Source organism: Pygocentrus nattereri, chromosome 18, assembly GCF_015220715.1.
Source record: "Pygocentrus nattereri isolate fPygNat1 chromosome 18, fPygNat1.pri, whole genome shotgun sequence".
NCBI classification, from domain to species: Eukaryota; Metazoa; Chordata; class Actinopteri; order Characiformes; family Serrasalmidae; genus Pygocentrus; species Pygocentrus nattereri.
Window position 1 is genome coordinate 27,684,673 of NC_051228.1, and position 283,903 is coordinate 27,968,575.

Consider the following 283,903-nt stretch of genomic DNA (forward strand, 5'->3'; position numbering starts at 1 on the left):
TTCCAAGGACATTATTTATAAGCACAGTGGCTTCACAAATCCAGTAAAACAAGAGTTTGAGAAGTACGCCATCATGTGGCGATGGTGGCAACATGATTCTATTTTAGTTTATAAGCAAAGTATCCTAATTTCCTTCTTTGGTTTATCAAATTTCTAGTTTGGCCACCTAGAATATATATATACATATATATAATGCATTGAAGTTGAACATGCGGTCTATAATTGGCACAAATCATAGTGTATTTTACCCACTGTAACACTTCTAAAGAGCCCGAGAGGTTTCTTCTGTTTACATGCCGCCTTCTGCTCGTGTTGTTTCCAGCATGACGTGACCGTGGAGTTGATAAATGACTTCCCAGCAGAGGGAATCAGCAGAGCGGTCCAGCTCCTGGTCGTCTCCCGGAAAGTAGGAGAGAAGGGTGGGGATGATGCTTTAGCTCTAGTTTTCATTCCCATTATGTTTCCACTGTTGTTTATTTCACAGGCTTATGCACTTTAAGGCCAGACTGGCCCAGACGCAGCAGGGGTGATGAATGTAATCAGTCCTGGGGGTTTCAAGACAGTATCTGAGTTCAGTTTGTGAGTCATATTCTCTTTATGGATTTGAGGGTTTTTTAATAATGTGCATCTGGCGTATCTGTAGCATATAGTCTATTAATATGATTATTATTGTAGATATATCTTTATTATGGACAGCCTTTTAATCTGCTTCTCTGTATTTACAAAAGCAGAAAATTGACTAGAAACATGTTTAGGGCAGAAACCAATGGACAGGTACATCAATAAATCTTTGTTTTTTTTGGTTTTGGGTTCTAATGTTCTAAAATTCAGCTGTAAAATCAGTATAATTTTTTCTTTTGGAGATGGCACTAGTTTTCCAGAGGGAAGAATATGTGGTAATGCATTTCCTGCATAGTGGTGTGGGTGGAGTTTAAAAACTGCTGTGTCTGATCCACTCAGACCAGCACAACACACAGTAACACCACATCAGTGTTACTGCAGTGCTGAGAATGATCCACCACCCAGATAGTACCTGTTCTGTGAGGGTCCATGGGGATCCTGACCATTGTAGAACAGAGTAAAAGGGGGCTAATAAAGTATCAGAGAAACAGATGGACTACAGTCTGTAATTGTAGAACTACAAAGTGCACCTATATAGTAAGTGGAGCTGATAAAATGGACAATAAGAGTAGAAACAAGGAGGTGGTCATAATGTTATGCCTGATTGGTGTATGTATGGCAGTGAATGTTTCAGCTGCAGACAACATCCATTCATCCACAGTGTCTGTACTGCAGACCTCAGCAGACATACATACTGGAAATTCTCACTGATCTCAGCAAAGACCTACAGATAATACATAAATTTAGTCTTGTGTTGACCATTTTGCTGTGAGAATGATAAAGAAAATGATATTAAAAGCACATGTGTTTGTTTTTCCTGGGCAATTATCTAGCTTGTGATTGGTTTGTCACTTCAAGCCTTTACCTAAAGGAAAAAGCCTGTGTAACACAGTATATTGAAGTATCTTGTCCATACATTCATAACATAAAATATTTATCATCAGAATGGATCATATGGCATGGACATAGAGCGGTTTGTCTGACTTGTTAGTGAGGAGTGAAAATGAGAAAATCCAGAGCACAGCTTGAGCAAATTGATACAAAAACGCTTTGAGCAAGCGAAATGTCTGTTGCTCTGCTCCACTCACATGTTCTGCTGCTGTGCATGGCCACTAAAACAACTGTACCAAATTCAGTAACAAAAGTGTAACATTATAAAATACACATGTACTTCCTAAACCACTTATCCTTCTGGGTCACAGAGCCCACCAAGAGCCCATTAGAAGCATTTTGTTTCAAAGAAAATATGTGCCAAAATACTGTAAGTTCTGAGAATAAGAAATGTCTCTTATTCTGTGAAAATGCAGTGAATATTGTGAAGAAGTTAATGACAAAAAGTTGACAACAAGAGATTAGAGCAAACATTGTGAGAAAACATCTACTTGCACCTTATTAACTGTCTGCCACTACAGTGCAAACATGTTGGAGAATGAACTACGTGGGAGGCGGAAGCTACAGAAACAGTGTTGATTTTCGTGCAGTGAGTTTCCACAAGAACACATCGCCATGTCAAGGCACCCACTGTAATTACACTGCCAGTCATGTTCAGGGGCCTTGCTGCAAATAACAAGATTTGACAAATACAGCAATCTATATGCTGTAATGATGTTTATGTAAGATTTCTAAGTGGATGTCACAGTTCAGACAGCCTTTCTTAATTTCATGCTGTGCTGTGCAATGATTTTCTCTGAAAGTGTTTGTACAGTTTTCTTGGAAAGTACTTGTACAGTTATGTTGTACGGCTACGGGCCAGTTGGCTAATCAACACCAGCCTGGTAATAACACGCTGTAGCATGTCTTCAGAATTGCAGCACATTCAAGATATGCTGTAGAGTCCTGAAGGCACTAGAGTACCTGCATTATATGCTGTAGGTAAGCACAATTATTATGCCGGTAGTGCAGGTTTAAAAGCGCTCTGTCTACCCTGCTGTAAACATCAGGTGAAAATGAAAGTGATTTTAAAAAAAGACTTGAAAATTTTGCCTCTGATCCAAAATACAGTTGATCACTTAAGACATGTTTGGTGTCTGACATCTGAAGTCTCCTGAAGTCTGAAGTCTCCTGACTAATAGTAGGAGCGATTTCTAGCGTTTTTTTGTTCCAAACTTTTTTTTACAAAGAATGTGTCTAAACAGTAGATGAAAACCTGTTTACCACAAGAACTGAACTGTGTAAACTGCATGTCTGCAAATTATTAAGTAACCTCAACTTGATTATGTGGTTTTAGACACAGTATGACGTACAGTTTTCTCTACAAATGGTCAAAAATACATTACAAAGATAAATGGTAGTATCAGCCATCTTGACACTTACTCCATATGTAGCTAATCACCCTTCTAGAAAAAAACAACATAGACCAACGTTGCTGGTCACCAGCAAAACCAGCATATGTTGTGTCTTAGACGCTGGTTTGCTGGACGTTGAGCTGCAGCAGCACTACACCAGCATGAACCAACCTAAACCAGCTTTTACCAGTGAGGAATTCATGTTGGTCTGTGCTGGTGTTTTTTCCAGCAGAGCATCAAAGAAAAGTTTGGTATCTGAGTTTTGCTTCTCTGGTTTTGCACCAGAGGTGTGAGGCTAATGTGGCTAACATGTAATGCAAGCTTAACCAATGAGTTCACACTCTGCAAACTGTGTGTTTAAATAGTCTCACATGTGCCCTAAAGTGTGTTGTGTTGTTAAGTATGGATAAAAGTATGGATAAAATTCAAGGCTGCTACTATGTCTTAGTTATAAGACACAGTGTCAGAAATCACATAAGCAAGTCTGTTTGAGATTGCTTAACAGCTTGACACACTTTAGGATGTGTGTGGGATGATTAGACATGCAGTTTGCAAAATGCTAATTTGTGAGACATCAGCTTGCATTACATGTTAGTCATGCTAGACTCATAGCTCCAGTGGAAAACTACAGAAGCAAACTTTGGACATCAAACGTGTCTTGGCCAGCTGATTATATATGAGGGTAAAGGGGAAAATGGGTAAATTCGTTTTTTTTTTTTGGCTTCAAGCCTGCAATTTTTGATTGGCCATGAAAGAGCACAGCATTTCTAGCCTAAAGGCCAAGCAGATCCATAACCAAGTCCTGAGGGACCCTTCCCTCCCACGCTTTTACTCCCACATGTTCCACCTTTAACAGAATCTCAGTGCAGCCCCCTGCTGCAGTCCCCGCCATCATCACTGCAGAGGCAGTGTAAAGGTCCTGTGTTCCCTTCAGAATTACCTCTGCAGAACTTAATGATTTCCTTTCCTCCATTTACCACCAAAAATGCTTTGAGAAGATTTTATGCTTTTTTCAGAGACTTCTTGATATCCCTCAGCAATTGTCTTACAAAGCAGTACAGGACTACCAATGGTCTTAAAGGTGCTACAGAATGCATTTATTCATCATTTTAAATGGTTCTCTGATGTCTACATAGAAGGTATGTCACTATGGTTGGGGTGAAAAATGCCCATTTACAACTCTATGATTTGGACCCAGAATGAAACAAGCGGTTTCCCTTTTTTGGTGGGTTCATGAATAATTTGATGAGCTCTGCTACGAATTTACTGGTTTATAGTGAGGCACTGCGACGGCTCACAGAGAGGCAACATGTCAAAATAGACCCAAGCAGGAAAACAAAATGAAGCTCTGTGTAAGCTAGGTCATCAGAGCATTAAGTTAGCTACACTAGTTACTCACAGCTTGCAAGTAATTAACTATACTAGCTTCTTGCTTGCAATCCTGACAACAACACAAAGTAAAATAATGTTGTTAACTTGCCATGAAACTTTCAATTGAAAATGATCTGGCTTCAGCTGTCAAAAAGTGGATAAACTTCTAATGCAATGCTAGCTGCTTAGAGGTTGGAGTAGGAGTTGTCTTTCCACTGTCAAACGCTGAGAGAAGCCTGCTTGATAATGTCCAACGTTTGACAAACTGTCCAGAAAGAAAAGTGCAGAGTAAACTAACAACTTTTAAATAAAGCTGTCGTGAAATTGGCTTCCTATTCACCAGCTTGTTTTGTGATTTTTCCATTCCATCTAAAGTGGTGCTGCAGTTACATTCTGGCGCATGTATAAGCTGTAGCACTTAAGATGGAACAGAACATTCAATTAAGAAGCTTGTGAATGGGAAGCCAACTTCAGCCCTGTATAAAGATGAACCATGCCTGTTGACAGTTTGGTTGGAAGAGCATGAAAAGAGACCATATCCCTTCATGGCCTGGAACTGTAAAATTTCTGCAAAGCGTCTTCCGTTTTCATTGCTGTTGCTCTGTTGTCATTGTTTCCTGCTGGGCAAGAATGTGAGTTTGGGAATGTACATTTTGCCTGTGTAAATGTTATTGAGTCAAAACTGTGACATCACAGTTTAGTCTTTTGGAATTGGTCTATTTTAACACCCTAATTTGTAAATGCAGGATTTGTATTTTTGTCAGAGGAGACAACAGTGTTTGAGGTTCATGGTGTGTCAGTTCCAAATTCTCATTATACAGCAATGCCAATGAAAATCTGTCTGCTGTGTAGCCATCCCTCCATGTCTTTTGCAATGCTTCATTTTTTGCTGCATTGAAATGTGTTACTGGGGTAAACAGGAAGCCCTAACATGGAAAAAATGAAAAAAATGGATGAAGGTGTCCTTTAGTGAGGCAGAGGTCTAAATGGCGTAACGGAAAATATTTAATAGGTTAACAGAAAGTAACATTGGTGTTAATGGAATACTCCAGTGCTAATCCCTATCTGCTGCACTTGTTGCATATGGCTAGTTGTCACAGACAGTAATTTCCCTGTACATGCAAAAAAGGAGCTTTGAGCCCATTTACTTAAAAAAGAAAAAAGAAAAAAGCATGCTTACAATTGAAGGCAATGGACATGTGCGTCAGAACTGAGCATACACTACAGATGCGGCAGACAGATATCAGACTTAAAAATGCTGGAGTCTTCTTTTACCAACCCCTGTCATTTACTAAACAATGAGTCCATCTGGTGTAGATTTACTGTCCAGTGGAGAGGAAGGCAGGATGTGCACAAATAGGCCCCAGGGGCCTTCTGCTGCTGCCCCTTTGCCCTCAGATTGTAATGGTGCCCTCTTGGTATTTCAGCAAGGCAGAAAGAATAGAGCTAAGAAGCACTTCTTCACTCTCAAGAGGCCCCTGGTTCACTACCATCTATAGATTTCGCTTCAGTAACTCCATTCTTCACACATCACGACACCTCTAGAAATCTTGATGTCTCTTTAAGAACGTTTCTCAGTACATAATGTAGTTTTCTTAAAGAACAACAACCAACATGTTGTTTGTGAAAGGGGCTGAGAACTTTATTTGTTGTATTTATAGTAAAACAGGATATTTTGCAGGACTCTGTGGAGATTCTTAACACTCAGTGGGTCATAATAGTTAGATAACACAGTGGATAACATTACATTCTTGTATGCTAAAGATGAGGGTCCAAATCCCAGCTTTTAGGCTGACTTGAGAAAATCTTAGCACTACATTCACTTTCCCCTGAAACATGACTATACTGTCTGATGAAAATATAGTCAAAATGTTATATATTTGTTTCTTTAGGTTGTAATTTTTACAGTCTATATCATGGGAAACCGCAATGTTCTCACTTTTATAAAAATAAATGAGCTTCGTATGTAAACACTGTTAAAGCTTTAAAACCTGCTGTTCAGTTCCCAGTCCACACGGTCTGTATATGGCAGTTCTTAATTAATTGGTTATTTTTTGTAAAATCTTGAAAACGAAAAAAAATACATATAACCTTCTATTCAGCCTCCATTTGTGCGTTCCCCCATTCACACTGAAATTATAAGGAGTGTTTCAGACCAGGATGCTTTTGATTGAGGCTCAACAAATGGCAGCCAATCAGAACAGTTCATCAGCATCAGTTAATCAGCAATTAACCTTTAAACGCATTTCTAGCAACCAGTGATGCTTGACGTACAATGAAAAATGACACATAGAATGTGCTTCATTTAGACATTAATATAATTTTAACATGAATAAAATATAATAGTTATTAGCAAAAATAAGTTAAGAGAAAGACTTGTATTGATATAATATGTTTTATTAATACAAAAATTATAAACACACTTGAATCAAGCAAGTAAATTCAGTGCATCCTTTTCTCAGTGTAGGAGGGAATGAGATTAACTAACAGAAGTTAAGAAATCAAGAGACGCAGAGTGGCTTAACATCATGCACATTTCATCAACCCACAGGCCTTGTATGAGAAAACCAAGCCAGCTGAGATCAGGGTTGGAGCTTAACATAATTCAAGAGAAACCCAAATGCACCACAAAGCCCCACTCCACCAGTTTCCGTATACTGACACTGTGTTCTCACTGCATGGTTTTGTAAAGCTGCAAAAAAACGATTCTTTTTTTCTCCCCTCCCATCATCTCCCCTCTCAGCTCAGGGTGTGTGGAGCGTGTTTTCGGCCCAGCTTCTCTGTGGGCCCCCGTGTCTACAGCAGCAGGCCCTCTGTTTTCATTACTGCCTGTCATTTGTATGATCCGGCAGGCCAGACTGGGGAATTTACTCAAAGCTCTGCAGCTCAGATCGATCACTGAGCTGTATGGGTTTGTTAAGCATACACGCGCACACAAGAATACACACATACACGCACAATCTCTCCACGTTAACTGAGCTCATACGAAAGCACAGCTGGTGTAGGTCTTGAAGGAGCACCAATTACTCATACACCCACAACACATTGCTCAAATTTGTACTGCGGCCAATATTTGTGAGGGGAAAGGAATTGGGCACGTTTTGGGCGACTAAAAGCATCACAGCACCTGTTGTGTGATAATAACAAAGTATCTGAGGACAGCCTCTCATATGCTGTTTCCTCTGAAAGAGGTAGAATGAATGAGCAGGCAGTAAGAATGAATACAAAAGCTTTCTAACTCCACTGTAAAATCTGATGAGTTACGTCAACTCAAAAGATTTGAGGAAACTGATTTCCTTGAATGTTTTAAGTCTAACAACTTATTTACCCTTAAATAAAGTGAGTAAATTGTATTAACTCCAGTTGTTTTGCTGATATTAAACTGATTGAGTGTTTGGGATTCATGTTTAAGCTGTTCTAACTCAATATAAGTAAGTAATTGTAATTTAAATTCACCATTAGGCTATCATTTTGACAAATTCAAATTGTATTGCAGAGATACAATCATAAACATTTGTAACAATGTCTTGTCCACCTTAATATCATTACAGATCCCCTCAATAAGCACCTACAGGACAGTCCAAAGTTCAGATGTAGTTTCTGAGGCACTCCAAACAGCATAACCACACTGAGCAGCTAGAAAATGTCGTAACTCAGCTTCCTCCACACTGATTCTTGATTAGTACTGATCAACATGAATCACAACAATTGATAAATTAAAGACACAAGAGAAAGTAGGCTGGGGAGAATGACAACACACAGACGGTAAAGAGATACACCCAATATATCAATATATGGTACTAACAGCCAATAGTAATGATGTGAGTTTCACTCAAGAAGGTTGCATTGACCAAACATTTATCAAGTAAGGCTGAGAGTCTAAACTAAATTGCAATAAGTTTATTGAGCTCAGAGATCCAATTTGATGGGAGTCTGAAATCCTCAAAATAAAACTAATGGAAAAAGCACAAAGGTCCAAATGACTTAAATGTTAGTATTTATGCTGTCTCTCATATTAAGTCACACTAATATATATTAGGTTTTCAGTCTCTAAAAACAACCCATTATTGGCCTGTTTGTATTTGCATGTAAAGCCAAGTAAAATAACAATTGTAAATATATATTACATTGAAATAGTTACCTTAACTCAAGAACTTAAGTCTTACTCAAAATGACTTGTTATCTCATTAGTAGCTATCTCAACACTTCATTTTTGACTTAATTAGATTTTTTCAGATAAAGTTTCAGATCAACTTTCTGTAGCATTTAAGTTGTGTTAACTTATTTATTTCAATAAGATGTGTAGTGAATTTTACAGTGTATTAAAGCCAAAACAAATTTACTTGGTTTTACACTTTACCTCATATGTAGTCAGTCAGCTGAGATGTATTTGGTATCTGAAGGATTTTTGGTACAGAGCTACAAGCCAGACATAGTAATGAAAGCTTACAAACATTAATTGGCGTCTCACAAACTGCAGGTTCTCCCATTAAAACACACTGTTGTTAGAATGCCACAATATAAAAAAAAATCCAAATTAAATTGTGCTATGTTCAATGACAACATCTACCTCCCATTTCAGTACTCTTATTAAATGGGAATTCCAGATTTTTCTGCATAATTAAATCGTTGAGATGTAAGCAAAGTTGTTTAGAGTGTTTTGATGCGAAATGATTCATTGCACAGAACCTCACAGAACCTTAAGACTCATTTCTTTACAGTGGTGGTGATAGGAACCACAATGTCTAGAACACATATATATTTTGTTTATTATCCAAAGCCACCACATTTGTACATTAGAATTCACATTAGAATTCACTTTGAATAAATGTGTTTTCTTAGGAACTCTTTTGCCTCACTGTGCATGTGCCTCTATACCATGTGTGTTGTTAAACAAAAAGCCAAAAGCTTCTCTCAAAACTATCATAATGTCTCAGGGATCAGGCAGCATATGTGTAACCATTTCATGTAATAACTTACTCTGTGATGCTCTTGCTCTAATGCAGAGTATTTCACTTCAAGCCACTCTGAATGACTTTGATTACATATTATTGACAGAATTATGCGAAATGTTTCGGAAAATCAGTGGAATTTCCCAACAACTCGACATGGTTTAAAGCAAGCATGAGATTATTTAGGCATGTAGCTTTCACAGTGATCATTATGCAAGGTTTCCATTTATTTTTAGCTACATTAGCCTTGTAGCAGCGAAAAACAAACACATCTTGGCTGACAGACAACATTTGGAGGTGAAAATTCTAAGAATTGTAAATTTGATCCTTTCGCAGAGCTATTGCTTTTAACAGAGAAACTCAATGATAGGCACCAGCTGTCAAAGTCTTTTTCTTCACCTCAAAAAGCCACCAGACAAAGGAGACAGCAGTAGTGGCTCTGGCGAAGGCCTGTCTCAGTGCTGCTGAAAGTGGACCAGCTCTATGTCAGCCCGTCTTGACTCAGCAGGGAAACAGGTATGATGGACATCCTCCCAGTTTAGTAAAGGATGTCAGATTTCAGTCTGTCTGATTGCAGGATTGGAAAAATTAGGCTGTCACCACCAATCAGTCACGCGTTATGGAAATGCAGCCCCGCCGGAATGAGAGACCATTTGCACATATATTAACTGCTGCCACCAGCAATAAGACAAACAAATCCCACAGACATAAGCCTGATTGAATTCAGATACATTTTCTAGCTCACTAAGGCTTGTCATTTCTTTCTCACATCCTTCTGCTTTTCATACAACACAAAACAAAACGTACACACAATACAACAAAATTTCAGACAAAAGAACCATTACAGTATTTTAACCCTTAGGATCCTGCGCTTATTATTCAGTATTCAGATTACTCCTACGAAGTATTACGAGTAAATTGTCAGTTATTAATCATTAAGACAATTTTGCAAATTTCAGTATTGAGAGTAAAGCTTGTATCTGCCCTGCAATGGACAGGCCGCCCATACAGGGTGTTTCCTGCCTTTTGCCCAGTGACCCCTGGGATAAGCTCCAGCACCCCCCGCAAGGATAACTGACTTAGATGATGTGCGTGTGTGTATGTGTGTGTGTGTGTGTGTGTGTGTGTGTGGTATAGCTTATATGACCTATCATGTATATAAAAGATCCCCCAAACTGCACACTTATTGTTCAGTTGCTAATCTTAATTCCTCATTTTTCTCAAACTTTCACATTTTTTTATAGCTGTGACTCTTGGTTTTATGTACCACAGTCAGTTTATTTCTATATTACCATTCTTCCAACCTCTGTCTATCCCTAACAATCCCTCAGAAACAGCCTGTTTTTGTTACACTGTCTATAAGACTGAAATATGTAAATGAGCTCTGCTCTGATTGACATCCACTATTGTACCACATTCGGAGAGCAGCCGAGGTTGAAATGCTCCTTATGACTTAAACATGAATGGGTGGGCTGCCCACTGTTGACTAAAAAAGCAGAAAGTTTGACAAGTCAGAGTGACCTCAGTGAACACCACATTGCAGTTTGAGTGGGTTGGGATCTTTTGGGGGTGTATTTACAGAGAAGATTTGGGTAATCGTGGACTTCTAGTGTTTTTAGCAACGTTATCCTTAAGAGGCAAAATTTGGACAGCAGACATATCTTGGCTGCTCAACCACATCTGGGGTAAGAGGAAAGTAAATGTGATATCTTGCACAAATATTCCTCTAAAAAGTGAACAAATATTACATCCAACTTATGGTGTTATAAGAGGGCATTATTGAGATACAGGTCCATTTGCCATTTTACAGTTTCTGCACTTCTAGGAATACAAACTCAGTTAAAATATGCTCAGCAAATTCAGCTGTTCAGAGTGTTGCTTCATAAAAGGGGTTCATTTGTGGACTACTCATGAGAATTCACTGACTTGGCTGTTGTCTGAATTGAGCCCATAAAAATGTGAGTTTGTCTACACTTGTGGATTTTGTTCTTGCTTTCTGCTGCTCTTCTCTCTGACACAAAGACGCCTCATAATGGATGGAGCATAATTTAAAGATTTAGGACAGTTTCGTTTCACAGTGATACTGATGGAGAAAAAAGGGCTATAATGTACTGTAAGTATATTGTTTGGAGAAAACACATGTCTTTTTTAATGGTTATAGCCAGGAAGTCCAACAAAAGCATTAGTAATAGTAGTTCAGATCAGAATACAAATGTCTTCTATATGGCTGTTGCTTTGTTGGGCGAGCAATAACGCTGAGAGTTTATATATCACTGCTATGAATTTGTGTTCTAAACTGCTATACTCAAGCATGAAAGAAGATCCAGCAGCACTGCCAGTCTGCTCTCACTTCCCTTTAATTATAGCATGACCTCAGATGCACTAATGCAATAAGTAATAACACCTAATACCCTATAAAGTGTTTGTTGGATCTCCTGGCCTTTCAGGATATACCTTAATTCCTTGCTCTCATTCTGAGATTTGTTGTGTAAACAGCTCTCGTTCTCAGCCAAAGCTTTTGTACAATGACAGTAAAGAAATGCAAGCGAAATCAGCCACAGTCATTCTGGAAACCCCCTCATTGGGTTATAACACAGAACAAGAGGGGAACAAATGATCTAGGATCCATGTGTCAAAAACAAGGCCGGGCCTCAATCTGGCACAACGAGCTTGCAGAGTTTTCTATTAATCTTAGCCCGTTTCACTATGCGCTGCATTACAATCCCCTGCATGGGGATTAGAGGTTACACCACAGTTCATATGAGTCATATCACAACCACAAGACACTTGTCATATCACCAAACACACTAGCTGGGTTTTAGCAGCTGTCCATCCAATGTGAACGCTTAGTTAGCCAAAAAAACACCTAGCTAGCTAAAGCAATGACCAAAAGAAAAATGGACAGTGAACACAGGATTTTTCAAGACAGGTGAGATTATGACAACACTAGGCGGCATTATGAGACAAAACACTGACAAATTTGGAGAGTTGGATAAAAAGCAGAGGCAACAGAGGGTGTCAGATATAAAGATGGGCCTTGAAGCACAGCAGGCTATTGTTTCGAGGGCAAAACCACAGAGTGATATTGCAGTAAAAGCCGGTTTCATAGTCATAGAAGAAACGGCTAAATAAGGCTAACCTTTTACTAGGGTGCTTTTCTGAAGCAGTCCATGCTTAAAGTTTTGAATGTTGTCAATTTTCATCCAACTTATCGGTTACTGAAGAGCTTCTGAGTGTTAAATCAATGCATGGCACGACTACTGGAAAGGACATTTTTCAAGAAGTGGAGAAATGTGTGAATGACATGAAGTTGCCATGGAAGAAACGTACAGGACTGATGACAGATGGGGCACCTGCAGTGTGCAGTGATAGAAGAGTGCGAGAAAAAATTCAAGAGGAGAGTTATGCATCTGAGCTGACAGCCTTCTGCTGTACTATACACCAAGAGGCCATTTGTGGTAAGGTGCTGAGAATAGATCATGTTATGCATGCTGTAACAAAAGCAGGAAATTTCATCAGAACCATGGGTTTGAATCATAATCAATTTCTATTATTTTTTGATGTGATGAATTCTGAATATGCCGATGTGCTCTGCCACACAGAAGTGTGTCAGCTAAGTCAAGGAGAAGTCTTAAATTGTTCAAGGAAATCTGCCACATAGTTCAAAAAGCGATTTACAGCCATCAAAACCCAGAAGTTCAATTTTGAGGTTTTGTGTAATCCGTTTGCACCAATGTACATGCAAATGGAGCTGGTAGAACTACAGTGAAATGGTAAACTCCAGGCCAAGTACAGGTCATAGGAGCAGGCTCGTTCCCTCCTTTCGTCCCTGAAACAATGCCAGAGGTCTTAGCAGGGTCTCAGCAGCTTAGAAATTGATCCCAAGAATTAATATACTTGCAGCAAAAAAAAGATGCCAGGTGTTCAGTTAAAGCAAATATGGAGGTTTGAAAGACTGACCTGGAGACATTTAAGAGACATTTTACAGTTATCTGCAGTTAATGTAGCTTATTGTTTTTTTAATGTATTCATGTAATAGTTTTTTTTTACTATTGCAGTTTTGGCGTATTTTGAATAAACAGTAGCCAGGTCAGGTTAAATATTATTTAAAAATGAAATAAAAATGTAGGTGTTCTCTGGCCTACAGATTTGCTGAGATTTTGTAATATGACCCTTTTAGTGGTTCAGTTTGATGCCTTTGATCTGAGAGCTAGAGTGGAGCATGCTAGGGTGGTGTTAGATGGGCGATGAGGTGAAAGGCTGGGTAAACACGCTTGATTGAGACAAAGATGTCGTTGTTCTCAGCTTCATCACATCCAGAGCAGTGGTGGGGGTGGGGGGTGGTGTGTCATGCTGGAGCACAGCTGGGAGGATGCCACTTAAAGTGGACTGAGAGATCTGCAGCCATGAACGGGTATTGTTATGGAGCTTAAGCAGAGAGAGAGAGTGAAAGAGGGAGAGAAAGAAATGGGGGGCTGGGGATGGGGGCTGGGGGGGGGGTTCTGGAGCCTATCCCAGCAGTCTTTAGGTGGAAGGCAGGATACACCCTGGACAGGTCACCAGTCCATCGCAGGGCAGACAGACAGACACAGACAGTCACTCACACACAGGGGCAATTTAACATGTCCAATTGGCCTGACTGCATGTCTTTGGACTGTGGGAGGAAACCCACACAGACACGGGGAGAACATGCAAACTCCACACAGAGAGGACCCCGGTTACCCGGCAGGGGAATCGACCCTAGGCCCTCCTTGCTGTGAGGCGACAGCGCTACCCACCACGCCACCGTGCAGCCCCTATATATATATATATATATATATACATACATACATACATACATACATACATACATACATATATATATATATATAGAGAGAGAGAGAGAGAGAGAGAATGAAATTGGCATAAAAGAAGATACTGAAAGAGAGAGGTGCACAATAAAAGAGTGAGACAGTGAAAGAGAGATGAGAGAGAGGGGAAAGAGAAACAGGGCACAAGAGAGAAAGTAGCGGGGGAGAGGCAGAGCGAGAGAGGAAAACAAGAGAAAAAAGCAAGCGAGCAAAAACAGACAGTAGCAGAAAGAAAGAAGATTCTGAAAAAGAGTGTATCAGCAAAGGGAGAGAGAGAGAGAGAGAGAGAGAGAGAGAGAGAGAGATAGACGGACAGATAGATGAGAGTGTGTCACATGTCAGTGCTGTTTGGGAAGAAGTCCTGCCTCAAAGCTGAACAGGGAATAAAGGGGTTTTCATTTGGGGATACTGCTCATACTAGACAACATGCATGAAAACAACAGAGAGGAGCAGGAAGTAGAGATGCACCACTGATAAAACTGTCTTCTTTTCTAGTGTTACTGCTCTCAAATCCAAACCCAAACTTGATTTTTCTTAGATTTTTGTTTACAGTTGCCTTTTCCGTTGCGTATTTCAAGATTAATGAACTCATTTAAATCCTACAAAATTACTTGGAATAAAATCTTGTTACACTAAAAGTAGAGGAAACATATCTTTCCTCTGGAGAGCTACCATGACTGAGTTATGTATGTTGAACATCAGCTTCTTAGGTCATCCTGAACCTCAGAGAATAAACAAACAACAGCTCAAAGGATGGCTCAGTAGTTTATTAAATTAAACAAAGTTGAATATACAGATAACATCTCTGTTTGCATTGTCACTCATCTGCTTCATTACTTTCAGAATCTGCAGCAAGAAGTGCAGCTACTGAACCACAAAATACACAACATACAGGAAGTGTATGTGCAGGAAGACTGATCTTTACCGTAGCAAGTTCATTTTGCAGGTTGTTGGGTTCAGACAAGAAATAGCTTGAAAACTCTGAAAATAAAACTTTGTTGTTTACGGCAACTCTAATTTGTATTGACTGTAAGTCTTTCTGCACAACTGACCGATCTGGAGCAATAAAAACATTCAGCATTTATTGATAACCTGGCAGGAAGCCATTTGATGGGTCTGCTTAGCCCATTGACATTTTTAAGTGCTTTTTGTGTGCTCAATGACATTACTAATGGGTCACTGAGTCATTAGGAAAAAAGAAAGAGCCATTTTAAAGGAGAACAGAATCCCCTCTACAGGGTAATTTGTTTGGGTTTGCCCTTATCATCATCTTTGCCTACAAATTAGAAGTGACAAATCTTTAGATCTGGCCAAATTTGGGCCCATCAGCAGAGTATTCACAGTTCATTACCCCTACAGTGCTGTTGTATAGGACAATTAACCCTCTGACTAACTCCACTGGTTTAGTGGTGGGCAGTCTCATGGTATATTTTTCCGAGATCACCCTTCATTTATTTCATTTTTCTGTCAAAATGGACCATTAAGTATATGTTATTAAATTTTTAGCATCAATATATATATATATATATATATATATATATATATATATATATATATATATATATGTATGTATATATATATATATATATATATATATAAATAAAGTTGAGACTTTGTGTAAAACATAAATAAAAACAGAATACGATGATTTGCAAATCCTTTTCCACCTATATTCAATTGAATACACTACAAAGACAAGATATTTAATGCTTAAATGGATCAACTTTATGCTTTTTTTTTGCTTTTTACATTTTTTTTGCATTTTGAATTTGATGCCTGCAACATGTTCCAAAGAAGTTGGGACAGGGGCATGTTTACCACTGTGTTACATCACCTTTCCTTTTAACAACAATCAATAAGCGTTTGGGAACTGAGGACACTAATTGTTGAAGCTTTGTAGGTGGAATTCTTTCCCATTCTTCCTTGATGTACAACTTCAGTTGTTCAACAGTCCAGGGTCTCCCTTGTCATATTTTGCGCTTCATAATGCAGCACACATTTTCAATGGGAGAAGGTCTGGATATATTATATATAGGTTGAAAAGGATTTGCAAATCATCGTATTCTGTATTTATTTATGTTTTACACAACGTCCCAACTTTATTGGGATTGGGGTTGTACATGTATATATATATATATATATATATATATATATATATAGCCGTTGAGCTAATGCTGACTGTGGGTAAACATATTGTTTATTTACTTATTTATTTTTGTTGGATTATTAAATACTGCCTTGCACACTTAGAATATTGGTTATGAGAACAATCCTAATACAGAATGGTGCAGTGTTTGAACTTTGTATGTGTGTGCTTTAGGCTGTTAAGCCTAATGGTTAAGATGCTCATCTCCCTTGAAGGAAAGCAGGATTCCATCCAAGTACAGAAACACACTCATTATGCTTCTAATAGCTTGGGTCAGCAGTGTAAAGACTGCTGTGTGTGAGGTAATCTCTCTGTTCTGTTGTTAGAGCTGTAAAGATGTGTTTATCACAGAAACTCATATCACGATAATAATAAATTTTATTTTACGATTTATCATACAGTTCTACTACTCACAATCCTACAGTGGTGGACGAAGTACACAAATCATGTACTTGAGTTAAAGTAGAGATACCCAAGGTAAAATATTACTCCAGGAAAAGTAGAAGTCCTCCCTTTAGACCTCCACTTGAGTAAAAGTACAAAAGTATTTGCCTTTAAATGTACTTAAGTACTAAAAGTATAAGTACTAAAAGATGAACTATGGCTCTAATGTCCTGTTATCATTTTTGTAACAAGACTCTTGCTTCATTAACTCATTTTAGGTGAAAATACTCCGGTGTCACTCTTGGTAAACCTTTTAATAGAATGTCATTAATTAGTGGCGCTGATATCTATTAAAATTAAACTTAGGCTCACAAATGATTTTCATTTACTATAGTGCATCTGTGGGTCTCTGTTCATAAGCACAAACTAGCAAAAACTAATTTACTATAAAATGAAAGTGTTTGTATAAATTCAGAAAAAAGACAAGTCAGTTACAACTGCATATGGGTGCATATTTCTATATTGTGGTCTATTTTTCACAAAGTTAGGTTAGTTCTATCATTTCTGTTGAATAGACTCTCCTAAAATTGTATGCTGCTGCACTGACGAACCGGGTGCTTGAACTGGGTCGGTTTGTTCAACAGGTCAAAACAAGCTCAAAACAAAGTGACTGCTGTGCCCTGATTGGTGTTCTTGTTTTGCGTTTCTTTCATTTTAACATGTTACATTTTTATACACACATAAATCAAAAGCAATGACAGATTTCACAAAATGTAGTGGAGTAAAAGAAAAGATATTTGAATGTGAAATGTAGTGGAGTGAAAGTAAAAAGTCACCCAAAATGGAAAAACTTCAGTAAAGTACAGATACATGAAAAACTACTTAAGTACAGTAATGAGTTACATTTACTTAGTTACTGTCCACCACTGCAATCCTACTAATTCAAACACATTCAGTCCCTTCAAATATGATGATATAATATATAAGATATAATATTCTTCTCATATCACCCACCCTAATCCTGTATTATCTTCAGTCTGGCCTACTCCTGTTCAAAAGTTTCTATTTCCTTTTAGCTTCTCTTCCCTCTTTGTTTTTTTTTTGCTTCCCTCTGTGTTTTTTTCTGCCACTGAGGCTAACTGACTTATGGCCCGTGTCACTTCACATCTGATCACATCCTTTTTTCCCTTCTGTCTCTCTCTCTGTGAAAGGCCCTTGTAGAGCCTTTCTGCCTCTTATCTTTGATCTATGTCCCAGAGCCACCTCTCTGTACGTCCTCTTAGTTTGATTCAGTCACTGGAATTTGTTGGCTACAAGAACACACAGGGACGCGTTTGCCTTCCTCGCTTTATCTGATGAGTCATCGATCCTGCTGAGCCCCTGCCAGACAGACATTTATCCTTTGTCCACTTCCCAAAATCTGAAGGATCTTTGCAATGCCAGAGTAAATATGAGAATTTCTTTCACATTAGTTAACCCCTTAGCCCTTTTAACTGCAGGACTATTATTCAGTTATTGATCTTATGAAACATTATTCAGGTGTTGCTCTCTATTCAGTAACTGCTATGTAAGTTATGTAGATATGATAGTGTGGACACATATACACACCCTTAACGTTTAATGTAAAGGGATAAATGCATTTCTCCTAGTAATAACTTTGGCAATTGATGCTAAAATTCACACGAGGATATAAAACATATTTAATAGATTTCTATGGATTTTTTTTTAACTCAATTTAGTTATTTTCTAGCTATTTCACTTGCTAGCTAGGTCTCCTCCTATCATATAACACTACCAAGCTGCAGTAGCATTCACTTCCTCTTCCACCACCACATCTTTTCAAACTCCTGCTAATGCAGAGTTGCTGAACGAGTTAGTTTGCTTGGAGATTTTTAACTGCCAATTCTGTCATGCGAGCTTACAGATGCATATTGACTGGCATTGTGCTGAGTGATGACAGGGAAGGTCACCAAACCCACCCAGAAAGAATGCGCCCAATTACTGTTACTGTCCATCCATCCATTCATTTTCTAAGCCGCTTCTCCGTCAGGGTCGCAGGGGGGGTGCTGGAACCTATCCCAGGAGTCTTCGGACGGAAGGCAGGATACATCCTGGACAGGTCGCCAGTCCATTGCAGGGCAGACAGAGAGACACAGACAGTCACTCATACATTCACACCTAGGGGCAATTTAGCATCTCCAATTGGCCTGACTGCATGTCTTTGGACCGTGGGAGGAAACCGGAGAACCCGAAGGAACTTGCAAACTCCACACAGAGAGGACCCTGGTCGCCCGGCCAGGGAATCGAACCCAGGCCCTCCTTACTGTGAGGCGACAGCGCTACCCACTACACCACCGTGCCGCCTGTTACTGTCCAAAAGAAGCCTTTAAAATGGTAACTTTACAGGAGCAGGTCATTTATTTTATTCATTGTAAGTTAATATAATGAGATTCTGTTTCAAGTCATTTTAGGCCTGTTTTATTGGTCCATTCATCATAAAAACTTCACACAGTGTAAATGACAGATGCTGTGCTGAAATGACTGTGCTGAAAAAATTCTAAATTTTGTTTTTACAGGACAGCAACAATATGCTCGTTTGGGCTTTTCGTCACAGATGGCTGTGGTGTCACCGGCAATTGAGCTCATAATTTTTGCATATAGGGCCAACACTTGGACGTTTTCACACATGTACTGCAAGTGCAATCACTGCCTGCAAGCTGTAGTAGTCACACTGCTGCATTACTCATGGCATGCATAGACACTGCGTATAGGGCCAATGCTTAGGCATTTTTTATACATACTGCCACTGCATGGCTTGAGCAATGCACTGTGAGTACTTGCAGGCACTGGTCTTTCACACAAACAATATTTGCACGCAGAGCAGAACAATAAGTAAATTCTCAAACATCCTTTTTACAAATAAATAAGTAGTGAAGTAAGTTATTTTTCTCAATGAAAAGGTATTAATTCTGGGAAATGTATTTAAAACAAAACTTTTCTCTAGTATTTCCTTTAATGATGGTCATAACTGGTAGAATTGGTAATAATGGTAGAAATGGTATATCGCTGCTGTCTGAACAAAACCTTGCACCTCCATTTTTGTCGTTTTTCAGTTTCAGACATAATTTGAAAATGCCTGTTTCCCTTTACATTGTATGCAAATTCCATGATGAACGGACCAAAAGAAATGCCCCAAAATGACTTGGAAAGACGTCTGGTTCCATTGACTTACATTGAAAGTAGAGCATGTTTTTTCTTTCTCCTGTTAAGTTATCAATTTGGAGATCCAAAGTTTTGTTTCCGACAACAGCGATATTTTTGATGTTTTTATTTTGGGCTCATTTTCATTTCCTCTTAACATGAGCACCAAAATTAAAAAGAAGATGTTCTGCATTGCTCATGCCATGCAGAGGTAGTGTGTGTGAAACAGGCCTTAGACAGACAGCACCAGTTGAGTGCCCCAAAACTAGATTTTTCATAATGACATATCTAAGCAAGCTTTTTACCTTGATATTTTTGTTCATGATTATTAACTGTACTCATGCAGATGCTGAAGATGCAGAGGTTTAAGTTGAAAAAACACAAGTCACTGTTTGTGTTTAGGAAACTGTCTTTGTGTAACCAAAGAGGACAGAATGGTGTCCACTATTTACATAGTACTGTTTTTGAGCATCATGTTACTCCGATCCACCCAACCGCATAGGCTCTCTATTAACACCATGCAGAACAATAACCGTTATCCCCATCATCTTCCATCACTCTTCTCCAGTTTCATTTAATTACACTTCCTGGCTTTCTTCAGTACATCAGATAAGTATTATTACCCTTCTTTGCTTCTGATTCAAGTAAAAGACATGTTTTGGCAGCCAGCTTAGTCTCTTTTTTACCTTCTCCCTATATATAATGCTTTTCTTTACCCAGCCTTATTTACTTCTCTTCGCATCCTGGACAATTGTGTTATTGCAGGACTGAGTGGTGGGTGCAGGAGCCTTTCTTCTGTATGAGCTATCTCCTGTTTCCTCTATAAAGCTTATTGAACAGCTTTCTATTTGGATGCTTTCACTCTTGCTTTCCGAAGCCCCTCTCTAAAGAGCAGTGTCTGGCGCAGATGTGCTGCTCTTAGGGCACACATGTATGCCTGTATTGTGCTTTTTTCTGTGCCAGCTTTTCAATTTATTCTTATGAGGATGCCATTTCATCTGAAAGCACTTTTCTGGACAAATCTTATGTCTATGTTTGATTTTTGGGATGCAGTTCTTGGTTAAACCTGGCCTTCAAACACCCCGCACGCCAAACTACAAACAGCAAAAAGGACATATTTTATGCACAAAAATTATAGATATTTGCTATCTCTGGGATGAAATGTGCTGTTTTCTACATACTGTCATTGGCTGGGAGTCAAAATGTGGCTGGCATAGCTGAAGCAGGCCTACTGGATGGTACAGTAAAGCGACTAGCAGTGAGGTTTGTGGCCATGCTGTCTAATGGATATAAAGGACATGCAGCCTTAAAGAAGTACTCCAGCTTTTTTCAACCTAATATCTGTCTACTGCGTCTGCATTGCACCATCATTTACCACAGAAAATCATTTCAGTCCATTTCCCTGTGCATAGAAAACAACAGGATGCTGACTCAGAAAATGCTTAGTGCCTCTGTCACCTGCGCATTGACCTTTATTGAACGTATACACGCATTTTCGTATACACAGAGAAATATATGAAAATGACTGTCCGTGCTAATTGACCATGTGCTACAGATGCTGTAGAATTGCTTTAAAAGCACTTGGATGGTGCTCAGAGAGGTGAGCTCCTTTTAAGAGGAGTAAGAGTCTAAGTGTCCCTTGTTTACTAACCTGAATTTTGCTCTGCAACAGCCTAAACCAGGATGATGACTCTTATTCATCAAACTTGTGGTCAGATTTGACTGTAAAATGAGCGCATGCAAATTCCACCACAAGTTCTGCTGTTGGTCAGTTATATCTTTGCCGTATATATGTGATCAAACTCATGTCTGGTAGAAGTGCATGTAAATCTGGGTTATTTAACAGCCTGAAAAATGCCAGATTTATGGTTAAATAATCAAAAAATAAAAAAACTTATTGTATAAATAGAATGTAACATTAACATCATTAACTTGCATATAGCGTATGTACTTATTTTTTACATGCACACTGATATAAACAAATTCTGCAACATAGTTTACTGAGTAAAGTAAAAGCTCAAATATTGCAATATGACTGCTCAATCAGCCTACAACTACAGTCACATCACTTCATCTGAAAAAAAAAAAGAAAGTGACAATCGTCACTTAACACTTTAAACATGTTTAAGTTCTATCCTGTGCGTGGCCACTGCACTTGGCTCATGAGCTCCTAAATACTTTTGCTGTATTGGTTCAACTCTGGTCAAAATAACTGATTACTTCCTCACTGTCCGACAGTTTCCATCATTCAGGCCGCTCAAATTTGCACTCGCAGCTTTGATGAATAAGGGCCAAACTGTTATGTGCTTAGCTCAGCTTGAAGTAGAAACTGAATATACAATTGTAAGGAATAAATATGTCACTGCCACTGCAGTCTGGGGCTACAAGAACTTCACTGCCACTTCTAAAGCAGCAGTTTTGCCAATTAACCACTAACAGCACTACCTCTGATGTGTGATAAAAGACAAACCGTTACATGTTTGGAGGTTTGCCACAAGAAGGAAGGGAAATGCCATTTTTGGTCTAAATGTCTGTGCACAGGTCTGATTGCATGTGTACATCACCAAAAGATGTGTAGAAGATGAGTCATAAACAGAACAGAGAAGAGAACGTCAGTGCAACCTTTACTTTTCACACACACTACTGTCAATGTCAATGATAGACATCTTGGGGAAAATGTGGAAAATGCACCAGAAGTGAGAAGAATGCAACCTTTTAAATGCTTTTAAGTCACCTCAAAACTGTTCTTAACAGGCTTTACATAAAGAAAGACCAAAAAGCACAGTGTCATCCAGCTATAACTACAGCATATACCTTTTTGACAATCATTTCTTAGAAGAAAAAAAGAGCACAGCACCTACCAGATGGGGGACTTTCTTTTCAGTTTCACATTTTGTTTCTGCTGCTGCTCTCACACTTTATTTAGACTAAAATGATGACTGTAAACATGGCATGTTTGTACAAGTACAAGTACATGTTAAATGCTTTAGACTAACGCCTCAAAGCAGAGTTTATTTGACTGAAAGACTTGTAGAGCTTGTTCACAGTTCTTCCACATAAAGGAAAGAATCTCATACCTCAGGGCTCGAGCACAGGATTGGAATGCTGCATTTTAAACAGCTTTAAACCAGTCCCTCAGAGCAATGTGCGTTCACCTGAAGACACGGAAAACACAGGCACTGTGTTGAGGCTGAGGCACTTTCTTATCAATTTCATATTTTGTCTGTGTCACTTATCTCAAGCTCAAGGGGGCAAGTGGAAGCTAAGACTAATACTAAGATTAGTATTTGAAAATGGTTGAAATTGAAAGTGAAAATTGAAACGGATATTTCCCAGTGCCGTAACGAATAGGAGGAGGAGCAGTGGAGGCAACAGTGCTGAAGCCCATGGTAAAGGGAAGCCTGCATTTTTGCCATATTGCCCACTACTAACCCTACACAGACTGCACTGTCTATTCCCCTTTCATTCATAATGCATCTCATCCATGATACCCATTTTCAAATGGATCCTTTACAACCTGCAACAATATTTTTAAACAAAGGAAAGTTATGAGAAGTAAAATGAGGAATAAATATTAAAGATTTTGCACATGATTCAAATTAGGCCTTTGCAGAAAAAGAAAAGGCCTGTGTTCAGACGACCCTCAGGAGGATTTGATCTGCTCAGTGTTTTGCGCAAACTGTCAGTGCCTGCTTGAGTGCACATTATCATCAAAACAAAAAAAGGATGCATCAATTACTATGACATTTTGAAATTCGAGTTAAATATTTAAAGTTTCTACTTCTCATTCAAATTGTTATGTAATGAAAATACATACCCTTTCTAAGCCGCTTATCCTCCTGGGTCGTTTAGGGAGCTGGAGCCTATCCCAGCAGTCATTGGGCAGAAGGCAGGAAAGACCCTAGACAGGTCCACCGTAGGGCAGACAGACATATACATTCACATCTAGGGATAATTTGGTCTGATTAGTTCGACTGCATGTCTTTAGACTGTGGGAGGAAACCATTGCAGACATGCAAACACATAGAAAGGACCTTGGGCACCTGGCCAGCAATCAAACCCAGGCCCTTCTTGCTGTGAAGCAATAGTGCTACCCACTGCACCACAGTGCCATCCAGTAGTGAAAATATTCCTGTTCAATTACAAAGGAATGCAAAACAGCTTTTATACGCCACTATATAATCACTACTTAACTCAAATTAAGATCAAATTATATTTGTTATCAAAGTATGTATGATGCACAGAAAGTGCTCTTCAAAGGCTGCATTCCCAGAAATGAGACACAGCCTGTGTAACCCTCTCATTTGGTCAGACAACTAAATATGATGTAGAATTATTGCAATCCAAATAGGTGGTCTAATGCAGACACTTAGGTCAAGATTGATCCTAGTAGGTAGAGTGGCCTCCATCAACTTGTTCAAGACAAAAAAAAAATCTCAAACATGAGACGCTGAGAAGAGGATTGGAGCACTACATTTTGAAAGATACTTGATACTTTGAAAGATAAGTGTGGATTTTTCTGAAAATGAGGATCACCTTGACCATTTAAGCATGCATTGCATATGAGCTATGCTAAAGGGTTCTTTAGTAAAGTCAATGGTTCTATACAGAACCATGATCACTCAAAAAACGTCATGCTTAAATGGTTACTTGCATTGTGAAATGGTTCTTCAGATAAATGGGGAATGAGTTGTGCGGTTCTGTACAGGCTAGCAAAACAAAGGGTTCTTCTGTTACACGCTTAACGTCCTTTAGCCCTTTCTAGTATATTGGTGCTAAACAGAACCGTTTACAAAAAATCTTCTATAGAGAACCATATACAACGCATTCTCTAACAATCTGAGGAACCATTTCAGTATGAAAAGAAGCAAAAGGGTATGTGAGTATGTAAATGGTTCTACATAGAACTCGTGGTTCTAAATACAACCATTCACTTTATTTAAGGACCCTTAAAGAACCATCGTTTCCTTATTACCGTTTCCTTATTTGAGCTCTCATCTCAAACTTTAGGAGCCAAAAGAGTGCTAGGAAAGTACATTTTAAAAATGCATGAACTGAAACTGAAAGCAGAGCATATCTGCCTGAACTTCTTGACGATCCCAGCACAAAAAGCTACCCCAAAAAAAGCACAGCGCCCACCAGCTGCGTTGACAAGGGGACTTTCCTATCGATTTCTCATTTTCGTCTGAGCTGCTGATCTCCAAGTTCAGGCGTGGAGAAGGACACGCCCCTCCGGTGTAATCATTGGCCGCAGTGGGAAAATAAATTTGCATATCGGGGAGGGGATTGGCCGACGCGACTTCCAATCCCCGAGCGCTGCTCGTCGAGTGTGGAGAGGGCGAGTGGCCGCTGGGTGAGTGATGGGGAGCGGAGGGCGGCTGGCTGGAGCTCCCGGTGCACGCTTCGGTACCAAAGTGGCCATATCTCAGCCAAGGCAGCCGGACTCATGTGCGAAATGCGGCTCGCGCGGAAACGTTGGACCATCTGCACCATCAGCATTCTCCTGATATTCTACAAGACGACGGAAAGAGCGAGAAGTGATGAGCATCAGGAAGCCCAACTCACAAGGTAAAGGGGGGCTACGACACGTTCCCCGTGCCATTGAAGCCAATTGTAGTGGCCATTGATGCAGCCAATAGAGTGTGGCTGGTGTAGGAAAAAGAAAAAAGTCTGTCTGGCTTTGTCTCGAGGCGAGGCAGCACCTGCTTTTCGTGTGCAGCTCTGAACTTTGTGTGTTTCTGTGAGCAATGTGCAGCTGCTGGAGCCTCCAGTTTCCCTCCTGTCTCTAGCTGCTGGGATGGGGTGAAGGCTGATTTCTTCTTTGTTTGGACTCATGATCGACATTTCATCCTCGTAGGCTTTGCCGGGATGATCTCGGCTGTATTTCTTTACAGCCCCTTCTTCCATCTGAGCACTGTGCCCTCATTTTGTCCTCCAAACACGTTTTGTCCAATGCAGATAAGAAATATCACCCAGAATTAGGCTTTGTCTGCTACTGATCAGATGTGGAGCTGGAGCAATTCACTTTCCTGTGCTGGCTGTTGTAGATATAGATAACCTCTGCCTTTACCTTTGATGTGCGTTGAATTGTCATTCATGTTTAGATTACAGACAGTGACACACAAGGCTGATGAAACAGAGAGGCTCTAGTTTTTAGTTTTAGTCACAGTCTTGACTGATTTCAAAGTTTTTGTGTGTGTTTTTGTGTGGTGTGAGGGCCTCCATGTTCAGGACTGAGGCATAAACAGGCCTTAGGAGGTTTCAGAAACTAAAATATGTGATCTGGCGAGTTTCTGCTTGTGCTGATTATGATTCACTTTAGACTTCACACTGAGCCAGCGTCAATCACTGACTAAAAACGGTAGCCTACTTACTGTCCCTGGCAGAATGTGAGGAAGTATTTTTCCTCATTCTAAGTGTTGATTGTATTTTGTGTCAAGGTTCATGTAAAAATAAAAGGGAAGCAGTTTGTTTTGCATTTGGTAAACAGGGATGCTGAGACATTATGCTTGTGGTGTGTGCACTCTTGTTCTTAGCCTGTGCAAATGTCCCCAAAATGATGGAAAATATTATGACAATGTGGGGACATTTGGCTGCTCCCCATGAAAACATAGTCATTCATTCATTCATTCGTTTGTTTGTTCGTTCATTTGTTTAACATATCAGTATATTGTTAAAATAGTTAAAGGGCCCATATTCTGCTTTTTCATGCAGGCTGACTAATGATGTTAGTGTGGTTTTGTGTACCATAAACATTTAGAATTAATTTTATATGACCATTTTCAATCTCTTTATCCTTTTGAATTTATCAGCCATGTTTAATGTGAATTATAAGGCTGATATATGCTAATTGTTTCTGTTCTGATTGGCTACCTTTTATTGTGCGTCTTGTACAAAGCAGCCTAGGCTGAAACATGCCTTATAACTTCTGTCTGAATGGGCGGGGCTAAACTGTTACATGCTCAATAGGCAGATGTAAATGAGTAAATATGTAAATGTATGCTTTTTGTGACACCACAAAAACAATTAATTCAAAATAGGATTATGCACTGGAAGGTGAGCATAAGTTTTTAAGTGTTTATACTGCATTTATCATTTTCTTTCCAAAAAATTGAGAAGAATTAGGTTTACCTAATATGGGCCCTTTATATAATGACTGTAAGTCATACAGAAGGCAGGGGATCCACCCCACAAAGACAGCAATACCAGCTTACGTGTTTGTGGAAGTACGTGCTTGTCTGTTTGTGTTTGCACGAACTCTATGTATGACTATATGAGCTGGACTGAATTGGGGGCAGCAGACAGTTCAAAACATGTGGTTTCCTCCTTTTCTCACTCACGGTTTTGCTTAAGATCAAAATAGAGAACCCGGAAAACACCTCTTTCAGCAAATGTCAGCCCATCGTACGCACGCACCTTACTCTCTATTGTCTGTTAATTGGTTGCCAGTTTTAGCTGGTTTTTGGTGTGAATACGTAAGAGGCTGATTATAGTTGTAAAGGTAAAAGCCAGTGAAAATGAAACCGTGTGCTGTGTTCCATGGAGGACCTACAGTAGACAAGTCAGTGCCTGTTTGTTTGCACATTTTGCAACTCGCTCTGGTTAAAAGTGTCTGCTAAATTAATAAATGCAGTTACACAGTTAGTTATACACATTGTGCAAAAGTCAGAGACCAGTTGATAAATATATTTCCTTTTCTCAGTAACAGCCTCTTGACAGCTACACATCCTTTTAGACCCATATCCTTGTGGCGCCTTCTCACAGTGGAGGGATGGACGGAAACACTTGTGGATTTTTCAGATCTGAAGTAAGAGTGGAGCCTGATTTTCTCCTCTCTCACAAAGATGAAAGCTTTAACTGCTGTTCATCTGATAGGGACAGTTGTGGTGGTCTGCCTGGTCCTGCATGGTTCTTAGGAGCCCAATTCTCTTTGTACATATTAAACATAAATATTTTAAGCTGTAGTTTTGGAATCTCCATCTTTTTTCTTATTTCTTTGTAGTTGACTTTCTCCTCAGAAATATCTCCTGTGTAATTTTCTGTTGAATATATGTTAATATATGGCAATAAAAATGATTAACTTGTACTTAATGGGCATTTAGAATGAAAATTAAATAGATGATGGGTGGTCTCTGACTTTTGAACAGTAAAGTATGTCTATATGACAGATGGTATATCTTTATTACATAGATATTAGTGCTGTCTCATTAAAATGACATCAATTGCCATAATATAAGAAATGTCCTTCAGGGACATTTTGTGCATTGAAAGGTAAAAAAAAAAGAACAAGGATTTTTTTTTGAATAGAAATAAAAGAAAATGTTTCCATTTTCTATTGTCAAGCATTAGCAGACTACTGAAGGCTTTGTTGCGTGAGGTTACTTGTTTAGTGTGAGGACTATAGGCAATTTCCTGTGGCGTGCATATGAGGACAGTTGAGTACAGTTCCTGTGCTCTTTTAACAGCTGCCAACTGCTCTAAGAGAGAAAGTCGTTGTCACTTTCTGCACTCATAGGCAGCCAGTGGTACCTTAACTGTCTGTAGATTTAAAGATTGAATATACTTAACTTAGGTGTTCTGTGTCCACATCTCAAAAGAGAGCAGTAAGACGTCTGAAAGCTTTCTCAGGTTTTGTTAGAGGTGAGTTCAACAACAGGATGTGGGTTCACAGTTGGCCTCTACATCTGTTGCATTAATATGCAAGAAAAGCTACATTTGTAAGGTCATTATGTTTTGATATCTATATCACATTTCTAGATCAGAAGTGTGATTGTTTGAGGCCATTGTCATTGTAGACTTGAACAGCCAATACATGTTGGGACAAAAAGGTCAACTTAGAGTTAAGATGTAGTTTAGTAATAGTTACATGATATAAAGGGGATGCAGGGGAAATAACTAAGAAGAGTTGTATGTTAAAGTATAGTATAAATCCAAAGCAGCAGTGGAGCTGTGTTCTCTGGACCATTTAGTACCTTTGTGATGAGTTGAAGTGGTAGTTGTAATTCAGAACTAATCATGCAGCATCAGTACCTGACATCACTAATGCTTTTATGGCTGAATGCTATTAAATCCTCACAGCAATGTCTAATGTAAAGCCTTCTCAAAAGAGTAGAGTTACAGCAGCAAAAGCGGATAAACTCCCTTTTAATGATATGGATGCACTGACATGGTAATTGTGGGCCATAGCTGACATTTTTCATGTATGTATTTGCCAGTGCTGATGCAGAAACTCTTAAATATAGACATTGGGATGAGATCCACCTGATTTCCATTCTAAAGAAATTTATTTAGAGAGACTTATAAATGCAGTACATATTTTAATACTACCCATTCTGCTCTTCCAGAGAACAATAAATGAAGAGTTTCCTTCCAAAATCCTGGATATACAACCCCATTTCCAAAAAAGTTGGGGCGCTGTGCAAAATGTAAATAAAAACAAAATGCAATGATGTGCATATCATTTAAGCATTTAAACCTGGATTTCATTGAAAGTAGTACAAAAACTACACCTCAGATGTTGAAACTGAGGTATTTTATTGCTTTTTTAAAAATATATGTTTTTAAAAAATATATATATATAAGATTCTCTGAATCTTTCAATGATATTATGTAGTGTAGATGATGAAAAGCAAAAGTTCTTTGCTGTTTTTTGTTGAGAAATGTTATTCTTGAATTGTTGCGCTATTTGCTTGTGCTGTCTTTTACAGAGTGGTGAACCCCTGATTCGTGATTTGCACATCATTGCATTTTTATTTACATTCTGCACATTCTCTCAGGATATGAATTTTGCCATGGATACCGTGAAAAGCCCAAATACAGTAAACTACAAACAGCACCGCCCTGAGACAAACTAAACATGAGCATGAATGGTTTAAATAACTATAAATTCAACAAAAAGGATGATTCAGACAATACTCTACTTCTATGGTAATCAGTATAGGTTGACGCAGGCGTGCACAAAGTGAATGCATTGTTGGGCGTGTGCCACGTGTGTGAAGCATCATGAACACCGTTATTTTTGATGGTTGCATTTTTATTTTGCAAGGTTTTCCATTTTAACCATAGATTTCTCCCTGTTTCTCAGGGTTGCCTGATTCAAGGTTTTCCCAGCAATTTTTTTGTCTTTGTTGGGACTACTTTCTAAATATACTGCTACTTTAATAAATATTTTGTGTTTTTACACGCTTTCAGATCTTTACGTTTGGACACATTTTGGGTCACTTTCAGACAGCCACAGCTTACTGGTCATTCACACAGTAGAGTAGCAAGAAAGTTCTACCTTTCCCAAACGAATAATCAGTCAAATCTGTCACTTTGCTTAATGAAAATAAAATTCTTGAAAGAGCACTGTTTATTTGTTTACCCTGGACAGTATGACTTGTGACTTGCTGTCACAAGTCATGAGTTCTGACTTGTGATCAGGCAATCATTTGATGCCTGGTAGACAAGGAGACTATTAACCCTTCTATTATATTCAGGGTCAATTTGACCCCATTCAGTGTTTAACATCTCCTAATTCTTTGTGGACAGCTGGGTTAACATAAAATTAACACTATATCTTTTCCATATCCTGTACACTTTTTGTATGCTTTGATGTTCTTTGTGGATGAATCGGCTGGTAAAACCCATCCAACAGGTGCAGAGTCAGCTGATAAACTTATCAAGACTGGAATAATGAGCTTTCTTTATTTGATATAGCAAACAGTTAAATATTACTTTAGATACCAAATACAAGGTGGAAAATGGAATTGAGGATGAATAAAGAGGTCAAAAACATGAGGAGAGGCTGTAGGAGAGACTAAAAACTTTCCATACAGAAGAAGCCAGAGTGTGTGGTAATATTTACACAATGAAGAATACTTTTTGGGTGCTTCTATTGCTGCAATAATAATAATAATAATAAATATAAAAATATAAAAATATTTTTCCTCATTATTGTGGCTATTATACATTTTTCACTTTTATAGATATTGTGACATCATGTCGTTATCGTCTGTATCGTAGAAAATATACTGTGATATTAATCTGAGTTTATATTGACCATCCGTAATTAAAAGCCTTGATTTCAGAGGAAACGTTGGATGAGTGTAGCATACTCAAGCACTAAAATATTAAAAAATCTAAAATCCTGGCTTAAAGTTTAGATCAGGTATTGTTGTACACAGAGTACTTTTACCAAATGAATAATCAGATCTGTCACTTTGTTCAATAAAAGTCTTAATTCTTAGAAGAGCACTGTACATGTGTTAGGACACCCTGACTTGTGATTGGTCAATCATTTCAAGCCTGGTAGATCAGGTCACTATTAACCCTCCTATCATCTTTGGGTTCAGTTTTAACCCCACACAGCACAATAGAAGGGCAGAAGCTTCATATCCCATGTGTGTGAAGCCATGTGCAAACATTGCTGTGATCTAAAAAGCATGGGTTAGTGGTGATGTCACAGCATGCCAGGGAAGAGGTTTCTGCTACATATAATAAACTCTAAATGGAGTCAAACTACTGCACTCTGAACATCTCACCTGCTTTTCACCATTTAGCTACCAGACAAAAGTTCAACAGAGAAACAAAGTGAATTAATGAGACTTTCACGGCCGATTTACTTCCTTGATGTGTAATGGCCTCACAGTTGCAGTTTTGTGCCTTTACTTAGGTATCCGACTGGGAAAATTGTGAAAATTGAGGAAAAACGCCACTACAACATGCTCTTTTTGCTATTTTTACAGTGAGGGTGAGCTGAGCACTTCCAGACTGATGGTCAATAGCAGTGAGAAAGTCCTTGGCAAGAACCTGCCTACCTATCTGCAGTCTACACAAGAAGGATGGAAGGTCAATGCTACTCTAGTCACCATGATAAGGTGAGTGAGGCGAGAGCCGGCTCTTTCTGAAAGCTACCATTAAGCATTATCTGTGTCACCAGCTTCATGAGCTGATGGCACAGCCTCCCTGGAAAAATCAAGGTCACTTACCTCATTTAGCAGAGCGCTGGCATTTGAGTGTTTAACCTTTGCCCTTGCTCCCGAACAGCACCAAACATTTCAGCGTCAACTTGTTTGAGTGTGGGTCGATATTAGAGAAAGCATGATACTACTTCTTTTCCCAAACAGATGCTGAAAGCTTAAGGCTGGGCTGACACCAAAAGCTTTACATTAGCTGTTTTTCATTGAAGCACTTCAGAAAAGCTGTCTGTCTGAGGCTGTTTTATACCTAGTATGAAGTTCGCATTAGAGTTTGGGTTTTGGGATTTTTAAAGTGCATTAAATAATACATGTGGGTGTTGACAGATTGGTCAGGAATTTGGCAGGGATGCAAGTGCTCTGTTATTTTCTGTTAGCTTTAATTAGAGGAGAGGAAAATGTGTAAATTGCCAAGGGCATAGTTTGAAAAAGGCATATATATACATACACACAATCCTTCAAATATGTATATTCTTGATAAAACGAGTAATTCTATCCATTATGTTGCATGAATGTAGAGGCACTTTACGTCTAGATGTCAAAACAAATCAAATTCAAGAAAAGTTTGATTGGTCCACACTGAATAAAGTAGATGTGAAAGTGACCTAAAGTACCATATTTACACTGCGTAAAGACTCTGCTACCTTTCTGGAAAGACTATTTCTGAGTGAAAATTAGACTACTTCCCAAAAAAAAAAAGTGTAAAGCAATTAACTGTAGTTTAAAACTACTTTTTTAATGGTGGCATGTTATTATTAGGCCATATGTCAGCACCATTTGTTATATGTTGTTGCTCTACCAAAAATTCTTTAATATTTTTAAGCTATATTTATTACAGAATTGGATCAAATTTATTCCAATATCCAGTGATTATTTTCTGCTGGTATCAGCCTGAGACTGATGCTAAATATTGAATCAGTGCCATCACTTGACAGTATCCAGTAATAGATTTTTAAAAAAAGGCTTTTTTGCGTAGCAGTTGGAAAGAGAATAATTGGATTATTTTATCCGTTCCATGCTAAATTCCGGTGTGTTTTTTATGCATGCCTGATCTGTGCTAACTAAAAGGTGGAACATGTACTAGATGTGCGCTGCATGTCTCTTTGTGCTAAGAATAGTGCAGACTGCTGGGCCCTGTTTGCCCACAGAGGGAATAGTTAAACCAGGACTGCTGAGACACACAGCACAGACTGGGCTTAAACTTTCCCAAGAAGCACTATCATCATCTCAGCATGCAAATTCTGTTCTTTTATATGCTGCTTTGCATAACTACATGTTTGTTATGTCAAAAGAAACATCCTACATTTTTCTCCCTGAGGACATAATGATACTTACGTAAATCTTTTTATTATTTTTTTTATCAGGAACGTTTATAAACCATTTTCAGGATGAGTGACCTGTGTGTTCATGTAAATGCATTGGCTTATGTGACATATCAAAAAACATGTACTATATATGCGCCATATGGACTACAAACCTGCTTCCGAAAAAGCTGGGACAATATGTGAAATGCCAGTGAAAAACAGAAAGCAGTGATCAGTAAATTCAGTTTCAGTGAAAACAGTATTTTATGCTTCACCTTATGAACTTCATTGTTTCTTGTAAATATATGCTTTTTCCAAATATGATGCCTGCAACACATTCTCAGAAAGGACAGGAGCTTGTTTACCACTGTGTTACATCACCTTTCCTTTTAACATCACAAATAATTGTTTGGGGACTGAAGACGCAAACAGATCCCGTTGTGAAAGCAGATTTTGCCATTCTTCAGTCATGCATGTCTTCAGCTGGGCAGCTGTACAAGGCATTGGTTGTTGTATTTCATACTTTGTGCAATCTGGCACACTCCTTTTGTGCAGCCATGTATGTAGAATGTTTTTGGCGCTGTTGTGTTGAAATACACATGAAAATTCCTATAAAAGGCAGCATCTAGAAGGCAGCATGTATTGCCCCAAAATGTGTATGTATCTTTTAGTGTCAATAGTGTTTTCAATAACCAATAATATCCCCAGATACCATGACAGAAGCTGGCATTTGAACTTACACTGGTAACAATTTGGATCATCTTTATTTATCTTTCTTATTTATCTTTATCATTATTTCCACATCAGTTATTTCCATAAACAATCTGAAATGTTGACTCAGCAGACCATGAAACATGTTTCCACTGTGTATGAGTTTAGCTCCGATGAGACTGAGCCCAAAAAAGTCATAGTTTTCATTGATGTTGTTGACATTTGACTTCCACTGTGCACAGGACAGTGCAAGCTGCATTTGTAGGTGCAGCAGCAAACAGTGTTAATTGACAACAATTTTCCCATTTTGTGATATCCTTCACAGAAGTATACTGGGTTTCAATGCAGTGCCGTCTGAGGGATTGAAGGTGTCTGGAATTCAGTTGTGGGTTTTTGCCCATGCCTTTTAGACGTAAACGTCTTAAGATTCCCTGAATCTTTTGATGATATTATGAGCTAAGAAGGCTGAAATGCCTAATATCACTTGTTGAGGAAAATTAATTGCAAACTGATGTATTATTTACTGGCATTTTTTTGCAAAGTGGCGAGTCTTTGAGACTGATCCTTGCTTGTGAAGGACTCTCCTGGATATTTCCCTTTATAATTATGCATGATTGCATCACCTGTTAAAGATGTTTTTTGAATATTTACAATGTTCCTAGACTTAAATTCCCCTGTCCTAAAGTTTTTAACATGTTGCAGGCATCAATTTCAGAATATGTGTGTATGTACAAAAAACAATAAAGTTGATAAGATAAAACATCAAATAGCTCGTCTTTGTATTGTTTTTGTTTAGAAATAATTATTTTATTATATATTGTTTTTATTATATTATTTGCTATAGTTAGGGTTTGGTTTAGTGCAGCACAGCAGTATTTGGCTGCAGTTAAACTGTTGTTTAAGTTACTTTGCAGAACTGCTGTATTGTTGTTTGCCTGCATCATTTGCATGTGGTCTATGACCTACTTCCTCCTTTCTTATTCTTTATTGTTTTCTTGAACATCACTGTGGACTTTCGAAGAGGAAGTGTGAAGAGCAAAACAAACAAACACAAAGTCATTGCCTTCCAATATCAGGAGTGTGTGTGTGTGTGTGTGTGTGTGTGTGTGTGTGTGTGTGTGTGTGTGTGTGTATGTGTGTGTATTTGTGTGTTCTGGTAGCGCTATATTTGTGAGGATCCCATGTCCTCACTAATAGGAATATATGAAATTTTTTTTTGAAAACTAAAAGAGTACAAAAATTCCCTTTTGGATACTGAGGTTAGGGTTAGGTTTAGGTGTAGTATTATTTAGCTTCAGTAAAACAAAAATCAATAGAAGTCTATGGACGTCCTCATATGTATAGCAAGACAAAAGTGTATGTGTGTGTGTGTGTGTGTGGCCGTGGCTGTGGCAGTGGACAACAATTGTGATGCATTTGTTCACAGTGGTGGTGATGGGAAGTAGACATCTGGGGTGTTTAATGCCTCTAAAAGCTCCTTCACAGCAAGTGAAATACTTGCATGAAATACTTACATGTGTTACCTGATCTCTGAGACAAAGCTTTTGGCCAAAAGATATTTTTAAAAAAGACATTGATGGCGGTGGTGTAAATGTAGGCAAGATTATACTCAAAGACATATTTTTTCACATGTACCTCAGTGTTGTAGTTCTCAAAACCGGTCTTGAGACCATACATTAATAGTCTCTTGTCTTGGTTTTAGGGTAAGGATTCGAAATTGTTCTGGAGATCAGCCAAATGCAATGCCTCTGTCTGAAATAGAAGAAAAAAAGTTTTCACTTATCAATATATATATATATATATATATATATATATATAATATATATAATCTCACACAAAATTAATAATCATGAATGTACAGTGACCTATAAACTTACTTCATTTTTAGCTTTATTCTCAGTCTTGTCTCCGTTTGGAATCCTGGAACTGTGGTTGTGCAGTGGCTCAAAACAACAAAACTGTTTCTTAAACTATTTTCTAATCCATAACCATTAGACCAGAGACCTACACTAAACTGACACTGTGAAATCAGCCATTGACTAGAAAATGTGAAAGCAAGCTGCTGTCGCTTAACCGCTTATGAGAAACTCTAGACACCTGATCTTATTATCTCTTCCCAAATGTTGATGGGAAAACAAGCACATTGTAATTACTGCACAGGGTGTTATCTGTCTTGTGTTTTGGGGAAATGTCACGCTCCGCTGACACCGCAGACACCTCAGATGGGTGTCACAAACACTTCCTCATTAGTCGCTTGTAACATCTTGAAAATACTGTCTCATTTATCAGATTCAGAGGAGCCTGCAGTTATTTTGTCTCTGGTTCATGCCTGAGATTTTAGATTGCATTCAAAAATATCCTGGGGCATAAAAGAATGAGACAATCCCAGTATAGCCTAAAGCATGAAAGCAAGCAGTGATCTTTAAAGTTTGAAAAATTTGTCAACAACCAACACAGCACTGCTTTGCCCCTTAAAAAGGACATTAAAATGAATGATTGGTGCATGTCATTATGGTTAGCTATTAGGAGTATCTGGTTCATAAAGGATGTATTTGTAACATCTAATTTTTGTTTATCTGCAGAGTTTAACATATTGAAAAAAATCAAATGTGCCATAACTTTTGCATAGGCCACATTTCATATTTTTATACCCATATGTTAAATTCAGCAAATAAACAACAATTATGCAATAAGAGAGAGAAGAGAGGACTGGGACACTCAAGCTTTTGCGTATGACCCTAGCTAACCATCTACATACCCAGTAAAACACCCATCCACCCACCTACCTTTCTCATTTGCATATGCGTAAGGCCTCTTTGAAGTTGGGATGTTGAGTAAAACATAAATAAAAACAGAATACAATGATTTGCAAATCCTTTTCAACCTATATTCAATTGAATACACTACAAAGACAAGATATTTAATGTTCAAACAGATAAACTTTATTGTTTTTTGCAAATATTCACTCATTTTGAATTTGATGCCTGCAACACGTTCCAAAGAAGTTGGGACAGGGGCATGTTTACCACTGTGTTACATCACCTTTCCTTTTAACAACACTCAATAAGCGTTTGGGAACTGAGGACACTAATTGTTGAAACTTTGTAGGTGGAATTCTTTCCCATTCTTGCTTGATGTACAACTTCAGTTGCTCAACAGTCCGGGGTCTCCGTTGTTGTATTTTGCGCTTCATAATGTGCCACACATTTTCAATGGGAGACAGGTCTGGACTGCAGGCAGGCCAGTCTAGTACCCGCACTCTTTTACTATAAAGCCACGCTGTTGTAACACGTGCAGAATGTGGCTTGGCATTGTCTTGCTGAAATAAGCAGGGACGTCCCTGAAAAAGACGTTGCTTGGATGGCAGCATATGTTGCTCCAAAACCTGTATGTACCTTTCAGCATTAACGGTGCCTTCACAGATGTGCAAGTTACCCATGCCATGGGCACTAACACACCCCCATACCATCAGAGATGCTGGCTTTTGAACTTTTGCACTGATAACAATTCGGACAGTCCTTTTCCTCTTTGGCCCGGAGGACACGATGTCCATGATTTCCAAAAACAATTTGAAATGTGGACTCGTCTGACCACAGGACACTTTTCCACTTTGCATCAGTCCATCTCAGATGAGCTCGGGCCCAGAGAAGCTGGAGGCTTTAACTTGTTTTAACTTGCACTTGTAGATGGAGCGACGAACTGTGTTCACTGACAATGGTTTTCTGAAGTGTTCCTGAGCCCATGTGGTAATATCCGTTACAGAATGATGTTGGTTTTTAATGCAGTGCCGCCTGAGGGATCGAAGGTCATGGGCATTCAATGTTGGTTTTCTGCCTTGCTGCTTACTTGTAGAGATTTCTCCAGATTCTCTGAATCTTTGATGATATTATGGACTGTAGATGATGAAATGCACGTTGAGAAACGTTGTTCTTAAACTGTTGGACTATTTGCTCACACAGTTGTTCACAAAGTGGGGAACCTCGCCTCATCCTAGCTTGTGCGCCTTTCAGGGATGCTCCCTTTATACCCAATCATGACACTCACCTATTTCCAATTAACCTGTTAATCTGTGGAATGTTTCAAACGGGTGTTTTTTGAGCATTCCTCAACTTTCCCAGTCTTTTCTTGCCCCTGTCCCAACTTTTTTGGAATGTGTTGGAATGTTAGTTCATGTGTGACCGTTATCCCTAAAGCCATAGCTCATATTAGTGTTTGTTTGTGTTTGTCACTGTATATATGTGTGTGTATGTGTTTGCGTGCTTTGTGTGCAGTCCATCGGTGTGTTTGTGTGTGTGTGTGTTGCTTTTTCCCATCACATGTCCCAGTTTTACTTTGGCCTGTTTGTGGGAACGACGGTGTGTTTGTCTTGGACCGAACCATGTCACACTGTGATATGTCTCACTGGCACTTTGGTCACATGACCTATAGTCACTCTGGGTCATCCTTCCGCCAGACCCAATGTTACATCACGCGCGGATGGTGGATAGCAGCGCTGAATACCTCGCACATCCTCTGACCCAGCCATTGGCTTCTATATATTTAAAACAATGTACAACCCCAATTCCAATTAAATTGGGACGTTGTGTAAAACATAAATAAAAACAGAATACAATGATTTGCAAATCCTTTTTAACCTACATTAAATTGAATACACTACAAAGACAAGATATTTAATATTCAAATGGATAAACTTTATTGTTTTTTGCAAATATTCACACATTTTGAATTTGATGCCTGCAACATGTTCCAATGAAGTTGGGACACTGGCAACAAAAGACTGGAAAAGTTTAGGAATGCTCAAAAAAACACCTGTTTGGAACATTCCACAGGTGAACAGGTTAATTAGAAAGAGGTGAGTGTCATGATTGGGTATAAAGTGAGCATCCCTGAAAGGGAGCATGAGCAAATAGTCCAACAGTTTAAGAACAACATTTCTCAATGTGCAATTGCAAGGAATTTAGGGATTTCATCGTCTACAGTCCATAATATCATCAAAAGGTTCAGAGAATCTGGAGAAATCTCTGCAAGTAAGCGGCAAGGCAGAAAACTAGCATTGAATGCCTGTGACCTTCGATCCCTCAGGCAGCACTGCATTAAAAACCGACATCATTCTGTAACAGATTTTACCACATGGGGTCAGGAACACTTCAGAAAACCACTGTCAGTGAACACAGTTCGTCGCTCCATCTACAAGTGCAAGTTAAAACTCCATATATCAAAAGCCATATATCAACAACACCCAGAAACGCCGTCGGCTTCTCTGGGCCCGAGCTCATCTGAGATGGACTGAAGCAAAGTGTAAAAGTGTCCTGTGGTCTGACGAGTCCACATTTCAAATTGTTTTTGGAAATCATGGACATCGTGTCCTCTGGGCCAAAGAGGAAAAGGACTGTCCAGATTGTTATCAGCGCAAAGTTCAAAAGCCAGCATCTCTGATGGTGTGGGGGTGTGTTAGTGCCCATGGCATGGGTAACTTGCACATCTGTGAAGGCACCATTAATGCTGAGAGGTACATACAGGTTTTGGAGCAACATATGCTGCCATACAAGCAACGTCTTTTTCAGGAACGTCCCTGCTTATTTCAGCAAGACAATGCCAAGCCACATTCTGCATGTGTTATAACAGCGTGGCTTCGTAGTAAAAGAGTGCGGGTACTAGACTGGCCTGTCTGCAGTCCGGACCTGTCTCCCATTGAAAATGTGTGGCACATTATGAAGCGCAAAACACGACATGGGAAAGAATTCCACCTACAAAGCTTCAACAATTAGTGTCCTCAGTTCCCAAACGCTTATTGAGTGTTGTTAAATGGAAAGGTGATGTAACACAGTGGTAAACATGCCCCTGTCCCAACTTCTTTGGAACGTGTTGCAGGCATCAAATTCAAAATGAGTGAATATTTGCAAAAAATAATAAAGTTTATCCGTTTGAACATTAAATATCTTGTCTTTGTAGTGTATTCAATTGAATATAGGAGAAAAGGATTTGCAAATCATCATATTCTGTTTTTATTTGTTTTATTTGTTTTATTTGTTTTACAACATCCCAACTTCATTGGAATTGGGGTTGTAATTAGAGGATGTGTGAGATGCAATGAATACATGTCTGTGACTCGTTTTGCATGTGTTTTGTGTTTACAGTCAGTGGACGTGACCCCCACTGGTTCCTTAGCTGTTTTCTTTTTTTTTTTTTATTATTATTATTAACAGTCTCAGAATAAAGTACACCTGGGCCTGTATTATCATAGTTCTTAAAGTAAAAAGTCAATCAGAGATTGGTTTGTGTCTTTTGCATAATGTGAAAGAGAATTACATGAACAGATGACATTAGATCTAATGTCAATGTTGTTACTCTGAGCCTTGATAAGTATGGGCCCTGCTTCGGTTAATCAAACCTACAGGAGCATCTTAATGGCATATCAGGTGTATCTGATTAAAGCTGCTATAGAAGTCTGCAGGAGAACCATCAGGAGAAAAACTGATAAAGCATTGTTTTTTGTACACTATAGCTGCAGACATTTATGAAAACCTTCTTTGCACATAAACATGTTACTGTCTATTATCTCTTTTAAAAAATCTAATTTTTATTTTTTACAAAGTTTATGTTGCTTTTAAGTGTTTGTGACCTTGGTGTTTTCAAAAGGGAAATTTCTTTCTTTTTTTAATTCATGCAAAACTAAATGGTTAAGATGAAACTAAAGTCATTCAGAATGGTATGATGTGAAATGGTCTGAGAAACTTAGTCTGAATTGTTCACAGTGATAGTGATAGGAACCAGATGTCTGAAGACTTTTTAATGCTTCTAAAAACTACTTCACAGAAAGCTTTTACATGAAATAGTTATGAATACATTGCTTGATGCTTGAAAAATTGTATTTCAGTAGTATTGAGAGAAGGTTTAGGCTTAAAACACATTTTAAAAATTTAAATTACTTGCAGCATGGAGGAGTACAACACAGGTTGTTGTAAGGCAAAAATGTATTCTTTAGGATTTATCACAATTTTACATAAACAGCATTACTCATAAAATTCAGAATATGTGATGTATGGTCATTTTAATTAGAAAATGAAATGTGTTTCACATATTGTGACCCCTGGTTCCCATTATCAATGTACCATTTACCTATTGTGTTGTGCTTCATTAAAAGGAAGGACATCCTCCGTTTCTTGGATGCAGAGAGAGACGTGTCTGTGGTCAAGAGCAGCTTTAAACCTGGAGACACCATCCACTACATTCTGGACAGGCACCGGACGCTGAATGTGTCCCACACTCTGCACAGCCTGCTGCCCGAGGTGTCCCCTCTGAAGAACAAGCGTTTCAGGACCTGTGCTGTGGTGGGAAATTCTGGGATTCTGCTCAAGAGCGGATGTGGAAAGGAGATAGACAGCCATGATTTTGTTATACGGTAATTTCCCCTCTGGCTGTTATTCACTTATCGCTTGCCTTCAAGTATTGAGTTCTCTCAGAAATGACCAGGGCATGAGAGTGAAAAGCAGCGGCTGGTAAAAGCCTGTCTCGTAATCTGTTTCCCAGTCTGTCGGTACAGATTGCTTTACCAATCTTGTAACCTATCTCTGCTGAGTTGTTAATTTATGGCAGCTTTAACCAACGTAATCAAATGAATCCCCTTTCATCCAGTCTGCAGGAAAATGGCTTCAAGCCAGAGATTTGTCAGTGCGATCCAGGCAGAATTTCAGATTCAATCTGTCACTGTTTTTCATTGCTGGTGACCTTTTGTTCTATGTGCTATACAACATAAGATTGATAGAAGAAAACAAAAACACATTAGTTAAAAATACGCTTTTAATTGGGGAGGTTGATGTAAATATTTCTTCTAAATAAAAGAGGACACACAAGATTTTTTTTTGATGTAACATAGGGACTGAGGCAGGTTGCAACTGCAAAGTGACTTTGTTAAGGGCATTCCGATACTCATTGTTGTAGCAGGCAGGGGTCAAAACACAGGCAGGCAGGAAAAGATGCAGATCCATAATCAGACAAAACAAAGAGAGTAGCAGGGGTCAAAACCAGTGAAAGCCAAACACAAGAAAAAGGCTCAGAACTCAGGCACTCAACACAGAGACTTTGGAAACACACAGCGGGGAAATAAGGAGTACATGTTACAGTCTTAATGAGTACAAAAGGAGCCACAGGTGTGTGGGAGAGGAGAGTGAATGGAGTCCAAGTCGCTCCAAAAGGTTGGGGGGTGGAGGTGGAGGCCACTGGTGACAACCAGTAGAAAGTCCAGAGGGGCGGCAATCCATCAACTAGGTCAGAGGGGACAGGGGCAGGACCAGCATTGCAGACCAGCTGGAGCGACTTTGAGAACCACAGCAGGAGGAGCACAGGTGACCACAACAGGGGGAGCAGTAGCACTGGAAGCCAGCACTGGATCAACACAGACAGCCAGCACGGAAGCCACGCAGGAAACCAGCGAAGACGTTTGGAGGATAGGACCAGGAGCCACCCGGGTCACAGGATCAGGAAGTGGAGCCACCCAGGGTGCAGGCACAGGAAGTGGAGCTGCTGGGGCGCAGGAACTGGAACTAGAGCCGCCCAGGGCGCAGGAACAGGAACTGGAGTCACAGAGACTATTAAGTCAGGAGACACCAAGACGACGGGCAGGTCAGGGAACAAGGTGGTTGCACCGACATCCTTGGCTGCCAGCTGAGCCTGCTGCGATATCCACAGACCCAGGCCAGCCTGCTGCCTAAGAACCATACTCTGTCTCCCTAGCGATCTCCAAAGCACTAGGCAGCACCTTGAGACCTTCTTCTGCCATTGGGGACCCCTCATCCATTATGTCCCCATTACCCCACTCGGCGACACAGGGAATGGTGAGATCCTTCCAGCCCCCACCCTGAACTTGGGAAACTTCATCCTTCTCTGGCAATGAGTCAAAGGCAGGCTGTAAGAGACCCCAGAACTTCTCTAGTGAGTGAGCTGCCTCACTATCTGAGGCCCACTTAAGAGCCGCCTGGTCTAAGGCAGCCCCTCACAACAACTTTACGAGACCACTTTGGAGTCCTCAGACTGAAATGACTCCTTAAAGTAGGCCAAATAGCAGAGGCACTCACCCACTAAAGTTCCTCCACAGCTCTGGCTCCCCATGGTAAAAGCTGGGGTAATCTGGTGGTATGGAAACAGGCTTGTTCATAGGTGAGGGTTTGAAGCCTCTGTGAAGTCTTCTGTAATGTAGGGGCTGAAGCAGGTTGCAAGTGATAGCTGATCTCCTAAGTGGTTACTTAAAAATTTAATAGCATGGTCTATGCTGTGATGTATCAAAGCAGTCCTATTTTGGTCTGGCAGAATTGCCATGGGAATCTTACTAGAGTTTTTAAAGAGTCCATAAAGAGCTGTTGCTCAGATTCACATTTGCTTGGGTTAAAATAGCTCTGGGAACAACACGTGCTCTATATACACTGCAGTGCTCATACATACTGTCTGTAGTAGGGCTACACTGATGGGGAGTTTCTGAGCCAGTAATAAGTAATAAGCCATAATAAACACCTTGTTGTGACCCATATTCTTATTAATCATCAATCATTCACTCATTTGTCTATTCATTTATTAGTTTATTTATTTATGTTTCAGTGCTTGACAGCTACACATCCTTTTAGACCCATAGTTTTGAGTTGTCTTCTTACAGTGGAACAATGCACAGAAACACCTGTGGATTTTCTCAGATGTGAAGCAAGAGTGGAGCTTGGTTTTCTCCTCTCTCACACAGATGAAATCACTGTTTATCTGATGCTGACAGTCTTGGTGGTCTACCAGGTCTTGCATGTTTTCCCCTTCTGTAAGCAAGTGGATCATCTTACCAGCTTTCTCAATTATTTTAGAATCACCTGTGGCTCCATTTGTCATACTGGACGCATCTAGCATTACTTAGTTTATAACCTCCTAGCATCTTACTAACTGAGTCTAGCATTTATTAAAGACATCGATTTCAATTTTTGAATGGTAGTGTATGAATTATAGTGTGGACAAAAAGTTAAATTGCCATTTATTGAAATGCCATATCAGTGCATCTCTAGTCTGTATAAATGTTAGGAAAAACTATCCTGTATTAAAGTGACTAACCAAAAGAAAACATGGAAAGAAAACTATGGTTATGACATGCAGGCCTGATAAATGTTCTAGCTTTGACATATGAACAAGAATGTTCCTTTTTCCATCCATTGAAGCACACATTTTTATGCTGCCTCATACCTCTTTCATTGCATATGACTAACACCCTATAGGCAGCCTGAGGGCCTTTCATTGCAGCTCTAACGTTTGTCTTTTCCTATGGCTTTCGCTCAGATGTAACCTGGCCCCCCTGGTTGAGTTTGCAGAAGATGTGGGTTTGAAGTCGGATTTTACCACCATGAACCCATCTGTGATCCAGCGGGTGTACGGCGGACTGCGGAACGAGACGGTGCGGGAACACTTTGTGGAGCGGCTTGGGATGTTGAACGACAGCGTCCTGTGGATTCCCGCTTTCATGGTGAAGGGCGGAGAAAAGCACGTAGAGGGCGTCAATGAGCTCATCCTTAAGCGAAAGCTTCCGGTGCACATGGCCTACCCCTCACTCCGCCTGATTCATGCCGTCAGAGGGTGAGTCACACGAGCAGATAGAGAACCCATATGTACCTACACATATATACATATATATATATATATATATATATATATATATATATATATATATATATATATATATATATATATATATATATAATGATATATATGTGATATTATAAATATATATCATATATTTCAACACTCACTACTCAGTCTTCAAATCCATAGTGTCCAGAAGCTATTTTGGTATATTAAGGAACGTTGTTATATTGTCATGACAAAAAACCAACACACTTAAATAAGTACATCTGTTCAGCTCCGCCCATTCATGTTGTAGTAATAAGGAGTGTTTCAGCCTGTATTGCTTTTTTAAATGAGGCACAGAACAGGGCAGCCTGTCAGAACAGATGTCATTTACATCTTATAGGCACTTAATAAGGTGATAAAGTGAGGGTCGAAATGCTCAAATAAAAATGAATTACAAAGGATTTTTGGGACATACACTACATAAATTGTCACAAGCGGGCCGCACTAGCATACCGGCGCTTTTAAGAGAATAAGAACAGTAACCCAGTAATAAAAGCAAATGTCTCTTGTGTAATGAATGGGGATTAAATGAATGTGCTAGCAGTGGAGGAAGCTTTTCATGAACAAGGTGTAGTAATGGTCTTGTCTATCTATGTATGTGTGTATATATATATATATATATATATATATATATATATATATATGTTTTTGTGTGTTATGTAGATGTGAATAGAGGGTAATAGAAGAGTATCTGAACAGACGGTAACTAGAAAAGATTTTTAGAAAAGAAACTCATGAGTCACTGAGCTTTTACAATGTGTTACCACAGCACAAAGAGTAATAAATAGTAAACCTTTTCTTGGTAATGTTTAATAAAAACAAACAAAAAAAACAAATAAAATTTTAGCACCAACTCTTTTCATTAACATTTATTGTGTTAGTTCATATTGACATATTAGTACATTATTGAGTTTCATACTGTTGTCTAATGACCTTGTAGGCTATAATGAAAGTGAATATCTCTATATGGCTATAAACCTTCTGTATTTTGTTTTAGTATGAAACAGGCTGTACACAAACTGTCTTTATTTTGCACCTTCTTAAAGCTTTTCATGAAATCCGTCTGGTTCATTGGTGTGATAACGGCCCACAGTTTGTTTCAAAACTTCACAACAAACACTATCAAAAAGTATTTGTGCAAAAGCTTTCAAGCAGTTGGTACCACTTGTAAGAATTTGCTGTTTAAAACTGGTCCAATAGAACAGTTGCCAGTCCAGTCAGAACATGACAGCTTGGCCTTTGGTGGAAAAGAATGCATCACTGTGGAGGTTGCTCTCCTTGAACATGGTGGAAGGCTTTAGTCATCGTATATTTACCTCCTGTATCCCAAAATTGCGGCTTTGAGATGCACATCAGACATTCCTGTCGGGTCTCCTCATTTGCTCGCTGCACGCTTTCATTCTCGACATAGTACATGGTATCAAAATTGCAGACGTTGCGAATAAAGCTCGTTTGAAGACAAAAGAAGGGAGCATCGATCGACATAAATTGGCGTGAAGAGCCCAGGCCTGGCAGTGTTAGCCAGCAGGGAACCCCACAGCTTCTGCCCTCTGATTGTCATCTCCTAAAATCAAAGCCAGCCTGCAGACAGCCACCTGTGGAGCATCTTTACAAGGCCGTGCTCAGCGGGCTTAAAGACAACCCGGTGATTACACGCTCTCCTCTCAGTCAGGGTGAGCAGTGGCTGGATGCAGGCTGGAAAGGCCCTAAAGTCTTAATCTTCCATATTGTCTTAAATTGTTGAAAAACCTTGCATCTTAGAAATGTTAATGTAGGGTCTATGTTAATATAGCGAGATTGTAGTCCACATAATTTTGGACCATTTCTGTTGGTCTATTGGTCCTTAAACATTCACACAATGTTTAGAGGCTTTTTTTTAAATGATGTTGAATAAATTAATGAATAAATAAATGGAGTTACATGATTTTGATATGACAACAGTGAAATAATAGCTGCACTCCAAATGCTAGGCTGCAGTCTAGGTGGGATGCATTTATAGACCAATAGCCGCTTGCATGAACCATCTTAAGTATGCATCTTAATTTAAAATGAAATGCTTGTTGAAACTGTTAAAAACTGAAATGTTGAAACTTAAACTAAAGGTCTAAATCACAATTTACAAGCATGAAATTTTTCTTTACTTTCCACTTAAACATTTCTGCAGAAGGTTTACGTTTTTTTATGCAAATTACCACGATTTGTTTATTGAAGGTTGTTCCAATCAGAAGGATTTTAAAACAGCTTAGAAATGCAGCCTACACACAGCCATGTGTATGGATGGATGGATGGATGGATGGATGGATGGATGGATGGATGGATGGATGGATGGATGGATGGATGGATGGCTGGATGGATGGATGAGGATGGAAGGAGTGCTATTGATCTTCAGAGAAATTGCAGTGTTACGGTAGCAGCAACCCAAACACACAAAACATCACAAAAATAAATTAAACACCAGACAAAAAAAGGGAACAAAGGAGACATACACTCTTCAGCTGTATGCAAATTTACCAGACAGAATAATACAAGATAGTTAAAGTAGTGGAAACCATCTTTAAGTTTGAAAGTTGTCCATATATATATATATATATATATACACATATATACAAGTTTTTTTTTATATAAAACATTGTTATACAGTTCCATAAACCATGTAAATCTATTACAGACTGTTTAATAACTGCAATTTGGATGAATGGTACACAGTTTGATTTGAGCTAATTACTTATATGCTTCCATTACTTCTTAGCTACATAAATACATTCATACAGACACACTGTGGATTTGTTATATGGTTAGCTGTTAGTTTTAATGGTTAGCTAGGTGAGTTCTAATGTTGTTAGCACATATGCTAGCAGAATGAATGTTAATCTGGTTATATTTTCACTCTCAAGAATAAAATGGACGCTTTGACTCCACATGATTCTCTGTAACTGTGTGAATGTGTGTGTATTATGTCAACAGCTGAGACAGAGTTTACTTGCTATGTAAGTAAACATAGCTAGGAAGCAAAATAGCTAATCAGCATTTTTGGCCACTTTAGACCTGTACCTAAACAGTGATATACAAAGAACAAGGAAAGATAATCAAATTGTTAATCAAACTTATTTATATAGCAGTTAATAATCAGCTAAAATTTCATGATTGTGACTGGCGCACTTGTAAGTGTTGTCAGGTGTATGATGTAGTGACGATTGTATAGTGTAAATGTTCAGTTTTATTTTCTTTTTTTACATTTTATTTTATAATATTACATTATTACAGTAATTCAGGGCCTCAGAAATTGGCTTTTTTAATAAGATTCATTCTCCCTACGCAAGCCTACCCAGTCAAATTGGAATTGTATATGTAAACTTGAGATTCGATACTGAAGATATGTCCATTTCTACCATTGTTTTCATCAGTTTTCTGGAAATTTGGTACTAACAAAGCTTTTTTACTTTAAAGGCTGAAATGGGCTTTGTGAAAATGTCAAAGCAAACACGTGACTTCGGCGAACCTAGGGAAAGAGATGAATGGATCATAAACATTTTTTATGCACACTGTAGCATGTGTTTTTATTTATGATGATTAGGTTTAGACTATAAGTGGTTTGGTTCTGGGTTTAAGTTTAGTGAGGCTGAAACTAACATCTTCTTTGCCAACTTCTTATTCAGATTTCCTTTCTACTTTTAATGGTGCAGAAGTCACCGGAGCCAGAATGCAATTGCAGCACCATTTATGGTAAAACAAAGAACTGAACAAAAAAAGCTATAAAAAGCTCATGTCAGCTTAGTTCAAGTTTGTGCAGTAATGGAAAGATGATGAATGGCGCTGCTGAACGTCGCTGACTGACGGCGATGGTGTGTGCACATTCATTAAAACAAAGGTTTTACGTTTTGGATGCTGTGTGTATGTCGACCCTTAGGGCCCATGAGCAGGTTAAAGCTCATTCTACTGCTCATTACACTGTATGTTTTATTATTAAGGGTGTTTCAAAAATAACATTATAGAATAAAAATAAGCAACTAAAAATAACAAGCAGACAAATTCATGTTCTCTCTTTGGCTTGGGGTGGCTTAGGCAACTTTCTATCAGTCCAAAACAAACATCTTTGCAGGCCAGTTTTGGGCTTTTTGGCAGCCAGGGATTAGTTTATGTGCCAGCTTTTTAGAATGTATAATGATGGGTTATCAAAAATCACTCCTTTGAAAATGGAAATTCAAAATTTCTGCACATTTAAATGCTTAAATGTAAACAAAGTCATTCAAAGTAATTTGATGTTAAATGCTCTGTTCTAGAGAAGCCAAAACACAGTGTTCACAGTGGTGGTGATAGGAACCAAAACTCTGAAGTGTTTAATGCCTCTAAAACCCTCACAGAAAACTATTACACACAATGAATTTGAATACAATGCCTGATATCTGATGAATTGTTTTGCTATAGTTTTGAGATAAGCTTCTGGACAAGCATGTGTTTTAATCCATTCATGGAAGAGATGTACTTGCAGGGTATTTAAAGGCAAAATAGTCCCCAGATAAACATATTGTGTCAGATTTACTATTAAATCTTACTGTCATAAACATTACAAAAAAATCAGGAAGTAGATCCACTGGTGGTTTTGGATAGTAAGTAAAATGGCTATTTTATATATTTGTGTATAGATTGTGACTCCTAGTTCTTATCACCACCACTGTAAAGAAATCAGAGTTTCTATACAGTGAACCATTTATGCTATCATTTATTTATGCTTCTCAGTTGACGATCATCCACATCGGCAGTATTTTCTCAAATTTCACATGGAAAATTTCACATGGCCTTCTTTCTGATGACGTGACAGAGTGGCCTTGGTAGACCGTTTTCATTAACTAGTACAAATGAGACATTTTGATTGGATATTGCCTACCTTTCTCGGTTGCAGCATAGCTTTTGGAAGCTTTTGGCTTATACTTTCATTTTGAATTCCATGGTGATGGAGGGAAATGTAATTCGGCCAAAAGTGCAATCGCATTTTCAGCCTTCAAAACAGTTCTTAAAAGACTTGCGGGAGAGTATACTCGAATCTGTTAAATTAGTTTTCGTAGAGCTAGCCGGTGTTGGGAATGAGGCTATTATGCTTCTCAGCTGGAGTCTTTACATCTAGTGATCTTTTAAGCATGCACACACTCCTGAGGGGGTCTACGATTTCCTTTGAAGGTACTTCAATGCAGAAAATGCACAAAAACTTGAAAATATAATCTCTAGTATGTTTCCTTAACAGCTATTGGTCAGTTGGTTGGTTTGATCACTGTCTTCAAAAGGTAGTCACTCTAGCCACGTAATTCTGTGGGCACATCTGATGTTCTTGTGAGTTACCATGGCAGCCAAGCACCTTTCTCTTTTCAATGACACCTTCAGACCAGCCTGCTTCAGTGCTAAATATAGGCCTCTGAAGGGTGAAGCGGTTCTCAGTCAGGGCGACTAACCCTGGAGGCTGCCACTTAATACTAGATTGGATCGAACTCTTGAAGTAGTACTGAAGCCCTTATTATTTATGACTGACATTGAAATAAACCATAGTTGGCGAATACAAGTTTAAGCTCCAGACAGGAATTGCTGAATCAGGATCGGCACTATGGTCAAGCCTGTTCTCACGCTTCCAGGGCTGGTTCTGCTTTTACAGCTAGAATATGTGATAAACAGTCATACTGCATGTTTTAGCAGCTGCAGTCCTGTAACGTTGCAGTTGAGAGTCTGTAGTTAAGTCTGTATCTGACTGGTCTTGTGAAAGTGTAAGCAACTTTCCAGCAAGTATTTAACTTGAGTGTTAGGGCTAAGGTGTGGAATATACTAGAAGTCAAAATGTATTACTTTTTCTTTGCTGTATTATTCAAATGTAATTACGAATTGAATTACATACAGTACTTGGCAAAAGCCAGAGACCTTCCTATATTTATTTAATTTCCAGTAAATACAGCCATTATGTTACAGAGATATGAAGATCAAAAGATAATCCTAACAACCGTGCATCAGATAAACAGTACTTAAAGCTTTCATCTTCGAGAGAGAGGAGAAAATAAAGCTCTGCTTTTGCTTCAGATCTGAAACTATGCACAGGTGGTTCTGTCCATGCTTCCACTGTGAGAAGACAAATCCACTCTGAAAGGATGTATAGGTGTCAAGAAGCCATTACAGAGAAATAGAAATAGGTAAAAAAGAAGAACATTTGCTAATCAAACTGAGGGCCAATCCCATTTTACCTCTAACCCCTGCCACTTAGCCCTTAGCCCTTCGTTTTGCATGTTCATGCCTAGGGGTAGGGGGTCTTGATTTTTGATGACATAGAGGGGTGGGGCGAAGTGTTAGGGCTACACAGCACTTCAAACTGACATTTTTCAGAGGAAGATTCCAAATGGGGTTTTATGACAGTGTTTTATAAACACTGGCTGTGCAAGCGACCAAAGAAACCCAAATAATTTCTCAGTTAAAAACAATACTCACGGTTATATCTTTGTTTAATGTCGTTACAATGTTATAATGGTTCTTTTCTTTAAAACAGGCATAAAATCAGTATTAGAACGTTGATGTCTCGTGGCTAGATAGCAAAATTTCCCATTCCACCTTGAATGGCCCACCAGCTACATTCTGGTGCTTTAGGCTGTACCATTTAAGGTGGAACTGGAAAATTCAAACAAGAAGCTGACGAGTAGCTGACTTCAGCCTCATAGCTGACTTCAATGTGGTGATTGAAAGCTTATAACTGATTGGATCTTATTTTATTTCTTTATTTTCAATCAAAATAAAAACGTAGCCATAGTTTTTCCCAGACTTTTGTAAATGTGGTGTTTATCATCATGCTGGTATATTTTGTCTGTTATAAACCTCAGAGCAGACCTCACAAAAACTAAATATTGTGATGTTTCTTTAAAGTACATCCGTACTGAATTATTGATAAATGCAAATAAGCAAATTAAATCTGTTTGCCTGTTCAAATAACCTTCTGGTTCACAGTGCTGCATTTTGTATGATAATGCCTCTCCCGTCTAACATTTTATTCATTCACTAAAAATTAATAGCTCATAAAGTGATGCCTCATTAAAATGCAATGTGCGTACCTGCATTATCACTGAAATTTGCAAGCATACCAAAGGACAGCTTGGTTATGCAGGACGGCGCCCTCAGCACAAAGTCAATAGACCATTACATCATTAAGACAGGCAAATTATGGCCTAATTTGTCATTCAATTACAGATTCACCAAAATTACATCTTGCATTAGACTAGACTTTTCATGAGTATGTTAGAGACAGCTTGGTTATGAGAATGGCAGCTACTTAGCTGCTGCATTTTGCATAGCCTAATCATATTCTTAGTTGATTACACAGAATTATATATGATAAGGCCCTTCTACAATCTAATATTCTCAGTGCCAGCCTGGGGGTGATGTGATTTATATAAGCCAAAGCAGACATTAAAGGGCTTGTCTTCAATTTTTATTGTTTTTAACTTTTTCCCCTGAAGTCTTCTTTTGTGTGGTTTTAGGTATCAAACAATAGTCATAATTAGTTTTTACATGACCATTTTCCAACCTTTCTTTACCTCTTAGAACTAAACAGGCTGTTTTTACTGTTGTTTAAGAATGATGTGTAACTGAAATCTGTACTGATTGGCTGCTCTGTATTCAAAAAAGCAGTCCTGGCTCAAACGCTCCTTTATAACCTTAACATGAGTGGGTGGAGCTAAACTGTTGTAGTCTGAACTGGTGGTTATATAGCCATGTGTTAATTTGTGTGATTTCACAAAAAACACTGGATTCAAACATTTTTTGCAGCTTTTTTTCCAAAAATGGGCCTTAGAGACTGACGAGCAAATGGTATATTTTGAAATGTTATGTTTACACACTATATAATTTCCAAAAAGCAAGGACAGTTCAGTCTTCTGTGATAAGGACTCTTATGAAGCAAAGTGATTGATGAAACATGCATTAAATTACATCCATCTGCTTTTGTTTGTCAGGTACTGGCTCACAAACAAGGTAAATATCAAGCGCCCCAGCACCGGACTGTTGATGTACACCATGGCCACACGCTTCTGTGACGAGATCCATCTGTATGGATTTTGGCCGTTTCCTAAAGATGCTGCTGGAAATCCTGTGAAGTATCATTATTACGACACGCTTAAGTACCGGTACTTCTCCCGTGCGGGCCCTCACCGGATGCCACTCGAGTTCAAGACGTTGAAAATGTTACACAGCAAAGGAGCCCTGAAGCTGATGACATCTACATGTAGACAAGCTTGACGGGCACCAGTTGGTCATAGTTATGTCACTCTGTGCCACTAGTGATCAAAAGGACAGCAGAGTCACTCATATGACACTTGAATATTTGAGTGTCTGAACCATTTGAAGCTCTGAGTGTGCCTTCGGTTGGACATTTGAAAGGCATAATCTGCACATTGTGTGGTAGTTTGTGTCAAAAATGGTTGAAAAGTGCTCTATTGTATCATATTTCAGTAACAAAATCCCCATCGGTGAGCTGATCTCTTGATTCACGAACATTCAACTGTCACAGTTACAGACACCTTGCAATAGTTTGGCTAATGAAAGAAGCCTCTTCGGTTGTTTTAAAACTGAATGTAATATGGCTGTTCTCAGTGATACCACCTTAAAATGAGTAACTTTGTTACTGCTGTAAGCGGGTGTCTTAATGATCCCAAAGAGCCTGATATTCTAGCTAATGTTTTCCTTGAGAGATTGTATTGTTCTTCAGTGCTGTACTTTTTAGGATTTAGAGGCCTTTGTGCAAATTATTTTTATATCAGTCTAAAACATACAACCCGTACATTTTTAAATTGGCTGTGTCAAATGTCAACATGTCACACTAATGTGTCGGCTGTGTTTAGTTGACTTTTTGAAATCTAGATGATGTAATATCCTGTATGTCTGAATGTATCTCAGTTTAGACCAGTGGTGTCAATGCTAAAAGGTCTGTTTAATAGAATGGTAGACTGGTAATTATATTTCTGGAATGTACTGCATATTTATTGAACTTGTGGACACTGGGACTGTACACTCCAGCACCAGGCACTAGTTTTCAGCCAAGCCCATTCTTTACCTTCTGTCGTTTCAAGGCCTGGATATACTGAACTGCTTCTCTCTCAGATGTGCGAGTAGTGAATGAGCTGAAACCGTTGTCAAAATCATCAGATGTACCATCAGATGTTCTAAATATTTATGCTGCTTTCCCCCTTTCAATATTGCTTAGTGTATCCAGGCCTTTGGTACAGTTTTTCATTCAGACATTTGAATGACGGTTTGCTCTCTGTAGCACTGTACATATGTACGAATGTAAAGATGCTTTCATTTGTTCACAGCAGAAACTTACTACTTGACAAAGACTGAATATTGTAATGTATCTTATGCACTGAACAGCTGGAGTTAGTAAGTCACAGGCTTATTTTTTAGTCTTTCTTCAGAGATGTGTTGATGTCTCCATTTTTTTAAAACATGGCATATATTCTTAAATTGAACCATGTAGTGGTAAAAGAAGACTTGGGCCATGTGTCATGCTATTTATTATTACAGAAAACTGCTGTTATTTTTATTTCAGGGTTTTCATTTTGTATGTTTTCCTTGTCTGTAATTTATATTGCAATTTTTTGTACTTTGAATCAAACTGACCAAGATGTTGAATGTGATAGGCTTTGGATCATTTTTAGAGAATTTGATACTTATTGTTTTGCTATAATTGCAGCTTTAAAACTGATTTCACTTTTTTTCCAAAATCAAGTTTATATGTTTGTAGAAATTTTAGAAAATAAAATACATTCTTGACCCCCCTACTGTGTGTGTGTGTGTGTGTGTGTGTGTGTGTGTGTGTGTGTGTGTGTGTGTGTGTCTGTCTGTCTGTCTGTCTGTTTTCTCTTTGTGGTGCCTAAATTTGCTCATGATAGTGGACAACATGAAGCGCCACTGTCCGCCTCTGCTTAAACAGTTCTTTAAACATTAAGGCAATGGAAATATCTCTGCGTGTTTGTGTCTCAGGTCAATTCTGAATTCAGGTTTTGGCTGTTTGGCGCCCCCTTTCGGCCACTCGCTGCACTGACCGCAAAGTGGTTCTTCCCGCCCGCATTCCGACAAGCCCCGCCTTCCCGCCTGGCTACGACTGGCTAATACTGTCCCTCCTCCCCTCCACGATTGGCTAGTACTTCACAGGGATTCCGGGACCAAGCGTATGATGGTAAAAGGTGAAAGCTCATCCGTCTTGGGGATATTGTGTAGTTCCCATAAAAAAAAAGAATAATATGCACCAGGAGATTCGTATGGTCGTTAGATATCCCCATAAAAGTCTCTCATCAGCCCCCTGTGAGTACAGCAATGCTAGTTTAATGTTGGGGATTTTCAGAAGAAATTCACACAACTCGAAGTTCCTGTCTGTAAAGCTACAAGGCTTTACTCAGCACAGCAAAGAGAACCAGGAGGGAATACGGCTCTCTGTCCAGCTGCCGGCTCTTACCCCCAATAGAGCTCTAGCTTGCTACGCGCAAAGCTTTGACATTTCATAGCCGAATTAACGTTAAATAACCCAAAATCAGCAAGTAAACATTTTCTGAACAGCTACTTTATTACTTTTACTATATTATTTACCTTGGTGTAATCTAAATCAATTAAACCTGAATCATAAGAACGAATGTTAAGCCGTTCAAATCTCCGTAGTTAGTTAGCTGCGCTTCAGCTTGCATAGCAACAGTAACCAGGGAGATACCGTCAGCAAGTCTTGTTCACCAAAATCAGTTCTGAAATAATCCAAATTAAGACAAATCTAACTTAACTATCCGTGGGAAAACATACAACTGACTTGTAAGGTACATAACTTACTGCGAGGAAAGTAATGTTTGACTATAGCTTTGGTTTTGTCGCTTGGTAAACGTGACTAGCTAACCAGCGTTAGGTTACATTGTGCAGTTAGCTGTCTAGGTTAACGTGATTAGCATTACTTGATTAGGCTGCAGACCTGTTAGCTCGTTTAGATCAGTTAACACATTTAGAAACTGAGTTAAACTTATCAGGTTATTTGAAGCTAGTGACCTACAGATGAAAGTAAAGGTTTGTGGAAAAGCAAACCCCTTCTGAAATAATCCACATTCCTCCCAAATTGCAAAGAAAATGCTTAAGTCTAATATATAACATGCAGCCAGCCTATGTGAGTAATATATGCCATCTATATATGAGTAATATTTTGCTTCATATATTATTAAATACAGTGGCATAGCTATGATCTTTTGGGCTCCCAGAATACAAAAAAAATGATTTCAGTCAGTAAAGTAATTACAGGGTAATTTGCTTGTTTATTGTTATGTCTCAAACAAGATGATGCTCTTAAGGCATGTCACTCCACCCACTTCACAAAGACACCTCTGTTATTTTCTGTTTATAATAAGCTGTGAGATGACTAAGCTAGGCAGCAGAACCAGGACTTTTTTGAACATATGTGAACGTGCCTTAATGAAATCAGTTAGCTGGAGTATGAAAATCAGTTATCTCGGGCAGTCGTGGATTAATGTGATATTTTCTAAAGGAGGTAAACGGCCTACAGCAGGAGCAGCCGGCTAGTGCTGAATTAGTTTTTCTGAGTACACTCTCTTTTTCCTTCATAGCTCCTCCTTTCTCTCCTCCCAATGGGCAGTCTAAGCCTGGAAGGGCCCATTTAAAAATTTTTTTTAAATGGGGAGCCAGTTGCCATGGGCCCCAGTGTATTTGCCCACCCTGCCTGTAGTTACGCCACGGGTTAAATATATGTTGTACAGATATATGTTTAAATATGTTGACGTATGGCTGAAATATATGTCCTATATTTGAAAATGGCCCATTTCAAATAAAGTGGCATGTCACATTTCTGCTCATATGTGACAAATATAACACTATCACAACAAAATCTCGTACCTCCAAAATAGTAACTTTACAGGAGAAGGAAAAAACATACTTTATGTTTCATGCAAGTCAATGTAACCAGACTTTTTTCCAAGTAATTTTTGACCATGTTCTTTCGTCCATTCATCATGAAATTCACAGGCATTTTCAAATTATGTCAAAAAACGAAAAATGACAAAATGGAGAAACAAGGTTTTGTTCCGACAGCAGCGATAAGTTGCATATAAGGGAATATCTGTATGTTTCTGTATGGACATTGATGGAAAAAGCATGTGAAGGTTTCTACACAAACCTGTTCCAGTTCTTCTACAGTTTGTCTGGTCTTTCTTAAACAACTTGATTCAGATTCTAAATACAAAAAATATGCACAGTTTAATTATAAAAAAAATCCAGATCATTAAAATGGTTTACTTTCTTTTTTTGCAACTGTATGTTACCTGATTAAAATACCAACATTAAACATGAACACAATTTGGACAAAGCTGCCTCTACAAAGAAGTAAAAAAAGCACTAAAGAGCTGAAAGGTGGTATAGTTAAAGCCTGAATGGACATCTAACCATAGTTTTTTTAGCACATTTCCTCCACATAATTTTCCTACTTCTTTGCACCATAAAAAGACAATATAGACAATAGGCATTTGCGCATGTGGCTTGAGAGAACTGTTGTTTCTTTTCCCCTTTTCTCTGTGCTCTGCTGACCAAGTATCATAAATTCACTCCCTGCTGGTTTGTTTTTCCTTTCATCAGACCAATTTTTTTGGAAGCTGCCCTTTCTCCCTCAGTGGCGATGAAGCTGTTACTTGCGAATGGCCTGTGTGGAATGACTCCCGATCAGGGTTCCCTAGTAGGTGGCATGTATTTCATTGTAGTGGGCATCATGCAGCTGGTGTTTGAAGGTAGTCATCTCTGCAGAGCTACCGAGTACATCGCTCAAGCTTCCCTCAACACCACAACTGACTCCTCAGGAAATATCACCATGAGCTATCTTCTCCTACCTCGAGTCAGCTTCTTGTACTACTACGCCCTGCTCTCACTGCAGAGCATCACTCTGGTTCTGGTCATGGTCATGTTGGCAGGCTTATGGTTTCAGCGTGCGCGGGTCATCCTGGCATTCGCCGTTTGGCTGGTGCTGTTTGATGTGGCCATGGTGATCTTGATCTCCTTGCTGCAGGTGCAGATGAGTACAGTGGGGCTCATGCTGAGCCCTCTGGAATGGTATGGCTTTGTGTGCCGGCTGCTTGGAGACCCCTTCTGGCTGTCTTTTGTTATCACTCACGGCTTGCTGGAGAGGAGCGGTGCAGGCTCCAGACGCCAGAGAGGCAGGAACATGATGAGCACAGAAAAAACACGGCTGAAACTGAACTTTCATGAACAAACAGCATTTGACAGCAGTGTTTAACATAGAGTCTAAATGGAGATGTGCTCTTAAAATTCATTCATGTTTTCCTGGGGGAGTGTTCCACTGACCAAATGAATATTAGAAAGATACAGATATACAGTTAGATTTTAAAAAACAATTATATACTGAAAACGTTTTTACAACTTTATTTGTTTGGAGTTTTTTGGGTAATAAAGAACAGAACAATCAGTAAAACTGTAAAAAAAAAAAAATTAAAGTTGTAACCGGGTATTTTATTCACTATACTGAATGCTGTCTTAATCCATCCATCCATCCATTTTCTAAGCCGCTTCTCCCTCAGGGTCGCGGTGCTGTCTTAATGAAACAGTAAAATCAAAATGAACTTAAATGAATGAATGAATGCTATCTTGAAATAACATAAATAAAAATCCAAAGCTTCTACCAGCCTTTTATGTTTTAGTAGGACTGAGTAATATAACAATATTTATCATCATTGTGCTAAATATATCACCTCATATCACAGTATGCTTTTCTGAGCATATGGTGGATATCATCAGCACTTAAAGGGTCCATATCAAACATTTGTCCTATATTTCCATTTTTTCCTATGACCAGCCTATGATACCTCTGTGGATTTATGTACCAAAAAGAGTCATATTTCATTTTTATGTGACCATTTTCCAACTTGCCTTTATCCCTTGGAATTAAGCAGGCTGTTTTTTTACTATGCCTTTAAGAGTCATATATGTAAATTTCCATAATATTGTGATATATGTTGTCCTGCATGAAAAGTCTTGAAAAAAAGTATTCTGATGTTTTAATTTTGCTATGTTGTCCACCCCATACCTTACTATACCAGCCAAGAAAAAATGTCATGCCGACTAGCTTAAAGGATGCTTCACACTCATAGTTTAGTGTACAGAACTGCTGAGTGTTGTACAAACTTAAACCTTTTTAGACGTAGCTTTACTTTACTTTAGGTTGCAGTAGTGACTATTGTTTAGTGCTTTATCACTGAGCATGTAAATAGGAAGATCTGTAGGTTTTATGTCAGATAATTTGTCACAGGCTTTCCAAAGTTCCTTTTAAGACAGCAGTGCACAAAAAAAGCTGAAACACTGAGCCAGAGAAAGAGTGCTAAAATGTAGGTCATGTCACGTGACCCACATGAATAACAATAGTCCTCGGAGGCCCCAAGAAAATGTGGCCCACAGATGATCATCTTTGTCTGCTCCTACATTTTCCTTTACATTATTTTATAATGCAAGACACAAATGAAGTTTGACAGGCATGACAGCAGGCTTTTGACTCAGAAGGCACATCGGTGTTGCACTTTAGATGTATGAAACCCTTTAGAACAGTGTGTGAACCAGCATTACTGAAAATATATACAAATATTTATATACAAATTACACGTATTGTTGATTATAGAAGTGAAGATAAGTTAAGAGAGAACACAGACGACACACTTCTGAATACTTTAATGCACAATTACTGTTCCTTTGCTGAATTTAACATACTGGGGGGAAAACAACAGAAAATGGACCTGTCTAAAAGTTATGGCATATTTTATGTTTTGATGTTAGACTCAGCAAATAAATTGAATTTTACACTAAAATGTGCAGAAAAATGCCCTATTTAAGTTGGTTTCCTTTAGAGGATATGGTAACTTCACTCAGAAAATCATCAAAATAAGTCATTAGAACAGGTGTTTTATATGTTTGCATACAACTTATATATTCTTGTCATCTAAAGCAATTACATGCTTTAAGCAGGTCAAATTATCAATCTAACCTTTTAATTTAAATTAATCAGATTTTCAGGAAATCGGGTCAAAGCAGAAGCAATTATGGCTGGAACAAAGATCATACATGATCAATGAAATAGGCACTTTTACAAAGTGCAAAGAACTTTAGACCATGAGCGTTTAATTATCGTTCACTTTAACTTCTCAGCTCATTATTCTAACTGCAGTACTGTTTATAATTGCACTCTTTATACCCACAGGCCTTAATATGTATGTGCCTTATGTCGCTTTATTTTTAAATTCAGGGATCTTCTTATATTTATATTATTTTTATTATTATCATTATTATTATGTTTTTCTACAATTAGTGTTTAATTTTTACGATTAGTGTTTAGTGTTTATTTAGTGTCTATTTAAATTCACCTTTTTTCTGTTTTCCATCTATTTAATGTTATCGCTACACCACGGGGTCTGAGAGTAACACAGTTTCAATACTCTGTATGTCCTGTACATATTGTAGCATTGACAATAACAGTTGACTTGACCTGACTTCATAATTAATAACAACAAAATATAAGTGTTTAGACCGTTAATAACTGCAGTTTGGTTTGGGTGAGTGTATGATTTGCTGTTTAACTGACTCAGCATGAGTAAGAGAAATGGAACAATATGTTTAAAGTGCTCTTTTCATGGAAACTGAAAAAAAGAGTTTGATGTAGTATGTAGTAAACACTTAAAAGTATTAACGTGTACCATTCAGTCTGCAGTCTAAATGAGTCAGATATGGAAGCTAAGCTACACCAACAACCCATTTTGATTTCACTGGTTTTATGATGTCAGGAAAACCAACACATTTACATAAATCCGCCTGTTCAGCCTACAGCAGTTTAGCCCTGGCCACTCACATTAAAGTTAAAATTCTGTATTTAGGAATTAGAAAAAAAAGTTATAATTTATGTTTTAACCTGGTCTGCTTCCTGAATGAGGTTCACTACAAGACAGCCATCATTTAGATAGATCATTTACATAAACCAGCCCTGTCAGGGCACTTTTGTTCTCTGATGGATCATTAACTCAGAAGAGTACAAAGTCATCTTGGATGCAAAACTGTAGAAGTCTGCAAAGAATCTGCTCAAACAGTAATGATCTAAAACACACCAACCGCCTTTTGAAAGAATACTTTACCAAAAAGAAAATGATGGTCTTTGGGCTTGTCTGTTTCAAATAAACGCCACTCAGTTGCTCATTTTGCTTCCTAATACAATGAACCTAATATGATTTTAGGTACAGCACAAACAAATACTTTTAAGACATTGCAGACAGTGCTCTACTGCAGACTTACTGTCTTCATAATTTCACATAGCAAGCACGAGGTTCAGTGGTCTCACCTGTTTTCACCAAAAAAAAAACAAGCAAACAAAAAAAACTGTTATATGGCCTATAGCATGCATAGCAATTCCCATACAATAGAGCTGCTTTAAAAGCGCACGTCTTAAATTTTCCTTTAGTTTGTATTTTACTTGCTTCCTTTTTTATACCTGAGGTCCACTCATGATGTTTGTGAGGTTTTATATACCAAAACAGTCATAATTCTTTACCTGATCATTTACCAACCTCTCTTTATCCTTCAGAACAGGCTGTTTTTATTACTGTATCCACGCAAAGAGTCCCTCAATTTGGCGTTGTGTTAATTTTTAGTGTCTGACACAAATATCACCTTGTTAAAGGTTTTATGAAGTCACCTAAATAACTTCATTAACGTTTTCTAAGGGTTAAATGGTGTTCAAATATGTTTGGGATCACTGTATAGGCTGCGTCCAAAATACATACTACCACACTACATAGTGTGTGAAAACAGAACACCGCTGTACTGTAGTGTGTAGTGCTGTAGTGTGTAGTGTGTAGTTTTGGACGCGTTTTATTAAAGTCAATAAAGTGAAAAGGCCGTCAAGGCAGCTTTTACCCTAAACGCTTCTTGGCTGCACCATATTACTGGTAATTAACATTACATGACAAACACGACGTATATTTAGTTGAAATAACCATTTAGCTCATTGTTTTATAATAGTGAAACACTTACTACGGTGCCTAAGCAGCATCGTTACGTCACTGCCCGGGGTTTCCATCTACACTGAGCGCTGTGTGAGAGGGTGATAGAGCTCGACGGCGTCATGGCGGAGGCCGGCTGTTGTGGGACCCGCGGCTGAAATGCCTGCTGCCTTTTCCCTTTACTTCTGCTCGGGGAACACCAGCAAGTACTTCAGATTTCAAACGGCGACGTTTCTGAGTTGGGACACGGGAGTCTAAAGGAGAACCAAACACGAGAACTTAGCTGAGTGTGAAGTTGGACTGTTTTTGAGAGGCTGCTCTCAACTGAGAGCGAGCTAGCTGGCTGCGGCTAGCTGCTAACGTTAGCTAGCCGACTGAAATAAGAAAAAAAGGGGGACGGTGGGAGAGCGGGACCTGGCAGCGGACTGGAGCCAGGCAGGTAACACACTACGAAACGAACATCCGACCTCGGGAGATTTTAGCCTTAGAAATAACGGAGGAGGGCTTCGCTCGTTAGCCCGGCGGTCGAAGGTCGGAAGCCGGCGAATAACACGCTATTGTGGCTCATTATTTTGGGAAGTATACGAGCGATGAAAACAAGCGCTAAGCGGCGCAGATCCCGGCCAAAGATGATGCAGTGCGGGAATTAGCGATCAGCTTGGGGAGGTCATCCAACCACACGCCGCGCATTAAAGTACTGTGAGAAACACGGCTCCTCAAACCGCTCTGTAAACTTTTCTCACTCTGTTAGAAATGCAGATAGGACGAGCTAACGTCAGAAAAGCCAGCTATCAGAACTCTAAAGGTTTTGGTCTGGCAGTTAGCCTAGCCTGCGCTGTTAGCTAGCTAGCCAGACGGCTAAATAAATATAGGTGTAAACTAGTCTCACATTTTAAGCGTAAAACGTGAACCTGTAGTGAATGGTAGCTTTAGTAAAACGTGCTTATGGTGTTAAGTTATTTGCGTACCGTTTTCACTAAATACTAAATACCCGCCCCGTGTTTTGCATAGATTGGGTAAAACGTTGCGTTAGCCAAATAGCTAACACGCTGCTCTCGCTGCCGGACAGAAACAGTTAGCGTAATTGTGCTAACTCGCTAGCATGCTAAACAGCTAGGTTAACTCGGCTAACGTAGCTCGGTGGCTAAGGTAGCGATTCAGAGCCGTGTTTGAAATGTGCCGCGGAAAATATCAGGTTGCTGTTTTGGGGGAACACTTTGACTTTCTTTTTAATGTAGAACCTTTTTTGTTTTCTCTGTTTGCGCTTTATTAGCGCACCTTTGTCGGAGTGCGCCTCGCCTCTTTGTTGGTGGCGCTCAGCACGCGAGTCCCCGGTGTTGTGTAGCCGCTGTTGAAAGCGCTCTGCCCGGGGTCATTGTCCAGGAGAGACCGCCTGAACTCGAGATTCACACCACTCAGGCCTAAGAGAAGGCCCAGACGGCATCCAAAGAACTCTTGGCACATTTCACATCATCTGGTCCCTAACTGCTTGTGTTATTTCATCATATGCGAAAAACCTATGAGAATTAAAGCAAGAGCTGATTTAATGTGAATTTAATGTGAAGGTCTCACGAATTATCTTAACATTTAAACGTTATGTCTTAATACGAGAGTTCATTCATTTAGAAAACCTGGTTTGTCCTGAATGGAGCGCGTACTGTTAAGAGGACGCAGAGCTAAAAAGCAAATCTAAAAGTGACAAGACGAGAGTGCTTTATGTATTTTACCTCACACTCTGATTTTCTGTACATTAAACGTTTAGACTGCATTTTAATGTGTTTTGCTTTGCCTGTGGCGGTTCACGTTTTGATGACAAACTTTGATACGACTTGAAGCATCAGTACATTTTAGGCCTTAATTTTCATCATAAGTCGACTGGGTCAAGAAGGGCTATTTCTGTTACATAAAGGATAACCTTGCTAGGGTTGTTAAATTTTAAGTTTTTTTTTGTGTGTGGTTTAAATATTCTAACCATCGCGTTTTGTCCTATTCAGGTGAACTTCACTGTTCAAGGCTGGAGGGTTGGGATATTTAAGAACATAAACATAGCAGCAAACATTCTTGTTGTAAAGGCCCAAGCATTTGAGCCACAGTCATGGATGGCCGCAGTGAAGACGAAAGTGTGAGCAACAGTAGTGGAGAGTCCAGGTAAGGACAACATTTGCTTGCAATTATAAATGGTCAGTACAGCAAATTAATGTACATTTCACAGCATGCAAAGTAGTGCTGTGACTTTGAATGATTGAAGAGTGTAATCTCCATATTGTGCAAATTTGACGTGTTTGGTCCAGAGGCACTCCCAATGACTTACCTGGTAAAAGCGCTGCTTAGTAGTGCGGATGGGTGCTCTACAACTGGTCTTAAGAAACAGTCTTCTTAAAATTGTCAAGATAAGGTTTTTGGCTCTGCAGTTTGGTTTGTTTCTTAAGTCTAATATTGGGGGTGGGCAGTATAGTGGTATTTGTAATAAATTGCATCACAATATGCCTTTTTCTCAGAGTATGGAGAATATTGTTATTACTTAATGGACTCTAAACAGCTACATGCGTCAAATGCAGTGCACTGTTAGTCCTGTTTAATTGGATTTCATGTAGCTCTGTATGCGAATTTTAGTCACTTTCATAGCATTTTTAAAATGTTGCACTTCTGTTCTTGAAGGGTTTGGATGTTCAAGCTCAACCAAATGCAAACCTATGAATGTTGTTACATATGTATCTTGAAGATTTCTTTAACTGGTTGTTAATAACAGAGGTTACTTTGTTTTTGGTGGTTTAGCACTGACTTTAGCTATAAAGCTGCAAACAAATTCTTATTCTATTTCTTTGATTATTTTATGACAACCCAGTTGTTTTAAGACCAAATTACAATAACACAAACTTGTTTCAATGAATGTCTGAAATGAAAGTGAAACAGAATAGCAGCCAAGTAAAAATACAACCCTGTCTAACCATTAACACTAAACAATTTTTTTTCTCAGTAACTCTGATGATGAGTCTGGATCTGGGTCTGGATCAGGTTCTGGCTCCGGCTCCAGCTCCAGCAGCAGTAGCTCCAGCAGTAGCCAGTCAGGGAGCAGCGACTCAGGAAGTGGCTCAGACTCAGGCAGCCAATCTGACTCTGAGTCTGAGAAATCCAAGGGGAAGAATGATCAGGGCAGCAACCCTGCCAAGATTGATACGTCAGAAGTAAGACTTTACATATCTGCCTAAAAGACTAATATGGCTAATGTCAAGCTTTTTGTGTGAGTGAAGAGTGAAATTCCTATGCTAGTAGTCCCCAATTACAGTGATGTCATTTACATGATGTAGTTCTGCATTCTGGTTAATTTGTGTCTGGAAATCCGTGATTTAATTCTGATTTCTTAATTTCTGTGTTTTCACTCTCTTTCAGTTTTGGAAGTCTAACCCAAGTATCCTGGCAGTGCAGAGGTCAGCCATGCTCAGGAAACAGCAGCTCCAGCAGCAGCAACGGCAACAGAGCTCCTCAAACAGTGACTCCGATGAGGTAATCATTCAAAAAGCATTTTAGCAGTGATCTGAATTTTTATTTTATATATATATATATATATATATATATATATATATATATATATAAGCTCATTATAGACTTCATCCACCACAAGAACTACTAAAGTATATTGAAATAAAAAAGGTGGCAACTCCAGAAAATTGGTCTTAAGCTTTCTTCTTGTTCATGGATTAATAAATTACTTTGGATTTCACTTGTTGCCTTTATGTTCTGCCCCAAAGGAGTCCTCCAGCAGTGATGACTCGGACGATGACTCATCAAGGAAGAAAAAGAGTAAAGGGTGAGTTCTGTCACTTAGGCATCGAGGCAAACTCTGCAGGTCAGTGATATCAGGATACTGATTTTCTGTTTTGTTCTTAAATGTTTTTCCTTATGTATGTAATACAGGTCCTCAGACTCCGATTCAGGGTCTGGCTCTGGGTCTGGTTCAGGGAGCGACTCATCTGATTCTTCAGCTGAGGAAGAGAACAGTGAAGAGTCTGTTTCAGACTATGAGCCCAGCCACAAAGTTAAAAGCAGAAAACCACCTAACAAGTAAGGCATTTTGCCTGATCTTCTAAAGTTAATGTATATTGTGCAGCCTATGAGAGTGAAGCGGAGTGGCAGCAGTTCCCGCTCCCAGCTTGAACTGTTCTGTAATTACCTTGTTCCCCCTCTTCTCTGTTTTTGTTTTCTATTCCTCGCCTACTCTCTGCATTGCTCCATATTATTCATTCTTATGTTGTGTTTATATTTCTTTTGCATGTGTTTAGCAAGAACATAACACTTAGCTCTTCACTTTGTGAATGGTGTCATTTATGATTTTTATTAAATGAAAAACTAGTTCAATCACTGATGAAAAAAGGTTGATATGTACTAAATTGCTGAATTTGCTATGATAAGTTGGTGCTGCTACTTCCAGGTAGCTAGCAGTTGCTGTAGTTTTTCTTCCCTCCCCTAAATAGTTGTAACATCCATGCTCTGATTCATGTCTGTTGAAAAGTATTCAATTTTCCATCGCACCAAAATCGCCTGTTCTCCGTATGAAGTCTTTGCTTATGGTTGTTGTCTTGATTTTGTCATTCTATAAATTAAGCTGCTGGTCGAGTCAAAGAAAATGCTCTTGAAATTTAGCTAACTTCACTACCTCAAGGCAGTGCATTGTGGTGTAATTTTCCAGTATTATTGCCACCATCCGGTGAAAGGAAAAATGGCAGTGCCACTTTGTATGCTGTCTTAAACAGAAGAGAGAGGCTAGTTATAATCTGCATGCAGGCTCTGGGGCTGGACTTTGGACACCCCCATCTTACAGGTACTTTAAAAATCAGTTAGAATGCTCATCTCTAATATTAGAGCAAGAGAGAGAATACTGTAGCAAGAATGATCACGGACACTTTCTTTCTAAAAAGCTGCTCCTTACTCCTGCTTCTCTGCACCACTCACAAGCTCTGTTATTGAGCTGGCCCCCTCTAGAGAGCTAATATTATATGGTGTCTGAAAGCATTTATCACTTGTGTTAGCAAATCGTTGTGTAATGTTCTTCCATGAGAAGTGCTATTCTGTTTTCTTTGTCGCTTAGCAGAGGCTACTCTTTCTAATTTACCTGTCTTGCTCTTCAGGGCCACTGCCAGAAATGGCAAAAAGAGCAAGACTCCAAAAAAGAAACCCTCTGGCTCTTCATCAGAAGATGAGGATGACTATAAGAAGGCTCTGGCAGGTCCTCGTCGGCAGGCCACAGTCAATGTGAGCTACAAAGAGGATGAAGAGCTGAAGACAGACTCAGACGATTTGGTGGAAGTCTGTGGGGAGGATGTGCCCCCACCTGAGGAGGACGAATTTGAGACCCTGGAGAGAGTGATGGCCATGAGAATAGGACGGAAAGGAGGTAAATGTTTTGTTGAATTTTGTGAAAATGGTCTTGTATGTATGCTAACCAAAGATCATGTAATTAGAATTCCAAATATATTTATCGCCATTGATTTGGGCCTATTTTCTGTTCTTCTAACCAATCACAATCTTTGCTTGAGGAGGCCGTCTTCATATGTAGTCTCTTGATTGCACATAAATGCGCATGGTGTATTGCTGTTTGTTGCATATAGCCACTGGAGCCACCACCACAGTTTATGCTGTTGAAGCTGATGGGGACCCCAATGCCAACTTCAACCCAAACAAGCAGCCAGGAGATGTGCAGTACCTGATCAAATGGAAGGGATGGTCGCACATTCACAATACGTGGGAGACTGAGGAGACTCTTAAGCTCCAAAATGTGAGGGGCATGAAAAAACTGGACAATTTCAAAAAGAAGGAGCAGGAGAAAAAGAAGTGGTAAGCCTTCAGTTATGACTCGTTTCATGGGCTCTAAGCTATAAGATACTGCCCCATCTGACCAAAGTACACCATCATACACCAAAGTAGATGGTGTTAATAAAATGTACTTTTTCAGATGTGGCCATATCAGGTAATGGTTTGCATTAATAAATTTAAGCACATGCCCCTTGACCAGAGTTGTTCATTTGTTGACCAAGGTTCTAACACTGATGGCAGTGTTGGTTTTGAGTTCTTTAAAACAAGTACCCAGCCAATGACACATTTCTCTTAACTAAGTTTCTGTGCATCAGTACTGCTAATTCAATTTCTTGTATAATACCAATGCCAGTGTGGGCCAAAGCCACAGTAGACAATGACTCCACTCTTTCCATCATCCTTGCAGGCTCAAAACAGCTTCTCCTGAAGATGTGGAATACCTTAACTGCCAACAGGAACTCATGGATGACTTGCATTCACAGTATCAACTCGTGGAGAGAATTATTGGTAAAGGGATACTTGATCTTCACTCGCATTTAATAATTGCAAGTTGTTTGATTACAGTTTGGTTAATGCTGATGTTGCTTTCAATTTTGCCAGGTCATTCAAATCAGAAGTCGGCAGCAGGCTACCCAGACTATTTGTGCAAATGGCAAGGGCTGCCTTACTCGGAATGCAGCTGGGAAGATGGGGCACTTATTGCTAGGAAGTTCCAGAAGTGCATAGATGACTACATGAGCCGGAACCAGTCCAAAACGGTTCCCTCCAGAGACTGCAAGGTAACAGGCATGCAGGGGCTGCATGCTCTTAAAGCAGCCCTGATGAAAGTTTAATAAATCCATGTGTACTGCTTTCTCTTTTAATGGCTTCATGCAGTGAAGGAATGCATGCTCTTGTTCAGGTTTTAAAGCAGAGGCCACGGTTTATGCCTATGAAGAAACAGCCTCATTATATTGGCGGAGATGGACTTGAGCTTAGGGACTACCAGCTGGACGGCTTGAATTGGATGGCCCATTCGTGGTGCAAGTATGTTGTTACACTTTTTAGTTCTTATCTGTAAAGAATACTTTATATCAAATTGTTTCTTCATGTGTAGTGCAATTGTGTTTTGTTGCTGTCTTCATGTAGTTGCTGTTAATATGCTAGTCTGTGTTTCTGTAAATTTAAGATGTTATGAATTGTGTGGTGATGTGTTAGGTACAGTTTCTATAAGACATGATTATGTGCACTTTGTTTAATCCGTAAATAGAGCGTTCCTTTCATTTGTGAAACCTTACTTTTCACAAGCTTACTTTGAAAAGAATGACTTTCAATCCACTTCTCCAGAGTTGTAGACAGGTTGACCAATGAATGTATCACTGATCATCGTTGCGTGTTTTTTGATTGTCTTTTTTACAATGTTTGAATCATATTTACCATATCTTGTTTCTCTAGGGGAAACAGTTGTATTCTAGCAGATGAGATGGGCCTGGGGAAGACCATTCAGACCATCTCTTTTCTCAACTACTTGTTTCACGAGCATCAGCTCTATGGACCTTTCCTTCTGGTAGTGCCCTTGTCCACCCTTACCTCTTGGCACAGAGAGATAAACCTCTGGGCTCCACAGATGAATGTTGTTGTCTACCTGGGGGATATCAACAGTAGGACCATGGTATGAAACCACAAAGAATATACAATTTCTTAATTCTTATGCAATCAGTCTGTAAGTATTGGCAAATTATACATGATCTGCCCTTTGTTTTCTTACTAATGGAAATGTTATCTAGTTGCATCCTTCTTAATAGTGTACTTGGGGGTGGGGGGTAATATTAAGTATTCTTAATGAAGTCAATTCTACTCTGAGAATTAACATTTTTAAAATGACAGACTTGAGTGTGCCTTGATAGCTCTAGCCAATCTGTTGGTCACAGGTGTTTCTGTAATCTTTTTTTTTTTTCCTCCAGTCATGCTGCCACATCAGTTATCACAAGGAAATATCAAGTGTTCTGTCTTATTGCTGCTTTGTTGTTATCGTGAAGCATTTTAAATTAAATACGTTTTCTGTTTATATTTAGATCCGAACTCATGAATGGATGCATCCACAGAACAAGCGACTAAAGTTCAATATTCTACTCACTACATATGAAATCCTCCTAAAAGATAAGGTTTGTGCTGGGCTAAAATGCTCATTCAGTTCTCATTCTCCTGTCTTTGTCCACTTTCATTTGACAGTGTTGGTTTCTGACTTTACATTATGCCTTTTTAGTTTTTGTTTCCTCTTGTGTTCTGAGTAATATAAGCTGAAATGATGAAAGCAGGGAAGCTATTATGCAACTTCTTCTTGTATTAGCTTGTCAGTCTTTTGACTCTAAATTGTCAATTCATCCACATATCTGTGAGTAAATAACAAATTTTGTAGAAGCTAAAAATTTCAAGTGGCTGCTACATGCTCTTCTGTTCAGTCTTTTCTGGGGAATGTGAGCTGGGCTTTCATTGGCGTCGACGAAGCGCACAGGCTGAAGAATGACGATTCACTTCTGTATAAGACCATGATAGACTTTAGATCCAACCACCGGCTCCTAATCACAGGAACACCTCTTCAGAACTCTCTTAAAGAGCTGTGGTCTCTTCTTCATTTCATCATGCCAGAGAAGTATGACCCCACTTCATTAATGTTGTTTTTGATATATTTTGGATTGGGTTGTGTACTTTTTATATTTGTTTTTGTTTTGACTTTCCTCATAATATAGTTGCAAAATGAATTTTGTCCCAGGCCCAACCAGTGAATTGTAATTTGTGTTATTGTTTTTCTTTGAGATAACAAGCTAAAAGTTCACGTCATTTACTTTTGGGTGTTGCTTTTCAGGTTTCACTCATGGGAGTTGTTTGAGGAAGAGCATGGTAAGGGAAGAGACTCTGGCTACACCAGCCTGCACAAGGAGCTGGAGCCCTTCCTGCTGCGCAGGGTCAAGAAGGATGTGGAGAAGTCACTGCCTGCCAAGGTGGAGCAGATCCTCAGGGTTGAGATGAGTGCCATGCAGAAACAGTACTACAAGTAAGCAGACTGGCATCATTCATTTAAAGGCTTGAGTTGCATAGATCATAAGTTTTCCAAATGGAGATATTGTATCTATTTAATATTTCTATGTACAGGTCACTGTGTATGAAGAGCAGTTGGACATTTTCAAGATTGTCTTTGTATTGAAAACACTGCATTTCACATGCTTTCATAGGTGGATCCTGACAAGAAACTACAAGGCCCTGAGTAAAGGCATGAAAGGGAGCACATCAGGGTTCCTCAATATCATGATGGAGCTGAAGAAGTGCTGTAACCACTGCTACCTCATCAAACCGCCTGAGGACAATGAATTCTACAACAGAGCAGAGGCCTTGCAGGTAGGAATGGTGCAGATTGTAGCTTATTAAGATTAAGGAATAAATTGCCATCAGTGCTGTGAGATTTATGTGAGAGCTGCAATGTACAGTCTTTCAAAAATACTGTTAAGATGATCTGACTTGTCTGTTTAAAGTGTTCTGTCATACTCTGCAAGTTACAAGTTGAATTGCTGGATAAATTGCTGCCTTATTGACTAATCACTGAAGCGGACGTATAGAAAGGTGAGGCGGGTGACTGACTGCTGGTTCAATCTATTTACCTCATCCACAGCACTTGATACGCAGTAGTGGGAAGCTGGTCCTGCTGGACAAGCTGCTGGTGCGGTTGAAAGAACGTGGCCACCGTGTGCTCATCTTTTCCCAGATGGTCCGGATGCTGGACATCCTGGCTGAGTACCTGAAGAGCCGCCAGTTCCTGTTTCAGGTAGAGGCATTTTTGCTCTAGCTCTTGCCTTTGGCGTTTTAGCATAAAGGTTGGTCAGTGGAAAAAGCTTTGTAGGTTAGACTGGTAAAATTGTTTTGCCTGTGCAGAGATTGGATGGTTCCATTAAGGGCGAGATGAGGAAGCAGGCCTTAGATCATTTCAACGCAGAAGGCTCTGAAGTAAGTGTGGAAACTTCCTGCTTTTGTGTGTGTGAAATTTGAAATATATATATATATTCCTACATGTACTACAGTCTTCTAGAAGCAAAAATATTTGTGTAACACAGACTGAGGAGCTTAATGACATGAATATTTGACTTTTCAGGATTTTTGTTTCCTTTTGTCCACGCGAGCGGGTGGTCTGGGTATTAACCTTGCATCTGCAGATACCGTGGTTATCTTTGACTCTGACTGGAATCCCCAGAATGACCTGCAGGCGCAGGCCAGAGCTCACAGGATTGGGCAGAAACGACAGGTAAACAATAAATTGATTTATAGTTTTATCTTTAAATTTATTTAGGGGAATGCTTATTCCAGAATTTCACCATGGGGAAACAATGAATAATGTAGTACAGGGTGAAATTCAGATTTATGAATTTGTATAATAATGCAGCACAGAATAAGATTGATAGCCCTGTTATACAAATCATGTCATTTTGCATAACACAGATCAGTCCCTGCTACCATTTGTTGTTGGCAATTTTGAGTGAAGTGCTCCTTTTTAAAGGACTACCTTTTAAAAATAATTAAAATTTACCTGTATGTTTTCAATCATCTTTTAATACTGTTCTTTGTTTGTTTTAGGTAAACATCTATCGTCTGGTGACCAAGGGTTCTGTGGAGGAAGATATCATTGAGAGAGCCAAGAAGAAGATGGTGCTGGACCACCTTGTAATTCAGAGAATGGACACCACAGGAAAGACCGTCCTCCATACTGGTGCTGCTCCCTCCAGGTATCTATACAAAACCTCACACCTGCAGAGATGTAAATTTCAACAATTTCTGACTGAATGGAACTTAATGTTGCAACATTATCTTTTAGATTTTAATGGTCATGTCTCTCTGGCTTTTATAAGTAGTTCAACCCCTTTCAACAAGGAAGAGCTGTCTGCTATTCTGAAGTTTGGTGCTGAAGAACTCTTTAAGGAGCCAGAAGGGGAAGAGCAAGAGCCTCAGGTGTGTTATGTCACCACCTACTCTTTGCACAGTGCTTCTGTTATTTGTGTGTGTGTGTGTGTGTGTGTGTGTGTGTGTGTGTGTGTGTGTGTGTGTGTGTGTGTATGTATGTATGTATGTATGTATATATATATATATAATGTATATGTGTGTGTATTAAATAATATGAAAATGTTACCATTGTTGGATCAGATTCTTATGCCAACTCAGAAATGATGTTAGTGTTTACTTTGATGCTGCAGGAAATGGATATTGATGAAATTCTGAAGAGAGCAGAAACCAGGGAAAATGATCCTGGCCCATCCACTGTAGGAGAAGAACTTCTCTCTCAGTTCAAGGTATGTGGCTGCCAGCTTTCCATCTAGGACATTGACTCATTTTTTTTGCATTTTTTTACATTTGAGCTTTTGTGTGGGGTATTATGAATATTTTTTGCGTATTTCTAAGTGTTATTTTTAGTGGACTTGGATTGAGCTATGAAGATATCCAAAACCTTTATGACTGGACTGATACCTGTTGTAACAGACTTGGTTTCCTCTCAAATATCCTGAGACTGAGATGATGTGTGGTGCATGTTTCCTGGTACTTTTCACTAATCAGTTCCTATTCCTCCCACCAGGTGGCAAACTTCTCTATGATGGAGGAGGAGGAGATTGACATGGACCCAGATAGCAACCAGAAGAACTGGGACAATATCATCCCAGAAGAGCAGCGGCGGAGGATGGAGGAGGAAGAGAGGCAGAAAGAGTTGGCGGAGATTTACCTGCTTCCCCGCATGAGGAACTGTGCCAAACAGGTTAGTGGGTAGTCACATACTACAGCTTTAGTGAATGTGGTACAAGCATTTAGTGTTTGAAAGTGATCTTGTATTTTGCAGAACTGTGTAATTCAGCAAGTTGAGCTATCTAAAGCAGTACTGATTTCAAATAGGAAAGGTATAATGTGTTGCTGATTCAAGTGCTTGCCCACTGTTATAAAGATATTTTGAATAGCTAACAGTTTTCACTATTGTATACTGACATGCAAAGCCCAATGATATAAGATGCTGAGTATTGTATTTTGGTCATACTTATAGATAAGCTTTAATGGTAATGAGGGCAGACGAAGTCGGAACAGAAGATACTCTGGCTCAGACAGTGACTCTGCATCAGACAGAAAGCGTCCTAAGAAGCGAGGTAGACCTCGAACTATTCCACGAGAGAATATTAAGGGCTTCAGTGATGCTGAAATACGGAGGTAATTGCCACTTACTTTAAGTCACCAAAATATAAATGAGCTTCTATATTCTGAATTTTTATGAACATGCTATTAGAAAATGCTTCCTTGAGCTGATTAGTTAAGGCGTTTTTCTTCTTCTGCTGCATGCCTGACGGAATCTTTTTCTTGTGTAAATAGATTCATCAAGAGCTATAAGAAGTTTGGTGGTCCTTTGGAAAGGTAAGTGCTGGCATTTTTAGCAGAATTGTTTTGTCTGAATTTCTTTTCCATGCGGGCCAATTTCCTTGATCTCACATTGTATCTAACAGACTGGATGCTATTGCCCGGGACGCTGAGCTGGTGGATAAATCAGAGCATGACTTGAGGCGATTGGCAGATACTGTGCACAATGGCTGCCTAAAAACCCTGAGGGAAAACCCCTGTGGACCAGAGAAGACCTCAGGCAAGTACCTTGTATACTTCACTTCATATGTTGTGTAATGTTACAGTAGTATTTCCCATTTGGTACACATTTATCTTAAGCTGTGAGTTCTTGCATACAATAAAAATGGATTTTGATGGAGGTACTCAATGATTTTGTCTTGTGTATTTAGGAGGCAGACGAGGCAAGGTGAAAGGACCCACTTTCAGGATCTCAGGGGTTCAAGTCAATGCTAAGCTAGTAATCTCTCATGAGGAAGAACTGGCACCACTGCACAAGGCCATTCCTGCAGACCCAGAGGAGAGGAAGAGGTACTTTGCCTGATGCACTTCCTCCAAAGCTCCCTCCCAACCCACCTTACCATGCCTTCCTTGTTGGCTTTAAACTGCATTTGAAGTCCACTTTGTGAACTAGAGAGTTTGCCGTCTGAGATTAAATGTAATTCTATTTGTTCAGGTACACACTTCCTTGCCATGCAAAAGCAGCTCATTTTGACATTGAGTGGGGTAAAGAGGATGACTCCAGCCTTCTTATTGGGATTTATGAGTATGGCTATGGGAGCTGGGAAATGATTAAGATGGACCCAGACCTCAACCTCACCCATAAGGTATGACAAGGTTGCCTACGAAAGATGAGCGTTGGAATGTGTATTTCTTAGTTTCTAAATTAAACTTTTAGTATTTCTAATTTTTCTCTATGACTTTTGCTAAGAATTTGATTACTGAACACAAGCTTTAATTTTTAACTGGTCTAAACAGCTCTTACCAGATGACCCTGATAAGAAACCACAGGCCAAACAGCTCCAGACACGAGCAGACTACCTCATCAAATTGCTCAGTAAGGACCTCGCCAAGAAGGAGGCCCAAAGGCAAACGGGCATGGTGAGAATCTCTAATTATCCAATATAAACTTTATCTTTACCACTGTAATTTTATATTTTAAGTGTCAGTATCAGAGTTCAACAAATATCCAGTTAACTGCAGAGAAGGGAGGGGGAAGCACTGTAGGACTGTAGGCTTATTTTCTTTTAGGTGACAGCAGTGGTGCTGCAGAAAGTGCACACAGGAAGATTTTTTTTTTCTTCCTCCTGAAATCCATGTCTTATTTTTCCAAAACAGCTGAGGGACATTGGTAGGTTTTCATGTTGGATGAGTAACAAAGTCTGCCTCTTCAGATGAGCTAATGACTTAGCAGAGCTAACAAGTGTCAGTTTGGATGCTGATGAGGACTTACTGTTTTCTACACGTGGTATTTTTTTTTATTGGTTATTTGTAAGAGTAATCTATTACACTAAAACATTGATTAAGGACCTAGACAATATCTGGTAGAATAGTTTGCCTGATCGGTGATGGTCACACTTTCTCTGCCTTCTCAGTCATGTCCTCAACAGCGTCTTTGTTGACAATCTCACATTCAGGCGTTCATGTTTTGCAAAGTATACCATATTGCGTATACTTGTATGCGCCAAGTGTGGCCATATAATTACACTGGCTTTTCTCCCTGTTTTCCTTGGTCATCATTTAATTTTAAAGCCACAGATTTTTTTGGCTGATATTATTTTTAAGGGTGTTTTCCCCTTTTAAATACCCTTTTCTTCAGACAATGCAAATGTAAATTAGTCCCTTCTTTCAGATTTAAACTTAATTAACCTTCAAGTGACCGGGCATATCCAATCAGATTTGCATTGAATTTGAAAGTTCTACAAGTAAGGTTTCACAGCATTATGATCTTTAATCATTTAATATAAGCTGTGGAATGCTTAAACTTGAGACTAAACAGTTTTCTGATCAATTAAATATGTGCAGTATTTTACTTCCTAAACAAAAATAAATAAATAACCACAAGCAGTTACAAGGTTGAGCACACTGGGAGCAGTGGGCAGCTTGTGTGAATTGAATGCAGTAAAGGTCCAATAGAAATTTCATTAAAATTGCAAAATAAATTTTATCTTTTTTAAAAATTGCTGTACATTAATGCTGTACTGTCTTTACATGTCTCGCTCCTCCTTCCCATCCTTATGGTCTGACATCAGAGTTGTCACGTTTCACTTTTTTTTTTTTTTTTCTTTCTTTCTTTTTCTTTCTCTGAAGGCAAATTCACGAAAGAGGAAGCCACGAGGGAAGAAGAACAAAGCTGTGAAACCGAAGGTGGACGAGGTGACCAACAGTCTGTCTTCTGCTGCACCTTCAGACAAAAGCTCAGAGGATGAAGATGAAAAAGAAGAAAAGGTTTTTACTTCTTAAAAATTCTACTGCAACGATTTAGCTTTTTTGTTGGGATGTTAGACAGGCTTAAACTTCTGATGCATGTTTTTGGAGTGTGTTGCTGTTTGTATAGCTTACTTTTCTTGGATATGATATCCAGTTGTGCCTACACACCACCAGTTTCTTTGGTTAAGTTAGTGTCTTGTCATCTCTGCCTTATTTTTTTCTTTAGGAAGAGAAAGCTCCAGTAGAGCTATGCATGTCAGCTAACTTGGACAGAGTTTCTTATGTATAAGTGCTTATTTATGCTGTTGGGTATGCTGACACAGTATAAGCCTTGCTGGTCATTGCCTTTGCAAAGCCAGTCTCCTATGATATTTGCAGGTCTCTTAGTTTTGCTTAACATTGATCAACTCTGAGCTGAACAAACACCAAATATATTTATAAGTATTCTCTCATAAGTAAGGCTAAATCTAGTGCTTTTCTTTTATTGTTTTGTCATTTAATGGAAAGGGGTAAGGCTCAACATGTAATGTGGTTGGGAGTTAGTTATAGCATTGGTACATTTCCCCTTTCTCACCTTTTCTGCTTTCCCCTAACAGGATGCACCCCCTCCCAAGCCAGCCCCAGGTAGAAAGGGACGGGCCTCTGATCGAGTGGTAGAGGAAGAGGAAGAACTGGAACCAGAAGCACATGTCAAAGAGCCAGAGGAGAAGGAAATGAAAGAGAAGGAGGTAAAGAAAGAGATCAAAAAGGAGAAAAAGGAGGAAGGCCGTGAGAGCAAAGAGAAAAAGGAGCCAAAGGAGAAAAAGGAGACCAAGCCTGTGGAGCCAGTGCACAAAGTGGAGGAGTCTATTACAGAGAAGGTTAGAGGAGAGCCAAACTACTGGTTAACACTTTACTGGAAATTGTCATTTATTACAGAATGCAGTAGTAGTGCTATAAACGTGTCATATTAAAGAGGAATACATTTTTCACAATTTCTGCATTATTACATAATTTGAACAGCATAGATTTGAACAACATAATTCAGATTTGATTTGGTTGAAATGTGAAGTGCTCATTCCAGAAAAGCCTAGTGAGAATTATTCTCAGTGCACAAGATGGGAAGCAGACATCTAAAGTGTTTAATGCCTCTAAAAGCTGCCTCTCTTACTTGCATGAAGTGCCTGATTACGTAATTGTTTTATCTTACTATAGTTTTGAGAAAAGCTCTGTTAAAATATACTTTGTATAATCCTTCTGTGGCAAAGTGGTATATGTGGGGAGTCTTAAGGTGAACTAGTCCTGAAAGAAAACTCTTCAGATTTATCCCAATTTTACCGTTTTCACTTTTTGTGTATTTAAAAACTGACTTGTAGGTTCGCTGGTCAGTTTTGGGTATTCATTAAAATGGCTATATGTTGTAGACTTCCTGTCATGACTACTGTAAAGACATCAGTCAGCAAGTTGCTGTACAGTTAGCCAGATCATTTTAAACAACTCTGAATGACTTGCATGTCAACAGTTTTGCAAAATCAGTGGATTTTAAGCCAAGGTGTAGTCTCAAAAATGGTCTTTTATACATGATTCTTTTTATCCCTCAGACTCTGGAGCTGAAAGCTGAAGTCCGGGACAAGACTAAGAAGACTGACACTCCAGTCCACATCACAGCAGGGGCAGAGACTCTTCCAGTCTCTGAGGAATCTGAGGAGCTTGACCAGAGGACTTTCAGTGTGGTGAGTATATTGACCTTCTGTCAATCTGGTGACTGATTTGAAGCATTTCGTAATGTCTATGCCATGCATTAAACAAAGGAGAAATAATAAGCATAAAAATATAGTGCCTTCTCTTATTTCACTGTCCATATCTATTCCTGGTTCTTAAACGTTGTAAGCTGCTGCTTCAGTCCACACATTTAACAGCTGTATTCAATAATGGGATTGTTGGGCATAGTAGTAAGTAATTAATGTGGAAAAAAAATTAGTTGGTGTTGGACCTGGTGTTACTAGCTACATGAAAGTATTATCAGTTTATTTTGAGAAACCATAATATTATTTCATCCTTTGTGTTTCACAGTGTAAGGAGCGCATGCGGCCGGTAAAGGCAGCTTTGAAGCAACTGGACCGTCCTGAGAAAGGTCTTTCAGAGCGCGAACAGCTGGAGCACACTCGCCAGTGCCTGATCAAAATTGGAGACCACATCACAGACTGTGTAAAAGAATACACCAACCCTGAACAGATTAAACAGTGGAGGAAGTATGTACCTTTTTGCTTTTACAGAAGATCTGTAAAAGTTTGTGTTAAGGCGCACCATGAAATGTTTACAATTTGTAAGTTTTGCTTGATGTTATGCTTAAAGCTAATCTGTCATGTTTTCTTTCTCTCCTTTCACAGAAACCTTTGGATATTTGTTTCTAAATTTACTGAATTTGATGCAAGAAAACTGCATAAATTGTATAAACATGCAATCAAGAAAAGACAAGAAAACGCTCAGGTATGGGTAGCATACATGGTGTATTAGAAATTCAAAATTTCACAATTTAATTTATGCTCGGTTTATGCTTGTAATTAAGTAGTAAAGGAAAACCTATTTTGACCATGGCATTAATACAATGGGACCCCCCCCCCCCTTCTCTTCCAGACAGCGGACCAGAACACTAGCACTGTAAATACGCAATCTTTTAAACATGCAGGTATGTCTTTTATTGCCCTTAATATTTCATCACTTTAAAGATTGTTTTAAATGTTTTTTGCCTAATTAAGTCTGCTGATCCCCAGCAGTATAATAAATTAGACACGAGATGGTGCGCCTACTGCACCAAAACCAGGTTTGATCTGGTCCAGAATTAAACCCTTGTTGAGTTTGAAAACTGCCATATTTTAAGCTGTGCCATTTTCTTGTCCCATGTTCTTAGACATTGAGAGGTTAAAGGACTCTCAGCAGGATGAGAGCAGCAGAGACAGCTACAGCTCAGACCGGCACCACTCAGCCTCACGGAGCCATGAGCAGAGCAAAGAGCGCCAGGCCAGCGATTCGTACAGGAAGGGCTCGGACAGCAGAAAGAGACCGTACCCCTCCTTCAGCAATGGCAAAGACCACCGTGAGAGAGAACGAGACCACTACAGAGATCGCCAGGACAGCAGGTCAGAAAATGCAGGAGCCCCAGATTTGAGGAGTACTAGATTAACTAAGGATGCACTGATATGGGAATTGTGATCTGAAACTTTTATCCAATATTGTTCTTATACATTATCTGCTGTTACTAATACACATGTTGATGCATAAATGTTTATAAAAGTGTAGGAGCATACAGTAGATCCACCTGGAACTACTGGAATTATAAACTGCATTATAAAATGCAGATATTTTATCCCAGGAAGTGTCACCTAAACATTTGTGCTTTTCTGGAGCACTGTATTGTCAAATATTGATTTGAAAGCAAATATCTGCTGATACAGGTGTAATTCTGATATTGTTGTGCAGTATTTGCAGGTTTGCTAGTATTGTTTCAGTTGAAGGGCTTTAGATTAATTCACCTAGAGTCTCGTGATTTTTGCTTTACAGTTTAATGCGTAGTCACCTTACATCTGTATTAGTGCTACCTGGTGCATCGTTTATCATGCCTTTGGCCTTCACAAACTGATATCTCAGAAGTCTGCATTATGCAAATGAGCCCTCAAATCAATCGCACAATTATCTAAACCGTGTGCAGAGAGATTTATGACCACAGTTTCAAAGGAGTTTCTGTGGGTGCTTTGTTAAATTAACATGTTCTAAAGGAAATTATTTTGGTCAGGTTATGTTGCAGTGCAAGAAGCAATGCTAATGTCTCGTCCTTAGTGTAGAAATGCAAGATGAATGTATATTTTAGTTTGTAATATCCATGTAGCGTTTAAATGTATTGCTTGCTTTTTGCATATGATTGTGCATAGGTACTACGGCGACAGTAAGCACAGGAAGCTAGACGATCATCGCTCCAGTCGAGACCATTGGTCAGACAGCAGCTCTAAGGACCGCCTGCACTCGGAGCACCGATCCCAGCCGGACCACCGCTCGCACTCTGAGCATCGCTCCAGCTCTGACTACAGCCATCATAAGCCCTCTCGGGACTATCGCTACCACTCAGACTGGCAAATGGAGCACCGGGCGTCAGGCAGCGGGCCACGTTCTCCTAGAGACCAGCGGTCACCTTATGACTCACGCTCACCCTTGGGCCACCGTTCGCCCTTTGAGTACTCCTCTGACCACAAGAGCACACCCGAGCAGGTCTGGAGCAGTCGTAAGACATAGCGCATGCTGCTTGGCTTGCCCTCAATCAGCCATAGACAAAACACAAACGCAGGAAATGCCTTATTGGACTATTGGCCGCTGTACTGCGCACTGGGCTTTTCTTGAGGCCCTGTGCTCTCCTCTCCTCTTCTGTTCTCCAGGGTGACTTTGAAAGACTGGGGAGTAAACACAGATTGCATATTTTTGTATTTAAGAGTCTCGTTGCACCATTTCATAGGTGCAGCAGTGTAAGGGTTTTTTTTTATTATTATTATTTTTATAAATTGACTACTTTTTTCCTTATTTTCCTCCTTTTTTTTCCTTTTTTTTATTAAGATGAATAAAAAAAATTCTAATCCGGTGCGTTCATGTTCCACCGCCACCTGCAACACTGGATCCTGGCATTGACGTACCACATCCGTGATGTACTGCAGCTCTTTACTTATTTAAGAGAAGTGTGTGAACAGATGAAACTAGGATCATATGTCTTGATATCATGCTAAGAGTGGATTAAAGGGTCTCTCTTCAAAGCAGTCTGAAGGACTGGGGTTCACCTTCCAAAGTACCTCGTTTACAATGTTTTCATGTGACCACCCTGCCGACTTTTTCTGTATGTGTTGTTTGTTTATCTTTCCATCATGCTTGAATTATTTAATTCTCTCAGCTGTAAAATAATCTGGATTCTGTGTTTGAGCATCTGAAAATGTCCTTTTCACAAATTGTACTACTGTAAATTATTGTATAAAAGTAAATCAAATGGGCTTTTTCTTCTCAGGCTTTTTTGTTTTGTTTTCTTTGAACTAGACGTTCCCTTTCCCCATCAACTCAGGCTTTTTTTGTCAGTTGTATTGATTTAACCATACAGTTTCTGTTTGACAGTTTATCTAAATATGCTATTTAGAATGTAACTCGGGGAATGGGGAAACTATTCCATTTGTGTATTCCTGTAGAGAGACTCCTTGTGTCTCTCCTTATTGGTTAATTCAGTTGTTAATTTGTAAGTTTAGCAAAAAGCCTCACCTAACTAGCTACACCATGTCATTAAAAAGAACAGTGTGAGGGGTTGATCATAGCTAGAGGCACTTATTTGACTTGAATTAGGGTTTTTAATTTTTTTGTTTTTTTGGGGGGGGATAATGAAATTCCACCCTTTTTCATATATATAAAAATATAAATGTAGGCAATAACGTAAAATCTTCTATGCAGCCCAAGTGTATTTCTGGTGAATGGCCCGATCAAGTCAAAAATGCTGTTACAGTACACACTGTATATAGATCTCCTCTATATTTCAAATCAAATTTACACTGAATGCATGGATTTTTAAAAATAATTGTTTTATATAATTGTTTATAAAGTCATTAAACTCAGATCACTGTTTTCACCTGTAATCTGACTTATTCTGTTTAAACCAGGTTGCCTGTTCATGAGATGGTTTAGGGTTTAAAGTAATGGTTCAGTCCAAAATGTAGTTCATTTTCAGATGCAGTCTTATGTGCCTATGTACCTGCATACCATTAGGTGACTTCAGTCTAGTCTCACAAGCTTAACACTCTGAGGATGGAGCATACAAGGCTGACACTTTAGCCTGCGTTTATATTAGTTATACTTACTTTATAAACCACCACTGGTTAGATGTTAACAGCTTTTGTGAAAAGCATAAACTGAGGCTTATTAAAAACAGGAATTTATATTTGCTGTTGTGACTGGCACATGTTAATGACTTTATTTGTATTTATCTGTCAGATTAATGTATTTCACTCTCTGGTAAAGCATTGTCTTGGAACGAAAGTGCTGTGAAAATGGTTAGGCTGATGGTGAACTAGAACAAGTGTACAAACAACAAGCAGGAGAGTCTTCTCATAAACTTTCTTTACACTGACAGCCACATGAAGCGTGACACTTTAAAGTGCACCGTTTCTCTAATATGGAGCGGCGTTTATTAGGAAGATGGACAGTAGCTGAAACAACTACCAACTGACAAGCTAGTTGATTCCTGAATTCTGGTGGACTACTTGAATTCTGTTCGGCTAGTTGAATGCTGGGCTTTGACTGAACGCAGCATTCGGTCTGTTCAATCTTGTCCTGTGGATGTGTAGATAAATGCTATGCTCTGATTGGCTAGTGATCCCTGCAATCTGATTGTTCAGTTGAATGCTGTTTGAGTTTTATTCTGTGTGCAATGCCTGTCTGGTTGATTGAATCTCATGCTCCGATAAGCTGGTTGTATCCCAAGTTTTGACCGGCTACTTCAGTTTTGCCAATTCACTTATCTCAGTGAGGGTATGCCACATTTTATCCTTTTTAATGCAGCCATTTTTCAGACCATGGGAGAAGTCCAGTACACTTGGAGAAAACCCACTAGATGAACATGGAAACTCCATCCAGTGGCACTTGAACCTTCAACTCCATCACTGAGAGACAAACGCTGACATCCTACCAATCTCCAGGCGGTGTCAGGAAACCCTCAAAGTTGTTGCTTCTTCCTACCGGTCAAGCTCCTCTCCTCCACCATTTGGCCAAATACCAAAGGAGATAAGAGAAGCTGCTCCAAACACCTGTTGAAGCTGCTTTCTAGCAGAGGATACATCAGTGTGTGCTACTCAGGAAGTCTTTCTCAGATGAGTGACATCACAGCACATTCACAGAGGCTCGACAACAGAAAGAAGGCCAGCTATGCTTTAAATCAGTGTTTTGTGTATTTTGCAGCTGATAAAAAAAAAAAAAACAGGCCAGACAAATGTATATAGGCTGGCCATGCTTAGCACCTGATTACAGAATTAGAGGTGTGCTTAACTGTGATGTGCTTAGATCAATAATCTACAATTGACAGAAAACATGACAGTGGGTCAGACGTCCCCTGTCCTGCTCCTGTCCTCCACTCAACTCCTCCATCTTTTCCAGGGTGGAAGAGGATCAGAAGAACAGTAGTAGTAGCAGCTTCAGGACAGAGCCCAAGTCACTGCAGCATAAAAGTTTGAAACTAGTATAAAGTTATTTAGCTGTACATTTAAGGTAAATTATGTGAACACTAATTCTTATATATATATTTTTTTCAATACTAGAAAGTGTGGTTACTTGTAGTTCCTTCAATCTGGCACCTGCTTTGTACATCTGTAGTAACAGCCAAAGGGATGTGGTGAAATTCAGGTAAAGGAAATACTGTTAGTTTGACTGCATATGAGCAAACCAGACACTTTGATAATTTGCTGTGTGTGTTGAAGTAATTACATTTTTCCTTATTTCAATTAAATAAATCTAAATGTGAGACACAGCCAAATGACTGTAGTACTGCACTAACCACCCTGCTAAATTAATATTAAAAAAAAAAAGTCTTTAAGAGGGAAGATATTTTTATTGAGGCTGAAGCACAGTGACTGATCATCACTGGGCATGCGCTATGATCTGTAATAGATAGTTAAAATTAACTCACTTTGTAGTACCAGCAAGGCCATTTCTACAGACAGACAAAGTGAGAAAAACTAGGGGCAAATTTCCAGTTGTTTATATACACAAACACGTACACACGCAAAACCAAAGGCAACGTTTTTTCAGGCTTGTGAAGATCGTACAAGATATGCAGCAGCAGCTGGAGTGGATTCTGTCCCAGAGATTTTTAGGAGCTCTTCTTCTCTTCAAACATGAGGTTTGCTGTGGCTTTCTTGGCTGCAAGAAAAGAATGAGAACAAAATACTTTTAAGACAAATAACTTTACAAATAATCCAACTAAAATACTGTACTAAACAAACAAACATTTTAAGGTTGATTTCATAAGGATGGTCCAGAAGATATGATAATCCTTAATTAGTCCCACAGAGGGGAAATTCTCAGGGCTACCGCAGCAAATGGACAGCAAGAAAATAAGTAACTAACCTTATAAATAAAAAATATATATAAAACAAACTCCATTCACAAAAATTACCTCTATATATTATGAATAAAAAAGCAAATAAAATCTTTACACTGTAAGGACATTTCACCCGAACTGCACAGGAAGTATTGATTGCACTGCACATGGGAATTTTGATGAATTAGTACTGATTATATTGCACAGGGTTATGGCAATCAATTAATGTCAGTTTCCACACTGAGGTGTAGGAGGTCTAACAGAGGGTGAGAAGCAGTGCTAGTTGTACAGTCTAATACATATGGATCTTTAAAAGGAAATTCCTCTGATTTTTTTTTATATTTCTGCATAATTTAAATTGTTGCAGAAGAAACAGTCATTTAAAGTGGTATGATGTGAAATTCTGTTCAGGAGAAACGTAATGAGCCAGAATTGTTTACAGTGGTGGTGATCGGAACCAGACACCTAAAACAGTTATTGCGTCTAAAAGCTCTCTCACAGAAAGTTTACACACAAAACGGTTTTGGCCTAAAATATACATATTTTTTAAAATTTCATTCATTGTGGGGACGTACACATAGCTGCTTGTAAGGCAAAATAGAACCCAAAGAGAATATTTTTTTCTTAGAGTTACCACTATATGACCATTATAAACATTACTTAAAAACCTTGTGTGTAGATTCACTAGAGGTTTTAGATAGGGGGGGGGCTATAACTTATAACTGACATTATGACCTCTGGTTCCCCTAATTCAAGAAGTTGGTAAATGATCTAAAACGATCACATCAAATCACTCTGAATGACTGTTTACATCTCTATGATTACATTTTGAAAGTTGACAAAATTGCCCCTTAAGAATAGAACTGTGGCTCTTTCATGTATTTGGCGTATAAAGTAATTAAAAACATGCTTTCCTTAAGAGTACAAAAGTAATGCTATATTGTATATAATATCTATATATAGGAAGTATGCTTGTATGCTTTTTTTACATAAGTATGTGCTTAAAGGGACACAGATTTCATTTAATAAATAAGTGACGCAAGCAGCAGAAAATGACTCCCAGAGGAGCTGGAGCAACAACAACCAAAAAAAAACAGCCCACAGGCAAAACAAAATCCCTCGTGACAGATCGGAGAGCTTCCTAGTCTTACTGTTCCTAGAATCAAAAGCCAAAGCAAAGGAGCTGAACAGAACACAGATCTGTGAGAAAATAAGTGGCATTTTTACCCTCATCTTTAAACTTGTCTGCAGCCTCTGACGCTTTGTCTTTGATGTCTTTCACTGCATCATCAATAGTCTTCTCGTTCCTCAAGAAGAAAGGGCGGATGATGCGCGTGTAGATCAAGATGGAGCCGTTAGAGGGAGTTGGGGCCATGCACCAAACCAGGAAGGCACACTGAAGGCACAAAAAAACCACAACACATCAGCAGCTAATCTGGAACACATGAGATTAGAGACAACACTATACTGAAGCGCATGAGAAGTTTCGCCTAGCGGTTTTGCATATTTGCTTTCACTAATCCATGAACATAATTAAGCTGTAATTATGAAAATGTGATGAATTTAAGAACTGTGTTAAGATACCATAAAAGCACTGTAAACAGAAACTCCACTGTGGAGGAACACGGAGCTGAAGGACATTTTATGGCAGACTCCCATGACTGAAAAAAAAAATCTGGTTTCAATTTTCTGACTGTGCCCATTCCACCAGCTTGCATTTCAACATTCTACCACCACGACTGATAAAAATCCAAGTTGCCTTACGGACACAGCCTCATCAAACAGTGTTATCCCAACCTTTACTCCTGTCTTAGCAAACAAACCTTCGTTACTATTGACAAAAACATCTCAATACGAAAGAGCTTCTCAGCTCAGGCCAAACATTCGCTGATAGATCAGCATTCCTACACTGACATGCTGAGCAAAAACAGACCATGAATGGAGATGGGGACGTGACACCCATACGGGGGGGAGGTCAGTGATCTCCTAAAAAGTTATTATCGAGATAAATTTACAGTACACTTTACTGAGCACATCAGTTACTGTCAGAGCAGTAAGTAACGTAAGGGCTAACAGCACCCTGCATCTAATACACCACTGTTCAAGAGTGTTCAAATAAATCCCATTTGGTTACAATGTGTATAATATAATAAAGGTATAAAATAAAGGTATAAAATTATTCTAATATGCCTTCATATATTTCAAATAATAGGAGAATCTGGACAAAGATGTTCAAAATTATTTTAGATGCGTTTCGATTGATGAACAGAGCTGTAAAATGGTTCTATAATTGCTGAGGAAACTATAACTGTAAACTGTATAATATTGAGAATTACATTATAATATAATAAAATTTACATCCAGAATGCCTCATATTTCAAAAGTGCTAAGGCAGATACCTTACCAGTAAATTCATTTACATGGATACATACATCATACTATATATCACTTTATAATTTCTTGCTCCCAACATACTTCAAAAAAATACCAAATAAAGTGTTGTTTATAACGTAGGTCTACACTATGTAATGTATCATTGTATATAAAATCAACAAATAAAAAGTTATTACACAATTTAGAATGAAAATATATTTATACCACCGTTTGGAATCACTAATAATAATACTTGTTAACCAGTAATATCTTTTACAGTGTAGATTGAAATGCTATCAATTAGACACCAAATAAATAAATAAATAAACTTATGGTTTATTCACAATTTAAAATATTTTGGGAACAACAAGAACTTACGGTAATTAATTAGCAAAAACGTTATTTAAGAAAAGTATCATTTTCAATTAATTTCCTGATGTAAAATAACTATGAATCACTGTCTGACTAACGAGATTTGGTCATTGACTTTTAAGAGTCATTCTGGATACGAATTTTATTATAAGTTCATTCACAACACTATACAGCTTTTTCATGAATAATTACAAAATCATCCACAGCTTCGGTTGTATGCAAAGGTTTTGGTGCCTCTGGTCAAATGACATGTTTTAGTTGAAGTGAAAACATGTTGCTAAATTTATAAATTTAAATATAAAGATAAAGTAAAAATACTTTACTAAAATACAAAAAATTTAGATAAAGTATCTATCTATCCATCTATCTATCCATCTATCTATCCATCCATCTAACTATCCATCTAACTATCCATCTAACTATCCATCCATCTATGTTACCACATCCTTTACAGAGAACATACATCTGCACATTCTAATCCACATTTACTTTTTATTTGCTGAATTGAACATATTTAACAAAATTAAACATGCCTATGCAAAAGCTACAGCACAATTTATGTTCTATTTTTTTCAACAAGTTAAATTCAGCATATAAATACAAACCGTGCCCTACAATTTGATGAAACATGCCATATTTAAGTGTGTTCCCTGTAGAAGGTGTGTTAACTTTCAGTTAGAAAAAAAAAAAAAACATGCAATCTGACATCAAAAGTTTGTGTTTTAGATTTTTGCATTCAATAAATAATATATTATAAATGACATAACATTCAGCACGACTGTTTTGCTGGTGCAGTGCGTATCTATTAGAAAATCTCACAGAAATTAAATATCCTAATATGTATTACATATCATAAAGATGTCAAAGTACTGTGATATTACAGTGCTGCTATATTGCCCACACTAATAGACACACTTACCTTTCCCATGTAATAGAATGGAAACCAGGACAGGAAAATATCAGCAAAGAACTCAGCCACACTGAACACTCCATACACAACCCAGTAGGTGAGCCATTTTGTGTCGTCGTCTTTGTCGGCGCTTTCGATGGCTTTGATTCTGGGAATAAGAATGTAGGTTTGTGTGTTAGGCTAATGTGAGACAGCCACAGGTTGTTTTTTAATTTTTATCAGACACAGGTAAAAGATATGTAGCCTTTTTCCTCCTGATACTTTACTGTTCATTTTGTTGTTGCTTCTTCTTAAAGCAATATTGACACAGCATTTTGAATTTCAAATGTGCGAACAAGCAGATATTTATCTTCAGGCTTATTTGCGTTGCTGTGACTAGTCCATTGATTCAGTTTTGTGTGTGAAATAAAGGGCAAGTAATGACATGAACTAACGGCATGAACTTTGTACGTGGAACTCTTGGTATGGGGACACACTGTGAGTAATAACTATGATTGTGTGTCACATATGGAGTTAACTAAGAGTTGGCCTAGCCACAACTGTATCAGAGACAGCTGAGTCACAAAAGCGCTCTGCGGTTTAGCAAGACCAAATTTTACAGAAAATGCACAGATCGGTTGCTGTGCAACAGAATAAACACTTCTTCCCTTTTTCAGAACGCTGCTTGTGTAAGACATAGAAGTCTATACCACGTGTGCCAAATGTCCGCCACATTTAAAGCCACACTGTTGGTGCTTCCTGTCTAGTTCTGGGTGTGCCAGCTGCATTTATATGACCTGGACAAAGCTAAGCTGTTGTCTTCCAAGTTTGCTTAGAAAACAGATTTGCTTTTGCATTAACGGTTTCTTTAAAATTATCATCTTTTGGTATGACTGTAATGAAGAAATATCCTGTTTAGCTTCTGCATTTTAGATGACTGTTATAAATCCTAGCACAATGAGAGTCAGCTAGGAATGAAATATGAAAATTACCTGACAACATGCAAATGAAGATTGTAATAACCATGTCTACCAGTGTAATAAGCACACCTAACATTATGATTACTGCTGTAACACATTGTGTAGAAGGTTTTATACCCATGTTTGACAGTTGTATCTAACAGATATAACTTTTGCTTCAACATTTGATGTTTCAGTAGGTAAGAAGACGACTTAGAAGCAACTACAGTCCGTATTATTTTTACTAAATAGTTAGTTTCAACACAGTATTGAAAAAAGAAAAAAAAACAAAAAACAGAAAAATGAACATTCAAAAGAGAAACTGATATTCCTACAGGAAATCCCTTAGAAGGACGGAACAGGACATCACACATCATGCTATGCAAAATATGCATTAAACCAGCTGCCTTTCTTCTGCCAGGAATGTACAAATTTCAAAAGCAACCTGGTTTGCCTTTCTTATGTATATTATTTGGTTTTGTAGTCATGCAGGCCCTGGTGAAGCAAGGCTGCTCTCCAGACTAGGATTCAGTTCCCTTCCTGGTCAGGAACACTAATAAAAGTCTTTGGGCAAGACACCTAACTTCCCCTACATCTGTAACATAATTGAAGTCACTCTGGATGACGTTGTCTGCCAAATGCTGTAATGGTAACGTAAAAGACGAAGTGTGGTACAGTCCTAAGTTTTGGCTACTTGTACTTGAGTTGAGTAAATAAGAAAAAATAGTCTGGAGGATTTTTTGGCTCAATATTTTTTTACAGTAATTGAGGGTCTCTCATTTGCTGTTCTTTATGGACACCACTATCAACGACCAATTCACCAATTCATTTATTCAGAGTTTCTGAATAGTAACAGTAACAGTTTGTGCTTTGGGTCAGACTCAGGTTTATATTTTGCACATATTTTAATTGTGGTTTTGTTCCAATTTTCACTTTTGGGGGTTAAAACCAGAGACAGTTTGAAACAGCTGGGGTTTTTTGTACTGTTTCTAGTTCTGCTGGACTGTTTTACAAGATCCCAGTATTAAAGGACACACTTCTTTGCATTCTGTGCAAACAATCTGTCACACCCAGAACCAGCGACATTAGATCTGCTCCAGAGAACAGACTGGATGTTTAAGGCCTTCCAGTGTGGCTCTGCACAAGGCCTCTGGCTGGGAGGGACGAAGCTGAGGTTAGCTTCTTGTCCGCGAGCTTCATACAAGAATTTTCCGTTCCACCTTAAATGGTGCAGCGGTTACAGACTGGCGCCTGTACACAATGCACAGAATGCTCAGGGCGCCAGAACACAACTGCTGCAACATTTAAGGTGGAACGGAATAGGAACAGACTAGGAAGCCAGCTCGAGCCTAGTTTGGGTGGGTGACGCGCATGGCAGCAAGGGCTCATATTTCAGCGAGAGGTGATTTTTCCATCGTCAGAGTCAACACGAAAAGTAAGCAAAAGATCGGTACTCACGATATGTACGCAGGGTAGACGAATCCGATGAGGTTACACAACAGGGAAGCGCCATAACCCACCACGAGGTAAACGGCAATCAGGGCGATGACAGCTGCAACACAAACGCAGCTTAAAGCATCTCCAACACAACACAAGGCCAGACTCTAACACCACCACCACCACCACAACACAGCTCGGGCCACTTCACGGTGTTCCTCAAAGAGAACAACCACACTAAAGACTGCTTTCCCGCCCAAAGCTCTTACACAGAAACAGATGCTTTCCCCAAAAATGAGGCTGAAGTTGGCGCCCTATTCGCCAGCTTCTTGTCAGATTTTCCCGTTCCACCTTAAATTCTGCGGCAGTTACAGTCTGACGCCTCAGCCGCTATAATAACTGCTGCACCATTTAAGGTGGAACGGGAAAATCCGAACATGAATCTGTCGGTTAGGAAGCCAACAGCAGGAACTTCGCTCACCGATGGCGATGTATGTTCGGTTCACTCCTGTTCTGGCTTCTATCTTCGCCAAACCGTCGGTCAGGAGATTTTTCTCGTTCAGGAACTTCTCGAATCTGTCTTTTAGAGCCTGAGCCATGTTTAATCGTATGTGTCGGCTTTGTCCGTTAGTCAAGTTAACTTCATGAGCTGCAGTCAGTCAACCAGCCAGCCAGTCTCTCCTCCTACTGTAGAGCTGATGCTTCGTCAGAGACTCGCTGAGCCTGACGTCATGTGCAGCGGGCCTCTCGCGCAGTCACACCCTTCCCGTATATCAACTAATCAATATTTACCCACCGCCGCACACTCGGACTCCTACTGCTGAGGGTCACGCCTAACTAGGTTACTGCTACACGAGGTGAACTGCACTACTAAGGGAAATTCCACCAATATTTGAAAATTTCTGAATAATTCAGTCCTTGAGATGTAAACAGAGTGGTTTGATGTGAAGAAGATGATCGCAGAGGCTCTGATTTTTTTATGTGATTTGTCTACAGCACAAATATAACAATTTTACTGAATTATACAAAACCAGTCTTCTACGTTTTTATGTCATGTTGATGATGGTAAAATAAATAATAAAACAAGAATAAATATTCTTTTGCCCTGCGTGTACCCCTCCACCGCCATACATGGATTAATATAATTCATTCAAATACAATTTGCACCAAAACTTTACCACAAAACAATGTGTCATCTGCCTATGCATTTGTAACCATATTCCACGTTTATGATGGAGCTTTCAGAGGCATTAAACTCTTCAGACATCAGGTTCCCTTCACCCCAAGTAGCCATGTTTACATGCAGCCTAATAATCCATTAGTAATCCAAGAAGAAGATAAGTAAACCAGCCATTAGGGGTCTACTTTGTGTACTTCTGGTGCCGGTCCCAAGCCCAGATAAATGGTGAGAGTTGCGTCAAGAAGGACATCCGGCGTAAAACTTGTGCCAAAACTATCATGCGGATCACAAATATGATTGCCATACCGGATTGGTTGAGGCCCGGGTTAACAATGACCGCCTCCGGTGCTGTTGACCAGCAGGGTGCCGGTGGAAATTGGACTACTGTAGGTCGAAGACCATCAAAGAGGAGAGGAGGAAGGAGGGTTAGAAGGCAGCGAGAGAGAAGGAAAGGCAGGAGTGTGGAGGTTAGAGTAGGGACTCTGAACATAGGGACAATGACTGGTAAAGGCAGAGAGCTTGCAGACATGATGGAGAGAAGGAAGGTAGATATTGTGTGTCCAGGAGACCAGAGGGAAAGGAAGCAAGGCCAGGAACATTGGAAGTGGATTCAAACTGTTCTATCATGGTGTAGAGAGGAAGAGAAACGGAGTAGGGATAATCCTAAAGGAACAGCTTGTGAAAAGTGTTCTGGATGTAAAGAGAGTGTCAGACAGGATCATGAGCCTGAAGTTGGAGGTTGATGGTGTAATTTTGAATGTGGTCAGTTCATATGCACCACGCGTTGGTTGTCAGTTAGAGGAGAAAGAGGAATTTTGGAGTAAGATGGATGAAGTGGTAGATGGTGTCCCTAGAGATGAGAGATTAGTGATTGGTGCAGACTTCAATGGACATGTTGGTGAAGGGAACAGAGGGGATGAAGAGGTGCTGGGTATGTATGGTGTGAAAGACAGAAATGCGGAAGGTCAGATGGTGGTAGATTTTGCAAAGAGACTGGAAATGGCTGTGGTGAACACATATTTTCAGAAGAGGGAAGAACACAAGGTGACATACAAGAGTGGAGGGAGGTGCACACAGGTGGATTATATCCTTAGCAGTAGATGCCACCTAAAGGAGATTGGAGATTGTAAAGTGGTACCAGGGGAAAGTGTAGCAAGGCAGCATAGGGTGGTTGTCTGTAGAATGAGATTAGAAACAAAGAAGAGGAAGAGAGTGAAGACAGAGCCAAAGATTAGATGGTGGAAGCTGAAGGAGGAGGATGGTTGCAGGCAGTTCAGGGAAAAATTGCAACAGGCCCTTGGGGGCAGTGAGGAGCTACCTGAGGACTGGGAAAATAGAGCTAAGGTTGTGAGAGAAACTGGCAAGAATGTGTTGGGTGTTTCGTCTGGTCAGAGGAAAGAAGACAAGGAAAGTTGGTGGTGGAATGAGGAAGTCCAGGAGAGTATTCAGAAGAAGAAGGCAGCTAAGAAAAAGTGGAATAACCAGAGAGATGAAGGAAGTAGGCAGGAGTACTGTGAGGCTAGCCGCATAGCAAAAAGAATGGTGGCAAAGGCTCAGGCCTATGATGAGCTGTATGCGAGGCTGGACAGTAAAGAAGGAGTAAAGGACTTGTATCGTTTGGCTAAACAGAGAGATAGAGCTGGAAAGGATGTACAGCAGGTTAGGCTGATAAAGGATAGAGAGGGAAATGTATTAGTGAGTGAACAGGGAGTGTTGAGTAGATGGAAGGAGTACTTTGAAGAACTAATGAATGAGGAAAACGAGAGAGAGAGGAGGACAACGGGGGAGAGATAGTGGATCAGAAAGTGCAGAGAATTAGTAAGGTGGAAGTGAGGGCAGCTTTAAAAAGGATGAAGAATGAAAAGGCAGTTGGTCCAGATAACATACCTTTGGAGGTATGGAGATGTTTAGGAGAGAAGGCAGTGGACTTTTTAACCAGGTTGTTTAACAAAATCCTGGAGAGTGAGAGGATGCCTGATGAGTGGAGAAGCAGTGTACTGGTCCCCATTTTTAAGAACAAGGGTGATGTGCAGAGCTGCAGTAACTACAGAGGTATAAAGTTGATTAGCTACACCATGAAGGTATGGGAAAGAGTTGTTGAAGCAAGGCTAAGGCGAGAGGTCCAGATCAGTGAGCAGCAGTTTGGTTTCATGCCCAGAAAGAGCACCACAGATGCAATTTTTGCATTGAGAGTGTTGGTAGAGAAGTACAGAGAAGGTCAGAAGGAGCTACATTGTGTCTTTGTGGATCTAGAGAAGGCATATGATAGGGTGCCAAGACAGGAACTGTGGTACTGTATGAGGAAGTCAGGTGTAGCTGAAAAGTATGTTAGGGTGGTGCAGGACATGTATGAGGATAGTGAGACAGTGGTGAGGTGTGCAGTTGGAGTGACAAATGGTTTCAAGGTGAAGGTAGGGTTACATCAGGGATCAGCTTTGAGCCCTTTCTTGTTTGCAATGGTGATGGGCAGGTTGACAAATGAGGTCAGGCAGGAGGCTCCTTGGACCATGATGTTTGCAGATGACCGAAATTCTACCGAAATTCTACCAGCATGTAAAGTGTTCAACTAGGGGGGAGAACACTCTGGATCATGTTTACACGAATATTAAGCACGCGTACAGAGCCATACCCCTCCCCCACCTCGGACAGTCAGACCATCTTTCCCTTCTGCTCTCTCCAACCTACACCCCCCTACGGCGCAGAACTAGGCCTACCATAAAGACTGTTACAACCTGGCCTGACAATGCACTCTCAAAACTACAGGACTGCTTTGAACAGACAGACTGGGACTTATTTGAACACCAGGAACTGGAAACATTCACAGGAACGGTGCTGGACTATATCAAGTTCTGCATCGGAAATGTGACTGTGGACAAAATCATCCGGGTTTACCCAAACCAGAAACCATGGATGACCAGCCAGGTCCGCTCTCTCCTCAGAGCCCGGGATGCCGCCTTCAGGTCAGGCGACAGAGCTATGTACATCGCCGCTCGAGCTGACCTGAAGAGAGGGATTAAAAAAGCCAAGGCGGACTACAAGAGGAAAATAGAGTCCCACATGTCCAGCAACAACTCACGGGAGGTGTGGCGGTGCATACAGAACATCACAAACTTCAGAGGCTGTGATGTGACAGCAGGAGTACTGAGTGCACCGTTGGCAGAGGAGCTGAACTGCTTCTTTGCTCGCTTTGATGCATCTCAGCAGCACTCTTCTGCTCCTGCCCGACCTCCACCCCCACCCGGCTTCCACACCACTCCACTCACTGTACAGGAGCGCGATGTCAGACGGGTGCTCCTGGCAGTGAACCCCAAAAAGGCTGCTGGTCCTGATGGAGTACCCGGCAAGGTGCTCAAAACGTGTGCCAACCAGCTCGCCCTCACCTTCACCAAGATCTTCAATCTCTCCCTGGCCCAAGCCATCATCCCGCCCTGCCTGAAGTCAGCCACAGTCATACCAGTGCCGAAAAAGTCTACCATCACCAACCTTAATGATTACCGCCCGGTGGCCCTCACACCGGTAATCATGAAGTGCTTCGAGAGATTGGTACTTCAGCACATCAAAGACTCTCTGCCCCCAGACCTCGACCCCCACCAGTTCGCATACCGTGCAAACAGGTCAACAGAGGACGCCATAGCAGCAGCTCTCCACTTTGCACTGAGCCACCTGGAGCAGCAGCACAGCTACGTCCGAATGCTCTTTGTGGACTACAGCTCTGCTTTCAACACAATCATCCCGGACATTCTTATCACCAAACTGGGCACCCTCGGACTCCCCCCCCTCACATGTGCCTGGATCAAGAACTTTCTCACTAACCGGCCCCAAACTGTGAGACTTGGCCCCCACCTCTCCTCCACTCGTATGCTTAGCACCGGCTCACCACAAGGCTGTGTGCTGAGCCCCCTCCTGTACTGCCTCTACACCTATGACTGCAGTCCGGCCTGTGACAGCAACCTCATCGTCAAGTTTGCTGACGATACCACAGTGGTCGGACTCATCTCAGAAGGAGACGAGACAGCCTACAGGAAGGAGGTCCTGAAGTTGGCAGCTTGGTGTTCAGAGAATAACCTGGCTCTGAACACCAAGAAAACAAAAGAGATCATCGTTGACTTCAGGAAGCACAGCACTGACCCAGACCCCCTGTCCATCAACGGCGAGTGTGTGGAGAGGGTCCGCACCTTCCGGTTCCTTGGAGTCCAAATCTCTACCAACATCACCTGGACAGACAACATCACAGCCGTCATCAAGAAGGCTCAGCAGCGACTACACTTCCTGAGAGTCCTCAGGAAGCACAACCTGGATTCCAACCTGCTGCTGACCTTCTACCGCTCTTCCATCGAGAGCCTGCTGACGTACTGCATCACAGTGTGGTACGGCAGCTGCACCATGGCAGACAGGGAGAGGCTTCAGAGGGTAGTAAAGACAGCACAGAAGATTATTGGCTGCCCTCTCCAATCCCTGATGGACATCTACACCTCCCGCTGCGTCAGCAGAGCGAAACGCATCACAATGGACAGCTCGCACCCCGGATCTGTACTGTTTGACCTGTTGCCCTCAGGAAGGCGGTACAGATGCATCAGATCAAGGACAAACAGACTTAAGTACAGTTTTTTCCCAAAAGCAATAACACTTCTCAACTCACAGATGCACTGATAGTCTATCCCCAGACTTCCATCACCACCTACATACCAGTCTATTCCCAGACTCCATTACCAGCTACTGTGCAATACTCTGCATACGGAAATGTGCAATCATACTGTACATGTATGTACATTATACAGGAATACGTGCAATACTTAGCAATGTGCAATATTATTGTACATACAATACAGCTGTAAATATCTCCATATTTATATCATGTAAAAAACATAGTTTTTATTTTGTTTCTTTATTTATTTCATATACATATATATACAAACGCATAGAACTGTGCACAACCCCTCCCCATTCTATTCCGTGTCATTTGTTTACATTGTGTGTTTGCACTGAGATGGAGTTGCTCTTAATCTCATTGTACTGTGTATAGTGACAATAAAGGCATTCTATTCTATTCTATTCTATACATTGTAATCTGTGGTGAGAGTAGAGAGCAGGTGGAAGAGAATCTGGAGTGGTGGAGGTTTGCACTGGAGAGGAGAGGAATGAAGGTCAGTAGAGACAAGATGGAATACATGTGTGTGAATGAGAGGGAGGCAGGTGGAAAGGTGAAGATGCAAGGAGTAGAGGTTGTAAAGGTGGATGACTTCAAATATCTTGGGTCAACCATCCAGAGCAATGGACAGTGCAAAAAGAGGTGAGGAAGAGGGTGCAGGCAGGATGGAGTGGGTGGAGACGGATGTCAGGGCTGATGTGTGACAGAAGGATAGCAGCAAGAGTGAAAGGGAAGGTTTACAAGACAGTAGTGCGTCCTGCTATGATGTATGATTTGGAGACTGGCTCTGTCTAAAAGACAGGAGGCTGAGCTGGAGGTGGCGGAGATGAAGATGCTGAGATTTTCGTTGGGAGTGACAAGGCTGGACAAGATTAGAAATGAGCAGATCAGAGGGACAGTGAAGGTGGAGCAGTTTGGAGATAAAGCCAGAGAGGCCAGGTTGAGATGGTTTGGACATGTGTTGAGGAGGAATGGTGGATATATTGGGCAAAGAATGTTGGAGATGGAGCTGCCGGGTAGAAGGAGAAGAGGTAGACCTCAGAGAAGGTTTATGGATGTAGTGAAGGTGGACATGGAGATGGTTGGTGTGAAAGTAGAGGAAGCAATGGATAGGGCAAGATGGAGGCAGATGATCCGCTGTGGCGACCCCTAAAGGGAGCAGCCGAAAGAAGAAGAACAATCCGATTAATAGCTCGATCGGAATAGAATACGTCCATGTAAACACCTCAATCGAATTGAGGCCATTCGGAATACAATATCTACCCAATTGAACGAGGAGGGTAAACCTCTAAATAATCCGTTAAATATTAGAATAATAGCCGTGTAAACGCCTGAATCCGAATCGGAACGTGTAAGTACGTTCTGCGCATGCGCCTCGCGTCTATACCGTTCAACATAGCGGAGCAGAAACTGGCCTACAGAGGAGACGAGGTTTATACTCTGAGCTTTAAAAGACGGCGGTGGGACGGACGTCCAGCTTCTGTGTCTCAGAGCACGACGTCTTCCTCTCGCCGCTTCCTTTATAAGTACATGTGAAGTACGTTTTTCTGAGTCTGACATCAGTTTAAAGCGCGCCACCTGGAAACTCACGCTGACTGGATATCACGTGATGTTCGCTGTCATGGTAACGTTTACTGTAAGCGCTACTCCACGCATGCGCGTCATTTTGCATCGGCTTACTTGTAGTGAGCATGTGAACGGAGATTTTCATCAGACTGTTGAATAGAGTGTGTATATAAACACCTCAGTCTGAATCTGTAATCCGATTGTATTTAATCGGATTGGCAAAAATCTTTGCATGTAAACATAGCCTGTGTGAACAGTTCTGCCTCAGCAGGTTTCTCTAGAGCGAAGCATTTCACGCCAAACCACTTAAAATGTGTTCACAACCCAACAGTTTAAATATGTTGATTTTTGTTTTAATCTGAGGTGTTTCCCTTTAATTTGGAAGCGCTGTAGTGTCAAAAATACATCTAAAAACCGTGAGTATCGACCAATATGTACAGTTGAATATTTATGATCCATGCGCAAATTAAGTCAGGGCCTTTATAGTGGTTGTCTATCTTAACTGGAGCTCATCCATCTTTGTTTCCCTCTCATGAAAAACTTGCGTTGATAAGTGAGCGCTGATTGGTCGCTCCATGGCAACATCAGTGCCTAGCAACGGAGCTGAGCCGCTGCGATTTTGGACTGAAGGCAACTTTTATTGGGCCTCTAAATCTGCATTTAGATACTCATTCATACAGAAATACACACAAAACCCACAGAGGCCATTACACAGATAATTACACAATCATTCCAACAAGTACATCGTCTTTTTAACTTTCTGGCTCATGAAAAACTTAATATAATTATCATAATTAAGAGAGGCTATTTGAAAACACTGAAACGGGGATTAAATTAACCCTACATCGTTTCACGACTGTGATACTTACCTAGTGCCAGTTATGTATCTTTCATTTTAGGGTTATTTCTATGAAACTGTAGTAACACATCTTACATAGCCAAAAACAAATGCTTTTTAAGCCTTACATTTAGGAATTGAACCGTCTCATAGCAGAACAAACATACAATGGGACGTTCAAAAAGATATGCTCAGTAGTTTCTCCTTCTGCATTATAAAATGAACAGCTAATCTTTATACAATCTGAATCTGAAACCAAAATAACTTTATCATGATAAATTCTATGTAATAAAATAAGTTTGGTTTTATTTGTAATACAATATCAACTGAGTACATGCCAGGAAACAGGATCAGGAAACAAAGACATTTTGAAGGAGGTGTCAAAGGAACAAACAATGAACAAATCATTTTATTGCTACATTTGTAATTATATAATTATAATATCAATGCAATCCAGAAGCACAGGCATTTGGATATTGTGCTATAAACTATATTATAACACACAATATGGTCTTTAAACAAAGACAAACTCTTCATCATCAAATGTTGACTTTGTTTTAATAGTCAGTCATCTTATTAAACATTTTTAAACATTTTAATGAATGAATGTCTTACAAAAATTGAACTCACACAGAAACATTAGTGCTACTCATGCGATATTTACTGTGTATGACCTATTTCTTTAAGAAAACCTTATTGCGCTTCTGATTTGGCTGTGAGATTCACCGATTTTGAGTGCATAAGATGTGATGAAATTCTGATTGTGTGATCCCATACTCCCCCTGCACTCACTCACAATCTCCATGCTACTAGCAAATAGCTTCCTTCTCAGGGCAGCTGTGTGGATAAATGAGCTGATCTTTTTTAAGAAGTTAGTCTCCAGGGCTGTGAATAAATCCACTAGCACTGGCTGGACACATTAAGGTCCTTCTCTCCGAAGCTAAGGTCAGTGTACTGTTTGACCTTGAGGAGTGTTTATGCTCAAGATTTCACACTCTTTACAAAGACCATCTTTACTGCTTGCAAATTTCCCCACAACTCTACTGCCCTTATATTTATATACATTTATGGTATTTGGCAGACTGGTATGGTATCCAGAGCGACTTACATTTTGATTATTGTTACACAGGTAGGCCAAGGCGGTGTTAGGAGTCTTGCCCAAGACCCTTATTGGTATAGAGTAGGGTGTTTTGCCCAGGTGGGGATTGAACCCCAGTCTACAGCGTAGAAGGCAGAGGTGTTACCCACTACACTACACCAACCACCTGCCCTTAGACCCAGCCATATATAAACCAGTACACTTCCACCTTGGTTAAAGTTACAACCCCATTTCCAAATAAGTTGGGACACTGTGCAGAATGTAAATAAAAATAGAATGTAGTGATCTGCTAATAGTAAACCATATTTTTAAAGGACAGTATTGCAAAGACAACATATAAAGTGTTGAAACTGAAAAATGTTGTTTTTTGAAAAATGTACGCTCATTTTTAATTTGATGCAAACATGTTCCAAAAAAAGTTGGGACGGGGGCCTGTTTACCACTGTGTTTCATCACCTCTTCTTTTAACAACACTCTCTAAGCGTTTGGGAACTGAGGAATCACTGCTGTAGATTTGAAAGTGAATTGTTTTTCCATTCTTGTTTGATATAGGATTTCAGTTGCTCAGCAGTTCGGGATCTCTTTTGTATTTTTCATTTCAAATGCACCAAATGTTTTCAGTGGTGACAGGTCTGGCCAGTTTAGGATTGGCCATTGTTTGGATGGCAACACACATTGTCAAAACATGTATATATGGTTCAGCTTTAATGGTGCCTTCACAGATGTACAAGTCAACCATGCCATGTGCACAAATGCAACCCTATACCATCATGAATGCTTTTGAACTGTGCACTGATAGCAAGTGTCCATGATTTCCTAAAAAAATTCAAATGTTGAGTTGTCAGATTTTTCTACTTTGCCTCAGTCCATTTTAAATGAGCTCAGGGCATCCAAATGAGGTGCCGCCTGAGGGCACCAAAGATCATGGCCAATAAATACTGTTTTTTGGCCTTTTCCCTTGCATGCAGAGATTTCTACAGATTCTCTGAATTTTCTGATGACATTATGTACTGTAGATGATGAAAAGCAAGTTTTTTGCTATTTTACATTGAGAAATGTTATTCTGGAATTATTGCACTATTTGCTCGTGATGTCTTTCACAGAGTGGTGAACCCCTCTTAACTTCTGAAAGACTCCGCCTCTCTGAGATGCTTTTTTTAATATCCACTAATATTACTGACCTGTCACCAGTTAACCAACTTTACACTTTACACAACTTTACCAGCATTTTGGTGCCCCCGTCCCCGAATTAGTTGTTTGCATCAAATCCAAAATGGGCATATATTTTTTAAAAAACAAAAGTTTCTTAGTTTCAACATTTGCTATGTTGTCTTTGCACTATTTTAACAAAATGTATGGTTTAAATGATTTGTACATAACTGCATTTTGTTTTTATTTACATTTTGCACAGCATCCCATTTTTTTTTGGAAATGGGGTTGTAGATGTTGCTAACACTGGTGGCACCATCTCATTTAGCAGGTCCAGGACACACTTCGGTAGGACTACTTCAGACTCCAGCACAGCATCACTGTTCTGGAATCTTATCCATAAGCTGTACCCAATGATATATGCCACAAAAACATTGGTGAGTTTGGTGACATTTTTTTAGTCTGTTAACCAGAGTCTTCAGTGGACTGGTGACCTGTCCAGGGTGTTTCCTGCTTTCCGCCCAATGACCGCTGGGATAGGCTCCAACACCCCCCTGTGTCCTTGAATGAATGAATGAATGAATGAATGAAAGAAACAAAGAAAGAAACAAAGAAAGAAAGACAGAAGCTTTATTGATCCCGAAGGAAATTTAGCAAAGCAGATAGGCATCATAGACAATACACGTGTGTGTGTGTGTGTGTGTGTGTGTGTGTGTGTGTGTGTGTGTTAACCAGAGTGAAATCCCTTGTGTCATTGGTGACAATAAACAAATTATATTTTTCGGGGTTGCCTAGACCTCATGTATTTGTAGATAGCTAGCCCTGGCTGAGCACTCTCCCTGACCTCAACTCTTCTTCATGATAAAACATAATAAAACACATGATTGTCATGTAAATATAAATAATTTTCTAAAAATTAAGAAGAAGCAAAGATCACTTACCATAATCTCTAGAGCTGCGAGACTGACTGTCTAATGAATAGTCCATTTGCTCCTCCTGTATTATGCATGAGTGCTGGATTTGCAGCATATACCCGCATAGTGTCTGTCTCAGCTACTCCACAGTCAGTTGTCACTCTAGCATAACTGTGTTTTTCCATATTCTTCTCAGTATTGAAGGTGTTCCTGGGACTATCCTGAGAGGTACAGTGATGTTGAGCTAAGATCTGCTCTGCATCAGTGATGACCTGGGGACTCTCCTGGGAGGCATTTGTGCTAAACTGTAGCAAAATGTGTCAAGGTCTTATTCACAGTTGGTTTTCTCTGAGTTATTAAACATCTATCCAGTGGCCGCAGCCCAGTATTCACACTCAAATTGGCAGTCAGGGCTGTCACAGTCACCACCACGAGCTGAAAGCAAACCCAAACAGCACCAGTTACAATAAACAGTTACAGTACAATACCATGCAATCCAAGCTATGGAAATACAGTACTTATTTTACATACCTGATTGTTGAATAGCCATTCTCAAAGCAGTTATGATTCAGAGGATTTGTCAAAAGGAAGGACACCTCGTGTGTTTATAGAGAACACACCAAATCATTTCCAAGCCTACTATGTTGTGCTGCCACCCCTCTACACATGGGATCTATCTGGATCCAGGATGAGCACCTACAAGCAGGGGAGCCACTCCATAGTTTTCCAAAAATGGAGATGTGGCAATGCATCTGAGAGAGCAGACCTCAGCTTTTTAAATATTTATTTATTTATTTATTTAAAATATTCAGGATAAATGTACAGCTCCAACTGCATCTTGAAAGAATTAAACATACAGATGTACACTGAACCTAAAAAAGTACAATACATAAATCCACACCTAAACAGCAAAGTAACAAAATAAAAAAAGACCAAATAAGAAAACGATTAATTATTTTTAAAAAAAAGTCAATAAAATAATTAAGTTAATAATGATACGTTTGACCCGTATATTTGTCAGATATAGATATGATCTATGTTCCTTAATTTTGCTCTGTTGTGCACGGTGGCGCGGCGGGTAGCGCTGTTGCCTCACAGCCTGGGTTCGATTCCCCGGCCGGGTGACCAGGTCCGGGTGAGCGGTCCTCTCTGTGTGGCGTTTGCATGCTCTCCCCGTGTCTGCGTGGGTTTCCTCTGGGTTCTCCAGTGTCCTCCCACGGTTTCTGACCGTTTTCAGTCCAAAATGGCGGCAGCGCTACCGCAGCACCACCTAACGGCGGGTGTGAGAAACACACCAGTTTCGTCTCTGCCCGGCCATGTCGACCTAAGAGAGGAAGCAGGTCCGCGGAAAAACAAACATGATTGGTTGCTCACCCATATCAATCACAAATGAAGTGCACTGATTGGTTAACAGCGCTTTCGTTAAGCGTTCTGCAACACGCTATTGGTCCGTTCTCCGTTGGGCCCACCTTCTTCGGAATATTTTCATAAAGTCCCGCTAAAGCGAGCCTAGCTCACCTAAGATTCGATATTTTGGAGCTTAGCTAATGTTTACTGGGGCCAGGGCGATGTCTCTTTGTCACGAATCCTTCGATGCGAGCTGAGCAAGCGTGGTAGCTTTGCGCTGTTTTGTTTTCGTCCAACTAGTTCTGTTAGTTCGGGATGTTTTTGCCCTTAACATGGAGACAAAACGAGGGGAGATTCCCAACGGCGTATTGGACGACCTTTGCAGGTAACATTTAGTTAGTTAACCTAGCTACTTTAGTTAAGCCAAGCTGAAGTCGGCTTCCTATTCCCCTGCTTCTTATTACAATTGGCCAGTTCCACCTTAAACGGAGCAGCATTTACATTCTGGCGCCAGTTTACCGTCCAAACTAGCTCTTACACAGCTAGTTAGCTAACCTAGCTCACCTAGCCATCTCGCCAGGTTACTGTTTATTTTTCGGACGTGCCTGTTCGTGTGGGTATTTCTCCAAGATTGTACATCTGAGAACAAGCCAGGCATCTTGATCCAGAATGTTTCAGCAGAGGAACAAAACAGTGGTTTGGCTAATGTCGCATAGACTGCCCGACTTTGTGAAATAAGTCCTGCTGGTGGTAGCTGAACGGTAAAGGGGCAATACAGCCGAAGTGAAACATGTAGAGTTAGCTAATTATTGCTACATCTGTTGTAAACGATTTTTGTTTAAAGACCTACAAAAACCCAATCCAGGTGATGTATCGTGAAGGTGGGGGGAACTTGTAAAAAGCTGCAAGCGCTACGTCGGGGGGCGGGTGGTGGGGACACATGAGGACAGGCTCTTAGGTTGTTGTATGTGCACAGTGCATGCTGGGTATTGTAGTGAGAGGCTATTGATTACATAAAAACCAACAATTATACAAAATTGTGACTTCTGTCAAACCAGTGAGGCCAAGGGAATACTACATAACCCAACAGATAACATTAAAAGCTAGTTTAAGGCTGGAATGACACTTAAGCCTTGTGACTCCTTTGCACATCCCAGAGGTGGGTAGATGAGCTCCAAGTCATTGTTACTTAAGTAAAATAAAGCCTTAAGTAAAGATTACTACCAAAGGTCTTTAGTCATTATGTTGGCAACGTTTCACTCTCCTGTTATTTCTGAAGTCTTTTGTAACATTATAATTTGAAGCTTGTGTGTCTCTTCTGTAGTCGCTTCATCCTCCACATCCCCAGTGAAGAAAGGGACAATGCCATCAGAGTTTGCTTCCAGATTGAACTTGCCCATTGGTTTTACCTGGACTTCTACATGCAGAATACACCAGGATTACCTCAGTGTGGGATAAGGGACTTTGCCAAGGCTGATATCCTCTTGTGCTCAGCAACATTTGAACTGTATTCTTTGTAATCAGGTCAATTAAATATCCTGACTGCGGTGTCATATTTTTACAATTCTTTAAGTTATGCACCTATGTATTTTCCCGACTTGTTGCATATTTCCTTGACCTGTAATCTCACTTTTTAATCACTGTCCATTCCTGCTGCCACAAGGCGAGGATGTTCAGAAGGTTTTAGAGCAATGGAAAGAGTATAAGATGGGAGTTCCTACATATGGAGCAATTATTCTGGATGAAACCCTTGACAATGTGAGTAAAAATGCTTTGTTTAAGCTTGAAATGTGTCTTTGCTTACAGGGGAGCTGCAGCATTTTTAATTTCAGCACAATTAAAAGATATAAACAGATTTATTCAGAGTGGTTTGGTGTTGGTAGGAACCACATGTCTGAAGAGTTTTATGCTTTTAAAGACCTGATTACACCAGGCAACATGTAAAGCCATAACAGGTTATAAGAAGTCTGGGTTTCTTCCTGACTGATTTTTGCAGATTAATTTGGCATCTCAAATATTGAGGAATACACACATTTGAATTACAGGTCACACAACTTTTAAATACCATCCTAAACTAGTGCCAACACACACACACACACTCTCTCTCGTTACTCAGAGATACAGATAAACAAAGATGAAGGAGCTTGCTGTTCCTGTTGGTTTTACTGCCTTTTGCACTGACCCAGTAAAAAAAGCAACAGGTAAAGCATATTTAGATGAAGATGTGGCTGTAATAATGGTATTTGGAGTTTTTGAAGTACACATACTCAAATGCCTTAAATTCAGGTCTTTAAAAAGCCTCTATGCACATGTAAGCGTCTGTTCTGCATTGTTCTTTAATTACTGTATTTATTTCTTCTGTGACCCTGGTTTTCATTGGCTGATGGAGGAGTCAAGTCTGAGTCATTGAGAGTACATTCAGAATCGATCCCAAAAAAATAAAATATTTTAAATTAAATCTGATATATTCTGACTGCTCTGATACACAGTCGGTGAGAGATCAGCAGGGATTTTAAGAAAAAAAACTAATTATTTTCAGAAGTTATTTTGATTAGCAAAAAACACACATCTAAGCTGCTAATCCTTGTTGTGGGTTGCGGAGAGTGCTGAAGCCTATCCAAAGGTTGAAAGCAGGAAACACCCAGGACAGGTTGTCAATCTATCACAGGGCAGACACACAAACATTCCCACACACATTCACACCTAACACTAATTTAGCATCTCCAGTTCAGATGACTGTATGTCTTTAGACTGTGTGAGGAAACCAGAGCACCCAGAGGAAACCCACGCAGACATGGGAAGAACATGCAAACTTGGGATGGCTGACAAATTGGCTGTATTTGTGTTAACATTGTAAACCATGGTTCCAGATTCACTTTCACTGTAAAGGCAATCTAAATCTTTGTTTCTTTAAAATGAACCATTTCACATCAAACTGCTCTGAATAACTGTTTTCATCTGGCATGCTTCCCACATGAAATGACAATATTGATTTAGTATTTGCTGTCTCTGTTAAATAAACAAATAAACTATAGCCTTCCATACAATTTTCATGTAGGCATTACTGGTGCAAGGATACCTTGCTAAATCAGGGTGGGGCTTTCCTAAAGGCAAAGTCAATGAGGATGAGGCACCCCATGACTGTGCTGTAAGAGAGGTAAGTTGACCTACTGAGGAGCCTCACTTTGCATTGTTTCTTCAGAAGCAGCAAAGTAATCTGGTGTCTCAGTATTTGCTGATAATGCTATGTAGATGTTTTAAAGATGTCAGATTGTCTTAATGTCTCTTAATGTCCTTTTGCTGTAGGTTATGGAGGAAACTGGTTTTGACATCCGAAACCGCATCTGTAAAGATACCTACATTGAGCAAAAAATCACAGATCAGCTGGCTCGCCTGTACATAATACCTGGGGTTCCAAAGGACACAAAGTTTAACCCCAAAACCAGGAAAGAAATAAGGGTACAGTATTTTAGGTCTAGGTGGTATCCTTTTGTTTCAAGACATTAGGAAAATGTAATGTAAAAACACCTTTTCTCCTTGTTAATAGAACATTGAATGGTTTCCTGTTGACAAACTGCCGTGTCACAGAAATGACATGACTCCAAAATCCAAGCTCGGTCTGGCTCCCAACAAGTTTTTCATGGCAATTCCTTTCATGAAGTATGATATCTTATTCTCCTCTTCACCCATATTAATGTTCTTCATTCTTATACTCTGGTGCAAAATCTGAGTACAACTCTCCTTTTCACAGACAACTCAGAGAATGGATAGCCAAGAATAAATTTGAATCAACTAGCAGTGATGAAGACTTTTTGTCCAATGGTAGCACTCCATGCAAACCCTTTCGGTAAGAAAATATCACAGTGTACTCTGAATGCCTATTCACTGATTGTCATATTCTTAGGCATGGACCAATGGTGTAAAAACATGACCACGTTTCAGTTGATGCTGAGATGGTGGTGAATCCAAACATTACTGCAGAATTCATAATGATTTGGATTGATCAAGGTTATGTTTATCACTATAGAGGAATCTACTAGTTATTTTGTCAATCAATTGAGTAATCTGTTAAAAAAATTAAACAATTTAAAAATACTTAACAAACCATGTATATGATTATAAAGATTCTAAAAACACAATGAAAAAGGAAAAAAAACAGGAAGCTTTTAAATATTTTAATTAAATATAAATATTCGTTGTTTAAAGCATTATGTGGCAAAAGTACAAATCATTTTCTATTACGCTCTATCAGGGTCTGTTTACAAGTCTGGGTAGCTAAAAGAATGTTTAAAGAACTCTGAATACTTTGCAAAGATGTTAATGTGATTTGTCGACCTTCTGTCTGCATCTAGTTTAAGTCATGAAGTCAGCATGTCAGTTTGTCTTCACCTTGTTTCCTTCCGTCAGCTCCAAACCCAGACACACACAGATGTTGCTGGATGCATCTCCAGGTGATGGCTGGATAAAGCAAAAGCAACAAAAAGCTTTTGGACAACCTGGTCAATGTGAGCTTGCAGACTTTCTTAAAGTCAAGGTGAGTGTTTTATATATCTTTTATATACCTTAGAATTGGCAAAATATCACAATCTTTTCTGACCCAGACATTTATACCTCCAGTAGCATATGGTTTAAAATAAGCTACTTTTAAATTGGCGCTTGAAGGTTATACCACTCAAGATAACCATCTAAAAGTAGGCTACTCAAACACTCTTTTACTCCACATTAAGAAATACACAATTAACATCAGTGTGAATGTGTGTTTTTCAGGATAGGTTTGCTACAGATTTTTCTGCTGATATCACCCCGATTCCGATACCCCTCGATACAGTTATGCTTCTAGTATGTATGAAATGATTGGTAAATATTTTACTTATGGGCCACGAATGGCCTAATACAGTTCTGTATCACCTCTATCACAAATCTGTATACGCCAGTATTTAATCTGCAAGTTTATGTGAATAAAACATAATTAAATGGCCAATCAACGTGAACAGGTATGTGTATGGAAGTTAGAGATATGAATGATCATGTCCTGGAAAATAAACTCGCACACCTCAATCTTGACTGTACTGCAAGACAACCTGAAGAGGGCGATGTAGTGATGCATTTGTGCCTACAATGACTTGGATTTTGTAAATGTCAGTGTGCTATGAAACTTTTAAATGTGAAGTAATACAAGTCAAAATAGTAGTGTCTGCACAAAAATATTAACAGAGAAACAGCGATAAACTTCTTACTGTGATCTTTCTGCAGAACCACAATGTGAAAGGTAATGGGAAGAAGCACCAGGATTCCCCCAATATGAAGAAAAGGACAAATGAGATCTTTAATCAACAGGTACATTTATATCTGGTTTACCATTTGTGACAGTAATACTGAATTGTAACCTCACAGCCTCATTTATTTTGGTATTTTATTTTTATCATTTCTTGTAGAAGGATGAGAAGAAGCTTCAGCCTAAAAGACTACAGGACAAATTTGATGCAGGTACATCACATCTAGACACTAGTTTTGGTGATTAATTATACTAAAATTTTTACCTTTTATCCTTTTGTGGAACAGTTGGCAAGTTAAGCAATTTATTACTTCACTTTTGATTACAGTACAGTTCTTTACATGTATAGTATGTTTCATAAGTCTGGCCAGAGCTCTAAAGCCAGTAGTATATCTCAAACAAAAATGTCTCTGTACAAAACTGTGTCTTTTTGGCCCAAATGCTGCAGTGGTTTGACTTTGTGTGGTGTGCTATGCGCTGTTTGCTGAACAGGACCCCTGACTTCCCTCTGACTTTGACAGGTCGTAATCACAACATCATTGGTTCTGAAGCCTTCACTTGGCTGTGATTTGTCCGCTGCACAAAGCAGGCTTAGTGTTTTTTTTTTTTTTTTTGTTTGTTTTTTGTATTGTATTTAAGTATTGTTAAGACAGTGTTCATCTGTAGTTTTTCAATTAGTTTGTTTTACACGTACTGGAAACTTCTTCACCTTCTTCAGGTGGATAATATGTAATTCTGAGGAGGATAATGACGATGATAAATGGGACATAACGCGTTATCACTTGGATTATCTGCTATCGTGAAACGCTGGGTAGGGCTTAACATTACTCAAGATAACTGTCAATGTCTTGAAGTTAAGACTGATCAGATGGACATAATAAAACACACCCTTTTTTCACTCAAGAACTAGAAAGGTTCAAAGACAATTTCTGAACATGAACTTTAATTAGCGCTTACTGACCTAAGTATTTTAAGAACTTTAGTTCATGCCATGAAGTAAAATTATACTCGGAATACTGGAATGTTGTACTCAAGCAGAAGGCAGCTTCTGATTGTCTTGTGTGAGGTCTCAGTGGGGACAGGTGTTTTATTGTTTTAAATGGCAATCACAGGACATGGGAAGATGCTTTTTATTGCATATTTCAAATCAACATTTTTATTGGTTCTTCATTTACACCCTAACAAGAAAGAAAGTCGATCCGAGTGATTTGATAAAATACTGCATTGTAGATAGGACTTTGATTTGTTTAGTGTTGGTGATGGGAATTGGGTCACCATGTCTACGATGCAAATATAGCCATTTGTTTTACAGTCCAAAAAGTGCACCTGCATGTCTTCAGATTTTTTCATTTCTTATTTTTTTATGTTTGTAATGATGATGGTGAAATATGAGAAATCTGAAAAAATGTTTTCTCTGGGGATTTTTGTACCAGTTCCCTGAATGTACCTCTGATTTTAGAGGTATTTTAGGCCAAAACCATCTAAAAATAAAGTCTTAGGGCTCAGTGTATTCATAACCATTTCACGTAAAAACTTTGTGAGAGAGCTTTTAGAGGCATTAAATGCTTTGGACGTCTGGTTCCCATCTACACTACTGTTAATAATTCTGACCTGGTAAGTTTCTCTAGAACAGAGCATTTCAAATTAAGCCACTCTGAATAATGTTGTTTACATCTTAACCGCTTCATTATGCAAGCATTTTGACAAATGAGTGGAATTTCGCTTTAAAGTGCCTCTCTTCTAATCATAAATACACTGCTCAAAAAAATAAAGGGAACACTTAAACAACACAATATAACTCCAAGTAAATCAAACTTCTGTGAAATCAAACTGTCCACTTAGGAAGCAACACTGATTGACAATCAATTTCACAGCTGTTGTGCAAATGGAACAGACAACAGGTGGAAATTATTGGCAATTAGCAAGACGCACTCAGTAAAGGAGTGGTTCTGCGGGTGGGGACCACAGACCACTTCTCAGTACCGATGCTTTCTGGCTGATGTTTTGGTCACTTTTGAATGTTGGTGGTGCTTTCACACTCATGGTAGCATGAGACGGACTCTACAACCCACACAAGTGGCTCAGCTGGTGCAGCTCATCCAGGATGGCACATCAATGCGAGCTGTGGCAAGAAGGTTTGCTGTGTCTGTCAGCGTAGTGTCCAGAGGCTGGAGGCGCTACCAGAAGACAGGCCAGTACACCAGGAGACGTGGAGGAGGCCGTAGGAGGGCAACAACCCAGCAGCAGGACCGCTACCTCTGCCTTTGTACAAGGAGGAACAGGAGGAGCACTGCCAGAGCCCTGCAAAATGACCTCCAGCAGGCCACAAATGTGCATGTGTCTGCACAAACGGTTAGAAACCATATGTTGGAGCGGTTGGCCCTGGGTTCCTCCTAATGCAGGACAATGTTAGACCTCATGTGGCTGGAGTGTGTCAGCAGTTCCGGCAAGATGAAGGCATTGAAGCTATGGACTGGCCCGCCCGTTCCCCAGACCTGAATCCGATTGAGCATATCTGGGACATCATGTCTCGCTCCATCCACCAATGCCATGTTGCACCACAGACTGTCCAGGAGTTGGTGGATGTTTTAGTCCAGGTCTGGGAGGAGATCCCTCAGGAGATCATCCGCCACCTCATCAGGAGCATGCCCAGGCGTTGTAGGGAGGTCATACAGGCACGTGGAGGCAATACTGAGCCTCATTTTGACTTGTTTTAAGGACATTACATCAAAGTTGGATCAGCCTGTCGTGTGTTTTTCCACTTTAATTTTGTGTTACTCCAAATCCAGGCCTCCATTGGTTAATACATTTGATTTCCATTGATGATTTTTGTGTGATTTTGTTGTCAGCACATTCAACTTTGTACAGAACAAAGTATTTAGTGAGAATATTTCATTCATTCAGATCTAGGATGTGTTATTTGAGTGTTCCCTTTATTTTTTTGAGCAGTGTATTTTTGTACTTTAACCACATTGGGCTTTTTTTCCACCACAGATGCAGCGAGTGATGTGCATGGCTCGAATGGACAGTCAGATTCGTCCTATGGTGAATACGAGCAGATTTTCTCCTCAAAGTCCTTCCTCAGCTTCAAGTTTGACCGGGAGGCGATCATGAAGTCGTGCTTTGAATCCTGAAGCCATCAGCTGCCCTTATTTCATTTTCCTCATTTTTAAAGACATGATCCGTTGCACTTTCAGCCGCTAACTCAGTCATAACATATTTTTCCCTCTTCTTTCATACAAGGGCGGTCATTATAGAATGGGTTTTGGACCAATATGACAAATAAAGTGAGGTACTACTTCCTTTCAGTTACAGATTTCTATATACGTGGCTCTGAAATGCTGAGGGTCTTTTAGCTTGAAATGTGGCTGTAAAGGTTTTCAAATATATACCCAATCATGGGTTTGTCCCTACACACTCTCACACTTCTTTTTGGGCTTTAACACATTTGCTGCGCTCAGAAGTTCATCAAGTTTATTAAAGTCCCAATCAGAATGAATTGCACCTTACAGACCAGCTTTAGTATTGAAACAGTAAAAGCTTTTGAATTATGGCAGTGCTCTTAAGGAAATCTTGTTGAGAGCCTGTCAAATAGATTCAGATCTAATCTCTCAATGGTTTAGGTGCTGCTTTAGCTATTTCTGATGAGGTGTTAAATTCAGGTTCTTGTACTAGTCCATGCTTTAATGATTGTAATTTTTTAAAACATTGTACACCACTGGATACTAGTGAGACCCTGCCTTCTGATGCATTTCTGTTACAGTCGTATGTAAAAGTTTGAATTTTCTGCGACTTTTAGAGTGAAAAATTTGTTTATTTGCTGAGTTTAACCTATTGAGATGTTTTGTACATGCCCCATTTTGTTTTATTTTTTCCATTAGCTTAAATTCAGGAAATAAATAGTATTGTAATTGTGCAGTGTTATTGTTTTAACTTTTCATTTATAAAATAAACAAACACTTTGCATACGACTGTACTAATAGGCCAAATTGTTTCATGTAGTAAGTGATGTAAGGGCTAATGAGATGGAATGTTGGTTTGATGTATGTTTAGGTCCCTTGCAGTATGTTATCAAGCCTTTTGGACAGAATTAGCTCTTATGACCTGAACTTAATGTAATGAAACCTTGCCTTTAATAAATCCGTCATTTTGCCTCCAGAACTAGAACTAGTAAATAAGTGTCATAAATTGGACTTCGCTCACAGAATAAAGAGCTGCTCCATCTCTACAAGTTAGATGTAACAAGTTGCTTCTCAGAGGCAACAGCTATTCTGAGCCTCAGAAGACTGGTACTGTAGACTTGGTTGATGCTAATTCTACAGCTACACAGTACATTGCCTTTCATTATTTTGGATCCGCTAAGGATATACCAACAGCCTGCTGTGTTCTGCTTTTCCTAACTGTTCACAGAGTTGTACTTGATCCTGTCTACATAATGCTGTCATAACCAAGCCATAAACATGCAATGGCAGATGTTATACGACAGATTTTAGTCAGTGTTGTTACCAATACAGTACATGACAGTTTATTGCCATGTATTCTAGTTAGCCGTCTTGACCGTTAACTTTTAGCAACGTGACCCTAACTCGTAGTCATAACTCATGTCTATGGCATAGTCATGTCAGTGTTATGTAGCAGGGATCAAGTGAGGTATTTCTATGATTGCTTTTTGATAATCAGACTACATAATTGCTGTATTGTCTGTTAAACTATCAACCACTGTTTCACCCTCGAACATAAAGCTTTTAAGTGTCATTTATGTTTATGCTTTTTTTTTTCCTGTTTTTTTTTTTTTTTTTTTGTAGTTTTTTTAAAAAGAGACATCTGTATTTTTTTAATCATGATGAAACTGCTGCTGGTGGAGTTTTACCTTCAAGTCCTGTGCAAAATAATGATTTGCAGCCCCTTCCGCTTGCATATTTCTCTGATTTTCTTGTCTCTGTGAAAGTGGCACTGACATTTTTCAATAGTGAACTGCAGTCTGGGAATCCCTTCACCTTTATGCAAAAGGATTTACACTGTGCATGTTAACCTGGTCGTTTTCATTTTCTCTATGTATGTGATGCTTTTTTGTTTTTTTGTTAGCTTTTTTTAAAATAAATATACAGTTCTCTTTGGCAGTAATGGCAGTTTCTTCCTGACATCATTTAGAAGGCAGAGTTTGTCTCTTTCTCAAGGAAGCTGAGCAGCACCACGCATTCAGATGAATGTTGTTTGTCCTTGATAGGACGATAAGTTGTCCCAGAGGAGTGTTGCTGTCCAAAGATGGGACAGGGAGCCTTATTTACACTGTGGTGAAGTCGTAGAAAGACATACTGTCCATCAGAGCTCTTTACCATTTTTCAGGACTTGCCCACTCTGACCATTTTTATTGTGATCTATTAATGCTTCAGTTTTCAAAAAGGTTCTATGTAACACAAAAGCATTCATCTGTTGACATCATAATAGTAGAACCCTATACAACTCCTTCTCCATCAATTTGAAGAACAGTTAATCATGCAAGTGGTTTTGTGGTCATGGTTCAGTGTAGAGCCACTCTTTTCTAAAGAACCATGAAGAGAACTGTCTTGTTTATGAGTACATATATGTGATATCTAAAGGGCAGCTACCAATTTATGCCGCCACAGCTTTTTCTTTCCTTTTTAACCAGTCACAGGCACACAAATGTCCAGTTTGCAACATGTTTATTTAGTCATTCATTTATTTGTAACACATTGGGTTGTTTTTTTATATATATATTTTTACACAGAAAAAATGGAGTGTGTGATTAATTGAAAGTTGCTCAGCAGCATGTGACTGCAGCTGTTGTGTCTAAACTGCGTTGCCCCGGACCAGTTCTAGTCAAATTCATGAAATTGTTATGAAAAGAGGCGACAGTGTTTTGGAAACAGACAAATAGTAAATGCTTTTAGGAAGCATTCCAGGAAAAGCAGGATTGGTGAGAAAACTGATCTTGAGGGAAATTACATTGTGTGAATGTATTGTACAGTTTTAATAGATTACACTCAGAGTCAGGAAGAAAACTAGTAGTGACGGCTGATTACCAGAGGCGGACGAAGTACACAAATCATGTACTTGAGTTAAAGTAGAGGTCCTCAAGGTTACCCAAGGTAAAATATTACTCCAGTAAAAGTAGAGGTCCTCCCTTTAGACCTCCACTTGAGTAAAAGTACAAAAGTATTTGGCTTCAAATGTACTAAAGTATCTAAAGTAAAAGTACTCAAAGATTCATTCTGGCTCTGATGTCCTGTTATCATTTTTATAACAAGACTCACTTCATGAACTCATTTCAGGTGAAAATCCTCCAGCGTCTCTCTTGGTAAACCAGTCTTTTAATAGAACGTCATTAATTAGTAACGCTGACGTCTATTAAAATGATCATAAGCACAAAACACTGAAGGTAAACAGTTTCCATCAGGCAGAACCGAGTGGCTCTGAAATCACTTTTACACACAAACAAAGTTTCAGTTTAAGATTACTTTCTAACTTAGTTACAAGTTGAATAAAAACTTGCTTTAAACTCAGGATCACAAATAGGTTTTCCTTTACTGTATTGATCTGTAGGTCTCTGTTCATAAACATAAACTAACCGAAACTAATTTACTATAAAATGAAAGTGTTTGTATGAATTCAGAAAAAAAGAAACACGTCAGTCACGACTGCTTATGTGTACATAATTCTATATTGTGCTCTATTTACACAAAGTTAGGTTAATTCATCATTTAGGTGACGTATGTGCTCCCAAATTTTTACGCTGCTGCATTGACATTGAACCGTGTGCTTGCACTGGGTTGGTATGACCAACAGGTCAAAACAAGCTCAGAACAAAGTGACCGCTGTGCCCTGATTGGTGTTCTGGCTTTGCACTGTTTTGTTTTGACGTTACGTTTTTATACACACAAAAAACAAAAGGACGACAGATTTTTCAAAATGTAGTGGAGTAAAAAGTAAGATATTTGACTTTGAAATGTAGTGGAGTGAAAGTAAAAAGTCACCCAAAATGGAAAAACTTAAGTAAAGTACAGATACACGAAAAAACTACTTAAGTACAGTAACCAATTACATTTACTTAGTTACTGTCCACCACTGCTAATTACTACATATACTGGATTCAGTAACATATTCTCTTATGGTGCATACAAAAATGGGTAACCCTTTACTTGAACTCTGCATTCTGTTTTTGCACATGCACAGACTGAGACATCCGAAAGAAATCAGAGTAAGAGTTTACATGCAAGAAATCTGATTACTGAGCTAAAATCCAGCCTCTCTATCGGATTTTTTTGCTCTCACCTGCTTCAGTCCACCACTGAGAATAAAGCAGTGGGGCAGCATTTAAGCTTATTGGAAACTAATTTCATCACTTTCAACTGGAGGAATAACAGCCATGACCCGAACTAGCTAAATGTTTTTAAAAAACAAGCAATTTTGAAGAGTTTTTGAAAAGTAGCACTCATCCTGTGGAGAAGATGCCTTAACTTATTTTCACCTAGAATATCAACAAAACATGCAATCTGACCAGGAGTGCCCAAACTTTTGCATATGTACATACCATTACATTGCAACCTTGGTTATAACAAATTAACTCATTTTGGTCTCTACTATTACAGGATCACTATCCAACTGACACTGGCAGGATATGTGAGGCCAAGCCATCCTAAACCTGCTTCTAAGTGACATCTGCTTTCTGTTTAATTTGCTGGTGAAACTTCTGGAATTATCAATTACAACAACCTCTGACATCACAGGCAAAAAATGTACCCATTAACACCATATATGAGCAACGACCGCACATCAAGCAATTTTCATTTTCCAGTTTCATTGGATTCAGAAATCTAAACTCTCCAAGCCATGCAAGTCCCTTTGGAGCAATGCTTAATAAATATGTTATGTCTGCTGCTTGAGAAAATCTCAACAAATCTCAGTTTAACCTCTGACTCATACTTTTCTGACCTGGAAGCTACAGTTTTGCTAACAGCTGTTATGTCTGCTTCATGAGAAAAACTCAGAAAATATCTGACTAATAGCTTTCTACTCATCTTTAAGCCTAATCAAGCCTTTTCTTACCAGCAATATAATGGAATACAAGTTTCAGGAATACATATTCAGAATACAGAAATTAAATATTCGGTTTCATTTTGTAATTGCAGCATTTAATATACAGTTACTTTTTGCATTTAAATAAAAAAAAAAACTCAACCATTAAATAAAAATAATAATAATATTATAATACTCAAAAGAAACACCATAAATGTTTAAATGTTTAAAATCAGCAAATGGCATTTACCATGTTAGCTAGACAAATTCTACCAGGGATCTGAATTAACAGTTTCTTTACAAACACTGAAGTTCCTGCTAAAGACTGAGTAGACTCATAAATCAATGTGATGATCAGTGATTAATCTCAGTGTTACTGAGCTCTGCTAAAGCCTGAGTAGATTGATAAATCAATATGATGATCAGTGATTAATCTCAGTGTTACTGAGCTCTGCTAAAGACTGAGTAGACTGATAAATCAATGTGGTGCTCAGTTATTAATCTCAGTGTTACTGAGCTCTGCTAAAGCCTGAGTAGACTGATCAATCAATGTGATGATCAGTGATTAATCTCAGTGTTACTGAGCTTTGCTAAAGCCTGAGTAGACTAATAAATCAATATGATCAGGTATTAATTTCAGTGTAACTGAGCTTTTGGAGGAAAATTTTGGAGGAGAATAAGCAAACAAATAATCTCCTTGGTAGTGGACATATTTGCGAGTGGTAAATTTAGTCTTGATGCTGTGCTGGACTTTGGCTCTGTGGATTGTGTGAGCAGCAGTGGACTGAAACAGGCAGTAAGGAAAAAGTTTTTATGAAACATATTAACAGAATAATTATATGATAGAAAACTACCAACAAGTAACAATGTGTATGTTACTTTTTTATGTATAAGAACAGCATAAATTACCAAATACATACAGGACAGTGTATTCAGCCATCACTACTTTACGAAGTATTGTGCCCAACCCTGTCTATTAGCAGCAGCTCCTGTGGGACATTAAACTGCAAAGTGATTGTTTTAGACCAGCTCGCTCAGCTGGAATGTGTCTAGGTCAATGTGTAATTGAAATGACAGAGGCTACTCATTAAAATTGCTCACAGGAGAGCATGCATTAAATTAGAGATTATAAAGGCAGATTGTGGCTAATGGCCGTTTTGACGTCCAAACATACTCAGTACATCATCACTGTCATGACAAAATTACATAACTTCATTTTTTAGCATTGTTAAGTTTTAATGTTGTGCATCATTTGAAAACACTAGCTGCCCTTTACTATGTGATGAATGGATCAACGCACATGGGCCAAAAAATGATTTTTGTTACATTAACATAGAATAAAAGAATTGGACCAGTGTTTTTTTCCTTCTCCTTTTTAGGACAGAAAGTCTTAAAATTCCCAAAATTCAACAAGGTCAAATCTGAAAATATTACAATTAGAAACAGCCTATCAGTGTTTGAAATGTAGGAAACATTAAAACACACAAAAAAGACCAAACTAATAGCTTATATGTTTATGTTTAGTTCAGACTTGGCGTACATTTAGCACATATTTTAATTATTCTTTTGTGGCCTGATATTTCACCATGCTGTACAAGGTTTTATATGAAGCGGTTCAACTGTTATATTGTTTATAGCTCACTATTTCGCAAAAGGATGTGATATTTTGTGGGCTTTTGTTTGGAAATTAAATTTGTAGTCCATCTGTGGGGTTTATAACCAGAGCTCAGCAGAATCAAGTTTTAATACATGAAACATCATATATCAAATTCAAATCTTTTACCTGAATCAGAAATAAAAATCACATTAAAGTTTAAAAAATTAGCATTGTTACACTCCTACACATGGGATGCTCTTGCCTTGACCTAGACCTGGTTCTCTAAAAGACGTGCTGGCTGCGTTTCTCTGTTGATGTCATTTTTTTCCTCACACTGGCTCTTCCAGGAATGAGAGTGAAAGAGGGGTAGAGTAATGTGATCTGCTCCAGACTCTACACAGTGTCTTAATTAAACAGGGGTCACTCACTGGCTTAGTCTCGGACTTCTAAAACTCGAGAAATCAAGCTGTAGTCTATTCTATATTGAAATCACTTTTTTCTCTGATTGAACACTTTTGTCTGTTCAGAGTGTCAAAAAGGTTACTACACATCTTTTTAAAAAGTGTTGAAAATAACTGTAGAAGACTGGAAAGGCTATGTGTCAGATGAGCTGTTGGAGAACTACTGTGGAACTGAAGGTAGAACAGAGAAAATGTTTAACATTCAATGTGTGCTAAAACGCATTTAACCAAACTGGGCTCCACTTGATTGCCACTGAAAGCTTATAGCATGTATAGCATGTGTCTCCTACCTTATTAACATGTTAGTACTTCATTGGTGCGTTTGCTTGCATTTTTAAGACTGTGAACACTGATCTCACAGAAAAAATACAAAAATCACGTGAATAACATTGTGAAGCGGTGCTGCTCCTGGAGACCCGCTGCCCTAATTGTAACTTGTATTGTTTGATAGAAGAGTTTACTTTAGGTTTATGCAATCCTTTGTGAGGATTTGATGATTTAGTGAAGAGAATTGGTCATTTTGGTCAGCAAACCTATGATTAGCCATGTGTGTTAATGTGACTTCTGAATGGATAAAAGAAAACAAGAGAAACAATCATGCAAAGATTAATTCAGTACCACAGTCTGAGTGGCCTGAGAGGTCCATTGTTTGTCCAGAGCTAGAGAACATTGTTTATTGTGCTCAAGGTCAAAGGGCAAAAACACCTCCATTTTCAACTCTTTTGCCCCTAAAAAAGTGAGAAAAAAAATAGACAAAATCCCCCTGAAACATTTAAATATATAGGAGCTTTTAAATGTAATAAATCAATGTTACAGGAATGGTTCACTGAAAAATCAGTTTTCCCTCAATTTGTTGATGATCTAAGAAAGGTTTAGTGTCTGAAGCTTTTTCAGTTTTGCTGTAGAGCTGTGAGGCTAATATTACATTGATTTTAACCTAAGTCGGCCTTCAGCTACATTAAAATACATCTTAGTGAGTGAGAGTAAACATTACCCCTTAAACAGTATTGCTTTCTACCCTGATCACCTGATCATGTTCCAGTGTTTGTGTAATCAAACACACAAGACTTTATGACTACTTTAACAACAAACAGCACCTTCAGTCCCTCCCTGATTACACACACTGACCTGAACTTCACTCACTGTCTGTGTCTCTTACGAAAGTTTGACTGATTAGATTAGATTTCATTCAGTCTTCACACGACTGTAATTCAAGAGGGAAACAGAGAGAGAGAGAGAGAGAAAGAGAGAGAGAGAGAGAGAGAGAGAGAGAGAGAGAGAGAGAGAGAGAGAGAGAGAGAGAGAGAGAGAGAGAGAGAGAGAGACAGAGAGAGAGAGAGAGAGAGAGAGAGAAAGAGAGAGAGAGAGAGAGACAGAGAGAGAGAGAGAGAGAGAGAGAGAGAGAAAGAGAGAGAGAGAGAGACAGAGAGAGAGAGAGACAGAGAGAGAGAGAGAGAGAGAGAGAGAGAGAGAGAGAGAGAGAGATTGTGTATGTATGTGTGTAAGTGAAAGAGAGTTAGAGTAGAGATGTGCTGGCTACCTTGTCATTGCTCCTGATTGGTTCTTTTCTCAGTCTGACATTAAAACTCCACCCCCTGGTGACGAGTGTGTGTGAGTAAAGCCAAGTGTGTGTGTGTGTGTGTGTGTGTGTGTGTGTGTGTGTATATAAACGTGTGTGTGAGTGTGGGTATGAAGACTTTTACCGGCTGTTAAACGGAGACAAGCAGAAGTCAGACACCATGCTGCTAAAACTTATCATCCTCTTGCTCATCCAGAATCAGGTGCAAGCTGGAAAGGTTCCTTCATCTTCCTCTGAGGAAGACGGCAGCAGTGAGCATGATGATGAGGAGCATGACAGAAGTGAGTAACGTACAAGGACCGGGTCGTGCTTCAGCATGAGTTTGTGGAGAAAATGTGATCAAAGGGGGAAATGTTTGAAATTTTCAGTGGTCTAAAGTTTGCTTGGTATTTAGTTTTTTTGCTCATAAGATCTATTTAAGATTCTCTGAATGTTAATCTGAAGGCTCTAGTAAGGCAGGCAGTTCACAAGAGGAAGATGTTACTCAGTAAAATATACATGACATGGCTGATTTCTAACTGCTGTGTGGGATGATTAGTCAGAGGACAGTGTCCGGCTTCTGTCTCAGTGGGCTTTCAGATAGTCCATCAAGACTGAGGTGGGATTTTTCAGGCAAAGGCTCCATCCCTGTCCAAATGTGAACATAGGAAAAGGCAAATCAAGCGCTTTACAGTTTGAAAATAATGAGAAAGTGATTCATTCATGCTTTACTACTGCATCACTATTTGTCCTGCTGGTAATCCAGCTTCACTGTGCCAATTACAGTCGACATACTACATACTATTTACAATCAGTATTGTTCAAAAGTCAGAGACCACTGTTCATTTATTTCATTTTTAACGTATTCATTATAATGAATTTGCATAAGGAAGGAGGAAGCTAAGGGAAAATGAGGAGACAAAACATGAGTTTCCAAAACTAGTTTAAAAAATATTAAAAGGCAAAGAACTCATTCAGACTCATTTTCAAGCTATGAGTCTGAAAGGATGTGGTGGGCTGGAGGTTAGGGAACCAACCCCGTGACTGGAAGGTTGCTGGTTCGATCCACTGCTCCGGGCAAGTGTGCTCACTGTCCCCTAGTGTGTGTGCTCACTAGCGTGCATGCATGTGGATGTTTCACTGCACGGATGGGCTAAATGCAGAGGTCTAATTTCACAGTGTGCAAATGGTTGTTAATTCTAAATTCTAGAAGTTAAAAAGACCAAAAAGAAGAAAATTTGCAAATCAAACAAAGAAGCTGTTGCTTTTCTCAGAACAATCAACTGACCACTGCAGAGTCCAGCTTTATTGAATGTGTTTGGGATAATTTGTTTTGAGACTGAATTTTGCAGGTGTGGAAAAATATTCCTGCAGATGTTTTTGAACTGAAAGTGAGTCTCCTGAAAAGAATGGTAGCTAAAATAAAGGTAAACGGTGGACACACTGAATACTGAAAACATTTATATTATATGTAGCCAGTGAGGCTGTGTATATATCTGTTAAATACATGTTTTCTGTTGAAGAATTAATAACTCGTACTTGTATGGGCTTTTTGAATGGACATTAAACAAATATAGGGTGGTCTCTGACTTGTATCCATCTCCACAAGAGTATATAAACAGCATTTTGTTTTTGTTCGCTTACTTTCTGGCTAAAACTATGTGGATACAATATATTTTATTCCTGTGGAATCTAATCAAGTAAATTCAATGCATTATGTTTTTCACTGTGCAAATTTACAAAAATGTAATTGAATGATCTAACCTGATCCGGCATAAAAGCTCTGAAAAGTTTTTCAGCTGATCCTCAGCACTAGATGCTGTCGGTCTTGTGCTGCTCCATTCAAGCCGTGCCAGGATTTCAATACTTTAGTCAGATGCCTGTTGAATGAGAGAGCAGTGCGCTGTCCAGCTCATCCAGGAAGGAGCTGGTGATGGTAATGGCTGCTGGTGGTTTTGGGTTGGGAAACTTTTGGTGTACGTGCCGCTCTGGAGGTAGAGAGCGACTCATCGTGCTGAGAGAATGCTCTCCAGGGGGAGCAGCAAAACGCACAGGAAACACATTGTGCCATCTTTCACTGATGATGGCAGGATGCCCTTTTACACTGACCTGAGACTACTTTTACTGTTTCTCCTGTAAAAGTTAAGCTTATTATGACACCATATGATGCTATGACACCATAAAAGGAGACTTTTCTCAAACTTTCCTATTAACACTCTGGCTATATATATCCTACATGTTGCTGAATGTACAAAGGGAAAGAGCAGTATTTGTAAGATCTCTGAGGCATGGAGAATGGGCTTTATTGATGCAGCCAAAATTGGACAAAGATTTATTTATTTCCTTTCGTATTTACTACTTTTGTTCTTGTATGCTGTTTAATGTTTTTCCTGCATAAAGCACTTGAGCTTTAAACCCTTACATGGTCAGGAACTGCCAGGATGACCAAACTTCTATTACACACTTCTATAACTTGAGTAGCATAGCCAGTTTGCACTGTAGTCTATACAGTTACAGAAATATAAGTCTTAGGATGTTTTGATGTATTAAAGGTGGTATATAAGTAGTTAGTAGTTTTAAAATACATAACTATTTTATATAACTATTTTGCAAATACACTAGGTTATTACAAATATAAACATTATTCTGAAAATAGTGTAAAATCTCAAAATCTCAGCTATATTGAAGAATTTCCCAGAACACGCCCCCCCCCCCCCCATCCCCCCCCCACACCCACACACTTTGGCATGTCTAGAATTACTTCATTGCGTCAGCAGTAAGGCAAAAATAAGCAGAGAACAAGGATTTCTTTTGCTATTTTGAGCCAGAAGGTTTTGACAGAAAAATGCTGCCACCCAACAAACAAACAAACAAACGTTTCCTTCATAACTGCCAATTCTGCCTTGAATTAATCCATTAAGAACTAGTTGAAACATCTAATAACATGAGCCTACTGTTTCTCAGAACTCATTGGGTTGCCTCTAAAGCCCTCGAATTAAAGGTGCCAAAAAATGTATTTGGAGTGACACTGAAAAAAGAGTGCATGGGTAATTTTAGTTGGGGTCCAAACAATGTTAATGTACCCTGAAAGGTATAACATGAGTAGAGATGTACTTTAAAGGAGCAGAGCTACTCTACATTCACTTTACAGGAGAAACAAATAATGTGCACAAATAGAAAATATAATAAAAAAAGCCTGGAGTCAAGATGGGGTGTATAGAGTCAATGCAGTATAATTGCAATAGAACATAGTACAGTTATGTCCTCTGAAGATGTGCCTTTGCTCAGTGACAGTGTTTGTACCCCAAAATAGAAAAGTTTAGAACAGTTAAGACTCCACAGAAGAACCACTTTGGTTCCTTAATAAACCTTGCAGTAGATGTTTTTTTTAAAAGTGGTTCTCAGGGAGATGGTCTGATTTGAGGACCACTGCTTTAAAGAACCATTTCTGTAAAAGAGACCTGCAAGTATGAAGAACATGAATTCAAAGTTACAGGTTCTTTTCAGAACCTTAAGTTTTGAGAATAATGTTACAAGCAGTTCAGGCTACATATAACTCATATATTCTGTACTAATGTATGGCCACAATGCACACTTAGCCACACTGTGGGGCTGAAAGGATTTAGAACAGTGGGTTTCCTAACAGCTCACACCCATCTTTTTGTAATATAAATCTCTCCGTATCTTATATAACCAGTAGAAACCTGAAATGGCCATTTGTAATGGCATCTGCTTAAGGGTGTAGTAGTGCATCTAGCAGTGCAGTACTGAATGTACAATGAGTGATTATTCTCGATTGCTGCACCGTTAGGCATTGTTAGAGGAGAATGACTAATTTCAACAGTAATGTGTCAGCAGAAACGCTTAATCAGAATTCTGAAGTATTTTAATGACCAAACTGGACTTTCTTCTTAATGATTTCATCCATACCTCTTTTCTGACTTTCTGACTCTTTTTTGTGAATCCTGGAACTGGCAGTTGAGGAAGCTGCATGTGAAAATCTGGCCACACTCACATACCCGGCAGTTTTTTCCACTGCAGACGTGTCTGTACGTGCAAAGTGGCACATAGTCTGTGAAAGCATTAAAGACAGCTATACTTAAATGTAGCTATTTAAATCACTTAAATTATGCAGAAAACATTAAAATACTACACCACAGCAAACCGAGACAGACATGTAAATAGTGACCTCACATGCTTCGGTAAGAGTATTAATTTGTTAAAATAGTCACTCCAGCAAAAGCACAAGTAGCCTTTGACAGTTTGAGCAGGACTACCTGCTGAACCAACAAACCAACTGAAATTAAACCCAAAAAAAGGAGTTAAGAACTACACATGAAGGACGACAATGAAATTGAGGACAGCAGAGAATGAGTACAAGTAAACATAATTTAAACATATTTAGAGAAGTGTAACTCCATCATACTTAAATACATTTAACTGGGTCCATGTAACTTGTTACAGGTACATTCCACCTCTGAAGTCCCCTATCTTTGTCTCATCTTACCAATCCAAACACTGCCTTTAACCACAGCTGTTGGGATTGAAATGGCAAAACAGTTCTATGATTAATATGAGATGACCTTCCTTGTTGTGAAATGATTTAAGGGAGTCTATTTCCTCATGTCATTTACGTGAGTAATTGGGTTTTGCATAGCCTATAAAGCCAAACAAACATAATGCCACTTGTTTAACTGGACTCATTAGTTAAACTGATGAAGCTACTGTGTCCTCAGATTAATCACCATTAGCCTACATTATCAGTGTAATGACAAGGTTCACCACGATAAGGTTGATTTATAATTGACATAGCTGACAGTTAGATTTAGTCTAACTCACATTATGATTGTGCATGAATATGTGAGTTTTCCATTAACTGTTCGAGGTGCCAGTATTGGAATACTGAAATTACTATCCAATATGTTTCATCATGAAGAGAGAGAAAATACACAGGCTAACAATTCAGGGAAACCCACCAGTTTTGCTGGTATTTGTAAGTATGTTATATGTTGCTTCTCTCAAACTCCAGCACCTGAACATGAGCTCGTTGCCAAAACCATGTTGTTAAGGACGGCGCTGAGAAAACAGAGGTAGTGCAGCTGTATTGCTATCTACTTTTGCTGATGTTAGCAAGGTTCAGTAAAAAATGAAAATACATTTCTATATATAATATGTTGGCACATGGTCCACTGAGGAGAAGATACCTTGTGTGGAAGACAAGAGACCTCATCAGCATCCAACATGACCCTTGTTAGCTCTGATGGCTCATTAGCTCATCTGAAGGGGCAGCCTGCATTACAAAATCCTATGTACTCGTATATCAAAAATTAGTCAAATGCACATTTCTAATTCATAAAAGTGCAGGGTACTGAATAAGACATTACTGTTTGACATCCATTCTTTCACTAATGCTCCTCCAGTATTGCTTTCATACAGCAGAATCCAGGGGCCTCGTTTCTAAAATGTACTTGAATTATATTCTAAATGGATTTTTAAGATAAGTTTTCAGTATCTTCATGATTTGTAGTGCTCTCCGACTACCTTTCGTACATCAGGTTGGAAACATCAAGTTTGCTTTTTAGAAATTATAACTTAAATGCTAATTTTTACATATAATCATTTTAAGATCAAATCCGTGTGTCAGAATGTTCCCTAAATGAGGCCCAGGCCTTTTGTAATGTACCAACCAATGAGTCTTACAGTGAGATTGACCTTAATGAAAATGTATGTAAACTACCATAAAAAAAAATCCCCGACTGGCTTTAAATCAGCTGGCCACCACACAGCGAAATTAGGAACTAATGCTTTACTTCCTTTCTAATGAACACCCTCTGAGCTTTCACATCACTATTTATTCTAAGAAAGACAAAAATGCTGATGAGTATAATGCTTCCATATTTTCTGTCCTTTATGGTCATTTTCGAAAGTAAATCTTTTTTACTTAAAAAAATAAATTGAAATTAATCTTCATTTTCTTTGTTTTTTTTTACTTTTTTCTCCACTTTCCAGTTCTGTTATATCAGCTAACACAAGCCTGTACTGGCTAGCATTGCACTGGGTGATGGCTGGAGGAAGGTCATCCTACCAACCCAGAGAGAGACAACTATGTTCTCATAAACTCAAACTTGCGACCTCCTGATATTTGGGCCAATGCTTAGACGTAACTTTAGTTGCTTGACACCTACATGAAATCTACATAGTTTCAGCTATGTGGAAAGAGTTTCAGGAAACAGCCAATCAAAACACTGATGTGTCATAATCAATTACTTAATGTTTCTGTAACCAGCTGTACTAAGTAGCTGCATGAAAAATTCACCATGTAAAGCCAACCTAAGGCAAAGTGATAGTGAAAAAAAGATGTTTAAAGCCTGAACATGTGGATTTACAGGGAAGGCCTGTCAGTTTCTGTGAAACATTCTGCTGGTTAATCACATGTAGATTTTTACTGCATGTAACAATCAAGCTTTCACAAATTTGTTCTCAAACAGGGTTACAAGTCAGCTAACACTGTGAAGTGGTTGAAATTATAGAAAAATGTTTAAACCCCAGATATTTAGATTCACAGTTTAGTACAATATTTTGGTTAAATGCTAATTTAATTTATAGAAAGTTATTATAGGCTATAGGATGTTTCCCTCAGACAGACTCCAGACAGACAGTAAAGGAAACTTTTTTTTTCCACATTAATCTCCCACCTCTTGTGATTCCTAAGTACCAGGGTAAATGGCTGGTCCTGTAACTTTAGTACATGTGACCATGGAAGCTAACAATGATAAGGAGTCTTGAGTAAAGTGGCTACCTGGAGGGCCGGTGGCCATCATTAAGCTGCCAAACCTTTCTAACTGAGGCTCCACGTGGGACTTAGCTTCAGAAGCATAATGCCTGCATTCACCTGACTGGATGAAGGAGGGATTGTATTAGTGTGCTGATGTGAGAGAGGAGAGAATATGTTCCCCCTGAGCACCCATATCCTCCTCATGCTGAAATGCTGGGACCCCTCAGCCCCATGAAAATGCAACAAGACCTGCTCTGATCTGATTCTCTGTAATTGATAGCTACTTGGCACTGGATTCAATGAATAGGTTTCAGCCATTACTGCAACTGAAAATGTACCCTTTACATTATAATAGGCTGTTTTTACAGCCTTTTTGCATTGCACTTGGCTTATAAATAGAAACATACACAGTGTTTTGCAAACACTGCATTTCTGCATTTCATTTCCAGTCAAAAAGGCCATTAAGTACAAATTATTCATTTTTTCAGCATAACAAAATGAGCAGAAAATACATATTTAACAGAAGCCTCCACAACTAAATATTTGTTTACTTTTTAATGTCTTTGCCTTTATTACAGCTTCCATTCTTTTTAGAAGATTTGTTTCAGTTTTTCAAAGAAATCCTGGTGATATTTTTCAATGCCTTCAAAGTTCAGTCTTAGAATTTGGTTGCATTTTTTGCTTTTCACCATCCAAGTGATCCTAAACACTTTCAGTGATGTTCAGTTCTGGACACAGGGGCGGTCAGTTCATTTTTCTGAGAATATCATCAGCTTCTTTGTTTGATTAGCAATTTTCTTTTTTGTCTGTTTCCTTTTTGCAGTTACAGCTACACATCCTTTTACAGTCATAGCACTGAGTTGTCTTCTCACAGTGGAAGGATGGATAGACCTGAAACAAGCGTGGAGCTTGGCTTTGTCCTCTCCCTCTCAAAGATTAAAGCTTTAAGTACTGTTTATTTGATGGCACCAGTTTTGGTGATCTACAAGGTTTTTGTGTGATTGTTAGGAATCTGTTTTTCTGTGTATTTTTTCAGCTTTTATTTTCAGCTTTGAAAACTTTGAAACTGCTGGATTTTGCAATTTTCTTTTGACTTTTCTCTTTCTTATGAAACTTAATTATTTTATATCTAATCTCCTCAGAAATATCTTATACTTCATGACTGTTTTGACTGGAAATTCAGGAAGTGAAGGCTGGTCTCTGACTTTTGCACAATATTATACACATACACAGTATTGGTGATGAAAGGTGTTACTTATTCTGTTGGCCCTGCAGTCACTGTTGATCACATCTCTGATTTCTGAGCTTTGGCTTTTTATTTTACATCAAAAGGATCAAAAAAGAAAACAAAACACTTAATCTTCTTTTCTGATTGGTGTTGAATGCAAGAAAAGCCACTGCAGTTCAACGCATCTCTGTGCTTGAGCAGTTTTTAGACCTGATACTTATTTATTCCACTCAAGCACTCACAATTGAGTATGGATTATACACTTATCTACCCAGCTTTGGTTATGAATCACAGATGGCAAAATGGGTATGACAATCAACTGCTTGTTGGTTTGGCTTTTTAATACCACTTTCCATAAAATATGTCTTCACCAACATGAAAAATATAGCAAATTATGAATGGTCATGTAGGTCCTATTGTTAGAAAACAATCAAACTTCTCAGAGATAACATCATGAACTCTGGAACACTGTCACACTGTGAACCCAATTAAGTCTTTAAACATTCACTTTCTTCACAGGTTCCTCCCATGAACATCACTGGGGCTATCATGGTGAGTAAATAATACATTACCTGCCTCAATATTGAACATACCTACATGTAGTTTTAGCTTTTAAAAGAGGAGCCTACAGAAAAGAAATCCTCAACCCTGTCCTCTAGGACCCCTAGACAGACCATATGACTGAAGAATGCTCATAATCTAACATGACCTAACCTAAAAGACTTTGTTCAAAAACAAAAATTATCAAGACAAAGTAATGTGCATGTATATCTGCTACTACTAAACAGGTTCTAATGCAGGCTAGTTGTTGAAATAGCTGCATATGAGTCTAAAAACATGTAAAGCTGCGTAAGTAGTGATATTAGAACCCTAATAAAGATATTTGACACCTTGCACCATGGGCCCCAATGCAACTGCCCCACCTGCAACCACCAGTATAATTCCACTGTTTGAGTATTTCACAAAGCAGAATTTTTTATGTAGGTGCAGCACTTAAACCCAAAGGTAGGATTGTGCAACCGTTATGTCCCTTGGCTCATCTCCTGCTGGACAGGCTTGAGGTTGTGCTTAAGTTACCTTGGCAACTGTGAAATCTTGCTTTGTGCAATATATCCTGTGTGTCTTAGGAGGTAAGAGGAACAGAATATGGACTGAGGTTTTTCACCATAGGCTGGTGGTTCTTGAGAACAGGATTGGGTTCCTCTGTTGAATAAGAATTCAGACCAGAACCATAGCCCATACTTGAATGATCACCTAGTCAGGAAAAGAGCTTCCTGTATCCTTTCCTTTGGTGAAGACTGCTGACTTATTAACCAATGCTTCAAGGTTGTAGGATTGTGACATCATTTGATCCACAATTGTATTTGGTTCAGAGATAAGACTTTAAGGTGGTGTAGATTATTTGCTGAGCTCCATGGTGAGGTATGACACAGAGCCTTGACGTCTGTTCTGGTCGATACACACTGACATTAAAGCTCAAAGTCAGAGATATGACTGACCGTGAAAGTAGTTTTCCATTAGGCATCAAATAAATTAGATAGCATTTTATTTGATAGCGCCTCTTATGCCTTGATAACGTGATAGATCATAACTAATGATAGTAGCTTGGCAATCTTTTATTGTGGTGTACAACTTATTGCATAATGACGAGATAAGCGTTGCTATTAGTAACGGCTGCTTTCAAATTGGGACCGTGTCTTGGTTTTGCATGATAGTCATGTTTTACTAAAGTCATGTTTTACTAAATAACTAAATAACTTGACCTCATTGACTTCTGACACACTTGACATCATTGACCTTAGTAGGGCATGTGAATGTTTTATGATTAACTCAATGACACCAGAAGGGCAATTACTGTGTCAACAGTTTCCATCTTCTCTCTCAGATCAAGAAGCATGGATGTCCTCTTTCCAAGACTGTAGTGGAAAATCTCAGTCTCCGATTGACATTGAGACCAGCAAGGCCATCTATGATCCCAACCTAAATCTGATAGAGCTGGAGGGTTATGACCTTACAGGCGGCCCTCATCTGACACTGCTAAACAACGGACACACATGTAAGCTGTTTTTTTGTTTTTTTTTTCAGCTCGGGCCTTTCAGCCCTGAATGTCCCATTTGGTCAGCTGGTCATTATGATATAGAAGCATAAGAAGTATAGATGGAAACTTTAGTACTGTTTGGGTAAACAGTGCTCCAGTGAAAAATTTGGCAATACAGGTACAACAAAAAGCACAATGGCCTAAAAAAAATTCAGCATAAACACAGATGTTACTATAGGGCAGAGGTCAAAATCCAGACCTTGAATCTTGTTTCTGGATTTTGTAATCACTGGTAGACATGACACTAGGTGGCCAATCTGGTACATCAACAGTTCACCTAACCAGCAGCGATTACAAAATCCACGACCAGAAACTGGATTCAAGATCCACATAGGAAGAAATCTGATGGCTAGTTTGCTCAAAGTTGTTGAAAGTAGACGCCTAGGGTTAGAAATGATTCGTGCTTTTTTGCTATTAAATCTAGATGTATAAATATTATATACCAAAGAATAATAAAAATAGTTGAGACACTCTTGATAATAGCATCCACAGTAAATGATATTTATGGCTTTTGCTTCTTATTTTTGCACCATGTAGTGCTACTGGCTTTGCCCAACACCATGCGCATAGTGAGAGGATTTGATGAAGTCTACCTGGCTGCTCAACTTCACTTCCACTGGGGGACCATAGAGGTCCCTGGCTCAGAACACACCATAGATAAAGTTCACTTCCCTGCTGAGGTGAGGAAGAGCCACTGTTTATAATGTCCACTCTTGGAACACATTGCTGTGCTCTATAAATAATGGGATCTTGACAAAAAAACATCATTGCTGTTCATTTACACTCAATTAAGCCATGTTTACACTCACTGTGTTGACCTTGAGCCTGTACAGGACAAAACATGCTCACTGTAATACAACATAGCAAAAATACTACTGTGATGTTTGTTTTTTCTTCTTTTAAGATCCATATGGTTCATTATAACTCAAAATACGCCAACATGTCAGAGGCTGCAAACAAACCAGATGGACTCGCTGTATTAGGAGGCTTTATTGGTGTAAGCGGTGCATTTTATCAGACCTTTATCAGACAAAACTATGCTGACTCAGAACAGCAAAGAAAAAAATGAAATGATGTATTATAAAATTAAATGTGAATTGTTAATCTAATGTCTGTGAATTTTCCATTCCAGATTGGTCTTCATGAAAATGAAAACTATGAAAAAATCCTGTCTGCACTCACAGATGTTAGCATAGAAGGTAAATATTCACAAATTATCACCCAAGTAGACCAAACTATGAAAGGCCCAGAGACTTTAGGCCTCTTCACATTCAGAATTGTCATATTTGGAGATATTGGCTACAGCTTCTGTAGCATGTTTTCTTTTTTTTGATAAATACATTTTTTAAAAAGCAAATTTGTACATTTGATTTGTGGGTCTCCCTTTCAGAGTCAAACACGCAGATCCCAAGTTTTAATGTCCGTCACCTTCTACCAAACAATCTGGAGAGGTTCTATAGGTACAATGGTTCTCTGACCACTCCACCGTGCTTCCAGACTGTCAACTGGACAATGTTCAATGACACAATCACAGTATCAAGGAAACAGGTTGGTTCTCTCCCTTCTTAAAAACTTTTAGTTTTTTAATTGGTTATTCAGTACTACGATGACCTTTGTGTGTGGCATGAAAAGTTCCTGTTTTTTGTTGTTTCCTCTGTGTTTCAATATTTAGTAGCGCAGCCTGTGGCCTATGGTGTATATTATAGTTATGTGTCTTCTGTTTCGTATAGTGTTTGGTATTATAGTGTTACAATAATATGTTGTCACTTTCTTCACCAGCTGGCCGCCCTGGAGAACACCCTGAAAGCAGGTCAAAACCAGCACCTGTCCAAAAACTTCAGAGCTCCACAGCTTCTCCACGGAAGACGAGTCCTGTCATCTTTCAGCAGTTCACCCAGTGTGGACAGTGAGTACATCATAATAATCTCTGTAATCATTCAGTAACACCAACAAATTGAGAATAATCCATAAATAAGTAGAGTATTGTTGTTCAGTTGGAGTAATTATCCTCTTACAACTTAGGTAATCCTAAAAAACCTCATGTCACAGGCAACAGCTTTTAAAGCTTTTAAAAGTTATCTTTCATAATGCAAACACACTTGTGTTGCGGGCACTTACAGTTATTTTAGTGAACATGAAGTGACGTTGACTAAACATTTTGCACTCCAAAGTAAATTGCTTATCTCTGTAAACAAACAAGCACTTTGTGTAGTTCACAGTGTTCAGTGGAAATGCACAGGCTTTCTGAGAACACCTGAATTTTGTTCCTTTCAAAAGAGGACAGCCAAGTATCAGTTGTGCTGAAACATTTTAAGGTAGCATTCATATATTATTTATTTGTGTGGGTCTAACAACTGTCTCTTACAGATCGGAATGTTGATGTGCCATTAGAGACAGAACCTTTCAAAAGATCGGGAGCACTTGGTAAGTTTGGTGCCCAAACTTTTGCCTACAACTGTATACATGATGTTAATCATAAACTATAACCAAATGTTTTCCTATTCTGGTTTTTAAAATGTTTTTGGGATTACTTTATTCATTCATATATATTATATTTATATCATGAATTATTATTACTATTATTATTGTACCTTCTGATATTTTGATATATATCTTGCATTTGGGGGTTTCTTTCCTTTAAAGTCCTTTAGAAAGTGACCTCAAGTGAACAAATTGTTGTTTGTCAATAATAAGTACAATAACAGTAATCACAATCATTATTATTATTATATAGTAGCAGTAGTAGTAGTAGTAGTAGTAGTAGTAGTAGTAGTAGTAGTAATAGAAGAAGTAATAAGTAGTAATAGCAGTGTTATTGCAACAACGATAATATATAATCTTTTATTAAGCCATAACTCAGGTTTTATTAACCTTAGAAGCAGGATGGGGAAACACTGACCTAGGTATCCTACGCTGATGGCACAGAAAGCATGCAAAGTTCACATGATGGGCAGAGAGAAGGTTGTAGTAACATCTGAACAGGCTGGCCTGTCCATTCAGCACAGTTACTGAAGGAAGGGTCAACACAAAATGAAAGGTCAACAAAAAGACGAGGATCTCTACTTACTACACAAGATCCACTGTTATGGTCTTTCTGAATGACCAGCCCAATGAATCAATACGTTCTGACACACATTTGCAATTACAAACACAGACCACTAACATGGATTATCTGCTGAGAACAATTAAGCTGCATCACAACACTGCTCAAATTAATCACTGTTATTACTTTCGACATAAATGTGTGGGCCAAAGAGGCTTTTTAAAGCTTAAGCTGAATATCTGGACTGCAGTCCACAAGTGAAAAATTTGTCAAAAAGCATGACAACATTACCAAATCACCAAATCATCAGGCATTTTAGGGCATTTTTACATAACTTGATATTTATTAAAACACCAGTTGTTCTTGTTTCTCTCTGTAGGTGAACTGTCCAGAGGTATGAGATGACTCATAACTTAATGTTTCTTAACTGAATATGTTTTATGTTATGTCATGTTCAGATTTCATTTATTAATGGAGACTTTTCACCCACAGGAGATATATTAGCCATTGCCTTTGGAGTCTTATTTGCTGTGACTTTGCTGGTTTTCTCCATGTATGCTTATCAGCAGAGGAAAAAACACTCAAAGTATGTAATGCATATTTTTGTTTTACTATCGGTTACTATATAATAGAATGTGAAATTCATATTATTAGTAGTAGCACCATCATTATAGTACATAATTACATGATATACTGTATCATATTATTATACAAAGTCAATATATTGTCAACAACTGGTATGGTAACGGGTCCATATCATGAAGAACCAAATTTCCTTTGCGTTGCTTAAATAAAGGAATTTAAAAGTTACAAGTTCAAAGCATGTCATTCACTTCCCAGGCCATATAAGAAAACAGCCAGTTTTAAATTCATGGTTGAAGTTATAAGGGGTGTTTCACCTCTGAGTGCTTTTTGAATGAGGTACAATACAGGACAGCCAAGAACAGAGCTCATTTACATATACCAGGGTTGAATTAAGAGACCCTTATTAGTCCCACAATGGGGAAAAATTTAACCCATCTGTGCAGTGATGCACCACATACTCACTAGAGAACACATAAACTAGGTGCACTTGCCTGGAGCAGTGGGCAGCCCTATTCATGGCACCTGGGGAGCAGTTGGGGATTAGATGCCTCTCTCAAGGGCACTTCGGTCACATACTGTCAGCTCAGAGGATCGAATTGGCGACCTTCCTGTCACAAGGCTGGTTCCCTAACCTCCAGCCCACGACTGCCCTACACACAGGCACATTACCAGCGACAGCACTTTTAACAGAATGAAAAATAAAATTAATTTTAAAACATAAAAACACATTCTGAGGGGACTTTGAGGTAAAAAATTAATACAAGACAAATGTAAGAACAGCCCCTTTATAGTTAAGGCCTTTTTGCTTCTTAAGCCTAAATTTATAATATAATAAAACTAATTCTCAGTATATTTAAATGAAATTGGGGCATCAGTGATGTAAATTCAAAGCAAGCAAAATGTCCCATAACTTATAAGTGCTATTTATGACCATAGAAACAAACTTATGCCAGAATTGTTTGCTTAAGAATATTTTAACGACCTTCATCTTTATGCGTTATCTGGAAAACATATTTGTTCATCGGTTATCTCACTCACTAATGATATAAATGCTATAGTAGTCTATCTGTGTAAAACAACACTGCTAACAATTCAACACACCTTTCTCTTTGTCCTTTTTCACAGACTCAAAAAAGACTCCAGACAAAATGTGATTTATAAACCAGGAACCAAAGAAGAGGTATAGATGTGAAATGTGTAATTCGCTTTCAGGAAAGTATATTTATACTACAGAATATTTTAGAGTTGCTAAGTTATGGGTTGCCTCCGTTCTTGTCTCAGTTTTCCATCATTGTTGGTTTCTATGTTTTCTCACTGTGCGCTAAGAAGTCAGATTTGTTCACAACAGTCTCTGTAAATATAACTGCTTTGTTATGGGTGATCACTTGAATTTGGCATGATCTCAACCATGTTCTTTCTATTTATGAGGATGTTCTACTTTGTCTACTGTGTGTCATGTTTACAGTTTTTGTTATGTATCTATATTGCAGGTCATGTTATTTGGCTTATTAACGCACACATACATCACTAATCAGCCAATAGCGATGTATTATGTAAATCTCTCAATAAAAGTGTTTCTGTGTTTCTAATACATGTGTTTTGTGTTTTAATATCTAGAGAAATTGAAAGAAGCAGGAGAGGACAGTAAACTGTCTGTAAAAGAGACGTCTGAGTGTGAGGAACCTTTTAAAGTTGAAAAAACCTCCATATAATGTAAAGGATCCACACTAATTAAAGGTTTTTCTTAGAACTCCAAACAAAGAACAATTAGGAAGCTTTATTTTAAGAGTGTAGCTCTGATTTTGAATGACACCGTGAGTAATGTACATAATAAAGGATAGATACACATATAATAAACCACAAGAGGCTGCGATTTTATCAGGGAAAGGAGTTTCTAATAGACACAACGCAAAGCGAAGCTTTTACAAAACGAAGCCAAACAAAATGCACTTTTTCAGAAAAGAAAATATTAATAATAATTGACATAATCAATTATTCCGCCAAGAAATATAGTTCCTTCGGGGTATAGCGTTGTTGCCAAGCATTTTCATTAACTTTTTAACTTTTGTCGTATAACAATGAACATATGATAACATAACACTATTTAATGCAAAAACTTTCGCTTTAGAAGTACTTTTTGGTCATCAAATTACCACCGAGTTGTATTAACACCAATCCAATGGCGCCCATCTGTTTTATCGCAAATGGCTCCCTGCTCCCTACATAGTGCACTACTTAGGAATTTAAATACCGGTTCCATGCAGCCAAAAAGTGAATAACCGAGTGAAAAATAGTCATTTGTGATTTAACAACATCCATTCTCGATAAATGATGTACTATTTGGCTGTAGAGGAAATTTCTGGATTTAAAGTTACATAGCTTAGCTAGAAAATGATTTAGGGAGTACGGAGCCGTTGAGGACTCAGCCTGGGTTTGACGCTGCTTACGACAAACACAGACTTTTGAAGCGTGTAAGTAAAAACGGCATTTTCACTTCATCAGTACACTCAGAAGTTTCTGCAAACATCATTAGTGTCAAAGGTTATTCCAATAACAGCACAATGATTTTTCGTGCTGTGGTGCAGTGACACAGTTCAGTTGTTGCGAGGCGGCCATAGGTGCACATTTACAACGGCTTCGAACGCAGCGCAGCCAATCATATGTCAGGACTGGAACTATCCGTTTCTCAGTAACAGATACATGCTCCAAACATTCCGAGCTACTGTCAGAGAACTTGCAGCTTACACAGTTTACAAATGCTTAAACAGTTTAAATGGAAAAGAATACATTTATTTCATGAAAATTGAAACACAAAACCTTTTTAACACTACTGTTATAATTTAAAGAGGTTTTAAACTCGAGTTATAGGAGTTCCGCTCGCCAACCAATCAGCACTCAGTAGCAGTAATGCCAGCATTCTGCTACCCAAAACTTGTTTGCTTGGAAAGTTTTGCTTTTTTTTTTTTTTTTTTTTTAGGTAAATACGTCCTTCTACTTTCTGAAATTAAAGGAAAGTTCTGAGCAAGTGATTAAACACTATTTTAACTTTTCGTTTTTTAGCCATTGAGCTTCACTTACTCCCATTCATTGAGGACTCACTTGTGGGACAATATCTGCACCACATTTAGCCACACCCAACTCAAATCAAACAGAAGAAAAAGTCATTTGACAAATCTCTCATGAAAAGGCTGATAGCATTCTTTATCTCCCTGTACATAGAAAACAATACAAAAACTATAGATTTATTCACTAAATTTACTTACCAGTGCTCTCATTATGAACCTTTTGGAACCATTACTTTTTCATGGCATGGATTGCACAAGGTGTTAGAAACATTCCTCTGAGATTCCTCAGTTCCTGCAGATTTTTCAGCTGCACTTTCATGCTGTGAATCTGCCGTTCCATCACATGCCAGTGATGTTCTACTGGATTCAGATCAGGTGACTAGGAAGGCCCCTGAAGAACAATGAACTCCTGTCATGCTCCTGAAACCAGTTTGAGACAAATTTGCTTTGTTATATGGTGCATTATTTTGTTGGACGTAGCCATTAGAAGATGGTAAACTGTGGCCATGAAGGGATGCACATTGTCAAGAACAGTACTCAAATAAACTGTGGCATTCAACTGATGATCGATTAATATTAACAGGCCCAAAGTGCACCAAGAAAACATTCTGCACACCATTACACCACCTCCACCAACCTGGACCACCAGCCTGGACAAGGCAGGTTGGGTCCATGGATTCATGCTGTTGGAGCCCAATTCTGACCCTACCATCTGTGTGCCTCAGCAGAAATTGGGATTCATCAAACCAGGCTGTTGTCCAGTCTTCAACTCTCCAGTTTTGTTGAGACTGTGTCCACTGCACCCTCAGCTTTCTGTTCTTGGTCGACATGGTCTTCTGCTTTGGTTATCTGGCTTTCCGTAGTCTTTCTGTCAGCAACAGTCTGCCCATTGTGTGTTGACCTCTTTCATTAAAAAAAGAACTGCTGCTCACTGGATGTTTTTTCTATATTGCACCATTCTGAATGAACGCTAGAAACTGTTGTGCATGAAAATCCAAGGAGAATCCAATTCAGCAGTTACATTTTTTGCCCATTCTGATGGTTGAATTGAACATTACCTTTGCCTTAGGCTGTGGAATTACCATTAGGCTGTGGAAGTAACTTTGGTTGTGGCTTCAATAATTATCAGATTTTAAGTTTCTACATCTTTTATTTTGTAGGTTTAACTTTGTACGTCTCAGATGTTTTATTTGAACCTAATTTTGCCATCTTCTCTGTGTAGAAGTTGCGTTTGTGGGGAAGGTGCTGCAAGTGTCAGTTGTGTTTGTGTGATCCAGCCTTCTGATTGGTTGCTGGGCAGAGAGGGTAGAATATGTAGAGCGATGACTGCATTGCTGTTAAAAATAGCCTATAGCCGGATGTAATGACATTGCAGAACATTAGCAAATTTTGTATGCGTATCGTCCGATTTACTTAATTTAGTGGTCAATGTTGACTGCAGAATGAAAACGTTGTAATAGCAGAGATTCCAACAATGTCCATCTATTTCTTGAAAACATGTAAACAAGTTTGGGTGCTTAGTTTGAAGGATGTGTACCACTGACTCTCAGTAGAAAGATATTCTATTCATTAAAACTCCCATTTTGCAAAAAGTGAGCATTACCTTTTCAAATGTGAACAAAAAACTACATAGAAAGTGAACTGCAAGGTGTTTACATTGAACATTGCTGTGTAATAACATGCTTGACATATGCTCATGATTTAGTGAGTCCGTCGTGGGGCTCACAAACAAAACACTCACAAATTTACCTTTTCTTTACAGAGAAGCACACCAGAGACCCAATACAGGTATTATTTGTTTTATACCTTTCACAAATATATTTCAAAGAGCAAATGTAAATGCATTTATCACTGCTTTTATCAAGGCTTTTTATTGGTCTGTCCAGAAGACACTGTTTGCATATCTGGTTCACCACAGTGACTCTGGAGCTTGAAGAACAGTAGCCCTTTAACTTGTCTGTGGTTTAGAGTGCAAGCAGTCACAAACAGCAGTTGGGATCATTTACTCTGCTCTCTTCATTACAATGACATCTTGAGTACTCAGATGGAGTTGGATAGCAAACAAATAGGGCAAAGTTTACCTTCCTCTGATCTGATCTGGCAGTCTCCTCTGGGCCAAAAGGAAATTAAGGCCCCAAAGCAGGAACTGCAGGAGCTTGCTGTTGTTGTGTTTAAGAGGCTTAAACACAACAACCACCATCGCTGGGCAGTTAAAATTCTGTAGTTTTAAAGGACCAAAAGAAATAAACTTTTTGCCTGCTGTAAGTGTTGAAATCTCATTTTATGTCTGTTTGCTCAAACTTGAACAGTACCCATTCAGTATGGTGGTCTTATTCTATCACTTTATGTGATCATGGCCTTTGCACAGCAATTGCCAAAAACAATTAGCAGCAAGAAACAGTGTGTTCATAAGAGTTTCTTCTGATGTTGTTGTTGTAGAGGATACACTAATCAGATGAGTAACTCTCTGGTCATTTCCTCTTCAGCAATCTGTTGATTAGTAACATGAGAGCTCAGACCAGTAGTTCATAATTTGACTTTTTAGTTTATTCTATTCAAAGTAGCATCCATTTATTTGCTGTTACCTTTCAAATTTTTAGAATACTTTTACCCATGATAATTTAATTGATTTAAAAAAAGATCAGCTTTAAACAATAAAATAGCTTTTTTACAAACACTGAATTTCCTGCTAAAGCCTGAGTAGATTGATAAATCAATATTATGATCGGTTATTAATCTCAGTGTTACTGAGCTCTGCTAAAGCCTGAGTAGACTGATAAATCAATATTATGATCGGTTATTAATCTCAGTGTTACTGAGCTCTGCTAAAGCCTGAGTAGACTGATAAATCAATATTATGATCGGTTATTAATCTCAGTGTTACTGAGCTCTGCTAAAGCCTGAGTAGATTGATAAATCAATATTATGATCGGTTATTAATCTCAGTGTTACTGAGCTCTGCTAAAGCCTGAGTAGATTGATAAATCAATATTATGATCGGTTATTAATCTCAGTGTTACTGAGCTCTGCTAAAGCCTGAGTAGACTGATAAATCAATATTATGATCGGTTATTAATCTCAGTGTTACTGAGCTCTGCTAAAGCCTGAGTAGACTGATAGATCAATGTGAAGAGCCAGTTATTAATCTTGGTGTTAGCGAACTCTTTTGAATGATGACTAATCTGAACAGTAGACATCAGTGTTGTATAACATCAGTGTTGTACAGGACTCATGCTGTGTTTGGTGGAAAGTTATATATATATATATATATAAATAACTAAAACTATGCAATTTCTGGTCAAATGTGCAAGGTTTTGTTATTGGTATATGGCAAACTGCTTAGTTCATGAGACGGCAGTGGGATTATGGGAGCAGCAGTGCACTGAAGCAGGCCATAAAAACCAAAATAATGTTGAGATATTGTAACTTCATTTAAGTTTTTCATGAAACATTAACAGAACAATAACATGAACACAACTGCCACCATTAACACTGAGGAACAGCATAAATTAAATATTCAACAGCATAGTTTTTTCCATCTGCCTTATTAATATGTATTACAAATGTATTCTGAATACACTACTTTAATTTAGAACAGTATATTTAGTATTCAGCTACTTTTTCAAAGTATTCAGGGAAACACTGTTTACTTTCCCAATCATGTGTTTTCTTTCATTCTTTCAAAAATCTAGTTTGTGACACAAACTGAACAAAAAAAGCCTTTAGATCACATTCCCTACATGTCAAATAAACGTAACAGTACCAGTTCTGTAGTCTTTAAAAGGCTGTACACAAAATTTTAATGTATAGTAAATCCCAATTTTATGATGTTCTTTAAAAAAACTTCCTTGATTAATTCTCAATCATTTTAGTAGATTACTGAATCACTAATATAATCAACAGTGATGCAGATAAATGTGTGGTAAAATGTGAAATCCCATTGATAAAAAAAAGTATCTACATCACCCAAGTAGAAATGCTGACTGCATTGCTTCTTGCTCATAGTCAAGGTCAGAGAGAGGTCAGTGAAACACGATCCAGTGTGTGCATGTAAGAAAGAGTGAATCATAGCAGACAAATACCAGTTATTTCTGGATTGAACTCACTTCAGTTTTACCAGCAATATATGAAGTCTTTGAGAAAAGAGCACTGACTGCTGCTTAACATAAAAGATGACAAGCAACTTTGTTTCCACCAATCAGAGCACATCCGCTCATAAGCATCTCACCCTTATTTTGCCAACAACCAGCCACATACCCTCAGCCTATCATTAAACACAGACATGTTACATTTTCCATGAGTTGTTCATCATTTACATCACATATTTTTCTAATGACACTCACCTATTTATGACAGTTAAAGGTAAATCACACTCATTTTTCAGAATTTCTGCATAATTCAAACATTAAGTCTTCAGAGTGGTTTGATGTGAAATTGTGCTCTACAGAGAAACTCTCTGACTCAGATTTCCTTACAGTGGTGGTGACAGGAACCAGACGTGATGACGTAGTCTTTTTATTACTATTCAAAACCACCAGTAGATCAACATGTGGTATATATATACCACTCTGACTTCGTTTAAACACACATTTTCTAAGTCGTTTATCCTTCTGGGAGAACTGGAGCTTATACCAGCAGTCACTGGGCACAAGTCAGGAAACACCCTGGACAGGTCACCAGGCTGACTTTGCTTACAACTTAATTTAATTATGTAGAGATCTTTAAAAATCTGTGGAATTCCACTTTAATGAAGATCCATTATCTTAAATCTTAAAAATATCTTAAAAATAGCACAAATTTGTAAAGTTTATTTATATAGCACTTTTTACAACAGGTGCTGTCATTTAGCAGCTTCACAGAAAAAACCCTGGGTCCGAGACCCCATGAGCATTGCCAATGGTGACGGTGGCAAGGAAAAACTCCCTATGAGTAAGAGGAACCAAGAAATTATCTGACGTAGGCAGAATTCTATATAAAATAAAGGCCAAATAATAATAAAGGCTGTTATTAACATTCACAGACAAATAGATGGCTGCACACATCATTTGAATTGTTTTAATGTCACAAGTTACAAAATACTGTTGTGAAGCATCAGTTGTACACTTTAGTTTCTGACATTTATTCACTCTTTTGTCCTGTTATTAACATACTGCTGCCCATCATTTATTAAACTTAGTGTTGCTTCCTTGTATCTACACTCAGTCCATTTTATCAGGTCCACCAAACATATAGGCACACTTTTTTAGTTCTTCAGTTACAGACTGTAGTGCATTTGCTTTTCTGAATACTTCGTTAGTCCCCTTTCACCCTGCTCTTCAATGGTCAGGACCACCACAGAGCAGGTATTATTTAGGCGGTGGTTCATTCTCAGCACCGTCATAGTAGTGGATGTTTCTGCTTCACAGAATGGATCAGTGCCGTTTGAGTTTTTAAACACCTCAGTGTCACTGTTGGACTGAAAACAGTCCACAACCAAAAGTTTCCAGCCAACAGTGTCCTGTGGGCAGCATCCTGTGACCACCCATGAAGGACTAGAGCAGGGGTGTCCAATCTTATCCACAGAGGGCCAATGTGGTTGCAGGTTTTCACTCAAAACAAGCTGGAGCACACCTGATTCCACTTGGTCTCAGTCTTCAAACTGCTGATCAGGTGATCTCCTGTTGTGTTGGAACGAAAACCTGAAGCCACACCAGCCCTTTGTGGATAAAATTGGACACCCCTGGACTAGAGGATGGACACACAACACAAACTGTGCAGCAACAGATGACCTACTTTCGCTGTCTTTACATCTACATGGTGGACCAGCAAAACAGATGTATCTAATAGAGTAGACAGTGAGTGGACACGGCCTTTAAAAATTGCAGCAGCAGCATGGCGGTGTCTGATCCACTCGTACCAGAACAACACGCGCTAACACACCACCACCACGTCAGTGTCAATGAGAATGATCTACCCTACTTGCTCTGTGGTGGACTACAGTCTGTAATTGTAGAACTACAAAGTGCATTTATATGGTAAGTGAAGCTGATTAAACACAGAATGAGTGTAGATATAAAGTAGAAGTGCTTTACTATATATGCTGCATTTCAGAGCAACACTATTTGTTATTGCTAATGGTAGCACTCCATTCTGAAAGATATATCCATTGGAAAAAGCTAAAGCAAAAGGCACTTCAACTTGTGAATTAAGGGGAATTGAAATAATTGTGACAGGTCCCACATAAACATATGAACACAAGACACATTCTATTTTTTCACTTTGTATTGTATCAAATGCACTAAACTAAATTTTCATATGCAAAATCCCCAGTCAAATGACATGCTGAAAAAAAGTGAAAAAAAGTTCACATTCTCTAAAGAGAACAAAGAGAAAGGTGGCATTTTTCTGCTAATTTTAGCACATAACTTCTGTTTACTTGCTGAGTTTGATATTCAGGAAAAAATAAAATGTACCATAACATTACCATAGGCCACACTTTGTTGTCCTAAAATGTTAAATTCAGTTAATAAACAGTAGTTGTGCATTAAAACATGCAAAAGTGATGTTTATTTTTAATTATTTGCAATTATAACTATTTTTACTGTAACAGAACCACAGTATCTATCCAGACTATCATTACAACCCAACTCAAAAGTGTGATATACACCAACTGAATTTATATAAATGAGATCTCAAGTACCAGATGCTTAAATGAGGACTGTACCAGCACTGTAATCAACTGAATATAAAACCATACAGTTTTATGAAATGGACTATTTATGAGAATCACCATCAACAACGTCACTCAATCAAACTCATTGGGACGTTACTAAATCATCAATACAGGGCATGTTTTATTACAACCCAAATTAAAAGCATCTCAGTGACATGGAGAGTCATGTTTCCCTGTTTGGCACATTATATTCTTTAAAATGTTATAAAGCAGCATCAAAACATTACATAGTCATTGTCTTTTGTATGTCCGAAATCCAGGTGAGCACCGGATGTAAAGATGTTCGATGCAGGAGTATGCAGGAGGGTGTGCCTGATAGGAGTCCATTAGGCAGCTGCACTACAACACGGCTATCCAAATCTCCATTAGCAGACTGCTCATAAATCAGTATGAGCTGTTAAGAACTCAGGAGGTACAAAGGGTCAAACATGTCTACTATAGCACTGAAATAAGTAGATAGATACAGAACAGGGAATAAAATGAAATACAACACAACATCCTTCTCCAGAACTTGGTGCATACTGAATGTGAGTGTTTATTAAGGGCAGTGCAATGTCCAAGGAGAAGATATGTTCTAATTAGAGCTATAACAAAGAAAAGTCCAGCCATGCCTCTAAAGGGAGCTGCCCTGGACTAGTCTGGAACATCAGGTTGTTCATTATTAATCACACAGTGTGTCCTGAGACAAAGGCTGTATGGTTGTAGGATGTTGTACGTCAATGGTTAGCCACATACATCACAGCTGTGACAAAACAAGACTGGTGTAACTAATCACCAATGTCGGAATCGAAGTACCCTAATACACATATGAGGCTGAAGCAGTCCTCTTATTTGCCGGCTTATCATTCAACCATTCTGTTCCACCTTAAATGGCGCAGCAGTTACATTTTGGTAACTAAGTAACTTTTTTTTTTTTTAAATTAACGTAGTTATTATTTGGAGCTATAATGCCATAATGTCATGAATGCTTACGTCACATGCTAAGTGTATTCTAGTACGCAATCATGACATCAAATATTATTGCAATCAGTCACAATTAACTGTAAGGGTTACATGACACTGTTACATCATAATCTGTGATTGTAGCTCATGACAACATGACATCGGGCATGACGTTTATGGCATAGTTATGTCCAGGTCTTATAGCAAACTTCAAGTGTCATCCAAGTAATACTGGGCATTCTGTGAGAAGAGGTTTGGAAATGTTGGACACACTGAGCTCCTCAATTTTCTCAGGTGCTTAAAACTTTTGCACAGTACTGCATATATGATTAATAGCCTTTTGGGTCAAAAAGCCCAACTTTGGAATAAATATTTACAACTAAAGCAAAAGGCATTCTGACCTCATTGTGAAGGCGAGTTCTTCCCTCTGGCTGTGTTATGATGCATGTAGACAGCATTTATTGCTGTATCCTACAGTAAACCCTGAAACCTACAGGATATAACCTCTAGCACATGAGCAATTCTAGACTTGATGAAATTATCAAAACTATGTCCAGCTCCAACTATTTAAGGTGAACCAAAATATTTAAACAAGCTGGAGAACAAGAAGACAATTTCAGCTTAGTAATAAATGTGGCATGAAAAGAACTAATAATGGAATTGTAAGAGAAAGATTTGGAGCACAACCGTACTGGCAGAGGAGGGGAGAAACTCAAGTAAACATTTTCATTGATTGGTACTTACCATTAGCATGTGCACTGTGTTTACTCAGGTATATTAAATGCCAATTTAGTGAGCGTTTTTTATTTTACTTTCAATCTGATGACAGCACCTGCACTGCTTTGCCATTGGTCACATTTCATTTCAGACAAAGAGTGTGTCAAATTGTGAGGTAATAGCTTGTATCAAACCAAGTCCTATGCTGAAAAATGCTAGATTATATCGAATACCTTGAAGAACTGAGGTTTTCAGTCATTTTTTGACATGATATTTTACCTGTAATTTTACTCTGTTTTCTTGGAAAGATGCCTTTATTTTTACTTTATTTATTTAACATCATTATTTTTCAGTGACATTAACTTGAGTATGCATTTTGGTTACTCTGCCCACCTTTGTATACTTTTTGCAAGGTGACTCAAATCAGTGGAAAGTTAAACAGCTTTCAACAAATGATATCACAAAGAGAGCAAAGCATCACCATGTTGGTCAGATGGCTGCAAAAAGCACTGCTCCATGCATGACAGAGCTTTCACAGCAATGAAAACACAACCAAAGAATGTCTTTCCTGAAATGATACGGGCCAGCACCAATGTTTGAAGCAGTACGACCAAAGAGATATCACTAGAAAGAGCTGTGATATCCAGATATTGCTTGTTGTCTACAACAATGTTTGCGCCTAAATCACGCAAGATAGTGAATAAAAAACAGTTTGATCTTGAAAACGGAGCCCTCAACAGTCTGTTATTGTAGAAATGGTGAACAGCATCAAAAGAAGATTACTGGTAGCTGCTACATTAGGGAGGAGCTGTACTCCGCTATTGTACTGACCGGTTATCCACACATAAATGTACTTGAGCATGTTAATCAAACTCTCATAACAGAAGAACATTTTGCCACAGTCAATGAAAACCTTGTATTTCTGAAACGGTTGCTTTAAATGAAAGGAAATATTTTATGGATGACAAATTGACCAATGAGGACGTTAATTCAGTACAGTTTCTAGGGGTCAATTTGTCATGAAATGTTCAGAAAATTCACAGCTGGCATTACTAAATTGCAAAATTAGAAAAAACTAAAAAAAGACTTAGAAGGTTTGTATATGAAAGTGACAGCCACTGCCCGTTAACTAGACATAAAATGCCTTTGAGGGAATCAGAGAGGGGATGAAAAAATTACAGTTAATTATGAATAATACATATATACAATTAGATGATTCAAAATATTTGTCAGTGGACTGTCTTTGAGGACAGAACAATTTTTTTATCATTCACAACGTGTATGTTTGTCCCACAGTATGACACAGCAGAATTGCTGACCATGTGGTCTGATGTTTGATGAGAAAATGCATCAAGTTCTCTGCTCAATGCATTAAATGGCCATTAAATGTGTAAAATGGTATTTGATGAACCGCTCAGTCACTACAATGTATAGTATGTTACTAAGGGGACATTTTAGCAGCTGAAGTGTCTCGGTACCTGCTGGGGTCAGACTGAATTGGTCCAGCCACTTTGCTCCCACCTTACATTCTGGTTTGTTAATAAGGGGGGATGCACCGATATTTCAGCCAAAAAGGCTGAAAACTGAAAAAGCCACTTTTAACCATTTTTGGCCAAAAAAAAAAAAATCCAAAATATTAAATACTTCTACAAAGAAGTCTCTCAATCAAACACATAAATTACTTGAATGTCAGTAAAAGTGAGAAATATTGATTAAAACTGCTGTTTGTTTTCTTTGCTTTCCTGTGCCGGTCAGTGCATACATATTCAATCAGTTTGATCAGCAGCACATCAACAGTGAAAATGTCAGCCTTGTGGACAATTACTAGGGGGGACATTAAACAAGTGATCTGACATCGTTGTTCGTGCCAAGTATCAAGAAGTGATACAACACTTAAAAGCCTCTTCAGTACATGTCTGATACTTCTTGAAAACAAAACGTCCTGTTCAATTTGCAAAATACAGCAAACAAATACATAAAGCAAAAGCTCCTTCTACCATACCAACACTATTCATAAACACAGATTTTGAAATGACAAAATGCAAACGACAGAGCCAAAGCTCAAAGTAAATCTACAAAAAATAATGGAATTATACTGTCTTGTATAACCAACTCTTTGCTGCTATTGAGGATGCTGGATCTCCTAGGCACACATAATGAAATAGGCTAATTTTATAAAATTTCTTAATCGCTTTTGTTCTTTGTTAGTTTTGTCCTATTAAGAGGTTCAGTTTTATCTATAAAGGTGTTTTTTTCTTCCTTACCTTGTAGTATTTCTATTTATTATTCTGTACATTCAAATGTATTACTATGCTAATGCCAATTAAAAACAAACAAAATACCTGTTTTTGGCCGAGCATGTCCTGAATTAGTTTCAGCCAAGAATGTTCATTGCAGTTGTTAATAACGGACCAATCATTCTTCACCTTTAACAATCAGGTTTTAGACTGGCCAGGAGACCCATCAGTTACAAAGTCATTGGCAGTTTAATAAGTAGTCTTTATGCATAAAGGCTACAAAATTGCATCGGTCATTTCCAAATAGAGCTGGCTCACCCAGCTGCCCTCAAAAATAATTAAGTCCACTTTAATTATGAATTAAGTGTGAACGCCAGACTTTAAAGCAGGACCAGTCTGACCCCAGGCTGTCCTACATCCCATTAAAAATGCCTTGCTAAGGCTTAGTTCAATATTTACATTAGATTTTCAATAAAGAAAAAATTTTAAGTGATGTAACAAAAGAACACTCAAATACTCTGAAATGACTGAGAAGCTGAAGCAAAGCAAGAGACAGACACTCTGCTCACTCATTAAAAATGTGGGGGTTTTTTGTGTGTGTGTGATCGTATCCAAGCTATTAACAGCGTTTTACAACGAGCATGATGCGAGAGTCCTAGAACCTGTTAGGCTGAAGTGAGGGCAGTCATGTTGTTGGGGGTCAGAGTTGAACCCCAGGCCGTCTGCAGTGGAGACGGCTGCTGTGTTTGATCTTCGGCTTGCTGCTTCAGACGCCCCACGCAGCAAATGCAGCCTTTCAATAAACTGCCTGCATCTCACTCTCACTGAGAAGCCAGGACTTGATGGCCTTATGAGGACTCCACTTCGCTTCTCTTACCTGCAGGCAGAAAGAGAGCATGGCACACTGAAGGTCATGGTCATGGAGCAATATGCTGGCCTCTAATATACAAAACCTTTACCAACAAAAAACTAGGTCAGTTTAACTCAGGGGTGGACCAAAAACAGAGCATGTTACAACACTACATGACGAACGGCATCAAAACAGAGACAGAGTAATTCACAGCCTTTGCATGGTAAAAATAAACAGTGGTGGTAGGAGAATGCATCAATGTTAGTACAACCAGTAAAGAACATACCACGTAACTGCTTCTAATGTTTGATTTAGTTCTACAGATAACAATATTAAGCAGATTGATGACAATTTTAGCTAATTTTAAACTTCAAACCACTACACATGTTGAATGTTTCCTTGCTCAATATAACAATATCTAATGGTAAAATTAATTAAAGAAAAAGATAGAATGAGGCAACTGGCCAACCTACAAGATCCATTCTAACCTTTCATAACACTTAACTCGTCAGAACATGCAACCTGAGGTGCAATACAGCTCACTGGAGAAAGACTTAATTCTTTTGGCTTGGTTATGTAAAGCTACCTTATCCAATAATGCAGAGACACCTTGCCTTATGGTGTAAGACACAATCACATGTATTTGCTTGAAATTTGGACTATAAACAAACAAACAAACAAACAAAAAAAACAAACAAACAGGTGCTATAAAGATGAAATAAACTGAAAAAATTCAGAGGGTCTTACTGGTAAAGAGCAGTGACAAGTTGTGCAGGGAGCCTCCTGAAGAGAAGAACGCCCACACAGCCATCAATACGGTGACAGCATACACAGGAGGCAGACTGCCTTCATACAGCGGATTTAACAGAGACTGATGTAGAAAGAGAGAGAGAGATAAAAAGACAGTCACATCTACATTTACAGTATAATTATCATGACAGTACCTGAGTTTCGGTTCATATGTTAAATTACAGTTCCACTATATGTAGACAGCTAAATATTATTGGTGCTCAAAATTTATTTATAGGTGCTCAAATGATTAAATTCTCAATTAAATTGAGAAATCATCTGCCGAAACTCAACTGATTGACTATACTACAGGGTTAGATGTTGACGTTAACAAGGTTGTTCTACTCTGAATGGGGAGGCATAATCTTATGTAGCTCTGGCAGGTCAAAGATTCTCCTCTCATAACTACATGCTGCCTTTCTTATCAACAGATCCTGTCCACTCCTTTCTCATCAGCAGCATATATTTACATTCCTCACAGAACATTTTCTTTTGCTACTGCTGCCTCCCATGTAACAAAGTGTACATTTGGGATGGGAGCAAGTGGGGAAAGGAGGTCAAGTCAACCTGACTGTTATAAACAGTATGCAGGGGATCATGTGAACTTTTGAAACTTTTGGGGCCTCCATAATTTCTTGATGTAAAAAAAATTGACTTTTTGCAGTGATTAACATTAAGTCACTTGCACCCTGCATATTTTAAATTAATTCTCATGCTGGTCTCAGTTACAGTTAAAACAGAGCCTGATTTACAGACCCATTTCTAATCATTATTTTTTAAAATAAATCTTTTTATTGGCATCCTAGAAATATGACAATTTATATAGATGGCCCTCAAATCATGATGGAATCTAGAGTATGGAGGATATATACAAAGGAATGTTAGAAAAGTCTACACAGAAATCCTTCGGGTGGTACTGAGTAACTGCCCTTATAAATAAAAACTGACTAATTAAAAAGGTGGCTGTCTGAGCCCGTTCTCTTGAGACCCAGCGCATTTTCATTCTATTCAAATGTACAGCTTTCTTGAACACTGATGTTTCAGTCAGAAACATCTTCAGGCATCTTCTGTCTTGGTCTGAACCAACATTTGAGTGTGCTTTACTGTCTCCTATTGATCTCCACCTCACTCATATAGAAACTCGAGAAGAAACCACTGGTTCATCATGTATTGTAGCTCTATTTAGAAGAGGAGAAAAAGACAAACTGACGGAACCTTTAAAACTAGTCACCAGTCAACTTATTTGGGCAACCAGACAGCGCTGAATGCAGGAAGCCCAGTTCCCTAAGCTAGCAGTGTGAAAGTTGAGCAGGGCCTCCCTCCAGTGGTCACAGAAAAGTTTCCTGCACTGCTCTGCAGCCACTTTATGTCACTGAAACAAACTATAAAATGGCTAGTTTAGACCTCAAATGCAACTCCTTCAGATGTTATCAGGACATGTATAAGTAAGACACACCATGAACAACTTATGCTACAGGTTAAATAAGCTGTAAAGCAATGGTTACTTTCATCTTTGTGTACTTTTGTCCATCTTTATTTTTTAGGAAACAGTATTATACAGTATCAGAAAGTAAGCATGGACTAATGAATTTTTATGACCATTGCAGTTTTCTTTACTTCCAAACTGACCAATGAATGTTTTTTTTGCACTTGTAGTGTATTTAATTGAATATGGGTTGAAAAGGATTTGCAAATCATTGGATTCTGTTTTTATTTATGTTTTACACAACGTCTCAACTTCATTGGAATTGGGGTTGTAAATATTAATAAATTATAATGAATAAACAGTTGTTTGTAATAAGGATAGGTTAAATAAAAATATGCCAGGAAATGTAGTTAACTATTTTTTGCTGAGCTAACATAAACTGCTGAAAGAGGACAACAATAACCCAACAGTGTACATGGCAGTGATCAGGTAACTTTATCACATAATAAAAAGATAAAAATCAAAAAGCACTGTCTGACAGTTCCATACATTTCCAGTACTTTTTATTCATAATTTTTATTCAATCACAAAAATAACATTATATTAAGGAGCTTTACCTTAAAGCCTTACCTGATATGTCACTTTACCTTGTTAAAGAAATAAGCTGCTTTTTTTTTAATAACAGGAATCAAAGTGCTACATCAAAAGTGATTGTACACAGAACTATTTAGCAGACTAACTGATGCAGATATGCTACTACCTTTTGGTATAGGTATATCAGCAGCATTCAGCAAGTGTGAATGCATTAATCCAAAAGTTATTTACATCATAAAATTGCTACAAGATTGATCAAAATAAAGTGAATAAATGGACAGATTCCCAATAGCTTATTTGGATTATAAATCTGCTGCTTTCAGTCTTAACTGATTATAACATAGGCAAGACTAAGTTAACTACATTACTTTCGCAACTCTTTAGTTTTTGGCCAAACATTCAGTTCAACTACGAGGGAGAGGTTAACAGAGTGCCATTCAAACCAACATGTTTCAGCCATCCATTGAAGAACATTCATCAAACCAGCACAGGGATTAAGTTTGAGTGTCATGTGACAGTTTGAGTTGCTTACCAGACCAGAGACCAGCAAGTGGAGACACACAACCACAGCAATAACCCACCAGCGGCTCTTCTCACAGCCCTCAAAGAACACCACGCCCCAGAAGGTGTGTAGCAGAGTTATAGCCAGAGTCATCAGAGCTGCAGAGCAGAAAGTACAGTACTGTTTACTACCAACAACTCAGCAGAGACAGACAGACAGACAGAGAGAGAGCGCGAGAGAGCGAGCGAGAGAGAGAGAGCGAGCGAGCGAGCGAGCGAGAGAGAGAGCGAGAGAGAGAGCGAGAGAGAGAGAGCGAGAGAGAGAGAGAGCGAGCGAGAGAGAGAGCGAGAGAGAGAGCGAGAGAGAGAGCGAGAGAGAGAGCGAGCGAGAGAGAGAGCGAGAGGAGAAAAAAAACAAACACAAAATAGATCAGTAAAAAAGTCAAAGTAAGAGAGAGACAAATAGGAAAATTTTTCCTTTAATAAGGAAAATCAAGAGGGAGCATGCGGTAAAAAAAAGAGGACAAAAACAAAACAAAAAAGAAAGCATGCATGAGGAAGAAAGAAAAAGGGAGAGAGAGAAAAAAGAAAATATAAGGAGAAAGACACAAGAAAGAAGAAGAGAGAAAAGGGAACCAGTGCATGAGGTAGGATTTGTAATGGATGGGAAAATTATTATTAATACTTTTTGACCATAATAAATTGATTCATATGAATCCATTCTACTTCTTCAAATAAACAAAACAGAGTTATAATGAAAGAGTGAACATGTAGGCTTACCTGATGTAATGAAGTAATACTGAGAGTCCCCAAAGATGCCCACGGTGCCGGGGCCCAGCGAGTCGGACAGGATGTTGATCATGGAGAAAGCTCCACTTATTATACCAAAGCCAAGACCAGCCACTGCAGTGATAAAACACATACTCAGCAACATTTCAACAGTGAAAGTTTATTTAAAGAAAAGAAAAAAAAAAGGTTACCTTATCAGTGAAAACACTTCATTTCAGAAAAACCACAGTTTGCCGTCTCTTATTAATTTTAAAAAAAGCTAAATTTTTTGACCTGCAGACTGAATTGAGTTAGGGCTGTTTCAGACATACTAGATCTGCATGTCATTTGCTGTGATGCAGCAAAACCACTGCTGTAGCTTGCACGCAATTGCTATTCATACACATAGTATTTGCAGCAGAACAGCAAGCTTATACTGAAAACTGTTGAAAAAGATCATCTTTAAATGAGCCAATGACATTTGTATACTACTGCCGATTTTTGACCTGTAATTGGGCAAGGCTGTAGATCTACTGTAAAATGTTTATCTAGTATTTCGCTTGATAAGGGCTATAAACAGTATAATTTGAGACTTATTATTTTTTTCTTGTTCCTTTTAAATTGGTATTCATAGTTTATTTCACTGTATTTTTGTTTGTAGCGCAAAATTAGGCATTAGGCTTAACGTCCAGCTGTAACAACATTTCTGGAACACGTTTGGGACGCACCACCACTTTGCTCGTGTAGCCTGTGTAAACAATACCATAACCTGTTAACACAGACACTGAAATCAAAAGCAAGACAATTCCTCCGCGTGGCTTGAGTGATGCGGATGAATTGTGTGTGAAGCAGCCTTAGAAAAAACCCAACAGGTTGCAGCATGCAGGCCCATTTATACAAAAGCAGCCATCTCTTGGCTACAGATAAATTTTTTTTTTTTTTTTAAATCACATTATCTGGTCATCCAATTGTCTAAATGCATCTAATATTAGTTTTATCGAACTGTAACTACTGTCTTTAACTAGGAAAAGAAAATTATTCCTAATTGATCCCATCTTTCGCAATATGTGATAAGTAATTGCAGCAAGTCTGAAAAATTTGTCAAAACAGCACCTCTTACCATAAGCCATTTGCCGGACAGAAATGGGAGATGTTTCTTCATCGCTAATGGCTGCCAAGCCTTCATTAGCCTTTCTAATGACGCAAGAGAGATACAAACAGTGAATCTCAATACAAACTCTATTCACTCTTCATTTCATTCGCTACTTTCCCCCTCAGGGGAGGCCCTGCAAGGCCACAGCGCTATTTGGTGGAAAGATTCATTTCTGCTGAAAGTGCTGTTGACATTAACGTGCTTTCCACCTCAGTTTTATAGTATTTCATGAGCTAAGCTCACATACAGACTCCTTCCAACTCACCTCCACAAGCAACCCATAATTATTTTCCAAATCCTGAAGTGCTAAGCTACAAGTCTGCTCTGATCCATTCTGCTAAAGGTTTTATAACAAAGAGAACTAGGTGTTCTAACAGACATAGTCCACAGCATGAACTTGGGAACAGAAGAGAAAGCAAATGCGGATTTTTAAAAATTGTACTACATTAATTTACTCTGAAACCGACAGTGTGTGGATAACATACTGTATTTCACCTAACATATCTAAAATGCCTGATAGCTATGTACAATTAAGCTAACTGTCTTATCCAGTGTCATCTGTGATAATGGTCAATTTACCCAGAGTGCCAGCCTAAGCATTTCCATGTTAACAACCTTTGACACGATCGTAACTCCCTGATCACTATCCTGCTCATCACCTCATGCTCAGTTGTTCATAAACGAAAACTACCAGCAGTCACTTTATCCATGAGAAAGCATGCATAATGATAATACGAGACTAGAGCACATCTTAGAGTGTTCATTCTATATCAATTTCCCATCAATCAACAATGAACATCTTATGGCCATGACACACTTACCCAGTGTTCCAACATTCCCCAGCGTTCTCCAACAGACCAGAACGCTTGGATTGTGTGCGCCATACCTGTATTTTCTTGCTGGGAGACTCTAAAACAGAAGTCTCCCAGCAAGCAAATACAGGTATATGACACCATCCAAAACTAATGTTTGCTTGCTGGGAGTCTCGAGAACAGCAGGATTATCAGCAAAGGAGCAGCATGGGTGCAGGTTTTCATTCCAACCAACCAGGAACACACCTGATTCCACTTGGCCTCTATCTTCAAACAACTGATCGAGGGTGCTTCTGCTTGATGAGAATGAAAACTTGCAGCCACATCAGCCCTTTGATGAAACATTAGACCCCTCAGCTCCATGATCTTCCCCCTGTTCACTAGATCGCTCTCCTTCAAATCACACTGTCCTACAATGTTCTACTACATTCATCCCAATCTAGAAATGGGATGAATGTAGTAGAACATTCTCTTCTAGAATGTTCCATCACATACACATCTAAAATGTTCTCCCTCATTCACACTGGTTTGTTTGGTTTGCCAGTTTTTATTCTATAACATTTTTATAAAGCCAACAATCAACATTAGCATGTTAACGTTTGTTGGGGAATGTTGGACCAGTACATGGCCTGTCAAGTTCTGCATGCTTAAAGGTATCTGATCCACCTCAGGGTCACCTTGATCATTAGGCAATAAGGTGTATCACGTAAGTCATACCGAGGGAACACTAAACTGTTTCCTCTAAGACCGAAGAAGTCTAGGTTGGCGCTTATTCAGTAATGTATGTGTATGCATGTATTGCTGAAATAAGCTTTTACCTCAGCAGTCTGTAGTAGGCAAATCTGAACACTTCCTGAATGAGGACTGAGAACATGACCCCAAATATGAGCAAGCCCTTCTGCACCTTAGTATCCTCTGCATTGCTAGCCTTCATAGCAATGAACCATACCAGAGAGGACAGCAAGAGGGACAGGAGCCAGAAAAAAGCACTGAAACACACACACACACACACACAATCAATACATCATTTATCATCTTTAAAAACAAAGTAAAACAATCAGTAGATCTACTTGGGTTTCATATCAACAGGATGCAAAATGAAAATTTCTGTAGTAAAATTAATAGTGTGGTGCACAGGTTTGATTTGTAAGATCAAGCACAAACATGTTTTAAAAAAGACCTTCAATTGATTCAATTCATCAAAAAAAAAAGACCTTCAATTCATTAAACCACTTCCTTCCTCTTAGAATAAATCAGTGCTCCTTGTGTTTTTCTTTCCTTAGTGTTTTTCTTGTTTGGCACTTGAATGAACTTCTTATTACCAAGCTCTTGATGAGGTTAAAATTTAGGGATGCACTATATTACAACAATATTGGGATGCACGGTTTGGGTTAACTGCTTTAAAATAAATAAAACACAAAAATTGGACAGATGTTTAGATATTAGTAATATTACAAGCCAATATTTGAAAGCGCATGTTATTTGTTAACTGCACTCCAGAAAAGCAGAACATTTAGGAGATGGTGGGCAACTGTGCTAAAATGTCTGAATTCTGTTGAATTGTATTGTATTTGTAATCTTATAGAAAGAAATGTAATATTTTTCCATAAAGCTAACTTAGTCAGCCTTAGTCCCAGTTCCTACATTTTATGAAGTCGTTAACATTTGAATATCAGCAGATATATGCATGGAAAGTATATAGCAGAATTCCAAGATTCTAGAGCCCACAATTTCCATATCAGTGCACCCCTCGTTAAAATGGTGTTAGAATAAGGACACATTTATAAAGCGCAGAACAGGGACGTCAGGATCAGGACCGGGAAAATCTGTACTAAATCAAATTTGACTGGGTTACGTTTTGTCTTTACTGTTGTAAGACTCTCCAATAAATCCTGCCTTTAAAAGTGCACCACTGAGATCTGCTGGCGTCTTGGTCAAAAATGGAAAATGCCTGTCACAACTTTGACAATAACAACCACCAACAGGAACCTTGTTGTGGTGCACAGATTCAAGGGTGCCAGGTAAGACAGGGAAGCACTTAGCTTCGTCCAAAACCACCTACTACAAAAATAAATGTTCCTCCAGTGTACATTTTACCTGCTAGTGTGCGGTTTTGCAGGCAGTTGTTGTTTTGTGATTAATTATACATTGAGAAGTATGTGATTATGAGTAATTGAACAACTGATGGTGACTGTGGTCACAACACCATGGAGTCAGCCGCAGCCACTACTACAAGCAGCAGTAGCGAACAGCTGTGGTTAAGAATGCTGCCACCTGAGGATCTTGGAGGCTGAATGTGGCTTCCTGGTCGAGTTTTCCCGTTCCACCTGAAACGGTGCTGCAGTTGGATTCTGGCACCTCAGCTGCAGCACAATTTAAGGTGGAACGAGAAAACTCGAACAAGAAGCTGAATTCAGCTTTGTTGAGGATCTAACGTTAGTAGTTAGTTATGTTATTTGCACAATCAGATGCTCACCCTGCGATGAAGATGATGACTCTCAGTGGGTCTCTGGCGATGGTGAAGATGAAGAGGGCGAACGCAGGGCCAAACGCTATGAAAGCGCAGCCGAAGAACACGGCAGCGGTCATGCTGAGAAAACTTCAGCACAAACCTTCAGAGACGTTAGCTGGGGAGCAGCTACACCCAGCTGGGCGAGACTGGGGGGTTTAACCGCTAAAACACACAATAGTTTCGAGCAGTTGGTCACCATACAAAGACAAGCTAGCGCCCTACACTTGAGGGTTGTTAAACATACCACAAAACGCAAATAAAAACCTCACAACATGCTAGAAATGTGTTTTCGCCGGCTAACTTACTGTTAGCGCTAAAGCTCAGCAACACCTTAGCTAACTAACAGCCCTAACAACCGCGCGAGCCCCAGCGACCGTTGATGTTTTTCAGTTGATTTAATATCGAAACAGCTAAAACCCCGTTTCACTCCGCGGTTTCGTGTCTAACATCGTCCAACCTCAGGCTTCTGTTCCCCCCTTTTTCCTCGGTACCAAAGCATGGGGCTTTTGTTTGTTTCAAACCATACGCTTGTGTTTCCGGGTGTACGGCGCCAGCTGCACTAGTCTCGTCCCATTTGTCTAGTGTACGCCCTGCTCCCTAGATAGGGCACTACAGAAATCACGGATAGTAGGCTGCACGTTCCAAATCTTCATTTAGTATGTAGTAAACGATAAAAAATTCAAAGAATTCCCATACAGAACTTACAGCTATAGCTATGGTGCTACACGGGTGTTATACGTAACTATATAATTGTAGTATTGGAACGCTATAGGTGAAAATAGGAGTTTTTATATTAATATCAGTGGTGGATGAAGTACACAAACTATGTTCTTGAGGTAAAGTAGAGATACCCAAGGTAAAATATTACTCCAGTAAAAGTAGAAGTTCCTCCCTTTAGACCTCCACTTGAGAAAAGTACAAAAGTATTTTCCTTTGAATGTACTCAAAAATTAATTATGACTAATGTCCTGTTATCATTTTTGTAACAAGACCTGCTCTAAATTTAAACAAGTTTAAATTTAACAAAAACTTATTTTAAACAGAGGTTCACAAATGAGTTTCCTTTACTATAGTGCATCTGCAGGTCTCTGTTCATAAACACAAACTAGCAAAAACTAATTTACTATAAAATGAAAGTGTTTGTATAAATTCAGAAAACAGACACGTCAGTCACAACTGCATACGGGTACATATTTCTATACTGTGGTCTATTTATGCAAAGTTAGGTTAGTTCTTCACCTTGTTGAACCGGGTGCTTGCACTGGGTTGGTATGTCCAACAGGTCAAAACAAGCTCAGAACAAAGTGACCGCTGTGCCCTGATTGGTGTTCTTGCTTTGCGTTTCTTTCAGTTTAACGTTACATTTTTATCCACACATAAGGAACAACAGATTTTGCAAAATTAGTGGAGTAAAAAGTAAAATATTTGACTTTGAAATGTAGTGGCGTGAAAATGAAAAGTCACCCAAAATGGAAAAACTTCAGTAAATTACAGATACACAAAAAATTACTTAAGTACAGTAACGACTTCCATTTACTTAGATCCTGTCCACCACTGATTAATATTTTAGAATTACTATGGATCTTTTGGTAAAGGGAATCATTTATGAGACAAAAACATGCTCTAACTTAAGTGTATCCCACACACCAATCAACAATGAAAACATAATTCAAGACAGTATCTGAACTGCCAACAACCATTTGCCATGCAAGTTATCATGTATTTTCCTTAAATCCAGCTTCCTTTATCACCTGATCAGGTCACTCTTCTTCTGTATATGGAAATAAGGGTTCGAGACATAAACACCCAAATAGTGTGATTAAAGGATTCAGTTTCCATTCTCTCCCCCACGGGCCTGGCATACACACTTTCAAGCAATTTTTAAAATCCATATTTTCAATTTACACAAAATACCAAATAATAATACATTTTAAGCAAACACATTATTCACAAAGCTAATTTTCTATATGGATACATTGTCTTACTTTTCATAAAGAAACACATACTTTTGTCATAAGTAATGAAAGTAATGCAAGAACAGTTGAATTGAAGACTTTGAAGAGATCCCTAGGACTTCTTTGGCTTATACCCTCTCATTACAGATACACAGCTTATTGGTCTGTATATTCTTGACTGTACTTTCCTAATTCCTTGACTGTTCCTGTTCCTAAATGTAAGGCAATTAACATTAGCAGCATTAATCACATTGTAATATCCATCCATCCATCCATTTTCTAAGCCGCTTCTCCATCAGGGTCGTGGGGGGTGCTGGAGCCTATCCCAGCAGTCTTCGGGCGGAAGGCAGGATACACCCTGGACAGGTCGCCAGTCCATCGCAGGGCAGACAGACAGACACAGACAGTCACTCACACACTCACACCTAGGGGCAATTTAGCATGTCCAATCGACCTGACCGCATGTCTTTGGACTGTGGGAGGAAACCGGTGAACCTGGAGGAAACCCACGCAGACACGGGGAGAACATGCAAACTCCACACAGAGAGGACCTTGGTCGCCTGGCCATGGAATCGAACCCAGGCCCTCCTTGCTGTGAGACATTGTAATATGTTATTGGCAAATAATGCACACCACTATAAATATTTAATTATTTTCTCCTTAAGGTATCACAGCAAGGAGGGCCTGGGTTCGAGACCCCAGCTGGGCGACCAGGGTCCTTTCTGTGTGGAGTTTGCATGTTCTCCCCGTGTCTGCGTGCGTTTCCTCCCACAGTCCAGAGACATAAAGTCAGGCCAATTGGATATGCTAAATTGCCCCTAGGTGTGCATGTGTGAGTGAATGTTTATTTCTGTCTGTCTGTCTGTCCGGGCTGTCTCCTGCCTTTCGCCAATTGACAGCTGGGATAGGCTCTAGCACCCCCCGTGACCCAGAAGGAGAAGCGACTTAGAAGGTGTGTGTGTGTTTTAATCAAGAACATTCTATTTTATGTTATAATACTATATTACATATATTCTTCTTTTAAGTTTAGGGTTTTTTCTGGTTTTCTTTACTCACCTTTGCCATCAATAGGTTGCTATTCAGTAAGGTTTATGATTCCATCTTTTAAAAATGATCTAAAATTGCCACACATCTGGTTCTGACTGGTTTGGATAAACATCTAACAGGACCCATTTGAATTTTTTAATGATAAGTATTCGTAATATTTTTACTCACAACCAGATTTGGATTTTATATTGCTCTGCCTTGTGAGATTCAAAATACTTTTTTAATATAATTTGAAATTTAAATTTAATTCAAGAAAGTAAGCAATAAAACTCACTTATTAGCCATATGATTTGATAGATTTGAAAAACTACTTCTGATTTGTGCTCAGGTAAGCTCAGAAAACATATGGATCAAAATTTCAGATACAGGTATTAATTGGTTAATTGTATCTTGTCTTTTAAAGTCAACAAGTGGACATCTGTGTTCATTGTTTGTAGTACACTGATATTTAGTCATACGTCATTACTGGCTTATATAGTGTAATTAATAGTACTAGAAAAGCAAAAAGCATGCAAACAGCTTTAAACGTTGCTGCACTAGTAAAACAACCCACATGAATGTGAAACTGGATCTGCTGACTGATATTCAATCCAGGGCCATCACACTGCATTGTAGTCCTATTACCTGTATAGTGCTGTTCATGTCCTCAGGTCCTTAATTCAAAGCTGGCATCTATTGGTCACATTAACTCATTAACAAAAGGCATTACTATGAAAATGTTATAGTTTTTTATTGTAAGGCTATTACATTGTTAGACATACTAGAATGTCATATGAGCAATTAAAGAAATGGATGCACTGTAGGTTATGAGCTCATTACAACACAGGATGAATAAGATGACAAAATGGCACCCAAAATGAAAAAGACAAGATCCAAAGAGCCACTTGTATTCAACATTTTAATAGTCTTTAATAGAGCTTACACAACTGCATAGAAAGGTGATGCATTAAAAACAGGCTGTAATCAATAATTAACTTATTCAGAGACTTTCCTTTTAGAATAGTGACAGCCACATTTCAACCGACAGTTCTTTTTTTTTAAAAAAGAAATCTCTTTTCATGTTTACTGTAATTTTTTACTGAATGACAAGTGAATCTCAGATTTAATACAGTACGGTAAAAAATTTAAGGAAAAAAAAATGCAGTGACATAAGAACCGTTTCTGATACTTCATTCAAACATCTGGAACTGTCAAATACAAATACATTCACATTCAGAGGTCGACTTCATATGAAGTGGAAAATAAACTGACAGTGAATTAACATTGCTTTGGCCATTGCTGTCATATTTGGAGAAGAAGAATTCAGTAGACCAATTTCACATTTGTAAACAAGCACTTGTGGCCACCTAGCTGTATAATCTCTGCCAGCCTTTGGTCAGTAATTATCAGGCAGAAAATATGATCAAGTGCTGATTACTTTGAGGATGTTTAAGTGCCAAAAATAGGACTAAAAACCTTTTTTTTTTTAGTGGTAATCAACAAACATTATTGACAATTCTGTGCTTCATTTACACACATGAAATCAGTCCATGTTAATGTTACATTAAAAAAAAAAAAAAATCTACCAAAAAAAAGGCAAAAAGTCCCTCTACTGGTTTATTTTCATAAAACATTAAAATGGTTAAAAGCATGTGGGTTGAAACAGTGGAGCAATTAAAGCATTACTTCAAAATGAAAGAGCACACAGCTCCCTGAATGCAACACTTGTTAGTAAATAGATGAATTATGAACTTTGGTCATATATTTATTAGGCTGGTGAAACGAACCTACTCCAAATCAGAACCATTTCAGTTCAATGATACTAATGAATACATTACTGATTCTATGACTACCAATAAAAACCTCTTACAATGAGCTTGAGTTCTGGGGAAAACATTCACATAGGTTCTCTATCTATGTGTATAAAATGGCAGAGTGTAATTTCATCTTCATTTATCAGACTGAAGCTACTAAGACCTTACCCCTGCGAGGGATGTGTGCACACAGGCCGAGAGTAGGTGCTTTGGGCCCCGTTGGAAAGCTCTATGCCGTGTAAGACTCTTGATTGCGAGGCATTCGCACTTTATAAATTGTTCAGCTCCATTAGAGTCTGGTCCAGCACTTGGTGCATGCCTAGGTTCTCCTCTTTAGCCTGGGCTAGTTTCTCTGGTGATGGAAGGGAACAAAAAAGTAGCAAAGTTTGAAAACAAACTCAATCTACTGCCTGAGGCAGAAAAAGTATGAGACTTTCTGTTATGATTTTGAATTTGGAGTCACAACACAGCTATCCATTCATTATATTCCCAAACAAACAAACAAAAAAAAAAACAATAACACATTAAAGATAAACAGTGCTGTGTGAAAGACAGAGACCACCCTGCATTTACTCAATTTTGAGTCAAAGTGGCTTTTAGGTACAAATTATTCATTTTTTTGTGTCAAGAGGAAGAAATCAGGAGACCTTCTTTTAGCTTTCCAAAGAAATCTGCAGGGCTATTTTTCCACAGCTCCAAAGTTCAGTCTTAGAAGTTGGCTGCAGTTTCCTCAAATAATATAAATAATAAACAATTCCAATTACAAATTTAGACTCATTAGTCCATAAAACGTTACTCCACATCTCAGATGTCTAGTTTCAGTGGTCTATTGCAAACTTTTTTTGTCGGTTTCCTTTTCTCAGTAACAGCTTTTTGACAGCTACACATCATTTCAGGCCCACCGTGTTGAGCTGTCTTCTCGCAGTGGATGGCCAAACAGATGAAAAGAAGGTTCCAGAGAAGAAGCAAGAGTGAAGCTCATTATAGATAGGAAAGGAGAAAACAAACATTAAACAGGGCTGGGCAATATATCAAATTTTATTTTGAATATGAAACCAAGATAATCAAGATAAAACTCTCTCTTTGTCTAGTGTTATAAATTCTGTGCACCTCTTTCCTTTACAGTGATGCGCTTTTTATGTTTACTGTTCAGTTTCACTATTAAATTTATTTATTTATTTATAACAACAAATTTATAACAACAAATGCACAATATTTCCAAAGTCAATGAGTAATTGTGTTCAATAATCATGATCTTAATACTGACCAAAATAATCGCAATTACGATGCTGCAGGTTTTGGGGGTCTACCAGGTCTTGTACAGTTTTTTTCCATACTTATTTTTCTTTAACTTTCTCCTTTCTTATGCAGTCCTGTTTCTAATCTCCTCAGAAACATCTCCTGAAAAATGAATAACTCGTACCTACTTGAATAGTCTGATTAATAATTAAATAAATGAAGGGTGACCTGTCTTTTTGCACAGTACTGTAATTAGAATACATTCCATTAAGAATATACTAACAGCTAGAATAATAATTGTATTTTCAGAACAGCTACACAAACTATACCAAGAAAAAATAAATCATCACAGACAACTTACTTATGAACCATTTTTCAACAGACTACAGTACAGACATTTTCTATTGTTTGCTTTCACACATGTCTGTGAGCAGAAAGAGGATTCCTGTCTCCAGGTGCATCCCTGAAGTTCTCAGCAATGAGAGTAGTGTTGTGTGAGTAAAATGTCAGCTCAGGTTTGGTTACACTAAACACAAAGGCTCAGTGCACTGATCAGAGTTGTTAAGCCAAAAACTGAAGGGTCACTTGTGGGTAACAGGAGAAAACAATGCCATGAAAACTGGTCTGCATGTTTAACCACAGTTAGTGTAGCTTAATAATATTCCACAAGTTTTTTTTTACACAATGCAGATAGTGAAGCTTAACATTTAACGGCTTTTAAGCTCAATATGTCTTTAGACAAAAATATTCATCCAGTTTGTACCAGTATAACTGACGAAGTAATCTTAAGAGGAAAGAAGTAAACATAGAGGCTAACTTTGCATAAGTAATCTATAAGTAAGCCCACATCACAGTTTTATTATTAAAGCACTAAATAGTACTCCACCTTAAATATTCTAAGGAAAAAAAGCAAGAGCATTCATTTAAAAAACTGGATTTTCTCCTGTTTTGGAATCACTGGTAACAGGCTTGTAAAGAAAGCAGCTGCTTTTATTGTATAAGCTTCCAACAAAGTCAATAAATATTAAAGGCTTTATAAAATTATATTTATTGACCCTAACGACATCACCTTGTGGCGCATATTATGTTTTGAGCATAAATGTATTGCATTATACATTAGGCATACTTTGGCCATGGCCAAATCAAAGGACCTACTTCAGAATTGGTATTAAAGTTTGTGTTGTGACATATTAACTATAAATGACATAAAAATGTTCTCCTAGAGTTTATATTCTACTACTTATATTCTATATATATATATATATATATATATATATATATATATATATATATATATATATATATATATATATATATATATATATATATATAATAAAATATATAGTTTAGCAAAGTAGGTCCTTAGATTTGATATATATTAGATATATATATAGTTTTGCAAAGTTGAAGACTGTGTCTGCTGCTAAAAACACTATAGAATAGAACAGCAGCATCTTTTGCTCATCACAGTGATTTTAGACAACATACAGTATACAAATGGAAAAAGAAGAGAGGTTGTTCATCTGGAAAAGCTCAGCTGTTGAGCTCATTTAAAACTACTCTCAGCTCATTACTGAGAATGTGGTTTTTCTCCTCCGTCTTTTGGAAGCGATCTGTGGCCACAGCATCATCAAGAGCCGAGAACAGAGGAAGAGCCAAGAGGATGGAGGGAAAGAACGAAGGAGAGAAAGAAAGAGAGGGGGGGAGAGGTTAGTGCAGTCAAAAGGCAAAAGGTACTGGAGAGCAGGGCAGGAGTGAGGGCACCAACGGCTACTGGAAAGTCAGAGGACAAAAAGTATAACAACTGCTCTACCCATTTCTATATAATTAAATACATACATTGAAGTTCTGTATACATAGCAATTATAGGTGTTTATATGATTCTTAAAGGTGACGATTAAAATTAGTAGCCCTCATGGTGCACCAGTAGAGAAATATTTCTAGATATGCAGGACTATTGCATTTGGACTGTTATAACTTACCTTGTGATCACCTTTACAATTTACATGAAAGTGAACTGCACTTAAGTAGCATAATTTTCTCCTCTCTTGAAGGCCCCTAAAGCTGGGCGTACACTACACGACTTAAAATCCTAACAGATTTCTAAAACAGAGAATCACACACTTAACTTCAATCTTAAAGTCAGTCTTTCACAGAATTTTTTGTGCTTTTGTTATGAAGGCATGCGCACTAGATAATATTGCAAAGAGAGAGTACATCACACATGAATTTTAGCTATGAATAAGAACTCAAACTCCCAGAGGGAGTAGTTCCCTTGTGACACAAACAAAGCTGAACTGGACTGGACCCGTCAGTGCTTTGAAGTTCTGTGAAATGAGCAACAGTTATGTTTAGCAAAAACGCAAACCTAGGATGAATACATGACTCAGAAATGCTAATATCACTGTGACACCTGGAGAACATTTCACTACAAACTTACAGCCACACATTATAAACACATCACAAGGGCTCTAATTAGACGCCCTTGTGGTGTGCATATTTGCCTTTTTCCCCTCTCTCATTAGTTGTTGCTTGAATCACTGAATTGAGTTACATCTCTGACCATCTCACACTGCAGGACTCATGAACATGCCTGAAAATATTGGAAAGGCCTCCAATAACTTTCGAACTCGACTGGGAGGCTAGATTTACTGTCAATTGCTCCCGACCTAGATAATGGCACCAGATTGTAAAAATTTGTCAGAAGGAGCAAATTAGGGTTCCAATTGGGCTAAAAATCATGTAGTGTAGGCTCAGCTTTATTTTACACAGAACTCAGATTCCTTTGTCATGCAAAGGATGGTAATTATCACAGAAGAGAAGACAGAGAACTTGTGCTTCTAGGACAAGATAAGTGAGACATCAACTGGGCTGCAACTGTAACAGCTACTTGAACATGAATTTTTAAAGGCTTAACATACCCAAAACATATAAATACTAACGTGCAAAGTGAAGAACTCTTACAGATACATAGATACGAATGCAGATGCAAAAAAAAGGCAATGGCATATGGAAAAAAAAAGTATAACAATTATGAAAATCCAGTAAATATGTAAATTAGTAGATTCTGAATTGTGAGAAACAGAATCATAAGGTAAACCACAGTTTCTTCTTGCTTTCATTTTTTGTGGAATCCTCTCTAGATATTTAGGGTATTTGTCCACAGCAAAGTATCAAAACTTTCAGCATAAAAGACTGAAAGTGTGCTATTTCAATTGGCCACTAATCTAGTACCAGAAAGTCTAGCTGTTTTTTTTGATACCTGCTAAAGAGATTAGCACCAACAGGACATAATGGTATCCGAGGGCTTTTCCTCTGTTTTGGCAACACTAGCTAATTCTCTTCCAGGTGAAGATTCAAGAATTATTACAAAACTAGAGTTGTATGTTGCTGACTGACATTTTTAGAATGATTTATTTGTAAAGAGTTAACCAAGATAAGCTACTTTGGAAGATAAACACTAAATATATAAATGCTTATAGTATTATATTCATGCTTTTGCACTCGACAGTCAAAAATCATATGTTTTGCTTGACTACACACAATTTTGTTTGTCATTAATTGTTGTGTGAATAGTGCAGTATATAATTTCATATCAGCCATTAAGGTAAGCTAACTAGGAAGCAAGGTGCTTTAAATAAAATGCTTTAGAATGTCAAAATGACCAATAGCACAATAGAAGTATTAGCTGCTGTTCTTATGACTGGTCCAGCTGTCTCAAACAGGCGGAAAAATAGAACTACAAGGTCTGCTGGTTCCCATTTAGAGCAGCTCATGTTTTCAATTGTGCAGTGGAAAAATGTTCTTAGAGAGCATGTTTTTGAAATTTGGAAACCTATGTTAAATTGTCAACCCATTTAAATATGTTTTTTGTATTATATATGAATATATAATGTGCACCATGAGAAAATGACTTCTACTATTTTTTGAACCAGCTGATCTAGAGAAAAGACACTATAAACGGAACTATAACAGTCCAAAAACAAAATTATTATTGAATATATTTATTTTCATAGTTAAGATTACTAACAGAGACATGCTGGCTACTTAGCTCCACAACAGCCTCTCTTTTGCAATGAACAAATAAGAATGATTCTGTCATTCATCATAAAAATTAAGTCTTTTGAATATCCCTGATTGTTCATTTCAAAATACCATCCAATGCAGTAAATACGTTAGCTGTAAATTCACAAAAAAACATAAAAGCATAAATGGTAGAAATGAAAAAATAAAGAGGGGGAATGAAAGGTGTTTTTGCCTTTTATTACAGAGGGAGAAAGTAAAGCACTACAGAGACACAGAACAGATAGTGAACAAGTTCCAGCTGTACATCAGACCAGAGGTGTAAACACTTACAGACAAAGCTCAGGGATATAAATAAGAACTTCTGAAAAGACAAATGAGGGAAAAGAACAGTGTTGATACCTCTGGGTACAGCACAGGGGAAAAAAGCCAGAAAGGACAGGACTCAGACTGGATCCTTGGGGTATGCCATCTCAAACATATTCATTAACAGTCTAGGAAATGATTTTATGCTTAAACATGTGAGACTGGGATTTTACCTAACACTGGAATGGAGGGGGCATAACTAAGGATGGCAATGAGTAAACCCCAGACGAGCCAAATGTAGGAAGAGCCGAGGAAGTACAATGGAGGAGACGAGGGCGATGAGGAAGACAGGAGTGGTGAGAGAGAGAGAGAAGGAGTTGGGGGAGAGACAGTGCATCTAGAGAGTAGTCATGTCGTTGAGAGCCAGATCCAGCTCCTCGCTGAGGGCTTTACCCTTCAGTTTCTGAGCGTACACCTCATCTGCGTTTCATCACCAGACAAAGCAGACAAACAGTAAGCCAAACAGATACATGAGATGGACAAAACAAAACAGAAAGAGAGAATGGAAAAAGAACGAAAGGTCAGAAAGAGAACTGAACTTTTTACAAGCCGTACTTTAAACTTACAAAGCGGAAATCACTGTAATTGGCCACTAAAAAGATTAAATAAACATAAGAAAATTAAATCTGGCTTGACTAATATATGAAAGTGGTTTAAACAGCAGCCATCATACAAATAGGTAGAATATTTAATCGATATAATAAGGTTTCCTTTCATACATGGAGTTTAAAAACTCAAACAGCATGCTCATGCTCAGCAGCAATCCACCCTCATTCAGCTCACTCGCATTTTGAGAAAGTGCAAAACACAGAACATATACTACACCAACCAATTAATCACACATCTGCATGTCACCTGAACCTTTTGTTAGTGTTGTTTAGTTAATTCAAGCCAAGTGTTCAGAGCTAATCCGTAACTTCTTCATGCTGAGAAATGTCTCTAACTGTACTGTCTATAAACCATTTGCCCATGACAATATAGATGAACCACAATTTCTGGCAAAAGTGGTCAAAAATGACTTCGGTTTTTATCCATTAAAAAATCTAAAAATATTTTTTTTTCCCAAATATAGTGAAAATAGTGAAAAAATAAACAACGTGGAACTCTCTCACAGTTATTAAACAAGCATTTTGTAGTCACTGCTCATGCAAAGTATCAAGAGTTGATTGAACACTTCTCCACTAAAGCTTTAACAAACCACTTTTAAAAAATGGCATCCTGCTCAATACACAGAACACAGCAAAACAGAGGCAGAAAGGAAAGCGCCTGCCTGCCCATCAACGCCATCTGTAGCCAGTTCTTTGAATGATGAAGATTCACAAACGACAGCGTCAGTTTTTTTCTATGCATCATTACATGTTAAGACAAAGCGCAAGTCTTTCAATTCTTTCTAATACTTCAATACCGACAACCTTCCAATAAACATTAACAAAAGGATTTCCGAGAACATTACAAGAGCCAGTTTAAAAGATTCTTTTAAACTGTTCCTAAACTTACTGGCCATTTTATCAGAAACCCCAAACATACAGGTGCACTTTGTACGTTTATAATTACTAACTGTAGTTCATCTTGTTGCCTCCCAATTAAGTAACCAAATCAATGCAAACAAGCAACAAGCACTATAACCACAACCACTGACCAGACATTCTCAGCAGCAGGGACAACAGCTTGGTAGTGGCAAGTTACTGTATCATTCTGATATGTTTTTTTTTTTAGGTACATCATTGTTAAACACTGTGCAAAATATGTTTAAACAATCAAACATAATACTGATAGAAATTTAACCTAATTAATAATACCATAAGATCACTACAAAACATTCTACCAATGATGCAACTTAACAACTCACTCGGTTCACGCTTGTGTACAGACAACATGCAACAGTTTTTAAAGCAATCCAAAGCACCATCTGTAACATTTTAAGCCTTTCTGTAAAGACGAGCATGTCATAAAAATGTAGCAGGGAGAAATAAAAATGTAAATGACAACTTGTTAGAATAGAACATGCTCAACCTGGATTAAGTAATTAATGATCAGAATGAAGGCAGAACTGTAATTAGGTAAGCTGCTGTAAACATACCTTCCAAATCATCAATGGTCTTCTCAAGTTTAGCCACAGACCTCTCTGCAAACTCAGCACGAGTCTCAGCCTAGGAAAATACAGAAACAATTAGGATTCCACCAGCTGGTGAAACAGTTTAACTTTTCTATGAGCCAACTAAATAAGAGAACTCATCATTCATATTACAGAAATTGTACAGTACTATACATGCTTTAACAGGCTGCCCACCTCTTTCAGCTTTTCAGTGAGCACTTTGATTTCCTCTTCATATTTGTCTTCTTTTGTGGAGTACTAGAGATTAAAGAGCGGTGAAATAATTAATGACATGATCAGAACAGCCTGAAGCTCAAGAGCAATATGGTTTCAAAGCATGATTTCTGACAATACAGAAAGATTGCAGAGCAGCATACCAGGACAGAGGGGGAGCAGTGGAATCAAGTACAACAGTGTGGCACAATCAAATTAGGTCTTCTTTAACCTCTTATGCTTCTTATGTTCAAATCATGAGGCTTATTCAGTAGTTACATGGAAAACAATACAAAATATTTCAGATATTACATTATAAGAATGAGGATTGATTGCATGGAACAGCTCAGTTCCCCAGATTTTAGATGTCTTTATGTAAGGAGTTGGGGCAGATTTATTAACGTTTTCCACCATCAGAAATTCCATTGTGGCATTAAAATGTGGCTGTTTCAATTTACTAAATGGGGGAAATGGCTCTTTAGTGTCCATAAAAAGAGCAAAGTAATTGCCTCTTTGCTTTTGCCACTTTTCATTTGTGGTTCTTCAAATAATTTTTTTTTTTTTGTGGAAGTTCGATTACGTAACATAAGAAACCTAAAACCAAATTGTTTTTTTTTTTTTATATGTTTTAAACTGGCATTTCCTAACAATTCATTTTACAATACTATCAAAAAGCACATATTACAGATTTACAGATGTCCAAGTATTATCAGTTGTATCTTTGTGCTTTGAATCATAAACCTCATTTACTGCCAATATTACAACAACCTGACCAAAGACAGATGTGTGAGAGCACAGACTTCACTTTAGTTAAGACCTTCGGGAATAAATAAAAAGCTTTACTTTCTTGACAAGGCTGTCTAGGCTTTCTGTTTTTGCTAAGTCACACTTAGTGCTTCAGTAACCATCTCTATGGTAACATCTAGGCCTGTGGGTGTGCAATGCCGAGGCCACGTTGGCTTATCATAGTAACATAGCCAACATCTGCTTTTTCTCCTACCTTCTCTGCCTGGGCCTCCAAAGACTTCAAGTTGTTGGTGACATTTTTCAACTCTTCCTCAAGGTCACCAGATTTGCTGTGTCATAGTAGCAGAGGTGGGGAAAACCGAGGGAAAAAGAGAGAGAGAAAAGGGGGAGAGAGAGAGAGAGAGAGAGAGAGCACTTTCAGAAGCTGGAGAGAGCAGAAGTCTAAGCTAAGGTGACCCCAACCTGAAGAGGGAGAAGAGGTTTTTCTGGCAGCACCAAGAGACACTCTGGATACAGTGAGGTATAAAATGTACAGTTGTGAGAAAAAAAAAAGTGAAACCTTTCAACATGAATGATTTGTAAAATGTGGTGTGGTCTTAGCATTAAATACAGATAGTGTTACTTAACACACAGTAAATGACCGTTTTAAACAATCAAATCCAAAAAATGACAACCTCTAGGATAATGACCTCTTTGGGAAAAAAGTTGATTGGATGTAGCTGTTCCAGACAATACAGGTGAGTCTGAGTTGTTCTAATAATAATAATAATAATAATAATAATAATAATAATAATAATAATAATAAAATAAAGAAATCATTTTGATTATATAATAACCATAAAGTGACAGCTAAGGTTCTCCTGTGCTTGATAACAGCTGTATCAATGAGTCTAACATGAGAGAAATACTGAACAAGTGGTTTTCCTGAGAGGTTAAACCACATTAAAAAACTGCTCTCCAAAAAAAGAACACAAAGAAACAAAAGTTGAACTTTCTAAAAGTGGGGCTGATTATGCGCAGGTCAACACTGTCTGGCAGAGAACCTGCTGTTAGCCCACTGATGTAACATGGCTGATACGTCCCCCAAAAAAACTCCAAACAAGCATGAAGATGATCGTTATGAAATCACATCTAGCCTCACAAGACTAACCCAGTACCAAAACCTTGTTTCAACTGTGAAGCATGGTGGAGGTAGTTTAATGATGTGGGGGCTGTTTTGGTGCATGTGGGAGCTTGTAATTATTGAGACACCAATGTATTTTAAATTGTATCATGAATTTCTTCAAAAAGTGGTTGTGTAATCCTCAATGAATGTCAAAGTCAGTCCTATTAAAATTCAGCATGACCTGAAGTAAGATATTCATACAAAACATTCCAGTTTTCTACAAACTAATGGGCCAACATATTTCCTAACCTCTCAGCAGGATTAATTAACAGCTAAAGATTTTTTTTGTTGATTGTGAGGAAGTTCCACTATTCCTAAATATAAAAGTTCATATATTTTTTTCCAAGAAGTGTTTAAACTATTCGTTCAATAAGTTACATTTAAATGTTGTGTGTTGTATGCTAAGTAAAGCTATTAATACACATATTACAATTTAGATAAAGACCAGATCACTTTTTAGAGTCATTTAAACTGAAATCTGGCGAATTCCAAAGGCTTCACAAACCCTTTATCACAACTGTATGTGCCTGATATCAAAACAGTGCTTAACAAAAAAGCCTTAGGAAGAAGACTTGGAGTTGAACATCACTGAACTCAATACATTCATCACACCATTTACAATTTAAGAAATTCAACAATTGATTGTTAACTTACAAAATTGTTAAATTTAAAAGAGAATTCAGTTCTGTTCAACTTCCCTTAATAATTAAGAGTTTTTCCTAAGGCTTTGGTGGGGGCCACCTTGGCTGGGCAGGACATGGTTTACCTATAAGCACTTTGCTGAGAGAGGGAGAGCCACTCAAAGCACAGCAGCAGAGCTAACCAAAGCAGGGAAGGTGGTCAGTGAGTTTTGGCAGGAAAGGAGGAGAAAAAGAGTTAGCGTTAGCATTCAGGGTGCTTGAGCAACAGTCACTCTGCTGTACCTCTTCCTCCCCGCACATCAGGGACTTCAAATTCTGGTCCATGAGTCTAAGCTCCTCCTCCAGCTGCCTGACTCGACTGGGTTAGTCCAACATGGGCAGGGAATGTGGGGAAGGAGGCAATAAGTTGGGGAGGAGGGAGCCACAAATGTGGTGTGTCCCAGGGTGGGGTGCATTGGTGCATGCATTTAGAAAACAAAGGGAGACTGTGGTTAGCGGACCCCAGAGCTGTTCACACTTGGACTTCCTTTGATCATCACTGGGAGTGAGTTGGCTGAAGGACCACAAGCAGCAGGTAAACAATCTTATAAGTTTAATTGGGAATATGCTACGTCTTTTTTCCGACTGCACTCAATTCCAAATTTATGTAAATCGCTAATTGACTACAGGTAATATAATTTGTACTGCCTGTTGCTTTGGGAGTCCTTTTAGGCACCACATACATGCATTCATGCTGTTCATGCAAGATATAATCAATACTGTAAACCATAACAGCGAATACATCACGCACATTACTCTTATTCTCAATGAATATTTAACATGACTGATCAACCAATTAAGGCAAGACACTACAGGCAGAAATGACTATTTTGGTCCCGTCCATCAATTCTCAAATTATTTGATAAATAGTATCTAAAACATCTCATCTCTTTAACCATAATCATAAAAAATGTCTAAAAATGTCCCTATATATTTTTTTCATCAGTATTTATCTATATTCAAAACATCTCAATTTCCAGAATACCTGCATTAATGAAATCGTATATATACTGTATTTGGAGGGATATTACAGAAGAATGTCCCAATCTATTGCACATAGATGGATTTATGCTATATTATGTACTGGCAAAATGACCTGAAATATAAATATTGTAATAACAATGCACAATGTTTCCATGATTAAATAATGAAACAATGAGATTTCACTGATCTGTTCTCTGGTTTTCACAATGAAATAAACATTTTAATTCTAACAACAACCAAAATAATAATAAAAAAAATGTATAAACATGTATTAAAACATTAAGTGGATCATTTCTCATTTGCATATCAAAGTATTTATTTTTTTTAACTTTCAATACATAAAAATATACATGTAAGGTTTAAAAATTATGCTATTCACTTGCTGTGTCTTGCCGTAATGTTCCATAGTCACCCGCACTACAACTGTAATGAAGTCACAAGTCTCGTTTATATTTGCATTTAAAACACAGAGTATGCATGGACCTACGTGTGTTGAACAAAACAATATTCGCACAAATGACTCCGTAATTTGAACTCTTAAGTACAGGCAGCAGCAGAGCTGCAGACATGTGCTCTATTGACAGTAAATAATACTCACGCCTCAGCCACCTCAGCACGCTCTTCAGAACGCTCCAGGTCGCCCTCAAGGATGACCAGCTTACGGGCCACCTGCAGAGAATACCAAACAACCTCTTAAACACACGCAGCATTACAGTGACAGGCCTGGGTACTGCTTTCAGTTTAATCCATCGAGAATAATAGACCCAACACCACTTGTAGACTAATTAAACGCTTTAGTACTCAGTGGATGTACTTTTGCCCACACATTTCAAGCAGTAGAGTGCAATGCTGACAGCACAGAGTAATAAGCCAGGGCTCTGAATCCCACTAGACTACACATTTTTGGTCTTTTCTTCACTCTAACACATCTAATCTAGGCTATAAACTTTCTAGCACTATCAATACATCTATAAAAATGCCTGCTACAAAAACTACAATCAATTATAACCGCTGAATGCAAAGCCGGTTCTTTGCAGTCCAAAATGTAATGCAGTATTGACTCTTCAAAGAGCCAAGAGAGATTACGAGTCAGGTCACATGTGAACAAAGCAGTTAACAAACATGGACACCACAGTTGCAGCAGTGGCTAGACTCTGAACTCTGTAACTGCAGGCAGTCAATGACAGTCTTAATGTACTTAAACAGAGTGAATCCTGCCAGTTTAATCCGCTGGTCAGTAGTGTGAGGGCCCTCTCAGCGCCACCATAAGCCCATGCCACGCCTAAACACAATAAGCTCCTTAAGCCTACAGCAGTGGGCAGGCAGATTGGGAGATTTAACTTCAAACAGTGTCAGAATTTACTTATATTTGACCTCAGAGATTTCTCTCGTTTCAAACTTCCATCAATAATCAAATCACTGGGTAAGTGCATGGATCCTAAATGTGTAAAGGCAGGATCAACTAAACAGACGCTGATCTCCTAAAACTTTAGGAATGCTGTAAAAACCCCAGGTCACTGAACATTTACACAATTTATTTGTGAGAAAATACGGATAATCCTCAAAAGATGTGCTTAGAAACTCATTTTTCTTTTTGAAGTAATAATACCAACTTACAGGTCAAACCACAAAATATTAAGCTGACATGATAATTATCTGTAGGAACTTAAAGGGAAAAGGTGTAAACCATATTAAAACTTAGATTGAGCCCTGAGGTACGCACCTCCTCATATTTGCGGTCAGCCTCTTCAGCAATGTGTTTGGCCTCTTTCAGCTGCATCTCCTGAAGCTCCATCTTCTCCTCATCTTTTGTTGCTCTGTTCTCTATGACCTTCATTCCTCTGTTACACAAAGAAGGGATAACTTCATGATATGTTTTATTTAGTTGAGTGTTCAATAACCCACCATGTGGAAAATTTTTTTTTGCTGAATGTAGTTGAGTGCAAGGAAAGCAATTTGAAATATAAAACCATTAAAAATGTATTTCATATATAAAAAAAAACAATACATGTATGCCCATGTATGTTTGCTTTGATCTAGTATTACAGTAAAGCAAAGCCACTTGTGTTAGGATTTTTAATTTACATTACAAAACACCAAATTGAGAAGGTCCAGATAAAAGAGGCAGATACTTAAAGACTCTGACTTGTGTGCTTGCATGCTTACCCATTAGCGCTCATGCATTAAAACTAATGTCAATGTATGTAGTCACCTCTCGCTCTCATCTGCAGCCTTTTCTGCTTCCTCAAGTTTTTGCAGTGCTGTGGCCAGTCTCTCCTGGGCCCTGTCCAACTCTTCCTCAACCAGCTGGATACGTCTGTTCAGGGAGGCCACCTCAGCCTCTGCCTACAAGGACAACATAGTCATAGTTAATCACACTTCACAGAAATTCACAACAGAACAAGTACTGCGTTTTATCTGCATTTCACCTATGGCACTGTAGTATGAAAAATATATGATCTATCTGAATTCTGAACTGGTTGACTGGTGGGGCCACTCTTTATGTAGACAGTGTCTATGTTTTCCTAAAAAAATTTCCACTGAACAGAAAGACCCATGGGATGTTACCAAAGGAATCATTAAATCATTAGGCAGACATGCATCTGAGAACCAGTGGCTCAGAAGCTATATACCCCTAGACATCCTCTCATGAGACACTGAGGAGCATTTTTCTTTAGATGTTTCTAATTACTTTTTAGATAAACGTCAAAATGTAAAGTTCATTCTCCCCAGGGAAAACTAAACCAACCCCCAACTCAGTACACCAGCAGACCAACAAAGCATGGTTAGCTTTGATACTGTGCGCTTTGGACTTTCATAGGTAATTCCAAGGACGTTGTCTTTTGGAGAAAAAGAGAGGTAAGATAACCTAAAGAAGGCTAAACGAAAATGAATGGAGAACAAAACAAGCGTTGTGTTGCATTGTTACGATCGAGGCTAGATCCTTAGAGAGTTGAAGACACGTTCTATACTGGCTGTGTTTAGTAGCAAAGACACTACACACTGCGAATCTCACACAGTAACTGCCTTGTAAACCAAATTGAAAAAAGGAATGTTACCTTCATTCATGATCTTTAAAGAGCAACGCATTGTTTGCCTTCCTAAAGTAGGCCTTGATAACAGACAGTTAACTGTTCACATGCCAATGTATTCAGACTGCTAATTCAACAAATACAATCTAAATAAAAAATATCATCCCTATCAGGACAAAACCTCCTACCTCTAAAATATGAACTTTATAAGAGAAGGGATAAAATATTGTAAATTAAACACGGCAACTGCCATTTTCAAATTCTGCTTCAGGTGTGGACAGATGAAGCAGCAGATCCATGATATCCATCCAAGATGATGAGGATAACTGAGATGATTAGACCACAGTGTTCAAATTCCAACATTCCAAATTTCCCACTAAGACATGGGCAGTGGTCCCGTCAGCACAAAAGAGCCAGTGTTCCACACTCCCCAGCAGAAGACAGCTAATCAAACCCCCATTCTGTCAAATCCTCTCAGCCTGAGCCAATTCCAGTCTGATTCACCAGGGCAGCTGTGGAATGCCACAAACGGCATCCCAAATATTCCCTATCACTAAAATGTGTAATTCACATTAAACTCGCCCACTTTGTCTAACTGGTGAAAACCAAAGGGGGGGCCTTTCACAAGCCCTTTTTTTATAAATACCAAACCTATTACAGCTTATATCCACTATTAAGGTCAGTACGAGGACATGCTCTCATATGCCTGACTCCTTTATATTGCTCATGGACCACATACTGTTGTTAAATGTCCATTTTAAGCCTTTAATTTACAATCTCAAAGATTCTTTTGAACCCTTAGGCCTACAGTAAGTACTGACAGACGTCTGTGCTTTAGCAATCCTTTACTGAATCCTGAGCCCTTTAATAAATAAAAGGCAGCCTGAAAAAGCATCAACTGCTCTAACATTCCTAAAGATTCACATTTTTCTGAGATCTTTCTACAAAAAAGGCGACCACTATGTATCTGATACATGAGAAGTCTGGACATTCCCAAGGTCTTTTTGCTTTGAGGCAGCGAAGGGAGCACAGGAAATGATTAACCTTATGCTCTCTGGGACCTGGGCCAGGTTGACTCAAGCCAATAGAAAAGAAGACTGGGAGGGGACACAGGAAGTGGGAGCAGGTTGCCTAAACAGTTCAATCCTCACTGGGTAAAACTGTTACGGCTCCCAACAAGATCAGACTTTTTGCTTATTTTGCACTTTTAGGCCTTCTAACAGCCCAAAATGTGATGTCTATTTTACTAACATGGTTCAAGAGAAGCCTGAAAAAGCTGCAGGGTTAGGCTGTGAAAGAGCTAATTTGATCATGTTAAATACCCAGACTGCATCTGTGGCAACAGAATGTGCTGGGATCAGATGGAACAGCTTACAGCACCTCACTGTGCCGGAGTAATCAACATGGGGTGGTAAATGTTATTAAAGGTAACATCAGACCTTCTCGTTAATGCACATATTTTGACATCAAGACATGGTATCGACAGCAAGTACAGTCAAATTAAATAAGCAGTATAAAACTACTCTACCGACATAAAATGACAGCAACAGTACCAGCTCTAACTTGATTAGTACAGTTAAATTAAAGGAACAGTATCAACACCAATAACTATGACTAAATTAAACGAGTAGCATCAACACTACCATAATGACTGGTGAAATTAAAGGAATAATATCAACACAAACTAAATTATTCTGACCAAATTAAAGGAGCAGTAACCTAACAACAACAGCCCCCCCCTGCCTCAGGAGTTACTGGAACCCTTTGTTTAGAGCATCTTTACTAATTAGTCAGTTTTATTCCTTGAAATTTAATATGATCAGGAAAAAACACTCAGATCAGCTAAACCAATCTGAGTGGTTTTTTTTTGCAGCAGTTTAGATAAAAGGTCTAGCAGTATTTGATTCTTATATATTTATTGACTTATTTAGAATAAATTTACAGTTTATTCACAGTAAAAATTCAGGTTTTAATTGTTTTGCTAAAAATCAGGACGTCCCATGTGACTAAAAGACTAAACATAAAAAACATCATGGTGGTCCAAGGGTTCTTTAGTAAAGGCAATGACTCTACTTAGAACAGTTCTTTGCCTGATTAACTAAGTGGTTCTTCACACTGATGGAGAAAGTGTACATGGTTCTATATTGAAACTTTTTAAAACTGTTCTACACAGCACCAAAAACGGGTTTCTAGTATTATCATACATCAAGAAACCGCAAAATAGCACCATTTTCAAAAGGCACATTTTCCATCACACACAATTTCACTGTGTGTACAATTAATGAAATAAATCACTTTTAGCCGAATAGTTTGATTAACTAAAGACAAGTACAGAGAAATATTAACCACTGAAAGCGTCACATACTGAAATGAACGGGTTAAACTACTGAGCAGTTAGACATCGGAGCGCAGCCAGCCTGCGGTTAAATCGCTATAGCAACCCGGTAACTCGACCTGCACCAGCCAACAGCTCCGTCCTGAAACCAGCATCTACAGAAGTACAAATGTCTGTGGAAAAACTACAGGATATCCTCACAAACGAAGTAGGTGCAGCAGTGAAGCACCACAGGGCTTCTTCTCTTCTCTCTGTGCCTTTCCACGAAGCTGAAGTTAGCTTTTTATTCGAATTTTCCGTTCCACCTTAAATGGTGCAGCAGTTACATTCTGGCTTCAGGCGCCAGAATAAAACTGCTACACTATTTAAGGTGGAACGGAAAATTCCAACAAGAAGCTAGAGAGTTGTGAGTCTAACTCCCAGTCTCGTCTCCCTCCTTCAATTTCTCTCGTTTCTCACCCGCTCCCTGGCATGTCTTTCCGCGTCCACCTCCCTCTGGAGTGCCTCTGCGCGGTCCTCGGCCTCGTCGGCCTGCTGCTGCAGCGACTGAATTTTCCTCTTCACAGCTTCGATGGACGTTATTCCAGCCATTGCGAAACAGCCGAGTGCGATCACAAGCCGCTTGCTCTTTGGCTCTGAGCTCCTGGGAGACTGTGAGACACCTCAGAGTGCACAGCGAGGAACCAAACCCTTGATGCAAACCTAACGATGGGTGCACACCTGAGATTTAAAACCATACCCTTTACTAATGCTTTGAGAGGACTGTCTCGTCGTTGCTCTCCTCTCACAAACTGTCCTGTAGAAAAGTTGCCCTCCACGGCGGCCCCGTGACTCCGCCCCCTTCTTATCTGCCGTGACGTCAGGAGTCACAGGCCACTCACGTTTTAAAGAAATGGCCCAGTTTAACAGTGTCTAAACTCCATGCAGTACTTCGTGTTGCAAAACTGGGAATAATTCATTAACAGATCCTACCTACTTTATGTACTCTTAGTCTGTACACATCTGCTCATCCATTCCTTCTGAAATCATGAGTATTTAAGAAGTTTGTCCTCTGTTTGCTGCAGTAACAGGCTCTACTCTTCTGGCAAGGCTTTACTACAGTAGATGCTGGAACACTGTGACGAGGATTTAATTGCAACCGCATTCGTGAGGTAAGGTGCTGATGCTGCATCACAAATGCCACTCCAGCTTATCCCAAAAGAACTGGATGGTGCTCCATCACTCAAAAGAAGGCAGTTCCACTGCTGCTCCGATGCTGGATTGCTTTATACCCCACTGGTCAGCACCTGGCATTGGGCATGGTGACCTTAAGCTCATGTGTGGCTTCTCCAGAGCATCTACTTTAAATAGCAGTACTTTTTTTGGAGGTAAAACAAGATGCATGTGCTTAATTTAATGCCCGTTTCCCAAGCCATGCTGCATTAATACACCCCGCATACCTCGAGAGACCCTTGAAAGACAGAGAAGAGCAATTATGAAGAGTGGAAGGTAGAGAATTCCAGAGTTTGGGGGCAGCAGCACTGAAAGACCTAGCACCTAGAAAGTCTAGTTGAGGGAACTGTGAGGAGTTCAGCTTTAGAAGATCGGAGAACACGAGAGGGACAATATAAAGAAATGAGATCAGAAAGGTATGTCGGAGCCAGACCATGTAAAGCCTTGAAGGTAAGAAGAAAGATTTTGTACTTAATCCTAGAACTAATAGGAAGCCAATGCAACTGTCGAAGAATAGGAGTGATATGAGCTGTGCGCTTGGTGGAGGTAAGAACCCTGGCTGCTGAGTTTTGGATGAACTGAAGACAATTGATTAGTTTAACTGGATGGCCATGGAAAAGTGAGTTACAGTAATTGATGCGAGAGAAGACGAAGGCATTGATCAACATTTTAGCATCAGTGTCACTCAGCATAGGGCATAAGCGTGCAATGTTACGCAGATGATAAAATGCAGTTTTAGTGATGAGCTTAATGTGAGACTCGAAAGTAAGAGATGAGTCAAGAAGACAGCCAAGGTTCTTAACAAATTGGGCTGGCTTAATGTCAACACCATTAATGGATGCAGAGATGAATGATTATTGACAATCATTTGTCAAACTATTCCTGAGCCCATGTGGTGATATCATCACAGAATCATGTTGGATTTTAATGCAGTGCCATCTGAGGGTTTGAGGGTCAAGCGATTTTTATCCTTGACTTTTTATGAACAGAGTTTTTCTCAGAATACCTAAAATGCTTGCAATAGCCAGCTGAGGAACATTGTCTTAAAACTGCTGGATTACTCATCAGTTCTTTTGGCAGAGTGGCAAGACCCGAGCCATCCTTGCTCAAAGGACTCTGCCTTTTCAGGATGCTTCTTTATTCCCATGCATATTACCTATTTTAAATGTTTTCAGAACATTTCACAACCTTCATAGCCTTAAATTGCCCCAGGCGCAACTTTTTAGAACATGCTGCAGGCATCAATTTCATAATGCGCATACAGTGGGGCAAAAAAGTATTTAGTCAGCCACTGATTGTGCAAGTTCTCCTACTTAGAAAGATGAGAGACGTCTGTAATTTTCATCATGGGTACACTTCAACAAAGAGAGACAAAATGAGAAAAAAATCCAGGAAATCACATTGTAGGATTTTTAAAGAATATATTTGTAAATTATGGTGGAAAATAAGTATTTGGTCAATAACAAAAATTCAACTCAATACTTTGTAACATAACCTTTGTTGGCAATGACAGAAGTCTTTCCTGCAAGTCTTCACCAGGTTTGAACACACTGTAGCTGGTATTTTGGCCTATTCCTCCTGCAGATCTCCTCTAGAGCAGTGATGTTTTGGGGCTGTCGCTGGGCAACACGGACTTTCAACTCCCTCCACAAATTTTCTACAGGGTTGAGATCTGGAGACTGGCTAGGCCACTCCAGGACCTTGAAATGCTTGTTACGGAGCCACTCCTTCATTGCCTGAGCAGTGTGTTTGGGATCATTGTCATGCTGGAAGACCCAGCCACGTTCCATCTTTAATGCTCTCACTGATGGAAGGAGGTTTTGGCTTAAAATCTCACGATACATGGCCCCGTTTATTCTTCCCTTAACACGGATCAGTCGTCCTGTCCCCTTTGCAGAAAAACAGCCCCAAAGCATGATGTTTCCACCTCCATGCTTCACAGTAGGTATGGTGTTCTTGGGATGCAACTCTGCATTCTTCTTCCTCCAAACACGACGAGTTGAGTTTTTACCAAAAACTTCTATTTTGGTTTCATCTGACCACATGATATTCTCCCAGTCCTCTTCTGGATCATCCATATGCTCTCTGGCAAACTTCAGACAGGCCTGGACACATACTGGCTTAAGTAGAGGGACATGCCTGGCACTGCAGGATTTGAGTCCCTCTCTGCGTAGTGTGTTACTGATGGTAGCCTTTGTTCCCTTTGGTCCCAGCTCTCTGCAGGTCATTCATTAGGTCCCTCTGTGTAGTTCTGGGTTTTTTGCTCACCGTTCTCATGATCATTTTGACCCCACGGGATGAGATCTTGTGTGGGGCCCCAGATCGAGGGAGATTATAAATGGTCTTGTATGTCTTCCATTTTCTTACAATTGCTCCCACAGTTGATTTATTCACACCAACCTGCTTACCTATTGTAGATTCACTCTTCCCAGCCTGGTGCAGGTCTACATTTTTCTTCCTGGTGTTCTTCGACAGCTCTTTGGTCTTGGCCATGGTTGAGTTTGGAGTCTGACTGTTTGAGGCTGTGGACAGTTGTCTTTTATACAGATATCAAGGTCAAACAGGTGCCATTAATAAAGGTAACGAGTGGAGGACAGAGGAGCTTCTTAAAGAAGAAGTTACAGGTCTGTGAGAGCCAGAAATCTTGCTTGTTTGTGGGTGACCAAATATTTATTTTCCACAATAATTTACAAATAAATTCCTTAAAAATCTTACAATGTGATTTCCTGGATTTTTTTTCTCATATTGTCTCTCATAGTTGAAGTGTACCTATGATAAAAATTACAGACGTCTCTCATCTTTCTAAGTAGGAGAACTTGCACAATCAGTGGCTGACTAAATACTTTTTTGCCCCACTGTATGTTTACTAAAAACGATGATGCTGATCTCGAAGAAGACAACTAAGTTGTTGCCCTCTGTTTTCATTTAAATAAAGATCAAAGTGGATGTCACAAACTGTCCTAACTTTTTTAGATTAAGGCTTGTAGTTATATAGTGTAGTGTGCTGAAAGCTTTCCTACATGTTGCAGTGAGTGAGTCAAAAGACCTTTTGAAATCTAAGTATACTATCTTAGAGAAGCATTACAAGTGATGCACACATGCCTTTGCTCTTTCACACTGCTGTCTGGAAAAGGCACACTAGAGCTGGAAAGCATTACTTCAGTTCACTGTAAACAAATGGCCACATTCTTTCAATTCTTTTCCTTCTTTGGTCACATAATAATAATACAAAGGCTCATGGGGGATATCCATCACTATCAGCCACACACTCAAACAATCCCATATATTATGAGGCATTTTATTTTCCTCTGGTATGTAGTTCTGTCTTTCTGCACTTGTGTTTCAGCTGCTTGTGGCCTTAAGAGTTTGAAATGTGCCAGGATTGTTTCTTCTACTATATATATATATATATATATATATATATATATGCTATGTATTGTTTATCTGAAGACTATAAATGTGACTCACTACCACATATATACACACTATATTTCCAAAAGTATTCGCTCATTCTTCTTTCACACGCATATGAACTTGAGTGACATCCCGTTCTTAATCTATAGGGTTTAATATGATGTTGGCCCACCCTTTGCAGCTATAACAGCTTCAACTCTTCTGCGAAGGCTTTCCACAAGGTTTAGGAGTTTGTTTATGCGAATCTTTGACCGTTCTTCCAGAAGTGTATTTGTGAGGTCAGACACTGATGTTGGACAAGAAGGCCTGGCTCACAGTCTCCGCTCTAATTCATCCCAAAGGTGTTCTAGCGGGATGAGGTCAGGACTCCGTGCAGGCCAGTCAAGTTCTTCCACAATAAACTCGCTCATGTATGTATAAAAACATATATAAGCAATTCTGTAAAGATACAAACACTCTGAAGAGAACTGAGGGATGAAGAGTGCATTTAGGAATAGTTGGGGTTGTCGTTCTAAGTTTTTTTAAAAAGCAGCCAAGTCATTTTAGACCATTTCTATTGGTTTGTTCGTCATGATATTTGGACACTGGTAGCTGCTTTGTTTAAATTTGCACAGAAAAAATGCTAAAAGTAGAAACTCTTTTTGTTCCCTCAGTGACTTTATTCTTAACTAAATGGCCACAAGTCTTGCCACTTCAATGTTGCTTTAGGTTGCTAAAGGTGCTTTAACAATAAAAAAGTGCTAAGATGATATACATCACGTCACACTGTAATATTTCATATTCACCAAAACACCTTTCTCTCGTCATTTTATTTGTAATGAATAAATCTGCTGTCTGCTCCTAAGCTGTGGGTGAAAGGGTGGCTCTACATTATTGCTTGATAAGCACTGGATTGACTGCTTTGGATCATCTGCTGGCTTTAATAGCAGGAAAGGATTTGTTTTAACAAGAATAATACTGAGGTGTCAGACAGTGAGGATATCAAGCTGGGCGAGAACTGCAGTGGAAAGGGTGTCATCATAGAACATTAGCAGGAAAGGGAGGTGATGCTGACAGACTGTTTAGATTTCAGCATGAGGTCAACTCATTTACTCTCAAACCATTTCTAAAGCGGATCTCTGCTTATCTGCATCTGTAAATTCACTGATTATTTATTTCTGCTTGATGTGTTTATACAGTCATGATATATTTTATGATATTCGCTACCATCAAAAGTTTGTAGTCAGCTGCTACATTAACAATTTTTTATATGTTGTTGATATGCCAAAACATATTTTATGCAATATTTCAAGAATATTTCTGTGAACAACAAATTGTAATAATAACATAGATATATTTAATATTAATTAAATTAAGTAATATACTGTAATTATCCATCTTATACATTTTTTGTCAATCTCAAGATTGAACCTCCACTTTTTTAACTATTTTAAAATATGATGAATTCTGGATATTATTTCTATTATGAATTATGTACTTTTAGATTATTTATTCAATATTTAGGTTATTGGGCTTAATAAGATGCTATATGCTCAATAATATACAGTAATTATATATTTATAGTAATTTGTTGATAAGTTATCGGCTACAGATTACAGATACAGGCTGTGGCATTCTGGAGGGTAATTTCCTGCAGTCTTAAAACCCTATAAAGTTGTAGAATTTGGCGTTTTTGCCAACACATTTTACTGCACAATTTCCATTTATCTGCTGGGAATAACATAGCAAAAACATATAAAATGTGCCATCACTTTTGCACAGGCCACATTTTACATTTCTTTTCCAAAATATTAAATTCAGCAAATAAACAGTGTGCAGTAGTGTGTTATCTGTAGAGGATGCTTAGAAAAGTCAGTTTAAAGTGACCAGAGGTGTGATTAAATTTTAGGGATATTATTCAAATTATGTCCACACTGGCCAATCATATTTAAGGATGGCAACCTTGGTTTTATGGCATATCAGTCACTGATGGTGTGTTAAATATGTCTCCCATCCTAGAACCATTTTTGCATGTTTATTAAAATCAGACTGCAAAGGACACTAAAAAAGGTTAGCAAAAATCTAGCCCAGTGTAATCTTTCCTGCCAAGATTACCTCATTCTCACTGTAAGTAATCTTGTTCAGACAAGAGCATGATGACAGTTATAAAAATGTAAGAAATCAGAGCACATCCCATACTTTTGCTATCTTGTCAGAGTCTTTAAACCACATGCGGCTGAGCCGGAGGTGATGACAGGCTTTATGAAGTGTTTACAGAATGTGATAGTGGGGAGTGGTTGGCACTTTCTCCAGTGCAGCTGTCAACAGCAAGATTGCTGCTCAGTCGTTCCTGCCAGGGATTAATGGCGTGGTAAGGAGAGCAGGACAGGTCCAACTCAGAGTGACTGACAGGCACAGACTGCTGAGGATGCGTGAAATACTTTCTGCCACCACATGGGGGTGACAGAGAAAACGTCAGAGAATCGGGTGGTAATTTATGGTCGGGTATATTTAGCAGTTTATGTGTTTATATAGTGTGACGGCAGTTGAAAGGTGTTTAAATTATGATATGTTATTATATGATATATAATAATAAGCTATATTAGTTTTCTGGTCTTAAAGGGCTTATATCCTAATTTTTTCTTGTATTTTTTAACCTGAAGTTCACTGAAGTCATTTGTGTGCCTTTACCCAAACAGTCCTAATTCATTTTACATGTTCATTTTCCAACTTGTCTTTATTCCATAGAATCAAACTCGTTGTTATTTTAATGTGCTTTGAAAACTGATATATGTAAATGAACTCTGTTCTTATTGGCTGCCATGCCTCTTTTAACAGCATTTCAAGAAGAAAGATTTCAACTGTAGTGTAAAAGGGTGAACCTTAACTGCTGTAAGACGAATAGTTGTATAACTTTAATTTGATGTTGATTTTTGTGACATCACAAAACCAAAAAAAACCAAAAAAAAACAGGATGTTTTCGCAGCTTAGTTTTGGGGACTGGGGAGTAAACCATACATTTTGAAACACTGTTTACATGCTACATCAAACTCATTATAAGTGAGAAAAATGCAGTTTTCTGTGATATGGACCTTTTAAAAAATCAGTTCTTAAATGCCATTTTCTTTCAGATGTCATTTATTAAACAACACAAGGCAAAATAGTAAAGAGCATCACTACTCTGACTACTCTGAGCTAAGAATGAGTTTAAAGTGAGGTTGAAAAAGGAGTTTAAAAAAGTGAAAAGGAGTGCAGTTTTGGCCCCATGTTTAACTTGTACTTTTACATTCTATGGGTTATTATTCAGTAGCTACATGGAAAACAATACAAAATGAAGTGACAGGCTAACTGTAATGAACATACTGAAACAGCTGAAGTTTTCCAGTGTTCTGAGTTTAACTAGATGTGATCCAGACCACGAGTGTGGCTGTATGTGTAACTCTGTGTCACTCACGTCTGTGGCCTTCTTCTCAGCCTGCTCCAGCTTCTCCTGCGCATCCTTCAGTGACTCAGAGTACTTGTCCAGCTCGTCCTCAACTCCCTTCAGCTTCTTCTGCAGACCCAGCAGCTCCTCTTCTAGCTGAGATGGACACACAAACATACATATACCTCATTATTCTGGGATAGTGTTAGAGAAACCGGAAACACAGCTGATAAAACTTTAATTTCATGTTTTACTACATTGTTGCCGTATAAATCATTACTTGACTGGGACGAAGTTGTTTTGGTGCTACCAAATATACCTACCTGGTAGTTCCAAAAGAGATCTTTGGACAGTTTAGCTGTAGTTTGTAGCTCTAGTTTGGTTTTGTTTGTGTTACATGATTTCAGTTATTAACCAAACTGTCACATACATGAGAGCCACCCACAGTGTAGGCCTCCAGAGCACTCAGAACTGATTTCCATTACCTTTCACAGCCACACATCAGAATAGGCCTCTCCTTAGCCGCTTAAACTGCAGCCTTATTATTCCGTTATTAATTTAATCGTGTTTTATCTTAACTTATAACTCTTAAGCACTCTGGCACCCATGGGGTGATGACCAAGCGCTCTAAAATCTTTATTAGGCCCCTCATATAGATGCTGACACAAGTGCACACCTATGACTCACTGAATGATCTAAGTTCTCAACATACTTCACCAGTTAGATTCCTTCAGTGCCACACAGACAGAACTGACGACTATTTATCTCCCTCTTATTATTTATGGATCTCAGCCATAGCAACTGTTCTCAAATCCTCACAACCTGTAACATGAGACATTAAGCATGAATCACTTTAAAGAATAAACAGGTAGTGTAATGCACAAATTAAGGATAACATGCCTAACATGGACTGGCATGCCTTGAGAGCGTCGACTGGTTTGAGAGATAACATTAGCATAACTTCCATTTTTAACTGATTTAAAGTATTTTATATCAATATTATCTTCCCTCTGGGACCCAAACTATTCCCCAATTTCGTATTGTTCGTTATGACCGGTATGTTGCTTGGCAACCATAAGCTACCATGCTAATGAACTACTTTACTTGGCGGAAGAACTGTGATTATTTTTTATAATAAGTTAAATGCTGAGTAACGAAAACAATACGATAAAATACATCAATGTTAATAAATAATCTTAAGAACACCGTAATATTTTTTCATACTGTTATTTGTCACCGAATCCGTGCTTCACCACAACCGCCATCCGCGATAAAAGCCCTACCACGCACAGCCATGGCTTAGGCTGCTTTAGTAAGGAAAGCTGTACAAACGTTATTCTATCTGAAGCTGGACACCTAAATCCAAGCGGTGCCGTGCTGAAGGTCAGGCAGGCCTATGATGACGTGAAGATGGCATGGGGACAGGATTATAAAGGGAATGTAGCCACAGCCTCCGTGGTGAAAGCCTTCGCCAGGCCTGCAGCTGGTGATGCTCGCTCTCCGCTTTCAGCAGACATCACATAAACCCCTCCGGCGCATTAGCCAGAAGCCAGGCGGCCGTAGCATAGCACACAGCGAGCTAGGCACTTATAAAAACGGCTTCTATTTACTGTGGCCTTCTGGGCCTTGGAGACAGCCTGATACTGTATATGGGAGTGGAAGCCACAACTCCGGCTATGAAAATAGACCACGGTCCACGGGCGGCCATGATTAAAGCTTCCTGGGTAAGCTCATGAGATGGCAGAGCTACAGCGTTCCTCAATGAACCGAAACAGCCACTTTGATGTGTGAGGAACTGAGGGCCTCCAATTAGAAGAACAAGCAACGCCAATAGGGCGGATTCCCTGACATATGGAGCCGTAATTCAGCAAAGAGTCCATTTTACCCAGGCTTCCTTCTTTCCCCAAATGTAGCCAGTTAGCTAAAACCCGCGTTTTTGGCATCCCAAGTTTGTTTATTTAGTTTTGCAGTCGAGCTACGAGGCTAATATAATAGAAGTCAAAGGCTGCGTTTCAAATGGCGTCCTACGTAGTGCACTACATGACTTGATTTAAAGGGAACTTTCACTGCCTTGAAATGGGGTACATGTCCAGCGCTCTTAAAATATGTATATGTATACATGGAAACAATTTGTTTATTTAAAAAATGACACAAAACCCCTTTAATAGTAGCTAGGTCGCCACTGTTGCGTTATGATATCGCACAGAAAATTCATTTAGCTGACTGTTACTTGCTCAACAGACAAGTAAGAGCAACCATTTGATGCTGTAACATCAAAATGGCAGCCTACTGCTAGATTGATTTAATGTTTTTAATAATAAATCGAGTATTTTTCTTAGTTTACACTACATATTTCCACAGTGCTGGACATGTACACCACATTGAGGCTTGCATGTCTTAACAGCTCAGGGTTCCCTTTAAAATAATGGCTCCTGCACCAAAATAGTGCATAATATGTCTAATTTGGGATTCAGCCACGTGAACAATATAAGTATTTAGATATAGGGGCCAAAATTTTGTAACTCGCATAGTGCACTATTTCGGGTGTACGGAACTGTTTGAGATTCAGAAAGATTTTTCATGTGTGTCATAAACTTCCAACACTTTTCACCTCCATTAGCCACGTATCTCAAGTGTGAAGCTAAAGAAGCATGCTTCATAAACCAAACAGCCCATCTTGGCTGAACTGTGTCAGTAAAACTGGGCCTCAGATTGCTTTTTTAAGCACCACCTGCAGCTCCCCTTCTGCCCAAAATGAAGAGAGACACAATAGGGTATAGGCCAGAAATATAAAGGCTATAAAAAGCCCATTGTGAGTGACAGAGCCAAAGCTGCTGGTGTGAACGCTATGTACTCCTGATGGATGAGCAGACAGACTCTGCCTGATTTGGGCTCCAGTTATGTGAAGGATTGCAGCTCGGACGTCACATGTGGCCTGGGCCTTTAGCATCCAAGCACTGGGGCTGCATCTGGGGTAACATCTGACCCCACACAGCTTTGATCCCTCTGAGGAGAATAGCAATTCTAAGAGGGAGGTGCAAAATAGATCAAGGCCACAGAGAGGCTATGGTGCCAAGCAACATGGATCAAGAATGCAGTTCTTTACAAATTAAGCCCTTTAAGAATAACATAGTTTATTTTGTTCATCAAAATGGCTGTCTGGATTAAATGAACAGTTTAAATGATCATGGCCTAGTGGCCATCCATTAGCTGGTGGACATCATGTAGGAAAACTATTGTATTACACATGCACGTATCCAAGGACTGGCAAGTGTTCAAGGACACATGCTTCTGTGTATACTGCGGCCAGCTCTTCTTACATTAAAGAGAAGAGAGAGTCTCCAAACCCCAAAAAAACCTCAAGAGGATGAAATGCCTCTTAAAGAAAGAAAATACCAAAAATCAGGAGCATATAACATTGGCTGTCGACTGACAACTATAAAAAAAAAGAAGAGACAGGGCCTCAGCACTGAGTTGAAATAAATCCCCCTCACTGGATGAGCACGATCCAAGCCGCAGAGAAATGTTTGCGGTATTGGAGGGGCAAAGGAATGAGGCTACGGGAAAGAATGAGAGAGGCATTCTTCACTGAGTTGTATGAGTGAACTGGAGCCAGGATTCGCTCTTTACTGAGGAGAGTAAGGAAAACAAAAAATGAGGTTAAGAATGTTCTTACTACTGAAGAGGCACAGGACTTAGAGTCCAAGCATAAGTCTTAGCACAAATGATGCCTGTGACATCGCTTAATATCTTATAATATGATAATAATAATATGTAATAGCAACGATGCGTCCTTTCATCAAGTGAACTGACATGAAGCAGAATGTCTGATCATAAAAACGTAGAGAAAGTGAATATAAATAATATACATCAAATATAAATAAAGCATATTAACAAACTATGTATTTAAATAGTATTTTCCAAAATGTTCAGTTCCACAGTAGACGTCGACAATATAACAATTATGGAACACCTATTAACTACGTTTCATTACAAAGTGAGCATAATGGACCTGTTTAAATGGATTTAGTGACATGCAGTTTGTGAAAGACTAAATAAATATCACTGTAGTTGTAATATATTATTATATATCTTTATATGTAACAGTACAGCTACCAATTTGTCTGTTCCACGTTATTGCATCCCATAAAAACTATATATCGTCATGCATATCGTCTCTCAGGGAAATGTCTTGAAGTATCACCCACCCCTATTTCTCAGCCTTTTTCTTGGCATATGGTAGCATCATCAAAACCATTTATAGAGGCATGTTTTGCTTAAATTATATCCATTATTTAAAAAAATGTACAAAATGTCACACTGTCCCAGGTGAACTTTAACCTAAGAAACTTTGTTTATTTTAATTTCAGCGTATGCTGAACAGAACAAAGGCCCCTACCAGTCTACATAAACCACTCCCTTTTGGCTTCATTACACTTAACATTCAACCAACAGCATCGTCAGATGTGGGCAGTAATGAGCCTTCTTAGCTTTCCAGTCTAAGTGCAGATTTATGGATTGCGCCTGTGGAAGCTGGTGACTTGTAACTCATTCACACTAAGAATCTGACACCGTCTATAATAAAACTCAAACCAGTTGGCCCCTTGGCTGTGCCATTTGATATAATGTGTCGTGTTTAGTCAAATAACTGAGCATGCCACTCCTGTCTAATCAGTGGACCACTTAATCATGGAAATAGTGTAACATTGGACAGTGACACAGGGAATGTTCACCTCTATACTTACTGGTTATTGCTTCAGGCATGCATGATCATTAGGCGTTATGGACTAAAACAAATTGAAGAATGAGTCATAGTGAAGAATCAATATTAGCCATGTTTCTTATAATGTATCTTAAACATCAGACTATGTGAAGTGAACATGCTCAAATCTGCTACACCTGTTACACATATTAGCGTCACATTAGTACATTATATCTCAGGATTAACTGTAACTGAAGCTTTAACTTTTTAAATTATTGCTACTTTAAGATTTAGAATTTGCTTAAATCCTGTGCGGATTAATAATCTTTATTTCCCAGCCGTTCATGGGTGTGTCATCTTAACTGAACATTTGGATGGGTGACAAAGGCCTCATGTTTATTCTGTCTTCCTAACTGTCCATGAACAAACTCTTAGGGGGGATTTCTGTATTCTGGCCATCAGACAAGAGAAACTCCTGTCTGCTGTAATTTCAGATAATGCTCACTGGTGTATTAATACTTAAGACTACCATAAATATGCTAGTTAGTCTATAAAAGTGATTACAGTGGTAATTACAAATCGGTACACAACTCATTCTTAAATTTTAGCATTGTGTCCCATATGACCTGATGCCCCCTAACTCCTGACTTGGTTCCTGTGCTCCTTAAGGCTCTTTGTGACTCCGTGCAGGTCACTCTAACTAAAGTACCTGTTTGCATTTGTCCTCCGCTCCCTTCTTGTCTATCTCTGCCTGCTCAGCCCGGTCTATGGCATTCTCCTTATCCAGCTTCAGCATCTGCATCTTCTTCTTGATGGCCTCCATGGCTGCTTACTCTGGCTCTCTCCTGCTCGCTAAGGGACGTGGAGCGGCTGCTCAGGACTGTGAAGCTGAAGTGAGGAGACAGAGACGCAGAGAGGAGGCACAGAGCAGTCTGTGGGGCGGGGCAATGAAGGGTCGTGGGCGTGGTGTGAGTGAACGGGGCGTGGCCACATTCCTCGCAGAAGGAGCTCCGGGCTTTTTTAGGGGAAGTTAAGTCCTAAAGTCACCGGGCGAACGAGGGACGTGACTCTGATGACGGCCGCTCGGTTTTATGTCCATGTTGAGGTTTTATGTCCATGTTTGGGAGGCGCTGATTTCTCTGAGGGCTCCGAGTCTGTTTTTTCGGCGTGGACAGGAGTGGAAACCTGACAAATCTGACAAACGCGACGGATTCGACCCATTATGTGTGCGCGCGGCACGTTGAATCTTCCGGCCGACGTAAAGTCTGAGCTCCCGCAGAGCCCTGTCAGTAAACGGATATAGAAACTCTCCTCACAGTTTTCATGGCACTAGCAACAAGCCAAAACGGCCAAATTACTTCGTCTCAAATTACTGTTTGAAACGGCTCGAAACGTTGAGTCCAGTCTGATTCATTTCAATTACATATCGCTCTTACCAAAAACACACAACATAAAAAACTCAAAATCAAAAAACGCCTCTCTGCCCTTAGTAACCGTCTATTTCTCCTAAAGGGGCATTTTCAAATGTTATGCATTGTTCAGTGGTTGAGGTGTAAACAAAGTCATTCAGAGTGGTTTTATGTGAAATGGTTCATTTGCAGAGAAACAGTGACTCCGATTTCTTTACAGTGGTGGTGATGGGAATTAGGGGTCCAGATGACTGCAACACAAATAACGGTTTGATTTACTGTCCTGAACAACCAATGAACCAACACATGTCCTCCGAGTTTCTACAGTGTTCATGATGGTAAAATACATATTAAAATCTTTATCTCAAAACTATCGTAAAACAGCGGCTGAGACAGTAATTTTATATATGAACTTTGTGAGGGAGCTTTTACAGGCGGGCGTCTGTTTCCTATCACCACCACCGTGAACAGCTCTGACTCCCAAGTTTCTCTAGAAAGGGCCATTTCTCACCAAACCGCTCTGAATGACTTTGCTTACATCTCAGCCTTTTCATTATGTCGAAATTTTAAAAAGTTAGTGGACTTCCCCCTTAAGGCGAACCATCTTGGCTTTTCTATGAATGTTTCTACATGTGCTGGATGGATTCTGTCAAACATGCTGAATGAACACAAAGCCTACCAGCTGGGCTCCTCTGAAAGCTTAAATGACGTCACTTCGTGCGATCAAGCATGCATAATTTTTATGGCTGAACAAGTGAGTGAAAGGACACGGAGCAACAGTTCAACCAAAGACTTTGCTTAAAATGTATGCACATCAACATATTCTGTGTTCATGTGAAACGAGATGCAAATACTTTTAATGTTTTTACTGCAGTAAAGTTAGTTTGATATGTATTATTTTCCTGGGAAAAACTGACTTACTACCCAGATAAATGTGCTTAAGACAGTCACACAGTACTGTACAAATATAAAAACATACCTTTTTCACTTGCAATGTTTTTTGTCATACATTGTATACATAATGAACTCATCACTTACTGTTGTGTTGGACCTTTAAATCTGTCACCTGAGAAAAGGAACTAATTCACTTCTGATTTTAAGACTTTAAGCCACTTTTAGTCTGTTATCATATACCTGCTTGTGCTGTGCATAATTCTGCAGTCAGTGATTATAAGTGGGACATTACAAATAGAGATTGAGTAGTTGTGTTCTGTGGGTAGAGCAGGGACAGATCACTGGGGTGGCAAAAAGTGGCTGCCTCCACCTTCTCTGTAGTGCTGACTGTCACTTTGGACTTGGATTTTACACACATGGATTTATTCAGTGATTAATTTTGTGCAGCAGAATCTAAATACATTTTTACATTTTTTGCTCAAAAGGTCAAGGGGTTGTATGGAACGCTAACTACATAAATCTGTACTAAACACACCCAAGTGCTTCCTAAAAATGCCACCCATGGTAAAACTTTCTAGATACTCCACATATACAATGGGTAGCAAAATGACTACTGGGCTTACAATCTGCAACCTACAATCTGTCCACTTCCCAGGTTCTCCTCAGAGAAATAGGAATCGAGTTTAAGAAGAAGAAAGAAAACACAATAAAGGCAACAAGATGTCTTTGGAAAAGAGTGAATTTATATGATTTAAGTTAGACAGAGAACTAAGTGCACTTAAAATGGGAAAATGTTAACAGTTATGTATAAACAATTATAAAAACATATGCAGGCACTTGAATGCAACATAACTGTTATGTTCATGTCTAGCTATTTAAGTTTGTGGCATTATTGTTAACACCAAACACTGATGAGGATTATACCATCAAAATGTTCTCAAATTATTCTGCAAATTACAGACTGTTATCTGTATTAATCCTTTCAGTCTACTATTACAGTCATTTGATGCTATCAGTTAAAGTCAATGTGGAATTCAATCTTTGCATAGCACCAAACTAATCAATAATATTCATGATCTGAAACAAAAAACTGATAAAAATATGGCTTTTATACTCCACAACAAATGTCTGACAGAACTGCCAGTAGACTTTACTGTTCATACAAACAACAAAACACTGACAAATGTATTAACATATAAATTTAATAGAAGATACCATTTGTAACATTTTCATAGCTTTATTCTTTTCTTTTTTAAAAAAATGATATGTTTTTTCTCTATGAATTGTTTCATCGCAAAGTTAATCATTGCACCCATGGTCCAATGGTAGCCATCACAACCTACACATTCCAACCAACCACGCCACGTCGTCTTTGGAAACGTTTCAAACACTGTTTAAAAAATGTCCTCCCTCTGCTCACTGTTGCTGTACCCCTCACTTTGGTCAATCCAGGGAACCTGTATGTATCTCTGTAAAAACCCTAAGTCTTGGTTAGTGGATGCACTTAACCCAGACACCATAAACCTCTTCACATCTAGTCAATCAACTCACAAAAAATACTATTGTTCAACAACCAAAGGTCAGCTGAGGCAGGTGAAAGGAGTACTGAAAATTAAAACAAGTGTAGCTGCAGTAAGGACCCATGCATTCTAGATATGTCAAACTAAATCTATCGAATCTACCACTAACTTAATCACAATGCTCTATTAAAAGCGCAGTTACTTGCATACACTGTGCAAAAGAGGAAAAAAGCCAAAATGACCAAAAAAAAAACAAAACAAAAAAACAGGTGGCACGGTGAATGCTCATAAAAGGGACAAATAAACAAAGAAATAAACAACTTAAAATAGACATCCTGATATATTGTTTAATTTTTACCCATTGCATCTCTTTAATTTTTAGCCCCAATGTTGCTCCTGCAAGCCTGCTAGCCGGTGATTGTAGCGAAACTCTTGAATAGAAGAAGTGCTCAGGCCCAGGAGCCCTGAGTGGTTGGCTCGTGTGTGTGTGTGCTCGCTGTGTACGTGTATAAGCATGGGGGGGTCCAGAGCCACCCTTACTGCTCCTGGCCGTCCTCCCTCAGCTCTGAGGGCAGGAACTTGTACTGCTGCTGTCGGATCTGGGCCAGCTTCCTCCTAGCTTCCTCCAACTCTCTCTCCTTCCTCAGCATCTCTTCCTGAGCAGCAATGATCTGCACAAATACCAAAACAGCAAAGTTAGCATACCCTAATGCACACAGCGCTAGTAAAAAAAAATGAGCATAATAATGGAAGCAAGTTAAAGACAAGTTATGCGATGCTGAAAGAGGAGGAGTGCTTGCTTATTCATTCATAAAGCTACCGCGCTGTAAATCTCTGATCCGATAATGATTCAATTACGATTCTTTAGGAGATGATTCAGTTCATCATTAAATCTCAAATCTCACCACTATATGATCTGATTATTTTGATATGCTGAACTATCTGTACAATATATATTAAGCACATACTGGACACAAGGACATACAGTTATATGCAAAAGTTTGGACACCCCAGTGAACTTGCATCTTCTGTTAATTTTATAAGTGAAAATAAGTTAATAAACAATTCTTTTTTTTAAAAACATATTGGAAAAGTTAATAGTTCCCCCCCAGTATATTAAATTCAGCAAATAAAAAGGAATTATAGACTAAAATGTACAGAAGCGTGTTCTCTGTAGAGAACTTTATTTTTATTTTTTAAATAAACAAAGCATGTAATTTAACCAGGCATGTCCAAATCTTTGCATACAACTGTACTGATACAGTAGTGGAATATAAACTACAAAAATAAAATTTTATAAATGTGCATTTTATTTTGGTCAAAAATAAAATGGCCTACTGAATATTACTAATTAAAATAAATCTTTCTGTTACAAAACCAAAGCAGTTTGTCTCTAATCTCTAATCATTTATACATATGCAAGAACAGGGTATGCTATATGTTTGATGTGGAAATGTCCAAGTGTTCTAAGTAGGAATGCACAATGATATCAGAATCACATCAGTACTAGCAGATAAATGTTTTTAAAAAAAAAAAAGTTAACAGATATTTAACAGATCACAAACTGATATTTGATCACATCTTTATTGTACTCCAAAAGAGCAAAACATTAAGCTGACTCTGGCCTGCAGGTCCTGAACTGTATAAATTTTACTGCATATGGAATAATGGCTTTGGCCATCAATTCCCATTTTAGCGTATCCTTAGCTCTAATGCAAATAGAGATTTTGAGGTGCTATAAAAATGATATAGTATTACTAATAGTGACATCCCTCAGAAAGGCTGGTGGTCTGACTGAGTGATGTGCTGGTAAAAAATCATTAGCTCCTTACCTGAGCGATGCCACCCACCATCCTGCTCTTCACCATCACGGCCTGGTCATCCTGGGCTTCGAAAGCAGCCTTCTGCGCGGCCTTCACCAGGTTATCTGAAGCTTTCTTCACAGCGTTGCCAGCAGCCTAAATTAACAACACACAGCGAGAATGTCTCAGAGACCTAAACCCTTCAAAAAGTGTGAGGCACCTTAGAAATTCACTAATAGTCCCCTCCTAGAGCCAAGAAAACTAACTGTCCATGTTCCTTCTGTAGGACTGAGATAACGTTTCAGTTAAAACAGCTCTACTGAGTATCACCATGTCCTAAAGATTGTTCTGACAATCTCCATTTGGCTTATGTAGGCTTATGATGATGTAGACTGTTTATGATTTAGGAAACTGTTATCACTGTTGCCAGTTACAAGGCTGGCTGGTTACAAGGGCTATTACTATCGATTATATTGGTACTTCAGTAATGTGCTGATTATTAAGTAATGAAAGTTTATAGAGAAGTATTTTACAAACTAATAAGCCTTTCAAGGTTTAAACAATATTGAAAAAAGTTGAATAAGATATTTTAAAAGATTTTTAAAAACAGCTTAATTATATTTTTGTGAAAAATATATGTGCGTCTATTAGATTCTTTGACCAGGTAAATTTGAAAGGGTTTTATTTTATTTTTTTCTAGTTTAATTAATCAATCAATCATTTGCTATTAAACAGGAGCCAATGCTGAACATATACTTTAAATAAGACCAGTAAGCATGCTACCTGAAAGCAGACATGTTCTAGCTTCAAAAAAAAAAAAAAAAAAAAAAAAGTTCTCCTTCATAGCATTCATACCAACCGCATGTCAGACAATAGGCAGTTTAGTCCAGGACCGAATCTGCATATAAAAGTGTAAAGTGAGTAAGAGAGGAATGCAGGCTTCCTGAAGAGTTCATAGTGAACCATAACACTGCTTCTGTGAGGACTCTAGAGATGGCTTTAAAAGGCAATGCAGACAGTGAGAAGTTTGCTTATGATTCACTCGAAACAAAACACACATCTCAGTGACTCCTCTGGCAGCCCTTCCTCAAACATTTTTTTTCTTGTTTTGCCTTTTGAGGCAGCGAGGGAAGAGAGAAGGTATCTTGCTTTTAAAAGAGATTCAAAGCTCAGCCTACTTGCCTGTTAGAGCTATAGATTTATGCCTTCTCAGCGAATGCCAGTGTTAGACTGGCTATGACATGAGCCATTACCTATATTCTGGCTAAAAACAATTCACCTCACACAGATTACCACCCTACCTTTAGGGGTCTGGGTTTGGGTGAATGGTAAATTATTCAAAATTTGGTACCACTCTTGGTAGCACTCTCATCAGCCAGAGGCCAAAATGATCAGAAAATGTCAAAGAAACTCTGATACTGAGCAGACCTAGTGTGCCACACGTAGAGACTTGCTTCTGGGCTAATTTTTTTTTTTCAGTTCATTTTAGGTCTGGAACAGCTTGTGTATAATCTTTCTCTCAACCAGATATTTATCCCTATAGTTCGTATTTAGATTAGCTCTGCCAAGGATGACGAACTGTTAATAAAACAAGATGTGGGTCAACTCGCAAAGGTTGACAAGAATACTTACTCAGACACTTTTCTCACTAATTCTTTATATTCACAAGAGGTTTTGAAGTTTAAAGTCTGTGGTCTCTCAAACAGAATACTGAGATTTATTTAGCCTAAAATCTTTCTTGTACATGGTAAAATCATGTCCTCTCAAACACCATCCTATCCTCTACATCTTTAAAGACAAGGCTACTCATACAAAAAGACCTCAGTGCACACAGGTCTGTATAAGAGAGTCTCCTTAGGTAACTGATCTGTATTCTGTAATTACACCTTCAATTTAAGACCAAGTCTCGTCATACTAGAGGCATGACTACCCCTGTGCTACTTCCCTTCTAACAGTACATTAGTAAAACTCCAGGGTGGCTGTGTTTCCAGTAACAGTCCTGGTGTAAAGAGCTACCCAAATGAAGAAATCTGCAATCCACATATGAGTGGCAAGAGCCTGATGCAGCTGCTTCCACAGAACCTGAGGAGCTAATTCTGCTGATGGGATTAATCCTGAGATGTCACAGAACTCTTCTGAGCTTCTATATGCTCCAAAGTGGCTGAATCTTAGAGGTATGAGACTATTTGCAGAATCCTAATGAGCTTGCTAATGATACAAGTGGTGATGGAACCAGAAAAGGCTAATGGCTAGCTGAAAGTTGGAGACAAACTCTTATTCTCTATGGAGAATAACTCTTATTTTATTTTATTTTATTATTATCCTTATTTTGTTGTAAATAGTCTAGAGATTTAGCTTTTATTTTTATTATTTATAATGTTGATAGTGTTTATACTGTTTCCTGTTTCTACTACTGAGTGCCTTACTCCTGTTACTCTGCTGCTGCTGTAATACTGTGAATTTCCCCGCTGTGGGACTAATAAAGGATTATCTTATCTTATCTTATCTTAAATAAAGGCTCATTTGTGCTGCTACACTTATAAGTACTTTGGTACAAAGGCTGCATGGGTATTTTCACAATCTCTGCTGTTAAAAGACACAAGATACCTAAAATATCAAGTAACATTATTCCAAGCTCTATCCAACACCTAACCCTACAGAAGTGCTGCTCTACTGTGATGAATGACACCCAAAAAGACTTACACCCATAGTTGCAGGATAAGAATAATTGGGTCTAAATATAGAATGGCCCAAGCCAAGGTGGACAGCTGCACCTAGAGGGGAATGCCATGTAACCCTAAAAACTAGGAGACCTAGGCCTATTCCTGTCGCCTGACACATCTCCGGCACCCCAACTGAAGACAAAAGGCCATCAGTCAACAAAACGCCTCTGTGATCAAAAGTTTTAATGCAATCGCATGACACATGGGGGAGGAAATGATAACAGAGAATAAAAAGGGGGAGATATGGAGGGAGAGAGAGAGAGGGAGAGAGAGGGAGAGAGAGGGAGAGAAAGAGAGAAAGAGAGAAAGAGAGAAAGAGAGAGAGAGAGAGAGAGAGAGAGAGAGAGAGAGAGAGAGAGAGAGAGAGAGAGAAAAATGCATTATACAAAGTTCAAATAGTCCCTACGATTAAGATACTTAAGCCTTCCCTTAGTGTTCCACTACTACAGAAGAGACAACACTGCTTCTCTATTTCCACACAGATAATGTTGCTAACAATGAACAAAAGCAGATGGCTACAGTCAGCTATACTTTCATCTAAAGAACAAAAAACATTCTGATGCTTCAAAAAAGTTTGCCATGGTAATATAAACACAAACAGCATGGTGAAGCAGTGTAGATGGACTTAGGAAGAGATGAGAGTTTTCTAAAAGGAATGCAGTCACTTTTTACTGCTTACAGAAGACATGTCCAGAAAAGGCTACAGTCTTTCTAAATGGAAAGTATTCGAACAGCTCTACATGGCAAAAACCCTCGCATAAGGTCTAACAGAGCACACAGTGGAAGAGATCTCTTCATAAAGTGATGAAAGGATTACTTTTCCATTTATAAAATCCATACCATAACTCATCCATCTCCCTCTCTGAAACTGACCTGCAATCTCTTCATGGTTTGCGAGTCCTGGTCAGCCTTGACCTTGCAGGCCACAAGGAGCTGGGCAGTAGAAGCAGCCACTTGCTTGGCTGAGGAGATGAGTTTCTCCTCACTAGCATGACCCTGTACTGCCGAGTTAGCTGCTTCGCACAAGTTATTGGTGGCGGCTGCTACCATACGGGCCTGAAACACAGAATGAACATACACATACAAACATACACATACAAACATTTACAAACATACACATAATAAATTATAATATACGTATTACATAGGTTGAGTACCTGCCTATAATCAACAAAGCACAATGGATTTCACATATTGTACCTGATTGCTGGCTGTAAAGCATAAGAGCCCATTTTTGAATGGCCAGTGCAGAAAAACAGACCTCATCTCTGAAGTGACTTTTAGAAATAAACCACTGTGAGGCTGACCAGGCTAATTCCAGTTTCTAATTATGCACAGATGTTTGTATTTGTTGCAAAGAGCTTTCAAGCAATACCTGCTAGCTCTAAGACTGATGGTCTTAAATGGTAGGCTAAGTGTAGCTAAGCCTGAACAGAACTCACCGCTGAAATGAGACCCTGAGACCACTGTCCGTCATCCACTGCATTTGCTGGGATGGCGCCGACCTGAGCACAGGGAAGGACAAACAGACTTGTAACCATTTTTTTTCCAACTTTAATTCTATCAAAACATTTTGCTCTTATAAAACCATGGTTTACACAATTGAAACATACCTCTGTAACTGGTACAGTGGTTCAAATCAAGTTTTGGGAAAATATTTATTATTATTTATTTATTAAATTACATTTCAAAAATCATTAACACATAATCCATAAGTATTTGAAAGAAAAAACAAAATTAGAGACTAACCAAAACTTGGTTTATTTATTAGCAGCCATAGGTGATAGTTAACAGTGCTAAATATAAGCACCATGACATAAGGCCAGTTACACCAAAGCTTGATTTTACACCGCAGCTTTTTTTTTTGGTATCTGGTAAGAACTGTTAACAATGTAAACATAAGTTTAAACTTTCAATATAATGCTACATTCAATTATTACTTTTGAGATACACAATTATAGGTACATAACTGATTATGGGCTACTAAAGATGATACAAATGAAGGATAAAAAGAACAAGTTTGCATGGGAAAATGCAAGAAAAATATTGTGGTAAGCAGTGGACTAAAGAGAAGCTCCTGCTCACCTTGCCCTGAGCCACCAACTCTCTCTGTGCAGCAGATGCAGCCTTCACCAGTGCACTGGTGGCTGCAGCGATGGACTTGGCTGCCTCCAAAATCTGCTCCTCAAAGTTTAGGCTCTCATCAGCCTCCTGTTTAAATGAAGAAAGAATATGTTAATTTCTGTCTAATTTATTTTCAGTATAATGGGTGAAACAGCACAATGGAAGCTGGATTTGGTTCTGAGGTTGTCTGGAATGAGAGTGATGTATTGCATGCGGCAAATCACATGTCAGATGACACTCAAAAAAATTAATTTCAGGATTTCTGGGTTACCTTCCGTCCCAGTGCAAACTGTGTGAAGCAAACAAGAATATGTGGATACGTTGATTCCCAGTAAACTGTGGTCAGTCATTCAAAAAGCATCAACAATTTCAAGAGAAAAGTCCTTGTTAATCTGCCATGTCAGTAATCAAGTCATCTATTGCTTTTGATCAACCTGAGCTTTTTAAAAAAGCCTAAGAATAAAACTGGACTATGCACAACTTTTTAAACATTTCAAATTACTTTACTGAAAACAGATAAAGTATGCAGACATTAAAATGTATTTTTATATAAGAATTATAACAAGAAGAGGATACGAAATATAGGAATATGTGGCAAAAAATGTAATAATTAAAAAAGGCCTGTACAGAACTGTGCAAAAGTTATATACATTTCTGTACAGGGGGGAATTACATGTAAAAATCGATTAATTTGGCAGCAAGTGTTTAAGTTTTCAGGAAAAACAACTACAAAAAATAAATAAATAAATAAAAACGATCATGTGATGGCCTGGGGACAGTGAGGACGCTAACTAGCTCACAAAATATCATGAACATTTTCTAAAATAAAGTTTTTACTATGTTCATGTTTATTTGCATTTAATCTAATTACAGGGGAAAACACTCTTATTGCCCAGATAAATGGTTTTAACCAACAGGTGCAAGATCCAACCAACTTGCTTAAAACCTCTGCACAGTACTGTAAATATATTAGAGGCTATTATTCTGCAAACTATGCAAAAATGCTTTTTTTCTTTAAAACTGAGAAATCCAGCTTTTGTGGCGGCCCTACAAAATACGTACTAACATATGTATTATTAACATATATGTACTATTAATACAAACTAAAGCTGATGAGACAAGCACAACAGGGATCTCCCCCTGTAAGGACACTCTTACAGATAGTAACCCTGTCTGAGACTAAACCCACTAGCAGAGGCTAGATCAGTTAAGCCTGTAGCAGGTGGCTGGGGAGTGGGGAGACAGGGGTACAGGCAGTGGAAAAAGCCCTCTCACCTTGGGCTTGGCTCGTGGCTTTAGCTGCTCCAGTTTCTTGGCAGCAGCTTCGATGGCGGCTGCTGCACCCAACAGCTCGTTCTCGGCGATGACAGTAGGGTCCTCGGGATCCACCCACTCGGTGCCTACCAGACAAATATAAACAAAACTAAAATTAGGGAAAAAAAAAAAGCTTGAAACAGTTAACTAGATGGGGTTTAGTTTAGCATGAGTTTATAAACTAGTAAACTCTCCTGGCCTTAATGGCCTAATGTATCCCATGTTTGATATTTTACATTACTGGATCAAATTACTATGGGTAATTATTCAAATTTATACAAACCTTTTTTATTTTTCCTACAAATGTTACCATTTCAAGATTATGAGGTTTTCACTTACAAGAGAAATGTGGTGTTTCAATACAGGAATAGATTTTAAGCAGCAGATGGACTGAATGGAAGTACAGACATTTGATTTTTCCCTTTTCATGTCCTTTTGATGGTTTCGCTGAACGTTAGATTAGTTAGTATTACATATATCTGCCCACTGATTGTCAGCAGGCTTGCTCAAACTCTGTATTCTCTGTCTCACTGTATGTGACGTCTTTTAAAAGGTCTTTTTTGCCTTTTCTATTTTTTCATAGTTTTCCTATGAACATGGGCTTAGAGTTTAAAATTGGTTTAGTGTGTAGGGAGAAATGATAACAATGAAGCACTCTGTCCCAAAGATAGATCTCCTTCAGGAAAAGGATCTGTCAGGTCCCATTCCCAGTCAATCAGCCAGGTCTGACAAACGCTTGCTCACACACTCCATTACCCTTGAATAGTTCTACCCTGCACCACCTGTTAAATTCAGACATGAGGGTCTTATCACCCTGAGAGCTGTGGTTCTGCTTTCTGTAAGGAGAATATGGTTGATCATATGAACTCCAGGCAGGATCTGTTTAGAGTACAGGACTGCGAGAGTGCTGGATATCAGGATTACAGATTCTCTGTGGAACAGCAATGTATTTATCCCTCAGGGTATACCTAGATTGTTACCCACCCTTTTTTTTCTTTAAACATATACTGAATGTGTTTAAAATAGTTTCAATAAGTGTTAGTCAGACAATGACAACATGTAACATGCTGGAAGAGGTGTGACCGATGCAATGGGCAATATAAGCAGTAAGACTGGGTCTGCAATAAGTTTGAATGGCTGTGTCTGTTGTTGTTACAGCACCTTTCATGGCCTCAGCTGCTTGGATGAGCTCAGTGACAGAACCTGCCACCCGCTTGGAGAAGCTTGCCAGCTGCTGCTTCAGGTCGTGAGTGGGCTTTTGGATAATCTGCAAAGAAACAGAGACGCAGTGAGTTTATCCTTAGTGCTCTGTACAAGTACAGGATAAAAGACAATACAGTGCAGCAGGGTGTTTAAAAAAAACAAAAAACAAAAACAATGCATCATGATGCATTCATCAGAAAGTGTCGATTCAACTGCATCGATTTCAACTGCATCAGAATGCTATAATTGTTCATAATCAATTATAATAATGCCCTTAAGTATGTGCTCATTTTTGGCCAAAATAAAATTCTCAGGGTATTATCAAAATTAAAAAAGGCTGGATGTAATTTTTTTTGGTGTGCATTTTACTTTTCCTCTATTTGCCTTTGTGTTTGTGTATTTTATATTAATTCATGTATAATCCAATTAAATTTAATGCTGGTGAAATTTGAGAGTTCATGATGCATTGGATCGCTTCCTAAAGAATTATTATCAAATCTAATTGAGATTTACAATTCTACAGTGCAGCTACATTTTTGAGCATACTGAAAACATGCTACGGTAACAGTGCTGACATTACTAAAACTGTGAGTTACAAATCATTTAGCAATAGAGGCAAAATATGTGCAACTTTCCAAATACCCATTTGACAAAACTTCCATTCCATGGACAAGAAAATAATGTATGTAAACACTGTTACTTCAAGTCACTTAATGTACTATTAACTCCCATTCCATGCTGATATGCAGTCCATATCTGGAAACTAAGCTTCAAAATGATCAGAAGTATTTTGTGATGTTATGCTGAAGTTATAGGGAGCGTTTCAGTCTGGACTGTTTTTTTTGAATGATGCAACCATTTAGAACAGAGATCATTTGGATGTGTCAGTCTTAAAGCTGCAGTAACAAAAACATTGCTTTATTCTAAGGCATAAAAAGGGTGGACAATTGTTAGGCAAGACCATTTTTTGGTAAATGAAACCACACAAATGGCCTAAGTGGACCTCAGGGAAAAAAAAATGTAGGCATGTAACGTATTCAGATGAGTTCATGACACATTGCTGTTTTACAAATGCTTCACTAGGTTTGTGTTTGTGTGTCCTTAGAGTGTCCTTCAGAGTTGCTGGTGAGACTATAACAGGTGTTTGTCATTAATTTGGTGGCTCTGGGGGCTGGCAGACATACCACTGCCAGGCCATTCAAATAGAGTACTAAGAAAAGCCCCTGCCCCAGCAACGCAGACACAAAACGCAGACAACACACTAAGGACACACACCCACATACTTGCAAATCAAATAGTTATCAACCTATATATATATATATATATATATATATATATATATATATATATATATATATATATATATATATATATATATATATATATATATATATAAATATAAAAGATGTTCCTACAGTTTGAAAACAGAAATACCATCACGTGCAGACAATGCATTTTAGGAGCAAAAGTATATTTGAGCAAAATACTGACTGACGACTACATTTCAAATGTCACATTAAGACACGGCATTAACATATACCACTTAAAAATTAACCTGTTAATATTTTTAGCTATTAATATTATTTAATAAAATAATTTTTTTAGATGTTTTTGGTATTTGTGTTTTGAGAGCTCCAAAAACATGAGATAAATGTAATTCTAGAGCCATACATTTCAAAATCAAAATTTCTAAGGAGCCAAACATCCAAGTAAACGGTTAATTTATTATTAATACTTCCAAGTGTACAACCAATCCGCAATCAACATTGTGCATTACATGAACTACATCCATAACCTCATTACAGTTTCGGGCTGTATTTAGTATTTGCTTCCTTTGCCCATTCACTAATGTTCATTAGAATTTGATTAAAAAAAAAAAAGATCCTAGTCAGAGCAGTTACTGTATGATTCCTTTCAGGCATAACATTGTAACCTCATCAATAATACACAAACATTGGTAGCACAGCCCTTAGTTGAAAAGACTATCCATTGTCTTAAAATAACAATGCTCTAGCCACATTATTCAGCCATGTGTGAGTGGGTAAGAATATCTCTTGGGGTCAAAAGGCTGTTAATCTTTTTGGACACACACACACACAATGTGGGTACACACTCGTGCAGGTCAATCAACTCTTACTCACCGGCTACCATAGTGAACAGAGTAAAGCATACACGCGCACAGACATACAATCGTCAGAAGAAAGGAGAAAGGAGGAGGAGTCAGGAGCATCATTGTAGTTTATGTGATAATTTGCCACACATTGTCACATTGTGCCACTACATATTCTATCCAGAATCAAGACAATAAGGTAATCTAGACAGAAAAATGCATTCACGGAGTGTGCATTTCTACAATTTACTCGTCCCTTTCATATATGCGCCTATAATATGGGAAGGGATTTAGTGTGAATAGCATTTTACCTGCACAAGCTGCAGCTAGAACAATACCCAAGAAATTATTTTGAGGCCTCATGTGTGAACAGAAGACATAACCAGGAAATTCCAAGATGTCTAGATTACAGCCTACAAGAACTGATGTCTGTAATGCTTTTTCTTAGTTTAAGTTCTTGAGTTCAACATGATTGTATTTTGCAGAAAAAATCTACCCTGTGTGAAGACATAGCAGCAAGACAACTGAAGACAACCACAAGTGATATTTATAGCACAGTTAATGAGTAAGAAAATCAAATATCCCCTGACCTGACAAGGAAAGACATTTCTAAATCACTGCAACATTGAAATCTATTCATAACATAAAATGACTAGTGCTGCACAATATGAACAAATACTGTAACAAACAAATAAATAAATATCACAAATTATCCCAAGGGACTAATTTGTATATTCTGCAATACCAGTATTGCATTATTTCAATAACTGAGAATAAATTACTAAAATAATATATTGTGAAGTCCTAAATCATGTCTAATGCTGTAACCACAGACCTCTAAGCTAAGAGCAGGTCAGTGTGGGGCAAGCAAGAGGCTGACACAGGGGGTAGCTATTGCCTTTTACTGCCCCACTGAAATAACAAGCAGCTCAAGGTCAAATGACACCCAAAGTATTTCATACAGGGTTTACCCTTAATGACACCTCTGGGGGTCTTGAGGAGTTTGTGTATGTATGTGTGTTCCAGAGGACCTCCCTAATTGTTGAAGTACTAAACATGCTGGTTGATCGGAGGCACCATTTCAAACTTACCACAAGCACATGCTCCAGGAGGCCCAGATAGCCATTGGCACACTCTGTTCCAAAGCGCAGAGCACGAGTCCGAACCTCGTTGCTCACCTCAGGGTGGTAGGCTGCTTGCTGCAGAGAGTGAGGAAAAAATAACGAGAGACAGAGAAAATGGGGGAGAGAGAGAGAGAGTGAGAGACATAGAGATAGATAGATAGATAGATAGATAGATAGATAGATAGATAGATAGATAGATAGATAGATAGATAGAGAGAGATGTGAAAGAGACAGAAAATGTATACGAAAAGGAAAGACAAAAAGAGACAAGAGCAAACGTGTGAGACAAAAAAAGAGAGAGAGGGACAGAGAGTGAGGGAAAAAAATGAGGGAGAGAAGGTTTAAAAAAAAGACAGAAACAGAAAAAAGATCAAAATGCATATGATATATATATTTAAAGAAATAAATATATAAAAAGAGGCAGAGAAAGTGAGCGGGAGAGAAAAAGATAGACTCATGGGGGGAAAAAAAAAAAAAGTAATAAAAAACTTTGAGAGCTGTGGCCACTTTATCATTGCAGGGCACATGAAAGGCCTGTGTGACTTGTGTTACCTTGCAGGAGTGCAGCATGTCAGCAATGGCTCTTCTGCTCAGGTTGGCTGTCGCAATCACGTCCTCCTGCCGACAAGAGTTGCCAGCAGCCACAGCCTTCGCTGTGGCCAGTGTGATGCCTTTGGTCATGCGGATAAACTCCTCAGGGGTGGCTGTCTTTGGAGGAGGATCTGGACTGCTGAACACCTGAGAAAGAACATCAGAGTCTCTGGCATTTAACCTCACAGAAGCACTAGAAACTAACAAATGTCCTGTAACAATTCACTGTTAATTCTTGGCCAATAACAGCAAACAAGAATACATAATCGCATGTAAACATATTTGCTAAGCCATGTTAAACTAAGCCTATTTCGTTCTCCATCATTTCTTTTTTCCAGTATGGGCAATTACTACCTGTGATATCGTTGTCGATATCCGATCAACTTGTCAAGCCATAGATGTTTACATAATTATATGTTGAAGTTGCTCATCACTTTCATTTGCTATAGGTCTGTAGTCCACTTCAGAGAAGGTTGTATTTGTTTGACGTGTTCACATATTCCCAAAAACCAACTGGTCTGAAACCACTTGAAATGCTGAAGTGGGCCAAGTGAGAAAGCACCCTAAAAGCATGGCAGAAGTGTGCTAAAATAGACCATTTTTACATGCGCAATTTCAATTTAACAATTACTGATGCCTCAACTAATCAAGGACAATCTTATCTATTAAGTTATCAAGTTAGTAAGTGTAGAAGGTGAAGTCCTCACAGCCAGCTCCTGTTTAATGTGCTCGATGGTGGCCTCCAGCGCCCGTGTGCCTTTAGTGGCCTCGTCCTCCACCGCCTTCACGGTCTTCAGCAGGGATGTCACATTCGTAACCATTACCTAAAGACAACCATTGCAACAGTTTAGTATGACTTCTTGCTGCACAGCCTTAAATAATGCACTTATTTTATAAAATGCATAGATTGTGTAGAAGCATAGTGTGTTATTGCACATGCTAGACTGCTTATTGCACTATTTTGCTTTTTTTTTGCGTTTGACTTGTCTAATATCAGACATTTTAATTTAGTGCTCAGGTTCCACACACCATGACATCTTTCCTGTCTTCCCAAGTCATAGTGACCATGTCTGCAATTCTCTCCGCTCAGCTCGTTTTACCATGCCATTTCCCATTAGCACGAGGTACAGAACGGCCAAGAGGGGTACAGAGACTGTGTATATGTGTGTAGCTGTATGGAGATGGGAGCAGGTGGATTAGGCTTGAATTACCCCTCTTGGCTGTTGACAAACATCTCAGTATCCAATGTGCTGATAAATGACCATTACATTCAAAAGCAAAAATGCGATGGACTGAAAAAGGAAACTGGAAATCATACACGCTTCTGTGATCTATGATCGCTTACACACACACTTTGAGGTGACAAAACACAAGTAAACAAAATATAAACAGTATCTTTTTACATTCTATGTTCAACTTGGTCTTCACTACTAGAATATGCTGATGACAGGTGTGTGGCTGTCTATCAGTTTGACTTATAACAAAAAAATATGATAGCAATGTCAGTCGTGGATGACAGCCTGCCCTTTTTTCTTTTATGGATGAAATGTAAAGAGAGACGTCAGTATCAAATGTAATTATGTCAACTAATTTTAACATGCTGTGAGAACGCCATCATAAGTCATTTCCTGCTGCAGATGCATCCAGGAATACAGACTATTGTGTTTCTTACACAGACAGACTCCTAAAGCAAAAGTGCAATAACCAAACTCCTCCTTACTAAAGAAAAATTTTCCAGTATTTTTCCAGGACTTATAGAATGTCATATTACATCTACAGATACCTTTATGATTGAAGTCAACAATAAACCATCATCAACCCCCTTTCTGACTGTACAACACATACAGACACTCCGCACACCATTCCCAAACCAGTGGAACATATCACAACTTCTAGGGAAGTCTTAGAAATGAACTATACAGACTTACAGTTTATTTAGAGACCACTGGCCATGTGTGTTCATGTGTGTTCATTTATAACAAAAAATGCACAGCTATGTTCAAAATATTTAATCCAGTCCCTCACCACAAAGTATAAGCCAAAACCAAATTCTTAAATTTGCCACAATTCCAATATTGCTAGTTTCTTGGCCATGCTTCTTTGACAAATGAGCTTAAACTATATTCTGGACATTTAGGCCATGGAAGCACTGTTGGCTAATACATAATAATTTCAGTCAAAACGATTTTAAAACTTTGAAGTGCAGTTGTGCTTCTCATAATAAACATAGTCAAATCTTGCAGAGGGAAATGCTCTGGTAAATTGTTAATTTGCTAGAAATAAATGTACCTAGTTTGAATGCTCAGTACGATATATTGGATCCAGAGGTTCACTGTAACCACAGCATAACATTTTTAGTACTTACCAACCAACCAACCAACCAACCAACCAACCAATAAATAAATAAATAAAGTGGGAAATGTAGAGTGGAACTGTTGGATGTTGGATCAGCTTCCTTTCTCTAAAAACTCAGTGGTGATTATAATGGGAATGATGGGAAAAGGAAAAATCAGAAAAATCTGGAAAACTGCTTTTCCACAAATGCCCTACCTTGGCTGAATTCTTGAGCTGCAGCATGGCAGGATCATCATGAGGTTTGCCTGCAGCTGCCTTCGTGGCTCTGATGAGGTCACCCAGAGCTTTGGCCACATCTTTGACTGCATTGATCAGGACAACCTGAGCAGAGAGCACAGACCTGTCAGTGTGAAGGGACAGGGAGTGGAAAGACCAATACTGGCATCTAGTGTCGACAACAAACCCCCTTTGATGTGTGCACTGATACAGAAAAAGAGCGGTTTTATCTAAAGAATTGTTGCAATACACATAGCAGGTAGAATAATAAGCACTACACACACACACACACACACACACACATATATATGAAACAACAAATAAGCAAACAAAAAAAGACATTTTAAAACTTAAAAAAAAAAAACTTTTAAAAGTGATCAGCATTCATTTTTGTGATTAACTGAATGCGCGTGTGGTTGAAAGCCTTAATGCCAGCTACAAATTATATGCTCAAAGTTCAAATTTGATTGCATGTGATATAATTAGAAATTGTAGACTAAAATAATACATGGCTTGTATTTATTGTATATATATATATATATATATATATATATATACACATATATATAAAAATAGACACAGACTGAAGCTATGCCTGCGATATCTCTTATTACTTAAATCTAATTTCTTATAATTACTTCATTTTCACATACACTGACCTTCATGTTGTAAACTAGGGCCAGTTTGTAAGGGACTGGGCACCACACAGTGAGTGCAGTATGTGGATAATGATTAATACAGAAGCTGATGTACTGAAGAATAAACCTTTTCTGGGTTAGTGTTAAAAGGCAAAAGTGCAGCAATGAGAGTGAACTGTCTATGTCTAGGAACTATAGTGCCGAGCAAGATTCACATGGAAAAAAGAAAAACAATAATCAGACTAAACAACGACCGCAAATAATTTGTTTTAGCAGCTTTCAGAACAGAACTGCATCAGTGACCAGAAATATAAAGATAAAACGAGGAACAGCCACTTATTTTAATGGATATTTTTGCCTCAGGAACTAATACCTCTCCTCACTACAGTAAACAACTATTCCCATTTCTGCCGCTTTTCAATGAATGATTGAATGTTGCTGTGAGAACATGTGGAATTTATTGTGAAGAGCATCACACAGTCATCTTATTACATCCCTGTGCATTTTTAGGATGGATATGAACAAGAAGAAGTTTGTGAACCCTTTGGAATTATATGAATTCTGCAATAATTGCTTATAATATCTTCATCTTTGTTGGTTAATTAATAATGGCATTGCATTGCCATATATCTTTACTAAATAAATAACTCACAATATCAAAGTTGATTATAGAAAATGTGTGACCTCTAGAATAATGATCATCTTTAAAAGAGGGTAGTCAGGTGTCAATCAGTTCAGGTGTGTTTAATTGCCATGTTAAGCAGAGTATTGTACTTTGCATTCATTTACCTTTCTAGCCAAAATGGCTTGTAGGTGTGTGTCATTCATTTTGCAGTGTCACAAAAAGAAAACATTTAACAGAAAATTACACAAAAGCATAAACATAAAATCTGATTTTTCTGAATTTCTGTGTCTACCTTTTGCCTTTTGATTACAGTGTTTCAAAGAAATCTGCATGGATATATTTCCCTATTCACCAGTTCAGTTTCAGAAGCTGGTTGACATTTTGTTCTTCTCATGATTGAAGTAATTCCAAACACATTCACTGTGATATTAAGGTCTGGACTCTAGGGGAAACCAGACCAATGCTCTGAGAATACCTGCAGCTTCTTTCAGTGCTTAGAAAATTTCTTTTCTCAGAACAGCTTCTTGACCATTACTAATTATTTCAAACCAAAGGAATCAGTTCTCCTCTTACAGTAAAAAAGACAGAAAGGCCTGTGGGTTTTTATCTAAAGACTTAAATAGAATTGGTCAAACAGAAAATCTGCCTTTCACAACAGCCAATTCAGAGTCCTGACCTCAACCTCACTAAAATGCCTGTATGTGATGTGAAGCAAACCGTTCAACCAAGACATCTGGAAAAATATGCAAGAACTGAAATGATTAAACTTTTGTAGAAAGAAAAGAGCCAAATTAACTGATGTGTAAGATTAATCAGTAGCTACAGAAATCAGAATTTCCACTACTAATTACACGGCTACACAAAAAGAGTTCACATGGCTATCAGTGATCACGATTAACATTATTTTTTATTTAAACAAAGATATGGCTCTGTAAAAAGTTTAGGACGTAACTGTGTTGTGTTGTAAATACTGTAAACTGCACTTTATTTTCTTATTATGGCTTCAGTTATAACCAGCCTTTTGCTCACAACTGTATATCCACATCTCACTGGTGACGAACAGAGACAAATAGATGAAAACACACTTTTGTGAATTCATTTCCAGACACAAACAGTACCCACATCCTGACCAAGAGGAAAGCCACAGGAAGAATAGAGAGCCTTGTGTGCCAGGAGCAGAGAGGAGAGAAATAGAGAGGAGAGGGGGAAGAGAGGAAGAGAGGAGAGAGCGAGAGCGAGAGAGAGAGTGAGAGCAACTGAATGCAACAACACAGCATGCTGAGAGAATGATGTATTCTAGAGAAAACAGGCTTCTATGAATACTGTAGGGATGGCCAAGCTTATTTAAGTGACAGCATCATGAACAACACAACAAAGACATGAGCTTTATAGAGGGTGCAGAAAAGAACTGCTGCAAAGATGTGCCTCTGTAGACACAAAGTACAGAGCCAAAACAAACCATCAGCATGAAATAATGGCATATTTTAAAGGTTAGTGCACACAGCAAACCTATTAATGCAAACTAATAAAATACACTTAAAAACAAACAATGTAAGGAATCCCTTTTTTAGACCGGTACAAGGAAGACAACCATACCTGTGTCTCAGGGTCCTCGGAGCCCAGGCTGGCAGCCCCAAGCTTGACCACATCGGCCAGTTTGGTGATGGTGCTGACCGAGGACTGGGCTGCCTGGGCCAGTTTCTCCTGACTGGCTCCTGCTCCAGACACCAACAGCTTTGTGTCTTCCACAAGAACCTTAGCCGTCTTCAGGATGTTCTCTCTGGGAGGCAAGGACAAAAATATCAACAATTACATTAGGGCTGCAACTATTGATTATATCTGTGATTCAACTTATCAACTTTAATTTGGTCAACAGACTAATCTACTAAATCTTCTACACAGGCAAAGGCCACCATTAGTGGTTCTGTCAGTAATCTGTCTGCATGGTAACATGGATCTAGTGCATTACAAATCACTCTTTGCTGAACCACCTACTGGACCAGCCTATAAGAGTCAACGTTTCCTACTGAGTCACCAGCTGACCAACTCTCACTGGTGAAATGTGCATGCGCAAGCACTGCCTGAGACAAACAGCAGGTGGAGCTATATACATCATTAAAGGCTGCCTTCATACCTTCCCAATGCTACCAATATACAATAAACAAATAATCAAAGACAGCAGAAATGTATTCACTGAAACAAATGCTGGATCTTATGATAACGATTATCTAATAACGGGTAAAATAATAGCAGCAAATACTTTTTTCATGTTGTGTCTGACTGAACAAGCATCCTTATGTGGCTTGTAGCTATGTTGCAGTAGGTCTGTAACATGAAGGAACCTGTGGTCAGCGAAGGTCTCTGCATTTTCCCGATTCAGAGTGCCTGCTGTGGCGAACATGATGGTGGTATCGAGGTCAGCGATGATGCCAGCCACTGCACTGGCAGCTGTGATGCATGCTTGAGTGCCACGATTACCGGCCTGCAGCGCTGCCAACACATGAGACACCTGAGAGAGAGAGAGAGAGAGAGAGAGAGAGAGAGAGAGAGAGAGAGAGAGAGAGATGGATATTGTAATGAAGAGCCTACAGTTAAGACTTGATGAGACAAACAAGTCTTGTTATTTCAAGAATAGTGAAAAATCAATGAAGACAAACTTGTCCACTTACTTTCTCAGAGACTTTGCGGGCGCTGTCAATGAGTTCCTTCTTGGTGATGGAATCATTGGGACTGCACTGCAGTGCTCCCGCTTTAGTGACAAGCCCAGTACAGCTGTAGCCCAGCTCTGTTACCTGCTTCTTAATGTGGGAGCCGATCTGTAGAGGAAAGACACTGAAATAACTGCACATATAGACTATATAGAACATATAGACACACAAGTAGTCACATATGGCTACTCTAGATGCTTTAACACAGACATCAATATTTTGTAACAGTATCTAGTGATAGCAGTACAGACTAATCAGAGCCAGACAGTGCTGCAAAGTTACCTCATCGTTCTCGGCAGTGATGGCAGCACATTTGGCCTCCGAGGCCAGGTCTCCAAACTCAGTGGTCAGCTGACCAGCCAGGCCTCCCAGCTCATCAGGGTTGGTGTTTGATTTGGTAACCTGATATCAAAACTATGGTTTTTGATTTGGCTTTGCTTTGATTCAAACATAATATAACTAAATCACAATTAACTAATTTTAAAAATGATGTTCTACAGAATAATTATGTATGCGTAATAAATATTCTTATTAAGCATAAAGGGTAGTGTGGTCTTCATGTACTTGATCAACGCCTGCAAGGATCTGTATGGATCAATTCTTCAGGATCATAACAATTTACATATAGTAGTTAAGGAATAATGTATAGTAGTTACTGAATAATATGCTTTCAGACTAATCACTGAAAAATGAGCCTGTATTGTAAATGGTTAACAATAAAAAGGTAAATTAATTATCCACTTACATTTTTAAAACAATCAACTACTAATTTCCCACTTTTGAAGCAACTGAACATCACCACATACCATCTCCTGCACAGTTACTGCAATGGCTTTGGCTGTCTTCACCATGGTGGTCTGGTAATCCACAAAGCTTCCCTCAGGCTCCACTGCAGGGTCCTCCATCCTGTTGATGGCCTGGCTGATTGAGTTCACCATGCCACCCACAGCACCTGCTGCACTGGCTGCTTCGGCCAGTGTCCCAGCTAGGTCGTCCACTGCCTCCTTCATCATCTGAACAGCCTCCTCCAGAGCCTCCTGTGTGTGGGCAGCCTGTGTGCGTGAAGCACAAATGGAAGCAAAACTTTTAAGCATGGCATTTAGAACAAACATTTAGAACAAAACTTTTAATAACTGATCTGGAAGATTGAAAGAGAGGAGGGCTCTTATATTCTTAAAAAAAAAAAGGAAATGCATCACCTTTGGGTTGCCGCCAGCTTCTTTGGCTGTGTAGAGGATCTGCAAGGCTGACTCTGCCAGAGTCTTAGTTTGGTCCAGCACATTCATCTGCTGCTGACTATTTAAGATCTTGGACGCTGTGCCAATGGCTGCCATGATGAGTGGCTCGAAGTAGCTCGCCATCTGAGACACCTATAAGACCAAATGAGACCAGGAGAGACCTTTAACAAATGTACAGTAGATACACAGACAAATGAAGCACAAATAACAGGAACTACAGAGATATGCAAGATTAAGGAGACCATTTTCATTATACTGAGTTTTCTTAGATTTAAATTTAAAAATTTTGGTTAGTTAGCTTAAGCTGACTCCACTTGTGTGCTGGTCACTGTAGACAAAGGGAGACAAAAGATGTGCAAAAGAAGAGAAGACCAGTTCAAGTTCACCTTAAGTTAGGTGTAGAGAGTATGTAAAGATGCAGGAAGTGTCATACCTTGTGTCCCAGCTGGGAGGCATCAGAGCGGGCTGCAATGGCCACTGGGTCAATCAGGTTGCTGATCTCCTGCACGGAGCCTGCCATCTGCTCATGCAGAGCCTGTGACACAGCAGACAAAATAATTCAGCCTGTCAAATATCTACCACTGACTATAAGTAATAAAGTTTAAATTAAGGCTAACAGCAAGAACAACAACAACAAACAACAGCACACACTAATTTGGGACTTATGTAACTTTTCTCTTTTGTCTCACATAATGACTGTGAAAAGATGAAAGTCTTCCTCCTGGAATTCCCAAGTTCTGTTTGAGCATTGTAAGAGTTAATTAACTGGCAGAGTTCTCTGAATTTTACACAAATGCTTGTGTGGCGTGCTGTGTTGTGTATGCTGCAGGGCCAACACACACCTCGTGAGAGATGTCATCTCTGGGCGTGAGCTGCTGACTAATGGCAGCAAGAGAAGCCTGATCCACCTCACGGATGCAGTTATTCAGAACTTCGATGGCCTCATCACATTCCCTCTGGCCTGGGGCTTTTTCTCTGTTGGTGTTTAACACAAAACCAAGCATTAGTTCAAAACTCTAGCAACATTCCACTGCTTACCAATGCAGCAATGGTTAAGCAAAAGCTAGCATTACTTACTTTTACTAAGGCAAAATTGAAAGAAGAAAGAAGACGTTTAGTTTTTTAACATTAAACCATTACAAAAATACTGTACAAACTGTAGAAAGTTTAAAAAAATTATTCAATTACACCAAACAATATTCTTTTTTATTTGACAACAGACTGGTTATACTCCTGATTCTGATATCTGAAGTCATGACAACAATATTGTCAGTTTATAAAATTGTACTACTATACTTTAATAATGACCAGGACTAAGAAATATTGTCAACTGTATCAGTGGCATATGTCCATGACTCAATGTATACACTAGGGTCAGTGTTAGTGCCAGTACTGTCTTCCAAACAAGGCAGGACTTGGGTTAAGCACCTCATATTGGTGATAAGTTTCTTGATGGAGTCTGACACGGTCCTGGAATGGCCAGCCAGCACTGACCACTTGGGTGGGTCTTTGGGGTTGACAGCCAGTGAGCGAGCTGTCTGAATCATGCCTGTTGAGCTCTCCAGCATGGTTTTAGCCGCCGCCACTATGGGCTCCATGGCAGCCAGACCCTACACACAAAAACAAATGCATGAAATTCAGCACATTAATCCACACACTTAATGGATGTAGTAACCCATCTAACAACATTACATAATATAGCATTACTAAAAATGCAACATTACTGATCAAAGCGACCATAAAATGTGTCTTTCAAAACAAATATAAAATTCTAAATATACATTGTCAAAGGAACAAATAGTGGCAAAAAGCTTATGAAAAGTTTTTCAAACCTGCTATTTCCACCAAGCAAGAGTGTTCAGAGTGTTGCAACAAATACCCTGAATTTTAAAAACAAGAGTAGACAAGGCGAGTTTTGCTGGAGTGCCAGGCCACATGCGCTCTCCTTTTCAACTTTTGGTTAATTGCGCAAGGGGTAAAGCAGACATTTTAGAAGAGAGAAGTCACAGTGGTTGGCACATGACGCCCTTCAAACCCCACACCCCAAACTTGTGGGTTCACTGCTACTATTATAAAGCCTGTAGCAGTATGTGCATTATTACAATCAAGTCAATTTGAGTGCCTGGGGCAACAATTTACAAACACACCCCACAGGGTTAACTAGCTTACAAACATATGGTCTAAAATTAGTCTTAAAAAGTTTTTAGTTAGACAAATAAGAACACAAAACAATGGTTATGCTCGAAAATAAGAAGCTGACCCATCGTTGACCAGTGGCAGAGTAGTTACTTAAAAAAACAAATGACTAATTCTCCCAAACTTCAATGGGATCTCTTTATAATTACTTTACATCTATGTTACTTTCTAAACCCCAAAACAAATCTGTACCAATCCTAACCAGCCATTTTTACATCATTTAAAAGGCATCTCACAATCACATAAACTAAATCTAGTGTGAGAAAGTGAAAATAAAACAGTGTTAGCTGGCTGCTGGGTGAGGAAAAAGGCTACTTAGATGACCATTTAAACAAGGAATGCAGTATTAACCATTTGTTAAAGGCTCTCTTAAATAGCAAATAGGGGCTACTTTACCAATTTACTTCTGTGTTGCTTAGTTTAGCAAACTGTGTTGTTTCAGATGAAAAGTTTAAATTAAATTGTTTTCTCATTGATATTTACAGGTTTTACAACCTAGAACATTAAAATAACTTATGCTCCTCTTTAGAGATAAAACTCGATGATTTTCCTTCATTTCCTGCACCTCGCACATGGCTAATGCCGAATTAACATGCTCAAATTGGTAGCCAAACTTTGTTGGCTCATGCCAGCGGCAACCCACAGCATATCATTTCTAGCAAGGACATACAACCACATGTAGCTCACCTAATGCTGCATAGCTTGAGAAGCCTGAGGCTAACTTAGGGTGTATTACCGCCACCTACTTGAGGGCTGGCTACCCTCCTTGCACATGCATGTTTCAACAAATATGTCAGTGAGTCAGTAAGCCAAACTGCCACTTCTAGTCCAGCCCAGTAGGTGGTCCAGCAAAAAAATTAAAATATTTGAAGGTATTTTTCTTAGTTAATTACAAAATAAGAAAAATTATATTCTCAAACGCTAGATGGGCAATGTAGGTGATGTTTGGAATATAAAGTACCTCTGGGCTGATCTGCGCAGGCACACTGGCAAACTCTGGGTTGGAGGCAAAAGCAGTGAGGTTATCCACAGCTTCAATTAGCGGCCCTGTCGCAGCCTTGCATTTCTGTCTGTTCTCCTGGTTAAAGGCTCCATCCAGGGCCTGAGTAAACAGAAGCACATATATGGCACATAAGCACACACATTGAAATATGAGAATATTCTGTATGCACAGCTTCTAATGAAATATATACACACTGACATATTTGCACACATAATGATGTTCATACTCTTTACAAGTTCAAAACAAGAATGTCCCCAAAACACTTAGGTGAACACCTTAAAGTTCCTCAAAATCCACACAAACTTCCAAAAGCTGCACAAAATTATCTTTTGCTCATTTTTTGATCTTGAAGAGATAAACTAACAGCTGTGGAACTTGTGTGAACCTCCTGGGACTGCAGCTAGAGGAGAATTCAGAGTGAACACTCACTTTGATGGACTTGACAAGGTTGGCTGTGCTGTTCGCCACCTCTTTGGCACTCTGGACAAACTGTCGCTTAGCAACAGGATTGGATGTTTTGGAGGAGGCCAGGCGGCAGGCGTTGCAGAGGGCGGAGGTGTGTTTGGCAACAATTGTGGCAGCAGAGAGAACCTTGGGAAATACAGAGGTGTCAAAACAAATCAGATGAATGATTTGACTCGAAGAAGTTCATAAATGCTACAGTGTAAAAATATTTACTTGTGCTAAGTTGAAAACAGTTAAAAAGTTCTGAAAATCTACCACAGCCAGTTAAGTTAGTTATTATTGTTTGTAATCATTGTAATTTTCAATGTTTCAATGGCAAAAAAATACCAAAACAATGTAAAGGATGGGTTTCCTTTCCACAAAATAGGACTGTATATACACAACACCAACTTTTCATCAAATTCAACTGCATAGTTTTGTATATCTCTTACTCTATGGCTCACCCTTCTCACATCAAACTCTTAAGTTAATGTGTTTAATCAGGTATACTGAAAGAGGGAGAAGATTACTATGTGATGCTGAGGCCCTCCAAAATTGTGAGCGAGGAACACTACACCAGATTGGCTGTAATAATTATGAGATTTGTTTGCTCATAGATTCACATATGTAAAACCCAAACATATGTTGTATGTACCAGGCTTTTGTGGTAAGCGCGGCTGTTACCTGGGACTGAGTACAGGCTGGGTCCACAAGGTTCTGGCAGGCCATCTGAATAGACTGTTTGGCTTTGGCGAACTGAGCTGGATCGACCAGGCCCTTCTGTCCAGCGTGGCTGTTTGGGTCAGAGACACCAACCAGAAAGGCACCCTACAATAGAGAAGGATAGTTTGGTCAATTCAGCTGAAACAGTGGTAGCAGTGATTTAGTGGTTATGGGCTCCACCTCAGAAACTGAAGGAGCTGCTGGTTCAAGTTCTGCTTAGTCCACCAAGGGATTTTAACAAGATACGGTACATTTTTTTTGATCTAATCATTTCCAGTGTAAAACTAAGGCCCATTTTGGAGATAAAGAATTTGTTATGAGGAACACGGAATAAGGAAATGTGTTATCATTTGGTGGTGTCCATGTCTGCCCTCACAACCACAGGTAGACACTATTTCCCCTGCCACAACATTACGTGTTTTGGACATTAAAAATTCAGAACTTCTGGCCCGAGAGGCCTCTTGCCTTGGAGAATCAAACTTTCTTCTCTTTAACCTTACATTCAACACTTAGGAGTTGCCAAATAAGATCATCCATCTCAGTATGAGAGTCAGAAAAAACAAATCAGATTGGTAAAATCTTGCAGCAAAGGCTTCTTACAGAATCAGTTCTGATTTGTCCTCAACCACATTAACCAGCTCTCTTACCATCTGCGCTGGCAACACCACTCTGGCACACATGCACAGAAACACACACACAACAAAAAAAATCACTTTTCTCTGTAGTGTACAACTAGCAATCATGCTCTAATGAGAGTGTGAGATGCTGAGCCACAGCAACAGACTGGAAGCTTTTAGAGCAGAGAGAGATGGAGCATATAAACATGACTCACCATCCTCCATCAAACCCATTATGAACTTCAACTATGTGTGTGTGTGGAAAAAGATAAAAGATACAAAAATACCAGATATTTTGTGTGTGGGCACAAAAGGTAACAGAAGAAAAAGGAAGATTGAACAAAAGCAAAAAAAAATCTTAAATAACCACAGAATGCCAATAGGTACAGTGACTTGGTAGATGTCATATCTGTGAAAGGCACACAACAAACAGGGAACAACAAATGTTTTACACAGATAATAAATAAAAGACATGAAACTGAAGTCTGGACAGAAAAAAAGATTCAGAGAAAAGAGAATGCTGGAAATGGAGAATAATTATAGAATGGGATCAAGTGCATGTAAAAGAGATGTAATGTAGGTGGCAGAGGATGCTGTTTTCACTGATTTTTTCTGCTCCCCTAACTCCAGATGTTTTAGACACCAGGAGACTGGCACTCTTCACTCAACACTGGTCTAATTAGTTTGATGAAATGGGGTAGAAATCATCAAGGGAGAGAGACAGATCTAACAACAAAAACAAAATGGGATTCACTTTGCGCACATACACAGACACATTTGTTTACCTGGGCAGCAGCTTCAGTAAGGCCACAGAGGGCTTTGGAGGCTGAACTCACTGCATCTCCAAACTCAGGCAGGTTACTGTTCTTCGCGTTGTGGGAGATGCCAGCCATAGCTTCACCCAAAATCTGCACAGGATCACACATATGATTCAAATACTCCACACTCTCCTCAAATCCACTGCAAATTGAATGAAGTAACATGAAGACAAAGTACAAGAAGAGTGTGATAGTTTGGTTCACCTTTGAGTTTTCCATAACACTATCGATACAGTCAAAGTAGCCCAGGTCATTCACTGCCTCAGTGGGGTTCTCCAGCATGCCCCGCACCGTCTGCACACACACATAAAATGCAATGCCACACACAACAATAACAAACTGAAATATGCAAGTTATTTAGAAAATGAATAAATGTAAATCCTAGATTTTAACTGTAACTGAAGTATCAAATGTTCTTCTGATGAGAACTGCCACCAGTAAATATCTACAAATTATTTTGGATGATTTTAATGTTTTAATCCTCAAATTGCCATATTTATTATGCACCAAGGCTTATTATAAAGTGATTACATGGAAACAAAGCTGACTGACAAAGTCTGTACTTTATAGACATAAACAGCAAACTGGACAGACTTATTAAGTGTATTCCTGGAAAGAGATAAAGTGGGCTTTTAAGTATTTCACCTTATAAAATAAAATAAATATTCAGTCAATATAAAAGGATGTGTCCATCAGGCTCTGTTTCTTACCATATGAAGGATCAGTGAGAGACTTTAAATTATGCCTCATCATGCAAACTGCCAATTAATCACGGTTGATTCATCACAAAGGTACAGTTAATCAATCATTATTTTAAATCGACTAATCTAGTTTAATCAATAGTCATTAAAGCAGTTTATATTTGCCAAAGCTAAACACTCAGTAGAATGTCAGCAACTATGACAGGTCCTTATTAAATGACTCAGTACAACATACTCAGATATTTTTTTTTCAATGACAAAGACTAAGCAGTGACTACTCAATAACAAGCTAGCAGTTTGTAAACACTCATTGTCAATTTCTGTTCGGCTAGTGTGCATTCAGGTCACTGACTCACAAAAATAAACTGTCAAGATAGAGAGAAAGAAACAGAGAGGACATGCAACAGAAGAAGAAGAAGAAAAAAAAAAGGCGAGAGGGGTACCTCAAGCTCCCTAAGTGCGTTGTCACACTCCTTCTGTCCCGGGGCCTGCTGGGTACACATGGTGATCAGCTGGTTGATGCTGTCAGTTACCGCGCTGTGGAAACCGAGAAAGAAAGAGAGGTGAGATAAGCATTAGAGAGAGAGAGAGGGAGGGAGTGTGTGGGAGAAGGCGAGAAATACAGAGATGAGAGAAGCACAGAAATGGAGGGGAGAAATAAAGAGAGATAGAAAGAGCAGGAAAGGGAACGACAGAAATACATGGGAAACAGAGAGAGAGAGGGAAAGGGAGAAAAGCACTGGAGGAGCTGAGAAATACAGTCCGCCCACATGTGTTACCACGCACAAGCTTCTCTCCCTCCCTCTCTCTAGCTGTGATTCAGGCAGCTAAGCTCTGACTGGCAGAGCTGGAGTTCGGTAGTCCTAGCTGAGAAAGAGCCATCTTACACGCACTCACACACACAGTTTCTCTGACTGATAGAGCAGCAGAGATGATCAGGGCTCAGCTCCCATAGAGAATGCTCTCCAGTTGGCCATTACATAATTGTGCCCGTTTCCACTCAAATGTGTAAAATGAACAGCATAGGACTGTATTATGTAAGAACCGTTGATAAAAAGGAAGACAATTCAGTGTGTGCATATGTTTGTGCGTGTGCGTGCGTGTGTGTGAGAGAGAGAGATGGAGAGACCACACACACACACACACACACACACACACACACACACACACACACACACACACACACACACACACACATGTGGGAGTGTATTGGAAGCCAGTGTCAGTTTTACACAGAAAAAGCAAAAGTCATTGTGTAACACTTCCCACACAGCATAAACACAATACAACCAGTGCAGATAACAGATCAGCTCTTTTCAAAACATAATTAAGAATAATATGTCAGTAAAACACCACTGATTACAACTAAAGAAGATTACAATTAGTTAATAGTGATGGTTAATGTTAAATGGGACACTGTTTATATAGTCTCGATTCATTTTCCAGCTCTCTAATTGAACACTCAGAACAAAAACATGACAACTTGCACCATATCCTTTTAGATGTATTGAACCATTTTGGTCTAGAAGTTACAAAGCACTATTCCCAACTAGAGGTTTTGCAGCAATTTTCAGTGTCACGGATAGGAGCGGGTGGTTAACGACCACAGTGCAGAAGGGAGAGGGACAACACATTTAGAGAAAGCCTACTAACAAAATCAACAGCCCTAATAATGATGGCAATTACTTAATGATTAGCATAAATAAATAATATATACTGCAAAATAACACAAATTAATAAACTCCTTACAAAACATTTGTCTCATATAAGCAACGCTACTTGAAATGCACTGTAGTAAATTTGTTTCACTTTCAAAAGCTGACATAACCAAAGTGTCTTCCCCTCTCAAATTGTAGCTGGACAACTTGGACATTTGTGCCACAGTCTTTCAATCACCTCCAACATGAATTTCAGTATAAAATGATGCAGTTTTATAGCCGTTTCAAATGTTTTTTCATGCCACTGCGCACACTGTTGCTACAGGCTTGCCTAAATCATTTCTGTTGTGTGTGAGTTAGAAAGGGATGGTCTAGCAGATGGTTGTGGATAGACTAGGCATGTCATGATGCCACAATGATTATTAGGAGCAGAGTCCTCACTCTGTTGGACGAACGACCAAAGATATCACTGGTCTGATTTTTCCGGATTTTTTTTATCTCAAGTCACTTTGACGAATACAGTCATAGTTTTTTGAAACCTCTTGCATGATACAGCAATTTTTCTTTTCTGGTATGAAACAACATTGCTACTAATTGCTATTACATCACAGTGAGCTACATAGCCAAATATATAGAGTAGTGTTTTAATAATATACAACAAAAGTGAATTTAGCAAATATTACCTAAAGCATTTTCAAGCCCATCTGTAGCACTGTATATGTGCCAATGTTCTCCAAAAAAGAGTGAAGCTACTGAAACAGTGCCATATTTGGTCTGAGTGATGCGAATGCGTGAAAAAAAGAAATCAGAAAAACAGAAATAATGAAAGTGAAGAGCTGCATGTTCTGACCGTGCTGCAGCAGCGAGTTGGTTCTTCAGGTTGGGGGAGTTCGGGTCAGTGGACAGAACCTTGGCTGCCAGCAGCAGCTTGCTGGACGACATGGAGATAGTCTTCAGGTTGGTCACCACCTGTGTCTGGTCTTCTTTAGACTACATGGAGTGAAAACCGATTGATTTAATTCAATATGTCCATTCATTAAAAAAAAAAAAAACATTCATATATAATTTATATAAAACGCAAACATCTTTGGGGAACTGTCAAATTCCATAGTGATAATGCATACTTCCAACTAAGCTCTAATCGACCTACCTGTGATTGACCAGCCATGTCCACGCCAGCCTCCAGGAAATGGCTGAAATCTTGGCCAAACTTGCCCGAGGCCTTGGCCAGGTCCTGTGTGGTGCCACGTGATGCCTGCACCAATTCGTTTGCTGACTGGTTGAGGCCAGCAGCTGCCTGGTTCAGGCTCGTCTGGGCCTCCTGGAAACTTTTCCCACTGGCTGGGAACTGGAAAAGGCATATTGAACACAGTTGCATTATTAGGGTTATGTTAGGGTTATTTTTATAAGACATCAATAATAATTAATAAGATAACCATTCATAATAGCTTAACTATAATAGGTTTATGTCTTTACCATGTGAAGTAAAGAATGTTATCTACACCTGTCTTGAGCAAGAATAACAGTCTTATGCACAATGTTGAGTAAGTCATGGTCACTTGGACTTGTAGTATAATCCTGAAGACATTTCAACGCTTACTCAGGTGGCTTCATCTGTTTTTCAAACATCTACAAGATTATACCACAAGTCCAGGGCTTTGACTCAGAGCTAGCATGATTCAACAAACTCGATGAATGACATACAGTCTGTCACAAGCTCACAGACTGTATGAAATGTGAAGACACATAAGACAAATAACCAAAGAGAAAATACAATGTAAGCAAAAGTGGATGGACCATAAAGTCCATTAAAATGGACTAGAAATGTCAGTAAAACAATATTGATATTTTAAAACCTTAATAGTAGATTAAGCTGCTCTCACCTGATCAGAGAGGAGCTTCTTGCTGGCCTCTCCCACAGTCCTAATAGCATTATCTACATCTCTCTGTCCGGGGAGACAGTTGACAGAGCGGTTCAGGGCCTGGGACACAGCCTTAGCCACCTGAAAGGATAAGGAAACGAACAAACAAACACAAGCACCAATTATCATCATGGATTTTGAGTTGACTCCCAAGCGAACACTAATCATAGATTACTTTGAACAGACAACATTTATCCTTTCAAATGAATGAACACACTGACGCAAAAGAAAAGCAACACGAAGTCTCACATCAGCAATTAAAAGGGAGGCTTTTGTTACCAAATATAAATGCTCTGTTGTAATTTCACTTCAGGAGTATGTGCATTACCAGCATTTCTGCATGCCTAACCTGAGCCAGCCGCTGCTGACTATCTGGGTCTCCTGGTTTAGCGATAGCCCTCTTGGTCTCTTCAATGAGGTTGGCTGATTTGTCCATGACATCTCCAGCGCAGTCCAGCATGGCATTACGGGCCTGCGTGTCCTCTGTGGTGGCAGCCACTGCACGAGCAGCTGAGGCCAGAGAGCGAAGAGCCTGGGCCACATCCCTCGCAGCCTGGCCTACAGAGGATAACAAAATTCACAACTTCGCATTGCATGGTTTCACTTTATTCCCCTCTCAATTGAGAAATTTACAGTTTTAATTAATTAATGACGTTTTTAAAATGTGACTTGCCATTTACTCTGTGTAAAACTTAATAAATGTCCAAAATCAAGAGACTGTTACTTCTCATGCACCATTACAAATGTTGAGATTTTATTATGATAGTGATAACATGGTGTGTAAAGACCATATTACAGCGATTATCTCCACACTGCACCATGTCAAAAAAAATTAAAAATGCTACACGTTACAGGTAGGTGGTGCTGTAGGACTCTAGGAGTGTGTGCAGCAACAAATCTTCTAAAAAGATGTGAAGCACTATGCAGTGGAAGTAGAAATGTAACATCTGTCAATTCTTAATTCATTCACAATTTTAAACCACAAAAAAAGAATGAACTGAGTTAGGGAATGCTTAGTTGCAGCTTTACCAGTGTAGTTCTCATTGCCCTGTGTGGCTTCACTTAGCAGCTGGGCAATAGCAGAGCTCACTGCCTTGGTATTGGAGCCCAGGTCCTGAGAACATTTCTCCAGCTAAAACACACACACACACACACACACACACACACACACACACACACACACACACAAAGAACATCTTCCACAGTCCATAAGGAAATTCAATTATTAATTGCAGACTATAATATTTGCATATAAATATGTGCAGTGCAGCCCTACAATTATATACTAAAATGCTTGTGCCAGTGAGTCATGACAGACTTAAATTCTTAAATTCTGTCAAAAGCTTTGAGAAGACTTAGGCAAAGCATCAACAGCCACTGCTGCACAATGCATAAAAAATATCATACAATGATGACTGTCACACAAGCACAAAAGAGGTGCAAACTGTACCACACGCTAATGCTACATATAGAAGAAAGTACCAAGCACAAAACTTGATTTATGACTAAAAACTAGGATTTCAAGAGAACATTCAGCTATAAAGTAAAGCAACACAGACTGCAGCTATCAGTTACAAAGAAATATAGTTGAATTTCAAACAAACAGAATTCAGTTCGAACACCAACAAAAAGTGTATGATGTTTCACTGTGAGTGACTCAGCATATTCACACATTTTCATCCCACACTGCCTGGGGTAAGGCAGACCAAGCATCCAGTAGGAGTGGGCAGGTCTTGACCTTTTGTTTCATTCAACAGAGCTTTTCTAAAAATGTAATACGCTTAATGTTCACGGTGCACGGTGGACGTAGAGTAAGAGCCACTGTAAATTAGAGCTGATCATTCTTGGATCTCCAGGGCCTTCAATATAGTCCAGGATTAAAAAGCAGTCACACTGAGCGACTTGTGGGAACTAACTGGGAGGAAATCCTCTGACGGCTGAATGCGCGCACACACAAACAGTAGTGTGTGAAGTGGTTTCCCATGTGACAGGAAGTATGTGACAGAGTGTGGGAGTGTGTGTATGTGTAACAATGTGCTTGCGATAACAGTTGCAACATCTCTCTCTCTCTTTGTTAGCCGTATAGAGTCCAGTATAGAGGTCTGTGTAACAGACAGTCAAACATGTGAAATATGACATACTCCCACATAGCCACAAAAGCATTAGTGAAGTCAGGTACTGATTTTGGACGATAAGTTCTGGAACAAACACCACTCCAACCCAGTGGTTTGTGATGAAGCACCATCACACCAGAGAATGCAATTTCACTGGTCCATAGCCCAGTGGAGCTTTATATCCCTCACCTGATGCATAAAATGTCATATGTGCAGTCCTATAAGGATCTCACTTAATCAGCAATTCTTTTCAATTGATGGATTGTTCATACAAGCTGTGTGTGTGCATTTGAATGTCTGTATTAGTATCCACCTCACAGCACGTGAGGTTGTACAGAGTGGGAGCGGAGTGCATGATTTTGACCAGAGCAGGAACAGCTTTTCAGAAAGCTGGAGTGTCAGTGTTCTTTCTCACGCCGAACTCACTCCAATACTTCTCTATCCTTCAAGCCAGTTTTTTTTTCCCCTACCACACTGACTAACTTCGTGTGACATGAGTGATGCAGCAGCATGGCTGCTACAGCATGCACAACATTCACAGCTTTTTCACTGCAGAACTGTTTAGTAGACCTACCTACTGGAAATTCATATTGATCGGCAAATACGATATCATAGAAGTTTTGTACATATTATGTACAACCGTGTCTCATTCCTTCCATTTTGTTGCACAAATGATAGAGAAGATCATGTTAAAAGCATGTGTATTTTTTTTTTTTTAGACTCTGCAGTTTTCTGGCTCAGAATGATTGGTCTCAAGCCTATCCCTATCACTAAAACGCCTTTGCAGTACGTAATCTTTTCGTTTAACAATGTAGCAGGAAACAAAAAACCCAGAGCAGAATTAGAGCAGAGTGATTAGAGAACACTTTCTGCAAGGAGCGGAAATTTCACATACTGTGGTCCACCTTAAAGTATCTGAACTCACTGATTGGAAGGGGTCTCTGGATACATCTGGACATACATTTGTGGTATGCGCCTGCCCACTCAGCGGCGTCGAACCTTGCCGAGGACGCCGGAAAGAGAGCCATGAGTGTGGAGGGGGCGGAGCGCAAAGCCCGAGCTCCCCGGACGGATGCGAGGCACGAGAGTGGCGGCGGGAGGAGGACGAGGACGCTGGTGCCAACCGTGAGAGACACCAGTGCAAGGAGTGAGTCCCGAGCTCCGCCGCCCGGGTCAAACTTAGCAGCCTTGCTGCGTAACGGGATTGGGCCCAGGCGGCGGAGCTCGGGACCGAGCTGCCAGCTGGGGGCGGTAACAGGGAGGCTGAGTGGCGAGCTCTTGTTCCCTCTCGGCTCTGCTAGCCAGCTGAGAGTTGGTTGGTTTTGTTTGTTTATTCTGTGGGAAAATAAAAGATATGGCTGCTGCAGCTCGGAATCCTGCCTCCAGTGTCCTCCTTGAGCCCGAGGTAGCACATGCCGTGCTACAACATTGTATATGTATGTGCATGTGAATGGACTGAAAGCCACTAAAACAGCCAAAGCAAGGTGTATATACACTCACCGTTTCCCCAGGAAGGGGTCTGAGTGTCCCTTCAGCTGCTGCGGCTTTAGCCTCCTGTATGTCTCTCTCCAGGCCTCGTACCACTGTCAGAGCATTATCAATCTCCAGAGGACCACATGCCTCCTGAGCCTACAATAAAGAGAGAGACAGAGATGCAAAGAGTCCACCATTTAGCTGTTAATAAGGGCAATATGGCAAATGCATATCAAACCTGTAAATGCATTTTCCATGCAAACAGGATAATTAACATAATTTGCATGACACACACAATATATATATATATATATATATATATATATATATATATATATTTTTTTTTTTTTTTTTTTTTCTTTTTCTTTAAACTCTTTACCTTCTGAGCAGCTGTGCGAAGTTCGGCCAGAGCGCTGGCCAGGTTCTTGGCACACTGGCTCAGTTGCATGGCAGAGGCCTGGTCACTGATAGTGGGCACTGTAGCCTTAGCAGCAGTCACCATCTTAGCTCCAGGCTGACAAAGAGGAAAATCGATATTATGAGCCTAAATGTTAACCCTCAATCTTACTTTCATAACAATAACTATAGCTGAATAGGGTCAGTTGTGCAGGAACCTGCAGGAAGTTCTGGCTGGCTCCGATGAGGGCGAGTTGGGCGCTGGGACTGTCAGGCTGGGCCTGGCTGCCTCTCACTCCCTGCACCAGCTGAGGGATCTGGTCTGCCACAACCTGTCAATCAAACACTGTGTCAGAAGCATAACATGGAAACGTGAAGTACGCATTATTCATGGCTAAAGCACACTCAAGTATATGCGGTCATTACTATCTATCACACAAACTGCAAAAAATGCGAAAACTATCATGCTATAATTGTTACACATCACTGACCGAATTGGCAAAGGTTTCTTATTGTTGAATTGTTAAAATATACTAACAATGCCCTAAAAGTATCACAGGTACCTTTAAATCCAATTTAAACTTCACTACAGGTATTCTGTTGGAAAACGTTTTCATTAACACATCATGTTTCTACACTATAAACACTAAAAGATAAACTAAAGCTTAATTAACTACAACATTATCACTAGCAGTATTCATATTTACAGTTTGTATTATATTAACATGTGCTGTCCTAGCACATGCATGGTAAGGAGATTATAGTAATGGGATACTTACTTCTGCTGTGACTTTTTAAAAAAAGACTAATTTTACATGCTTAATGGGATCATTAAAATTTAGAACAATATCATTGTGTTTATCATGAAATAGCACTAAAACCAGAAGACAATCTATCCTTACTCAAGAATAAAGGTAGTAAAAGATAAGGAGAGTTCAGACAAAGTTCTGAAAAGTATGTAGCTGCTTTCATTTACCTTCATATTCAAGTTTTGGTGTGTGAAATGAGTAATAACTTCCTGGTGGGTTGTCCTCACCGTTACCTTACTGATTCAGGAAGTGGGTTATGATGGAACCTACCTTGCAGCTCTGAACGAGCTGCTGCTGGGCTGCTGGGTTCTTATTAGACGAGGCAGCATGCTGGGCTGCAGCGATGGTCTGAGTGGCAGCTGCAGCGGCCTGCTTTGCAGCATTCTGCAGGAAACAGAACACTTGCTTAATTAGACATCACTACAGGAAACCTCACACCAGAGACAAGTTTATCCAATGCTTCTGCTTCAAACGGTTACTGAGAAATGCGAAAAGAGAAACAACAGACTGTGAAATAAGTATGGCCAGAGACAGAAGTTTAGAACCATAGCTGTAAGCAACATAATACACCTATGGTCAACTGAAAAAGTCCCTCAAGATAAAGTGAACATGCACAGCTCAGAAAAGTAACATGCTAGGGAATATAAATGATTTGTTTTATTCTTTAGTCTCAAATAATTTCTCTCTATTTAATTATTCTATTTATTTAAATGAGACAAGTGCACAAACCTGCATTTTCCTTGCCAGTTCACATACGCATTACTTATCATTGTATACTGCAATCTTTAAAAAACAGGCAAGCGATGTAACAGGCTATTGGGATTTTCTTCTTATTTCTACATCACAAAAACATAAGAGTCTCTGCCTCCACTAGAATAACCACACCCACCAACCCTGCATCCTGGTTAGTGGTTGGACCTGCACAGCAGTCTCTTTGACCCTGTTCACACTTTGTATTAACATGCATCTCAAGGGATCTGATCATAAGCGGACACTGAGGAAGGTGGTCCTGCTGTTAAAGATTCAAGACGCTTTAGCATTCAAACTATAAAAGTGATGCATCCCTGACTTGTGAAGGTGGTTTGAGTAATCAGATTACAAACCATCTACAAGATGCACTGTACACCATTCACACCTGTACTTAGCACTGTCCACGTATGACTGGACCATCCAGTACATATGTTAGCACCCATCAGATCCTGTATGGCTTGAAAATGTACACAGAGAAAGGCAATCAGTCTTTGAGAAGAACAAAGGCTCTTGGTCTGGTACCTCTGCTAATGTTATTAGCTTAGTCTTTCATCACCTTGTACCTTTCAGCTTGTAAACAGTGAGTTTGTGAAGAGGTAGTAAACTGATTCCAAGTGTGAAATTTGGCATCCAAATTTATTTCCCTAAATTTAAACGAGTAAAGTGTAAAAATTAATTTGAGCTTGTTGATTCAATAGCACTGTTCTGCTATGTGATGCAATGCGCTTTCACAGTTCCACGGTCCACTGCGGCCATTCTTAAACTATAGGCAGCAGCGCAATGACAGAGTCAGGCAATGAGACCATTCTCTATTAAATCCAGAATCAATGCCCCTCAAAAAGTACTCTTTCTTCAGATTCTTCAGTTTGTCCCATTCATCACAGATGCCTTTCAAAGAATACAACAAAGTAACATTAAGGAGGGGGAAAAAGGGTCTCCTGTAAGAGTAAAATTCTGGGCTCATTCTATGAAGCAAAATAAACTGACACTGTTGGCATTAAAACTGTTACAGCCTAAACATCATCTTGCTAACACTGTAGCAGTTATTCAGAGAATTCTATGTGGACACTACATACTGTTCTACATGTTTGTGCCATATAAAGGCTATGAAAGCACTGCCCTCAGGGTAGTTAGTTAAAACAAAATGCCACTTCCTCATGTGGGCTCCAAGAGTGCTTTCTCCACTCTTCAGGGAATTCAGCTATTCTAGTCCACATCTAGCCACTGCACACTGTTAGCCTTTCCTCTCTCACTGCTCAGGTGAAACAAGTTGAAACGTGGATGAAGAAACATTCCCAGTTATTAAAACACGTCCTCAAGAACTTGCTCAGCAAACTATCCAGGTCTCAGACACGTTCTGACCAGTTACAGCTAAAACTGTAGCCCAAAGCAACAAATACCACAGCACTGTGAAGACGTGTTAAGTATCCAGGTATTAAATCATACTAAATTTCTAAGTGTGCTTGTTCATCATACCTTGCTGTTCAGGATCTCATACAAGCTATTTTATAAAAAACATTTATATAATAGCTAATGGCATTATGCTGGGAAGTCACATAAGGACTAATGGCAATACATTAGCAGCTATTCTCCATTCATGGTTTAAATCTTTTGACAATACAGCAGCTAATACACTCATAGTCTGATACTATTTGAATAGACAAAGCTACACACAAAGGTTGGACCACAGATGGCTCACAGGAAGAACATTTATGACAAAAAGTACCACAGGTAGAGCAGCTCAAATTCAAGTGTGATATAACCTCAGGTCTTATTTGTCATGTGAATTCACAGAGATGAACATAAGACAGCATTGTTTTGTATCACTTCCAAAAAAATAAGTAGTTCATTTGGTTTGGTGATATGTCTTTCCTCACCTCCAGCTTGTTGACCAGTCTCTTTTTGATGGCATTCTGTGCTGCTGCATTGGTAGCCATGCGTAGGCCCTCAGCTGCCTCACGCAATTTCTGTTGTTGCTCCTCACTGTCTGGGTTTGCAGCAGCACCCTGTTCACACATATTCAAATGAACACATACACACATACATTAGGAGTTTAATGTCATTCCATGTACGACTTCCACTTACAGACCAGAACCCCTAAAATTAATGGCAAAAGCCTTAAAGCGCAAAAAGATTTACATATTTAAGCTGAAACATAACTATGCTCTTTTTATCATGTTCAGCAATATGTTCAGCATGTTCAGTCAAAAGCTCGACAAGATTTGACTCACAGGTCATTCTTTCTTTAACTTTTATTTCCTCTGCTTTGGCCTAGCTCCACAAGAATGAGCTGTACAACTTCGCTCTGCCATACACCCATAAATCCTCTGGACAGAGATAGTGACCATATCTCATGCCACGTACCTTGGCAGCCTCCACCATTCTGGCGGTTGCGTCAGCCAGAAGTTTGGCAGCGGACAGCAGCTTGCGTGAGTTTTCCAGGTCCGTCTCACCCTCAGCATCTGCCTTGATGGCATTGACCAGGTCAGAAGTGGCCTGGGCCAGGATCCGTGCCTGCCGCACCATCTCTCCTAGAGCGAGAGCGAGAGGGGGGGCGAGAGAGAGAGAGAGAGAGAGAGAGAGAGAGAGAGAGAGAGAGAGAGAGAGAGAGAGAGAGAGAGAGAGAGAGAGAGAGAGAGAGAGAGAGAGAGAGAGACAGTGAGAGAGAGCGAGCGCAAGAGAGACAGAGCGAGCGCAAGAGAGAGAGAGAGAGAGAGAGAGAGAGAGAGAGAGAGAGAGAGAGAGAGAGAGAGAGAGAGAGAGAGAGAGAGAGAGAGAGAGAGAGAGAGAGAGAGAGAGAGAGAGAGAGAGGTTTACATGAGTAAGACAGCCCTGTCTCATCACTACTCAGCGCTCTCTACTTGAGAGCGCTGAGTAGTGATGAGACACTACACTACTCTATTCATTTAGAAGAAAATTTTGGTATAAGTGTTAGCACCATATATCCATATAAACTGCATTAACTCATTAATATGAGAAAGAGATAAATCTGCAAAAATAACTGCACATTCATGTAATTCTGTTTAAAGTATCATTTTAAATTGTGCTTGCTGGTTTCCGAATATTTAAACTACTGTGGTAACCAGAGGTGCTCATTTGTGAAGTGACCCTCAAGACTTAACACTTTTAAACGTTTAAGCCTGAGAAATAACACTTGAAAAGATTAAATTTGGAGCATCAACATGAATAAAGTAAATAAAAATCCTTTCATTTCTAACCTTTCCTGACAGTTTTGCTATGGACTTTATTGCATAAAGAATCATATTCAAATATACAGGAAGATATTTACACCCCTACAAAAGAGCAATATCCAGTCCTCTCCTCGCACCTGCATCTCCCATGGAGCTGAAGATGTTCTCCGTTACATCTAGGATGCGATCAGTCGCCTCACCATGGCGACCAATTGGCTTGCCCCCACTTGCGTACTGCTTAATGTGCTGCAAGAGCTCATTAAGGGCCTGAGTGACACCTGTTGCAGCCACCCCCACTTGCTTCAGCAGCTGCTCATCAGTGGTAGCCCCTTGGGACGCCTCCACACAGCCTTCCACCGACTTAGCCACCAGTTTCCCCGCCTCAATCAGCTGCTCTTGACACACCGGGGAGCTAATGGTAGGAGCCACCACCTGAAGAGTTCATGCACACACACACACACGCATCTGGCTTGCTCAGTGGATCTGTCTGAGGGAATTAGCTTTGACTGGCCGAAGCTATAATGAAGCTTAATTGTAGAAAATTGAACCATGAAACAGAAGCGATATGGCTGTCGTCTGGCTCCTTAATTCCCAAGACAGAAGCTGGTTGATGTCTGCAATCTAAAAGGGTGTGTGCATTTAGATCTCACCCGTGTACAAGCCACCAGCTGGGAGGTGGAGAGGGCACACTGTGTGGCAGCTGCAATGACCCGGTTCTGCTGAGCTGAGTCATCAGTCTTCTGAGCCACATTTTTCGCCTTCAGCACCAGAGCTGCCGCTGCATTAGCCACTGCCTTTGCCAGCTTCATAAGCATGTCCTGCAGACCACACAGTCACGCACAAAGTCATACACACTGCTCAGCATTTTCAACATGAAAAGTTATCCATGTGTGTACAGACTGATTTTTGATCAAGGTGTTAGTTTATAAACTATCTAGGTATATCTATATGTCTGATGAATCAAATCATCAATTAAATCATCAACTACACATTAAAGATTTTGTGAGATATCAGTAAGTCACAGTCATCGCAGTATTAAGACAGATGCTATGAACATCTCTACAAGCCGGGTTTGCAGTGCAGCCTTTGAATCTTTAATACTGCAATCTGCAGATTAACATTTTGGATGGTGAAATAAGTGAGTGAATTGAAGTAACCAAAGTCTTAGGGTTAGACTAAAGACCCAAAATGATGAGCAGTGATGCCAACTACAGACTGACTGACATAGCTGTCTAAAGCATACTCTGGATTCTTTCCACGGGGGAGACAAACTGCTTCCACAACAGATGAAATGCTGTTCCATGAAGTTATGTTTAAAACTAGCAGCACAGAGGCCTCCAGCTATTGACTGTATGTGGAAACTGTATGTGGAAACTACACTAGTACCACATGTGAGACAGTAAAGCCAATCACACAGATTATTTTTTTGGTTGAGCTTTCCCTGTGTAATGCAGCTAGATGCCTGATAAATTAACATAGCCACAGAAAAATTCCTCTTTAAAAGCGGCAATTTAAAAAGAGCAAAGAACGTCTTAACTAAACACTGTAACAAAAATGGATGTGCGTTTGTTTCGAAAAAATGTCCTCAACACGCCTGCAAAAACAATAACAACCAAGGTGCTAGGCAACTATGGAAGCACTCCTGCTGGCGTTCCAGAGGTGACCCAGCCAGACACCAAAAACACAAGAAAGTGAGTAGGCAAGTAAAATCTGTTCCACACTATCACTGCACAAAAACTGGCCTCATATCAGTAACAAAAACTCTTGTCAGTTACTGCCAACCCCCTGTGCAGCTCCAAAAATTCCTCATATAGCAGTTTCAGTATATTTGCAGCCCTAGTGTCTAAATGCTTTTTTAACAGCAGGAAGTTGAATGGCTCGCTCTTCACCATTAGAAAAGAAGGAAAACTCACAAAGAGCAGGGGAACTTATGTAATTTGTGGCGGCTGTGGTCGAGTTGCATTCCATGAGCACTTGGGAGCAGTATTAGTCCTGCTGCAGGCCTCCAGGAATAGTTTCTCTATACCAGCTCACTGCTAATAGTATGCCACTAACACTCAACCTCCAGGGAGAATCAGGTTGATTCTCATTCCACTGAATAAAAGAAATCTTCATTTTATGCTCTGGAGTAGGCCAAATATTTCAGCTACTCAATCCATTTTTAAACACAACATCATCTTGGTGTATTATATTATATGTACATTATTGTGTGCAAAGTTCAAGAGTATATACAATCAGAGAGACCCACCACCAGAGGTTTTCACCCAACAATTACCAACAGAAGATGAGACTCATTGTTCAAATAGTTGCACATTAATTAGGTTTGAACTGTAACTCCACCAAAAACTTTACTTCCTGGTTTTGTCAAGCAAACTGCATTATCTGGCTAAAATGAGTCTAGTAGCTGTAACTTCAAAACAAGGAAGCAAGTATTCAAAATTTTTGAGTGGAGTTATATATTAATTAACTCACACTAAGATTAAAAATGTTCTCCAACTAAAGTTTTTAAATATGATTAGGGAAGAATTAGTACAATTGGCTGGTGAGGATGAATTACTCTCTCTGAGGGCGTTTTGTTACCATCATTTGACTATAATGGTGAATCCGTCGTGTGTGTCTGAATGATCCTCTGCCTAAGGACTGGTTAACGCAGTGACAAAGAAAATTCAGGTTAAATTTATTCATTTAAATGCTTTAGTCTTGTTTTTTCCTTCTGATTGTGTATGTGTGAGTAGAGGTGGCTCACCTGGAATTGCTGGTCAGCATCACTTTCTCCAATCTGCTGCAGCAACTCTCCGCTGGCCTGACCAACATTGCCTGCAGCCTGCAGAAGATTCTGACGAGGCTGTAGATGGCACATGGAAGCACAATCATGTTTACATTACAAGGTAAATTAATTTATAACTTTATATAAACAATTCATTCAAAGTTCAGAAAGAAAATATGAGGAAAGATTATACTGTGCATAAATAAATCATCAGGCATCCCATTTAAAAAGGCTTCTCCTTGTTACACGGAATTAGAGGTCACTTTGCATCCTCATGTATCCTATTGGTTAGCACTGTATATAAATTATTTTCTCAAGGGCTCTCTGAATGAGCAATGACTTTGTACTGTAGTTAATGTATAACCTCAGTGCTAGCAGGCTGAGCAGTCTTCAGCATGTCTGACACTGCACAGGCCAGGTTCCGGGCAGCACCGAGGAGCTGTTGTCCGTTTCCACCCTCATCCTCCATCAGTGCTGCTAGTAGTTTCACACCCTTTGACATCTCCGTCAGGTTAGAAGAAATCGTGGTCACTGCACAACCCACAGCCGTATAGTCCGTCTCTGCTGGGTCACCTGCAAGACAGGGGCAGGGACAGCCAGAGTAAATGTATGGGGTTTGTACAGTATTCCAGCATGGCAAATGTCTCCTGTTAGGAGTGGGTGTGCTCCAAAGGCTGCCTTGGTGTTAGCAGATTTGTTGCGAGTGACAAGAAAGGCTAATTTTATGGACAGTTACTAACAAATTTAGTTGCACTCAAACACGTTTCATGTTTGGATTAAAAAAAAAAAATGTCTTCACTGACAAACAATGATATACTGGCAGGTGATCTTAGACATAATTCTATGCAGCGTAGCTTTAAAAGCCCTTGCAAGGGATTGTGTTATCTTTTTGTATGTTAAATATCTATTACATCAGTTTCATCAACCCCCAACCATGGAAAAAAATTATATTTACAAAAGAATTTGGAATGGACAGATAGTACTGTTCCTTACTAAGGATGTGTATATTGCTATCACTGTTGCAATGACTGAGTGTCTGAACTCGCCTGCGGTGAGGTTGACCATAGATGCTGTTCCTGCGGTAATAGCATCCACCTGAGAGTGGATCTCATGCTTGGACTCGTCCATTTTGTTCTTCCTCCAGGCTTGAGCAGCCTAACAGACAGACAGAAAGACAGCAAGGGGGAAAATACTGCAATTACCACCAAACAAAGCTATGAAATTTACTGCAAATCACCACCAAATCTATTCACAGTACATAAACGCACAGAGTGCATTTAGAAATGCATAGAAATTAATAGGCATTTGGATAGTCTCACCGCGTCAGTGCCCAGTGGAGGAAGGTCATCAAACTCATCCAGAGAGGCCTGCGCAGCTTGTACTGCCTGCATACTGGAGTTAATGGTGCCTGTTAGGGCCTGCTGGGCTGAGGTCTGCAATGGAAGAGAAATGTACATGAGTTATAACAGAGACAGAAAGATACGGACAATCACACAGATAATCTCAGAGCTAAGAGAAGCGAAAAACACTCATATGTTAGCAGTTCTGTGCATGCTAAATCAGCCCATACACAACTTCATGCATGTAAAAGAGAAAGTGGGACCAAGAGTCTACACTTAGCCATGCAGAAACAGTATGGATTGTAGCTGCAAGTTTTTTGTTCCACCCAATCAATAAAGCACTTTATGCAGACGAAAAATCGGTGCAGAGCATAAACACTGAAGCAGAGTTAAGTGTGCTGAGAATAGGGACTAACTCCAGCAGATAAGACAGCTCACCAGTGGGGGCATATGTCCTGTGTGCATCTGGCCACTCGTGATCTGCTGCTTGGCTTGGGGCATGGAGCCCATCTGGAAGTTCCCTGGACCTCCTGCGCCTGATCGCATAATGACTGGCATGGCCACAGAGCCCGTTTCCACCTTACCCACCTTATTGAACTGCTGCTGCACCACTGTTGACCTAGAATGAACAGAAAATAAGCTGTTTATCATGTATGCCTACCATGTGGGTTGACATTTACAGAAGATGATAGACATGATACAGTATGATGTAGCAGTACGTTTAAGTAACACATTTGATATAACTTTCACAAAGTCATTATGGGGGAAAAGACTGAAAGAGGCAAATGTTTCTTTGAGGAGAAATATACTTTTAGAAGGCCAAGTCTACATAATCAATCACAAATTTACAGATGTCACGTTAGACTGAAAAGCAGTTGCCTAGGGGCACATTTACTTTTAACCTAGTAAAAGAGCCCTGATTATTTGAATAATTGTGATAACAGATTCAGATTTGCATTTGGCCATCTTTTCTCTGAACTGCATAAAATTTGTCACCTGAGCAATACCAAACTGAAAAACTTACTTGTAAAGCAATCAATCATATAAAAAAATAAGCTTTTAAAACTTGTAATTGTAAAACTAGCATATTAACTAACATGTCAGCAGTAAGGCTTTTTTGGGGTACTGAATTGAAAATGAACCAAGTCTAACACTGCAACAGAACTTGAAGAGATTGTGATGGATGGACTATAATGCTTACTTTTTAGGTGAAACAGAGTCTTCCAGCATGGTCGATTCCTCATCTCCCTCTAGGCCAAAGTGGTCTTTGCTCTTTTTCTGTGGACAGAGAGGGTTCACACGGTTCGTTCCAGAGTTTTGCTTTTACGTTACTTTTGATAGGGGCCTGAAAGAAACACTTTGTTGCCAAGCTGTTCACCCCTCAAAAGGTCAAGCATCAAGGTTTGTTGTGGAATTCCACTGCCTTCAGCGAATCACTGACAGTAACTTCACAAAGACTTGTTGTGCGACCACTGTAAATAAGACTGATGGATGAAATCAACAATACAAGTAACTCTAAGGTGATGGAACTGCTTGAATAAAAAAAGCAAACACATTGTTGCCAGCTAGATACTCAGCTGGGCAAATGTTAATAAGTTACTGTACTTTCTTTGGAGAAGAGAGTGTCTACAACATACTAATGAAATGTGTGTACAGACTGGCGCTCAGCTTTCTTTAACCCTTGTATTTTCAATGTTTACCATTGGCCTTTGCACATTTTCTGTGAAGAACATATAAAATTCACACTGTTCACCCCTATACTTATATTACACATGTGGTGTTGGGGTGAATCTGCAGGGTATAAAAGGGTGGAGGTGCTGTGTCCCTTCACTCTGCTGTTAGTGTGTGTATGTCGATGTGCGTATATGTTTTTATGTTTGCATGTGGGTAACGCTGGACAACATGGACAGGCTGTTGACTGGCAACAGCTGCTAAAGAAGAAGCCACCGCTGACCACTTGTGATATCTTTCATATTTGGACACAAACCAATTTTAGGCTATGCAAAGCATATTTCTTACAACTGGTATACAAGTGAGTGTGCTACCTTTTTGAGGATGATGTCGATGTACCCAGCAATCAGCTGTGCAATCTGCTCACCCTCAGTGGTCTGGACGGAGTAGTAGCCATCCTGATAATCTCCAAAGTCCTAAGAAGAAATGTTCACAAAATTGATTATGCCAAGGAAAAAGAAACTCTTATAGCAGGTATTATAGTGTTTCTCTAGTCAATAAAATACAGACCTCTTTTACTTTGGTAGTTCATGTCCCTGATTATATTAAGCACAACTGATTATGCGATTCTATTTAAAAGACAAAATCCCACAAGCTTTTTTCTTTTGCCTGTCTCTAAAACATCTAAAGCTTGGATTATGTGACTGGCATAGGGAACAAAAATATTAACCAATATAGACATGCTTCACCTCTTTCTTCCACCAACTCCAACTATAGAGGAAAACAATGCTCAGCAAGCTCTAGGACCCTTCACTTGCGAACACATCATTGTATGGATGGAAAATACATCATAGGTTTTGATTCACATCGACTTTAACTGTTCTTGAACATTTAGATTGATCGCTTGTCAGTTTAGAGTGCACATAAATGACATACTGAAATACACAGAATAAAAGAGTCAGAACGCTGGCACAAAAAAAAAAGCAAACACTAAAACCTTTTACTAGACAACAGAATGAATAGTTGTAACCCACAGACTCAATAACCATCGGGAGACGATGAGTTTCATGAGTTTGACTGGCTTCACCTTACACTGTGGCTCAGTTTATTAAAGATTATGAGCCAGCCACAGTCATAATACTGAACTATTTCTTTCCCAGTTTCACATCATAAAGCCAGTTTTTAGCCATCTGGTGATTTCCCAGGAAATAAGTTGCCTGAGTATTCCCCCAGACATTCAAAAATAAAAACAAATACGGACATGCATATCTGACCTCTTTTTTTCCGCATGAGGAGAAAAGGATTGGGAAAAAGTTCTGTACAGGAATTTATCTGAATCTCAGACATATGCCTCAGAATAATCTTGCTTATTATCATTTTAAAGGGGAAATTTGCACCCAGATCAGGAGCTTTTGTTCTTTTCTGAGAAAATCAAGCAGGAGATCTTGGTAATCCAACTTCAAATGCCAGGTTCAATTAATTAACTAAATGCTCTAAAATGAACTGTGTCTAATATATCAACTGCTTCCTTGACATTTAAGATACAACAACTCTATCCATTGTTTGTCACTCATGAGAATTTGGAATGATTTGAATGGTGTAAAGCTATGATGTAATTAGAAAAGTCATAAGACTCAGAATCACTGCTCAACGTCACAACAGTATTTTCTTTGCCAAACTTGTTTCTAAACTATTTCAATATATATACATATATAAAAGTTCAGACATTCATATCTAAGCTAAAACCAGAGGAAATAATAAGACTGCAAATAAAACAAAAAACAAAAACAACAAAAAAAAAAACAACAACCAAAAGTCACTGGGAAATTCAGCAAAATTGGAAAGACCAAATCCTTCTGGCCTGGATAACATTCCGGGGCATGTGCTGAAGTGCTGTGCAGACCAAGTCTCTGAGGTGCTGACAGACATCTTCAACTCCTCTTTAATCCAGGCAGCTGTCCCCACCTGCCTGAAGACCGCCACCGTCATCCCAGTCCCTAAGAGCTCCACAGTGACAGGACTGAATGACTATCGGCCAGTAACCCTCACCCCGATTGTCACAAAGTGCTTTAAAAGACTGGTTATGACCCACATCAAAGCAAACATTGACGTTACTGGGGATCCACACCAGTATGCGTACCGGAAAAAACGATCCACAGAGGATGCCACCAACTCCTCTGTGGTCCACACTGCCCTCACCCGCCTGGAGAGTAAGGATTCTTACGTCCATATGATCTTTGTGGATTTCACCTTAACACCAATCTGCCTTAACACCATGACTCCACAGACCCTGGCTTACAAACTCCATACACTTGGACAGAGCACCTCTCTCTGTAAATGGGTCCTGGACTTCCTGACTAACGGGCTGCAGTCTGTGAGGATCCACAACATCTCCTCCTCCACCATCCTCTTCAGCACCGGCTCCCCTCAGGGCTGTGTGCTGAGCCCCCTCCTGTTTACACTGCTCATATATGCCTGCTCAGCTATCCATCCAGGCTGTCATATTGTGAAGTTTGCGGATGACACGGCAGTGGTTGGATGCATCACAAATAGTGATGAGTCTGGCTATAGGCAGGAGGTGGAACACCTGGAGACTTGGTGCAGTGAGAACAATCTCTGCATCAATGTGAAGAAAACAAAGGAGATAATTGTGGATTTCAGAAGGGGCAACACCATCCCTCCCCTCCCCCTACACATCGGAGGATCTGCAGTGGAAGCGGTCTCCAGCTATAGGTACTTGGGCGTACACCTAAGTAACAATCTTACCTGAAGTAATAACACTTCCAGCTTGACCAGGAAGGCATATCAGCACCTCTACTTCCTCAGACGGTTGAGGCGTGCTGGACTCGGGAGCGCAGTCCTCACCTCATTTTACAGATATGTGGTGGAAAGCATTCTGTGTTCCAGCATCACCATGTGGCACGGAAGCTGCTCTGTGGCAGAAAGGAAAGCTCTGCAGAGGGTGGTGAAGGCTGCACAGAGGACTGTTGGAGTCAGCCTTCCCACCACCATGGACATTTACACCTCCAGATGCAGGAAAAGGGCCACTGGCATCATGAAGGACCTCACTCATCCAGCACACACACTTTTTGTCCCGCTCCACTCAGGTAGGAGGTTGCGGAACATTAAGAGTAAAACAACCAGAATGAGAAACAGCTTCTTCCCTGAAGCTGTAAGTTCCAATTAGACATCACTGCAATGGCACTTCATGTCCACTTATTTATCTCTGCTGCTGTACTGAATCAGTGCCTCTACTATATTACCCCATACATGTCATTTTATACATTACCAGTATTAAGACGTACACCTTCTACCTCGTACTCATGCTGCTGTGTTTCATGCGGCTGTTATTTGCACCTTCTATTTATATTTCCTTTTTGAGTTAACTGGGACCTTGAGTACACTATTTCGTTCCACCTCATGTACCACATGTGATGCGAATGACAATAAAGCCTTATCTCATCTTATCAATACGTTTTATGGCTTATGTGAAGGTTTCTACAGAAGAACAGCATTAATCAGACAGGAGCCAATCTCACCAGGGTGAAGCTCTTTGGTGAAGCAGCCCAACGCTTGATGTTCGTCAAGCTCCACTCTTGCATCACCTCTTTGGTCTTCTCGTCCACTCTCATCACACTCTCCTTGGTGATGCCCAGGAGGCGAGGGACCAGCTTGTTCTTGCCTTTCATTTTCTCCTACAGGGTGAACACACATCAGCTCCATCCAACTCCAACTCTCAACAACTCCATCAGTGCAAAAGATTTCCCTTCTGGTGTTAATCGCTTTGCCTTATATGTAGAGCAGGGGTCTCAAACTTTCACAGAGAGCTTCAAACGGCATAACAATGATGGGTGCAGAATGCCCAATTTAAGAAATGAATAGATTTATCAAATGTATCCACTGAGAAACAAATTTTCACTCACGTTCAGCAGGAATGCCAATGCTATCACTATAAATTTCCCAAACAACTAATAGTACTGTTAAATTCAAATTTACTTGATTTAATTAAACACTTAAATATAAATACTGTTAATTCCTACTACTACTACTACTACTACTACTACTACTTCTTCTTCTTGCTATTGTTATTATTACGACAATTACTATTATATGTAGATCAAATTCAGACTTAAACAAATATAGAGGTCACCCCCCCCCCCATTTTTTCAAACCAGATTCCCTTTGGAGAACATCACTTGTGTAGAGCCTCCTATAATTTGGTCATTTGAGTTCAAGACCCATGATGTAGTATATTTACCCAAAAGGCTAAAAAGTCAAGTTATACTTATAGTTCACTATTTGATGAAGCCGGTATTGCATAATAAGAAGGAATCTTTTACCTTTACTAAGAAAAAGGACACTCCATAGGTTTTTAGAGACCGGGCAAGTTTGACGTAGCTTACTTTGGCCTCAATCTCAGTCATATTTTGGCAGTTTTTGTGTGCCTGTGGGACAGAAACAAAACTCAGTTGAACAGACTTCTATTTCAATTCAGTATCAGTGTGGACACCAGCCTTCTTTTTAAACTTATACTCATAAGATAAAACAGCAAAAATACTATGAAGACTAGTAGGTTAAAACACATACACATCCATCAGTCTACACAGCAGAGTGCATATTCAGCTCCAGGCTTTGCACCACGGATTATTATGTTCATTCTTTCAGATAGAGCCATATATAGCTCTCTACAGACACAGGCCATTAGAACAGCACCAGGGGAAAATAACAGATCATATCAAAAATGTTTCAAATTTGACCAAGCCCGGCTCATGCATTTTTAGTTTGAGCAATCTTCCTTAGCCAAATGAGAAAAAGCACTGCAGCCATCGGCAGCCAAATCCCAGCAGTCTGTGCTGTGCTCAACCCAAGAACAAACCTACTCAAGAGACTTGCATCAACATGCTGAACTCAAACTCCTCACCTGAAAGATCTTTTTCTCCCCTTTGTTCTTGACGTACTCTTTAGGTAGGAATTCCTTCAAACTGGACAAGGCATGAAAAGATGAAGAATAAAAATTTTATTATTTTGGGTATGTACATGTTTGAGATGCAGTATATTGCATGAAAAGCTTCTGGTCAGACTAATAAACTAACACATAAGCCCTTTCTGGATTGAATAAGTTTATCAGGAGGACATCTATTGATGATATGTGAATATAAAGTGCTTTATATATGTAGATGCCATTATAATCGCCCTTTTTAATCTGCAAGATCTCTTGAATGGTTGAAGGACGCAATCAATGTTCAATACGGATATGCATGCCAGATATACCATGTGGTGAGACAATGTTCCCCCTTTTTTGTTTTTGGAAAATGTTTCCAATCTCTCTAATTTAAATCATATCCAATTCCAATTCAAATTAGAACCTGCCAATCACTCAGTACCCCCAGTGCTATAACAGTGAAAACAAACATAACTTTTCTCCAAGTCATGTGAAGCCAGCCACCGCATCTTTTGGAATGGCCGCTAACGTAACGTCACTGGATGGCTAAGCATGCTTGAAAGAGAAGGCTAAACTTCTATTATATCACCTAACAGATGACTTTACCGGCTTTCATTGTGCAGAGCGCTGTGGTGAGCCGCAGAGCCATCCTACCCACCCAGTGTGCTCTCCGAGACTCAGTCACAGATGGCACACAATATGTATTTGACTAGAACCAAATTTGTCATATGACCCCTGAATTTGGTGAAAAAAAGGAGGTAATCTGGCATGTTATTTTCTCAAGGGAGAAGAAAGAAAAACTGATGGCTGATCCAGATGACAATAAAATCACAGAAGCACACCTGTAAAAAGGGAATTTCCTGAAGACCTCAAGTAACTTTAACCACTTCTGAAAAGGGCTACACATACAGCATAGATATGTACTTCATTCAGTAAAATGGTATATGAAAATGATTAAATAAACAATACACAAAAACTCACTCAAGGAATCCTGGTTTGTGTTTTGACTCATTGTGGTCACCAAATTGGATCTGGCACTGATAACCGGCAAATTCACAGGCCTTGTCAAAGGAGACAGGGTGGGATCCATTCAGAATATCGTCCCGAGCCTGTGTAGAGATCAATACAACATAGTGCTTTATCATACGTGTACACATACATACTATATATATACATACACACACATACACATACATACATATATATATATATATATATATATATATATATATATATATATATATATATATATATACACATACACACACACACACACACACACACACACACACACACACACACACCTAACATTCAAAACTGCCACAACCATAATACAGAATATTACTATTACATTTTTCAGTTATGGGTGGATGCACTTTTTAATGTTTTCTGGATGGGTAAAATAGCATAATAAAGGCATGAATCATTAAGTAAATCAGTAATCAGTAAATAAGGCAATAGATTTGACAACCTGATTTAATAAACTGGAGCTAACACAAAGCAGAGTCAGAACACAATGCTCTTCGTAGCACGGGCTGTGCCTGTAAGAGGAGACGCTCTATGCAATTAAGGAAAGTAGCCGAGGTTCAGACTCCTAATAAATCTAATGTAATCCACCAGGTACACTAATACATCAAGATCAAGCAGGTGCATTTGGTCACTAGATCTAGCTCAGAAGACATTTTCAAGGAAAACACAATGCACAGAGTATTTGGTGAACACATCCAAAATGTTACAACTGATATACAACCACTACTGACATGCCTACTGTAGTTCTTTCCTGTATGCTTTCATTTAAATATTAATCATGATTTAATTACATTTTAAACAAAACAGTTTTTAAAATACTAACAATCTACTGCAAGAGTCATGAGCAATGTTTTCTAGTCTGCAGATGAGGGTAAAGTACATGTTGGGTAAAGTACACGTTGCAGATCTTGTGAAGTTAGCCACAGACAGAAAATTCTTGTTTTTATGTTACTGTCACAAGAAAGCCAAAAATAGACTTGTTTACAATGACTGAATCAAACGAGCACAGCGGTGTGGTTCAAGCCTCATCTGTAATGACAGCTGCATACCTGTACATAGAGCAGGTTGAGCTGAACCGGGTCTCTGGAGTCTACGTTCTGGTCAGAGTAGAAGAACTTTCTCCTGAGGAGCAGCATCTCGATCTCCTCAACACCCTGCTCACGCAGTGTCCGTCCATGGTCCAGCCAGTTCACTACACAAGTTTTCAGAATTAGGAGTTTGCAAAAGTTGACACATCATGAAATATGCACAGAAGCTACATTGTGAACAACCTCAAGCAAAACATGAGTAGTTCTATTTAAATGAGGCTGCTATTTGACATGTCATCTGTATACTCTACAAAGTAATAAAAGTTAATGCTCTAGAGTTTTTATCTTGACCAGAATACATGGATGGATGAGGCTTGTTAGAAACAGTGTGTGATAATGTGGCATACGCTCATCGTCAGTGTGAAGCTTCTGCTTGAGTTTCTCCATCTTTTTGTCGTCCCTCAGGAGGGTTTTGTCTCTCTTCAGTGTTCCTGTGGTTTCCTCTTTTTTCTCCTCACCCACATCCCGCACCAGTGAATACTCGTCATAGTTTGTGATGCCTGAAGAGCAAAGAAGGATTTAAGTCAACTCACACCCATTTTGCATTGATCAAGAATACAACGTAAAATAATCTTTCAACATAAAGCATTGCAAGTGAAAGTCCTGTATGTTTAAAATGCAACCTGGCTCACCTATTCTGGCACAAATTGTCATAAGCAAATCACTGACGATTTTGGAGTCATCCACCATGACTGTTTTTACAGTGCCATCCAACATGCGAATCTTCAGTGGCCTCTGTTTCTTCTTGTATTCGAGTGTGTCCTGGCAGCACGACACAAACACATTATAAATAAAACTGCCCACTGTCCCTGATTAGTGCTCTGAAGCTGAATTTATGTGTTATGAAACTAACCAAAGACACGTTGCACTAAATTACTTCAGGTTCATCTTAAGTATCCTTTAGACTGAACCTGTTCGTTCTACAAACATGATGCCACTACCCAAGTGTTTCTCACTGGAGTTAAGCTAAGCAACAGTTCCCCGTACAGAACAAACAAAAAATTAACATCTACTTTTGAAATACATACATTTATACCATATTTGTAACTTTCAAGTGCAAAGAAATTGAGCTTTGACTAGATATGTTCATCACATTCTGATGAAGTAATAAAGAGATAGACTTCCTACTCAAGGCTTAGAAACACTACAATATGCTATTATAAAACAGCCTCATTAAGCTATTCTCATATTTGAACCATGTTAAGACATGAATCTCTAAACTGGAAGTTAGCCATCTTAAAACAGATGCACTTGCGTAAGGCTTTATTCTCAAGCTAAATCTTGTCTGATCATCTTCCACTAGAAACATAGCTTCAACAAACAACTGCAACAATTAAAAATCCAACATATTACATCTTAAAAACCTTCAAATCAATTTAAAAGGCCTCGAGGTGTGGATATAAAATTTGAACAGAAAAGATTCTCCACTATGGCTTAATTGACATTTATTTTCTGAAATGCCTTTGTTCAGAAGTGACTGTTCAGGTTTATAATCATAGAATATGCAAGTTATGGCTGGCAGACATGACAATTATTTAAAAAAAAGGTAAATGATGGTTTTAGTCTCGTACTCTCACACACCCCAGATACCAGCCTTGTTAGAGCTATTTTATTTAGAATTATCTTCAGCTTGAGTTAAGGAATACTCCCCTCCTCCATGGTGTAGACCCTGTAGAAGGAGTGTGTGTGTGTTGACAGGCAGACATTCTTGTCTCAGGATGAATGACAGTGTCTGACACACTCACCCCATTTCTCAGCATATAGTAGTCCAGGGCTTTGCCTGCTTCCAGCCAAATGCCTTTCTTGGGGTCTTCATCTGACAGGAACAGGCCATAATCATTGGCTGGAAAGGAGAGAGAGGTGTCACAACTTCTTCAATTGTGCTTTTGAGCATGAAAGCCTGATACTGCCGTATGTTTGGAGAAAAGAGGACTTCAAGTAATTGCAATAACATGTTGGTTGATTTTTAATAAACACAAACTTGTATCCATTTCAAATACTCATTTTACCCAACAAGAGTGAAAAACCTGCTGACTTTTTTACTTCAGTGTTCATCAAGTAAATAATACAGAACACTGACATGGTCTAGATAGTGTGTCCCTTCAGTGCTTTGCCAGGACTGTGCGAGGCTTGCTATTTAAGATGCTGAACATTCCATATTAGCTGTTGCTGTTGGCCAAGAACATGCCTTCAAAGTGGAAAATTACTCACAGGTTAGCACAAGTATGGAGAGAAGTGTGTCCAGAGGGAAGTTATTATGTAAGACTGTAGACTCAGCCACGCCCAGACTGAGGCAAAATGTTGCAAAGCAACAAGCTAACTTTGTTAGAAATTTCAGGGTTGTGCTTTATTTCTGAAGGTATTTTTAGGTTCTTCCAGTGTGTTCATTCATTCTTCAGAAAGGAGGGACTTTTGTAGGGGCAGAAAGGAGGAATGTTGGGCTGTTCTTCTATAGAAGCTAAAGTCAGCAGTGATGTCTCTAGAGGAGCTCATCAAATGTTTCAGCGCAAGAAGGGTGACATGAGGTCAGGTGTTGCCTGATATCCTAATGATTCCAACTGCACAAACAGAGCTATCCCAAGCTAATAAATACCAATTTAGACTGGCTTTTAAAGTGACTACAGTCTTGATCTTAGGTCAAGACTAAGGTATGAAAGAAAATTAAGGGAGGAGAACTGTGCTCTGGCTGAGCGGTCAAGTGTTTGGATCACTTGACTGATGAAATGAAATAAGTTTATAAACACTACCAAGAGCCAGGGTGTGCCGTTATGAAATAATGGAGTGGTCTGTATTCATAAATGCTGGAATGAAGAGATATGAAATCATACTCTCTCAATATGGAGTCTTACTGCACTAGGCATTAAAACAGCAAGCACCATGTACCAAAATAATTTGGAATATTAGCAGAGAGTCAGCTGAATACTGTTGAGAAGTCAGGTTCCAACAGAATAATAAGCTACTTTAAAATCACTGATGCCCCAAGACACACCGAGTTTATTCAGAGCATGGTTAGACACGTTGCTGAGACTCTATTCTCCTAGAACACGGCCCAAAGGCCTTTTCTGTTGCAGTATTAAAAATTGTCCTTCTTATTCTAATTAAACTTTTTTTTGTGTTTTTTGAATCTGAAACAAATGTAATTTTTTAAACTGAAAAAAAAAAAATTAAATAAAATGTAAATGTGCGTAAATGGGTAGTAAGAACTCACGCTGGCCAAGCTGTGCTTCTGGAACTCTCTCCCTGATGATGCGACAGGCGTCATACACCATGGTGGAGGGCTCAAACTGCATAGTCTTCACCACATTTCCCACCCCGATCTTCAGTGACAGCGCCACCATGACTGCGCTCTTGTGTCTACGTGACTGCTAAACCTGTGAAAAAGAAACATCGAGAAATGTCTGCACACAACCAAAAAGTGAGATCTTTTTGTTTATTCTTGGAAGACAAATGTGTCACTCATGTGCTTGAATTAGGAAGTGTTTCTAAAACTAAAAGTAGAAAATCTTTCGCCCAACACTGTGCTTACCTAGATAGAACCTTTTTCCCCTTTGTAGAAGGGCTTTCAAAATAATGCTTTGAAAGGAGAAACATAAAAAGAAGTAGGATTTCTCAGGATGGTTTTATATAAGGCTACATTTACAAAGCAGGTAAAACTGGCCCAAATCCAATCTTTTTCTTCATATGTGACACAGATGTGTCGTCTTTGTGGCTGTGTAAACAGCAAAAAACACATTGAATGACATTTTCAATTCCAATTTGAGATGCTTTCATATGTGATACTTAAATCTGATCTGCGGCAACGTGACTCAGTCTGAAAAGCCAGATCGGAGCTCATGCGATTTTACATCAGTCCAACTCGACGAAACGGCCGAGCGCAGCCGGAGGAGACCGAGGGTGCAGCGTCAGAGAACAGTTTAAAGAATCCGAGGACACGAACCAAAGAAGTGGCCGAATAACGTGCCCTTTTTATGGCCAACTCGAGCACACTGTGGGTCATGAGTCCAGCGGTCAACCAGTGGAAATTCATAAGTGCTTCTGTAATGCTGACCAAGACGAAACTGGCAACAACTAGTGTTCGCTACTCATCATGACCGTTTACCTTTGGATGAGCCACATGAAGCACTGTTCTTTTGCACATGCGGGTCAGTTTGGGAGCGTGATCTGTTCAGACTGATGTCGCTTACAGATCACATTTAAAAGATAGAGAGAACAGGCAAATAAATAATCGGATTTGGTGAGAAAATCAGATTTGGGCCACTTTTACCTGCTGTGTAAATGTAAAATATCTGTACTGGGCACCTTTGTAAATTGATTACTGTGGCTGAAGAATCACTGTCTTTGATATCATACTGGGTCATGTTTAGATACCATAATTTTATTTTGTGCTCCGTTCACTCATCATTGTACTCATTGTCTCTCACACTAATCGTGCTATTTCTGCTGACACACAACAACATGTAACTAAACAGCAAAAAGTTCATAGAAAACATACAAAAACCTGAATTACAAAAGTGTGGAATTGCAAAATTATCCTGAATATTTCAGATGACCACAAGGTCTTGCTTTCTCATGAATGGGGAACAATGTCACAGGATAATAGCACTGCTAAAAGATGAAAATGGCAAAAGTGTGTTAGTATATGGCTTGCTGAGAGCAGAATCAAGAGTTAGGGACCAGGGAAAAACAAGTCTGCTTAACAGGATCAAAAGAAACTGATATCTCTGAATCAAAACCCCAACAGTGAAATCTGTGAGACCAAAAAGAAAGAACGAAAGCCCAATGGTATGGCCCCATACAGTGAACTGAGAATTTTTTCTTGAGATTGGACTATCCTTACAGAAGCATGCACATGTGCAGATATGAAAAGAACACAGCATACATAGTGTGCAACATCAGAGCCTGAAATGAACAGCCTCAGGAAAGCCAAAGAATACTGGCAAATGTTGACGGCTCCAACACCACCACCACAACAACAGCTCTACAAGAAATAACAATGGAACTGAAAACTATAATCATGTGTAGAATCCACCTATGAACATTCAACAAGTCTGAAGACCTGCTCAACCTGCTCAGGCCAATGTAAAGTGGTTGTAAACATAGCAAATTTATTGTCACCATCATATCAACCTTGTAACTGTCTTCACTAGGGTTATTTATTTATTTTTTAAAACCACTTGAAAACGCTGGCTGCCATTTACATTTTATGAATGTCATTACAAACAGACCAAAAGAAATGGTTCAAAATTACTTATTATATTAATATACAATTAATATTCGTGTTGTTCCTCTCCTGTTAAGGTACTAATTTGCTAAAAAAAAAAAAAAAAAGGATGATAATGAGCTACAGAAGCACAGTGAGACCATATTTATTGCACAGAAAACTATCGATCGTTGGTCTTTATCGATCTTTGTGTGATCGAAGACTACTGCGACTGCAGACAAGGTTCTACATTTAACAGCATCTATCAAAAAGGAACAAAAGTTGCAGAGGCTGTAAACAGAGGAACCATTTTGAATCTGAAAGTGAGAGAGGCAAACCACATAGAGAAAATGATCAACTTCTTCTAATGGTTCCTCTTAAGCACTTGTGAAATAAACACCATTTTGTTCTCAGGGTGTTTCTCAAAACATTTATTCTAAGGCAAGTTGGGAAAACGAACTGAAGAAAGTAGCTTTTAAATCACAAACATTTTGTGAAGTACTCAAGACTTACTAAATGGCCTTTAGGACATTAAAGGCAGAGTTTAACCCAAATACTAAACATCTTTCGTTTTAATGAACATTTAGATTCACACAAATAAGTGAACAATACCAGCATGACTGGGACAAAAGTCCACAGAAGCACTTGTGGACCACCAGTATTGCTTGTGGCATGTTTGAGAGCAGCAACAGATTTAGCAGATTTTGCTGTAAAAGGCATAAGGTTCAGCGCAATTCCCACAGTTTGTGTTGCAGGCATCCCATGGGTGCCCCTCTATCACCCTCGGTTGCTCTTGCCATCTCTCTCTATTGGCAGGGATTCTGTGGAGGGTAGCATTCCAGCCCACATTCCAGCTCTACTGTCTCTAAATTTAGGGTGGGTGGAAAAAGAGGGCAGACTTCAATGGAAGACACGCTTAGACTTCTCAACTGCAACCTTTAAAAGGGTCCACAAGGTAACGAGGTATTTCACCCTCACCAAAAACAAAATCTCGTTTGGTCAACATTGGCAGTGGCAATATATTACACTCTCCAGACTGCACTAAATGTTAAGCATATATGTGCGTGTCCTGGTGGTTTTCATTAAGAATATGCTTGTTAAGTCTGATTTAGACTAATTAATAAAGCAAAACAAAACCTGAGGAGGTTTCCAGTGGCACAATTTCCCAGTCAAGAAAAAAATTTAACAACAAGGTAACCCAAAATGAAGTAACACCAGGGTTAATTACATCGGAAGATAAGCAATAATTATGCTAATTAGAAGGCACATAGCTACTTCAAAAGGGTCATTACGGGGTTGAAAAGCCATGGAAGCCACTGCAGCCAGGGCATCTGCTTCTGGAAACGGGCAGTGTAGGGAATGAAAAGACAAGGAGCTCTATTAATGGCGGTCACTGAGCAGATGACACTGAAGTAGAACAGCAACGTGTGTGTGCACTCTCTGAAACAGGCCTTTGTTAAGCCATTGGAGACCAAGATTTATAAGCTTCTGAGTGATTAGACTTCTTACAACAAAGGCAGAAAAAAAATTCATTAAGTATCTTACTGCATGGTCAATGAAAGAGAGCAGACAGCCCAACACATCGTTTATTGACTTGGACATTTTAATGGCGGGTTCTCTTCTTACTGATCCCCCAATTTCACACTGAAGTGCATTCCTCTGTTGGAGTTCCTCTGACAACCAGCCTGCATACCTCTCACACAGAAAGAACATGTGAAAGAAAAAATATTTCTTGAAGTTACTTCTGCATCCGCTAAGAACTGAGATACCATCAGCAAAATGACAAGAGAACAACAGTGACATCTAAACATACCTAAAATCTTAAAAGCGAGAAAGTGCTTAGCAAAGGCCAAAATAAGTACTAATATATTTTAAGTAGAACACATATTAAAACTCATTGCCATCAAAGAACACTGAAACAATGCACAGCTAGTCTGAAATCTGATTAAGCCTGGATATAAATAGACAACATTTTGGCCTTGTGCAGGCCGGAAAGCATCCAGTTCCTGGGTCAGTGACCTGAGGCCCTGCATAACTCGACTATCCTTCCTATGAAAACCCCCACTTGAAGCAAAAAGCACAAATATCCAAGTGAGACCAGTGAGCAAGTCTCAAATAATTGTGTAGGTTTCCGTTCAGCTAAGCAAGTGGTTATCGCCTTTCTTTTTTTGAGGGGGGCCAAGAAAGTGTCAGTGGGTGAAACTGCTGGTTTCACATTCATATTGCAGTGTCAAAGCTACTTGCATGCATTTACTGACTGCAACATGTGAGAAACTCTACAAAGAAATAAACAGGGTTTATCCATACGGTCCTCGTATGTTACAATTTACTTGAGTCTTTCCTAATGCAAAGATAAAGATGTTCATTTTAATAATAATAATAATAATAATAAAAAAGCTAAAATGTGTTTAGGATCACTTTCATAAAAATCACTGTAGCAAAAACATTGCAGTTCAATAGTAGCTGTTCTAGGCCACTTTTTGAAAGGACAACCACAATGATGTGCCATATGGCAAGTAAGCAAACAAGCTATAAATTCGACAATTTTGTCCACGTTCTCCAAGATAAAGTGTGATTCAGGGTAATAGCGGTGTGTGGAAAATCACACATTGGTGTGTAAAATTATACAGAACAACATGGCGGATGGTGACACCTTTCAGGAGCTTTGGGGGTGCAATGGACCAAAGAAAAACCCAGCCATGTCTTATGCTCTCTTCAACTTGGACTAGTAATCAGTGGTAAACCTAATTTCAGACAGTGCGATTTCAGACCCAGAACTATCAGTTTTATAATTGATATTTTAACCGGTCGTGTCATTGACTTTAAGTTTGCTAGTTAAACATTAAACGCCAGGTTTAAAAAAACAAACAAAACAAACAAAAAAAAACAAAAAAAAAAAAAAAAAAAAAAAAAAAAAAAAAACACACATAATTGTCAAAGGAGTTTGCCAAAACTTGCGTTTCTAACATAAATCATAAATAAAGTTAATGGACTTATCATTGTTTAAATATGTTAAAATAGGATAGTGAGAAATGTGCTTATTTTTTAGGTTCACTTCTGCATTATCCTTGTGTCTAAGTCTAAGAAATGACACCTGTTTGTTTCTGAGCGCCTCTGACTTTGTGCATGTGTATCTGAAACTCCCACTTAACTCAGCCATAAGGTGCCTGCAAGATTGGTATTTATGAGGCAGGGTCCCACAGTAAAAAAAATGAGGAGCACACATAAAGAATGGCATGCAGTTCCGTGATGTAGGCATCATTAGTATGAGACAAGCAAGTAAACAGCAAGGAGCAAAACAACTTTGTATGGATACAAATGGCCACCATAGTATAGTTATAAAGTAGGTTAATAACATGAAGGTTTGTTTCAGTTCCAGCATCTGTAAAATTACACAAGCTGTGATAGGCATGTTAATTGTGATGCTAATTGGGATGTTGTGCTAAGTGGTGGGCTTGGGCAACATTTTGCTGACGCAGCTGGTTGCTAGCATTCACTAAAATAGGCCCTCGACAGTGCCTATTACACCTTCAGATGAATAGCACACATCACACAGTCAAGAGGGGTAAACCAAGTTTTGGTTTATTATTCTGGAATGGAATCAAGGACACAATGTTGTAGACAGATAGAATCTACCAAGTTGACAAATCCAGTACCTTCTGTAGTTTTGATATTCACTACCAAAGTGTACACACACCATGCCCGAGCTTCATTTTGCATTCCAAATGCAAGGACTACACTACACTAAAGAACATCACACTAACATTTACAAAGGCTAAATGTCTTTAGGACATTAGTTGGACTGAACCAATAATCCTAACCAATCTATATCAAAAAGACCATGCATGTTTCAAGTTAAGAGATAAAAGTAAAAGATGACCATACTTGATGGAATCTTCCAGAGATGGTAGAGGGCCTCCCAAAGGGATACGGCAGTCTGGGGTCTTCTGATGTATCTATGAGGGCAAAAAGGGCAGAGATCAACTCATCTTTCATCTCTATCTACAGTCTTTTCTTGAAAAACCTTCTACATGCCCAACTTTTGACTACCAAACTCCAAACTCTAGGGTCTGATGCCACTAACATACTTTTAAGAGTACCGACCAAGTTATGTTATTACCATGCACCTTTTGACATTCAATTAATTGGTGCCAAATTACAGTTCAAGCCCAACATACAGTCACAGCAACAATGAGCCAAAAACGGTCTCATGAGCGGCCACACTTTTCTAAACATGATGTAGATCATTCTCTCTCTAATATTAGTAATGCAAAATGCAAAGCTGGCTATAGCAGCACATTTAACCTGGTCAAACATGAAATATATCTAAAAGCTAAAGAGTTTACCATATTTACCATACACCTAAAAGCCAAGTCCTCTGCAGCAGCTGCAGCTAACATTAACAGCACGCCTGCAGCCAGTGCTGAAGAAGTTAGACCCTCAATGGACAACAAAACGTTAACAGAGACACTGAAAACTTCAATGACCTCTTTAGGTAATTAATTAGCCAGCTGGATATGTTGTTGGAGCAAACTGGGATTGTTGGTTGACATTAATTTAGCATTTTTACTAGTGTGAGTCAACACTAAGCCAGTGACTGCATCAAAATTCCATACCAGTGTGCTATTTATCGTAAACAAACAGTAGCATGTTTTTTTTAAAGTATGTCCAAAACCTTGGTATGAAACCAAAAGTACTGTTTACAGGCAAATATTAAAGTATGTGAACACTGTGATAGCGATAACAACATCACAGACAATGGCAGAGAGCAACCATTATTGTCAACAACACTTCTATATAACATAAGTGTGTGTATAAAAAGTCTTGTGTGGTGTATAAAAAGTTCTAAATAAAATATGGACTTCTTTTTACAACTGAAATTCTATATTTTGTTATTAGAGAGAGAGAGAGAGAGAGAGAGAGAGAGAGAGAGAGAGAGAGAGAGAGAGAGAGAGAAAGAGAGAGAGAGAGAGAGAGAGAGAGAGAGAAAGAGAGAAAGAGAAAGAGAAAGAGAGAGAAAGAGAAAGAGAAATTACCCCTTCAGATGTGAATGGTACCCAACCCCAGCAACAACACGCATATAGGCAGAAGGTTAAATTTGTTCAACTGAGAAATTGCACTGATGAAGGATGTTGATAACCTCAAGAAACAAAACTAAAGTGACCAAGGGAAGTGAAGCAGAAAACTGGACTAAACCAATAGCCGGTACAAGGCTAAAGATCGGCAACTTGGAACTGGCAGCTTAAAAGAGCCATCATTAACAGCAGCATGGAACTGATAGCAGTGCTATGGAGCATTCAGATACTGCATGTGATTTATAGTACTGGCAGCCCGCACCCGGATACAGGAACACTGATTCAGACCTGCTCAATCCTCTCAGCAAAGTAACTGAGAACTGGAGAAGACTAGAAGTCAGTCCTATGACCTGTCATTTCCATGTCTATTCATAAATAGAACTAGAACGAATTACATGGAATAGAATAACTGCATGAAGTAACTGAACAGTTTTAACACTGAAGTTTTATAGTTCCACTTAAAAGTCCTGCAAATACTTCAGTGGTAGTGAAAACAGTGGCTGTGGGGAACTGTACAAGAGCACAGTGGCTAGAAATGTAGGCTACCTGCTTAATGAATAGAATACTCCGCAGTGAGAAATGTTTCATGTGTCAGTATGTCCTTTTTTCTTGCACCATACACCACAAAGAGAACACAGCAGACTTAATGATATAAAAGGGCAGTGTTAGGCAATACTGATATAAATTTAGAGGATACTCTGATGCTACATTGTATCATATGTTTCCTTATTTTTTATTACAGTAATTTAACATGGTACATTAACTGTTACTCTACCCCAAAGGACTGACATACAAATCTGACATAGCTTTTAACTGTACCGTTTTGATTTCTCTTAAAATTACACCAAAAGGAATGTTACGTAGAACAGTACAGGTTACTCATACAGAAACCAAATTTCCAGAAAAGTTTGAATGTGTTTTTTTTTTTAACTGTTATTGATATATTTCACTTTTTTGATAATAAACACTATATATCTAGATACTCCTGCTTTCTCTCCAAAATGGTTTAAAAGAATGTGTATTTGTAATTGTATTTACAAAGGGCCATAATTTAGACAAAACAGCCTTGCTTAACAAAACAAGACGAAAGTAAATAAATGGTTGTCATGTATGATCAATCAATGTTCAGTGAAATAAAAATCAGTAAATAATTTGAGGTTTTAGAGTTTTAGGTATTAAATCTTTAGCCTCTCCATCTCTCGCTCTCAGGACATCTACGTTTTCAGTAAAGCCAGATTGTTATATTGGTTAACTGGCAATATCAACTGGTATTGACAACCCAGACAACCCAAAAAGTTTTATTGGTATCTGCCAAAGTTTCGTTGAGGTTGCCAGTCTTTTGTAATCACTAAATTGTGCATTGAACAATCTCATAAGTCAGAGAACCCAGTGAAAGCCAGAGGAAAAATCTATGTGGGACAACATATTAGGTTTAGATTAAACAGCAGCCATTTTCAAAATGCCAGTAATATCTCCCATAGGGGAAGGAAGAGGGGAAAAAAAAACAAACAAAAAAAAAAAAAACACCATCTTAGACTCAGAGTGTCATTCGTGGGCATGGCACCAACTACAAAATGACAAGAACTTCTCAGAGGTCTATTTAGCAAAGGTGAACAGCCAGTAACATTCACCATGGTTTTAATATTGCAGTCAGGTCGATAGCTCCTTTAAATTATTCCTGTCTGCATGACAACAAGTCTTTTTCCACCAACTGCTAATGTAACTGCCACTCAAGTCACAGCCAACAAACACGAGGATAATTATTTTATTTCTGGGGCTATCACTCCTTTTCATCATAGATGTAATAACATCTTAACATAAACACATGGCCTTTAAAAGTTTCATTGCTATTTCTGTTTGAGACGAGATGACTCGAGCATCAGGATTTTGTTCTCGACAAGTGGCGACTCATGTGGTGTGGAATGCCGCACAGTAGAAACAGCTCCTGCTCTGCCACAGCATGGTGTGATGTCATTTCCTGTTTGAAAAGCCCTTCAATGCCATAAAAGGGAATTTTAGCCATCTGCAGGCAAAGAGGGAACAAGCAAACTCACTAAACACACACACACACACACACACACACACACTCTCTCTCTCTCTCTCTCTCCCACAGCTGGGAGCACTGCATCCTGTGCAATTACGAGCTAGAGCTAAGGAAGGGAGGGTTTGTTTAGCTTATGGAAAAGGAGGGAAAACAGATTTTAAAACAAACATCTGAAAGTGTTAAAAGAAGGCTCTGCTAACAATCATTAAGTTTCATTAAAAGAGGAGATATGCAAAAACGTCTTAAGAACTTGCACTCAAACTCATTATACTCTTCACAATTTTATCTTTTAATAAACATCATGGGCCACAACGTCAAATTAAGCAATAATATTAAGTGTGCCACTTCTAATCTTGGAGCTGAACCATCCGAATAAGGCCCCACCCAACTGCGTCTCCTCCCTAACTAGACACCACCCCATCCTTGTAGGGAGGGAGAAGAGGAAGTCACAGCGCACAACAGCAATTACACTACCTCTTCCACTTCTAAAAACAACCAGAAGGAAATGCTTACACAGTCAAAGCTGCTAGCACTAAAAAGAAACTCACATTTCCGATAGTCGGCATAGTTAGCACTTCTTTACCTCACAAGCATCGAGCCCTCATAAATACATAAATACAGCTGATGCTAAACTGTCACAACATCAGAATTACAATTACTGACCTAACCATACTTTGCCCATAAATGCATTCTTTCATAGCAACTCTGGCAGAGTTGGACAAGCTTTACAGAACATTAGCAAAAGCATTAATGACCTTACACTGGAGTTAACAGTCATTACACAGAGTTAAAATTTCCAGCATAAACTGTTAAATTATCAAGGTGCGCTAACGTACTATAGCTCATTAAAACTAGGCAGATTGGAAATGACAAATTGGCCTTTATGCTAACGTTAGCTTGATAACAACAACAACAACCAACCACCACCATCATGACGTCTGGAACTTTCTTACACAGTTGCATTTTTAAGGAATTGTGAATGGTCTATTTAAATCTAGAGATTTACTCATTTTATATGATATTTATTTTGCTAAAGGTTAGGACAGCTTAGATAAAGCTAACTGGCAGCTATAACCAGTTCTGCCAGATAATTTAAGCCAAAAGTCAAGCCTAACCAAATGGAAAAGAGCTGAGTGACACTCCTATTGGATAACCTCGGGCTTAAGTTATATAGATAACTGAGAAATCCTGCTTTATGCAATAGCTCCCTGAACTGTTCATAAAATTAGCAATACACTCCAGATTTAAGAAAACAACCCATTCGCTTTCTTTCAAAACTCAACCGTGCAAGAAAGCGGTCATCCTAGACGTCATCCTGCAAGAACGAGCCCTTGTTTACGGTTTAATTTTGGGGTACTCGTATCGCAGAGGATCTAAGAATATGGCAGAGCAACATGAGCACCGGCTCACTAACTCAGTAACGTATTCACACCGGCGCCAGGGTGCAAGGAGAGGAGCTAGAAAAAAGATTCACACTGCCTGCAAGCTGTAAATTAAGTACGAGGTGTTCACAGGGTGCCATAAACAAATATGGAAGACTTCCTTTAAATTCTTTTCGCTTTGGAAGTGAGAATGTTAAGGCTACATTATTATTATTATTATTACTGATAAATCATCAGTAACACAGCACCATCTCTAAGAATAGAAATAGGTTTTAATAAACAAAATCCACAGAAAGACAAAACAATATACAGACATAACAGAAATTCAGCATCTCTGTTCATATAAATATGGTATAACCAGCAATGTACAGAAGTGAAAGAATCAAATGTACACAATTTTACCTTTAACCTAAATGTAGACAATCAGCAAAGATGTATATAGTGTCTAAATGTGGTCACAAATGCAGACAATACTCATTCATCAGGAATGTCTGCTTGTTTTTTTTTTTTTTTTTGGTATATGACATACTATCGCATTTAAGCTTATTGGAGATTACTTAACTCTGAGGCAAGTGTCCATTGATTTACGCATGTAATCGCATAATGCTAATTAATGGCTATAACCTATTGTTATTTGTTTGCTATACTAGCCTTGTATGTCCAGTGCAAAATGAAAGAGGCAAAATGTCTGATCAAAAGTATCTGAGTTAAGGGGGGGCACGGGGGGGTTGGATATGTTTTTGACACCGCAACTTTTAAATTCCTGATACCGCTAAGTATGTTAGTTAAAGTAAGCTGAAGCATAATTACTTCTTTATCAGTTTCACAGTTAGACGGAATGGCCCAGGCTTCTTTGTACTAGGTTGTTAATGCAATCTGTTTTGCTTAAGTCAGTGTGCAATGTCTGTCAGCTTTGTGGCTGGTACAGGAGTATGCTGCTCTCCTGTCAGCTAACAAGCCGCTAAATTCAGCACTACTTTAGATCTCACAGCAGAAGGGTCTGGCCCGGAAGCACAGGCATTTAGTACTCAAGGGTTCATCCATGGGTCAGGAGATGGAAACACCCCACACACACACACACACACACACACACACACACACACACACACACACACGTCACTAGGCCTTGTGCGTATCTAACCTTCAACCAAGTCTAGTCATGACCTCGTTCAAACGTGCCATGCCATAATCCAGTGTCTGGCACTTTCATTATTGCTTTTCTCTGATGAGATCACCATTCAAAAGTAAGATATGATTTACAGTAATGACATGCCTCTTTAATAACATTATACCTACAATATTTAGACTGCTTGCAGACATAACCAGCTGTGCTGCCCACTCCGTCATGATGACCTCTTTGAATCTCCATAATGACTATCCGAAGCAATCAGTGACAATAACTAACATGTCAGACTATTATAGTAAATAATGACAAAGAGATATTAAATCAAACAAATGCTGCGTAATGACAGTGAAGAATGTTCAGGCACCAAAAACCAAATTGACCTATGAATGCTAAAACATTACTATAAGACAACAGTGCTCTGAACTTTTGATCAAAACGACACTACACTGCATTCAATCCCAACAAAATTGTAATGATTAAACTGCACTGCCACACCTCTCCAAAAAAATACATTACTGTTCAAACAACACAAGGAGAGTCAGCTCCAGTACACATGCCTGGAAAATAAGTCACTTCAGCCATTCTTCCTAAATTATGAAATGAGTGACTTGTTATAGCCCAATCAAATGTGTTACCCTGTGAAGAAACATCTCATGATGACGCCTGCCACTCCCTTAGTGGACAGGCAACCACTGAGCCAATGCACTATAATAACACTGCCCTTCTAAACATCCTCACATAAACCCAATTTTAAAATACCAAAGCCATAATTCACAAATCATCTCTGAGAAAAAAAAAATACTAGACTATGCCCATCATAAACAATGCTGGAATGTGATCCTAGTTCACCACTCTCAGTGGAAGTGGCTACTCTCCAGCCAAGCCCAAAGCATGAGCCAAGGCTGGAGCCCCAGAAGTCCAGAGGTTTGAGATGAGGTCAAACACTACCGAAAGCTGTCAGGCAAACAACATTCAAAGAGACTTCTTGTTCCGTCATGCAGAGAAAAAAAGATTAGCAAATTTAGCTACACCAAGCAGTCAGTGAGTCCAAAGCCTCTGCAGAAGTACTCAATGATGATGATGATGATGATGATGATGATGATGATGATGATGATGATGATGATGATGATGATGATGATGAAGAAGAAGAAAGGGGGAAAAAAAAAAAAACGATGACCCTAATTACGTCTATTTCAAGGTCACAACGCAGCATGAAAGCCAGTCAGCATTCAGCAGGGGGTCCAAAAACCACATACGCATGTAAGCTCACACGCACGCACACTCAACGGTGCAATTAAGCAATGCCTTGTGCCTTTAATTGTTTGATCTAGGGAGTTTAAGCTGCCTGAGCTTGTATGTCATTTCAGCAGGAGATTACATAAATCCTCACAAACAGAGCTCATCAGTTGGAAGGCCAACCAGCAGCAGCTCTCCACCACACTGCATGACCTGTGTGATGAATACTAACTGCATTGCACTTCATACATGTCCATTGTGTGCTACTGTTCTAATTTATGTACTCTGGATGGTGGTATCTTGGTATGAGCAATCACGATCAAGAGAGTTAACTAGAACTATGTGCTTGAAAAAGGAACTCAAAGCAATCATGAATTGTTTCAGGGTGGGGCTGAGCGATTTGGGAAAACCATCAAATTTTTTGTTTTGTCTGGCTAGTATTGCAAGTGCAATTTAAGTGTGAACGATATCTATAAATTAAGCTCCAGGCCAAGAAGACCAATACATTCATTTTTCCCCTAGGGCTTGAACGCTGCGTGTAGTGTGCCAATTTCAATTTTCTTAAGACCTGTAGGATATACGTTGAATAATGCAGTATAAAGTAAATTCCAGCTCTTGTGATATAAAAGTTGGCTCTTGTTCAAACTGCAAATTCAATATAAAAATGATTAATTGCTCAGCCCCGCTTCTGGACGATGATCCCTACTCTTGGTTAAGATAAGGCACTTTGTGCGACACCTACAATTAAAAATCCTCTAAACACTCACTAGGGCTGAATAGCAAAATATTTTTTAAAAATGTTCCTCGTCTAGCTTTAATGACACAAATTAGGTTTTTTTGGGAGGCAACAAAGATGGTTCCAGACACAGACCCACAGCAGTGAAAAAGGAGTGGACAGAATTGAGCAGCAGCAGTAACACTGAGTCACTTCCCCAACCCTCAGTTTGAAGGACAGTGGTTTTGCATTATGACGTTTACCAACCATGTGAGCCAATATCTCCATCCACAACATGAGGCATCTCATCTCCCAACAGGTTTATCTAACTGCTCACTTCCTATCGGTCTTCTGCAGAATAGAGTTAAGAGTAGCAGCATGATTTATGAATATTAATGTCACTTATCTCTGTATGGCAGAAGACCTCTGTGTATTTACACAACACACGTCTGGCGTCTCAGCCTTGTTTTGACACCCTTACGTCTGGTTACAACAATTGTGCACATCTAAATATGGGATGTTCCAAGTGTCCTCATTCTCATGCTGTAACACTTACCTCTGTGCAGGGATCAAAATGTTCAAGAACAATGCAAATGCCTACATTAAAGCACTACTCCAGCAGTATTCAGCCTAATCTCAGTCTGCTACATCTGTAGCACACAATCACCATGGACATTTACTTCTTTTCCCCAAGTAGAGAAAATCACATAAAAATGATTAATCTACTATATGCTCCATGAATACTCATATCACAGCATCAATCTTGACATCACTCTCATGATAAAGTCACAGACAACCAGCATTTAAAGGGTCGAAGCTTTGGACAGGAGCTCTTCACACTGACCCAGCAACAGTGCCAACAAACTGTGAATTCCAGCACAGCATTGTGAAGTCCACCAGAGAGCTCCTCCATGTCTTCTGCTGGCAGGGCTCTCAACACACTGATGGCTTAAGCATGGGGGAATGTAAGCAATAGCTCTAGAACATCTGTTGAAGCATAATCTGCTGAGCAAATCCTGCAGCTCTAATCTTACTGCACACACTAACAGAGAATTCACTCTCATGTTATAGAATTAACAGGCATGGAGGATCTCAGGCCCATGGTAAATTGGACTAGTCTTCAAAGGAAAAAACTATCAAAGCTATATGGATGCAACACACTTTGTGAAAGGCCATGCACACGTGCATGATATTCATGTTTAAAATCAATTTATTGATCATTGCACGAAACTCGCAACATCAGATCAGGGTTACTGACCACATTTTGGCAAATGTTAGAGGGGCAAGGAATATAAAGGAAAATACTTATATTAATAAATTGATTAGTAAATATATATAAAATATATAAAATTATATATATAAAAAATTTAATAAGTAAAATAATGAAATGTCAACCGAGTCCAAAGGAATGGTACATTATATTCTATTACCATACAGCAGTCCCAAAAGTATATGGACTTTTGTTAAAGTTTATCAAAAGTTAAAGTTATTTAGGTTACTACATAAATTGCTTAACAAAAATATTTGTTTCAGGAGAAAAAAAAAGCTTAGCATTCAAACTGGTAGGAGAGTATCTATTTGGAGAGAAGACTGGAGAAGAATTCCAAGTACTGCAGTACTGTAAAATAAATCACACATTTTCATCAAATTAGCTGCTTGCTACTATAATGTTTAAATTCACTAGTTGTTGTTAACAAGCCATAAATGGACTAAATAAAACTTTTTTTTTTAAATGATACATGCAGTTGTTCTAACGATAATAAAAATACTGTAATATAACTTATCAAAATAATAATGATAATATATCGAGATATTGCCCACTCCTTCACTTCAGCAGTCTCATGTAACTAATGGGAATGTGTGCATGCCAAAGGGGAAAGTCGGATCTGCAGAAAGTGGTGCCGGATCCAGGGCAGGAGCACACGCTCTTTAAAGACATCACAGTTGCTTTTCCCGGGCGGCTTTATGGCTCAATTCCATGGCACATTCCTCTGGAATTCCACAGTGATTCTCGGTGGACTCTAGGCTAGAAGTGAGGGAGGGAGAGAGAAGACAGGCTGGGAGGAGGAAGGGAGCATTCCCTGACACAGAATGAGCAAAAGGAACACGCTTGTTTTGTTGACTCCCCAAGGGATGGAGGAATGTGAACGGGGAGCTGATTTGGAACATTTTGTTGGCAACAGAAAAACTTTATCTGACTGATCAATCAAAGTTGACAGCAATTCTGATACAAAGGAAAAACAGAGAGACACAAAAGCACATACATGAAAGTACAGCTTAGCTGAACTACCATGTCTGAAAGCTTTCCAGTAACAAAACTGGACAAAAAGACCTGAATTAAGACCTAAAATTGGGAGCTAAAGACTTTTAAGCTTGGTTATGAGAGTAGACTAGCAGAATGACAACACTGGTACAGTATATAGCTACCAGGATGTTTTAACAGAAATATGAGTTTGCTCTTCTCACTTCTAACATCAGCACTTATGAACCCTCGGAATGGCCAGAATCTACCAACGTCAACTGCACACTTCTATAACTTAGCCATCACTCAGCCAGTGTATATGGTTACTGCATAACAGACTTCTGGATGTAATAAGCCTGGGGATTTTAAGGGGTAAACAAATCATGTATCAGCCAGAGGACCAATCCACATTCAATATGGTTTCTTAGGCAGTGTTTACTTTAAAGCCTTATTTCTTAGATCTGGCCTTTCTGCCCTGATGGTTCACTTTTGTTTGCAAGTGACCCATATCTGTCTGGGTGTGAACACACCAGTGTCCTGAAATGACCCACATGCACACATCCTAATCAAGTGTAATGTAAATGATCCATCCACGTCATGAACAACAGCAACAACAAATGACCAAACCTGCAACACAGGCCTTCAGCACAAAGATCATTAGCTCTGAACAACTCTCAGCTGTTAATGATTAGGGAGAAAGGCCAGATGCTTTCATGGTTTCGCAGCTATTACTGGCAGAAACTGCAGGTTAGTTGCTGCAGCCACACTGCCAACAATGGACGCTGACAGCAATATGCTCATGAATTCTGATCTGACTGCTCTCAACCAGGTTGCATGGTCACATGGCATATATACTCAATCTAGGATTCACATCAAAAAATGGCTTAGACTGGATTGAAAAGGTTGGATTTTTGTGTTTACAAAGCTATGAAAATATCAGATCCATCACATTACAGCGTAAAATTGGGCCACTTTAATCTGTAACATAGTCTAAAGCACATATGGTATGTATCCCTATGCATTTCTCTTTTAAGCTGTAGCTGTCGTAAGAGCGATCACAAGCAATTTCACACAGCAAGAAACCTAGATTTTAAATGAAGACAAAAAAAGGCTGTTTCCTGCCTTCCATCCAATGAACGCTGGCTCCAGAGCTCTCCACAACCCAGAAGGATAAGAGTCTTGGATGGATGTACAGGAAAAAAAATTTGGTACTCAGTATTGAATTATAAATTCAGGTATCATAATTGGCATTGAGAGAGAAAAGTGAGATTGGTGTATCTTTACTTCTTAAGAAAGAGAATAGCAGCTTAATCAGACTGTAAATTAATCAGAAAACTTGCCCGTGGGTACTGCACAACGACAGTTTGATAATAATGGCAGGTCTTCAAGAGGAGGAGGAGACAGCCCACACTCTGACAAAGCCATGGTCGGCGCAACAATGATAGTTTTATGCCATACTGAGAACAATCACTGCATGAACAGCTCCTTTTTAGTCCCGAGTACTGGTGGGTCCCAAGTCATTAATTCAATTACACTGCGAAATGCTGTCATTCTCTTGCTATTGTGTCCTTGTAAAACCTCTGTGTCAAGCTAATTGAGGTCATATTTGTAAAGTTCCTGTCCACCAGCTGAGTTCATCAAACTGATGACAAAAGGGAGCAAGAGATAAAGAGTGTGTGTGTGTGTGTGTGTGTGCGCGCGCAAGTGTGTGTGTGTTTCCCATGTTAGACTGAGTGCTCATACAGAAATCTAATAATGTAATGATGTATGCAATTCATTCAAACAGTAATGGGTAGACAAAAGACGCATGAAACATGTTAAGAGGAAAACCAAAATAGCAAATGCAACTTTCTGAGAACAAAGAGCCTTCTGATAAGAAAAAATAGTCACGCTGCTTTCAACTTGCAACTCCAGTACTGTTGAAGACAAGCATCTGTAAACACCTATGTGAATGGATGGCTAGTTCCAATTACAGTCTTGTCTTTTCCCGTGCAAAGGATTTTAGCTGTATAAAAGATGGCAGAAAAGCAGCAGAGGAAGTAAGATGCAGCACTATCTCCTGTGAGGAAAGTGCAGCAATTTGTAGTCTTAGCTGAGAGGACACATTTGCCAGCCCTCCTCTTTCATGGGACTTTCACATCTGTGCTCAACTGTCTACAGACCCTTTGAGGGTGAAACCTGTTTTAAGAACTTTGCCACCAGGTAGAATTACATAAGGCAATATCTAAAAATGCTCCAATTCCTGATGAAGCAAACACACAACAGCACCACAAAGCTTCTAAGTACAGCTGCCCGGGCACAAAATCAATATATATTGAATCATGTCCAAATCGGATAATTTGTGTAAAAACTGTTCCTGCCAGACTTCAACAAATACAAACAAAAGAGAGAGTGATTTGAAAGCAGGACTCTTTCACACATCCTGAGAAACCACGGAGAGGATCGCCAGCAACAAAGGCCTCACATTCCTTTAGCTGCATTCCCACACACGACAGGAAGTCGATCTCCATGTCTTCCGTCATTTACACGTCCATGGACATGACTGCAAAATGCAGCTGTTGCCCCTAGCCAAACCTAAAGACCATCTGCTCCAAATCGCTTTTCAAATGCCCAATACTGAACCACAATTATGCTCCTTGGTTTCACCACCTAAAATTCATACCAAGACAACATCTGCAGACCTTCAGTATTTATTGTAATAATGAAAAGCTCTGCAACTCTGCGAGACTATAAAAGCTTTCATAACATGCTCCTGAACACTGCTTTTACCCTCTTACAAAATACATATCACTGCTGTTGGAAGAAAATATCTCCAACATGATATCTCATATCTCCAACATGACAACTTCACAATAAAAGGAAAAAATCCTACTTTACTTTTAATGTTAGTCAATGGAACTATACCCCCCCCCCCTCCACCCCCAAGGTAACTTTGGGTCATTTATGTTGGTCCATTCATCATGAAATTTACACACAATATATAGGACCACAGGTAATTTCAAAATTATGTCAAAAATGGAGATAGGAGGTTTTCTTACGACAACAGCAATATATTGTTCTAACACTGAAGGCACAATCAGACAGACTAAGAGAATCAGAAAAGTCATTGCTGTTGGTCTGAGAAGACTCCAAGGTGAAACAGGGACATGTAGGAAAGACTGAAAATGTATTATTCATCATCCATACTTCAATAGCAGCATTGTTTATAGTACCTGAACTGCAGATAGCATTAATGATTTATGGGGCAAGGTGTGCAAATACAAATACCTGCCTTTTTAAAGCCATGAAGAAAAACTGAAACAACAATTTTTCTGTACAAAGCTGGTCCAGAAGGGTGTTTTCATTCACACATATGGGCCTTAAGTGATTTAGGACCCTGTGGTAGACAGGCTTAGTTAGGACCCATTCCAGCTCCAGTTATGACACAATTCTCCAGCCATCCCAGATATCTGTTGCTAAATGTACACCCTTAACCAAATGTTCTGTATACCTCAGTTCTGTCACATAATGTAAACCACTGCTAAATGCAGACAAGGCTGCTGGGTGCCTCGCTGAACTTTCTCCATAAGCTGTCGTCGCTGATTCTAGTAAAGTAAAGACAGACAATGTCTAGCTAAGAACAGATCTTGTGAGCAAAGGAAATTTAAGGCGCTTTGTCTGTGGTTCTACTTTGTTAAGATCCAGCCCCTGTGATATGAGACATTTCCTTTTGCTTTGTTGACTCATAACTACCTTTGTTCCAGACATTTGGCAATCATATGTTCTCCAAATGACTAATACCTCTTCCCTACAACTCCAATGCCTTAACACCATTCAGAGAAATTACTAATAATAGACATCAAATTGACTTAAAATAGCAACATACTTGCATCACTGTCTTTGCTCAATTAAAAAAAAAATTAAAGATAAAATGTATGCAATGAAAGTATAAATCAATACATATGAATACAAAACAAATACATATAAACACGAACAATACACAGAAAATACATGCTATCTCCCAAACAGACAAAATAAAAGTTTCTAAATTACACAAAACAAACATATTACTGGCTCATTACTCAAAATTATTTTTGCATCAAGCCATCAAATAGATCATGAATCAAAGAAACGGTCTTTAATCACCCAGACCTGATAGTTTCAATAAACTGTGAAGCATTAGACACTGAGGGAATCCAACTGGCCTCCCGACTAAAAGATTTCTCTCACCGTTCAACTAACAGTACATGTTGCTTTGACCAAATATGGCTAGCTCCAAACACTGGCAGTAGACAGCCTCCTGCTCCTTCGAAACAAACCACAAGCCCAAATCTCCTAAATGGGAGAGAACGCGGGCCACTTGCTGTACGCTCCAGGCATAAATCCAACACTAGTAATCATTTTCCTGAATCTTGCTATAGCTGTTCTGCCATAGTAGAGCTACCATGATGAGAGGGCTTGTGTAGCATAGTGAAATTCTAATTAATGTGAAGTAGTAGTTGTAAATTCATCTACTTTACAAACACTCAGCAAACAAATGACATCATCTAAGTTGCCAACAAAATGCTCCTGAAGCCTTGGGAGAGCTAGAGCTGCTAAAACATTCTCCACAAACAGCAACAAACCCAACTTCAGAGTTGGTGTCCCACATGTGTATGATTGCTGGAAGGCTCTTGACACTTCCCATTACTTCCCATCAAATTAATTAAAAAGAAACAAAGATAAGCAGTTCTGCCCATTTCAAAAGCTCAAAATCATGAGAATAGTTCACTTTAAAATAATCTAAAAACACAGTTTATGCTTGAAACAGCGTAATATAAAAGAGGAAGAGGTCAGACTGCAACAAGATGGACAAAAGCAAAGATATGATAAACAAGACATAAAAAAGCCTAAAGAGCCAAACAGAGGACAGGACATTCTGGAGAAACAGTAACCATATGGTCAGCTGGAGTCGGAGTCGACTTAACGGCACTTCGTAACCATAAAAATACCTGTAAACTGTCTAAATCCAAGCTCACTTTGCACAGCAGCGTGACTGTTTTGCATTATAATTTGCATTGTGCAAAAGGAAAAAGCTTCAATTGTTTCATTTGTAAATAAATACTGTATATATAGCTATGCATTTAATGTTAATTATTGACAATAACTGCAATTATCCCTTTTCAGTTTAATCAAAATCATAATGGGTCTATAATAAAGTATACAAATAATACTAGGCATGATGTACAGTAATATACTATTAGTTGCAGCCACGCTGCCAACATCAGAATGGTGTGCCATTGCTTGAAGCAGGGCCATAATCAGTGATGTCAAAATGTAAAATGTTACACCTAAAACTAGGCAGAACACTATGAAAAAGAAACATCATTTACACTTCAACTGAAGCAGCACTCCATGTGAAAAGCAGATAACCAACAGTAACAACTTAAAAGGAAAACAGAAATAAGTCTTAGCACATCAAAGAGTGCAAGGACAAGCAACTCCAGTCTTTAAGCACTGTTGCTTTTCTTTATTCTATGACACGTCACCTTAATGTAATGTTATTTAGTTCATGAAATTAGGCTGAGGTCAATTTGAAAATCATCTCTTCATGCACATCAAAGTAAAATGGGTGAGCCTATTTCACAGATTTGTGTAAATTACTGCAGACATAGACCAGCATGTTGCAGCTGAAATTGAAACTGGGGAACGGAGCTTGGTCAATGTTCATGATCCATAAACATTCAATATCCATCCATCCATCCATTATCCAAGCCGCTTCTCCGTCAGGGTCGCGGGGGGGTGCTGGAGCCTATCCCAGCAGTCTTCGGGCGGAAGGCAGGATACACCCTGGACAGGTCGCCAGTCCATCGCAGGGCAGACAGACAGACAGACACAGACAGTCACTCACACACTCACACCTAGGGGCAATTTAGCATGTCCAATTGGCCTGACTGCATGTCTTTGGACTGTGGGAGGAAACCGGAGAACCCGGAGGAAACCCACGCAGACACGGGGAGAACATGCAAACTCCACACAGAGAGGACCGCCCGGCCGGGGAATCGAACCCAGGCCCTCCTTACTGTGAGGCGACAGCGCTACCCACCATGCCACCGTGCCGCCCACAACATTCAATATCATTCCACAATACTTATTTTCTTTGATGTAAATATCAAAGAGCACGCTTGTGAATGGACCATTCTATGTGATATGATTCATGTTTTGATTTCTTTTTCTTAAAACCCAAACAGCTTGAACCATGTGAAAATCAAATGTGTGGTCTGTCAACCTTGAAAGTAAAACACATGAAAATATTATCAGTGGCATTTATCTGAAACAGGGTTAAGAGAAGTCTTTCAAGTTAAAAAGGTTCCATGTGACGGCAAAGCGCTTATAGCTATGTACACGCACACAGACGGAGGTTAACCTCATCGCTTGCCTGTGAAGCGATCTAGAGTGGCTGGTAAGAGACTCCTGGTCAGGGTCATGAGCGGAGAGCAGGTTGTCCTCCTGTGCTACACCTCTCTTCTCTTGTCTCAGCAGGATTCGCCTGCAGAGCCCCTCTCAAACAGACAAAGAGAGCCTTCATTCCCCACCATCCTGCTACAATAATACACAGTGTGCCATCAATGGCAACCTTGTTGTATGCAGCAGCGGGCAGGGGCAGACAATGCTTGCCAGAATGGACTTGCTTAGGCGACAGGCTGTAGCAGCATCGTTCACATCTTTTGGATCATTCTTACTGTTTTGGTTGAGTCACAAACTTTTGAAAACCCAAGTGGGTTTTGAATTAAATCTTAACCTAAAAATTGAAACCTGTATCTACCCTGAAAATATATTTATCGTCAAAACAGGAAAGGTCCTTTTGACTGACATGTAAAATGACCACCCATAAACAATTGTTTTTGTGGTAATACACCAAAAACAGGCCTTCATGAAACAAAGTGATACACAACAAATCAATATAATTTAACTTGCTATTAACTGCTTCATGTAAAACTCTTGAATAACTTTGAGACAAGAGAAACAAAATGTATTTATCCACTGAGCAAATAAAACACAGAAGTACAGACACACGAATGTACGACTAGTCAACAAGTGTCAAGATTCAATAATCTTAGCATACTACATACAGTATATATATCAGATAATCCATGTATCTCTCTGGGCGCAGCATATGAAGCTAAGACTAGTAAACTGATGATTGTGCAAATATGCATGAACAGCAGTTTTTGAGGACTCTGGAGAGGCAGACGAGACAGGGTCGCCGTGAACGATACATTGTAAGTAACATCTCTGCTGTGTCAGTTTTCTAGAGGACAATAACAGGAAAGAGATACAAGTGGCATCCAGAATAGCTGCTCAAAGAAACTAAAGAATAATAGTTTAATAGAAAGGAGCGGCTCGCCCTGCACATAAAAGGCTATCACAAAACAACAGCTAAAGCATTTTTCTCAGTAAGCATGACAGATGGCTACAAGGTACAAGGAACAAGAGGATCAAGTTCACATTCACTGATGGAACAATGTAGCTGTTTCCCAAACCAAAGTCAATACACATGCCAGTCTACTCTAAATAGCCAGCTCCCCTCCAGCTTTATTGATTAGTCTGCAGTATTGAGCGAGGCCTTGAGTGGTCATTATTTACTCCAAATGACCAATGCATATAAACAGTAGATTTTGTGCCACAAGTACAATATCAGCCCTCAACAGCCACACAATATTCCAGAGTTGCATAAATATCATGTTAAAACAAAGACAAACTTTAGACATCTTTACATAATTCACTATATGTATTTAAACAATGATATACATTATTTAATAAAAACAATACAAATGCAGACATTTCTTTTTTTTATTGTAATATCAAAAAAAATGTACTGTGAATATTGTTACACCCCTGATATACATGAACAGGCAACTCTTTCAAACATAGCCTTCACCTTTGAATGAGTAAACAAACAATGCAGATTTGCATCCCAACAATTCTTGACTCCTGTTTCCCAACGTCCACCCTGCAACTCACTTAAATTAGCTGCCTCTTGGCAGAGGAGTTCAACTCACATACACCAAGAAGTCTGAGGCACTGCAAGACGTAATTGAACTGAATGCTCTTTCAACCACCTAAGAAAAGGGAAGGAAGAAGCCAGAGAACGCCTTGAGCTTAACCGCCCCAAATCGTGCTCAATCCATCAAGGCAGAATGATAACTCTGAAACAAGGCCCGCTTTCTGCAGAATGTGGGTCATACGGCACAAAATTAATTGTAGGGTCATAAAGCAATTTTTCAGTGACAACACCCACGAATCTTGACTAACAGATATCCGCTGAGTGACGGTTCTGCTGGAGCGGACTCAGTGTTTACTCTCATAATTACACCAAACTAGTCAGCCTATTACATGCCATTTTTGATGCCAGTAACTACAGTTACATTTGGCATATGCGCTTTTAGGAAAACAACACTGTCACTAGCTGATCAGTGCCAAATAATAAGCTAGAAAAACGCTACCCATTTAAACACGCTCAACATGAAGACATGCAAACACATGAAACAATATGCAATTTAATGACATTTACAGATTTAGCTACAGAATACAAGCATGTTATAGTTTCTATAAAGCTAAAATGCTCAACCAATGACAGAAGTCACATTTAGAAAACAGACATTAGAACAGACAAGGCTCAGAGAAGATCAAATCAAATTTACACAACGTTCCCCTGACCACAGTCCACTGGCCATGACATACTGACATACATGACATCCCCATTCTGCAGCTATGAAGCTAGTGTAGTTAACACGAAAAGGAAATCTAAAATCTAGACACTATAATATCAGACTTGAACCTCTAGTGCAAAACTACAGAAGCAAACTTAAAACACAAATCATGTCCGGCTGATCGAGTACATTTGGGGTAAAGATAAAAACGGTGTTTTTATTAGACTTTTCACTGAGCCGTTACATTAATAATGTAATGTAAGTACCAATCATCATTTAGCACAGTTGAGATAGGAAGATCTACATTAGTTCCTCAATAAGACACTCCAGCTTCCCCAAATTCCAGCAGACTATTTGCAAGACAGGCTACATCTTTTCCTCATATCATCTTTCTGGCAGCCCCTCTGCAGCCACACACAATGCCATCCAACACAGTTACCACACACTTGGACAAGAACACACACGTTGGAATGGACAGAGGGGGACGAGCTACAATTACTACTAACATTAAGTGAGGCCATCAGCTGGGTCACACCAGGGACTTCTATACATTTAGGACAGGCTAGGGAGGAAGGTAATCTTTTTATCTGCTAAATTAACAGCTGCAAAATTAAAAATTTTGGGAAGCAGTCACATATAACATATGCTTAGCTATTGCTGGATGTATTGGATCTAATCTCTCTCAGTGTGCTATAAAGTCATTTTTGTATGTGTATAGCAAAACTGCAGCAAAAAAATCATTCATGTAATTAAAGATCTGTAAATCTCAGAACAACTACAAATCCAAGATGATTTGTACATTATGTCCAAACATTTTTAGACAGCGGTCTCATAATCAAAAGTATTAATAGGAAGTTTGTCCTCATTTGCTGCAGTAACAGCCTCAGCTCTTCTGGTCAGGCTTTATCCATGATGTTGGAACATTGCTGTGAAGATCTGATTGCATTCAGCCACAACAGCATTAGTAAGGTCAGGTACTGATGTTGCATGATTAGTTCATGGACGCAAATCCAACTCATCGCAACGGTATTGGATGGTGTTTCATTACTGCAGAGAAGACAATTCAACTGCTTCACATGGTGCGGCATGGTGACCATAGGCTCACGAGTAGCTCTCCAAGAGTGTCCTATTCTACTGACAATACTTTTCTATGGAGATTATACAAACAAAAAAGATTATACAAACAGTGTCGGTAACGAGTAACTGAAATTCACTAAATTAGAATATTTTTTCTTGATATTTTTGGACACATAACATTAGTATAAAGAGACATTACACATTCCTTCTTCTATACAAACATACTTACTATCTCTTAGTGTATTATAAAATGTTGTTTTTCTAGTGTTATGGGGACTACGTGCGCAGCATGGTGGAGAAATACACAGAAGTGTATATATAGAGGCTTGCAATCTGCAAACCTATGAGTAAGTATGGCGAGTATGACAGTCAAGGTGATTCGTAGCTCGGCTATGCTGTCTGTCTCTCTCTCTCTCTCTCTGTCTGTCTCTCTCTCTCTCTCTCTGGTTCAGTCACACAGCCTATTACACATAACTTAGCTACGCGACGTCAGGCAGAAAGTTGACCGTTACAGGCCGAGGCTCGAACCGTTGCTAGCTCACTTACTTGAAGTTGCCAAAAGTCCCATAAACTAACTTAACTGACTCTTGTGGCGAGGCACGTTATGGTCTTTCAACACCTAAATTACTCTTTTAAACATAAATTCGCACAGATAACGAGTAACAAGAGGCTTTTCTGTTAAAGTATGCAGGTTAGCTAACCTAACTAGCGTCGATCTTCCGTGTTCACATTCCCACAGGTTTGGTTTAGTGTTAACCGTTAAAGCTGATAGCTAAAGTTAGCTAGCTAAACATTTCTGCCTTCACCAGCACCCTCGCCACTTCACATCATTTGGTTTTACACGTATAGTGACTTATTCGAACCGTCACTTTATTAAACACTTTAAACGTCCACTCCTGACAGTATGAAGGAACATTACAGGCCATACACAGAAAATATTGTTCAGTGAAAGCGACTCGTCGAAAGGAACTTCCCACCCTTCACAAAGTTTTCACAAAACCTTTCTTTCGAGTACAGATCTCACTTTTCCGCCTTACCTCCCCGTTTTCCTTCACCTCTGGTTGTCCACCTTCGGACTATAATCGATGTACACAGTCCCCTTCCCCAGCCAAATATATATTAGTTCCGAAAAAGCTGGTAAAATGTCAGAGTTTTTCTTGCCTCCGTTTGTCCGTTTGAGGCGGCGTTAAGGCTCCACCCTACAGCAGCGGCCCGGCTAGCATTATTTTTTTATTCCACACCCGTATTCGTACAGTCTCCGCCTCCCTGAGCTGCTATTGGCTGTTAGTTCTTACTCACAGCCGCTCCTAGTGACACACTTGGATACGTAAATAAGTGAATGTTAACAAATAAATAAAACATTTGTATATTTATTAAACATATTTTATGCAAAGTAACAATACATAATTGATAATACATTGAAATATGAGGACCTGTGATGTGATGTGGCATAAAAAATCATTTTTATCAGGTTTTATCTAATTATTTTAGAACTATTTTATTTCAACTGGCCTATTAAACTTCGTTTTGCACAAAATGGATCTGTAATGTTAAGCCCGCACTGTAGTGTTAAACTGGCCACCAACTAAGTTCAAGTGTACAGGTCATTAATTGCGCCCCTTTGAAACAAATACAACTCTAAAACCTGCGAGAGTGACACGAATTGCTTCGTTCTTCTTCCTCCTCTGCGCTCGTACTAGCTTTAACTCTCAGCCAATCATAGCTCCGGGAGGCGTGTCTCGTCGGAAAACAGGTGGAGAAAAAAATCAATGATCCGAGCTATGCAGACAGGGAGAGGGCGTAGAGAGATGGCAGATTTCAAGAACCGGATGCCTTTTCCCCTCAGCAACAAAAAGCCAACCACGTCTGGAACGCCGCAGATCTTTACAGATATAGATGGAGGAGAATGTAAAGGTTCATTTTTTTATTCTTTTGTTTTTCTTTTCTTTTTTTCTTCAAGGGCGCAGTTAATGACCTTTACCCTCAGGGTCAATTTAGTTTTTTTTTCTTCCAGCCATTGATTTAGGAGTACACCATCAGCTCACGGGTAAATACAAACGTGGTCTATTTGCTGCACTAAACGGAGACATTTACAAAGAAAAAGGAAAAAGTTATGCAGCTCTACTAATGTACGTCAAAGAACAGACCCGCCATAATAGCTCCATCTTGTGGTGTGTGGTGGTTAAACACTATGCTATGAGGAGTGTTTCAGGCTGGACTGCTTTTTGAACGAGACAGCCAATCAGAACAGAGATTATTTACATATATTAGGCACTGTTAAAACGGATATTGAGAGTTTGGTAAACGTAAAAATAAATTATATCAAAATTACTTAAGTGTTTTCAGCACATAAACCTACAAAAACATTGTAAGGGGAAAAAACGCAGGCCCTTTACAATTGGAATTAAAATTTTAATTTTTTTTTATTTTATTTCTGAAATATTCCTCCATTTGCTGTCATGATGTGCTGCAAGCCTTAAACAAAATAAAGCAGAAGACTAGTTAAAGGTATAAAGTAAACAGAGAAAAGAAATCAGAGTAGTGTGTATGAACCTGCTTATCCATAAAGACATATAAAATCAGACAGCGATCATAAACAAAAGCCAGTGTATTCATTCACATTTAAAATGTATGTATGTATGTGTGTGTATATGTATATATGCATATATATATGTATGTGTATAGGTGTGTGTATAGTATATGTGTATGTATATGTATGCATATATATATATATATATATATATATATATATATGTATATATATATATATATATATATATATATATATATATATATATATATATATATATATATATATATATATATATAAAAAATTTTTTTGTTTGTTTGTTTTTTTTTTTTCTTTTCTTATTTTTGTTCATGGTTTGTTTTTTTGTCTTTTTTTGTGCGGGTGTTTAGATATGTTTATAATATTGTGGTAAATATTACAATTTGTTAAAATCAATAAAGACAATGTTGGCAAAAAAATGGCATTTAGTCAAAAACAGGGTTTAATCTGTGTCCAAATGGCTGAAGTGGCTGAAATGATGAAATGACTAAAGTCAAGAGTTTTTATTGGTTTGACTCTCTGGCGAAATCCGGTCCACCGTGCTCTGTGGGTCATTCTGGTTTTCATCGTGGAAGAGCAGACTGGCCTTGTGTAGGTCAATAAACAGTATCAATGTTAACTGCACTTGTTGCTCCAGCTAAGCAAACAAATCTGTTACATCAGTCAAAGGGCTGCTGTTCATTTCAGCCATGTGGGGGCATAGATAACACTTTCACTATGATGCTTCTCCATTTAATGTTTTTTGTAGACTCTTTGGATTTCATACTCACAGTCTGTTCAGTTCTGAGTCAGAATTGTTTACATTGGTGGTGATAGTGCAAACACTTTGCCTGATTACTGAGAGATGATAGTTTCACCTAAAATGCAATGAACCATTACATATGAAACCCCTCTGAATGAACTGACCGTCTCAATGGTTACATCCATCCATCCATCCATCCATCCATCCATCCATCCATCCATCCATCCATCCATTATCTTCCACTTCTCCGGGGTTCAGGTCGCGGGGGCAGCATCCTAAGCAATGAAGCCCAGACCTCCCTTTCCCCAGCCACTTCCACCAGCTCTCCAAGGGGGATTCCGAGGTGCTCCCAGGCCAGCTGGGCGATATAGTCACGTCAGCGTGTCCTGGGTCTTCCCCGGGGTCTCCTTCCAGGTGGACTTGCCTGTGACACCTCACGAGGGAGGCGTCCAGGAGGCATCCTAACCAGATGCCCGAACCACCTCAGCTGGCTCCTCTCGACGTGAAGAAGCAGCGGCTCTACTCCGAGTCCCTCCCGGATGACCGAACTTCTCACCCTATCATTAAGGGGGAGTCCAGACACCCTGCGGAGGAAACTCATTTCGGCCGCTTGTATTCGTGATCTTATTCTTTCGGTCATTACCCAAAACTCATGACCATAGGTGAGGGTGGGAATGTAGATCAACCGGTAAATCGAGAGCCTTGCCTTATGGCTCAGCTCTTTCTTTACCACAACAGACCGGTAAAGAGCCCGCATCACTGCTGACCCAGCACCAATCCACCTGTCAATCTCCCGCTCCCTTGTACCATCACTCGTGAACAAGATCCCGAGATACTCGAACTCCTCCACTTGAGGCAAGAGCCTATCCCCGACCCAGAGAGGGCTCTCCACCCTTTTCCGCCTGAGAACCATGGTCTTGGATTTAGAGGTACTGATTCTCATCCCAGCCGCTTCACACTCGGCTGCAAACCGATCCAGCGAAAGCTGAAGTTCGCGGCCTGATGTCCCCAATAGGACCACATCATCTGCAAACAGCAGCGATGTGACCCTGAGGTCACCAAACTGGACACCCTCCATCCCCTGACTGTGCCTAGAAATTCTATCCATAAAAATTATGAATAGAATCGGTGACAAAGGGCAGCCTTGACAGAGTCCAACTCTCACTGGGAACGAGTCTGACTTACTGCCGGCTATGCGAACCAAACTCCAGCTTTGTTTGTACAGGGCCTGAATGGCTCGAAGCAAACCTCCCACAGAATACCCCGGGGAACACAGTCGAATGCCTTCTCCAGATCCACAAAGCAAATGTGGACTGGTTGGGCAAACTCCCATGAACCCTCCAGAATCCTGGAGAGGGTGAAGAGTTGGTCCAGTGTTCCACGACTAGGGCGGAACCCGCACTGCTCCTCCTGGATCCGAGGTTCGACTATAAGCCGGACTCTCTTCTCCAGTACCCCTGCATAGACCTTACCAGGGTGGCTGAGGAGTGTGATTCCCCTGTAGTTGGAACACACCCTCCGGTCCCCTTTTTTAAAAAGAGGCACCACCACCCCAGTCTGCCAATCCAGTGGCACCGCCCCCGATGTCCATGCAATGTTGAAAAGGCGTGTCAGCCAAGACAGCCCCACAACATCCAGAGCCTTGAGGAACTGGTGTCGGTGGGATTGAGAAGGTCCTCAAAGTATTCCTTCAACCGCCCAATGACGTCTTCAGTCGAAGTCAGCAGCACACCATCTCCAATATATACAGTGCTAGTGGCACACTGCTTTCCCCTTCTGAGTCGCCTGACGGTTTGCCAGAATCTTTTCGGAGCCGACTTAAAGTCACTTTCCAAGGCCTCACCAAACTCCTCCCATACACGGGTTTTTGCCTTGGCGACTACTGAAGCCGCAGATCACTTGGCCTGTCGATACCTGCTAGCTGCCTCTGGTGTCCCACAGGCCAACCATGCCCGGTAGGATTCCTTCTTCAGCTTGACGGCGTCTCTCACCTGGGGTGTCCACCACCGGGTTCGAGGATTACCGCCCCGACAGGCACCAACTACCTTTCGGCCACAGCTACAGTCAGCCGCTTCAACAATGGAGGAACGGAACATGGCCCATTCTGAGTCAATGTCCCTCACCTCCCCCGATATCTGGTCAAAGTTCTGATGGAGGTGTGAGTTGAAGATCAATCTGACAGGTTCTTCTGCTAGACGTTCCCAGCAAACCCTCACTATACGTTTGGGCTTGCCTGGTCTGACCGGCATCTTCCCCCACCACCTGATCCAACTCACCACCAGGTGGTGATCAGATGACAGCTCAGCTCCTCTCTTTACCCGAGTGTCCAAAACACATGGCCGCAAGTCCGATGACACGACTACAAAGTCAAACTGCGGCCTAGGGTGTCCTGGTGCCATGTGCATTTATGGACATCCTTGTGTTCAGACATGGTGTTCGTGATGGACAAACTGTGGTTTGCACAGAAGTCCAAAAACTGAACACCACTCGGGTTCAGATCAGAGAGGCCATTCCTCCCAATCACACCCCTCCAGGTCTCACTGTCATTGCCCACGTGAGCGTTGTCCCCCAGTAGGACAATAGAGTCTCCAGGAGGAGCACTTTCAAGCACCCTTCCCAAGGACTCTAAGAAGGCTGGGTACTCTGAACTGCTGTTTGGTGCATAAGCACAGACAGCAGTCAGGACCCGTTCCCCAACCCGAAGGCATAGGGAAGCTACCCTCTCGTCCACCGGAGAAAACCCCAACATACAGGCACTGAGTTGAGGGGCTATGAGAAAGCCCACACCTGCCTGCTGCCTCTCACCATGGGCAACTCCAGAAAAGAATAAAGTCCAGCCCCTCTCAAGGAGTTTGGACCCAGAGCCCAAGCTGTGTGTTGAGGTGAGCCCGACTATATCTAGCCGGTATCTCTCAACCTCGCGCACCAACTCAGGCTCCTTCCCCGCCAGTGAGGTAACATTCCAAGTTCCAAAAGCCCACGCCTTCGGACACTGCCCGATCCACAACGCACTGAACCCCTACTACTGCCCCTCCCATTGGTGGTGGGTCGATGGGAGGGGGGACTCATGTAACTCCTTCGGGCTGGGCCCGGCCGGGCACCATGAGTAAATGCCCGGCCACCAGACGCTTGCTGGCGAGCCCCTCCCCCAGGCCTGGCTCCAGGGTGGGGCCCCGGTAACCCTGTTCCGGGCAGGGTACACAAGTCCTGTTTTTCTGTTTTCATAGGGGTTATTATGGATCACACTTTGTCTGACCTGTCACCTAGGACCAGTTTGCCATGGGAGACCCTACCAGGAGCTTTTGCTCCAGACAACATAGCTCCTAAGATCATTCAAGCACGCAAACCCCTCCACCACGATAAGGTGGTGATCCATGGAGAGGTCAATGGTTACATTACTTTAAAAATATGGTGGAAGTCCCACTTTTACTTTACATATTGCTGCTGTTGAAACAAAATCTTGTACTTGTACTTTTATTGTTTTTATTTATTTTACAGAATTCAAAAATGATAGCTGTCCTTTACAATGTGTTCATGTTTTATAATGAATGGACTGACAGAAATGTTTCAAAAGTACTTGGAAATTTGGACATATTAACATCCATTTAATGTTCAGAAGGTTTCTCCTTTCCCTGTAAAGATACTATTTTAGAGATATGAGGTTTCGTCGCTACAGCAACAAAATACTCAAATTCTATATATAGTACTAGACTAAAAGCCACAGACTGTGTCGGAAGAAAGAAGATCTTCTTAAATGTGATTTACTTCCCTTTCTTTTTCGCTTAAGAAGAATTAAAAGAACAAAAGGTTTCAAATATTTCCCAATATTTAAATAGCCTCACATTTGTCAGGCCAGCATCTACAGCTGTACCATCGTACAACTATTTCAAAATATAATAAAATACAAATAGTTTACCAAAGCTTAAATAGTTCAATTATTAAAAATAAGCCCTATACGGAGCCCCGCTGGGGACGAGATCCTAATGCGTGGCCACGACTTAGTAAGGCGGTTAGATCGCGGCTTACTAAGTCGTGGCCACACGTTAGGACCTCGTTCCCACACTTTACTAAGCTGTGGCCACACATTATTTTTATTTATACAGGATGTCACCAGCGGAGCTCCGTAGCTCTATGCTAACACACTATAAAATGAGAAGTAAGGAGAACAAAAATAAGGCTTTTCTTTTCCTGAGTCTTGGTCTACAGTTAAATCTCATTGGTTAGTCACTATGAATACTATTGAAAAAACATGAAATAGACTTTGTCTATTTGAAAACATGAAATAGACTTTGTCTATGTTTGCCTACACTTAATTTGGGTCTAGAAAGATTTAACATCTTGAAACATATTCAGAAATGGCACTATATGCTGGTATCCTGGTTATGGCGCATGCCTAGTCTTGGACTAAATTGTAGTGCCATTGGTGAATAAGCATTGAAAAATATTTTTAGGCTAGGCTTAAGCCTAGT

The 283,903-nt window shown here is 39.2% G+C and overlaps 8 protein-coding genes and 1 long non-coding RNA gene across 26 annotated transcripts; 4 read left to right on the forward strand and 5 right to left on the reverse strand.

Annotated features, from left to right (window-relative positions):
- The first annotated feature begins 25,133 nt into the window (after window positions 1-25,133).
- On the forward strand, window positions 25,134-54,226 carry st8sia4 (ST8 alpha-N-acetyl-neuraminide alpha-2,8-sialyltransferase 4). The gene is made up of 5 exons (XM_017697322.2): window positions 25,134-25,378; window positions 31,537-31,668; window positions 40,927-41,184; window positions 44,085-44,378; window positions 52,406-54,226. The coding sequence occupies exons 1-5, from the start codon at window positions 25,257-25,259 to the stop codon at window positions 52,686-52,688; spliced, it is 1,089 nt and encodes a 362-aa protein (XP_017552811.1). The 5' UTR covers window positions 25,134-25,256; the 3' UTR covers window positions 52,689-54,226.
- A 7,329-nt stretch (window positions 54,227-61,555) lies between these two features.
- chd1 (chromodomain helicase DNA binding protein 1) lies at window positions 61,556-81,734 on the forward strand. Of its 5 annotated transcripts, XM_037547487.1 has the most exons (37): window positions 61,557-61,913; window positions 63,469-63,622; window positions 64,452-64,659; window positions 64,865-64,978; window positions 65,224-65,282; window positions 65,390-65,536; window positions 66,601-66,866; window positions 67,081-67,306; window positions 67,692-67,792; window positions 67,886-68,064; window positions 68,187-68,311; window positions 68,720-68,936; window positions 69,340-69,429; window positions 69,727-69,917; window positions 70,131-70,319; window positions 70,498-70,660; window positions 70,932-71,084; window positions 71,192-71,263; window positions 71,409-71,558; window positions 71,888-72,036; window positions 72,160-72,259; window positions 72,502-72,597; window positions 72,879-73,055; window positions 73,335-73,495; window positions 73,655-73,696; window positions 73,786-73,919; window positions 74,071-74,209; window positions 74,355-74,505; window positions 74,657-74,779; window positions 75,989-76,126; window positions 76,705-76,968; window positions 77,689-77,820; window positions 78,161-78,339; window positions 78,478-78,577; window positions 78,725-78,776; window positions 78,999-79,227; window positions 80,017-81,734. In XM_037547487.1, exons 2-37 carry the CDS (start codon window positions 63,570-63,572, stop codon window positions 80,372-80,374), a joined length of 5,427 nt encoding a protein of 1,808 aa, XP_037403384.1. In that variant the 5' UTR covers window positions 61,557-61,913; window positions 63,469-63,569; the 3' UTR covers window positions 80,375-81,734. The 5 variants fall into 5 exon arrangements, with proteins under 5 accessions (XP_037403383.1, XP_037403384.1, XP_037403380.1 ...); XM_037547486.1 differs by having other exon boundaries at window positions 61,556-61,913; window positions 67,692-68,064; window positions 72,163-72,259; XM_037547483.1 differs by having other exon boundaries at window positions 67,692-68,064.
- A 1,951-nt stretch (window positions 81,735-83,685) lies between these two features.
- Window positions 83,686-90,970, reverse strand: reep5 (receptor accessory protein 5). Its single transcript, XM_017697321.2, has 5 exons — window positions 90,709-90,970; window positions 90,249-90,342; window positions 87,862-88,000; window positions 85,425-85,593; window positions 83,686-84,016 (listed from the first exon to the last, which is right to left on the reverse strand). Exons 1-5 carry the CDS (start codon window positions 90,824-90,826, stop codon window positions 83,967-83,969), a joined length of 570 nt encoding a protein of 189 aa, XP_017552810.1. The 5' UTR covers window positions 90,827-90,970; the 3' UTR covers window positions 83,686-83,966.
- A 10,096-nt stretch (window positions 90,971-101,066) lies between these two features.
- On the reverse strand, window positions 101,067-102,256 carry LOC119265957. The gene is made up of 3 exons (XR_005131789.1): window positions 102,153-102,256; window positions 101,649-102,056; window positions 101,067-101,268 (listed from the first exon to the last, which is right to left on the reverse strand). It is a non-coding gene; the product is annotated as an uncharacterized LOC119265957 (long non-coding RNA).
- Window positions 102,257-103,093: 837 nt separating this feature from the next.
- On the forward strand, window positions 103,094-112,410 carry dcp2 (decapping mRNA 2). The gene is made up of 11 exons (XM_017697320.2): window positions 103,094-103,353; window positions 104,293-104,444; window positions 104,599-104,726; window positions 106,027-106,125; window positions 106,275-106,427; window positions 106,516-106,628; window positions 106,720-106,815; window positions 107,376-107,502; window positions 108,222-108,305; window positions 108,404-108,455; window positions 111,238-112,410. Exons 1-11 carry the CDS (start codon window positions 103,301-103,303, stop codon window positions 111,375-111,377), a joined length of 1,197 nt encoding a protein of 398 aa, XP_017552809.1. The 5' UTR covers window positions 103,094-103,300; the 3' UTR covers window positions 111,378-112,410.
- A 7,612-nt stretch (window positions 112,411-120,022) lies between these two features.
- Window positions 120,023-135,214, forward strand: ca9 (carbonic anhydrase IX). The gene is made up of 12 exons (XM_017697234.2): window positions 120,023-120,198; window positions 128,419-128,451; window positions 129,785-129,955; window positions 130,535-130,677; window positions 130,902-130,994; window positions 131,130-131,196; window positions 131,388-131,545; window positions 131,777-131,903; window positions 132,365-132,421; window positions 133,420-133,434; window positions 133,533-133,626; window positions 134,751-135,214. The coding sequence occupies exons 1-12, from the start codon at window positions 120,078-120,080 to the stop codon at window positions 134,809-134,811; spliced, it is 1,140 nt and encodes a 379-aa protein (XP_017552723.1). The 5' UTR covers window positions 120,023-120,077; the 3' UTR covers window positions 134,812-135,214.
- Window positions 135,215-141,731: 6,517 nt separating this feature from the next.
- On the reverse strand, window positions 141,732-157,246 carry zgc:114200 (uncharacterized protein LOC559336 homolog). Its single transcript, XM_037547452.1, has 7 exons — window positions 156,668-157,246; window positions 155,010-155,180; window positions 153,347-153,420; window positions 152,239-152,361; window positions 151,490-151,617; window positions 148,896-149,019; window positions 141,732-148,175 (listed from the first exon to the last, which is right to left on the reverse strand). Exons 1-7 carry the CDS (start codon window positions 156,778-156,780, stop codon window positions 148,147-148,149), a joined length of 762 nt encoding a protein of 253 aa, XP_037403349.1. The 5' UTR covers window positions 156,781-157,246; the 3' UTR covers window positions 141,732-148,146.
- A 3,339-nt stretch (window positions 157,247-160,585) lies between these two features.
- tpm2 (tropomyosin 2 (beta)) lies at window positions 160,586-192,013 on the reverse strand. Of its 11 annotated transcripts, none has more exons than XM_017697311.2 (9): window positions 191,818-192,012; window positions 186,437-186,562; window positions 175,223-175,356; window positions 174,734-174,851; window positions 173,609-173,679; window positions 170,435-170,510; window positions 169,417-169,479; window positions 169,207-169,276; window positions 160,586-161,850 (listed from the first exon to the last, which is right to left on the reverse strand). In XM_017697311.2, exons 1-9 carry the CDS (start codon window positions 191,929-191,931, stop codon window positions 161,768-161,770), a joined length of 855 nt encoding a protein of 284 aa, XP_017552800.1. In that variant the 5' UTR covers window positions 191,932-192,012; the 3' UTR covers window positions 160,586-161,767. The 11 variants fall into 11 exon arrangements, with proteins under 11 accessions (XP_017552800.1, XP_017552803.1, XP_017552805.1 ...); XM_017697314.2 differs by lacking the exon at window positions 170,435-170,510 and adding an exon at window positions 172,270-172,345; XM_037547202.1 differs by lacking the exon at window positions 160,586-161,850 and adding an exon at window positions 164,105-164,350 and having other exon boundaries at window positions 191,818-192,013.
- A 2,119-nt stretch (window positions 192,014-194,132) lies between these two features.
- On the reverse strand, window positions 194,133-277,319 carry tln1 (talin 1). 4 transcript variants are annotated; one of them, XM_037546970.1, is made up of 59 exons: window positions 277,161-277,319; window positions 256,440-256,510; window positions 250,563-250,725; window positions 249,100-249,197; window positions 247,987-248,116; window positions 247,702-247,854; window positions 247,316-247,458; window positions 246,219-246,346; window positions 245,217-245,277; window positions 244,636-244,740; window positions 243,835-243,990; window positions 240,670-240,771; window positions 239,826-239,902; window positions 239,063-239,243; window positions 238,604-238,717; window positions 238,331-238,439; window positions 237,649-237,857; window positions 237,264-237,362; window positions 237,098-237,157; window positions 235,168-235,335; window positions 234,655-234,949; window positions 233,691-233,857; window positions 233,204-233,332; window positions 230,847-230,960; window positions 229,986-230,099; window positions 229,751-229,885; window positions 229,399-229,527; window positions 226,814-226,916; window positions 226,134-226,342; window positions 225,746-225,865; window positions 225,013-225,210; window positions 224,713-224,852; window positions 222,648-222,741; window positions 221,708-221,797; window positions 221,471-221,593; window positions 220,030-220,173; window positions 219,331-219,492; window positions 218,860-219,000; window positions 217,131-217,312; window positions 216,545-216,677; window positions 216,136-216,237; window positions 215,664-215,834; window positions 215,271-215,516; window positions 214,747-214,866; window positions 214,426-214,572; window positions 214,099-214,265; window positions 213,353-213,536; window positions 210,473-210,598; window positions 208,630-208,746; window positions 207,884-208,069; window positions 207,299-207,406; window positions 204,056-204,161; window positions 202,856-202,980; window positions 201,852-201,869; window positions 201,542-201,667; window positions 200,899-200,961; window positions 200,330-200,512; window positions 196,764-196,889; window positions 194,133-195,602 (listed from the first exon to the last, which is right to left on the reverse strand). In XM_037546970.1, the coding sequence occupies exons 3-59, from the start codon at window positions 250,690-250,692 to the stop codon at window positions 195,468-195,470; spliced, it is 7,701 nt and encodes a 2,566-aa protein (XP_037402867.1). In that variant the 5' UTR covers window positions 250,693-250,725; window positions 256,440-256,510; window positions 277,161-277,319; the 3' UTR covers window positions 194,133-195,467. The 4 variants fall into 4 exon arrangements, with proteins under 4 accessions (XP_037402867.1, XP_037402868.1, XP_017552796.2 ...); XM_037546971.1 differs by lacking the exon at window positions 237,098-237,157 and having other exon boundaries at window positions 277,161-277,318; XM_017697307.2 differs by lacking the exon at window positions 201,852-201,869 and having other exon boundaries at window positions 277,161-277,318.
- Between the last annotated feature and the right edge of the window lie 6,584 nt (window positions 277,320-283,903).

Coding starts and splice junctions, on each gene's coding strand:
- ca9 (XM_017697234.2), top strand. CDS start 120,078: ATGCTGCTAAAACTTATCATCCTCTTGCTCATCCAGAATCAGGTGCAA. Junction 130,678..130,901: donor AAGTTCACTTCCCTGCTGAG/GTGAGGAAGAGC, acceptor TCTTCTTTTAAG/ATCCATATGGTTCATTATAA. Junction 131,197..131,387: donor CACAGATGTTAGCATAGAAG/GTAAATATTCAC, acceptor TCTCCCTTTCAG/AGTCAAACACGCAGATCCCA.
- dcp2 (XM_017697320.2), top strand. CDS start 103,301: ATGGAGACAAAACGAGGGGAGATTCCCAACGGCGTATTGGACGACCTT. Junction 103,354..104,292: donor GTATTGGACGACCTTTGCAG/GTAACATTTAGT, acceptor TCTCTTCTGTAG/TCGCTTCATCCTCCACATCC. Junction 106,428..106,515: donor AAACCAGGAAAGAAATAAGG/GTACAGTATTTT, acceptor CCTTGTTAATAG/AACATTGAATGGTTTCCTGT.
- chd1 (XM_037547483.1), top strand. CDS start 63,570: ATGGATGGCCGCAGTGAAGACGAAAGTGTGAGCAACAGTAGTGGAGAG. Junction 68,312..68,719: donor ATGGCCCATTCGTGGTGCAA/GTATGTTGTTAC, acceptor TTGTTTCTCTAG/GGGAAACAGTTGTATTCTAG. Junction 71,559..71,887: donor GGATTGGGCAGAAACGACAG/GTAAACAATAAA, acceptor TGTTTGTTTTAG/GTAAACATCTATCGTCTGGT.
- st8sia4 (XM_017697322.2), top strand. CDS start 25,257: ATGTGCGAAATGCGGCTCGCGCGGAAACGTTGGACCATCTGCACCATC. Junction 31,669..40,926: donor ACTCTAGTCACCATGATAAG/GTGAGTGAGGCG, acceptor CTTCATTAAAAG/GAAGGACATCCTCCGTTTCT. Junction 44,379..52,405: donor CTGATTCATGCCGTCAGAGG/GTGAGTCACACG, acceptor TTTGTTTGTCAG/GTACTGGCTCACAAACAAGG.
- tpm2 (XM_017697311.2), bottom strand. CDS start 191,931: ATGGAGGCCATCAAGAAGAAGATGCAGATGCTGAAGCTGGATAAGGAG. Junction 175,357..186,436: donor CTGAGAAGAAGGCCACAGAC/GTGAGTGACACA, acceptor TTGTCCTTGTAG/GCAGAGGCTGAGGTGGCCTC. Junction 170,511..173,608: donor CGTGCTGAGGTGGCTGAGGC/GTGAGTATTATT, acceptor ACTATGACACAG/CAAATCTGGTGACCTTGAGG.
- reep5 (XM_017697321.2), bottom strand. CDS start 90,826: ATGGCTCAGGCTCTAAAAGACAGATTCGAGAAGTTCCTGAACGAGAAA. Junction 90,343..90,708: donor CCGAACATACATCGCCATCG/GTGAGCGAAGTT, acceptor TTTGTGTTGCAG/CTGTCATCGCCCTGATTGCC. Junction 88,001..90,248: donor GTCTACCCTGCGTACATATC/GTGAGTACCGAT, acceptor TCTTATTCCCAG/AATCAAAGCCATCGAAAGCG.
- zgc:114200 (XM_037547452.1), bottom strand. CDS start 156,780: ATGACCGCTGCCGTGTTCTTCGGCTGCGCTTTCATAGCGTTTGGCCCT. Junction 151,618..152,238: donor GTATTACTTCATTACATCAG/GTAAGCCTACAT, acceptor TCTGCTCTGCAG/CTCTGATGACTCTGGCTATA. Junction 148,176..148,895: donor CTTGTCACTGCTCTTTACCA/GTAAGACCCTCT, acceptor TTCTGCCTGCAG/GTAAGAGAAGCGAAGTGGAG.
- tln1 (XM_037546970.1), bottom strand. CDS start 250,692: ATGGTGGCGCTGTCACTGAAGATCGGGGTGGGAAATGTGGTGAAGACT. Junction 217,313..218,859: donor CTGCGCAGATCAGCCCAGAG/GTACTTTATATT, acceptor TTTTGTGTGTAG/GGTCTGGCTGCCATGGAGCC. Junction 215,517..215,663: donor AAGCTGGCGGCAACCCAAAG/GTGATGCATTTC, acceptor TCACGCACACAG/GCTGCCCACACACAGGAGGC.